At 38.3% G+C, this 288358-nt stretch overlaps 2 long non-coding RNA genes and 1 other non-coding gene across 4 annotated transcripts; 1 reads left to right on the plus strand and 2 right to left on the minus strand.

Moving 5' to 3' along the window:
- Positions 1–2940: 2940 nt before the first annotated feature.
- TRNAY-AUA (transfer RNA tyrosine (anticodon AUA)) lies at positions 2941–3012 on the minus strand. Its single transcript has one exon. It is a non-coding gene; the product is annotated as a tRNA-Tyr (tRNA).
- A 27539-nt stretch (positions 3013–30551) lies between these two features.
- Positions 30552–194197, minus strand: LOC129625349 (uncharacterized). 2 transcript variants are annotated; one of them, XR_008701364.1, is made up of 5 exons: positions 194062–194197; positions 193599–193710; positions 167179–167318; positions 61023–61088; positions 30552–32005 (listed from the first exon to the last, which is right to left on the minus strand). It is a non-coding gene; the product is annotated as an uncharacterized LOC129625349 (long non-coding RNA). The 2 variants fall into 2 exon arrangements; XR_008701365.1 differs by lacking the exon at positions 30552–32005 and adding an exon at positions 36188–36452.
- Positions 194198–194354: 157 nt separating this feature from the next.
- Positions 194355–231821, plus strand: LOC129625350 (uncharacterized). Its single transcript, XR_008701366.1, has 3 exons — positions 194355–194490; positions 216480–216578; positions 229241–231821. It is a non-coding gene; the product is annotated as an uncharacterized LOC129625350 (long non-coding RNA).
- The last annotated feature ends 56537 nt before the right edge of the window (positions 231822–288358 follow it).

Below are 288358 nucleotides of genomic sequence, written 5' to 3' on the forward strand. Positions count from 1 at the left end.
AAATTAAAAGATGCATGCTCCTTGGAAGAAAAGCTATGACCAACCTAGACAGTCTACTAAAAAGCTGAGACATTACTTTGCCAACAAAGTCTGTCTAGTCAATGCTATGGTTTTTCCAGTAGTCATGTATGGACGTGAGAGTCGGACTATAAAGAAAGATGAATGCTAAAGAATTGATGTTTTTGAACTGTGGTGTTGGAGAAGACACTTGAAAGTCCCTTGCACTGCAAGAAGATCAATCAAGTCAATCCTAAAGGAATTCAGTCCTGAATATTCATTGGAAGGACTGATGCTGAAGCTGAAGCTCCAGTCCTCTGGCTACCTGATGTGAAGAACTAACTCACTGGGAAAGACCCTGATGCTGGGAAAGATTGAAGGCAGAAGGAGAAGGTGATGGCAGAGGATGAGATGGTTGGATGGCATCACTGACTCGATGGACATGAGTTTGAGAAAGCTCCAGGAGTTGGTGATGGACAGGGAAGCCTGGCGTGCTTCAGTCCATGGGGTCAGACATGACTGAGTGACTGAACCAAACTGAACTGAACCGTGGGAAAGTTAATACCATCTTGGAAGTCAAGCAAGTCTGGGGAGCATCTCAACTTTGCAATAAATTAGCTGTATGACATAAGTAAATTACTTGTATTTTTTGAGCCTCAATTTACCATTTGTAAAAATGGAAAGAGTAATACCTCTCCATTTGGGTTGTTGTGAAAAATATTTTAAACAAGAAAACAAGATATATCAATGTACTTTGTATCTGGGTACGTGTTTGCTTTAAAATGACCAACTTTCTATAATTTTTATCCCATTTAAGTGCAATCTGTTTCTATATTTACATTTTGACATAACTGAGTAACTTTAGAACAAGTCCCTTATTAGAGATCACAATAGAATTTTTATATAAGGGAATGAAATAACTTTAGATTAACTTTAAGCTGTAATTTTAGAAATACACTTCTAACTTAACATTCTTTTATAAAAGTAATATGATAATTGTACTTTTGACTGTTGAACTAGTATTTCAAAAATTTAGCCTAGTTGCTACAGCAAAATTAAAAAATTTTTAATGGGAAGTATTAACAGAAATGAAAAGTTCCTTTCATCTTAAACCAGACTGTGACTGTCAGATGGTTTGTGTTGGGAAGGACTGTGAAGTGACATCTTAGCTCATGAGGGACTAGAGCAGAGGTTACTTAATGACAGTATATGAAAAGGACTTAGTAGCTCTGTTGTTTTGAAGGTGCCACCCTTGAACATAAACAAAAATAACTGTGAAACTTTATTTCATGTATCACCATCTCTATTGTTCCCCCCATGAAAAAGCAAGCATTTTATAATTTCTTAGAAGTCACCACTGGGGTTGAACATTTTCTACTTTCTGATATATATGCTTTGTTTATTAACAAAAATGCCCCCCCCCCACCATATTTCATTTCAAAGTCTAGGCCAGATTAATTTTACCCTAATAACAAAAAACAAATATGCACAGAGAATATACATGACTTCATGAAACAAGAAGCTAGACTAATATGTTACTGCATTGTATCAGCCTACATGATCCCTATTTTTCTACATGAATATGATTGCATGTATACAGTGCAACTAAAATAGGAGTTTAACGAATCATTCCTAAAACACAGTAATAAACGCCTATCTTAATTAGTAAGACATGTTTTTGACAACAGAGGCAACTAAAATCCTATGTTCCAAGTGTTCTATTGCATAACAACAACTAACCTCTAAGAGGGTGTTTGTCATAGAACAATACATCCACTGTTTTTCATAGCATGAACAATAAGTATCTATGCTATGGAACATAGAGGGAGCTGTTGGCAAAGGTATGGCAAACCAATCAGAAAATATACAGTGAAATTTAACATTGAAATATACTATTTTTGAAACTTGATTGCTAAAGCATGAATTGATAGCTAGAATCTGAGACAAAATATAACTGAAGTCCATATGTTTGGAAGGAGTGTAACAGAAAATGATAATTGTTTATTTTAAAGATATTCATTAAAAAAATGGGCCTTTTGCTATCTAAAACAAGAGTATTTTTAAGAGGATGAAGGGTGATGTAATTTATACTTTGTTGCTTTCATTGTGTGTTCTTCCCACAATAATGACTCAGGGATTTATTTAAAATGGCAAACTTTGTCCTATTCCTGTTTTAGGTTGTATACTTATTGAGGGGAAAATGTAAATTGGTCTTCAGGTGTTTACTTTCATAGTAGTTTCATTTTACCCTAAAGTTACAATTTAATAATTCAGGTGATATGATACAGGCAAAACATATTTGGTAAGGTCAATATCACAGTGATTCATGACAACATAATTGCCACAAAAATTCATTACACATATAAAAATGGAGGAACATTTGGTTGATGACAGGTACTGAAGACAAACAACACACGAAAGTAATTGAACATAAAATCTGAATTTCACCACCTGGTTAGTTGTGAATTAAGCCAACATGAATGATAGCATTACCTAAGAACATGCGCTGTCAATTAGTATTTGAATGAGAATTGTAAAGTGGATTAACATTGTTAAAAAATGATTAAAGAAGACAATTGAGGTGCTACAAACAAACTTTATTTAACACTTCAGGAAGCAAACAGCCTCCATTCTGAAAACTGCAAAATCAGTCAGAAGGCAGAAAAGCTTCTATAGTATGAGAATAAAGAACAGGGAAGAGAACTATGGAAAATATCTGATTGGCTGGGGCCACGTAGTCAACGGTGTCTGGGGGGGGGGGAAACCCAGAGATGGCATGGCATTTGGGATTAGCTTGGCTATTTATACTGCATTTCTGAAAAAGTGAAGCGTACACAGGGACACAAAAATGGTCTGTATTTCAGTTTGCTGGAACAAATATAACCATGGGATTTTCCAGGCAAGAATACTGGAGTGGGTTGCCATTGCCTTCTCCAGGGGATCTTCCCGAACCAGGGATTGAACCTGGGTCTCCTGCATTATAGGCAGACGCTTTACCCTCTGAGCCACCAGGGAAGCCCAAAGAATGTTTAGCATCACTTATTTAACAATGCTTCCTATGCAATTTAGCGTATCAAATAAGCTGAATTAATTTAGCAATTTCCTTTTTAAAAGGAGAGAAAACAAATTTTTTTGAGATGTTTCAGGGGCCCTCTCAAAAATCCCAGTTAGTTTGAGATCAAAAGATTTCATTTAGAATTTGATTTTTAGGAAGTTTGCCAAAAATAGCCATTTAACCCAAAGTGACCAAGACTTCAGAGGCAAATGCAGAAAAATTAAATGGTTGTATGCAAACTTAGCTCTTTTAATATTGAGAAAACTAGGTTTTCATAAGTACTCAAAGACTTGATAAAGACAATATGAAGCAAAGTAAATTATCTTGGTGAGATACAAAAGTCTTTGTTTTTGAGGTAGATCACATAAAAAGTAAGAAAAAAAATCTTATTAAGAGGATACCAGTAATCTAAAATGTCTTTGTCCTTTTAACAAAAAGCAAACCAAATTCTCATTTTGCACTAATGTATTTTTGATCCTAAAACTCATTAAAAAAGACAAAAAAACTTAAAGCCTTTATGATCTTAGTATGATCACACATAAAATTCCTTTCTCAATATTCTTTCTCCACAAATCTTCTGTAACTTTTTATACTGATTCAATATTTTCTGTTGAAATACTGAGTCACTATGTTGCACACTTAAAGCTAATATATGATTATAAATCAGTTATACTTCAATATAAAACATAAAACATTTTATGAAGTGGACAGTCTCATTTGGAGAACTTCAAAATGGGACAAAAGGTAGGAAGCTTTTAGAGCATAAAGATAAAGGACAAGAACAGAAAAACAAATGATTGGCTGAGACCATAGAGTCAACTGTGTTTGGGGTGAGATGGTCCAGAATCGGCTTGATATTTGGGGGCTGGCTCACTAAATGCCATGAGCTTGTGGTCAAGCAGAGCATTTACATAATATGCAAATCCACGTATTACTTATCCACATTTTGATTTGCTGACATGGCACCCTGGACAGGACTGGCTCCATTGGGTGTTGGGTCTAGTAAGTTACTTCAACTCCAGATAATCATTTTTAATAGCTTCTGTTTTACCTCCTAAGTTTATTTTTGGAAAAAAGTCAAGCTCTTAAATACAGTCTGATCTCCTCTCATGATTACATCTAAAGTTTTGCATTCTGCTCTGCTTTCTTAAAATAAATCCATTTACATCCTGCCATAGAGATATTCCTCAATCTTTCAGCTGCTTATTACTCCACTGCATGCACTTATATTTTATTCAACTCATCTTACAGTTGAGCACTGAGGTTATTTTCCAAACATATCATTACAAAATTACTGTAATAAAAAACTTGTACATATATAGTTTTATATTACTGAATATTTATCTTCAATATAAAAGGCTAGAAATTGTATTCTGGGTTGAATGGATAAATATGTATGGTGTTTTGTTATTACAAAATCTCCCACCTTAATGTTACAACATTTCATACTCTGTGAAAAACATATGAGATTGATCTTTTGTTGACAAAAGTCTCTCCGTTTCTTTTAACCATTTCCTATGATAGCAGAGTATCTGGAATTTCATAGTAATTAAAAAGGTTGTTCTAATTCTAAAAACTACCACCATTTACTTCTAAGATTTTTCCAACAACATGAGAGCAAACTGTATGTCATGTTTCATTTAAAGTTTGCTTTTTTTTTTTTGAGCTATACTGGAAAGAGGATAAATGAACTCAGGCAGATTTCAGAAAAGTTCTTCATTTACTAGACAAAATTTTTGAAATCATCTACCAATGAATATTTTCTCCTACAACTCAGGAACTCAATAAAAATACTTGTTATTTTGGTATAAATCAGTGTATTTTTGACCATACTTATAAATAGATGGTAATAATCATGAACTATTTGTAGAATCAGGATTTGAAGATAAACTTGAAAATAAGAAAAAAATATGCACTAGAAGCATGTGGGCTTCCATGATGGCTCAGATGGTTAAAGAAAACGCCTGTAGTGCAGGAGACCTGAGTTCAATCCCTGGGTTGGGAAGGTCACCTGGAGAAGAGAATGGCTACCCACTCCAGTAATCTGGCCTGGAGAATTCCATGGACATAGGAGCCTGGCAGGCTACTGTCCTGTGGGTCTCAAAGAGTCAGACATGACTGAGCAACATTTTACTCTCTCTTAGAAGCATATAACCTTCCTAACACCTTTGTCAAAAATGACCAAGAAGATGTGTGTAGCAAAATACACTCTGCTAAAGAATTACTTCTGCATCTGAATGATAAAGAGTAAAACAGTGAGGCCCACAATCAAGAAATCTGGGCATCCACATCTGGAAGCTAACAGAATGTGTTCCAATGCAGTGCTGAATTCCAGGGTAGACTACCTATTAGGCAGCGACGCTTTCACACTTCCTTACGGTCTCAGAAACTAGGGCTCAACACATTTCTGACATCCATCTCCTTGGACAGTTTCATCTACATTTCTTAGTTGTTCCATTGGATTGTAACAGAAAAGACAAGATCATTAATAATGAAATCCTAGCTGCTGACAGTCTGCCATGATTTAACCACTGCTTACAATAACGAGCTTGCAGCGGTGGTCATAGACACACACTGAATCAACAGTTATCTCCATGCATTGGATAGGTCTTTTATTAGAACACTGGTTTAACAACTATTTCAAATTTTAGATTATTTATATTTATTTCTAGTAGTAACTTGCCAACTTTCTTCCCAAGATTGTACTGACCCTTCCCCATTGCGCCACATCAGTAAACCAAAACTTAGATAACTTTGATGTGCATGTAAATAGATGCTCTGTGTGCATCCATGCTTAGTTGATATCTCATTTCTGACTTTTGCAAGCCAATGAACTGTAGCCTACAAGGCTCTTCTGTTCGTGGGGTTTTCCAGGCAAGAATACTGGAGTGGGTTGCTATTTCCTGCTTCAAGGGATCTTTCAGACACAGTAATAGAACCTGTGTCTCTTGCGTCTTTCATATTGCAAGCAGATTATTTACCACTGAGCCACCAGGGAAGCCCAAATGAATTCCTGACTTGGTCATATATACATTATATTCAATCAGCCAAGTCTCACACTGCAAGCCAAGTCTTTGTCTTTTATCCCAAATAAGGTTGAATATGTGGCCCTAGTCAACCAGATATTTTATCTTTCTCTTCCTTGTTCTTCTTTCTTTATACTGTAAAGGCTCCTTTCCTGCTCATTTGGAAGTTCTCTGAATGGAGACTGTTTCAGGATGTGTTAAGTTTGGAGCATCTCAGTCTTCTTTAATCATTTTTAATACTGTGGTGTGGAGAGTTGGTAATGATGGAAGGAGAGCAGATTCAGAGTAAGACTTCTCTGAATAAACAAGTAAACATTTCCATATTATAAAATGCTGGCTTGTGAACCAGGTTTTATATATTAAAAAATTAAGTTAAGAAATGAAAATGCAAACCCTGAATATGAGCATGAACAAAAATGAAGAAACACTTTTTTTATAAAATATAATCCTAGAGGAAGTATGCATAATTTTTTAGCAAAGTACACTAATTACATAAATTTAGTAGGATATATTCTAAGGAAAAAATAAATTTAAAAATTTGAATTTCCCTCAATAGGTTTTCTGTCAGTAGTAATTATATATACTTGTATAATCCCCAGTTCGATTCCTGGGTCAGGAAGATCCCCTGGAGAAGGGATAGGCTATCCACTCCAGTGGAGAAGATGATGGCACCCCACTCCAGTACTCTTGCCTGGAGAATCCCATGGACGGAGGAGCCTGGTGGGGTGCAGTCCATGGGTTCGGGAAGAGTTGGACGCAAGTGAGCAACTTCCCTTTCACTTTTCACTTTCACGCATTGGAGAAGGAAATGGCAACCCACTCTAGTGTTCTTGCCTGGAGAATCCCAGGGACGGGGGAGCCTGGTGGGCTGCCGTCTCTGGGGTCACACAGAGTCAGACACGACTGAAGTGACTTAGCAGCAGCAGCAGCAGCCACTCCAGTATTCTTGGGCTTCCCTGATGGCTCAGATAGTAAAGAATCTGCCTGTAATGTGGGAGACCTAAATTCAATTCCTGGTTTGGGAAGATCCCCTGGAGGAGGGCATAGCAACCCGCTCTAGTATTCTTGCCTGGAGAATCTCAAAGACAGAGGAGCCTATCGGGTTACAGTCCATAAGGTTGCAACGAGTTGGACACAACTGAGCAACTAAGCACAGTGCAGCGTACTTGTGTGAATTGTGGAATTGAACAAATGAGTAAACACACTGACAGTTCAGAGCCAGGATTTTCACTGTGAATATGCATGAATGTAGAAGGAATGAGGAAGAGGAGGAGAAAATTCTGCAGAGTGGTATTTGGATGTGAGATTGTCGTATAATCTTATAATTTTATATAATTCCTAGCACTATTCATTTAAATTGCCTAGAAGCATAAGACTTCAGTAAAACAAGAAATCAGTTTTCAGATCTTGGGTTCCGATATTGATCCATTCTTTATAAAAAACAAAATTGAGCCCTGAGGACAAATGGCAAGTTTAGGACAGAGCCAAAGGAAGCATAAGTTGAGCCTGCAACATCTTGAAATGATAGAAAGAAAGAGGAAAAAAATAAAAATGAAAGAATAAGTTGCTTGCACAAGTCAAAGAAGAAACTTTCATTGGCCAAATTTAAACAATAAGAGCAATGAAAAAATCCTTATAAAGGATTATTATTTCAAAAAATATAAAGAAAGTGGAGAAAAGAAGAAAGCAAGATGGAGAAAATGAGACCTTCTTTACACAAAAATGTTAGCTAATGCGTTTAGAAGAAGTACTTGTAGAATTAAATGGAACAGTCTTTTGCAATCATGAATATCATTGATTGGGGAAAGGCCTATCAAAGGATATTGAACTTTCTGGATGAAGAACTATTGAGCAACAAAATATTCAGTATCAGTAGGTAGCACGATTAACTATGTACTTGTTGATAACAAAGACAACCGAGAACTTTTTGCATAAGCATTCTGGCAGTCCTCACTTTGACAATTATTGGGAAAAACTGATATGACTTCTGATGTGAAGTGATAGAAAACATACTTAGTGTCACTGATATATTAATTGCCCCAAAATGTTTAACCATAAGAAAACCATTAACAAATCTGGATTTTGAAACAGTAGAATGGTGACTACACCTGTTCATTGGTGTATTCATTCTACAGTTATTTATTGAGCATCTCCAGTTCCAGTTCAGTTGTTCAGTCATGTCCTACTCTTTGCGATCCCATGAACCACAGCACGCCACGTCTCTCTGTATATCACCAACTCCCGGAGTACACCCAAACCCATGTCCATTGAGTCGGTGATGCCATCCAGCCATCTCATCCTCTGTCTTCCCCTTCTCCTCCTGCCTTCAATCTTTCCCAGGATCAGGGTCTTTTCAAATGAGTCAGCTCTTCGCATCAGGTGGCTAAAGTATTGGAATTTCAGCTTCCGCATCAGTCCTTCCAATGAATATTCAGGACTGATTTCCTTCTGGATGGACTGGATGGATCTCCTTGCAGTCCAAGGGACTCTCAAGAGTCTTCTCCAACACCACAGTTCAAAATCATCAATTCTTTAGCACTCAGCTTTCTTTATAGTCCAACTCTCACATCCATACATGACCATTGGAAAAACCATAGCCTTGACTAGACAGACCTTTGTTGACAAAGTAATGTCTCTGCTTCATCTAGTATGTGCCAATTATAATCTAGACATAGAGCTTTACAGGAAAGACACATATCTTCTCAACATTTAACAGTTTACTTTGAAATATTTGACAGGGTAAAAGGTTGGTAAGAATAATCTTGAGACCACATGGATAGAGAAAAAGCCTCTGGTGAAATAATGTTTGAGTAGGATCCAAAATAAAGTGAATGGAGCCATAAGAGCCATGTCAGGAACTTGCTTAGCATATTTGAGGAACAGCAAGAAAGTTGGTTAGCATAACTACTGTTGACTCAGCACAGAAAAAGTAGAAGAAGGTTGCCAGGAACCATTTAACCTAAAACAGTTCCTTTAGAATATGGTAAGGTATTTGGATTTTATTTGACATACAATGGAAAATGATTGGGAAAACCACACTGGCCCACAGAAATTTATATCTTGTAGATGAAGACCATTTGCTTGCTGATTTTTATCTTATTGAGAAGAGAAAAGAGGAAACGATTTACATCTCTTAAAATGTATTTTATGTAGATTTATGCTAAATGCCTCAGGAGTCAACTCTTCATCTCTTAAGCAACCAGAGATTATTAGAGAACAATGAAAGAGTCTGGACGAATTCTTAAATAAGACCCTTGTCTTAAAACACAATTATATGGAAACTAGGGGAGGCTCTGTTTCATTATAGGGGACTGGAATGCAAAAGTAGAAAGTCAAAATATACCTGGAGTAATAGGCAAATTTAGTCTTGGAGTACAAAATGAAGCAGGGCAAAATCTAATAGAGTTTTGCCAAGAGAACACATTGGTCATAGCAAACACCCTCTTGCAACAACACAGAGAAGACTCTACACACGGACATCACCAGATGGTCAATACCAAAATCAGATTGATTATATTCTTTGCAGCCACAGATGGAGAAGCACTGTACAGTCAGTAAAAACAAGACCGGGAGCTGACTGTGGCTCAGATCATGAACTCCTTATCACCAAATTCAGACTGAAATTGAAGAAAGTGGGGAAAACCACTAGACCATTCAGGTATGATCTAAATCAAATCCCTTACAATTATACAGTGGAAGTGACAAATAGATTCAACGGATTAGATCTGATAGACAGAGTGCCTGAAGAACTATGGATAAAGGTTCATGACATTGTACAAGAGGCAGTGATCATGACCATCCCCAAGAAAAAGAAACGCAAAGAGGCAAAATGGTTGTTTGAGAAAGCCTTACAAATAGCTAAGAAAAGAAGAGAAGCTAAAGGCAAAAGAGTAAAGGAAAGATATACCCATTTGAATGCAGACTTCCAAAGCATAGCAAGGAGAGATAAGAAAGACTTCTTCAGTGATCAATGCAAAGAAATAGAGGAAAACAATAGAATGGGAAAAACTAGAGATCTCTTCAAGAAAATTAAAGATACCAAAGGAACATTTCATGCATAGATGGGCACAAAAGGACAGAAATGGTATGGACTTAACAGAAGCAGAAGATATTAAGAAGAGGTGGCAAGGATACATAGAAGAACTGTACAAAAAAGATCTTCATGACCCAGATAACCACGATGGTGTGATCACTCACCTAGAGCCAGCCATCCTGGAATGCAAAGTCAAGTGGGCCTTAGGAAGCATCACTACGAACAAAGCCAGTGGAGGTGATGGAATTCCAGTTGAGCTATTTCAAATCCTGAAAGATGATGCTGTGAAAGTGCTGCACTCAATATGCCAGCAAATTTGGAAAATCAGCAGTTGCCACAGGACTTGAAAAGGTCAGTTTTCATTCTAATCCCAAAGAAAGGCAATTCAAAAGAATGCTCAAACTACTGCACAATTGCACTCATCCCAGTAATGCTCAAAATTGTCCAAGCCAGGCTTCAACAGTACATGAACTGTGAACTTCCAGATGTTCAAACTGGATGTAGAAAAGGCAGAGGAATCAGAGGTCCAATTTCCAACATCCATTGGATCATTGAAAAAACAAGAGAATTCTAGAAAAACATCTACTTCTGCTTTACTGTCTATGCCAAAGCCTTTGACTGTGTGGATCACAACAAACTGTGGAAAATTCTTCAAGGGATGGAAATACCTGACCTCCCTCCTAAGAAATCTGTATGCAGGTCAATAAGCAACATTTAGAACTGGACATAGAACAGCAGACTGGTTCCAAATCAGGAAAGGAGTACATCAAGGCTGTATATTGTCCTCCTGCTTATTTTACTTATATGCAGAGTGCATCATGAGAAATGCTGGGCTGAATAAAACACAAGTTGGAATCAAGATTGCTTGGAGAAATAACAATAACCTCAGATATGCAGATGACATCACCCTTATGGCAGAAAGTGAAGCTAAAGAGCCTCTTGATGAAAGTGAAAGAGGAGAGTTGAAAAAGTTGGCTTAAAACTCAACATTCAAAAATGAAGATGATGGCATCTGGTCCCATCACTTTATGGCAAATAGATGAGGAAACAATGGAAATAGTGAGATACTTTATTTTCTTGGGCTCCAAAAATCACTGCAGATGGGGACTGCAGCCATGAAATTAAACGATGCTTGCTCATTGAAAGAAAAACTATGACCAACCTAGATAGCATATTAAAGCAGAAATATTACTTTGCCAACAAAGGTCTGTCTAGTCAAAGCTATGGTTTTTCCAGTAGTCATGTATGGATGTGAGAGTTGAACTATAAAGAAAGCTGAGGGCCAAAGAATTGATGATTTTGAACTGTGGTATTGAAGAAGACTCTTGAGCATGCCTTGGACAGCAAGGAGATCCAATCAGTCCATCCTAAAAGAAATCCGTCCTAAATCAGTACATTGGAAGGACTGATGCTGAAGCTGAAACTCCAATACTTTGGCCACGTGATGCAAAATACTGACTCATTTGAAAACACCCTGATACTGGGAAAGATTGAAGGTAGAAGAAGAATGAAATGACAAGAGAATGAGATGGTTGGATGGCATCACTGATGCGATGGATGTGAGTCTGAGTAAGCTCCAGGTGTTGGTGATGGACAGGTAAGCCTGGCATGCTGCAGTCCATGGGGTCACAAATAGTGGGACACGACTGAGCGACTGAACTGAACTGAGGGGAGGCTTAATGGTAAAGAAACCACCTGCCAATACAGAAGATGCAGGAAACTGGGTTGGATCCCTTGGAGCAGAAGATCCCCTGGAGGAGGAAATGGCAACCCACTCCTGTATTCTCACCTGGAGAATCCCATGGACAGAGGAATCCATGGGGTCGCAGAGTCAGACACAACTTAGCAACTAAGCAGGCACGAGGGCACATTAATATGTGATTGTAAATATTATTTGTAACCAAAGACAAACCCCTCAGAAGTCCCTTGTTGATTCATCTTATCACTTACATTTTATCTGAAATTGTTAGGAATTTCTGATGAATCATTGTTTTATCAGTCCAATTTTAAGGTATTAAAAAAAATAGCCACTGAACAACAACAACAAAAGTCCAAATTATATCACAGGAGAGAAAGTGTGTGAGACAGCCTTGAATGAAATGTGATAAACATCACCCACTACTATTTGAGGAGCTCCCCTAGTGGCTCAGACAGTAAAGAATCTGCCTGCAGTGCAGGAGACCTGGCTTTGATCCCTGGGTTGGGAAGATCTCCCGAAGGAGGGCATGGCAACCCACTCCAGTGTTCTTGCCTGGAGAATCCCCATGGACAGAGAAGCCTGGTGGGCTACAGTCCAGGGGGTCACAAAGAGTCAGACATGGCTGAGCTACTAAAGACACATTTGAGGGAGTAGTGGGAGAAGGTCCTTTCATAGTTGTATTATACCAAGAGCTTCATTGCTAGTGTGGGGAATCTGGGAAATGCTGCCAGGGGAGGGACTAAAGAAATCTCTGAAAATGCTTAATTTCATTTTCAATTTAAGTAGCCAGAACCTACTCAAAGAGATAGTCCCTAGAGTGAAATTTTGCAGCTGAGAAATTCTTTCAAGTCTTTCCCATTCTGCTGCTAAAGTTTCCTAAGCAAGAAATAAGCAGTTTGGGTCAGTTCTTGTTTTAGTCACATCTAAAGGAAGAGAATCCCTCTCAGGCTCCCTCCCGTCTGTCTTCACTAATGTCTCTATCACAGCTTCTGATGATGCTTTTAACCCAGATGGACAGGCTAGTCCACGTGGAGTTTTCCTTAGGGCTAACATTGCCCTCAATCCTCTCATGGAATTTCACTGAAGTCAGTGAGAACTACTTGACTGGATCAAGGTGGGATATGTGGCCCCATGAGGTTATTATAGATTTAAACTCTTTGAAAGAAAAGAGAAATGAGGAAAAATGTGATGAAATGACTGCAGTTGAAAACTGGAAATTAATTAGAGATACCACATAGAGACTTGTTGGGGTATCAGGTTCTATTTATTGAAGTTACAGCTAAGGAAATGAATGCAGTCACATGTTAAAGAAGACTGGCACAGAATCCCAAACACCATGATGGACTAAAGCAGAAGGTCCTTCAGGACATAACTTTTGAACAATGGCATGATTTGGAGTAAATTCAACATCAGACTTGTGGTACAGCCAGGTATTATTTTTAAAGCTCTCATCATTGTCATATCTTAGATCAAGAAAACAATAGACTACATTTGAATTTTTTTCCTGATCTGTTTCATCATTCTAACTCCCAACTGATCAGAAGAACATTCTGAGCTTTTCTTGTGCCTGTACAAGTTCATCAAACTTTCTCAGCCACTGATTTATCTTTCTGAAAATACAGTTAACACTTTGCTTACTGGCTAGTATATTTTCCACTCGTTTTGATTGTTGTGATTGTTTGGGGAATTTTCTTGCAATTCTTGGGTGAAAGATATATGTAAAGTACTCTTATTTCTCTGGTTAGAATCTTTTCTAAATGAAGGTCATCTTTACATTTGTAAAGTGTGAGTTCTGCATAATGCCTTCTCTAATAACATCATAATCATTTCAACAGTATAAAATTTTTAGAAAGAAAAATATGCTATAGAAAATTTCAACAATTATTGAATTTAAACTGGGAGGAGGCTATTGTTAATTTTACTCCTGAAAACAGAAAATTGATTATCAAAAGACACACAGGCAAACAAACAATAAACAATTACAACTTGCTGCTTCCATCCCATGCTATCACAAAATTGATTGAGAATAGATGTAATTTTCACTGTTGTTGTTTAATATTTCAGTCCTGTTCGACTCTTTTGTGACCCCATGGACTGTAGCCTGCCAGGCTCCTCTGTCCATGGTTTTTCCCAGGCAAGAATACTGGAGTGAGTTGCCATTTCCTTCTCCAGAGGTGCTTCCCTACAGATTGGACTGCATCTCCTGCATTGGCAGGTGGATTCTTTACCACTGAGCTACCACGTAGGTACTAGGATGTTACAGCTGTCCCATCACTCAGTCATCCAGTCTGGAAGTTCATGGCCTCTGAAATTTTATCTAACTCATTACAACCCTGATCTGATTTTCCTTCCTGAGTGTAAGCAGACTCTGCAACATCCCTGAGCTCTGATGGGCATTAAAGTGAATCACCAACTTAACCTCATCACCAGGTAGCCTTAAAATTTTGCCCAGAATACTGTGGCTTCATAGGCATATACACAGTTTTTGATTTAAAAGCATTTTCTCTACCATTTGATTTGATGCCTGAAATGCCACATTAGAATTCATTCCTTGTAGGCTGAATTATTTTCACTCTCCAAATAATTCTCTATTAAAATGCAGATATGATAAGAGATTTAACACCTAAGGTTAATTTCTGAAAATCAACAAATATTTTGAGTGATGGAAAGTAAAAACTAATGAGAATAAAATAAAGAATATGGCCTAAACTAATAAATGAGGTGCTAAGCACAGGAGAATGGGAGAGGGAAATTGGAAGAAGAAATGGAAGAACCCTAAATACAGACTTATTACTTCAAAACCCAAGATACTGAAGTGGAAAGAAGGTTGCAACTAAAGGAAGAAACCCATTAATAATTTCAAATAACTATCTTAGGGCAATGTTTGCAAAAAGGCATTACTCAGAAAATGTATTCATGGGATCATCTAGGAAAAAATAAATTTCTTGTACAAGTAATTTGAGAAACCCTTACCTTATTCCTCTTTCCTTTAGTTTCATGACGGATATTATTAAGTAAGGGGCTCTGTTTAACTCAGCTTTCTTACATTTAGGTGCCACAAACCTTTTCTTTACCAAACGCACATTATAAAACTGACACCACACAAATATCAACATCATTATGATAAATATCCAAAGTATATAGAAAAGAACCTTGCTTTGAACTCAAAAAAAAAAAAACAAACAAACAAAACCAAAAACTAGATTTATTGGGTTGCCCACTATATACATCTGTGATTTCCCAAAACTTTAGTTTCTGCATCAGTTAATGGGAAGATAAATTTTTATCCCATGGTTATTGTGAGGGCTCAGGATAGCACATAATAAACTGGAAACTGTACAGGTGTAAGTTATTACCTAAAGCTGACGTAACCTGTTCATGCTGTTTGTGCTGTGTGCTAAGTTGCTTCAGTCATGTCTGAAGCAATCCCATGAACTGTAGCCCACCAGGCTTCTCTGTCCATGGGATCTCCCAGGCAAGAGTACTGGCATGGGATGCCATTTCCTCCTCCAGGGAATCTTCCCGACTGAGGGATCAAACTCCTGTCTCCTGCACCGCAGGTGGAGTCTTTACCACTGAGCCACCTGGAAAGCACATTTGAACACAGACTTATACAAAAGGATGGCTTTGCAAAGACACAGAGAGAAGGCAGCTGCGTATAAGCCAGGAAGAAAAGCCTCAGCAAGACCCCTCTTTTCAGATGTTGTGATCTTGTTCTAGCTTCCAGAACTGTGAGACAACAAAAAATTTTGTTGCTTAAGCCATTCAGCCTGCAATACTTTGGTTACGGTGGTCCTATCAACTATTTTATATCCATTTTACAGAAACATAAACTGAACTAAGATATGACTTATGGAAGGCCACTCATTTATTACAGTACATTCTTTTAAAAAAGCACAAATGAGAGCAAGTATTGATTTGAGAAACTGTATACTTCTTCCAGATAAAATTAGGGAGCCAAAAGGACTTGGTTAATTTACTGTCCAAAGATATGGACTGCCTCAATTAAAGATTTATCTCCCCTTTCTCTACCATATGCTAAGGTAAAATTCTGAAGTGAGTTCACAATAGTCCAAGGAATTTGCTAGTACAGCACTGTGTTCACAGCAGGATAAAACTAGGAGCAAATACTAGCTTATGAGAAAATAAGCTCAGATTTAAAGACAGGCTATGATGATAAACAACCTTTACAGCTATAAATATTAGAGGGAATGATGACTGATTTTATATATATATATTATCTTTCAGTATAATATATTTTATGATAGACTGAGGATCTCCAAATTGTCAAGTGGCAAGTTGACATTGAAAACTAAATATATATATATATATATATATATATATATATATATCTAAAGATATTATTTGTCCGAGTAGTTGGTGAAGGCAAGATGTTTAAGCAAGTGCCAGATTTAGTTATATCCTCTAGAAAGTAATTTTTGTATTTTTTTTAGGATTTATGGGTGATCTTTGTGACCTGAAAGTAGAGAAAGTCTGTAGTAGTTAATTCTCAAATGTTATCCTGCAAAAGTTAACCTTATAACCTGCTCAAAATAGTTCCTCTGATTCTCTATGATAAAAATATGGATCTTAAAGTTGAGTTAATAAGAAAAAGGGACTTAAAACTGCAAATTATTTGATTTAGAAAATGTATTAAATATATTATAAAATACATAAGAAATATATATATAGTCTAGAATGCATCAAATATATCATATAACATTAATTAGTGATTAACACAGGCCAAATAATATAATAATATACATATTAAGTTTGCTAATTGAAAAACTGTGTGTGGGGGAAATTACTTGTCACATTCCTGCCATTAAAATATTTATATCTCAGTTAGGAAGACAAAGAGATTAGCATGTATTCACTGCATTATTAATAATTCTAATGCCTAATATAACTTATTTCTCATAATACTCTGAGACAGAGAGTTTTATTAACCTCTATAATGAATGGGAGAAATTGAGACTCATAAATATTAAGTAAATACTCAAATGTCACAGGCCTACTAAGTGAATGGACTGAAACTCAAACTCAATTATTTGAATGCAATATGCATGCTTTTTATTAATAAAAATCCAATCGCATCACTTTCCAATTAAAAGTGTACAGTCTACTGAGACTGTAAGAATGAGTATTACTTGCATCTTTGATAGTTGTTATGACAATGCAGCACTGTGTAAAGGACCTCATTCCTGTGACTTTGGGTTTGTCCTTCTACTCTGCATCTCAGATTTTTCTCTGTGTGATGTGAACATTTGCACACAGCTCACATGATGTTAAGGAAGACATCATAGCTCAGCATGTGCCATAAAGCATGGACTCAACTGCAAATGAGCTTCCATCCTCACTCCATAAACTCTAAATTCATCAGTAGAAGTTTGGAAATAGAGAACTGTCTTCAGGATGAGTTTTAGGTAACTCTTTATTCTTTTTTTAAAGAGGCATTTGGTTAGGTTGTGGATGAAATCCTTTGTAGATTGAAGGCCTGTACAATGAACATAGTAGATATTCACTAAAACAAATTATTTTAAATGTGAAAATTGTGACAAGACAGATGTTAATAATTGCACATTGTACCCTGAATATAGTAAGTAAACCTGTTATTGCTTCATGTCATTATTATATAAGTCAAATCAAAACACTTAAAACATAGGGTATTAAATATGGAAATTTATAAAAATTATGTAAGTCAAATAAGTTGTCACATAGAAAACTGGCAGTTGAAATAGAGATTGAGATGGATTAAGTAGGGCTTGATTTGGAAAGAACCTCAGTTACCAAATCATTTCTTCCATTGCAGTTATTTTTCTAATGCCCAGGTTGCATTTCCGTTTACAGAGTACTGTTTTATCAATTTGGTTTGAGAATTGCTAGCACATGCTAACACAAAAATATCCATTTCCATGTACTTAGTGTTTCTTTAGCTTTAAAGTCACAGGAACTAGCAAAGATGTAGAATAATAAAATGGTCTTAATTGTAAAACAGGTATAATTAAGGCATAGAAATAGCCAGGAGAGTTAAAAGTTCAGCCTATTAGTTTCAGCTACTTGGATCTTAATAATTTACATTATTTCTAAAGGTTCTGTTAAATAACAATGGTTTTGATTTTGTTTTCTTTTGTCTCCCCTTCCAAGACACCTTCTGGAGGAGGTTCTAATGAACCATGACATGATTTACAAATGAAAACTAGTAGAAATTAGATTCCTGGATAATTCTTTCACTGGGTAATTTATATAGCCTCTTCCTTTCTAGATCAGTGGCCAGTAAATCCTGATTGCCATGAGGTCCTTAGGACACCAAAGGTGTCCAGAGAAATGGACTGATTTGTAAATGTGCTTCCCAGACTTAAAATTCCTTCATTTCACAGACTTGTAAAGAAAAACAGAAAGAAATTTTAGTCTAAAGTGTTGAGTATTGGTTATGCAAGAAATCAAACACAGGTAATTGTACACTAATAAGATGCTTTTCCTCTTCCACAAGACAATAAAACCCTTAAAAACAAAGACATAACTACCGAGTGTGTTCCTTTCCCCACCTGTAGGATCTATCACAGGTGTTAAGACCCAATAAAAATTGAGAAAATTTTGAGTACATATATCACTAATCTACAAAACATGCAAATATGGTAAAATGAACTAAAAACCCTGAATCGATATAGCACACATGTCTGCTTCCCTGGCTTTGTCCATGTCCTTAACTGTAAATTTATTCTGCAAGTCCTAGAACACATTCTCTAATGTCAAGAGTGCAAAGTTCTTTGAGGTTTCATTTGTTTTCTTTCAGTAAATGACAAACCAGCCCTATTGGACTCCAGTTCATTACTTGACAAACCAAAAGAGTTAAAACCAAGCCAGGCCAAGTAACTGCCTAAGCATAACATCTACGGTGATATTCAAAACACACTAATGTTCACTGTACTGAAAGAATCAATAAAATCTGAGATGAAGTCACTAAGAAATGTTAGTCTATAGTTTCTTCTATTCAAAATATGCCTATGTATCATCCATTGAAAGAGTTTAATTTTTTTGACACTTTTACTCTCAGAATGCTAAAAGGTCAAGGGTTTTAGTGCTTTGTCATATACTTCCTTATTATAGAATCACCAAAAAAGAAGAATCTTAATGGCAAAGAAAGAGCTCTTCTCTTTGCTAAGGGTTTGATGTTGACTACTCTTGCCTATTTTTATATAGTTGCTTATCAACTAGAAACTAGTTTAAGCTAACCCCAAAATTTTGGCCAAATAAATGAACTTGATCAGGAGGTAATGAAGAAAATCCTAAAGAATCTTGAGAAATGTCTTACAGAGTTATGTGATATCTGCCTTTGATAGCAATTACTGGACACGCACATACTGTGTCCAGATTGCCATAAAATCTTGTTAAAGTTAAGGTTAAGTAAGATTTACCATGCAAAACTGTCTGCTTTGATAGATTCCTACTGCCCTGCAATATCTGGAAAATTGTCACCTAATACAGTGAACCTGTCAAAGATATCATTTTCAACTAAATTTGGAGTTAGAAAGTGTTACCTGTTGGAAAGATAATTTTAAAGCTATTGAAATATTCTAAATTTCCTTAAGTGTATAATGTTTATTCACACAGTCCTTAAACTCTAAAAGTAAATGTAGTGTCATATTGATAAGTAATTTAGACTAAAAACTTTGAGCTTGTATTACCACTAAGTCTTCCCAGATCAATGCCTAAATGAATTAATAAATTAATGTAAAACAGGTAATATTTTTACTAGGAACAAACTTATGGGTTGGTAGAGTGGTATATTCTTTATCAAGTACTCAGATTTATAAACTAATGCGTTCTCCAGGAAAAAATGCACAACCACATATTCCACAAAATTTATGACTGTGATGTTATTTTCCATAGCTGTAAAAGTTTGTGTACCTGTATACATCTCTGCAGTCATAATTTACTTAAGCTATGAAAAAACTAATGCACCTCAGTTAATGAATTGTTAAATAAGGTTGGTTGCATGTGAGGAATTTGGAAAGAATTTAAAATCACTCTCTTAAAAAACTGTCCAGGGTAGGTTAATCTGGTGCCTTCTTTTTCTTTCTGACGATTTCCCTTGTGGCATTTCAAAGTCCTTCCATTAAGATGGAGCAGCACTTTGAAAAATAGCCTAGAGTTCTTCACTTTTGCTTTTAGATGACAGGATTGTACCTCAATAAGCTGTTGAGTGATTGAATAAAGCCTCCAGAAGCTAAAATGGAAGACCAAATGTGGCACTATGGATCCACTGTGAAGGTGGAATTCAAAGTTGCAAAAGGTAGAACAGCTTCTACTTGACAGGTGCAGTGAGAACTTAAGATATATTTAAGAATGTTGTATAATCTACATGTTCTCTCAGATCTGCATTTTCACTCTATGGTGACTATATTCCATTCCGGCCTATGAGGGGGAAATAAACCATTGATGCAGTATCTTAAATCAAGAGGTAACCTAGAAGTTAATTTGTTTAACCTTTGAGAACAGTAACACCACCTGTAGCAATAATTCTTGCATGTTTATCTTAATAGAAGAACATTTCCTTCAGAAAAATCCTCCTTATAAAAACTGTAGGATGAATAGAGAAATTGTGAATTCTTTGGAATTGGGAGGAACAACTAAAATATTCCTTTCCCACAACCTCCTCCACACGTGTGCAAGCCCTCCAGCTCCTGCAGAACACAGCTGAAAAATTACTGTTCTCTGATGACACCAGCTCTGCCAGTGAAATCACTGCTTAATGAGGCCACCCACTCTGGTCAGGGGCAAGTTAGTCTTTTTATTACTTATCTCGTGTCAAACTACCCTTTCCTTTCATTTCCCACTAGTTTTGCCCTCCATTGCTACTTACACCAGTTCTATTGACTCTTTTTAATATTAGCTCTCCAAAAATCCGAAGCTGGACTGTATCTAATGTAAGTTTTCTTTCTCAACAACTCTCAGGAAATATTGAAGTCCCCAAATATGTAACAGCTGTTTATATTCTTGGCACATCCAGGTGTTTGCAGTTTGTGTATGTTAACCCACAACAACCCAGTGAGGAGATTAGCCGTTATATTTGCAGGTTTCAGAGAGGATAGGGAAGCTCCGTAAGGCTCTGTGGCTACAAGGCAGGAAAACTAAAATTTAAATCATATGTTTTTCTTTTTAAATCAGCTTTACTGACTTTTTCCTTTATTGCCCTGTGGTCAGTTTTGGTTAATGTTCTATGTGCACCTGAAAACATATAAATTGTGTCACTGCTTTTGCACATGATTCTACCTATGTTAGGAGAAGGCAATGGCACCCCACTCCAGTACTCTTGCCTGGAAAATCCCATGGACGGAGGAGCCTGGTGGGCTGCAGTCCATGGGGTCGCTAAGAGTCGGACACGACTGAGCGACTTCACTTTCACTTTTCACTTTCATGCATTGGAGAAGGAAATGGCAACCCACTCCAGTGTTCTTGCCTGGAGAATCCCAGGGACAGCGGAGCCTGGTGGGCTGCCATCTATGGGGTCACACAGAGTCGGACACGACTGAAGCAACTTAGCTTAGCTACCTATGTTAATTATTAAGTTGGCATTATTTTCCAAGGATCTGTGTTCTGCTATGTTGGTCTGCTTCTTCTATCAGTTCTTATGAGATGAGTCATAGTCTACCGTTCTTACTATAAGGTTAGTCATAACTTTTTTGCTTTCTGTCAAATTATCATTAATAAGAGTTTAAAGGAAGGTTTTTAGGAACATGGAAGGGATTGGTGGTTGTATTTCTTAAAATTTTATACTTAAGGAAGTAATGCTTAAAATGTTATGGACTATTATGCTGAATTTTCAAGTCTATCTTTTGAATCTATATAAATAAATAATGCATTATTTAAAATAATACATTATTAATTTTAAAAATAGCAGAGACTTCAACTTATATTTCTTAATAATTAGTAGAAGAAACAGATCAGTAATGTAGAAAGCAGAACCTTTGAAAATAATGAATCAACTTGGCATATCAATCAGTTTACTAATGCTGAATCATATGTAAACTTTTGCAATTTGACATATTCAAAATTGATAGCTACTTCATTTCAGTTTGAATCCACTTTTCCCATATCTAATCATCATTACCTGAGTCTGAAAGTAGTGTTTTCATTGTATCAGCATAAATTCCCCAGTAATCTTAAAGAGAAAAACAATGATGCCATTCAGTAGGCTTGTTATAATTGTATCAAATGCCAAAAGCCTCCCAGTTAACAAGAAGAGAAGATATGAGCTTAGGTTAAAAGTAACAGAGAAATAACAATTAGGAAAATACTTTGCTATTGTTCTTGGTCAATACCGAAATCACATTAATTATATCCTTGCAGCCAAAGATTGAGAAGCTCTATACAGTCAGCAAAACCAAGATTGGGAGCTGATGGTGGTTCAGATCATGAACTCCTTATTGCCAAATCCAGACATAAATTGAAGAAAGTAGGGGAAACCACTAGACCATTCAGGTATGACCTAAATCAAATCCCTTATGACTATACAGTGTAAGTGACAAAAAGATTGAAGGGATTATATCTGATAGACAGAGTGCCTGAAAAACTATGGATAAAGGTTCATGACATTGTACAGAAGGCAGTGATCAAGATCATCCTGAAGAAAAAGAAATGCAAAAAGGCAAAATAGTTGTCCGAGGAGGCCTTAAAAATAGTGGAGAGAAGAAAAGAAACTAAAGGCAAAGGTGAAAAGGAAAGATACATCCATTTGAATGCAGAGTTCCAAAAGAATGGCAAGGAGAGATAAGAAAGCCTTCCTCACTGACCAATGCAAACAAATAGAGGAAAACAATAGAATGGGAAAGACTAGAGATCTCGTCAAGAAAAGTAGAGATACCAAGGGAACATTTCATGCAAAGATGAACACAATAAAGGACAGAAATGGTATGGACCTAACAGAAGCAGAAGATATTATGAAGAGGTGGCAAGAACACACAAAAGAACTATATGAAAAAGATCTTCATGACCCAGATAACCACAATGGTGTTATCACTCACCTAGAGCCAGGCATCCTGGAATTCAAAGTCAAGTGGGCCTTAGAAAGCATCACTATGAACAAAACTAGTGAAGGTGATGGAATTCCAGTTGAGCTATTTCAAATCCTGAAAGATGATGCTGTGAAAGTGCTGCACTCAATATGCCAGCACATTTGGAAAACTCGGCAGTAGTCACAGAACTTGAAAAGGTCAGTTTTCATTCCAATCCCAAAGAAAGGCAATGCCAAAGAATATTCAAACTACTGAACAATTACACCCATCTCACATGCTAGCAAAGTAATGCTCAAAATTCTCCAAGCAGGCTTCAACAGTATGTGAACTGTGAACTTCCAGATGTTTGAGCTGGATTTAGAAAAGGCAGAGGAACCAGAGGTCAAAATGTCACATCTGTTGGATCATTGAAAAAGCAAAAGACTTCCAGAAAAACATCTACATCTTCTTTACAGACCACGTGAAAGCCTTTGACTGTGTGGATCACAACAAACTGTGGAAAATTCTTCAAGAGCTGGGAGTACCAGACCACCTGACCTGCCTCTTGAGAAATCTGTATGTAGGTCAGGAAGCAACAGTTAGAACTGGACATGGAACAACAGACTGGTCCCAAATCAGGAAAGGAATACATCAAGACTGTACATTATCACCCTACTTATTTAACTTACATGTAGAGTATATCATGTGAAATGCCAGGCTGGATGAAGCACAAGATAGAATCAAGATTGCTGGGAGAAATATTAATAACCTCAGATAGGCAGGTGACACCACCCTTATGGCAAAAAGCAAAGAAGAACTAAAGACCCTCTTGATGAAATTGAAAAAGGAGAGTGAAAGAGTTAGCTTAAAACTCAAAATTCAGAAAACTAAGATCATGGCATTTGTTCCCATCAGTTCATGACAAATAGGTGGGGAAACAATGGAACAGTGAGAGACTTTATTTTTGGGTGCTCCAAAATCACTGCAGATGGTGACTGCAGCCATGAAATTAAAAGATGCTTGCTCCTGGGAAGAAAAACTGTGACCAACCTAGACAGCATATTAAAAAAACAGAGACATTACTTTGATAACAAAGGTCTGTCTAGTCAAAGCTATGGTTTTTCCAGTAGTCATGTATGGATGTGAGAGTTGGACTATAAAGAAAGCTGAGCACTGAAGAATTGATGCTTTGGAACTGTGGTGTTGGGAATACCCTTGAGAGGCCCTTGGACTGCAAGGATATACAACCAGTCAATCCTAAAGGAAATTAGTCCTGAATATTCATCGGAAGGACTGATGCTGAAGCTGAACTCCAATACTTTGGCCACTTGATGCCAAGAACCAACTCATTGGAAAAGACCCTGATGCTGGTAAAGATTGAAGGTGGGAGGAGAAGGGAACGACAGAGGATGAGATGGTTGGATGGCATCACCAACACAATGGACATGAGTCTGAGTAGGCTCCAGGAGTTAGTGATGGACAGGGAAGGCTGGCGTGCTGTAGTATGTGGTGTTGCAAAGAGTCGGACATGACTGAGTGACTGAACTGAACTTGCTGTTGTTCTTCAGTCACTAAGTTGTGTACAACTCTTTGTCAATCCATGAACTGCTGCAAGCCAGGCTTCCCTGTCCTTTACTATCTCCTGGAGTTTGGTCAGATTCATGTCTGTTGAGTCAATGATGCTACCTAACCATCTCATGCTCTGCAATCACCTTCTCCTCCTGCCCTCAATCATTCCCAGTATCAGGGTCTTTTCCAGTGAGTCAGCTCTTTGCATCAGGTGGCCAAATTATTGGAGCTTTAGCATCAGTCCTTTCAATGAATATTCAGGGTTGATTTCGTCTAGGGCTTACTAGTTTGATCTCCTTGCTGTCCAAGGGACTCTCAAGAGTCTTCTCCAGCACCACAGCTCGAAAGCACCAATTCTTTGGCATTCGGTCTTATTTATGGTTCAACTCTCACATCCATACATAACCAGTGGAAAAACCATAGCTTTGACTATACAGACCTTTGTCAGCAAACTGATATCTCTGGTCTTTAATACACTGTCTAGGTTTGTCATAGCTTTCCTTCCAAGGAGCAATGTTCTTTTCATTTTGTGGCTGCAGTCACTGTCTGCAGTGATTTTAGAGCCCAAGAAAATAAAATCTGTCACTGCTTCCACTATTTCCCCTTCTATTTGGCATGAAGTAACAGGGCCAGATGCCATGATCTTAGTTTTTCAAATAGTGAGTTTCAAGCCAGCTTTTTCATTTTCCTCTTTCACCCTCATCAAGAGGTTCTTTAGTTTCTCTTCACTTTAGGCTATTAGAATGGTATCATCTACATATCTGAGGTTGTAGATATTTCTTCTGACAGTCTTGATTCCAGCTTGGAATCCAGCCTGACATTTGGCATGATATGCTCTGCAAATGAAATTAAACAAGCAGGGTGACAATATTTAGTCTTGTTGTATTCTTTTCCCTATTTTGAACTAGTTAGTTATTCCATGTCTGTTTCTAACTGTTGCTTCTTGACCTGCATACAGGTTTCCTCAGGAGGGAGGTAAGGTGGTCTGGTATTCCCATCTCTTTAAGAATTTTCCAGTTTGTTGTGATCCACACAAAGGTTTTAGCATAGTCGATGAAGCAGAAGCAGATGATTTTCTGGAATTCTCTTGCTTTTTCCATCACTCAATGATGTTGGCAGTTTGATTGGTTACTCTGCTTCTTAGAAACCTAGCTTGTATATCTGGAAGTTCTAGGTTCACTTACTGCTGAAGTCTAACTTGGAAGGATTTTGAGCATAATCTTGCTAGCATATGAAATAAGCATAATTATATGGAGAACACTTATGGACACTCTAATCTTATCACTGGGTAAATATGGCTGAAATAATCTTAATGTTACCCTTATAATCTGAATATTTTAGAGAAAAAGAGGATAAAGGGACTAATTAATAGGAATGACATATTTCCCAGACTTGTTAATTCTTTCTTTACTAAGAAGAGAACAAGATTCTTGCCTAGAATATTTTGAGATCACAAGCCCTCAGTGTATAATTTTCTAAGGTTTTGTGGCAATAGGGATGTTATTAAGTCAGTGCTAGTGACTGAGAATGTAGCTGCATTTCTACTAAAAACTCATCTATTGTGAGGAAAGTGTTCCAATCCATTAGGTAAATAACATATTTTGTCTTGCTTGGAACTGAACAACAAAGCCCAGAATATGTAAAGATAAACTTTTTTTCTTATTTTTATCTACAGTGTCATTACATCACCCTGGGGTTCTTTAAGGTAGCCATAAAGGGAATTTACCATTTATTTCTGCTTTCCATTCTATAAAACTTGTGAATTTCTTTAATGGTATTTAAACAAAGATCACTGGCCTTACTGTTAAGTCCTTTTATCACACTTTCTGAAGGCCTGAAAATAATAAATTATAAGAAAAATGTGAGATTTTATAGGGGCAAATTTATGAAGAACAAGAAAACCTACTCAATTTCTATTTTCAGTAAGGAGTTTGGTGGATGCATTACACTAAGCAGGGTTTTTGGTTATAAGATCAAGAAAATCTTTGCATAAACACAAGAATAAATGATTGGCTCATGTAATTAAAAGTCCAAATTGCAGGAGTAGAGGTGGCCCTACAGACGAGTGGAACCAGGGATTCATTCTGTCAACAGTTCCATCTTTCTAGTCTCCTTTCTTCTCAGAATGCAGGTGGGATTTGCTTAGACCTCCTGTCTTCATAAGAGTGAAACCTCATAAAACAATTTTGTACAAGCTAAAATTCAAATTCCCATCACAGCTTTTAGACTTCATAAGCCAACCAAAGCTTAATTTTCCTCTATTATTTCCTCTTTGATATACTCTTTGTGCTAATCTCATAGGATTAGTCAGCCAACCAATATTAACTGAGCACCTATTTTTTGACTGGTCCCATTCTAGGTGCTGAAGATATGTTGCCCCCAAGAAGCTAATAACCTAGTGGAGGAGAAAGACACGATGTAGACAAATAGAAAATAATATCATGGACTTGTAATTGTTACAAAGAAGTTAAAATGGAATTATATGGGGATGGGTTATCTAAAAGATGAGGTATACTACTTTTATTCAGCATAACTGCTCTGAGGAGGTAATATTGAATCAAGACATACATGATGAGAAAGAGCTATGTAGACTTGGAACTGGGAGAAAACCATCACAAGCAAAAGCATTAGCAAGTACAGGAATAAGACATGATGTGTTCAGAGATATAAAGGCAGCTGGTGCGCCCAGAGCTTTTAAAATGAAGAAGACAGTTGACAGACATGAGCTCAAACAAAGACTTTGTGGTTGAGTGCTGTTCTGTGTGCTCAGTCGCTAAGTTGTGTCCAACTCTTTGTAACTCTATGGACTGTAGCTCATCAGGCTCCTCAGCCCATTGAATATTCTATGCAAAAATACTGGAGTAGGTTGCCAATTCCTACTCCAGGGGAGCTTCCCGACCCAGGGATTGAACCCATCTCTCTTGTGTCTTTTTCATTGGCAGCTGGATTCTTTACCCTCTGAGCCACTAGGGAAGCCCAGAAGCACTTGAAAGGTCATGGTTAAAATTGCTTTCTCAATATATTGAGAAATCACTGCAATTTTAAAAATCAGGGTAGTAATATGATACAGTTTAGACTTTAAAAGAATCCTCTGGCTTCTCTGTGGAAAGTAGGAGAAGAAACAGAGAGATATGAGAGAAAGCTATTGGTACTCTTTAAATGAGAGATGGTGGTGATGGAGAACAAGGTTATAAAAGTAAAGATGGGATCTTTAACTCAATATGGCAGACTAGAAGGATGTGTGCTCATGTCCTCTTGCAAGAACACCAAAATCACAACTAACTGGTGAACAACTGTTGACAAGAGGATGCTGGAACTTACCAAAAAAAAAAAAAAAAAAAAGGAAACCTCATGTCCAAAGACAAGAAGCCACAGTAAGATGGTTGGAAGGGCACAATCACTATAAAATCAAATCCCATACCCACTGGGTAGGTGACCCACAGCTGGGGAACAATAATACCAAAAAAGTTCTCCCACTGTTGTGAAGGTTTGGAACCCCACATTAGGCTTCCCAACCTGGAGACCCAAAAAATAACTAGAAATCCCCAAGGAATCTGACCTTGAAGGCCAGTGGGATTTGATTACATGACTTCCACAGGACTGGGGGAAACAGAGACTCTAGTCTTGGAGGACACAAACAAAACCTTGTATGCACCAAGACTCAGAGGAAAGGAGCAGTGACTCAACAGGAAACCAAACCAAAACTACCTGCCAGTGTCAGAGGGTCTCCTGTGGAGGCATGGGTACACAGGGACAGGTCATCGTTGGTGTCAACGCTCTTGGAGGATGCCATTAACCTGACCATAGAGCCCATATATCTGAGGGTTGGGTCGCCTCAGGTCAAAAAAACTACCAGGGAGGGAGTGCAAACCCACCCATCAGCAGATAACTGGATTAAAGCTTTAGTGAGCAAGGCCCTGCCCACCAGAGCAAGAACCAGTTTCTCCCACCACCAGTCCCTCCCACCAGGAAGCTTGTACAAGCCTCATAGCCTCCTCCATCAGAGGGCAGGCAGAGGAAGCAAGAAGAACAATAATCCCACAGTAACTAAAACAAAACCACATTGCAGAATGTTAATTAGCATGAAAAAGCAGAAAGTTACATCCCAGATGGAATGAGGAGATAAAACTGGAGAAAAACAACTAAATGAAGTGGAGATAGACAACCTTCCAGAAAAAGAATTCAGAATGATCATAGTGAATATGATTCAGAATCTTGGAAAAAGAATGGAAGCATAGATTGAGAAGATTCAAGAAATGTTTACCAAATATCTACAAGAACTAAAGAACAAACAGAAATGAATAATACATTAGAAGGAATCCATAGAAGAATACGGAGAAGGCAATGGCAACCCACTCCAGTACTCTTGCCTGGAAAATCCCATGGATGGAGGGGCCTGGTAGGCTGCAGTCCATGGGGTCGCTAGGAGTTGGATACGACCGAGCAACTTCACTTTCACTTTTCACTTTCATGCATGGGGAAGGAAATAGCAACCCACCCCAGTGTTCTTGCCTGGAGAATCCCAGGGACGGGGAGCCTGGTGGGCTGCTGTCTATGGGGTCGCATAGAGTCAAATATGACTGAAGCGACTTAGCAGCAGCAGCATAGCAGAATAACCAAGGCACAAGCACGGATAAATGACCTAGAGGGCAGAATGGTGGAAATCACTACCACAGGACAGAATATAGGGGAAAAAAAAATGAAAAGAAATGAAAACAGCCTAAGAGACCTCTGGGACAACATTAACGATACTGGATGCTTTGGGCTGGTGCACTGGGATGACCCAGAGGGATGGTATGGGGAGGGAGGAGGGAGGAGGGTTCAGGATGGGGAACACATGTATACCTGTGGCGGATTCATTTTGATATTTGGCAAAACTAATAAAATTATGTAAAGTTTAAAAATAAAATAAAAAAATAAAAAATAAATAAATAAAATAAAAGTTAAAAAAAATAAAAAAATAAATGCACAAACATTCTCATTATAGGGGTCCCAGAAGGAGAAGAGAGAGAAAAAGGAACTGAGAAAATACTTGAGGAGATAATAGCTGAAAACTTTCCTAACTTTCCTATAGGAAAGGAAATAATCAACCAAGTCTGGGAAGCACAGAGAAACCTCCTTCGTAGGATAAACCCAGGAGGAACACACTGAGACACATAGTAATCAAATGGACAAAAATTAAACACTAAGATAAAGTATTAAAAACAACAAGCAAAAAAATGACAAATAATATACAAAGGAACTCTCATCAGGCTATCAGCTGATTTCTCATCAGAAACTCTACAAGCCAGAAGCGAAGGACATGACATATTTAAAGTGATGAAAGGGAAGAACCTACAACCAAGAATACTCTACCCAGCAAGACTCTCCTTCAGATTCGATGGAGAAACGAAAGCCTTTCCAGACAAGCACAAATTAAGAGAATTCAGCACCAGCAAACCAGCTTTATAAGAAATGCTAAAAGGACTTATCTAGACAGAAAACAAGAGAAGGAAAAGCCCTACCTACAGAAAATGAACCCCAAACAATTATGAAAACTGTAATAGGGTCATACATATCGATGATTACCTTAAATGTAAATGGATTAAATGCACTAACCAAGAGACACAGACTGGCTGAGCAGATGAAAACATGTGCATGAAAATACTTCAACTTACTACATCACTCTGCTTCACCCTCCCACAAATTGTGTGCAATTATTTTATACTGTTTGGTTAATCATATTCCCATTATGATTTTCAATTGTAATTATCTTTTATTTTTTTATCATCTGGCTATTGATTGTGAAAACTGATAAACATCTTTCACTATTGAAAAATAAATAAATAAATAAAATAGAAGTAAAGAAGGCAAAACACAGCTGTAGGTGAAGCCAGTCTTCACTATTGAACTCGATATGATGATTGTATCAAAGTAGAATAAAAGGTGATACTTCCTTTTGGGGGGATTTTTTTTATGTTTTTGTTTTTAATTTTCCTGAACAACTAGGTTTATGGTTACATCAATTAATTACCTTAAAAGCAGGAAAATCAGGTAAGGAAAACAAAGAGCTCTGTTCTACTCATATTACTTTAAGGATCCGACTATGCATTCAAAGGACAGTGTTAAATTGAGATATGTACACAGAAAAAAGCCTGGACTAGATAAACTTTATCCATTCATTCAATCAATACATTATAAGACTCTTTTATATTCAGGCAGGGAGTGTTATAGGCATTTGATTACATAAAACAGGGCAACATGCAAAAATACAAAAAGTCTATGGCTCATACTAAGGGGAGACAAAACATTTAAAACATATATTTGAAAAAATAAATACAATTATGTTATACAGTATAATAGGGACAGATAAATGCTATAGAAGGAAAAGATCAGGGCAAATGGGTATAGGAGTTCCAAAAGAAATGTGATTTTAATAAGATGAGTCTAGTAGTGAAAGTGTTACTTGCTCAGTCATTTCTGACTCTATGCAATGCCATCGACTGTAGCCCACCAGGCTCCTCTGTCCATGGGATTCTCCAGGCAAGAATACTGAAGTGGGTTGCCATTCCCTTCTCCAGCAGATCTTCCCAACCAAGGGACCAAACCCAGGTCTCCTGCATTGCAGGTAGATTCTTTGCTGTCTGAGTCACCAGGGAAGCCCTTTAACAAGGTGACATTTGAGCAAAACTTGAAAATCATCAGAATTATGTGGACACTTGTGGGAATAGTATTCCATGCACAAAAGGAAGATCTGGCGGGTGCAAATGCCCTAAGGCAGGAGCTTGCCCAGCCAATGTATTCATAGCAGAAGGGGAAGAATTCATACACAAGATCAGAGAGGTGGTGGGGACTAAAGTCAGTCCACATGAAGACTTCACTTCTACTCTGAATGAAATACTTCTGAGGCAAAGACTCAACATGATCTGACTCACACACTTAAGAGCCATACTCTACATGTCTTGTTGAAATAATTCAGTTTATCCACAATATTTAAAAGCCGTGGTTCTGGATGTGATCTGTTAATGAAATAATTTAGATGGAGAAGAGAATCAAGAACAGAGACCTGGACATTAGGACATTGAGTCCTTTGGTCTATTATATCCTCAGTCCCCTTCTAGAAGACAGTAAAGTCAGTGAAAATGGTCCCTAGTGCCCAAGGTATAACATTTTGTATAATATGAAAAGTAAAATGCAAAAACAGAACAGAATCTTAAAAAGAATCCTTATTTTATTGAGTAACAAAAAGAGTCCAATAGAAGCAGTATTCACCATTCAAAGCTACAACCCTGGGTCCAAAATGCTGGGTTAAAATCCCAGGTTTGACACTTATTAGGCATGCAACCATGGGTCATTTATTTAGACTCCCTCTGCCTCTGAGACCTAGAGCCATTAACAGCCACCACCTGAGAGCATCATGGTACAGATTAAATTGAATAATACATTTAAAATTCTTAAAATAGTCTCTGGCAAATATTTACTTATAAACTTCTATTATCATAAATATTATTAATATCCAGGATGAACAGAATATTGCAAAAATAGATACACTTGCAGCAGGATATGTAGATGATGCCATGAAAGAATCATATTCAGTACAGATGATCCATTTTAGATGTTGCTAGCAGTCATTTATTTTCTCCAAGAGCCCTGAATATAAAGCAAAGAGAAAGATTTAGAAGCAGATGGTTCAGTAGGATATGTTACAAAAGTAGAAAAGGGAATGGAGACAAAGAGATGAATGGCTGAATTGCTAGAGTGAGAGAATCTCTATTCATGGTGGGAAAAGAGGCACTAGATGAACAGGTTTGCAAAGCGCCTCTTGCATCACTAATCTTGTCAACTGATTGTTGAATGATAATGACTCCAATTAGCATTGAATTCTGGCTGTGTTATTGATGAGGTAATTTCCAATTTTTACTTGCTTTCCTATCAGCTGGATGGGAATTCCCAATTATTTATGATCAACTTGCTGTGTCTCTGTTCCTAAGCAGACTCACTGTGTCTCTGTTCCTAAGCAGATAAAATAATAATAATGATACTGAACAAGAGAAACTCGATATTATTGGAATGGTGCAATGGAATATGTAAAGACAGAGCAGATGCACAGATATAGATACATTCCATTTATTTTCTTCTGCCGGTTGCTCCATGTCTCTACCACTCCCCACCCCAACAGATTTAGCCAACAGAGAGGCTGGACTATCCCAAGTACAGAATTTGCTTGATGGGTACTACTATCTGCATACTTTGAATATGCTCTAGAAATGAATGCTATTGCTAGATGGACCAAGATACTGATGGAATCAGAAAAGGCAAGCAGAGCTTTAGCAAAAGGATAAAGATAATCAGCATTTACAGGATTTTTCTGACACTTGTTTTAGGGTTCAGCCACTATTATTAAATTTTATTCTCAATTTCCTATGCTCCCCACCTTAAAATCTCAGTGATTATTATGAAATATTATGATTATAAATTGTAATAGTTTTAAATTTTAATTATGTAGATATAAAATTAACCAGTTCTTCAAGGATAACATCTATATTGAAAAAATAGTAATGGAAGTGGGGAACTTGAATATCAGACCAAGAATATTCTTTGTAAGGGAAACAAAATAACTATCTTCTTAAAATAAGTCCTTTAAAAAAGTTTTTATCAAGAAGAGAAAAAGACCTGCAAGAGTGTAATACACAATTAATTAAGGTAATGTTTACAGTTTAAAGCACTTAGCAGATTTTAGACAATAATTTACTCCTGCAGTTTATACATTAGACTTAATATGCAACCTAGTCATTTAAGAATATAAGAATTTGCATAATTGCAAAGCTATGTTCAAATTATATTTAAGATTTTTCATAAGTTCTCAGAATTGTAAATTTTTCCTACCTGGCTACTTAATGCATTTTCTCTCATCTTTATGATTTTAAATGTCAAATTTAAGAAAGAATTATTTGCTTTTATGCTAGTGGGCTATTTTTTCCCTCACATATCTAATCAAAATCTCTTTTTAAAGCAGGAATAAATAAAACAAAATGTCACTATTTTTCTCTGTGGTGATAGAGGAGAACTATTGGTACTTAGAAGAAAATTATAGTTAGTGTTATTACAGTTGGTTATCGTGGGTTAGCTTTCTTATTTAGTGAATAATAGTTTTCATGTGACATTCCAGTGATAATGTATTAGTAACAACAAATAAAGTTTTGTTCATAATTACACCTGAATATAAGTGTTTTCCTATTTTTGTAAAGTATATATAACATAAACTTACTATATTAATCATTTTTAAGTACAAAATTTATTTGCATTGAGTACATGCACATTCTTGTACAAGCATTATCATCATCCATTTTGGGAAATTTTTCATGCTTCAGACTGACACTCCATAACATTAAGTAATAACTACCCATTCTATTCCTCCTCCAGTCCCTGGAAATTGCCAATATACTTTCTGCCTCTTTGAATTCAACTATTCTAGGTATCTGATATGAAATTTGTCCTTTTGTACCTGCCTTTTTTTTTTTTATTTAGAATAATGTCATCATTATGCATCCATTTTGTAGCATGTATTAGAATTTCACTCCTTTTTAAGTCTAAATAATATGGTATTGTATTTAGAGGTCACATTATATACACGTTTATTTGTCAGTGGACATTTGGGTTGTTTCTACCTTGTGGCTATTGTGAGTCATCCTGCTACAAACTTTGGAAAGCAAATATCTGAGTCCCTGCTTTCATTTTATTTGGGCATATATACCCAGAAGTAAAATTGCTGGATGACACTAACCCCACTCCTGGGCATATCTCTGTATGAGATAATTCAAAAAGATATACATACTAGTGTGTTCATAGCAGTGCTACTTGCAATAGCCAAGACATCGAAATGACCTAAGTGTCCATCAACAGATGAATGAATACAGAAGATGCAGTACACGGTGATATATACAATGGAATACTACTCAGCTCAAAACCAGAATGAAATAATGCCATTTGCAGCAACATGGATGGACCTAGAGATTATCATATTAAGTGAAGTGAGTCAGAAAGGGAAAGACAAATGCTATGTGGTGTCACGTAAATGTGGAATCTAAACTATGACACAAATGAACCTGTCTATGAAACAGAGGCTGACTCACACATATCATCAGAAACCATGCAAGTCAGGAGACAATGGAATAACATTTTTAAAAAGCACTGAAAGAAAAATATCCAGAAATCTCTATGTGCAGATTGACAGTCTACAGAAGAATCAAGAAAATGCAATAAAGAACTTTGGAACGGTGTCTCTGCACCACTTGCTCCTTCCCAATATTCTCCCCAGTCTATTCTAGTCCCTTCAGTAACTTTGACATCTATCTCATCTATACAGCAACACTGCCAGACTCTGAGTTTCCCTTGCACTGCAGTTTCAGAAACTGCCCAGGTAGAAAGCCTTATCCTGGGCCTTCCTTTATTTGTTTGCCTTTTCTAAAAGATAGCAATCTTGTGGGCTTCTCTGGTGGCTCAGCAGTAAAGAATGTGCTGGCAATGAGGAGACACAGGAGACGTGGGTTCAGTCCCTGGGTTGGGAAGATCCCCTGGAGGAGGAAATGGCAAGCCACTCCCAGATTCTTGTCTGGAGAATCCCATGGACAGAGGACCCTGGCGGGCTACAGTCCATAGTGTCGCAGAGTCGGACATGACTTACACGGACATGACTGACCCACCACCACCACCAATCTTGTACAGCCTGCTATTCAGTGCCTGAAAATAATTGTTTGCTATTTTTTATTTTTAGCTTCCTACTTATTTACAGCAGTGGATAAAATATTTTTATACTGTTAGATTTAATTACCTCTTGATTTACTAATCCATGGCAGAAGTAGCTACCCTCTGATCTTTTTCCATTTTAACTGTACTAGAATTAAGTCAGAGAAGGAGAAATATCATATGACATCCCTTATATGTGGAATCTAAAAAGAAATGATACAAATGAATGTACATACAAAACAGAAAGACTCACAGACTTAGAAAACGAAATGGTTGCCAGGGGGAAGGGATAGTTAGGGACTTTGGGAATGTCAGTATACACTGCTATATTTAAAATGAATAACAAAGACCTATTGTACAGCACATGGAACTCTGCTCAATATCATGTACCAGATTGGATGTGAGGAGGGTTGGGGGGAGAATGGATACATGTATATGTATAACTGAATCCTTTCACTGTTCGCCTGAAACTTTTACAACATTATTAATCGGCTATATCCCAATACAACATATTTTGGGGGTTAAAAAAATAAATAAAAATAAAATTTTTAAAAATCCACTAAAACATACCAAAACACACTAAAAATTATTGTCAGAAAAATACATTCTTTTTAAATATATATTTTAAAAAATCACTGTTTTTACTTATATCTCATTTTGTTCCTAACAAAACTTGTGCGTTTTAGAGTCAAACACATGAGGCTTCATTGCAAATATGGGTAAGAACTCTTAGATTACCATTTGGTTTTCTCTCCTCTCATAGGAGGCAGCCATGGCTTCTCTACAAAGGCTAGGAATGGTGATTTCTTAATCTAAAGTATTTGAATGAGAAAGAATATGATAGCAATACTAATTTCTCATTAATCTGTGAATGCTTTAATTTTGCCTACTTTTCTATCCTCACCATATTATCTCATGAGTAAGACTCATCCTAAATCAGTTATCATCACAGAAATATTGATGACAGTTAAATGCGATTTGGGAATTTATGGAACACAGAACATTACACTGGCCAGCTGGGTGACATCTGGTAGTCGTCCTTTGGGTTGCTTTTTATCAATTTATATTTCACAATATTTAAAAATAGAGGTTTTCCCCAGTATATGGAAGTGGTGTGTTCCTATGAAACCTTTCATAAACTGAAATGAGGTAAAGCAGAGTATAACTCCTTTTCTGAAAGTTAACATTACACCACTTTGCTTTTTAAACAGGACTAACATTAGGATGAAAACAGCTTTTTTTCCATAAAAGCCAAAAGTCTCTTCAAACTTCTTTCAGTTAATTCAAACTTGTGGAAAGCAGTGGGGTACTTATATTCACCATGCAGTTTCATTGTAGATAATATAATAACCTGCAATGGGAAAAGATGATATTGGTGTCAGACAGTCCTTCCTCCAATACCAGTTTGCACTCACTCATTAATTTCTTCACCATCACGTTTTCTTTCTTTGGTTACTAGGCTATGCATGTTGTCTTAAACCCTCTGACAATAGGCATCCTCATGTGAAATACTGCAATAATAGTTTAGTCACTTGTTGTTTAGTTGCTAAGTTGTGTCTGACTCTTTTGCAACCCCATGGACTGCTTCTGCCAGGATCCTCTGTCCATGAGATTTCCCAGGCACGAATACTGCAATGGGTTGTCATTTTCTTCTCCAGGGGCTCTTCCTGATCCAGGGATTGAACCCATGTCTCCTGCATTACAGGCAGATTCTTTACTGCTCAGCCACTACTCCAATGCACTTATCTATCTTTTATTAGGAAAACACCTAATATAATAACTGGCCAATAATAGGTCAGTCAATTAACTCAAGCTCTTTCATACCCTACACAGAAGATTCTTATCACCTCCATATAACTTATATTTGGGGATTATACATATCCTACAAACCCAAAGAAGTTTTGGTGATCAAACTCATATATTTAAAAAACAATCGGAAACCATGCGCTACTAGGTTATGTACGATGTCTGGTTGTCAGAATCATATCTACAACGTGTACCTTGTGTGCTCTGTCCAATTTGGATTTAAATAACTCAGGTAGAGAAGCTCCCCATGGAGATTCATCCACGTAACAGATCTCACTACTACATAATTGTTCTTAAGATTCTGCTTAGATTTCCCTGTGCTTGATTTCGTCTCATCACTCTCATTAAAACAAGGCACAAGCAATACTAAGAATGAGAAAGCTGCTTGATAGTTTCTCGTTTTGATTTTAGACATTTCCACATTGTCACAGCTTTCCTTTTTATTTCGAACAACCACTTGAAATGCAACTTAAAATAGTTGACTCAATGACAGCATAAAGGTTTCCAGTGGTTTGGCTGACCCCAATTTCATTCCCCTCTCCTTCTTTAATAAAAGGAAGAGATGGTCTGAAGTGCAAAATATTTGGATGTCTGCAAATATTTTAAATGCTTAACTCAGATGCAGAAGCATTGATTTTTCTTAGATCCGATTATCTACTAAAAAGTGCTTCTTTGCGACTTGGCAGAAAATATAGTTTAATTTTATAACCGTCCTGTGTGACCCACATCAGTCACGCTACTTAGACTTATTTTTTTGTGTCAAGCATTTAGAAGGTGAACGTCAGTGCTGTCTCTGTCGGACACAAAGCCCTTGATTCATGGCTTAGAAACACCAAGGTTTTATTGGTTGCAACCTATTGTTTGCTGTCTTTAAACTATTCACAAAGGTATCTTGAGTTTACATTGCGGTTGGCATCTTGAATGATGGTTCTTATCAACAGACCAGGCTACTGGGAGAATGGCACATGGATTCATTGTCAATTTCCTAATTGCTTCAAGAATATTTACATGCTCACAACTTGATTTGGGTCTCTCCTTACTGAGGGAATAGGTATTACAGAAAAGGGGAGAAAAACAAAATGAAAAGGAAAAGGGTTGCAACCTTCCTTATCTGCCTTTCATTTAGGATTCATTCTTTTCTTTATATAATGGCTCCCTCTGGAACAATAAAATGATTTACACCTTTAAGGCTTTTTGTAACACTTCTCGCCTACACTTAATCGGCATGTACTTTAAGAACAAACTTTCTCTGTTACATAGAAAGCTGTATGATGCAAATTAGTTAATTAATTCATGGCAATAAGCTTTATAATGACATGACAGTAACTACTTTGTGCCGGTTTCCAGTTTAAAAGAATGGGTGGGAACTCTGCCTTTTTTTTTTTTTCCAACAAATATGTTACTTCAGTCTCAGATGCTTTTACCAAAATTTTATTTAAGGAAAAGACAATCTACTTCCTTCTCCATACCCTACTTTTGGTACTCCCTCCTGAAGAAAATCTATCCTCAAGGCTCCAGTTTTCTTCCATTAATACTGCATCATTTCTTATGCTCAGGGTGTATTTTACTCCTGTTACTGCAGAAGTTTTTGAGAGCTGGGACTTTAATTTTGTGTTTCATTCATCTTGATATTCAGGCCTAACACAGTTATCAACTGCATGACAAATTCTACATAAAACAAATGGATATAAACTCTATCTTTATAGCAAGAGTAAAACACGTGTATCAAAAAATCCCCATGGAATTCAAATAATTCAATTTCAATGAGACATGATTATCATAAATAATGCCCTAACAAAATAAAACTTTTACTAGACTTGCCTTTGTGTAACACCTTTTGAAGACTAAAATGAGGAATTTCTCTGAATTCATCCCACAGTTCAGGTTGCTTAATTTTCCTGGTGATTCTTGGATCTACTGTGGGTGCTAGGTCACTTTAGTCATGTCCAACTCTTTGCAATGCTATGGACTATAGCCCACCAGGCTCTTCTGTCCATGGGATTCTCCAGGCAAGAATACTGGAGTGGGTTGCCACACCCTCCTCCAGGAGATCTTCCTGAGCCAGAGATCAAACCTGTATCTCTTATGTCTCCTGTACTGGCAGGCGGGTTCTTGACCACTAGTGCTACCTGAGATGTACTTCTATTGCAAGTTCAGTTCAGTTCAGTTCAGTCGCTCAGTCATGTCCGACTCTTTGCAACCCCATGAATTGCAGCGCACCAGGCCTCCCTGTCCATCACCAACTCCCGGAGTTCACTCAAACTCATGTCCACTGAGCCGGTGATGCCATCTCATCCTCTGTCGTCCCCTTCTCCTCGTGCCCCCAATCCCTCCCAGCATCAGGGTCTTTTCCAATGAGTCAACTCTTCACATGAGTTTGCCAAAGTATTGGAGTTTCAGCTTTAGCATCAGTCCTTCCAATGAACACCCAGGACTGATCTCCTTCAGAATGGACTGGTTGGATCTCCTTGCAGTCCAAGGGACTCTCAAGAGTCTTCTCCAACACCACAGTTCAAAAGCATCAATTCTTCAGTGCTCAGCTTTCTTCACAGTCCAACTTTCACATCCATACATGACCACTGGAAAAACCAGAGCCTTGACTAGACAGACTTTATTGAATGGCTTATTCATTTGACTGAGTTTTAGCTTATTGACATTTTGAGTAAATATTAATTCAGTATGGCTTTTAACTGTATTTTAAAAACATTAAAATTCTAATACCAGTGAGAGCAATGAAGTATAATCATTGATATGATTGAATAGCATGACAAAAATTATAAAATAGAATTAAGTTATAGCAAATGTACTTAACTGAAATTGGATGCAGGAGTGGGTTCCATAAAAATCCATACATCCCTGGAATTACATTTAAAATGGCATATCATATTTTTCAACATATTATCCAAAAGTTCTAAGAACTACTATCACCAAACCAAATACTCCTTCACATAATTTTCCTTATAACTCACTCCCACAGCCACTGGAGAACAATTTATTTTCAGTTTCCATATAATTTCATGATTTGATGTGTTAAACAGACATGATCAAAGAAAACATTGCTCTACATTTGATATGTTGAATTTATTAGAATCAAGTTACCATAGACTTATTCTCTCAGAAATGTGCTGGAATAAGGAAAGAGCAATCACATAGAATTTGTGTGTGTGTGTGTGTGTGTACATATGCATACGCATACAATGGAATACTAATCCATGCAAAATGAAATCTTGCTATTTCCTACAACATGGATGAATCCAATGGGTATTATGCTAAATGAAATAAGTGGGACAAATACTGTATGAGTCTCTTATATGTGAAATCTAAAAAACTAAACAAATGAACAAACCAAACAATAGACTTGTAGATACAGAGAACAAATTGGTAGTTGCTAGATGGGAGGACGGAGAAGGCAATGGCACCCCACTCCAGTACTCTTGCCTGGAGAATCCCATGGACGGAGGAGCCTGGTGGGCTGTAGTCCATGAGGTCGCTAAGAGTCGGACATGACTGAGCGACTTCCCTTTCACTTTTCACTTTCATGCACTGGAGAAGGAAATGACAACCCACTCCAGTGTTCTTGCCTGAAGAATCCCGGGGACGGGGGAGCCCAGTGGGCTTCCGTCTATGGGGTCTCACAGAGTCAGACACGACTGAAGCAACTTAGCAGCAGCAGATGCGAGGAGGGTTGGGGAAAGGAGAAATAGTTGAAGGGGATTAGAAGTACAACTGCTGCTACTGCTAAGTTGCTTCAGTCGTGTCCGACTCTGTGCAACTCCACAGAGACAGCCCACCAGGCTCCCCCGTCCCTGGGATTCTCCAGGCAAGAATACTGGAGTGGGTTGCTATTTCCTTTTCCAATGCATGACAGTGAAAAGTGAAAGTGAAGTCATTCAGTCGGGTCTGACTCCTAGTGATCCCATGGACTGCAGCCTACCAGGCTCCTCCATCCATGGGATTTTCCAGGCAAGAGTACTGGAGTGGGTTGCCACTGCCTTCTCCGAGAAGTACAAACTTTCAGTTAAAAACCAGTTCAGTCACAGAGATGTAATGTACAGTACAGAGAATATATTAAGTATGTTAGAATAAATTTGTCTGATGACATGGTAACTTATCCTGGTGATCATTTCATAATGCACAAAAATATTAAATTACTATAATTGAACATTTGAAACCAGTATAAAGTTGTAGGTCAATTGTAACTCAATAAAAAAGAAATAAACATTGAATTCTGTCAAATGATTTTTTGTATTATTGAGATAATTGTATGATTTTTCTCCCATATTTTGTTAATGTGAAGAATTACATTGATTGGTTTTTTAAAAGTCAAACCATACTATTCATTCCTACCATAACTTCCACTTAGTCATCATGTATCATTCTTTTCTTTATATGACTGACTTTAACCTCATCCTCATATTTATTCAAGGAAATTTATGTCTTTGTTAATGAAAGATACTGGACTGTGGTTTTCTTTTATATCTAGTCTGCATGATAAGGGCATTACTGTTCTCATAAAAGAAATGTTGCATCTTCCTCTATTTTCTGGAAAAGTTTAAATAGGGTTGGTATATTTCTTCTTAAATATTTGATAGAATAGTTTTACTGAAAAAATATATGCTTATGTGTATATGTTTATATGTATAGTAAAATGTGTAACATTTTACAGTATATATGGAGATATTTTATTCATCAATAAAATGCATTAAGGTTAGTACTTATATCATTATTACGAGAGTTAAAAATAGGATAACTTATACAAAGCAATTTAGGCATTATCTAATAACCCAGCAATAAAAGTAATAATAAATACTATGAATTTTTATTATATTTATTATTTGTACTAGCTCATTTCTCAAACGACCCTTTTCCTCTACTCTGTTAAAAAGTCAAAACTGTTTATAACATTGGTTTGATGAAACATATAAGAAATCAAATCTACAAATAGCATTAATTCACAGAGACTTTTCAAAGAAACTGAAATCAGGATAGTAAAAAAAAAGTAGAATCCAATGTATTTTGAACATTGAACAAATATAAACTAATGTAAGGTAAATTTTGTGGCTAAGAACAAATAATAAAAGCAAATCAAGATATATTAGGTAAATGCAATGACAGGACAGAATATCTTGCTCTTGCTGAGCCTAAATAAATACATACATAAATAAACAATAACAACTTTACAGTAATATATATCCAGTGCCTTGGAAATGTTATAAATAAGAGAGAAGGGACTATTGTAGAAGGCTGAATATTCTTGCCTGGAATATTCAGGCAATTAGAGTGCTATGAGGCACTTAGGAGATTAGACAGTATCAAAACATGACTCTCAGACTTTGAATGATGTTTTACAATAACTATGATCTCTAAAGCTGTACTCAGTGATTTTAGGTCTCTGGTAGAAACATCTACACTAGTGCATTAAGAATGAAAAGTCCAGACAGTTCCTTGAGCAGAACATTTTGCAGGGGGTGGGGGACTGTTTCTAGGTCAGGAAAAGTCCCAAGGCAATGATGCTGATGCTGATGTCTACCATTTGGTTAACTACTTCTGCCATGGGGTTAGAATTAATACTGGGAAGGAGGTACAGGGAAGGAGAAAACACCGAGAGGCAAACCAAGCTGGGTAAGTTTCTTTGCTGTGCGGTGTGGAGATGAAGTGCTAACAAGAGGTGAGAGTACAGGGGATTAATAAGAGCATCTCAGCACATACCTATTTCCCTTCTCTTTGTAGTCAGCCTGCATATTATAGTTAGGAGGCTTTGTGACTATTGTTTGTTGTAAGTTGCTAACTCATGCCCGACTCCTTTGTGACCTCATGGACTGTAGCCTGCCAGGCTCCTCTGTCCATGGAATTTTCCAGGCAAGAATACTGGAGTGAGTTGTCATTTCCCACTCCAGGGGATCTTCTGGACCCAAGTTCTGAACTCAAGTCTCCTGCTTGGCAGGCAGATTCCTTACCACTGAATTCCTTCCCTTACCAGGGAAGCCTACCTCCCTACCACAAATATCTCTTGTACACCGATAACCCATCATGAGCTAAGAATGATAAATATATAGTGTAAATGCATCTACTCTATACAGTCATACTCAGGTCACACCACTGTTTCTGAGAGGGCTTCTGCATTAGTCTCTGAGCAACCAATTGTGGTCAGATGGTGGTCAGATCTACGGTCAGATGGTGGTACTCTGACCACCAACTGGTCCACAGCACATCTTGTAGAAAACTAATTTCCATTAAGGTGCCACTTCCTGTCTTTTCTCTTTGTCTTCTTTTAACATGATTATAAACCTTAATTGAACATTTCCATTGCCTGGAGAGTTTCTAAAAGTAACAGTGCCCAGAACTGACCCCAGAAATTCTGATTTAATTGATTTGGGAGGGGGGAGTCTTGTTGTTCAGTCGCTAAGCCATGTCTGACTCTTTGCAACCCCATGGACTGCAGCACACCAAGCTCCCCTGTCTTCCACTGTCTCTGAGTCTGCTCAAATTCGTGTCTATTGAGATGCTATCTAACAATCTCGTTCTCTGCTGCCTCCTTCTCCTGTTGCCTTCAATCTTTCCCAGCATGAGGGTCTTTTCCAAAGAGTCGGCTCTTTGTATCAAGTGGCCAAAATATTGGAGCTTCAGCTTCAGTATCAGTCCTTCCAATGAATATTCAGGGTTGATTTCCTTTAGGATTGACTGGTTTGATATCCTTGCAGGGGAGGAGTCTAGATGCCAGCTTTTTTTCAAAGCTCCCCCAGGTAATCGTAAGGTGTAGCCAGATGCAACTTTCCCAGGAGGGAATGTATATGCAGACCCTAGCAAGATACAGTGAGAGAAAGAGCTTACCAGGTTCTTTTGTCAGTTTCATAAGAAGTGTTGAGGCAAAGGCATGTTGAAAGAACAGCACGGGGTAGTAGAAAAAGAGGATGTAGCAAATTTGAGGGTATTGATTCAGAGTTGCTCAGGACCTGCTGTTCCAGATCACAAGGAACATTAGAAGTTAGCTTTCTTGTTTTAAAGTCAAACTGTTGTTTTTTTGGTTTTTTTACAAGCTATGTCTTTTGCCTTTGGATCTGGGTCAGATAACACAGAAATTATTTTTAGACATCACTCCTCCTCTCTGATGGTTGGAATGCTTTCTAGCATCACGTCTATAGAAACTTTAATAGGTGAAGCTGAAGGCATTGAATTGGTCCTTGTTCTGTTGGTATGTCTCACCTCTTATCTTACTTAAGTTTACTAGATAAAGTAAAATAAACAACAACAAAAAAAAAACAGCTGTTAAATTTCAAGTAAATATTAGAACTTCCTGTGATGCTTTGTAAGGCATCCATGATGTATTTTATAGTGATTCTTCCTACTCCACAATTAAATAAGACAGTACTTCATACTGTGAGATGTAAAAGTTAAATATAATTTAAGAATCTTTAAAACATAGCAGGTTAAGGATTCTCACTTTAAGCTTACTTGAGATGTTATTTATATTTCCTTTGGAATGCACATTTTCATAACCACAAAAAGCATTCTATTATAAGTAATTGTATTACAGGCAAAGGGATGGACAATTTTGTCCCATCTCATGTTACTCAAAACTTGGTCCACAACAGAAGTATTGGAATTACCTGGGGGTTTATAATGCCAAATCTCAAAGCCCCCAGGTGGTTTATAAGCAATTAAAATGTGAGAATTACTGAGATCCAAAACATGCTTCCTTATCTGCTATATTTTGTTGTCCGTGGAAAAAAATGTTCTTTAAGAAGATTTATGGAGCAAACTTTACAGCCTCAGGAACCACAAGTTCACACCGCATTCTTGGTTCAGTCATTCACCTTGGTTCTTTTGTTTGGGTTTTTGTTGTTGTTGTTTGCTATGCACCTGACTTCTTTTGATATCATTCTTCATTAGTAAGTGGAAGAGTTGAACTATACCTGATAGGTTCACCATTCTGTGCTGTGCTGTGCTTAGTCCCTCAGTCATATCCGACTCTTTGCAGCCCCATAGACTGCAGCCTGCCAGGCTCCTCTGTCCTTGGGGATTCTCCAGGCAAGAATATTGGAGTGGGTAGCCTATTCCTTCTCCAGGGGTCTCCCCAACCCAGGAATCGAACCAGGGTCTCCTGCATTGCAGGTGGATTCTTTACCAGCTGAGCTACCAGGGAAGCTCCCACCATTCTATTGCTCTCCAATAAATCAGTTTGATTTATTGGAGTAGGTATGTAGGTTGCCAGTATGTAGGTTGTAGGAAAACAGTGGAGAGGGTAGAATCTGGTGATTCTGAATCTATGGGATTTTGTTTCTCCCAGTACCAAATCAGTCTACCCAGCAACTAACAAGTAGAAATTTTGTGACAATAAGAGATGTATAGAGTTGCATACTCATCAACTCCTACAACTCATGCACAGACTTTCATAGAAATATTTTTTCGCAATGACAAAAGCTAATGAAGGCCAAGTAGCAACTCGTTTGTTCCTCCTGTACTACCAGAGAACTAGCATTTTTAAGAAGCGTTATAGATGCAACATATGTACATGCATTTATTCATGCACATTAAGTGGTTGGCAGCTCATCACTGCTCTAACGAATTGATTTAATTTTCTTTAAATTCAAGAAGAGTTATTGTAAAAGTAATCCAGCGGTCCTTATGTTCAGGTTCTTGTGTTTTTTTTTCCCCCCTTTGGGAACCCTTGGGAACACAAAAACAAGAAAAATATTGACAATTTATTAAAAAAAAAAAACTGTCCAGGGCTCATTCTGAGGTTCTTTCACTTTGCAGTCCTCACACCTTATGCCAGGGGGGCATGCTTGTCCAGGAGGATGAAGTGAGGTTACCTTAGCATGTAGGGAGCACCCAAACCAATTGCTTTAGATTGTGGAAGTTTTCAGAGATGTGAGAAGTGCAATTGACAGCCATCCAGCTCCCATCAGCAAATAGTATTATCCATAATCTTCACAAAGGTTACTCTTTGAGAAACTTACAAGGCTAAACAGTTGGTGAGACTATAGTCTGAATACTGTGTATAAAGATGCACATTCCAAGACTGCTTAAAAAAGCAAAAAAAATCATATATATTCAGCTTGTTCAAAATAGAAGAATTTAAAACAATTTTGTTTCAATAGAAGATGAAGTAATAGGAACTTAATAAAATTGGTATATTAAAGACCATTTAGTGATATTAAAACACAATATAATATCTACTGAAAAACAAAAGAACAACTACACAAAATACATCACTTCAGAAACCTAAACCCTTCTTTTCAGTTATCTATCTCCATCACAGATAACCACTGTGGCACTTTTTAAAAACACAGTTTAGCACGTGCCATCAGCAAATTAAAAGTAATATACAGGAAATGCAATATTAACCAGCTCTTCACTATATCTTAACATTTCCAGTGAAACTGAAAGTGTTAGTTGCTCAGTCAAGTCCAACTCTTTGTGATGCCATGGACTGTAGCCTGCCAGGCTTCTCTGCCCATGGGATTTTCCAGGCAAGAAAACTGGAGTGGGTTGCCATTTTCTTCTCCAGGGTATCTTCCCAACCCAGGGATTGAACCTGGGTCTCCTGAATTGCAGTTTCTTTACCATCTGAGAAACATTTCCAGAGTCTATCATAATTGTCAAGTACCTCAAACTGCAAAATCACTAAGCAAGTATCAGTTTATATTCTAAAATTGACAATAGACTTAAGATCTGTAAACCATTTTAAATGTATAAAACCCGAAGGAGTTTTGTTTCTATATTTTTAATATAAATACTAAAATGATGTGGTTTTACAGAAAGGCATATAAAGAAAAATAACAAGCATCTGTGAACTTTCCACTGGAAATTTTCTCATTGAAGGGTTAGTAGAGCTATAAATGTTTCATGACTTTGTATCCTAACAGTCTCCTTTTTAAAAATCTCTCTACATTAGCATAATTAATAAATTATAGGAGAGAACTGAGCTATGACATTTAATCTCTGGCAACCTGTGCCACCAAGTTTCCCCAGAAGAAATGCTTAGCATGGAATCAGGTGTCCTTGTTTGGTGATGAGCTCTGATTCCAAAAGAATTTCTTTCCTCCTTTATTAGAGTACATTTCTTTTTGATATCTGTTTATTTAAAAAGATCATATTTAAATTATTATAGAAAGGTTTCAAGGTTTTAATACACTCACTGTTTTTCCTTTCGCTTTTATTTTGGACACGTGGAGGGTAAAATAATACTAGTCTCTGTATTTTGGGGGATGGTCATCTGGTATGCTGTTGAAAACTGCAGCCTGCATTATATTCCTGATGGTATGCATTATGAAATTTATATAGAGCTCTTACTGGGGAGTTAAAACAATAAAGATACATTAGACCTAATTAAGCAATTATCCCACAACCAATTCAGTAGTTCTGAACCAAGAGGAAAAGCACAGAAGCCAAATTTTCTCCTTTCCTTCCTCTGTTATTTGAGGCCACCCCACTGTCTGTGGTTTGAGCTGTGATTTGATTAGTGAACTCTTCTGAGAGAGTGAAGTTGCTTAAAGATTAACACCTATCTGATGCTTAGACTCCAGTGAGCAAGCATTTCTTAATTTTGTTGTAAATTTTTGAAGTGGGATTCTTAGCAAGGTGAAAAAATGCTATGGCCTCAAATGTGACCTCACAGAGTCTAAATGTGACAAAATGGCCTGTGGAGTGCTATATGGTTTCATAAGGATTGTTTTTACATGAAATTTTTGCAAAGATTCTTTTTTTTCTTCCTTCCACCTCCCCCAAAAATGAGTGTGTGAATTTGTCAAATTGAAATCTTAACCATTTCCTTTTATATATATATAATATGTTATAAACTATATATTATAATATATATACTATTTACATATATAGTATATACATATAATATATATACTATTTATGTATATATATAGTGAGTTTGCATGCATGTGTACTCAGTTGTGTCTGACTCATTGCAACCCCATGCACTGTACCCTACCAGGCTCCTCTGTCCTTGGGATTCTCCAGGCAAGAATACTGAAGTGGGATGCCATTTCCTCCTCCAGGGAATCTTCCCAACCCAGAGACCAAACCAGGGTCTCCTGCAACTCCTGCATTGGCAGTGAATGCTTTTACTACTGAGCCACCTGGGAATCCCCATATACATATAGCGTATTTTTCTTCTTCCTATAGTAAAGCATTTAGCCATGATCTTAAGGACTTCTTCCCCGATTACTTTTTTGCCCTCCAGGTGTAAACATACTCTTACCTAATTGAAGATGCTGTTTTTAAATAAAGTGTTCAAAGAACTCTTTCTGGATTTTCATCACTTTCCCAAGCATTGCTAACCCCCATCTTGCGTCCCAAAGGTCCTATCTCTGTGAAAGATGCTCCGTAAGTGTTAAGAAGAAAGTGCTAAAAGTACAAATATGATTTATTTTGATATCATTCTCTTTAGATATATTCTGATTCTTCTATTAAATACTATGCATTTACATATATTTATACATATATATATATCTGGAAGACATATTCCAAAAGTTTACTGATGAGAAAAACAAAAGAAAAAAAAGTAGAAACTGCTGTAAATTATTCCTAAGTTTGTGCTCTGAGCAAGTATTGTGTGAATATGTAATCATCACCATATTCCCAGGGACTTTTGTGATCATTTTCTCATTTAAATATGCACATTTGCAGACATATAACTTGGACTGCAAGGAGATCCAACCAGTCCATTCTAAAGGAAATAAGTCCTGGGTGTTCATTGGAAGGACTGATGCTAAAGCTGAAACTCCAATACTTTGGCCACCTCATGCGAAGAGTTGACTCATTGGAAAAGACTCTGATGCTGGGAGGGATTGGGGGCAGGAGGAGAAGGGGACGACAGAGGATGAGATGGCTGGATGGCATCACCGTCTTGATGGACATGAGTTTGAATGAACTCCGGGAGTTGGTGATTCATGGGGTCACAAGGAGTCGGACATGACTGAGTGACTGAACTGAACTGAACTAAACTGCTACAGATGTGAATTGAGTGTGTGGTGGTCATTATCTCACGTACTACCTCAAGGACTTTATTGGTGGTTATTATCACAACATTTATACCTCTGATTTTCAAGTTTTCTGTGTCTCAATATTTTACAAATGTGTCAATTCCTAGGACTTCCATTGTTAATAAGATCTATGCAAGACAAAGAAAGGAGGTAAACAGCAGTTCAATCACTGTGTAAATTATTTGTGGGCATACACATTCTCTAATTCTTACTGGACTTTTTCTTTTACACCACCTCTAAAATCTCATAGGTGTCCCTGGTCCTATTTGTGATAATTTATTTAAATATTTCTTCAAATTACACAAATTAAATAAAGTTACATGTGTGCTTAGTTGTTCAATTGTGTCTGACTCTTTGTGACCCCATGGACTGTAGCCCTGCCAGGCTCCTGTGCCCATGGAATTCTCCAGATAAGAATACTGGAGTGGGTAGCCCTTCCATTCTTCAGGGGATGTTCCTGACCCAGGGATCGAGCCCAGTTCTCCTGCATTGCAGGCAGATTCTTTACCATCTGAGCCACCAGGGAAGTCCAATATAAAATAAAGTTAAAGATCAATAAAAAAGCGAGGCATCTGTATTTCTAATATAACGATATCTTTTTGGTAGATCATATGCTACTGATTCAAATTTCTTTGATTTTATGAGATATTAAGTGAAGATCGTCAAAATACCTGTTCCTGCATGAGAATATACTTTTGAAGAACTCATAAGTATCTTTAATGTCAATTTACTGAATGTTTATTTCCACATACTGAAATAAACTCCAGAGAAGTCAAGTTACTGGTAAGATTTATTTTTTTTTGTAGAAGAAGAACCAAAAGAGAACTGGGTGTGATGGTTCGTGACGGTTAATATTACATGTCAATTTGACTGGACCATTGAGAGTCCCCATGTTTAGTCAAACATTATTCAGAGTGCTTTGGATGAACTTAACATATAAATTGGTACAGTCCATAAAACAGACTCCCTCTGTAACGTGGGCCGGCCTCATTAAATTAGTTGACAGTCTAAATCGAACAAAAAGGCTGAATTCCTCTAAGCAAGAGGGAATTCTTCCTGCCCAATGTTGGTTTTTTTTTTGTTTTTTTTTGTATTCATTTTTATTTATTTGGCTGTGCCAGGCCTCAGTTCTTAGTTGCAGCATGCAGGATCTTTAGTTGGAGCATGTAGAATCTTTTAGTTTGGAATAAGAACTATTAGTTGCAACATGTGGGATCTAGCTCCCTGACCAGGGATCAAACCTGGGCCCCTGACAGTGGGAGTGTGGAGTCTCAGCCACTGGACCACCAGATAAGTCCCCCTGCTCAATGACTTTTAAACTGGAGCAGCAGCTCTTTGTGGATCTTAAACTCGATGGCTTTCAGACTGGAACTAAACTATTGGCTTCCCTGGGTCTCTAGCTTGCTAACTCACCCTGAAAATCTTGGGACTTGTCAGCCTCCATAATCACATGAGCCAAATCCTTATAATAAATCAATCTCTCTATATATAAAGATACAGAGATATATGTCTTTATGTCTACTTATCTGTCTCTCTTATTGGATCTATTTCTCTGCAGAATCCTAAGATCCTGGACATTATGTAACATCACAGAAAGGACTTTTTCCATTCTTCAACTCTACACTGTCTGTTGAAACTTAATATTAGGTGAGAGAGAGGTACCATGCTACACACTCAGGAGTCAATAGGCCCTTCACTGCCCTGGAAGGCCATGAGTCCTATGGGGCCTTCAGAAGAGTGGGAGGAGATGGGGCAGCATAACGCTGGGGATATGATTTATTGCCCCTCTCTGATTGGCCAGAAAGAAGACACAGAGTCTTTCTTTGGTGAAGGAAGCTCTTGAATGCATTCTGAATTTCAGGCTGCCTGTCATTTTGTGTTTGTCTTTATTCTCTGATCAATTTGAGGAATACAGGAATGCCTTGGAATTTTTCTCAACAAAATGTATTATTATATTGGTTTATCCTTATAAACATTATTTACAATTACTATTGATTTCCAAACTTAAATCCCAGATTTTTAAGTACATAATACATTTATATCATATAAATATATTTATATACATCATAAATATTTGGTCAGTCAATATTTTATCAGTTTTCTCTATATATTTAAATGCAGGGGAATAGTATTATTTTCAAGAGTACTATGAGCACATATTAATGATATTTTCTGTAATGTAATTCAACTATAGCAATAGGCTCTATGAGAATATCAATATCATACATAGTATAACCCATCATAACAGTAGCACATAGCCCTTGTTACTGTTTAAAAAATAAACTTCAGGTTTATTTCATGCAATTTATGTTCTGAAGGACATACGGACACTCAGGTACAAATCTGTATATTAATGAGCTAGCTATGCTGTGTTTAGATTTCCACTGTGTCTTTCTTTGATAGTAATTTTAAAATAAAATCTATTATAATACTGACAAGCCTATGCATCTCAATGAAACAAATCAAAGTTCATTTCTTAAAGACCATGATCCTTGGATAAAATATTGTTAAATACTTCATAATCTATTTCATATGCAGCTAAAAAAGAATAATAGACAGAGGTCATCAGATTTCTCTATTGCCATTTTATGATGTTGGTCAAAGGGTACTTTACTTTTCCCCACATTAGAGATTTGATGGTCTCAGCTTCATTTTAATAACACAGAAATTTAAATGAAATCAAGTCTATTTTGACCCTCATTTGTATTCAGATGGCCATTATGGAGATTGAATTAGAGAAGAGTGGTCAAATATTTTGAATGAGAATTCTGTGGGAAAACTGGAGAGCTGATACATGAAGTCAAGAATAATACATGAAGTCAAGGTAATAGGTTTATGAGAAATAAGTCTTCCTATTTGTTCTACCAAGGAGGTAAATTGGAAAACTTACCCTTTTCTTCACATTTAACTAGTATTTCCTTATTAATATACTTTGTATTGTATTTCATAGCTAACCCAGAGGATTGAGTAAGAGTATTTGTGAATAAATTTCAAATAGAAGCCTGGAGATGGGAGATGAAAAGAAGGGGAGTGGGATTAAGTGCTGAGCTCTGGTGAGGCAGCAATTACTCTTCAGGAGGCCACGGGGTTGCTCAGGTTTAAGAGCCAGTTCAAACTGTTATTTAAAAAAAAAAAAAGTGTAGTTGCCATAGCAACCAAAGTGCCACATGACATTGATGTTTTCCCTCCTGAGAAGAAGAAAACCCATTTTAAAGCAACTGTCATACACCAAAAAGAAAAAAAAGTTTTCTGATAGACTTACTGAACTTTTAACCTGCTTCCTCAAGGACCAAAAAAAAAAAAGAAGAAGGAAAAAATTCAGAGAGTTTGCCTTATTATTTACAAAATAATCTGAACTCCACCATTCTGTCGCCTCTCCTAAAATGCAATCATGTCTTAGGTGATACTTAAGCTTATGTCAAGGAAGAGTAAGTGGATAAACTGCTTCTTAATAAAGCAAGGAAACTGTGGCCTGTGTTTTTCAAATAGATGACTGACTGATTTCCTTGAAAGTCTTCCCATTCTGACATTGATCTACCTTGAATACTTTATTTATTTATTTATTCATTCGCTCATTCACTTTCTTTCTTTCTAAATGCCTTCATATTTCTGCCATTGGACATCTCATTGTAACACAAGGGTCATCTATCAAAAACTTACTCAAGAAAATATAGTCAGCATTCAATGATTTCACTTGATATTAATAAAAGATAAAGATAGCACTGCATTGTGTCTGACTCTTGCGATCCCATGAACTGTAACCTGTCAGATTCCTATGTTCATGGGATTCTCCAAGCAAGAATACTGGAGTAGATTGCCATTTCCTTCTCCAGGGGAGCTTCCCAACCCAGGAATTGAACCCAGGTCTCCCACATTTACCAGCTGAGCTACAAGGGAAGCCCTGATATTAATAAAAGGGTAGCATTAGTTCAAAATTGTGGCTAGCCATCATCTCCCAGTTCATTTATGTAACAGGTTCATTGTGATTACGCTGAGAATATATTCAGCACATTGATATTTGGAAAGGATCATAAGTGAAGAGAAGAGGACCAAGAACTGGGTCCTTCAATATTGAGGGGGGTCAAAGATAAGCATGAAAAACCAGCAAAAGAGAGGAAGACGGAACAGTCAGTGAGATGATGTCTTTATGCCATGTGCTGATGCTGCTTCCCCACCTCAGCCCTATACCCACTCTAATGGCATTTTAGACAGTGAGACCAAATTTTAGCTCCTCTGACCTAATATGATGCGTGCTCCATGCAGGCTGCATTGATTGTCGGCCCTAGGGAGGTGCCCTGAAGCTGTGTCCACGTACTGTCACTCTTATTCGTCTGTACCTTAGTCCTGTCTGCTTGCTGGGTCACTGAATGAAAGCAACCTTGTCAGCCTCTAATGTCTCTGGACCTTGACCACCTCTTTGTATTCTTAGATATATTAGGCAGAGTGTTATGGTGCAAGTTTGATCTGGAAGGAAATATTGTCAAGAACATAAAGAAACCACACTGTGAAATCAAAAAAAGAATAACGTAAGAGAAGCTCAAAACTGGGTCCAATATTAGTGAATTTCATGGTAAATTTGCATAATATATCAATTTTTCTATGCATTATTAAAAATATTGTAGGATCTCTGCAAACTCTGTTCTACTGTCTTCTAGCTCTAAAAATTATTGTCAGGAGGCCTGAGGTCTGTGTGATACTGGTTCTCTTGTACATGGCTTGTCCTCTTGTAAATGCCTGGTAACAGTTTTCCTGGTATTTGTCATGATATTTTAAGCAGCAAATTGAGATCTTTATTTCAGGAAAACTCCCTTCTTATATACTATTAAGACTTAGTTACTATGTATTTAGTTTTGGCTGTGCTGGGCCTTCATTGCTGTGCTCAGGCTCTCTCTAGTTGCAGCGAGTAGGGGCTCCTGTTTGCTGCAGTAAACAGACTTTTATAGCGGTGGGTTCTCTTGTTTCAACGCATGGACTCCAGAGCTCAGCAGTTGTGGTACACAGGCTTAGCTGCTTCAAGGCATGTGGAATCTTCCTAGACCAGGGATCAAACCTGTGTCCCCTGCATCGGTCATTGTATTCTTAACCACTGGACCACCGGAGAAGCTCCTCTTATATTCTGTTTTGAAAAATGTTGATCTTTATTTATTGGGTGCTCTACTTCAAAGGTACCAATGACTTTTGCTTAATTTATTTTCAATGTCACACAGTTTTTTTAAACTTGTTTTAACATGTTTGTCTTTTTTGGTCTACATTTGCTCAAGATTTTTCCTGTAATGAAAAAAAAAAATAACCATGGATTTGGATGATTCTAATGTCATGTTATTCTTCAGAGAAATTATTTTGGCCCTGTATCTATGTAGTTAGAGCTATAATTTCTCTTTTTATAACATTTTATCTTTTATTTATTTTCTTTTTGGAATATTTTTATTGAAACCAGTTTTAATAAGATGTCATAATAGGGAATAAAGAAAAAAGAATTTCACTATGCTCATTGGGTTATATTTTCTTCCAGGCACTCTTTACTTCATCATGCTCTGACCACCTCCTTCCTGCTTTTCTTCCTTCCTATACTTTATTTCAGAGAAGGCACTGGCACCCCACTCCAGTACTCTTGCCTGGAGAATCCCATGGATGGAGGAGCCTGGTGGGCTGCAGTCCATGGGGTCACGAAGAGTCGGACACAACTGACCGACTTCACTTTCACTTTTCACTTTCCTGCATTGGAGAAGGAAATGGCAACCCACTCCAGTGTTCTTGCCTGGAGAATCCCAGGGATGGGGGAGCCTGGTGGGCTGCCGTCTATGGGGTCACACAGAGTCAGACACGACTGAAGTAACTTAGCAGCATACTTTATTTACATAGGAGCAATGTCATTTCTCTTCATCTTCCAACGATTAGTGAATTTCTTTGAAAAGCTTCTCCTTGCTCTGATACAACAGTGTGAAATTTTAAAGGTTTAATACTTACAATTATATCTGAGACTTGTTTTTCCATCTAAATTATGGCTTAAAGGTGATTACTTGTATTCTATGCTCTATCCATTCAGCTCTTTCTCAATTAGGAGGTCAGTGGGTATAAGAGCTGAAGCGATATGGTCTTTTGTTGTTGGCAGACTATGTGGCTTCTGCTCTCACTTGTGAGACAGTTAAATCTATTCTGTAACCAAGATTCACTTTACATACTTGGACAGCAGATGTCATAGCTGGAGGGATAGCTTCAAGTTTCAGATTTATCTAACACATATCATTGTTGTTGTTCAGTCTCTAAGTTGTGTCCAACTCTTTGTAAATGTTAGAGACTGCAGTGCAACAGGCTTCCCTGCCATTCAGTGTCTCCTGGAGTCTGCTCAAACTTATGTCCATTGAGTTGCTGATGCTATCTAACCATCTCATCCTCTGCTGTCCCCTTCTCCTTTTATCGTCAATCTTTCCCAGCATCAGGGTCTTTTCCAATGAGTTGGCTCTTTGCATCAGGTGGCCAGAGTCCTAGAGTCTCAGATTCAGCATTAGTCCTTCCGAAGAATATTTAGGGTTGATTTCCTTTAGAAATGACTGGTTTGATATCCTTGCTGTCCAAGGGACTCTCAAGAGTCTTCTCCAGCACCACAGTTTTGAAGGCATCAATTTTTCAGTGCTCAGCCTTTTTTATAGTCCAACTCCCATATCTGTACATGACTACTGGAAAAACCACACAGGCCTTTGTCAGCAAAGTAATGTCTCTGCTTTTTAATATGCTGCCTAGCTTTGTCATAGCTTTCCTTCTAAGGAGCCAGCATCTAAAATCTGAGTCACCCTAAAATTATTATTTGCGTAACAGAACATTTACTTTATTTTTCTTTTCTTATTTATCCTCACCTCATTTCCAATATTAATTTCCTTACTCCCCAGTTGAAAGAAAGGTAAGGGAGTGTACCCAATCTTCTTCTCATGCTTGGGGATTTGTTAACTCATAAGTACTACTCTCAGGAAATATGAAAATGGTTAAGGATCTTTTTTTCCCCAAGAATATTCCATTTATTTCCTTGTTTTCTTTTTTTTTATTTTTTAAAAAATTTGATTTGTTGATTTGACTTGGAGAAAATATTACGTAATATTTTCTTCGTAATATTTTTGGAATTTTATCTGTGTTTGTTGACTGCTGTAAGAGAGAGATTCTATGATATGGCTTCAATCACCTGTCTTAACCTGGAGGTCTCCATTTATCTGCCTTTGAAATGAAGCTTCAAAAAAGAAAACTTCATGTTAAATAAACCCAAGGAAGGATTTCAACTTTTCAAGGCACCTTGATCTTTTCTATAAAATGTGTAAAGTAGGATCATAGGTGAGGATAATATTTTTCATAAGAATAAACAACAGAAATATTTTCCATTATCTTTCTCTTGTGGTAATATTGATGCCTTATTTCATTGCATTATTGTTTCCCTAGCAGTGGAGATTTTATTTGCATTCTATTTAAATAAAAATTATTATGTAATTCAGTAATCTCTACATGAGAGCATTTTTCAATATGTTTACAGACTAATTTTTCTCTTTGATATTGTTTTCATTCAAATACAAAAACTGGAATTAAAATTCATGCAGAGATTGTGAGAACTTCCAGATTTCTTCTGTACAAACCAATCAGAGAACACGAAACAAATTTCCCTTAATTTTCAGGAGGATTTTAAAAAGTGACATAAGTATACATTTTTCTCCCCTTGTTTTGCTGCTTGAATTTACTCAAACTGTTCTGAAGAGAGACCTTGAAACTTTACTTTAGGAAACATTCCTACATTAATTCTGAGCAAATGGACACGAGGCTTTTACAGGTTTTTTCCTCCATCACCCCAATCTCAGCTCAGTAGGACACCCGGTTACTTTTCTTTCTATAGTTGCAAATGCTAAAGAGATTGGTGGTAATTTTAGAAAGGCTAACAGCCCCTGGAGGTGTCAGTTCTTCATGGCAACTTGAATTAAAAGGGAATATATACTGAGATTTGAACCTACTCAAACTTCAGGGGATGCAAGGTTAGAATTAAGCACAGTTCTTTTCAGTGGGAAGATCCGGATAATGAGGGAACAGCAATTTACTTTTCCAATTCAATAAATCTTCAAAAAACTTTCAAAGCAAGGTCAGGCAAGCTGTTTGACCTCAATGAGTTAATCCACAGTAACTCTTGGATTCTTCAGTTTAGCTAGATGGGAGAAACTGGGCCAAACTGTTAAAAATAGAAATAACAGACCACAAAAGATGAAGAAAAAAAGTATATTGGTCACAAGGAATAGACAACTGATTGCAAAGTAGGAAGAAGGTTCACTTAAATGAGATCTGAAAGGGCTGACTGTATAAGACATACTTGGAGCTTTGCAGAATTAACAGCTTTCAAAAAATGTTTGAAGTAATCTGAATAATACATATAAAATTTATTTCTGAATCCAAGGAAAGGCTTTGAAAAAAAATATTGAAACTTCACAAACTAAAAATGATCTGCCAGAGGAGGTGGTCTTCCAGGCTCCGGGTATTAGTGATTGCGTAATTGATCACAGGATTCTGAATGCCTGCACTGTCCTGAAGCAGAGTAGTCACGGTTTGCTGTCCTACTGCGTTATGGACTGAATGTCTGTGTTCCTCCCAAATTCATATGTTAAAACCTAACCCCCACTGTGATGGGAGAAGGCAATGGCCCCCACTCCAGTACTCTTGCCTGGAAAATACCATGGACGGAGGAGCCTGGTAGGCTGCAGTCCATGGGGTTGCTAAGAGTCAGACACGACTGACCGACTTCACTTTCACTTTTCACTTTCATGCATTGGAGAAGGAAATGGCAACCCACTCCAGTGTTCTTGCCTGGAGAATCCCAGGAACGGGGGAGCCTGGTGGGCTGCCGTCTATGGGGTGGCATAGAGTCGGACACGACTGAAGCGACTTAGCAGCAGCCACTGTGATGGTATTCTAGGGTGAGCTCTTTGTAGGGTAATTAACTTTAATGAGGTCATAAGGATGGAGTCCCCATAATGGAATTAGTGCCCTTATGATAAGAAACTAGAGAGCTTATTGTCTCTCTCTCCACCATGTGAAGACACCGCAAGAAGGCAGCCATCTACAAGCCAGTAAGACAGCTCTTGCATGCGGGCATGCTCAGTCGCTCAGTTGTATCCAACTCTTTGTGACCCCATGGACTGTAGCCCTCCAGGAGGTTTTCCAGGCAAGAATACTGGAGTGGGTTGCCATTTTCTACTCCAGGGGATCTTCCTGACCCAGGGATCAAACCCGTGTCTCTTGCATTGGCACGTGGATTCTTCACCACTGTACCACCTGGCAATCCCAAGACAGTTCTCACTAAAAACCAAGTCAGCTAGCATCTTAAACTTGGACTTCCTGACTTCCAAACTTCACAACATAGATATTCACAGTTTAAGCCACCCAGCTTATGCTATTCTGTAGAGCAGCCTGAACTGACTTATACATAGCATAACTGCTTTTCTAGGTTAAATGTCAAGCAAGCAGGCATTTTTGATGGATTAACTCATTGCTGGGGTAAAATAAGCAATGCCTAAAAACATAAAGCAGTTATTTCATTATTCATAATGGGCAAATGATGAATGTTCTGAAGGGAAAGTTTAGATGCAGTAGCAGTATTGATTCTGAATAACAGTTCTAAACAGTGCAGATGACATGATGATGTGCAAAGGATATTTCACAAGGCAGATGAGGAGAGAAAGGATAACAGTGAAAATGAGAACAGGGTGTGCTGATCCAAAAATTGCACTTGAAGTCTGTGTGATGTAAATGGCAGGGCTGCTGCCTTGCAGGTCCTGCAATAGAGAGTTGTGGTATCTAATTCACTGTGCAGCGTGTCTCCAGCTCACCCAGCAGCATTATCAGTAATTACAAGGAGAAAGCATCTCACACATTATGAGAATCCAGGTTCTGGCAAAGAGGCATCTGTCATGATCCACCCTGTTTTTTCCTGATGGAGGAGCCACACCACAGCAGGAAGGGCTTTTGCGTTTTGAATCAGTGCTTTCTCCTCTTGCCTGCTCTGTGATGGAAAGTGCTTTGCCTAATTGCACATTTACCAGTATTGCTACAGAATTAGCAAGAATCTCACATTTCTGCAGGATAACCTCATCTCATGTCCATGGCAGGGGGTGGGGAGGATTTTAAAACACAGCTCATACAGACTCTTGTTGCAACTAATTTATTCATATCTTTTCTTCAGATATTAGGAGTCAGAGATTTCCCACTCAAGCTGTTACTGAAATATAGAAAACGTGCCATTTTTAATAGGCCTGTTTTTCAGGGTCTGGTTCTAAATGGAAAGTAATTAAAAGTGAGTGTATATCAACAGATCTGCAGACCCCACCTGGGGGGTGGTCTATTACCCTTTGCTTTCCTAGTACCCTTTGCTTTTCCTGTGTGGTATAAACCTCAGGGATTGACTGGAGGTTATTTTTGTGTTTCAGGATTGTGCAACTGCTGTTTCTAGTAACACTTCCTAAACTCATTTCTGTTGTCTTTCGTCTTCCCTAGCTGGCCCTTCAACACCTAGAGACAATGAAACATGTAATCAAAGCTCACAGTTCCCGTCGGTCTACACAGTCACCCACACTCAGTGTTCCAGATAGAGACATCCCCAGGACAAGGGCAATATATTATTCACTTCTGTGTCACCAGCTCACACTTAATATCTGTGTTTTAATAAGTATGCCAAGAAATAAGTATACTAATACCCTATTGAATGAATTGATGCAAGCATAGGGAAGGAGGGATTGGGACCAACTTAGGAATTCAGGAAAGGCTTTCTTGAGAGAGTATAGTTTGAACTGAGATCTGAAGGAAGGTGGGAATTAACTTGGTGAAGCAAGGAGGAAAGAGAAAATAAAGATTTCTTGTGCATCAAATTGAGACCAAAATATTCTACTGACAGTCTCATAGGATTTAAGATAGAGTCATTCTTCATAATAGGATGACCTGCATTCTGGTGCATTAGTGGTAACCTGTGGAGGCACCTGCTGATCTCCAAACCTCAACTCGCTCTTACTGGGTCTCTCGTCTAAATATGGTGTATTTGTATACAAGTTCCAATCCCGGATATGCTTCTTTCTTTTCCCCTCCTTGATAAGCCCAGTTATAACACTAGACTTACTATTTGAATTATTAATACTATTCCAAATTCTGGTTCCAGGAAAATGTTTCCAGGAATCTGAACTTGAACTCTTTCTTGGCTTTGCTGTTCCCTCTCTCTCTGAAGCAGATGGCTGTGGATGGATTCTGCTATCTGCACATGGAACTGTAGATATAATTAGGTATCTTCTTAACCATACTTGTTAGTCATAAAACCAGATTCTCCAGCACTTTTGTCTGCTTACTAGTTTTTTGATTAACTACATCCTGTATTTCTGGTGATGATGTTTCCTTGAACAAAGACCACAATTTACTTCTTTGGAGGCTCTGCCTGGCCCATCTGATGGAGCTTAAAGCATTTGCTAAGCTATGGCTCATTAATACGCAGTTGGTGGCTACAAGTGAGTCCAGAGTTTATAAGAGCACCTTATCTCACTGGCTTTCTTGGCATGAATAAGTTGTCACTGTTTTTAGTTATATAAATGTTAACCAACACAATATTGTAAGCACCATAAGAAAGTGAAGCTTGATTTCAGATTTAAAGGAAAGTGGAAATTGATTAGAGGAAGGCAAGAGGAACAAATGTTCAAGGTAGAGATAGGAACATGTAGAAAGGCCCTTTGGTAACACTGGAAATTATGATGGAAGGCTGTGATTCCTGGATAACAAAAATGCCAAATAAACCACAGTGCAAAACAGAGCTACAGTTTACATAGAAATATGCATACAGGGCCAGATCAATCCTTTTTCAAAGCTTTGTCTTAATCCAAGGAGCATTGGAGAAGCACTAGAAGGATTTTGAGCATCTGATTTTCTTTTCGTTTCACAATAATTCCTTTGGCTATTCTCTGTAGGTTAAGACCTCCATACATCCACATGATGAACTACATATTGTAAATATCCTCTGAAGTAAGCATGAGAGTAAAACATAGCAGAACTTACAGGAAGAAATAGAAACCTTAGGTTTTAGAAAATGACAAGAGAATTGAAAATCAGTGTGCCAAACTTACATTGAGGCTGTAGCTCACTGGAGAGGGCTGTTGTCCTCTGCACCTTAGAGTCTGGATTTTAATGACCTGTTGAAAGAGAGGAAAAGAAGATAAAGCCTCATGTCTTGGCGGGGGGTGGGGGATGGGGGGATTTGAAAATGATACTCCATATAACAAAAGGACATTGGAATGACAACATCACACGGAAATGATAGTCCGGGTGAGAAAAGAAATTAAAACTCAGCCTGTTATCAACAGAGACGATTAGTTTTTCTACAGTGGCCCTGGGAGTATATAAACATTACAGTTGTCAGAATTCATAACTGGAGGTCATACCTACTGTGAACTGAAGAATCTATTTCATACAGTTTGAATGAACCAGGGCCCTTTAAACATGGAAGTAAACCAAAATTAATCACTTATCTGTAGCACTCTATACAAATAGAAGAAATAATTCCAAATTCTTTCTACAGATTCTTATCTTATCACTGTCTTCACAGCATTTTCACAGGAAAAAAACAGTGCCTCACTGAGCATTAAGTACAAAATCCAAAATTAAAGAACACACAAAAGAAAACTAATCATCACTAATGTAAGAAAGAATAAAAGATGAAAATTCAAAATCAGACTCCTGAAGTATCTTCAGTGATACACACACAGATAAATTAATAATCATATTTAGTTTTTCAGGCAACAGGAATACATTTAATGTATGAGCAAGACATGAAGCATACTATCATTTAAAACATAACAAGTTTTTAAAAGTTGAAATGTGCTGTCATTTTATGAGAAATACTCATGATATAATACACCGAACTGACTCAAGAAAATTGATCTGTAATTGGTGATGTATTTAAATCTATAATTAAACATAGATTCAATGAAATGCAGTCCAGAAAATTTCAAAAGTGAATTCTGTTGAACTGAAAATGAAGGAAACGTAAAGATGAGATCCCTTGGCAATCCATCTTATAGTTTTAATATAAACTTGATGTCAAAGGCAAATAACTCTGGCATAGAAAACACAAAATTGGGGCCACTCTCAAGTATGAAGTTAGGATATAGATATCAATATTTTAATAGCAACAAGGCAAAAAGTTAGCCAACATGAAACTAAATATATTGAAAACTATATGACTACATATGGCTTAACAAGTGAGTCATGAGTTAGTTTATGTTGAAATACGTATAAATTAAATCCACCACAATATAAACATAAAATGATGTTCAATCTCAAGAGTAATTAGGGAACTTTAGGCTAAAGGTGATGCTACTTCATAATCAAGAGATAGGTAAATTCAAGTATCAAAAGTTTATTGGAAAATTAGGGAATGGGATAGTGAAAACTCAGATATTATAGGTGGAAGTATAAATTAGTACAATATCATTATGTATTTGGTAATATCTGATAAAACTTAATATATGCATATTTGGAGGCCAAATCAATTTTACTGTTAATTATATGGCACCACAGAAACTGCGGCACCAGCACACTAGAGACACATTTACGAACGTTACTGGCAACTTTATATATAGTAGCAAAAAGTGACACAAACTAACTGTCCACCAAAAGAAGAATGAATTAATAAACTATGATATATTCAAAGAATTTTAATGTACAGTAATCATAATGACAGAGAAGGCAATGGCACCCCAGTCCAGTACTCTTGCCTGGAAAATCCCATGGAGGAGCCTGGTGGGCTGCAGTCCATGGGGTCACCAAGAGTCGGACACGACTGAGCGACTTCACTTTCACTTTTCACTTTCCTGCATTAGAGAAGGAAATGGCACCCACTCCAGTGTTCTTGCCTGGAGAATCCCAGGGACAGGGGAGCCTTGTGGTCTGCTCTCTATGGGGTCGCACAGAGTTGGACATGACTGAAGCGACTTAGGAGCATCAGCAATCATAATAAATGACCAGAAAGATATATGTTGTGCCAGTTACTATGGCTTAATAGTATTGTCCTCCAATACTTAGTGATGAAAAACAATCATTTATAATGCTCTTGGTTTTTATGGGTCAGAATCTGAACAACACATAGGGGAAATGGTTTGCTCCTTTTCTGCCTTGTCTGAGGCATCAGTTGGTAGACTGGGAAGCTGGGGAACAGTATCCTCTTAAGGCAAGCTCATTCCCAAGTCCACTGAGACCTAGGTCAGCTAACTGTCTTAGTTATTCTCCATGATTCTCTCCACACTGTTTCAGTTTCCTCTTATCATAGTATGATCAAGCATCTCAAAACTGAGAGCAGAATGAAAGCTGTCTTCTCATGATCTAGTTCAGAAGTCGCATAGCATTGCTTCTGCTATATTCTATTTTTTGGGCAGAGTAATCAAAAAACCCCACGCAGTTTCAAGGGGAGCAAACCCCCATATACCTCTTAGGAAAACTCACAAAGCCACATGGTAAGAAAAGCATAACGCCATGATGAGAAAGATGGTCACAGTCACTTAGGAAAATAAGACCTGCTTAACATTCCAATTGGGCTTCCCAGATGGTGCTAGTGGCAAAGAATCTGTGAATGCAGGAGACAAAAGAGATGCGTGTTCAATCCCTGAATCAAGAACATCCTCTGGAAGAGGGCATGGCAACCCACTCCAGTGTTCTTGCCTGGGGAATCCCATGGACAGAGGAACCTGGTGAGATATAGTCCATAGGGTCACAAAGAGTCAGACACAACTGAAGCGACTTAGCATGCATGCACACAACATCCCAATTGGCATGAATACATTTTTGAAGGAAAAAGCAAGTTGCAATACAGCATAACTCTATTTATGTAGAATATTTCAATGCTTATATATATAATACATAGGCAGTACATTTATATATGTATGCATATATTTTATATGAATGCATATATTTAGAGAAAAAAGATACAGTTGAAATAAAGAATAAGAAATTCGAGAAAGACGTTATCATTGGAGGTGGTGGACGGAGAAATATGCAATTGTGAAGGAATATATAAGAAGCACCCAGGAATATATTAGAAGCACTCCAAGGTAAAGAATCCACCTGCCAATGCAGGAGACACAGGTTTGATCCCTGATCCAGGAAGATCTCACATGCCACAGGGCAACTAAGTCCTTGTCCCACAACTACTGAGCCTGTGCTCTAGAGCCCAGGAACCATGATTACTGAGCCTGTGCAACACAACTACAGACTAACCCCTGCTCTCTGCAACTAGAGAAAATCCTGTGCAGCATCAAAGACCCTGCACAGCCAGAAACCAGTTCAGTTCTGTTGTCACTCAGTCGTGTCCGACTTTGTGAATCCACGGACTGCAGCACACCAGGCTTCCCTGTCCATCGCCAACTCCCAGAGCCTCCTCAAACTCATGTCCATCGTGTCGGTGATGCCATCCAACCATCCTATCCTCTGTCATCCCCTTCTCCTCCTGCCTTCAGTCTTCCCCAGCATCAGGGTCTTTTCATTTTTTTTTAATTTCAATTTATTTATTTTAGTTGGAGGCTAATTACTTTTCAATAGTGTAGTGGTTTTTGCCATACATTGACATGAATCAGCCATGGGTTTATATGTGTTCCCCATCCTGAACCCTCCTCCCATCTCCCTCCCCATCCCATCCCTCAGGGTCATCCCAGTGCACCAGATCTGTCTCATGCATAGAACCTGGACTGACGATCTGTTTCACACATGGTAATATACATGTTTCAATGCTATTCTCTCAGATCATCCCACCCTCACCTTTTCCCACAGAGTCCAAAAGACTGTTCTATACATATGTGTCTCTTTTGCTGTCTCACATACAGGGTATCCGTTACCATCTTTCTAAATACCATATATATGTGCTAGTATACTATATGGGAAAAGGCAATGGCACCCCACTCCAGTACTCTTGCCTGGAAAATCCCATGGACAGAGGAGCCTGGTAGGCTGCAGTCCATGGGTCACTAAGAGTCGGACACGACTGAGTGACTTCACTTTCACTTTTCACCTTCATGCTTTGGAGGAGGAAATGGCAACCCACTCCAGTGTTCTTGCCTGGAGAATCCCAGGGACAGGGGAGCCTGGTGGGCTGCCATCTATGGGGTTGCACCGAGTCGGACATGACTAAAGTGACTTAGCAGCAGCAGCAGTAGCAGCAGCAGTATACTGTATTGGTGTTTTTCTTTCTGGCTTACTTCATCTGTATAATAGGCTCCAGTTTCATCCACCTCATTAGAACTGATTCAAATGTATTCTTTTTAATGGCTGATATTCCATTCTGTATATGTATCACAGCTTTCTTATCCATTCATCTGACGACAGACATCTAGGTTGCTTCCATGTCCTGGCTATTATAAACAGTGCTGCAATGAACATTGGGGTACATGTGTCTCTTTCAATTTTGGTTTCCTCATTGTGTATGCCCAGCAGTGGGATTGCTGGGTCATATGGCAGTTCTATTTCCAGTTTGTTAAGGAATCTCCACACTGTTCTCCATAGTGGCTGTACTAGTTTGCATTCCCACCAACAGTGTAAGAGGGTTCCCTTTTCTCCACACCCTCTCCAGCATTTATTGTTTGTAGATTTTTGGATAGCAGCCATTCTGATCGGCACGAGATGGTACCTCATAGTGGTTTTGATTTGCATTTCTCTGATAATGAGTGATGTTGAGCATCTTTTCATGTGTTTGTTAGCCATCTGTATGTCTTCTTTGGAGAAATGTCTATTTAGTTCTTTGGCCCATTTTTTGATTGGGTAGTTTATTTTTCTGGAATTGAGCTGCAGGAGTTGCTTGGATATTTTTGAGATTAATTCTTTGTCAGTTGCTTTGTTTGCTATTATTTTCTCCCATTCTGAAGGCTGTCTTTTCACTTTGCTTATAGTTTCCTTCGTTGTGCAAAAGCCTTTAAGTTTAATTAGGGCCGTCTTTTCCAGTGAGTCAGTTCTTTGCATCAGGTGGCCAATGAATTGGAGCTTCAGCTTCAGCATCAGTCCTTGATGTCCTGATGAATATTCAGGACTGATTTCCTTTAGCACTGTCTGGTTGATCTCCTTGCTGCCCAAGGGACTCTCAAGAATCTTCTCCAACACCACAGTTCAAAAGCATCAATTCTTCAGTGCTCAGCTTTCTTTATAGTCCAACGCTCACATCCATACATGACTACTGGAAAAACCATAGCTTTTAGATGGACCTTTGTTGGCAAAGTAATGTCTCGTTTGGTCATAGCTTTTCTTCCAAAGAGCAAGCATCAACCAGCAATAAATACAACTAAAAAAAAAAGAAGCACCCACAGCGATATTTCATAGAAATGTATTTCATTTCTCAATGTGGGTTGCATGGGTGTTCATTATAGCATATTAGTATACATGGGAAATAAATCCCAGAGGACTTTAAATTTAGTTAAATGTGGGATGTTATGTAAGCAAGAGTGCCAGTGATGCATTCTAGATACAGAACTTAAATAGATGGTTGGATGGTAATTTGTTCTTATTCAGTCTCTCAGTCATGTTCAACTCTTTGTGACCCCATGGACTACAGAACGCCAGGCTTCCCTATCCTTCCCCTTCTCCCGAAGTTTTGCTCAAACTCATATTATAGAGTTGGTGATGCCATCCAACCATCTCATCCTCTGTTGTTCCCTCCTCCTCCTGCCTTCAATCTTTCCCAGCATCAGGATCTTTTTTTACAATGTTTGCATCAGGCTGTTTGCATCAGGTGGTCAAAAAGTATTAAAGTTTAAAAATAAAATAAAATTAAAAAAAAAAGTATTAGAGTTTCAGCTTCAGCATCAGTCCTTCTAACGAATATTCAGGGTTGATTTCTTTTAGGACTAACTATTTTGATCTCCTTGCTGTTTCAGGGAATCTCAAGAGTCTTCTCCAGTATCACATTTTGAAAGCATCAGTTCTTCAGCGCTTAGCCTTCTTTATGGTCCAACTCTCACATTCTGCCCTTAAATGTACACCAATATTATAAAGCAGGCACACAAAGACAAAAACAGAAGATACACCATTAGTCACAAAGCCCATGGGTCAGTCTTCTTTATATAAATATGATTCTACAAAGAAAACACAAAAATACCAGAAATCATTCTGGTATTTTAAAAAGTCTGTGGTTAAATAATCTCATGTAATAATCAATGTGACTCAGTAAAATTTCTGCTCTACCAAGCATTCAACAAAAATACAAAAGATTTGCAATCCTTTAAAAGTGTTTTATTTACAATATAGCGAGTATTTATGCACACATCTGAATTTTGAAGTCCCTGATTCATTTTCTCCTTAACAAAATTATGTTTTCCAGCACTAAGCATGATGCTGAAAATTGCACCTCTAGAGATTTTTTTTTTAAATTTAGGAGTAGCTCTTGAAATGTTCTTCAGAAGGTTTTCTTGCAAAATGCAGAGAGCTAGGGGTGGAACAAACCCAAATGTGGGGACTGTTTATCCACACAGTGATCACAATGGGAAGCACCCAAGAGCAAGACCACAGAGGAATACTTCTCTGTGAGAGAGAGGCCACCAAAAAAGAAAGGGCAGAGACTGAGGACAGAGGAATAAGGAACACGTTTTGTTTTCTTGTCCTTTTTTGTTTTATCTTATTTACCACTTTTCTGAAGAGGGAATATGCTTGGCAGCTTTACTGTGGAATCCACACTTGTGGCTGGAGACATTTAACATTGCCAGCTCAGATATATAAATGGACTCCAGCAGTATGGGAAATACTTCTTAAAAGTATTTAGTAGTGTAAAAATGTTGGTTAAAGAGCTTTGTTGTAAATCTGTTTCAGGTGATATATACACACAGAGCAAATTACCCATGGAATCAATACAAAAATGTATGAACCATTGTGTTGCTTTAAAAGCAAAAAGGAGAAAAATAAAATAAGGAGTTCAGAATCTATTATGTAGGTCAGATACCTAGTATTAATTGGTTTCAAAGGGGTTTGTGCTTAAAAATAGACTCTATCCTACATAGAAAAGACAGATATTTGTTCTGTTTACATGTAAACTGGGACAGTTTCCTTTAATGTAGATATGAAAACCAGAATAAGTAACTAAGGCCACTCAGGAGAAGAGATTCCCCAAGCTTCTTTTTCTTTTTATTTATTTTTTAAATTTATTTTAACCTGACAAGAAGAAGAAGAAGAGGAAGATTCCAGAGCCACACTAAACAACACCATAGCTATGAAGGAAGATGTTGGAGACAGATAATGCCTCAATAATATTTGTCCAAATTTTTAAGAAAAACAGAAAGTTTAGCATTTCATTTTAAGTTTTTATTATGTGCCAGACATTAGCCTTGGTGATTATTTGTCTCATTAATTAATTTTTATTGGAGTATAGTTACTTGACAATGTTGCATTACTTTCTACTGTACAGCAAAGTGAATCAGCTATACGTATAAATGTGTGCATGCTAACTCACTTCAGTCGTGTCCGACTCTTTGCAACCCTATGGACTGTAGCCCGCCAGGCTCCTCTGTCCACAAGATTCTCCAGGCAAGAACACTGGAGTGGGTTGCCATGTCTCTCTCCAGGGGATCTCCTCAACTTAGGGATCGAACCCACGTCTCTTAGGTCTCCTGCATTGGCAGGTGGGTTGTTTATCACTAGCGCCATCTGGGAAGCCCCATACACATACATCAGTTCAGTTCAGTCGCTCAGTTGTGTCCGACACTTTGAGACCCCATGAATAGAGCATGCCAGGCCTCCCTGTCCATCACAAACTCCCGGAGTTCACTCAGACTCAAGTCCATCGAGTCAGTGATGCCATCCAGCCATCTCATCCTCTGGCGTCCCCTTCTCCTCCTGCCCTCAATCCCTCCCAGCATCAGAGTCTTTTCCAATGAGTCAGCTCTTCGCATGATGTGGCCAAAATACTGGATTTTCAGCTTTAGCATCATTCCTTCCAAAGAAATCCCAGGGCTGATCTTCAGAATGGACTGGTTGGATCTCCTCGTAGTCCAAGGGACTCTCAAGTCTTCTCCAACACCACAGTTTAAAAGCATCAATTCTTTGGCATTCAGCCTTCTTCACAGTCCAATTCTCACATCCATACATGACCACAGGAAAAACCATAGCCTTGACTAGACGGACCTTTTTTGGCCAAGTAATGTCTCTGCTTTTGAATATACTATCTAGGTTGGTCATAACTTTCCTTCCAAGGAGTAAGCGTCTTTCAATTTCATGGCTGCAATCACAGTCTGCAGTGATCTTGGAGCCCAAAAAAATAAAGTCTGACACTGTTTCCACCGTTTCCCCATCTATTTCCCATGAAGTGATGGGACCGGATGCCATGATCTTCGTTTTCTGAATGTTGAGCTTTAAGCCAACTTTTTCACTCTCCACTTTCACTTTCATCAAGAGGCTTTTTAGTTCCTCTTCACTTTCTGCCATAAGGGTGGTGTCACCTGTATATCTGAGGTTATTGATATTCCTCCCGGCAATCTTGATTCCAGCTTGTGTTTCTTCCAGTCCAGTGTTTCTCATGATGTACTCTGCATATAAGTTAAATAAGCTGGGTGACAATATAGAGCCTGAAGTGCTCCTTTTCCTATTTGGAACCAGTCTGTTGTTCCATGTCCAGTTCTAACTGTTGCTTCCTGACTTGCATACAGATTTCTCAAGAGGCAGATCAGGTGGTCTGGAATTCCCATCTCTTTCAGAATTTTCCACAGTTTACTGTGACCCACACAGTCAAAGGCTTTGGCATAGTCAATAAAGCAGAAATAGATGTTTTTCTGGAACTCTCTTGCTTTTTCCATGATCCAGCGGATGTTGGCAATTTGATCTCTGATGCACACTTTTTGAGATTTACTTCCCATTTAGTTCACCACAGAGCACTGAGTAGAGTTCCCTGTGCTAAACAGTAGTTTTTCCTTAGTTTTACCTACTGTGCTGCTGCTAAGTTGCTTCAGTCATGTCCACCTCTGTACAACCCCATAGACAGCAGCCCACCAGGCTCCTCTGTCCATGGGATTCTCCAGGCAAGAACACTGGAGTGGGTTGCCATTTCCTTCTCCAGTGCATGAAAGTGAAAAGTGAAAGTGAAGTCGCTCAGTCATGTCCAACTCTTAGTGACCCCATGTACTGCAGCCTACCAGCCCCTCCATCCATGGGACTCTTCAGGCAAGAGTACCGGAGTGGGTTGCCATTGCCTTCTCCGGACCCAATCTCCCAATTCATTCCATTTCACCCTTTTCCCCTTTTTTGTCCATGTTTGTTCCCTAGGTCACTATCTCTGTTTCTGTTTTGCAAATTTTGGCTTTAAAATGTATTTCAGGGTGAAAGTCTTTAGTCACTGAAGTTTGACTCCTGAGAAAAAATCTTGAGAAAGTTCAAGGTTCTTTCACTCCCACAAAAGGATGACTATATGCTGGCTGGACAAATAGACATTACTTGTATATGCACAATGGAAATATTTTCATTGCAAGACCCTGAATATTTCTGTCAAAAATTGGTGAGTGTTGCTGACTATGATTTAATTAGACTTGAGTTTTGCAAGCATTTCCATTGCAAAAAATTATAAATATAAATACATACACACACACACATATATATTTGGTACTTATGTCTAACACTTCTGGTTTACCCACTTCTGGTTCTCTAAGAAAAATTTTACTACACAATAGTAACAATACTTGCTATGCCAATTAGTTTTCTGTCTAGCCATTGCAATTTTTCTTCACATTGTTTTTAATAATTATCCAAAGTAATACATTATAGAAATTAATTTTAATGTAAAACATAGATGGGGATTTTTAGTAATGCATATTTTTATCTCTGAGATACATATACATAATATATCTCTGAGAAGAATCTATTTTATCAGGAGACTATGTCAAATCTGAATTCAACTTAAGTATGGAGTGTGAAGTTGAACCTCAGTGCAGCTTTGATCTCCCTACCTACATGGCTTAAAACATGGTGATGGTTTAGCAACCATCCTTGGGCCAATACCCCCACCCACACTAGAGAAAAGCTGCTTTGCACGTGGACATCAGAGTGACCTGGTAAACATTATCTGCCAGTTTTTGGGCATTTAGGGAAGAAGAACAAGAAAGTCTCAGAAAATGACCCAGGCACAGGCCTTTTGCTTGTCAAACAAGGAGAAACAAGGATTAAAAATAAAACACACATCATGTAAGGTTAAGAACTCCTGTTGTGCTAAGAGCTTTTGAAGCCTGGAAATACCAGAGGCTTAAGTATATCTAGGACGAAAATGAAAGCTCTGACCCCTGATCATTAGTGCAGCACTCAACCCGTGACCAGAACTCTCATAGGTTATTGCATTCAGCTTCACCAGGGTTAGAAGGGCAAGGTGAGCACACAGAAAATGACACTCATTCAATTTAAACATAATTTAATTCTCTGAGGACTTTTTTTTAATAGGTTTTGGGAATCAACATCTTAGAGCACTCTGACTGAATGCTGCTATTTTGGGAAAATAAATTTGCTGATATTTCTATTTTCTGTGTGATTCAAGGTTCTTGAAAACCAAGTGAGGTGCCTTTTGGAACTTCCATCCTAGAGTTTAAATTTAACATGTGAATGAAATTGGTGAAACACATCAAATACACTGTGTATTCTATTAATGTGCTTTAAGATATGCTATCCACACCCACTTTATATTATAATAATCTAATACGGTATATCTATTCCTCCTCTACTTAATCGTAGACAGAACTCTAAAATCATCTCTGTTAAGACCATCTCAAGGTCTTCATCTTATTCAGAGCATGTTGGAAAGTTGCATAAAGAACATGAACACCTAATACACCATAGTAAATGCAAAATGTATTATTGTCAATGAGCAACGCATTCTGGTGAATCCAAATCCATCCCTAATACTTTTTAAAATATCATCATCATGGTCTTAGTCAACTGTTTATGATCCAAGACAAATCATCCACTGGCACAAAGCAGGGTGTGGTCAGCTGACTGTTACCTCAGAGACATGCTTTGAGAATCTTGAACTTTGGTATATTTTACTTGCAAAGGAAGTAGAAGGTTGAATAAAGAAAATTTTGGTAAACTACGGTTAAGTAAGTGAAGAGGAGGCCCTATAATTCCATAGGACAAGTAAAAAGAAAGGAAATTTCACTGTTTTAATCTTCTCTTGAATTCTTATTATTTTCCAGTGTATAATTTATTTACTTTTCTTGCTTATTGCCTGTCTCCATCTCATAGTCTATTGACTACCATGTAGATTTCCTTCGCTTGTGAATTTTTTCTATTTTTATTCAGACAATGTGTCATCATTACTTAGAAGAGGCTCTGACACATTATAGGGGCTAAATAAATATTTAACAATGAATAATACCAGTAAGCTACAATTTGTTCAAGAAACCATGGGAGGAAAATGAGTGATTCATAGGATTAACTTCAAGTGAGACAGAGTAAAATTAGAAATGGCCTTAAGGGAGAAGTTTACCTGGATTATCAGCAGGTGTTGATCATGTTTGAGTTTAGAAGAGTACTTAAAATAATAGAGAAAATACTGTAATAATATCTATGAATTTTGAGAAATCTGGTTTTTTTTAAGATTAAACAATAGCATGAGCCAGTTCCTATTAATGTACAATACTAAAGCCATAGAGTTTACTTTTCCCATGGTTTTTTGAGTGATTGCTATATACATATGTATATATGATATGTGTGTGTGTGTGTGTGTGTGTGTGTGTGTGTGTGTGTGTGTTGTTAAGTGAAAGAGATGGCTTAAAACTTAACATTAAAAAATTAAGATCATGGCATCCAGTCCCATAACTTCATAGCAAATAGAAGGGGAAAAGCAGAAGCAGTGACCGATTTTATTTTCTTGGGCTCCAAAGTCACTGTGGACGGTGACTGTGGATGGTGAAATTAAAATTCACTTGCTCCTTGGAAGGAAAGTCATGACAGACCTAGACAGAATATTAAAAAGCAGAGATACCACTTTACTGACAAAGTCTGTATAGTCAAAGCTAGTTTTTCCAGTAGTCATGTACAGATGGGAGAGTTGGACCATAAAGAAGGCTGAGTATTGAAGAATTGATGCTTTTGAATTGTGGTGCTAGAGAAGACTTGAGTCCCTTGGACATCAAGAAGATCAAAACAGTCCATCCTAAAGGAAATTAACCCTGAATATTCATTTGAAGGATTCATGCTAAAGCTGAAGCTCTAATACTTTGGCCACCTAAAGCAAAGTGCTGACTCATTGGAAAAGACCCTGATGCTGGGAAAGACCGAAGGCAAATGGAGAAAGGGGTGGCAGAGGAAGAGATGGTTAGATAACATCACTGACTCAATAGACATGTATTTGACCAAACTCCAGATGATAGTGAAGGACAGAGGAGCATGGTGTGCTGCGGTCCCTGGAGTCTCCAAGAGTTAGACATGACTTAGTGACTGAATAAGAACAACATGGAATAAAGGACAGAAAATGGAATCACGGAAAATATTCAATTAAAAAAACTAGGGCAGGAAAAACTATGAAGACAAAAATAGGAACAAAAATAAGGGTAACAAATAGAAAATGATAAGAAATATGATAAGCATGAATCCAACTATATAAATAATCAGCTTAAATGTCAATTGTCTAAATGCACCAATTTAATTATGGAGATTGTGAGAGTGGGTCAAAAAACATGACTTACTACTTATGTTGTCTATAAGAAACTATAATTATAAAAAACACAAATAGTTCACATGTAAAAGGATGGAGAAAATATAACATGCAAACACTAATCAGTAGAAAAAAGGACAAGGAAAAGAAGTAGCTATATTATTTTCAGACAGAGCACAATAAACCGCAAGTTTGATCACGGATCAAAAAAGGTGTTGCATAATAAATAAAGAGGTTAATTAACTCTACAGAAAACCTATCACTAACATCAAACTTAATGATGAGAAAATTGAATATTTTTCCACTAATATCAGATACAAGGTTAAATGTTCAGTCTTTTTAACTTTTTTCAACATTATACTGAAAGACCTTGTTAAGGCAACACAATCCTTGCTAAAGTTGGATGGCATCACCAACTCAATGGACATGAGTATGAGTAAACTCTGGGAGTTGGTGATGGACAGGGAGGCCTGGTGTGCTGCAGTCCAAGGAGTAGAAAAGAGTCAGACATGACTGAGCAACTGAACTGAAGGCAATACAACAGGAAAAGAATATGTCTCCATCTTCCCTGATGACTCAGACAGGAAAGCATCTGCTTACAATGCGGGAGACCCGGGAACAATCCCTGGGTCAGGAAGACCCCCTGGGGAAGGAAATGGCAACCCACTCCAGTACTCTTGCCTGGAAAATCCCATGGACAGAAAGCCTGGTAGGCTACAGTCCATGGGGTTGCAAATGGTTGGACAGGACTGAGTGACTTCCCTTTAAATGTCTTCATTCTCTCTTCACATAATTGGCAAAACTAATACAGTTATGTAAAGTTTAAAAATAAAATTAAATTTAAAAAAAAGTAAAAAAAAAAAGAGACAATAAAAAATTTTCCAACTTTAAAAAAAAATTGTCTATGTACAAAATTTGAAAGAACTAAGAAGCAATTACAACAAGGTAGCAGAATATGATATTAATATATAAAAGTCAATCATTTTCCTCTATACTAGCAATAAAAAAAGTGGATTTGAAGCTAAATCCATAATGTAATTTAATTAGTCAATAAAGCAGATGTAGATATTTTTCTGGAACTCTCCTGCTATTTCCATGATCCAACAGATGTTGGCAATTTGAACTCTGGCTCCTCTGCCTTTTCTAAAGCCAGGTTAAATATCTGGAAGTTCACGGTTCATGTACTGTTGAAGCCTGGCTTAAAGAATTTTGAGCATTACTTTGCTATCGTGTGAGATGAATGCAATCATGCACTCAATTGTTTGAACATTCTTTGGCATTGCCTTTCTTTGGGATTGGAATGAAAACTGACTTTTTCTAGTCCTGTGGCCACTGCTGAGTTTTTCAGATTTGCTGGCATATTGAGTGCAGCACTTTCACAGCATCATCTTTTAGGATTTGAAATAGCTCAACTGGAATTCCATCACCTCCATTAGCTTTGTTGTAGTGATGCTTCCTAAGGCCCACCTGACTTCACTTTCCAGGATGTCTGGCTCTAGGTGAGTGATAACACCATCATGGTTGTCTGGGTCATGAAGATCTTTTTTGCATAGTTCTTCTGTGTATTCTTGCCACCTCTTAATATCTTCTGCTTCTGTTAGGTCCATGCCATTTCTGTCTTTTATTGTGACCATCTTTGCATGAAATGTTCCCTTCAGTTCAGTTAAGTTCAGTTGCTCAGTTGTGTCACTTTGTGATCCCATAAATCATAGCACGCCAGGCCTCCCTGTCCATCACCAACTCCCGAAGTTTACTCAAACTCATGTCCATCGAGTCGGTGATGCCATCCAGCCATCTCATCCTCTGTCGTCCCCTTCTCCTCCTGCCCCAATCCCTCCCAGCATCAGAGTCTTTTCCAATGAGTCAACTCTTCTCATGAGGCGGCCAAAGTACTGGAGTTTTAGCTTTAGCATCATTCCTTCCAAAGAAATCCCAGGGCTGATCTCCTTCAGAATGGACTGGTTGGATCTCCTTGCAGTCCAAGGGACTCTCAAGAGTCTTCTCCAACACCACAGTTCAAAAACATCAATTCTTCAGTGCTCAGCTTTCTTCACAGTCCAACTGACATCCATACATGACCACTGGAAAAACCATAGCCTTGACTAGATGGACCTTTGTTGGCCAAGTAATGTCTCTGCTTTTGAATATGCTATCTAGGTTGGTCATAACTTTACTTCCAAGGAGTAGGTGTCTTTTAATTTCATGGCTGCAATCACCATCTTCAGTGATTTTGGAGCCCCAAAATATAAAGTCTGATACTGTTTCCACAGTTTCCCCATCTATTTCCCATGAAGTGATGGGACCGGATGCCATGATCTTCGTTTTCTGAATGTTGTGCTTTAAGCCAACCTCTTTCACTTTCATCAAGAGGCTTTTTAGTTCCTCTTCACTTTCTGCCATAAGGCTGATATTATCTGCATATCTGAGGTTATTGATATTTCTCCCGGAAATCTTGATTCCAGCTTGTGCTTCTTCCAGTCCAGTGTTTCTCATGATGTACTCTGCATATAAGCTAAATAAGCAAGGTGACAATATACAGCCTTGACATACTCCTTTCCCAATTTGGAACCAGTCTGTTGTTCCATGTCCAGTTCTAACTGTTGCTTCTTGACCTGTATACAGATCAAGTTAAAGGCATACAGAAAAGCTAAAGGCAAAAGAGAAAAGGAAAGATTTACCCAGATGGGTTTCAAATTGGGAAAGGAGTACATCAAGGCTGTATATTGTCACCCTGCTTATTTAACTAATATGCAGAATACATCATGCAAAATGCTGGGATGGATGAAGCACAAGCTGGAATCAAGTTTGCCAGGAGAAATATCAATAACATCAGATATGCAGATGACACCACTCTTATGGCAGAAAGCAAAGAACAAAAGAGTCTCTTGATGAAAGTGAAAAAGGAAATAGAAAAAGTTGGCTTAAGACTCAACATTCAAAAAACTAAGATCATGGCATCTGGTTCCATCACTTCATGGCAAATAAATGAGAAAAAATGGAAACAGTGACAGGCTTCATTTTCTTGGGCTCCAAAATCACTGCAGATGGTGACTGCAGCCATGAAATTAAAAGATTCTTGCTCCTTGGAAGAAAAGCTATGACCAACCTAGACAGCATATTAGAAGCAGAGATGTTACTTTGCTGACAAAAGTCTGTCTAGTCAAAGCTATGGTTTTTCCAGTAGTCATGTATGGATGTGAGAGTTGGACTATAATGAAAGCTGAGCACCAATGAGTTGATGCTTTTGAACTGCAGTGTTTGAGAAGACCCTTGAGAGTCCCTTAGACTGCAAGGAGATCAAACCAGTCAATCCTAAAGGAAATCAGTCCTGAATATCCATTGGTAGGACTGATGCTGATGCTGAAACTCCAATACTTTGGCCACCTGATGCGAAGAACTGACTCACTGGAAAAGACCCTGATGCTGGGAAAGATTGAAGGCAGGAGGAGAAGGGGACGACAGAGGATGAGATCATTGGATGGCATCACTGACTCAATGGACATGAGTCTGAGCAAGGTATGGGAGTTGGTGATAGACAGGGAAGCCTGGTGTGCTGCAGTCCATGGGGTTGCAAAGAGTTGTGCACAACTGAATGACTGAACTGAATTGAATTGAATTTACATTAGAATGAAAATAAATGAAATTCTTAGGTATGAAAATGAAAGTGCCGGTCTGACTCTTTGCGACCCCAGGGACTATGACCTGCCAGGCTCCCCTGTCCATGGAATTCTCCAGGCAAGAATACTGTAGTGGGTTGCCATTCCCTTTTCCATGGTATCTTCCCATCCTATGATTGAACCTGGCTTTCCTGCATTGCAGGCAGAGTCTTTACTGTCTGAGTCACCAGGGAAGCTCTTATACATCTAACCAAATAATTGCAAGATACATATGATGAAACTACAATGCTGCAATGAGAAAAAAATAAATAAGATCTAAATAAATGGAGAAATATTCCATGTTCATGGATAGGAAAAATTCAATAATGTCAGGATATCAGTTTTTCTCAGCTAGATCCATAGAGTCAATGGAATCCCAATCATAATTCTAACAAGTTATTTTGTGGGGATCGACAAGCTGATTTAAAGTTTACCTGAAAAGGCAAAAGACCCAGAACAGCTAACCCAATGTTGAAGGAAAAGGAAGGAGGACTGATATTATTCAAGTCCAAGACTCAGGGTAAGCTATAGTAATCAAGGCAGCATGGTACTGGTGAAAGGATAGACAGATCAGAATAGAGACTCTAGAAACAGACCCACATAAATATAGTCAACTGATCGTTGACAAAGGAGCAAAGGCTAGTCATGAAACATGAATAGTCTCTTATTTTTAATTGAAACAAATTTAACATATAACACTGTATAAATCTAAATTATACAATATGTTAATTAGATATATTTATAGAAAGTAACCATCCTGATTTAAAAATAGGCCAAAAATGTCAGACATCTCTATCAAAGAAGATATATACATATATATATATATATATATATATGAGACAAATAAGCATATAGACACATGCACCACATCATTTATTATCACAGAATTTCAAATTAAAGCAACAGTGGAATACCACTACACACCTATTAGAATAGCCACAATCTAAAATTTTGGTTACAACAAATATGGTCAAAGATGTGGAGCAATAAAAATATTGCTTCATTGCTGGTGCGAATGCAAAATAGAGCAGCCACTTTGGAAAACAGCTTAGTGTCTTTCTTTTTTTACATCACTAATCATACTCTCACTGTATTATCCAGCAATTGTGCTTCTTAGTGTTTATTCAAACATGTTCTAAAGATAAATCCACACAAAAACCTGTTCGCAGATATTTAAAACAGCTGTATTCATAATTGCCAGAACTTGGAAACCATAAAGACATCCTTTAGCACTTGAATGAATAAATGAACTGTGGTAAGTCTAGATAATACATTATTATTAAATGCTAAAACTAAATGAGTTATCAAGCCATGAAAAGACATGGAGGAAATTCAGAGGCATGTTACTGAAAAAAAGAAGCCAATCTGAAAAGGTTAGATAATATGTGATTCCATTACATGGCATTGTGGAAAATGCAAAACCATGTAAAAAGTAAATAGATCAGCGGTGGTTGGAGGTGGGTGAAAGGGATAAATTGGTAGTGCATGGAAGATTTTTAGGGCAGCTAAATACTCATCATGGTACTTTAAAGGCTGATGTGTGTGCATGTGTGTTAGTCGCTCAGTCGTGTCTGACTGCAATCCCATAGACTGTAGCCTGCCCATCTCTGTCCATGGAATCCTCTAGGCAAGAATACTGGAGTGTGTTGCCACTAAGTTCTCCAAGGGATCTTCCCAACCCAGGGATCAAACCCAGGTCTCCCACATTGCAGGCTGATTCTTCACCATCTGAGCCACCAGGAAAGCCCAAGAATACTGGAGTGGGTAACCTATCCCTTCTCCAAGGGAACATGCCGACCCAGAAATCAAACTGGTGTCTCCTGCATTGCAGGAAGATTCTTTACCAACTGAGCTACTAGGGAAGCCCTCAATGGTTGATATATGTCACTATATGTTTGTCCAAACCATAGAATGTACAACACCAGAAGTGAATCCCAATGTATACTATGGACTTTTGGCGATAATCACATGTCAATATAGGTTCATCGATTGTAAAAAATATATCACTCTGGTGGAGCATACTGATAGAGAGGGAGTTTATGCATGTGTGGGGGCTTCCCAGGTGGCTCAGTGGTAAAGAATATGCCTGCCAATGAAGGAGACACGAGAGATGTGAGTTCGATCCCTGGGCTGGGAAGATCTTCTGAAGGAGGAAATGGCAACCCACTCCAGTATTCTTGATGGAATAATTCCACAGACAGAGGAGACTGGTGGGCTACAGTCCACGGGAATCACAGAGTTGGACACGGCTGAGCACACGTGCATGCACGTACGTGTGGGCTCAGTAGGTGTATGGAAAATATTGTACCTTCTTTAATTTGCTAAGAACCTAAAACTACACAAAAAGTCAATTATTTTTTAAATGATGAAAATCATTTTTGCATTTATATAAAACCCCAAAGTGGTCATGCTAATTTTTATAATTTAAGGACCTATGCATGTATGCCTATTCTATTGCTCAGTCATATATGACTCTTTGTGACTCCATGGACTGTAGCCCACCAGGCTCCTCTGTCCATGGAACTTTCCAGGCAAGAACACTGGAGTGGGTTGCCATTTCTTACTCCAGGGGATCTTCTCTACCCAGGGATCAAACCCATGACTCTTACATCTCCTGCACTGGCAGGCAGGTTCTTTACCACTGCACCACCTAGGAAGCCCATGTACAGAGATTTAAAACTCTCTTTAAAAATCAAGACCGAGATCACAAAAATCAGTAGAGTATTTATTTCTAGTAGAGAAACAGGAAATGTAAAAAAAAAGAGACTGCAGAAGAGGCTGTTGGAGTGCTTGTATTGTTCTGTTACTTGCTCTGACTATTGGGTGCTTGGGTGTTTGCTTTAAAAATCTTAAACAGTACACAGGTCTGATATCTATTACAATAAAAAAAGAAAACCTCAGCACAAGATAGCTGATAGCATACTGATACATCATTATAGCTTCTAACAGAGTGGCTTTTACATTCTGCTTCACAAAGTGCCATTCTGAAAACACCCTATCAAGTTTAAATGCAGAAGAGGTAATGATAAAATTGTGCAAAACCTGACCTAGTTCTCATTTTATCACTTTTCCATAGCTTAGATATGAAGCCTGTGATTAAACATAACAGTGTAAAATGGGATGTGTGACACTTAAAAGGAAAAAAATAAATTCTATGGGCCCTAATTCATTTCCTCTTTATAGTGAACTGCTTATTCCTTATAAACATTATACAAATGCCAGAGTCTGATAAACCATGGAGTTCCTGGTATACCAAACTTACATCTGCTCAATCTCAGTTGCTTTATCAGGTATATGTTTTATTTTTCTACCTGATAGAACAAGTTGCTAGAAATCTGTGCTGCAACCCCAGAATAACCCATCAATGTTATATAGAGTTGGGTGGACCCTCTGGTAAAATGGAAGACAGTTAACTATAACTAAGCATCATAACATTCCTTATGTAAATCCTTAAAGTTTCATTTTATATTCTGTTAAACACTCACAATTTAAGGATGATGTTTTCAGCTGATCAAAGTATATCTTTTATTTCATCATTTCCTATCACATCCTCACTGAACTTGGTGAGAATGCACGGCTTCATCTGCTTTCTATTCTTAATTCCTGGAACTCATATAAAACAGTGCCTTATGTTTTATAATTAGTATTTCTTTTCTTCTTGTGGTTCTTATGCATTATGTATTTTAGGTTTTGCATAGTATAATACACGTTATGAAATATGGTATGTTACATACCCATCTGTGCAGGGTACTGGGAATACATGATAAATGGTATGCATGAGGCTTTGTCTTTCTGAGGTCAAGGCAAAACTAGGCACTGAATTTAAAAGAATAGAATGCTGATAATTCAGTAAAGAATATAAAACATAAAAACACAAAGAGACCTGTGGAGTTACCTTGGCTTTCAGGGTTTAATGTTTAAATTAATGAAGTTAATATTTAAAGATGCAAGCAATGCTCAAATCTGAGGGGACAGCTGATGTTAAAGCTCTAGAGGGAGCGATGATTTGGGCATACTCACTAGAGGACCAGAGTGGCTGAAACTAGTTATTAAGGGAGATAAGACTAAGAAATGAGAACATGGGAATCGGCAAGAGCCAGAGGACACGAGTCTTGTTGCTGTAATCCACTGGGGAGTTGTCAGCCTGGCAAACTGGGATGGACCTGTGAGTTGAATGAAAGGTTTGAGAAATTCCCAATGGTGTCACTTCTTCCTTTGGTCTCTAGTCTGTGAAGATAATCTGTGCTGCTTCTCTTACTTTTCTGGGCTCAGACAACATGAGCTAGTTTAGTATCTTTACTGTACAATTAATTGCATGCTACCTGCACTAGGGCTTCCTTAATGGCTCAGTGATAAAGAATCCACCTGCAATTCAGGAGAAGCAGGAGACCTGGGTTCAATCCCTGGGTCAGGAATACCCCTTGAAGTAGAAAATGGCAACCCATTCCAGTATTCTTGCCTGAAAATTCCCATGGACACTCCAAAGTGGGTGCTACAGTCCAAAGGGTCACAAAGAGTCGGGCATGAATGAGCATGCACTTACCTGCACTAAGTTTAAGAATCAGTCAATCTGAGATACATGTATGTTAATCAATACCCTTGGAAATCTCTTCAATCTCTCGTAAAGTACAGTACACTTGTTTGCTCTTTCATAAGTCCTATATATCTCAAAAGCTTGAGAACCACTTTGACAGCTAATCTAAAAGAAGAACCAAGGGAAAGTCTATATGCAAACGTCTGGACATTCCAACTGTTCAGCCTTTAATAGAGTTGCCAACTCTCTGAACTGAAGAGTAGATATTCCTCATCTTGCTTGCAGGGTTTGTAACATCCAAATGTGTATTAAAGAAAATGGAGGCATCCTATAGGGTGGTTTAGGTTCTATAATCAGAGTAAAATGCAAATATATAGATGAGGCTATACCATTCTTACTCCCTGTTTTGACCCTCCTTGTGTCTAACTGCCATGTGGAAAATTAACTCCAACTTCTGGCTTTCTTGATAGCTTTATTTCCAACATGACACTGATCTCTGATGCTTCAGCCAGATCTCCTGTTGCTTCACTCCTGACTCTCTCACTTGTATCTTTATCTTTTCATGATTACTTTTCCTTGGCTTTCAAGTAAATCTTTAGACGCTGTCTCTCTGAAGGTTACTGCAAGTTATCTTGCCTTCTCTTTACCATCAAATTCAGCAGAAGTGTGATTTCTGTGCACTGATCTACTTCTTCAGCTGCACCGAATACAAACTGCCCTTGGCTACACTATTGCACTGAAACTTGATTTTCAGTGTTATGAGCGATGTCCTAAATTTCTGTTCTAAAGATCCATTCTCAAGCCTCCTCCTATATGACCTCTTGGAAAACTTCGGTACCGTTTTCCTGTGCTTCCTTCTCAAAACTTCTGCCTTAAGTTTCAGGGTGCTATTTAGGTTTATCTCCCGTCTAACTGGTTGCTTTCTCTTGTCTCTTTCACATGCTCAGTCCTCCAGTGTGGATGTTCTCCAGGCTCAACACTCAGCCGGCATGTTTATCTCATAATTCTCCATGCTCCTGCTTTATGATTCCACCACTGCCATCTCCAACAAAATCTCTATTCAAATGACACCCAAATCTACACTTTCAATCTATAGAATTTCTATAACCAAATAAAATGCACATTGGTTAGCTCTTCCTAAACACTAAATCTTCTACAATTCTATAATATTTAATATTACAAATATTAAATAATACTGTAATTGATTCAAGGAGTAAGTCTAAAATTAAATGTGTTATGTTTATTTGAAAACCCAGCCACCTTCTCTATTCTGTATATGGTGTAATGCCACCACCATGTATACATCCACCCAAGCAAAAACCTCCAGATCAACTTTTATTATTACTTCTCTTCCACCCCTTCATTCAACAGAACAGCAATCCCTGATGTATCTGTCTCTACTACTTTCAAATCAAAACAGTCTGTTTCTCCTTTTTCCTAATCCTACTTATGACCATTTATATTTAATTCTTAGGTTATTTCAATATATTTCTGGATAGTTTTTTTTTCCTATTCTTTCCTTTTCTATTCTCAGTTTCTGTTCCAAGTTACCTTTCTAAAAATGGCATACACTTGGAAATTCTACTATCTGCTTAAAAAAATGATGGTTCTTCCTTATTCTCAGTGCCTGATATTTTAGTCATTTTGCAGTTACAGCCCAGTTTTTATTCTGACTTCTTTTCCTATAATCCCCATGTCAAATCCTAGTCCCTAGCCACTCAGGTATGTGTACTCTTCACCTAGCATGCCACAAAGATCCAAGTGTGAAAGAGAGGAAGGTTATCTCTTACTTTTGGAATTCTGATGAGTCATAGTTCATGACTTTGAATATATTCTTCAAATATTTTGAAGCCTTATTCTGTTGGATTTCAGACTATATTTTGGACTATAGATCTGCAATTAAAAGTTGCTCAAATAGTTTTTCTTGAGAAGAATGAAAGGGGTGGGAGAAACTTTATCTTCTACTCTTTAATGAAATAAAACCCTTTATTTCATTTCCTCTCTTCCTTCTAAGCCTTTCCCTTCTCTAGGGGATCTTCCCAACCCAGGGATTGAAACCAGGTCTCTCACATTGCAGGCAGATTCTTTACCAGCTGAAACCCACTGAAACAAAAGGAGAGGTTAAAGAATATTTTTAAGAGAGAAAGTGGAACATTTGCAATGAAGTCAACCTACTTAAAAGGAGAATTCTATCAAATGAAACATTTATTTATGAAATATATTATCACATTTATTTCTAAAACCATTTAACCCCACTTATCAGCGTTTCTTTAACACTTACATCTCTTCTCAGTCAGCATCACTACAAGATCATGTTTTCCAACATTTACTCCTGAAATGTTCAACTCCTCTCATGCAAAGCTATAAGACCTTGCAAAGAAAGCGATACATCTACTCTGCTGAGTTCTCAATTTAAACCTCAGTGATGATGATGACAGTATTTCATAAAACCCTGAGGTATGAGCTTTGCTTCTGATTACCACTGTTCTTAAATTTTATTGAGCCAGTTACTTCTGGTGTCTAAGGAGACAGCTAGGTACTTTCAGATGCTGCATTCACACTTTGAGGCTACCTTACCTGATAGCACCATAATGAGCCATAAGCATTTACTGAGCCTGTAGACTGCGTAGCCTATTCCCTTAGAATAGTTTCCTTCCTATCAAAGCCTGAGGCAAATGATTTTGTGGCCAACAATACCATCTTACTCATTCCAACTCATGTAAGTAAACTTCAAAATAGACTGCAATATGCATAATGCACTTCCCTCATCTCCAATAAGCATTAAAAATAATAGACTCACAACTCTTGCTCATTTAAATACATGCTATGTACTACTTTTATTCTATCCCAGTTCACTTTGATTATTTCCAGAACTTCTCTCCTTGAGACATCCAGAAGACAACTCCTGTAATTGTCAGAAGAGAGGAAAAGGTATCAATGCCATTATCTTTTATTTTGCCAAACTCAGATGACTTCATAATTAAGTATGGCTTCATGAATCAGAATTATGGCCTCACTTTGTGCAAAACAGTCAATGAGACAATTTAAACTGTGTCTTAGGTAGATCTCACCGTGTGACTGAAGTTATGAAGTTTTATCTGGGAGCTGCTTGGATCTTTATTTACTGTGACTGGAGGCACTTCCCCACAACTCTCTTACAAGTTTTCTTGGGGGGAAAAACAGCCTCAGTAACTAGAAACTTGAGCTAGAAACTGAAAATCAGTCTACATTTTACGTTTGTGCTCAGGGAAAATGGGCTTCCCTTGTGGCTCAGCTGGTAAAGAATCCACCTGCAATGCAGGAGACCTGAGTTTGAACCCTGGTTTGGGAAGATCCCCTGGAGAAAGGAAAGGCAGCCCATTCCAGTCTTCTGGCCTGGAGAATTCCATGGGCTGAATAGTACATGGTGTCACAGAGAGTCAGACACAACTGAGCGACTTTCACTTTCACTAGGGAAAACATGAGAAAGTGTTTTTATTTTCCATTTTATTTGTTTGATAAATCACCCCCAAAAAGGCTATGGTAGGCCAAGATAACTATGTGCCAGACAAATGGCCCTAAAAACAGATTTCCTCCACTTCCTTTATGTCACAATGAATTTAACTACCTCTCAGGGAGGCCTGGCATGCTGCAATTCATGGGGTCACAAAGAGTCGGACACGACTGAGCAACTGATCTGATCTGATCTTTTCTAGGACCAGAAATACGATTATCTGAGGAATTTCCCACATCTTTTTGTATACCAGAAGAATGGGATCCTAATGATTGGAATTTGGGGTTCTGTTTCAGAACAGTGAAGAGATTATTTGCCATTCTAGAATATTTTGTCCAAACTTTTTATGTAACACAGAAAAGAAAATAAATACACAGATGTAATAAGAGTTCTATATTAAGTTTAATAATGTCGGCAACTCATCCTTTTAGTTATTTATTCATTCACCAACTACCCACAATTTCAAATTGATATTTACCAACCAGTTTATACCATACAGCAAAGTTCCAAGAAAAAACAAAAATAATCCAAGATACCACAAGCTACCAATAATACTAGTAATATCTTTCACCTAGATGTAACTGAGAGAATGTATATGCCTTTCTCATTTAAGAATATAATACAAAAATGCTCATCATCAAAATATATTTATGCAATACTATTAAGTTGAAATAATGTGAGAAAAAATATATATAAAGGGGATGAGTTATGATTTTAATATTGATTCCATGACTCCAGGATGAGTAAATCAAATCAGTTCAGTTCAGTCACTCAGTCCTGTCCAACTCTTTGCAACTCCATGAATTGCAGCAAGCCAGGCTTCCCTGTCCATCGAGTTGGTGAAGCCATCCAGCCATCTCATATTCTGTCGTCCCCTTCTCCTCCTGCCTCCAATTTCTTCCAATGAGTCAACTCTTCACATGAGGTGGCCAAAGTTTGGAGTTTCAGCTTTTTAGCATCAGTGCTTCCAAAGAACACCCAGGACAAATCCCCTTTAGAATTGACTGGTTGGATCTCCTTGCAGTCCAAGGGACTCTCAAGAGTCTTCTCCAACACCACAGTTCAAGAGCATCAATTTTTCGGCATTCAGCTTTCTTCACAGTCCAATTCTCACATCCATACATGACTACTGTAAAAACCATAGCCTTGACTAGACGGACCTTTGTTGGCAAAGGAATGTCTCTGATTTTGAATATACTATCTAGGTTGGTCATAACTTTTCTTCCAAGGGAGTAAGCGTCTTTTAATTTCATGGCTGCAGTCACCATCTGCAGTGATTTTGGAGCCCCCCAAAATAAAGTCTGACACTATTTCCACTGTTTCCCCATCTATTTCCCATGAATGATAGGACCAGATGCCATGATCTTAGTTTTCTGAATGTTGAGCTTTAAGCCAACTTTTTCACTCTCCTCTTTCACTTTCATCAAGAGGCTTTTTAGTTCCTCTTCACTTTCTGCCATAAGGGTGGTGTCACCTGTATATCTGAGGTTATTGATATTCCTCCCGGCAATCTTGATTCCAGCTTGTGTTTCTTCCAGGCCAGCGTTTCTCATGATGTACTCTGCATATAAGTGAAATAAGCAATGTAACAATATACAGCCTTGACATACTCCTTTTCCTGTTTGGAACCAGTCTGTTGTTCCATGTCCAGTTCTACCTGTTGCTTCCTGACATGCATATAGGTTTCTCAAGAGGCAGGTCAGGTGGTCTGGTATTCCCATCTCTTGAAGAATTTTCCAGTTTATTGTGATCCACACAGTTAAAGGCTTTGGCACAGTCAATAAAGAAGAAATAGATGTTTTTCTGGAACTCTCTTGCTATTTCGATGATCCAGCGGATGTTGGCAATTTGATCTCTGGTTCCTCTGCCTTTCATAAAACCAGCTTGAACATCTGGAAGTTCATGGTTCATGTATTGCTGAAACCTGGCTTGAAGAATTTTGAGCATGACTTTACTAGCGTGTGAGATGAGGGCAATTGTGCGGCAGTTTGAGCATTCTTTGGCATTGCCTTTCTTTGGGATTGGAATGAAAACTGACCCTTTCCAGTCCTGTGGCCACTGCTGAGTTTTCAAAATTTGCTGGCATATTGAGTGTAGCACTTTCACAGCATCATCTTTCAGGATTTGACATAGCTCTACTGGAATTCCATCACCTCCACTAGCTTTGTTCGTAGTGATGCTTTCTAAGGCCCACTTGACTTCACATTCCAGGATGTCTGGCTCTAGGTGAGCAATCACACCATCGTGATTATCTTGGTTATGAAGATCTTTTTTGTACATTTCTTCTGTGGATCCTTGCCATATCTTCTGCTTCTGTTAGGTCCATACCATTTCTGTCCTTTATCGAGCACATCTTTGCATGAAATGTTCCCTTGGTATCTCTAATTTTCTTGAAGAGATCTCTAGTCTTTCCCATTCTGTTGTTTTCCTCTATTTCTTTACATTGATTGCTGAGGAAGGCTTCCTTATCTCTCCTTGCTATTCTTTGGAAATCTGCATTCAGATGCTTTTATCTTTCCTTTTCTCCTTTGCTTTTCACTTCTCTTCTTTTCACAGCTATTTGTAGGGCCTCCCCATTCAGCCATTTTGCTTTTTTGCATTTCTTTTCCATGGGGATGGTCTTGATCCCTGTCTCCTGTACAATGTCACGAACCTCCTTCCATAGTTCATCAGGCCCTCTATCTATCAGATCTAGTCCCTTAAATCTATTTCTCACTTCCACTGTATAATATAAGGAATTTGATTTAGGTCATACCTGAATGGTCTAGTGGTTTTCGCTAGTTTCTTCAATTTCAGTCTGAATTTGGCAATAAGGAGTTCTTGATCAGAGCCACAGTCTTGTTTTTGCTGACTATATAGAGCTTCTCTATCTTTGGCTGCAAAGAATATAATCAATCTGATTTCAGTGTTGACCGTCTGGTGATGTCCATGTGTAGAGTCTTCTCTTGTGTTGTTGGACGAGGGTGTTTGCTAGGTTCAGTGTGTTCTCTTGGCAAAACTCTATTAACCTTTGCCCTTCTTCAGTCCATATTCCAAGGCAAATTTCCCTGTTACCCCAGGTGTTTCTTGACTTCCTACTTTTGCATTCCAGTCCCCTATAATGAAAAGGACATCTTTTTTGGGGTGTTAGTTATAAAAGGTCTTGTAGGTCTTCATAGAACCATATAACTTCAGCTTCTTCAGCATTACTGGTTGGGGCATAGATTTGGATTACTGTGATATTGAATGGTTTGCCTTGGAAACGAACAGAGTTTATTCTGTCGTTTTTGAGATTGCATGTAAGTACTGATTTTTGGACTCTTTTGTGACCATGATGGCTACTCCATTTCTTCTGAGGGATTCCTGCCCACAGTAGTAGATATAACGGTCATCTGAGTTAAATTCACCCATTCCAGTCCATTTTAGTTCGCTGATTCCTAGAATGTCGACGTTCACTCTTGCCATCTCCTGTTTGACTACTTCCAATTTACCTTGATTCATGGACCTAATATTCCAGGTTCTTATGCAATAATGCTCTTTACAGCATTGGACCTTGCTTTTCTCACCAGTCACATCCACAGCTGGGTATTCTTTTTGCTTTGGCTCCATACCTTCATTCTTTCTGGAGTTATTTCTCCACTGATCTCCAGTAGCATATTGGGCACCTACTGACCTGGGGAGTTCCTCTTTTGGTATCCTATCATTTTGCCTTTTCATACTGTTCATAGGGTTATCAAGACTAGAATACTGAAGTGGTTTGCCATTCCCTTCTCCAGTGGACCACATTCTGTCAGATCTCTCCACCATGACCCGCTGGTCTTGGGTGGTCCCACATGGCATGGCTTAGTTTCATTGAGTTAGACAAGGCTGTGGTCTGTGTGATTAGATTGACTAGTTTTCTGTGATTATGGTTTGTGTGTCTACCCTCTGATGCCTCTCGCAACACCTACCATCTTACTTGGGTTTCTCTTACCTTGGACGTGGAGTATCTCTTCACGGCTGCTCCAGCAAAGCGCAGCCGCTGCTCCTTACCTTGGACGAGGGGTATCTCCTCACAGCCGCCCCTCCTGACCTTGAACATGGAGTAGCTCAAATAGGGTTAGTATTATATATTTTTCCTTCTCTTTATTTTTCTTTTTGCTAAAGCCTGTAGTTCAATCAGTTTTGACCAATACATATACCTTTGTGGTGAAAAAAATAAAAGTGTTAGTTGCCCAGTTGTATCCAACTCCTTTGGCCCCATGGACTGCAGCTGTATAGCCCACAAGGCTCCTCTGTCCATGGAATTCTACAGGCAAGAATACTAGAGTGGGTTGTCATTTCCTTCTCCAGGAGATCTTCTCAACCCAGGGATCGAACCTGGCCCTCCTGCATTGTAGGTGGATTCTTTACCTTCTGAACCACCAGGGACACTCATACACTCATGTAACCTTAGCCCTGTTTAGGATGTGGACAGTATTCATTAACACATAAAGATCCTTTATGGCCTTTCCTAGTCAATCTCCTTTCATCCAACACAATAACTGATCTGGTTTCTACCACATAGTTTTGGCCATTTCAGAAGAGCATATAAGTGGAAGTGTTAGTTGATCAGTCATGTCCGACTCTTTGAGACCCCATGGACTGGGGCTTGCCAAGCTCTTCTGTCCATGAAATTCTCCAGGCAAGAATACTGGAGTGGGCTGCCATTTCCTTCTCCAATATAAGTGGAATCATGCAATAAATACTCTGCTATGTCTGAATTCTTTCGCTCAACATGTTTTGAAATTTACCCATGTAGCCATTCATTTCTTCTTCCTTTCCTAAATGGTATTCCACAATTGGGATAGCCATTCCCACATGGATGGCCCATTGTTTGGCAGTTTTTAATAAAGTTAAACATATGTGTACCTAATGACCAAGTTATTATATCTCCATATATTTAAATGATGGAGAAATAAAGCATATGTTCAGAAACTAATTATACAGAATAGCTGCTTTATTTATGACTATGTCATAATAGGTTACTGATTCTCAGGTGGTATCAGTTCTTTAGAAAAGTAAAATTACAGCAATGAACTATAAAATAAAGGTTTGCTACTTTTTCATTTGAGAGAATTTTAAATCTTCTGAATCTTGATTTGGATTCTGTGAAGTAATAGCAACCAACATTCTCTATCATAGTGTATCACTTTCATTTGTTTTAACAGTGGCACAATCTATCATATAATCATGTTCTGTTCACCAAACAAATTGATGAACATAGAACATACTTTTATTTGTTGGCATTTTAAGTGAAACTACAGTGCAATTTCCTGTACATAAACCCATTTATGTTCCTCTGAATGATTTTTAAGAGATAACATTAGGAGCAGAATTTGCAATTAAAAGTAAAAACATTTTACTAAAAATTGGTTGGGCACTATAGCCAAATTATTCTCAAAAAACCTCTACCAAATTATCCTTCAACTAGTAGACTATGGTCATTATATCTCTCCCATTCTAATGACAGTCTACATGTCAAATAGGCTTAAGTAACCCCTATTTTCATCAATGAAAATAATATGTTGTTGAAAATTAAAATTCCTCCCTATTCATACTGACTTAATGTCTTATATAAATATTGATTATCTATTCATGCATGCCCTACTCATGCCCTTTGCACGTATGTTTTTCAAATATTTATTTTCTTATTTGGCTTTCCCAAGTCATCGTTGTGGCATGCAGGATCTTTAGTTGCAGCATGTGGGATCCAGTTTCTTGACTAGGGATCAAACCTGGACCCTCTGCACTGATAATGTGGAGTCTTCGCTACTGGCCCATTAGGGAAATGCCCCACTTTGCACATTATTAGATGTTTAATAATTTATGTTAACACTAAATATCTATTCATGCCTTTTGTATAGCTTTGCTTGGTTTTAACACTTTTAAATGAAATAACAATAAAATATAGCTACAGTATTTCTATGAATGCCTAACTTAAAATAGCACTATATTTTAAGAGTTATTCATGTTGATTTAGTTGGGTATAGCTCATTGTTAATGGTGAATTTTATTCTACTGTATATATATGCCAAAATTAATATTTCATTCTATTATCTATAGTGTCTGGAGGAATTCCAATTTCTATGTTTTAAAAAATGCTACTACAACCTTTCAATTCCACATGTCCCAGTGCTCATGTGCAAAACATTCTTATTAGATGAGTTTGTCTTCTCACCTTTTAATAGGATCTTTTAATGAAATAAGTTCTTTATTTAATGCAGTTCTTTTTTTCATCAAACTTTTATTTGTGGTTTGCATTTATGTTCCATGTTCAAGAAACTTTCAATTGAAATTCCACTTCTTCTTAAGATATCTGCTTATGCCATAACAACAACATAGACCAACTAAATTTTTGGTAAGGACACTGGAGGATATTGGGGGACTGTGGCTATGAGAAAATGTGAAGAAATTAACTTATGAAAAGGGGAGATAATTTCCAAGTTGAGTCCTATTTAAGTCTGCTATTTAGTTTAAAAATTTCAGTAACCATGAAACGAGTTGCCAGTCCAGGTTCGATGCACAATACTGGATGCTTGGGGCTGGTGCACTGGGACGACCCAGAGGGATGGTATGGGGAGGGAGGAGGGAGGAGGGTTCAGGATGGGGAACACATGTATACCTGTGGCGGATTCATTTTGATATTTGGCAAAACTAATACAATTATGCAAAGTTTAAAAATAAAATAAAATTAAAAAAAAAATTTCAGTAACCAATATGGTGATCCCGCTGTAATGATAGACATCTAGACTAATAGCACAGAAAAAGATAGTTCATAAATAGAACCACAGATAGTAACTTAAGTTTTTGCCAAAGGTACCACTACAGGTGAAGTTCTTTTCACATAAATGGTGCTATAAAAATTGGATATCTATATAAAATGTTTTGAATCTACTCTTACTACCAAAAAGTTACTACTATTTTCATTTTTTTAAAAACTAAAAAGTTAGAGATGGATCACAGACCTAAAAGTGAAGGCTAAACTTGTGAAGGTTCATGAAGAAAATACAGGACAATTTCTTCATGACCTTGTGGTGAGCTACAAATTGTTGAGCAAAAACAAGAAATCAACTAATTTAAAAAGGGGAAAATTTGTGAAGACAGAATTCATGACTGAGAAATGCAAATAACCAACACATAACTGACATCAATTACAATTTTTAGAAAAACATAAAATATTTTGGTATTTCATACCCACTTGGTTAACAAAATTAAAATATGATCATATATTTTGTTGGGTAGAGCATGAAAGAAAGAGTTTTTTCATGGAAATATAAATTGAGAAAACACTTGGGAGAAGAATTTGGTAATACATAGGAAAATTAAAGCTATGCATATAATCAGATCTAGTAATTTCACTTCTAGGCATGCATGGTAATGATACTTTTGTAAATGTGCACACAGTTTCAAGAAGGCTCAGGACACATGTTTGCAGCAGCAAAGATTTGGCAACAGTGGAAATATCTTTCAATTATAAAGGGATGAACTAATTGGCATTTATAGAACATGCCACAAACAAACAAATCCAAATATGTAATCTTTTTAAAGTGCATACAGAACATTACTAAAAGAGAACAATTTGGAATCACCAATTCCAAATTGTTCTCTTTTAGTAATGTTCTGTATGCACTTTAAATGCAAGCATTCACAATAAACGTAAAGCCAGTATGCTCTCTATCCAGAGTAGAATTAAAACAAAAATAGAGATTTCTGGCAAATGTTGCAATATGGATTATCAATAATAGACTTCTAAGTAACACATGGGTCAAAAAATAAAAGAGAAATTTTGAAGTGTTTTGAGTTCAATAAAATTTAAAGCACAATATATTAGAATTTAGGGATGCTGAAAAAGTGGTATTTAGGAAGAAATTTATAGATAAAATATAGATACTAGAAAAAACTTATAAATTATAACTTCTTCTTCTACCTTAAAAGACAAGAAAAAAGAGCATATTAAAACCAAAGTAAGTAGAAGGAAGGGACTATCAAACTTCACAGTGGAAATCAAAGAAAAAGAACAAGAAAAACAATAGAGAAATCAATACCAGAAAAAGTTGGTACTTTGAGAGATCAATAAAATAGACAAACCTCTAGATCATGACTATGAACAATGAACAAAAGAAGAAAAGGTACAAAATGTCAATATCAGGAATGACAGGTATGAAATTACTACCAATTCCAGAGATATTAAAAGTATACTAAAACAACATTATAAACAAAGCTATGCCAATAAACTGGAGAACTTAAAAGAAAGTTATGAATTTCTTAGAAAATGCAACTACCAAAACTCTCTCTATAAACAGGTAACTTAAACTTCAGGTCCAGATGGCTGCCCTGTAGAATTCTACTTATCATTTAAAGATAAAATATTAAAATTCTTCACCATCTCTTTCAGAAAAGTGAAGAAAAGGGACTATTACCTAAGGTATTCTATGTAGCATAACTGATATCTAAACTGGACAAAAACATTTACACAGAAATAATATCTCACAAATTCCTCTCATGAAAGTCCATGCAATAATTCTAACCACAATTTCAGCAAATTCAATGCAAAAATCTTTTAAAAATATACTTCATCATGATCGAGCATGATATTCTCCCCCAAATGCAAGGTTGTTCCAGCATGGGAAAATCAGTCATTGCACTCACAATATGAACAACCTTAACAAAGAAAAATCGAAGAAACAAAAAAAGTCTCAAAAAAAAGCATTTCACAAATTGCAATAATCATTTGTGATCAAAAACAGACAGTTCTCAACAAAAGAGTGCATATCTACAAAATCTCTACAGCTAACGTTATGCTTAATGGTGGTATGTTCATTCCAGTTAGGAAGAGTTTCCGCAACTCCATGTTATGAATAACATCACCTACATTAATTTCAGTTTGAATAGTTTCATTTCCTATATTTAAGTCTCTTTTGAATTTATACTAGATCTACACTCTGATCTCCTTTGAATTTATACTAGAGTATGAAATAACGCATGATTATTTTCTTTACAAATATTATAAGATGTAACCATTTATTAAGGAGTTTATCTTTTCCCTACTAATTTTACATGCCACCTTTGTTATATTCTAAATTTCCATATGCACTTGGGTTTATTGCTGACTTTTCATTGTGCTGGATTGGATTGGCTGGCTATTTGTCCACCAATACCAACCACACTGTTCTAACTGTATGTTTAAAATGTGGGTGTGTGTTAGTCGCTCAATCATGTCCAACTCTTTGTGACCCCATGGACTTACAGCCTGCCAGGCTCTCCTCTGTCCATGGGATTCTCCAGGCAAGAATATTGGAGTGGGTTGCCATGTCATCCTCCAGGCGATGTTTCTGACCCAGGGATCAAGCCCACGTCTCCTGCATTACAGGTGGATTCTTTACCATCTGAGCCACAGGGAAGCCCTATGACAGTTTTTTTTATAACTGGTGGCATCATGTACACACTGCACTTCTTTGGCAGAATTTTCTTCGTTATTCCTGTATTTTATTATTTATCTATAAGAACTTTAAAATAAATAAGTTGATATCATGAAAAATATTTTAAGTAAAAATTTGGTGTCAAGTGTTTTTTTTTGTATTTATATCTCTTTGTGTATTAATTTATCTTATTTTTTGCTTAGTTAAAAGACCTTAGGAATATCAGGTTATCCTAGAAACACACATCATAAATGAGAGAAAAATGTTTCTTATGACACCATTACTCTAGGTATAGGTCAGTTTGAATCAAACTATTACATGAAAATTCAGGTACTTGTCTTTGAAATTTGGGAACAGATTTTTTCAGATCTGTGTGGCTTATCTGTCTTTGATAAATCATTTTGCCCTTGAGATGAATGAGTGTCTAAATAATTGAGTCTGTAGATTTGTGCAAACTCTGGTTAAGGATTCTCTCAATTTTTTCAGTAATTCTTTCATGCTGCTAAGTTGCTTCAGTCGTGTCCGACTCTGTGCAACCCCATAGATGGCAGCCCACCAGGGTCCCCTGTCCCTGGGATTCTCCAGGCAAGAACTCTGGAGTGGGTTGCCATTTCCTTCTCCAATGCATGAGAGTGAAAAGTGAAAGTGAAGTCGCTCAGTCGTGTCTGACTCCTAGCGACCCCATGGACTGCAGCCCGCCAGGCCATTTCTGAAATATTCCTGGCTTGCAATTATCTCACAGGAAATTCATGACTGAGTTTTTTTATATCTGTTGTTATATTTTGATTTCATATTATTCAGAAGACTATCAAATGGGTAATTTTATTCACTGACAAAGTGTCTTGATTGAAAAGGGTTTTGGGGTTATTAACCTCATGGTAAATTTGTGTTATCTCAGTAAAACTTTTGTGAGTTTGAATTTCAGAATCGCTCTTTAACACCAAGGAAACAAATTACTTTATTCTAAGTGATAACATTTTAAAACTTTAATTGATAGCTTTAAAATAGCAAAAAATAAAAATAAAAAAATAAAGTGACTGCACTTTTCTCTTTTATTCTACTTTTAAAACCTTAAAAATAGGCATTTCAAAGCTTAGGTGGACAATTTTAGACTCACACATTGGGTTTTACTTCCATAATTGATAACAATAGGATTAAAGCAAATACTCTGATTACAATAATTAGATTTTCATAAGTAATCACCTATTAAGAGTTCTTCTCCAATGTTTAAGTATAGACAAAAATTTCACATAGTAATGTGCACTGATATTTTATAAAATACAATAGAAACTTAATTAAATAAAATTCTGCCTAATAAATTTACCTTAATATTATCCAATCATTAGAGCTTTTAATAAATCCCTTACAACTAAAGACTTTAAAAGAGGGATACTTATGGCTTTATTATTTTTTAAAAAATTTAATAAATTTTAATTTTAGAGATTTTACATTCACAGCCAAGTTTCCATAAAACCCTGCCCTCACACATGCATAGCCTTTCCCATTTTTAATAGCTCCCACCAGAGTGATTTATTTGTTACAATCTATGAACCAGTACTGACACATATTTAATACTCCAAGTCCATAATTTACATTAGGGTTCACTCTTGGTGTTACATATTCTATGGTTTTAGTCAAATGTATAATGACATGGCTCTGCCGTTACGGTATCATACAGAATAGTTTTCTGCCCCCAAGTCCTCTTGATCCGTCTATTTACTCTTACCTCTCCTAACCCTCAGATGCTCCTACTGTTTCTATAGTTTTGCCTTTTCCACAATGTCATATGGCAGAATCACAGGATGTAGCATTTTCAGATTGGCATCTTTCTCCTAGTAACAGGTATTTAAGCTTCCTCCATATCTTTTGATGGCTTGATAGCTCTTCATTTGAGTGCTGAAAAATACTGTACTGACCGTATGTAACATCGTTTATTCATTCACCTGTTGAAGGATATCTTGATTGGTTCCAAATTTTGGCAATTATGATTAAAGCTGCTGTATATGTCCATGAGCAAGTTTTCGTGTGGACATGATTTCTCAGCTCTTTTGGGTAAATACCAAGAAGCACAATTACTGGATTGAATGGAAAGAGTAGCTCAGTTTTGTAAGACATCACCAAACTGTTTTCCAGTGTGGCTGCCCTCTATGCATTCCATCCAGCAATGCATGAGAAGCCCTGTTGCTCCACATTCCTGACCACGTGTGTTGTCAGCATTTTGACCAGTCTAATAGGCATGTAGTGGAACCCCTTCATTGCTTTAATTTGCATTTGTCTGATGACTAATAATGTGGAGCACTTTTCATATGCTTATTTGCTACATATATATATTTGCTAAATATATATTATGCTATATATTTGCTATATATATGTAGTACATATTCACTGGAAGAAATGATGCTGAAGCTCCAATACTTTGGCCACCTGATGCGAAGAGCTGACTCTTTAGAAAAGACCCTGATGCTGGGAAAGATTGAGGGCAGGATGAGAAGGGGATAACAGGACAAGATAGTTGGATGGCATCACCAACTCAATGGACATGAGTTTGAGCAAGCTCCAGGATATGGTGATGGACTGGGAAGCCTGGTGTGCAAGGAGGAGACTGGCAGGCTATAGTCCATACTGTCACAAAGTCGAACATGACTGAGTGACTAAGCACAGCCCAGCACAGCACATATATACCTTCTTTGGTGAAGTGTCTATTCAGACCCTTTGCTCATTTTTTTAATCTGGATATCATTTAATTTTAAGAGTTCTTTGACTATTTTAGATAACAGTCTTTAATTTGATGTGTCATTTGCAAATATTTTCTCCCAGCCTACAGTTTATCTTCTCATTCTCTTTTAACATGGTCCTTCACAGAAGTTTTCCGTTGTAATGAAGTCCACTTTATCTATAGTTAATTATTTCAAGGATTGTTTCTTTGTTGTTGTATCTAAAAGGTACCCAAGCATTTGTCTGTGTGTGTGTGTGTGTGTGTGTGTGTGTGTGTGCACTACCTTTTAGGAGTTTTATAGTTTTTGCATTTAACATTTAGGTCAGTGATCCATTTTGAGTTCATTTTTGTGAAGGATGTAAGATTCATAATTTGCATATGGATGTTCAGTTGTTCCACAACATTTGCTAAAAAGACTATATTTGCTTGATTGTAATTTTAGTCTTTTTAAAATTTTGGAGGAGGATTTTTGTAAAGATTTCAAATCACCAGTTTTTCTGTGTTTCTTAATCTTCTGCTTCCAAGTTGATTTTATAGAAGCTTTTAAAAACCACAAGCAGTTACCAAGCACTACATGTTCAACCACTGGGTCAAGTAGATTCTATGTGGATTACAAAAAACAGACTTCATAATGGGTCCTCATTTTGAAATTGATAAAGTAAATGTATTCTAAATAATGAGAAAGTAAAATGTTTACTGTGTAATTCTACCTAAATGGAGTAGGAAATGCAACTCACACTAGTATTCTTGCCTGAAGAATCCCATGGACAGAGGAGCCTGGCAGGCTACAGTCCATGGGGTCACAGAGTCTGACACAACTGAACACACACACATACACACATAACAGGCTATCTCAAAAAGGAAGCTTAATATGGTTTAATTGACTAAGTTACAAAGCTATTAAAATTGTCAGTACTGAAAGGGGCCTGAGGAAGAAAGTACAGGAACTTCAGTCCAGTTCAGTCGCTCAGTCCTGTCTGACTCTTTGCGACCCCATGAATCGCAGCACGCCAGGCCTCCCTGTCCATCACCAACTCCCGGAGTTCACTCAGACTCACATCCATCGAGTCGGTGATGCCATCCAGCCATCTCGTCCTCTGTCGTCCCATTTTCCTCCTGCCCCCAATCCCTCCCAGCATCAGAGTCTTTTCCAATGAGTCAACTCTTCACATGAGATGCCCAAAGTACTGGAGTTTCAGCTTTAGTATCAGTCCTTCCAAAGAAATCCCAGGGCTGATCTCCTTCAGAATGGACTGGTTGGATCTCCTTGCAGTCCAAGGGACTCTCAAGAGTCTTCTCCAACACCACAGTTCAAAAGTATCAATTCTTCAGTGCTCAGCTTTCTTCACAGTCCAACTCTCACATCCATACATGACCACTGGAAAAACCATAGCCTTGACAAGATGCAACTTTATTGGCAAAGTAATGTCTCTGCTTTTGAATATGCTATCTAGGTTGGTCATAACTTTCCTTCCAAGGAGTAAGCGTCTTTTAATTTCATGGCTGCAGTCACAATCTGCAGTGACTTTGGAGCCCCAAAAAATAAAGTCTCACACTGTTTCCACTGTTTTCCCGTCTATTTCCCATGAAGTGGTGGGACCAGATGCCATGATTTTTGTTTTCTGAATGTTGAGCTTTAAGCCAACTTATTCACTCTCCTCTTTCACTTTCATCAAGAGGCTTTTTAGTTCCTCTTCACTTTCTGCCATAAGGGTGGTGTCACCTGCATATCTGAGGTTATTGATATTTCTCCCAGCAATCTTGATTCCAGCTTGTGCTTCTTCCAGCTCATCCTTTCTCATGATGTACTCTGCACAGAAGTTAAATAAGCAGGGTGAGAATATATAGCCTTAACGTACGCCTTTTCCTCTTTGGAACCAGTCTGTTGTTCCATGTCCAGTTCTAACTGTTGCTTCCTGATCTGCATATAGGTTTCTCAAGAGGCAGGTCAGGTGGTCTGGTATGCCCATCTCTTTCAGAATTTTCCACAGTTTATTGTGATCCACGCAGTCAAAGGCTTTGGCATAGTCAATAAAGCAGAAATAGATGGTTTTCTGGACCTCTCTTGCTTTTTCCATGATCCAGCAGATGTTGGCAATTTGATCTCTGGTTCCTCTGGCTTTCCTAAAACCAGCTTGAACATCTGGAAGTTTACAATTCACGTACTGCTGAAGCCTGGCTTGGAGAATTTTGAGCATTACTTTACTAACGTGTGAGATGAGTGCAATTGTGTGGCAGTTTGAGCATTCTTTGGCATTGCCTTTCTTTGGCATTGCCTTTCTTTGGGATTAGAATGAAAACTGACCTTTTCCAGTCTTGTGACCACTGCTGAGTTTTCCAAATTTGCTGGCATATTGAGTGCAGCACTTTCACAGCATCATCTTTCAGGATTTGAAATAGCTCAACTGGAATTCCATCACCTCCACTAGCTTTGTTTGTAGTGATGCTTTCTAAGGCCCACTTGACTTCACGTTCCAGGATGTCTCGCTCTAGGTGAGTGATCATACCATTGTGATTATCTTGGTCATGAAGATCTTTTTTGTACAATTCTTCTGTGTATTCTTGCCATCTCTTCTTAATATCTTCTTCTTCTGTTAGTTCCATACCATTTCTGTCCTTTATCAAGCCCATCTTTGCATGAAATATCCCCTTGGTATCTCTAATTTTCTTGAAGAGATCTCAAGTCTTTCCCATTCTGTTGTTTTCCTCTATTTCTTTGCAGTGATCGCTGAGGAAGGCTTTCTTATCTCTTCTTGCTATTCTTTGGAACTCTGCATTCAGATACTTATATCTTTCCTTTTCTCCTTTGCTTTTCACTTCTCTTCTTTTCACAGCTATTTGTAAGGCCTCCCCAGACAGCCATTTTGCTTTTTTGCATTTCTTTTCCATGGGGATGGTCTTGATCCCTGTCTCCTGTACAATGTCATGAACCTCAGTCCATAGTTCATCAGGCACTCTATCAGATCTAGTCCTTTAAATCTATTTGTCACTTCCACTGCATAATCATAAGGGATTTGATTTAGGTCATATCTGAATGGTCTAGTGGTTTTCCCTACTTTCTTCAATTTAAGTCTGAATTTGGCAATAAGGAGCTCATGATCTGAGCCACAGTCAGCTCCCGGTCTTGTTTTTGCTAACTGTATAGAGCTTCTCCATCTTTGGCAGTACTTAATTGGAAGAGAAATTCTTACCATGGAGCCTGTGGGGAAGAGGAGGATTGGTGGGTGAACAGGACAGGAAGCACCTTAAAATTAAAGTGTGAATTTTGAAAGAACAGACAAAAGATGTGGTAGTCTTATTTTCTGCAGCAAAGTTGGAATACAGTTTTCAACAAAGGCTTTTTCTGTACATATCTTTTTATTTTCAATTAATTATAGATTAGAAGGATGCTGTGGAGAATATTACAAAGATGTCTCCTGTACCCTGCACCCAGTGCTACCTATGCTAACATTCTGCAATGACTATATTACCATATCAAGGCTAGGAGATTGGCATTGGTACAATCCACAGATTTATTCAGATATCACCAGGATTACACACATTTTTTTACTTTACGTATGTGTGTATATGTATAGTTCAATCTAAAGGAGATCAGTCCTAGGTGTTCATTGGAAGCACTGATGTTGAAGCTGAAACAGCAATACTCTGGCCACCTGATGGGAAGAACTGACTCATTGGAAAAGACCCTAATGCTGGGAAAGAGTGAAGGTGGGAGAAGGGGACGACAGAGGATGAGACGGTCGGATGGCATCACCAACTCAATGGACATGAATTTGGATAAACTCCGGGAGTTGGTGATGGACAGGGAGGCCTGGCTTGTTGCAGTCCATGGGGATGCAAAGAGTTGGACACAACTGAGTGACTGAACTGAATTGAACTGAATATGTATAGTTCTATGTAATTTTTCACAGAAAAATAAGGAGGGATGTGTCTATTTCTTCGAGACCATAACAGGAGTTCCAAAAAATGCATTTATAACAAACATATCAGTAATTAGAGAAAAACAAATTGAACAACAGGATACTATTTTACACCTATGGTGTTTTTGAGATGACATGGAAAAATAGTAACTCACAGATATACCAGTAGATGTGTAAATTGGTTCAGATATTTTGTAAAGCAATTTAATCATATATCTGAAAAGCCTTAATAATTTCCACCTTGGCCCAGCAGCAATGACCCAGCACTTCCCTCCCTCCCAAGTCCAGCGTTGGGGAAGGAGGCAGGTGAAAAGCGGGGCTCTTTAAACTTGAATGTGAAGTCTTGGACAAGCAATTACTTATTTCAAAAACAGAGTTTTCCAGGGGGAAAATAAATCATTTTAAAACATCTGCAACAAATCAAAATGTAGTTCGTAATGCTAGAAATAGCATTTTTAATGTTACAGACAATGGAAAAGACCTCACATGTGATGAGAACAGTAGCAAAATAATGCACTGCAAACTATAACAGCATTCATTTTTACTGGTCTGTGGCATTAAATTAAGTGTTGCTGATCTGTTTTATGAAGATTTAAATTCACTCATCTATGTGAAGATTTGTCAGAAAGATGTTTTCAAAGACCTTCCTAATAGACTTGACAGGAAGGTGTTTGCCTCGTTAAATCCTGGAGAAGAGCAGTGTGCTCTCAGTTTAGCCAGGCTGAGAACCCTCCCAACCATGTTGCTGTCGTTTAGTCTCTAGGTCGTGTCCCACTCTTTGCAACCCCATGGACTGTAGCCTGCGAGGCTCCTCGATCCCTGGGAGTTCCCAGGCAAGCATACTAGAGTGGGTTGTCATTTCCTTCTCCAAGGGATCTTCCTGACCCAGGGATGGAACTCATATCTCCTGCATTGGCAGACAGATGGATTCTTTACCACTGAACCACCAGGGAAGCCCTCCTAATGATGTTCGCAATTCTTTTCGCACAGGAGCTACCTTCTTGCACTAACCTTTTGCATTAGTTCTGTCTGTAAGTGGCTGCTCACTTTTACCTACAGAAAGCCAATTCATTCATTTTGCTTTGGGGAATACATTTAAGTTCACAAATGAAACTGGATCTAACTGCTTTGAGTGAAATGATACTTCACAGGAAAGTCAGCCTCAAGGAATTAAGTCGATATTTGAGGGAAAAGTATTTTTTAAAGAGGTCTATGCTCAGACCAAAACTACAAATAATTTTACTCAACACTTGAGATTTTCTAGTAATTAATCATTATTGTGAAATAGACAAGACATTGTTATTCTTTGGTCTAGAAGGCTATGCAGTCTGTCAAGGAAAAGAACAAAAAAAGAACAATTTATTCTCTCTTATATTTACAAGTCTGGTCAGGTTAGATTTTAAATGGCACCAAAAAGCCAAAGTCTTATGTCAGACACCTATGTGGGCCTAATAATTCAGCCTAAAGATGATTATTATGTCTCTGTCCCAGCATTTAACCTAAGAATCTGTTTTAGTGAGACTTTGATGAGAAAAAAAGAATGTTAAGAAAACTGATCACTTGCTTTAAAGTAGCCAAAGGTAAAAAGTCTATGACCATTAGTAGCTCATGACTCAACATTAGTAACTGGTCGGTAACTACCAACATTTGTAGCCAGACTAGTCAGTAGGACAAATTACCATATATAATCTTACATATGTAAGAACATTGTTCTGTACATGGTGTTCATCAAAGAAGATTACTTCTCAGGCAAAGTGAGTTGTTCAAAAAGTCTTTATGACTACCTTACCTATTATAAAGAAATTTGTAGAAATTATAACTATTACAATTATAGATTCAAAATATTCCAATATTGTGGTATTTTTAGGACCTATTTATACACAGCAGAGGTTAATAGACCCAGAAGACATCACTAGGACTATTTCTTTATTGTTGGCTTACATAATAGCAACAATTTAAATTTCTCGAGTTCTTTGTACACTACTAACTTAAGGTAAGTTAAGCTCTACAGTTAAGGGTACAGGTGACAAACCTCTGTCTCAAGGAATTCAAATAAGTCTCCTCAGTCCATGTAGCTAAGTACTGATAAAACAAGGACAAAGATCCAGAACTGCCAAACTATCTACATTTCTCTAGACTGTTTTCTGATTGTTATGAAATTTGTTGATCAAAGCATAATCTTAGGATGAACCAGTTAAACATGTATTCCTTAAAGAGAACAGATATGTGTTTCCCCAATGTTTACTGAACTCTAGACTGTTCATTTTACAAAAATTAAACAGATTACTAATATATCAGCAGCATCCATCAACTGTCTACTGTAGTAAAAACTGGGCTGATTGCTTTATGCACTTCATTGCACTTAATCCTACAAGAATGCTGTGAGGTGTACATTATTATTACAACTATATACCAATGAAGAAACTGATCTCAGAGTGTTTAGTGAACTTGCTAAAGGTCACACAGCTATCATGTATCTGAGCTGGAATTTCAAGTCGAGCCTGTCTGACTCTATGATATAAGGCTGAAAAAGCACAGGTTGTCACATACACTCATGAATATAATAAACATCTTGTCCTACTCCCTACTGATAAGCTAGTCTTCCCACCTTCTGATTATTATTACCGTCTTCTCATGACTTTGATCTGAATAGCTGACTTTAAATTTTAAAAGCATGTGGCTTAAAAAGAGGCAGATGGTTACTCTGCCACCGTTCTCCAGCTAAAGGGGAAAAGTACTCTACACTATTACATATTACTCACTATGTATATTCCCCATCCTTCCTCCTCTCTCCCACATGCATACGCTGTTTGCCTGACTGTACTCAGTTGGCAACAGCTTCCCTGGTGGCTCAGGCGGTAAAGCATTTGCCTACAATGCAGGAGACCTGGGTTTGATCCCTGTGTCAGGAAGATCCTCTGGAGAAGGAAATGGCAACCTACTCCATTACTCTTGCCTGGAAAATCCCATGGACAGAGGAGCATGGTAGGGTACAGTCCATGGGGTTGCAAAGAGTTGGACATGACTGAGTGACTTCACTTTCAATAACATGCTACATTTTAAAAGGAGTTACAGAATTGGAAGTAATTCAGCAGCTCTTAACCTTTCCTGACTCACCATACAAGAATTCTCTTTAATGACTCATTGTTATTAATGGCAGATATGTTGGGACTTCAAGCAACAGTGAACAGCCCTTTATTCTACTCAAATTCTCTTCTGTTTAACTCTCTGCTCCATTTTCCACTGGCAAAAGCAAAGGGAGTCCACCGGATATCTTAGGTTGTCACATCAGTCTTGCCCAGTATCTGCACAAATCTGATGGCAATATCTGAAACTGGGAAAGTTAGGTTTGCCACTTCTTTTTGCAGTTTCTGGGCTCATCTTTTGGCAGAGGAAGATTGCCCAGTGAGGTACTTTGTGCATGCTTTTTCTTGAGACTTGTTTGCACAACTTTTGAATTTCTGAGAGTCTCCTGAAATATATTTTAAGACAATTACAAAAAGGATGCTTTTGGTGTTGACTAATTGACCCACTGTAATATGGCCTCGAAAAGACAGAAACTGAACGAGATAAGGAAAATAACTTTTAGAGTGAAACCCAAATCTCTATCAGAGAAAAAGCCAAGAAAAGCAGCAATACCCTCTCTCTCTCTGCACAGAAGAACTTTGTGTTTTCTTAGGATCTGACAATGGATCTTCACATGCTGAGGCAGAAAATGTGGAAGCACTTAATTACTCTTTTGTTGGTATGATCAAAGGTTCCGTTTCCCCCTCTCTCTCTCTCCAAGCACTCCTATTACTGAAATCATAGGAATTTTATAGCACCTCCCTTTTCCACTAAGCTTCAAACTTTCCAAAACAGACACAGTGCTTGGTAGGGTGTCATGTGCTAGTCTTCCTCTTAGTGATGCAGCCATTCAGTGGGGAATCCTGGCCTGCTCTTCCTCTTCTAAGGATATACCCAAGGACACCATTTTCTGCCGACCATTGTGACATCCTGACCTACTAACAGTTTAAATTATGATCAGTCATCGACAACATCCATTCATATGGGAGATAATTAAATGCTCAAGCCATCTGTTATTACTGTGGTATCTTTTCAGTCAATTTTGCTCCAAACATTTGATGAAACCCAATTTTATAAAGATGCTGCTCTATTGTCTCAACTTGATTTAACAATCCATCCTATTTACTGTCATTACTGTGCTCTAGGCTAGGATATATACTACTATCGTCATTCTATAGGAGGAAACATAAAGGAAAAAATATTTAGAAAGATTTGAAAATAAATTAACTGAAGGGAGAAAAAAATTACAGTCAAAGTTTGTGAATAACACGTTTTTAATAAAAGGCATACTTGAAGTGTTTGGGAGCTTCTTTGGTGGCTCAGACAGTAAAGAATCCACCTGCAATGCAGGAGATCCAGCTTCAATCCCTGGTTTGGAAAGATCCCCTAGAAAAGGGATTGGTTACCCACCCAATCCAGTATTTTTGGATAACTGCATGGACAGAGGAGCCTGGCAGACTACAGTCCATGGAGTCGTGAAGGGTCGGACATGATTGATTAACGCACTTTAGGTATAATAATGCATACATGTCGTCTATGCATTAAAAATGTGGTAAATAACTAGGCAATAAGAAGTATATAAGAGAGTATTAGGTACTGTTTAACTAGAAAATAGTAAGAAGCAATAAGAAGAAGGTATTCTTCATATAAGACTTGTTTTTGTGGGTTTTTTTAAAAAAAACAATCTAAAATAGATTTCTCATTAAACCTCTTGCTAACCATAAGCTGCTGCTGCATGGTATCTTCCACTGCTCCATGCTGTGAGTGTTGTAGGTTACAATTTTCTTAAAAAAAGGTGTTAGTATCTCTGTTATCACTTCTGTTGATTCAGAGAAGCTGGTGATTTTATTAGCAAGAGTCTGCCTTAAAAAAATAAAATTAAAAAAAGGTATCTTCATTAACATTGACTAAAAACACATCTAGCTATCATCGTGCCTTCCTAGCAAACAGATCATTTTGATTTGTATCTTTTACTATTTTTACCCTGCACTTTTCTTAAGTATGATTAATTACCATGTCCATACTTGGCCTTTGTATGAGAAAAATCTGGAAATCTTCATAAACCCCAAAATGATACAAACCTTCCTAAGATATAATTTTTAATTATAAAACCTAACAATGTTTTTCTTTAAAGAAGTCACTTCATATTCTTTTATGCATAAGCAAATAGCTAAGAAATACTGAAATACCAGTGTAGGATCACTTGACCTCAATGGATGTAATACAAGCACTTCAAAAAAATATCCAAAACAACACAACTTCTCACCAAAACACTGTGTTTTCAATGTTCTGTAACTTAGTGCTACTAACCACCTGTATAGACCATAAAACAGATGTTATCCTAAAGTGTGCCTACATTACCTGTATTTCACAATGACTTTATATTTAACCTGTTATTAATATCAAATTCTATCAACTCTCCCTCCTAAATGAGTGCTTAAGTCTGCCCATCTCTTACGCATCTATGACCAATATTCTAACCCAAACTCCAGGATCTCTCCTGTAGACCACTGTAATTGACTTTTATAAAGTTACTAAAATACAGCATTCACTTTGCAATGAGAACATGATGTTCTCCAAAATGTAGCAACCAGGATGGCATAAGTATAAGTGAGTAAGTAAGTAAGTGAAGTTGCTCAGTCGTGTCCAACTCCCCGTGACCCCATGGACCGTAGCCCAGGAGGCTCCTCTGTCCATGGGATTTTCCAGGCAACAGTACTGGAGCGGATTGCCATTTCCTTCTCTGGCATAAGTATAAGCAAGTCATAAATGAAGCCAGTCACTAACTACTAGGAGAACTGTACTGGATAAACAGACATTGTGATCCTTTCACTCAACTTTACACGTAATCCTGTATTTATGGAACAAGTCAATAGCTACCAACATTTTGTAGTAAAAGTATTTCCCTAAAATTAGTATTCTGGTAGACAAAACGGATGGGATCAGAAGGAGAGTAGTGACTGAAATGGATCATATTTGTTTACACATAGAGAGTCTGGCTTTCCTCCATCAATTCTCATCCTTCTAATGGCAAAGACTCTCTGTTTTCATTTTTAAAGTGAAATCTGACACTTAGTATGGCCCTGATAAGTCTGAATTACTAAATCAGTGACTGACTGACTGAATAAATAAATGATTATATGGATGAAGGTTAAAGGTTAATTAAAATCGATTGGAGCAGCAAGTCCATGACCTAGCTCTTATCTATTGATATCTTTTTATTCTTGTTTCCCGCCACTTTCCCCATATTTCAGTATCTTAGACCTGTTAACTTAATAACTTAAACTTGTTTCTGCCAAAGTCAATATCTTTACATATTGTTGCTCAGTCACTAAGTCATGTCCTATTCTTTGTGATCCCATGGAATGCGGTGTGCCAGGCTCCCCTGTTCTCTACACTCTATCAGGGTTTGCTCAAATTCATGTCCACTGAGTCAGTGATGCCATCTAACCAGCTAATCTCTGCTGCCCCCTTCTCCTTTAGCCTTCAGTCTTTCCCAGCATCAGGGTCTTTTCCAGTGAGTTGGCTGGAATCAGGTGCCCAAAGTACTGGAGCTTCAACTTCAGCATCAGTCCTTCCAGTAAATATTCAGGGTTGATTTCCCTTTAGGATTGACTAGTTTGATCTCCTTGCAATTGAAGGGACTCTCAAGAGTCTTCTCCAGAACCACAATTCAGAAGGATCAATTCTTCAGCCCTCACCCTGCTTTATGGTCCAACTCTCACATTCATACATGACTACTGAAAAAATCATAGCTTTGACTATCTGAACCTTTTTTGGCAAAGAGATGTCTCTGCATTACATATATTGTTCTTTTTTTGTTGTTTGTTTTTTTGTATAAATTGTTATCTTTCCTCTGTTCTATCAACTAACTTCTTATCAGGTGGGCACACCTCCACTTAAATGGTACTTTCCTTCCTTATTCACTTAAGTTCTTTTATCTCCCTGTATCTTCCCTTTATTAGATCTACCACAATTATATTCAGATCCTCCTTTGTGTAGTTATTAACAGCTATTAGATATCAGACAGTAAGCCTTATGAAGTACAGTGTTTGTTTTATCTCTACTGTTCTGGATCATAGACAAAGCAAGTGAATTTCAGGAAAACATCTACTTCTGCTTCCTTGACTACACTAAAGCCTTTGACTGTGTGGATCACAACAAACAGTGGAAAATTCTTAAAGAGATAGGAATACCAGATCACTTTACCTGTGTCCTGAAAAACCTGTATGAGGGTCAAGAAGCAACAATTAGAACCTTACATGGAACAACTGACTGGTGCAACGCTGGAAAAGGAGTATGACAAGGCTGTATATTGTTATCCTGTTTATTTAACTTCTATGCAGAGGGTGTACCTGCATGCTAAGTTGCTTCAGCCATGTCCAGCTCTGTGACCCCATGGACTGTAGCCCACCAGGCTCCTCTGTCCATGGGATTCTCCAGGTAAGAATACTGGAATGGATTGCCATGCCCTCCTCCATGAGATCTTCCTGACCCAGGGATTGAACCTTTGTCTTTGGCATCTCCTGCATTGGCAGGCATGTTCCTTATCACTAGTGCCACCTGGGAAGCCCAAAATTACTTCCTACAGCAACACAAAAAATTAAGCTATTTAGAGGGGTGCAGTAAACACCTTGGACTTTCAGTTCAAATCTCCAAAGTACCATGCCTTAGAAGTAAGAACTATGATAGAAGACAAAACTGATCCTGACTTTTCAGAGTGTGAATCCAGTAATTTAAGTGTCTGTTAGGAGAATAATACTCCTCATAAAATATAAAATTAATCTATACTTTTCACCAGGTTTCTTCCACAGAATCTAGTATATCAACTGCTGCTGCTGCTAAGTTGCATCAGCTGTGTCCGACTCTGTGCGACCCCATAGACGGCAGCCCACCCGTCTCCCCCGTCCCTGGGATTCTCCAGGCAAGAAAACTGGAGTGGGTTGTCATTGCCTTCTCTAGTATATCAACTAGAAACAGCTAAAGATGCAAAAAGGAAAACGTGACTCAAGATTAGGGGAAAATTGTAACCTATAGAAATAGACCCTAAGATGACAGTGATGTTGAAAGTAAGAGTTAAAAGTCAAAGCAGCCACTATTAAAGTGAAAAGATAGTCAAAATGAACAAATGTATTTCTCAACAGAGAGATCAATTTTTTTTAAATTGACAATGAAAATTGTTGATATAAAAACTATAATCTAATACCTATTATGTACATATATATGACAAGTGAGTATTAATCATAGATTGAAGAAGAAAAAGGGATCAATAAACTTTAAGATAAATCAGTCTATTTTTCCAATCTGCACAACAGAGAAGTCAAACTGAGACTTGACAACCTAAAATACAATAATACAATATCAAATGGTCTAACATAATTTAAATCCAGAAGCATAGACAGGCAATAAGGCATAAAAAAAATCATTTGAGGAAATTAATGCCTGAATGTAGCCCCCAAACATGAATTATTACTGTTGAAACTCACCATTATTGTTTGACCAAGGTAGAGTTTTTCAGGTTTCTCTTTTTTCCTTTCTATACTATCCTCTTTGGAAGGAACTCTCTCTGCACAGATCACACTAAAGATGTGGTCTCATGCTTCTCCTACCTATTCTGATGCATGGAAAATGTGTGGACTGGTGGATATTTATTCTATACTCTGTGCTATTGTCCATCACTGCTTTGCTTATTTTCTTGCTCAAATTGTTTCAACTTTGGACTGTAGGAGCTTTCTGGTTGGTTCCTGTGCCATTTTGACATGACTCCATCCATATGAGGTTTCTTTATTTGTTATGAGCACTTTACCTTCTGGCCTACAAGATAGTATGGGTTATCTTGTATATTTCCTACCCAGACTTAGCCATTTCTTCAAGGAGTCCTACTTCCTTTTACTGGAGAAGGGTATTAGAAATCAAGATATGTATACTGGGTACACTTGTAGCTATTGGAATGTTATTGGTTTTAGGCCCTCTCTTGCTGAGAGAGGAAGGGAATACATGTGTACATGCTAACCTATGTCTATACACGCACCTATAATTGTATTCTTTTAGGGATTAGTTGAATCACAAATTACATATTTCAAAAGTGTGCATACATTAAGATTCACATTTCATGCTGTAATTTTTTCTGACTTATTAATCTCTGCTGTTAACCCTTCAGAGTCTGTAGTAGCTGATTATATGGCAGACTTCTGATTTCCAAATAAAGCATAGAAACCAAATTTGCATCAGTATTAATAAAGATGATAAAAAACTAAGGAACAAAGAAGGTCACAGCTCATGTTTAAGGAGGTGTGATATAATATTTGGAAGGGATGATAATGGTATGGAGGTGTTTTCCTTACAGTCTGGGAACATCATAGTTCTTAAACATGTAAATCAGAATTAAATTCAAATTGTTGCACACTGGAAACCAATTTTCATATCTTATTTTTCACAGCTGAAAATGAAATATACAAGAGATATCCTGTATTTGTGTTTGCACTCCAAAGTTACTCTTATAATTTAAAATTTTAAGTACTACCATCATATTTAGTACTACATGAGATGTATAAATGTTTAATCATAGCATGCCATTGAACCAAATGACTAATTTTAAAAGTTATTCTTCTATTAAATCTGTGACATTGTAATGTGGAAGATGTGCATGTAAAAGGCAGATGAGGGCTGGACCCATAAAAACACACAAGCTTGCCATTATATTTCCCTTGAGACACTTTTTGCAACTGATTTCCATTTGGAGTTGTTTTAAAAGTAGAAGAGACCAGATTTAGGAAACTGCTACATGTTCGACTTTAAAGACTTCCCATAAAACATATTTTTGATGTCATTAAAGTATCTTTAAATGGGTTTCCCAGGTGGCTCAGTGGTAAAGAATCCACCTGTCAATGCAGAAACACAGAAGTTCAATTCCTGGGTCGGGAAGATCCTCTGGAGGAGGAAATGGCAACCCACTCCAGTATTCTTGCCTGGAAAATCACATGGACTGAGGAACCTGGCAGGCTACAGTGAATGGGGTCACAAAGAGTTGGACACAACTGAGTGACTGAACATGTAAAGTACATTTAAAATGGTAGCAGAATTTTCAGCTGTGTTAATAGTTTGGAAAATGATTAAAATAATTGAACACTGACATATATCAGCTGTTAAAGTAGTCCCAAATACCAAGTAATAGTGCTGTAAGACCGTTCAATTTAATTTTTATTTCTATGGTCTAACCAGAGAGTAAAGTTTATATATTTTTCTATGCTTATAAAAAAAACGGCAAAAGAATACATTTTTAACTAATATAAACAATGCCACAGTTGGAGTTTTTAAAGTATTATTATTTATTTATATAACAGAGAGATTGGGATGAAATTTCCCAATGGTTGTTTTCAGACTTCAAATAAACTCTCCTCCTAAAAAAAAAAAAAATCAGACTGTGTAGTAGACCAGATGTTCTCTTATGTCCCATAAATAATACATCATATTAAGTGAAACAAATTACTGGATTGACAGGCTACAATAATCTCTTTACTCCTTGATAGATAAAAATTTGGAAGCATACAACAGTAGTCATAGGGAGGGTTTTGTTTGGTTTGTTTGTTTTAAAGTTATTACCTTTCCTTCCTCTTATAGGCAAGGGAACTTCACTAACAAAAATAAATTAGAAGGTAGACATGGAAAGAGAATATTTCTATAAGATGGAAGACTGCCAATACTATTTTGCTTCCCTCCTAAATCAGTGAATTAGGGACTTTCCTGGTGGTCCAATGGTCAAGACTTCACCTTCCAGAGCAAGCGGTGTGGGTTCAATCCCTGGTGTGGGAACTAAGATCCCTATACTTCATAGTCAAAAAACCTAAATATAAACTACAGAAGCAATATTGTAACAAATTTAATAAAGACTTTGAAAATGGTCCACATCAAAAAAAAAATCTTATATCAGTGAATTAATGTATGCAGTAACTTTAAACTGTGAGATCTCTGAGGGGAATCAGATTATACTGCTTCAGAAGCTACAGAGATAATACAGCCTATAAAAAATCATTCCAAACACAGACTCCTATCATAAATACTTCTGAGGAAATAAATCTATATTTCTCAAAATAAAATACACACCAAAGGGCTATAAGGTAATTTTTTAAACTGAAATTTAATTGGTCAGAAACTAAAACTATTGAGATAAAATTTGCATCACATATAATATTACAGAAACATCCCTAAACCAATATATACTTCAAACAAGTACAAGTTTTACTTACTTAAATTCAGTTTAAGTCAGAAACACAATAAAAATATTTGCTAAAAATGTAATTAATCAAACCAAAAGTAGGAAGATCTAAAGTTAGATCTAAAGATCTAAAGTTCAAAAATGAAAAGAGCTCCAAAAAGTCAATGATAAAAAATGTATTTTTAGTGATCAATTTAAGGCAATTTTGTACTAAGATTCTCAAATTTCCTGAGTTTAACTTAAAAATGTTAAGGAGACCCAGAACTCTGGGTTTTGCTCCTCTATTATAAAATACCTCTAAAAATACCTATAAAATACCTCCATTCACCCTCTTCAACCAATAAAGTTTCAGTTTTTGCTCACTGTTCAGGCTTAATTACTAAAAGTGTTGTATTTCACTCCCAATGCTGTTTCAGTTTACTAAGTATGAAAACCCACAGTTTAATCAGACCAAGGTTGTGGTCCTGCTTCAGGATGGACAGTGGGACAGCAAGGAACTTCCCTGGGAAATCGTAGAAGGGCTAAATTATGCATGTGCCAGGGAGATGTAAGAGATGTCAGGAAGGAAAACTTAAGAATTGGCTTCAACCTCAAATTGATTCCTCAGTCCACACATAGTTTGCTAGGCAGAGACTGAAAGTCTTACAGGGTCAAGGTAAGTCTTGACCCTGTAAGTCAAGACTTGCCTGATAAGTCACTTCAGCCGTACCCAATTCTTTTGAAACTCCATGGACTGCAGCCCACCAGGCTCCTCTGTCCATGGGATTCTCCAGGCAAGAATGCTAGAGTGGGTTGCCATGACCTCTTCCAGGGGCTCTTCCCTACCTAGGGATCGAATCTGTGTCTCTAGCATGCCCTGCATTGGCGGGCAGATTCTTTACCACTAGGGCCACCTGGGAAGTATTTGAGCACAATTCCTCCCCAAATTATTGGGTATTCATTAAAATTCACAAGGAAGATGCCTAGATATATAGCCTAAAAAAATGAAAATTCAAACAAACTCAAGCATGAGCAATTACATGTCATGAAGAATACAGAATTTATGGTTTTAGGCCTTTGTTACCAAAACAAAACAAAACCCCAACAACTTCAAAGGAAAACAAAACACAGAATTCAGAGTTGCTATAAGATGTGATACAAAATGTCCAGTTTTCAACCAGAGATTACTAAACAAATTAAAATGTGACTCATACTCTGCTAAAAATTCATCAATATAAATTGACTTTGAGTGAGTCCTGCATTTAGCAAATGATAATATTTAAAAGCAGGTAATACAACAATATTGAAGAAGTAAAGGAATATATGTTCAAATAAGTAAAAACAGTCTTACAATTTAGCAAATTGGAAATCACAGCATTATAGCTGTAACTACAAAACATTTGAAATGTTGCAGGTAATCATGAAGTAACTGATATGAAAAATTGTTGCAGATTAGTTTAACAAGAAATTTTTAGATAGCAGGAAAAACAAACATTAAGATGAATCAAAAGCAATTATTCAGTCTAAAGAACAATAAACAATATTAAAGGAAAGTGAACAGAATCTCAAAGACTAATGTGGTAGTCAAATATTCTAAAATATTTGCAATGGGAATTCCAAAATTAAAGTAAAAACTAATGGACAAAAAAATATTTGAAAGAAGAATGACTATAATGTTCTCAAATTTTATGGAAAACATTAATTGGCTGATCCAAGATACTAACAGAACTCCCAGGAGGATAAATACACAGAGAACAATACCCAGACACTTGGTAGTCAAATGATAAAAGACAACGACAAAGAGAGAACCCAGAGAAAAACAAGATATTCCCATCAGAAGCAACAGAAGAAGAAAAGAAGTGAATGACATGTTTGAAGAGTTTAAAGGAAAAATAATCTGTCAATCAAGAATCCTATATCCAGTGAAATTATCCTTTAAAATGTAAGGTAAATTAAAGACATGCACAGATTCACTTATGTCACACTGAAAGCTATTTTAGTTAAAACGATTGTAGTAGAGAGATTACAGCAGTTAGTCAAACAATAATTAATTCAAATTTAAGTTAAAGACAATCCTACTATCAGGCTGAAAAGTGAAAGTGAAGTCGCTCAGTCGTGCCCGACTCTTTGGGACCCCATGGACTGTACCCTATCAGGCTCCTCTGTCCATGGGATTTTCCAGGCAAGAGCTGGAGTGGATTGCCATTTCCTTCTCCAGGGGATCTTCCCGACCCAGGAATCAAACCCAGGTCTCCCACATTGCAGGCAGATGCTTTACCGTCTGAGCCACCAGGGAAGCCCTATCAGTCTACTGGTAAGCAATTTTCTTACGTGGTCTCTCTCTCTCTGTTGTTCTTTGTATGTGTGTCTAAAATTTAGACTGGCAGGTACAAACTTTCAGCTATAAGATGAATAAGGTCTGAGGAGCCAATGTATAAGCATGGTGTCTACAGTTAATAAAATCATATGTAGACTTGAGATAAAAATGCTATCCTTCCAGACTGGTTGTGAAGTGTAATGTGATACTGTGAAGAAAACAAGTGGAAACTGGCATATAATAAGTGTTCAATACATTTTACTAACTCTCATTCTTTATTTTTCAGGCTATAGGTAACCGTTTTCTCATGCCCTATAATAGATAACTACAAATCTTTTTACTATACTTATTAATATGTACAAAGAAATAGATATTTAGAATGTATGCTGTAAACATATTGAGAATATTTTTGTCCCTTTCAACCAAAGAATATCCCAAGAGTACTCCTTTACTACATATTTTCATCAACATGGAAATACTAAAACCAATCCCCTCTAGAGAGTGCTATCAGCAAATTCCAGAATAAGTCTGAAGAAAATAGAAATATGAAAATGAAATGTGATTTAAACATTATTAATAGCCTCATCACTACATTATTGATGTGATATATTTACCAGACTAAGGCAAATCACATGAGATTATAGTTCTGTGTTAAGAACTGTAAGAATCCATCGTGTACTTAAAAGAATCTCTGTTTTCACAGTATCCTCAATTTACATTAAGTCACATAGCCCTTTTGCCTGATAAGGTGAGGAATATTTAGATACAAGATACTCAGTGTTATCAGTAAATTCTAAGGAGGCACATGAATCTTCAGCAGGTTTGCTTTCTCCTGAAGCCTCTTTCCCTGAGCTGTAGATGGCCATCTTATTGTTCTGTCTTCTCATGGCCTTTTCTCTGTACATGCACATCCCTGAAATCTTTTTCCATTCTTATAAGGACATTAGTCCTATCAGATTAGGCCCCACTCTTATGGTCTTGTTTAACCTTAATCGTCCCTTTAAATATCCCCATCTCCAAATACAGTCACATTGAGAGTTAGAGCTTCAACATATGAGATTTGAGGGGACAGATCTCAGTCCATAGCAAGGAGGCAGGTCTAGAGAGGCACTTGGAACCTTATAGGGACAGACCTCTTTCTTATCAATGCCCACAGGGAGAGTGATGTCTCCTACCATGAAGATGTTTATCATTTCTGCAAAAATCAAAATCCCCAAGCATATCCATCTAGATGACCTCATTCCATGTTCAGGGTTTCAGGTTTCTCCAACCAGGACCTTGACTTTAACAAAATAAATCTGCCTTGCTGAAGGTCTCTGAAAGGGTGACCCTCTTTTTCTCTAATACTCTATGTCTCATCTATGTCTTCTCTTCACCTGAAGGATATAGTCTCTTTTTAAACTATTAAAAGCCCCTTTTGACTTTCGAGTTAGTTTCAAAATATTTGTTCACAGCCTTTAACTCTTCCTTGTTCCTCTGCAGTGCCAATACCATTTGGCAAAAATTGTCCGATATTGCAGTTCTTATGGGCTTATTTACCCCATGTCTGTTAAATGCCTGAATCATCCAACCTGAGTCATTCCACCTTCAAGAGCATTTAACTTGTTCTCCCACATTATGGCTCATGAAATCTTTAGCAATCAGCAATCTTCCTCTTATTTCAAGGACTCTGTGCTCAACATAACACTTGAGATGGTATTCTTTTTGCTACCTGGGAAGTGAGTGAACTAATTCTCAAGCACCAACTTACTGCCTGTTTGCTCAGACACTCTTGGTATTGTCTGTATTAATTCAGGTCATCCAAGCACAACCAAAAACAACATTAGGAGGGCAGGAGGCACAGAAGAGAGGAAGATGGAGCAGGAGGAGTTTCACACTAGAGCACGCCCTGAAACATGTGTGGCTCAGGAGCAAGCCTGGGGGTCTTGAGCCAAAGTTGCCATCTGTGGGTGTCCTGCATCCAGTAGCAACGGGCCAGCACCAGGCCTCCATCACACTTAGTCATTTTCTCCTGAAGCCTGCCCAGGGAATAAAGCTTGTCTCCACATGAATGACAACAGATCCACAGGATGTCAATTAACCATGCCTGCCCAGCTGATTCTTTTTTTCTCTTAAAAATGATTTCTATGCCATGCATTTCCAGATCCACCATGACATCCTGCTTACCAAAATTCACCTGATACAAAGACATAAAAAGACTTACAGAATTAAGAAAAATAAGATGAAGCTAGAGATAAGATTAGTTGGCAAAAATATCTCATAAAGACTTATAGGTCACAAAATTTGCTCTGAGATTGTAAGAACCAAAATAAGGAACTATCATCCGTTATATAATTTAGTTTGGTCAACAAATAAATACCTGTAAGTTGCTCAGAGGAATTAAAACTATATCTAAAACTGAGAAGGGAGATACAATCCTAAAATGGATGTTATTCGCTATGGATGCTGCTATAGCTGCTATGTCGCTTCAGTTGTGTCTGACTCTGTGTGACCCCATAGACGGCAGCCCACCGGGCTCCTAGCTAATAATCTTCAAAAGACATCAGGAGTGACAAGTACAACATGCCTGATATCATAAAGCTGGGTGTCTGTTCAGTAAAATGTGAAAGTGTTAGTTGTTCAGTTGTGTCCTATTCTTTGAAATGCCATGGACACGTGCCTGCCAGGCTCTTCTGTGCATGGAATTCTCCAGGCAATAAAACTGGAGTGATTTGGCATTCCCTTCTCCAGATCTTCCCAACCCAGGGACTGAACCTGGGTCTCCTTCACTGCAGGCAGATTCTTTACCATCTGAGTCACCAGGGAAGTCCTAAAAGTATACATGTAATATATTTATAATAGACTGATTTCAACAAATGATAAAATGTAAGATGTCTAAAAAAGCAAATTATCTGAAAAATGGTCTTCCGTGAACATTACTGACAAATATTGTATAGTAGCTGGAATAAAGTCTGTACTGTCAATTAAGAAGATAGATGCCTGATTTTATAAACAGCCAAATAAGGATCAAAAATGCCTGAACAACTCATTGAAGCTTGGAGGAGTTGTTGAAGCAGTGCAGGCGACCAGAGCCAACATTTTCTCAGAAAATCCAGGTTCACACCAACAAACTGAAAAATGGACAATTAAAGTCTCTGTGTTGTTGTTTTCTTTTTCTCTCTTTAGGCAAGGTTGCAATATCGTTAACTTGAAAAATGTTAAAATGCTGCTAAATTCAAACTTTGAATGACGCACTTGGAGAACACATAACTTTAAATAATGTACCATCCAGGTTGAATCCTTTAAAAGAAACAGGTTATAAAAAGTCCTCCAGGCAATTGAAGAGACTGAGCTATTCTGTAGAGTTGTTAACTGAAAGCTGAAGGACACTTACCAAAAATTATTTTGACCTTGGGATACCTCATTTAAAATAATCATTTCTAACAGTAACTATGTAGAATCCCAGTTATCTCTTAAAGCTACCCCTAATTTCTAATAATATAACCTTGTTATCTAAAACGACAATTGGATACTTAAACTGTTTTCTGTTTTCTAAGGGGACAGAGAAGGACCTCTCAGCTCATCCAAAAATGATTATCAAATCACTGAGGTTCACAAAATTAAAGGAGGGCAGGAACATACCTCTCCTAATTCCAAATGAAAATATTATCCAGTATATTTGGAAACCATGCGTTCTGACGCTGATCCTCATGGTATTATTAAGGTAATGTTTAATTTTAGTATCAAAAGCCAGAAAGTTAATATGAACTCACAATGGATTTTTAAAGTTTTGGATTATTTTCCATCATCATCATAGTAAAATTAATAATAAAAGTCTACCATTTATTATGTATTAGGTACCATGTTAACCATATAAAGGAGTCTTCTTTCTCAACAATTAAATCAGAAAAGTAATTCTGCACCCATTTTATAAAAGAGCAACCAGAAACATATCTTCATCAAGATGTGTTATGAAGGTAACAGCTCAAAAGTGGCAGGTCCAGGAGCAAGTTCAACCCTGGTCAAAATCCTGTTCTTTTTCTCTATGTCTTCCATTCAAGGATTTCATAAATATAACGACATTTAGGAACAAAAATATTATTTTGCTTAACAAAATCCCAAAATGTATCTAATTATTATGTTCTGATTCATGTTGACTTCAAAATATTTTAGAGAATACTTAATTTCCCAAAGATAACTCTGTTTTGCAACAATTTAGGGATTGTGGCAACATTGGTTTTTGCCATCCTTCATAAAATTACTATCCATTTTGTGATTTCAGGCCAGAGGAATGCCCAAGCCATCAAATAAAATAGTTTCGTCTTAAGAAATTATATAGGTCATCATGATATGGAGTGTCCGTCTCAATCAATATCAGTCGTGGCCTGCTGCTCTCTGAAATAAGCTAACCGAGATGAAATCTATCATACTAGCCACCCTCTGTCAAACTGCCAGGACCATGTGTTTTCATCACTCTAAGTAAAACAGCATTCTTTTCCCTCTTGCAAATGACTTTAAATGAGTCTCATATTCAAAAGATGCCAATACGTGGCTTATCAGTCATACCAATGGTATTTAACTAGAGGCTCCAGCCTTGCACCTTGACACTTTCTTCTTCCTGCAGCAGATGATTAAAGAGGTTCAAACAACCAGGGTGAGAGATGCACCAATCCTTATAAGTTAGTACTATTTGTATAAAACCTGTAACTATTTTTCTCATTCTCTTGGGTGCTGAGGAAGAATTTGGACAGATCACTGGCTGCTTTGTCTTAACACTTGCCTAAAATACCCTTTTTGTTATGTTAGTGAATGTTAATATGGGTTTTTTTGATAATGTCTTTCACATTGACATTTCCTTCATGATTGATATCTCCCTTGTGATTCATAACACGATTCATTCATTCCTACCTACTTAGAGTACCGAGCCCAGTTACGACGTACAGGTACACATTTGATAATCTGTTTGCGTGTGCATCTGGTGATGACTAAGATTGCTCTTCCTCGCAAAAGAAAGGGATAAATCGCCTGCAGTTTATACTTTATTTTGGCTTATGTCCTGTCTTCTAATAGTCAAGGGCAAGAAGGCATTATTTTGAAAGCTGGGGAGTTTCCAATATTTATAGTAAAAATGTTTCAAATTATGCCCCACAAGCCCCTAGAAATTATATAAATAACTCATTTGTAGGCATTTTATACATCGTCATTGTTCAGTCACCCAGTCCTGTCCGACTCTTTGTGACCCCATGGACTGCAGCATGCCAGGCTTCAAGTTTGAGAAAGGAGTACGACAAGGCTCTTTGCTGTTACCCTGTTCGTTCAACCTATACACTAAGCACATAATGAGAAATGCCAGGCTGGATGAGTCACAAGCTGGAATCAAGATAGCGGGAGAAACATCAACAACCTCAGATATGCGGATGATAGCACCCTAATGGCAGAAAGTAAAGAGGAACTAAAGAGCCTCTTGATGATGGTGAAGGAGGAGAGTGAAAGAGCCAGCTTAAAACTATATATTTTATATGTTACTTTATATACAAACATTCTTTCATTTCTTACAGCAATGATAGATTATAGAAATACATAAAGGTATATACAATTTTTAAAATATAAATACTATTCTGCTTTTACAGATGGGGAGAGTAAGACTCAGGGAAATTAAGCAACTGCCTAATGTCACAAAACTAGTAAGTTGGATCCAGGAATACAGTCCAAGAGTATTTTATTCTAAATTTACAAGACAAATAATGCTTACACACAGGGTCATAGCAAGGATTAAGATGGAAAAGGCATAATAATTTTATTTAAAAACAAAATAATAATGGTATTAATTTTACTTAAATGTTTACAAGTGTCACTGTAAGCTCCTGAATGATTTTGCATTAGGAGAGATAAGGTATCTAGAAAAAGAAATATTTTATAACATAAAATGTATTACCTGCACAAACCACAAAATATCACTGGAGTTGGAAGGAGGAAGGGAATGTGTTTGGATGGGAAAAATTTATGCAGAAAAGTCACTTTAAAACTGGTCCTGGAAGAGTAGGTGAGATTCCAAAGGGAGTGGATGCAGAAAGTGTAGAGATTTTTCCAGGGGGCAAAAGAACTTAATGAATTACGGTTTCCACAGGCCCATTTCAATAATTTATAGGATATTTCAATTCCCTTTGCCCACTAGCATGGTTCTTCTAAATTAAGAGTTCTTTAACACTGTGACTTGTTAAAAATCATAATAAAGAAAGAAATCCTGATTAATTATGTATGTATAACAGATATAAATGACAATAACCTCCAAGGCAACATTTTCAGCCCTGGAAAGAAACAGAAAGAACATATGCTTTATCTTTAGATGGGTGTGGTCTAACAGGTAAAACATTTCTAAGGAGCTTGTGGGTCATGATCCCCATTTTTCCACATGAGCCTTAGGGGAGGGGCTGAAAATTCAGCTTAGGTCTCAGGTACTCGTCATGAGAGATGATTTCAGCACCAACCACAAACCCCCAGTTTAGTGACATTCTATTCTCCCGAAGTCCATCTTCCTCATCCATCAGTCTCTCCCATGCTACAGTTCCTCCAATAAATCAGAAATATGGAGTCAGTATCAACCGGATTATTCCCTCTGAAGATTCAGGATTAACTACCTTATTTTATTTAAAGTGACAGGTTTAAATGAGTTGATCATACTTTAAGCTGGATTAGTCCACTGAGAAATACAGTCCATATGAGAGTCTTGAGCTGCAAATAAGGTGAATGCAGTATCTTGAAAAGACAAAAGAAGGTATTAAACCTTTTTGCTCAGGGTTATCCCTAATTAGAAAGCTGAAATAGGATGATGAAACAGTGTGTGTTATTGTTAACACATATGTTTAGGAGCTGGTGGACTGCAAGTCACAGTGAATGCCTCCAGGAATAACTGTCAACGGGACTTAGCTACTCACACGTGCGTGTGTGCCAGGTCCCTTCAGTTGTGTCTGACTCTTTGCAGCCTATAGACTGCAGCCTGCCTGGCTCCTCTGTCCATGGGATTCTCCAGGCAAGAATACCGGAGTGGGCTGCCATGCTCTCCTCTAGGGGATCTTCCTGACCCAGGGATTGAACCTGCGTCTATTACTTTTCCTGCATTGCAGGCAGGTTCTTTACCACTAGTGCCACCTGGGAAGCCCTGGCTACTCACAAGGGGACTAAAGGAGTCTGTAAAACACATGTGACTTTCCCTTTCACTAAGGAAGACACTCTACATCCAGCTTCTCAGTCACTCCTCGAGTTGCAACTTCATCCCTCTGCTCCTTTGGGGTCTGTAACCCACCCCCCTGCAAACTCTAAGTTTTAGAGTCTGGCCACCTGTATTTTACCATTCCTATATCAGGCCACGACCATGGAGACTACCATCATGAGCAGCTGTAGTCTCAATCTGCTGCTGGACCGCCCCAGGACTACTTAGAACTTGTTTAACCTTATTAGCTCCCTCTCTCAGACCCCACAGTGACTCATTCAAATGTCCAGCACTCTCCCCTATACCATTTACTCAGCATCTCTCAGAATACTTTTAGCCAAAGACCTCAAATTTACTTAACAGGAAAAATATCAGCCATCTGTGCTCCAATCGGCTTCCTATAACCCTAAATGGAAATGAATTCTTTCTTCTTATAACTAAAAAAAAAAAATAAATAAAACAATTCTCTCTCCTCCTTCCAAACAAATACTTAGAATAAGACTAGCCTTTGGCTAAAGATATGAGTAAATCCTTTCAGAGGGCCCTGAATGTGCAGCCAAGAGTTTCCATTAAGAGAAATACAGTTCAGTTCAGAAGATCATTCTCCTAGGCATCCACGTGGCCCAATTATAAAAGCTTCAAGCGCAGAAAGGAGGAAAGGGACTAACAGCTTAGCGTATAACATCATTCTCCATTGGACAGCAGTTGCCTCGTAAATAGTGAAACACTGAGTAGTCTGAAAAAGTACGTTTATTCTTGTGGGTTTGAATGTTACTATCTCTGAGAAAGTTTGTCTTCAGTAAAGAAGTTCTGTATATGTGTGTGTGAGACAGAGAGACTGAAACAAAGACACAGAAAGATCTAATATATTTTCTGATAGAGTTTGAAGAAATCCTCTGCACATAAAAATTAAAGGGAATTTTTTTCAACCTGATAAAGTACCACAATGAAAACACCTTCAGCTAAGATTAAACTTAATTTTTAAAGGCCTTTAAGATGGGGAATAATGTACCTATGCTTGCTTTCACCATGTCTATTAAACAAAGGTTTTATTTTATTCCTGGAGGTTTTAACTAGGGCAATGAAGCAACAGAAATATCTAGGAAGGAACTATGTTTATTCACCAACAACACAATTGTTTCTGTAGAAAATCCTATGGAATCCACAAAATGAACCTCCTTTAGGCAAATCAATAGATCAGAATCTGTTGAAAACATAACGTTCTTAGTCACCATGACACATAGAAAGGCTCATAAGGGATTTTCACTGTCTCCGCTCAAGATGGCACAGGCATCATTTCTACGTAGAGTCCACTGCCCAGGACTAGTCTCATGGCCCTACCTGGAAGCAAGTGAGCTAGTAAATGTGAGAAAAGGATCAAATGTTTAGTAAGCATCCATCTACACTGTACTTCCTTGTGTCCAGACGATGTCTTGCTCCCTGTTGAATCCCTAGTGTTTAGCCAAATGCCTGGCACTAGTCAGTGTTCCATGTATGTATATATATATATATTTTCACCAACCAGTGAAGGTGGCTTAGTGGTAAAGAATCTGTCTGCCAATGCAGGAGATGCAAGACTCTGATTTGATCCCTGGGTTGGGAAGATCTACTGGAGAAAGAAATGGCAACCCACTCCATTAGTATTCTTATTGGAAAAATCCCAGAGACAGAGGAGTCTGGCAGGCTACAGTCCATGGGGTCACAGAGTCGGACACGCCTTAGCACAACATACAGTAAATGCAGAACTATTAAGAATCATTCCTCAATTGAGTTCATTAGGAAATGTTTCCAAAATGATTGTGATGTTATATTGGTCTTGTTTACTCACTAAGTCATGTCTGACTCTTTGCAACCCCATGGACTGTAACCCGCCAGGCTCCTCTGTCCAAGGGATTTTCCAGGCAAGAATACTGGAATAGGTTGCCATTTCCCTCTCCAGGGGATCATTCAAACCCAGGGATTGAACCCACGTCTCCTGTATTGGCAGGCAGATTCTGTACCACTGAGCCACCAAGGAAGTCCCTGTGATGTGATACATCTAATAAAAAAAAAAAATTGAAGTGGAAAGGATGATTTTAAGGAAAATAGGAGGAATCTTAATTTTAAATCTGCAGAGCTATGGCATTTGGCAGGTTCTGTAGGTAGAAATGCTGCACTATGTTTTGGGAGAAAGATCAGGAATTGAGGTTATGTCACCAAAAGAGGTGATAAGTGCAACTGGGGTGGGTGTATATAACTGCCAAAGTTATACAGCTTACAGACGCTGCTGCTTCAAATACACTGTCCCGTGAAGCAGTCGCTTGCACTTGCTGTTGGTACTGAAATGCACTAACTATTCACAAATGGAATATAATTTGTCATTATTCAAAATGATGAAGTGCCCTTAAGGATAGACTTTTCAAATACACAATATTTATGAAAAAAAATTGTCTATCTTTAGCATTCCCTGATTAATGCCACTTGACTCAGATCACTCGCTCCCTCTGCATTTCAGGCATTTATTCTTTATGCCAAAGCTAATTTGCTCTTGTTTGTATATTACTTGGTAAAGTGTTTTAAAGCCATGCCTGTATGTGTGCTATCTACCCAAAACTAATTTTCAGTTTCTGAGACTCTATTTGCTTGTCTCTTTTTCACTCATTCCATTTTACATCTTTATCAGGGTTACTGGGTGCCAGATACTATTCTAACACTTGAAAATACCATGTCACTTAATTATTCTATTGAGGCTGCATATTTATTTTTAACAAGAATATCACAGAAATGGTATGCTCTGCTCAGCACATCTTATTTGGATGTACATGATGTCTACATTTTATACTAGTGGTGAAGTTAACCATGATCATCTTGTTAAGGTGTCTTTGGCTGAGTTACTCCATTGAAAAAATCACCATGTGTTTCCCATTGTAAAACACAAATGATTTAAGACTATGCAAGGATCCTGTCTCTCTTCAAACTTTTGATCACTAATTTTGATTCCATTAATGGATCTGACCTGAAATAGTTATTATGCTGGCATTCCAATAGTGATTTTCTATTTCTCTATTCCTGCATGATTAGTTGGAACCTTTCATAAGAGGTGACATTCCTCTTATTCCCCATTTATTTCAGTATGGAATAATATTTATCCTATTTATGGGTTGTAATCCTATTACTCCTACTGTTTTTGTGTCCCAAAGTGCTCCAGCCTGGGGCACTGGGAGCTCTTTCAGTTTGGCTCCTGCGTCCCTTTGCTTTCGGGGTGTTTTTTTTTTTTTTTTTTGTATGATACTGTTTGCCATCACAGGATAGATACTCCAGGCTCATCTGCCAATTTTTCCTACCCTAGATCTGAAATATACCACTGTTTCTAGGTTTCTTTTATTGGCAAATGGGACTTAGAAACCAAGATCTGAGACCATGATATGCTCATTGCCACTGAGGTGCCATTGCTTCCAGGCCTTCTTTGTTGACAAAGCTTAGGACATATCTTTGTATTTACTAACTCATACACATCTATATTCATTTTTGATGCATGCACGTCTATAACTCAGTATGCTGCTAAGTCACTTCAGTCGTGTCTGACCCTGTGCCATAGACGGCAGCCCACCAGGCTCCCCCGTCCCTGGGATTCTCCAGGCAAGAACACTGGAGTGGGTTGCCATTTCCTTCTCCAATGCATGAAAGTGAAAAGTGAAAGTGAAGTTGTTCAGTCATGTCTGACTCTTAGCGACTCCATGGACTGCAGCCTACCAGGTTCCTCTGTCCATGGGATTTTCCAGGCAAGAGTACTGGAGTGGGGTGCCATTGCCTTCTCCTACAATGACTGCACCATTTTGCATTTTCCCTAGAAATGTATGAGAGTCCCAGTTGCTCTGGACCAGTTTACTTTGCAGAGTGGAGTATAATTTAGAAAGTTTAATAGTCTTTATTGTAATCAATTTAATTTTTGAATCTTTGATTAGAGTCTAAAAAATGAGGAGGGATGCTGCAAACTTGATGTCTATTTACACTTCAATATGATAAAATCATATGGTGAGTTTGCTTTGAGAATAATAAATTATGCCCTTAATAGTTTGCTTAAGATAATTAAGAATCAAAGACAAATTAATTTCATAGGACAGACTATGTCTTTAATTCTCCACTTTTATGTGGTAAAAACAACTTTGGAGACCATGGAGGAAATATGATAAAGTAAGGTATGATTTGTGTGCTCACTCAGTCGTGTCCGACTCTTTGTAACCCCAGGGACTGTAACCTACCAGGCTCCTCTGTCCATGAGATTTTCAAGGCAAGAACACTGGAGTGGGTTGCCATTCCCTTCTCCAGAGGATTTTCCTGATCCAGGGATTGAACATCTCTTGCATTAGCAGGTGGATTCTTTACCACTAGCACCACTTAGGAAGCCCCCCAAAATGACTAGTGCTGATTTATTAAACATTCTTTTTCTTAAAAGAAAGGCAGAAATAGCTTTAATAGTTGGAAAAAAAAATTTCAACATATATTTTTTTAAAGGCCAGTTCTGTTTTTTTTTTTTTTTCCCCTAATATACCTTCCAGTTGTCTTTTCTTCTGGCCTCCACAAATCCTGGCAATACAGAGCAATCGATACTTGTTACCTTAACATCTTACATTTATAAATTGCCTGAGAATATATCTGAACCAGACTTGCTAATGGTCTCTAAGGTCTGTATGTGGTATGTTTATTTCTAAATATCGTGTTCCTTCTGATTTCTGAGCCCTGGGCACACTAGTTCTCAGGACACAGAGTCAAATCTAGTTATTCAGGTCAACTGAGCTTATGTGATCTTTGTCTCAGTTCCTTATCTATTACAATTATGCACCTCCAGTATTTCTGCCCTAGTTAAAACAGTACTTTTTCATGTTTTTGGCGATAGCAAAATGTTAGTAGCTTAGCTATATCTAACTCTTTGCCACCCCATGAACTTTAGCCTGCCACGCTTCTCTGTCCATGGAATTCTCCAAACAACACTGGAGTGGGTTGCCATTCCTTTCTCCAGAGAATCTTCCCAACCCAGGGATCCAACTCAAGTCTCCTGCATTACAGGCAGACTCTTTACCATCTAAACCACCAGGGAAGCCCTAGCAAACTGCTTACTAAATATTCAGTGAATTGTTTTTTCATTTTTTGGTCTTGGTTGAGAGGGAAGCAGTTTAGTTCAAACCCTGCAGTACACCCCTATAGCAAGAGAGACGAGGAGACATAAGAACAAGGACCTCTGGGTGTATATAAATGTTTACTAATACATAAACATGTCACAAGTCAAAACCTCAGCCCTCACCTATGACAAGAAAGAATGATGCAATTGACCTCCTAATTAATAAGGTCTTACCAATTGGTCTATTTTGAGGATAATTTATTTCATAAGTATAATCTTCATCAATGTTTTTATGGTTCACAATTAAATGATATGTGAAAACTTAAACCCCCATGCCTTGTGCAATCTGTAAGAAACAATTTGCAGGCAGGCACACTGACCACACTCGATACCAAATCGGGAGGCTGGCATATGTATAAAGAAAGGAGTGGCCAAGAAGTCAACTAGACCAGAAGTTCTCTCTTTTCACACACAGCTAAAACAGACCCTGGCAAACCAACACTTTTGTTGAAACAATTTGCTGACCCAAATATTTAATATTTGCATAGGAGGAAGCAGAGTATCAAAGAGGTTAATTGAAACCCAAAGCTACATACAAAGAGGTAGAAATGGAACTGAAATTAAGAGCTTCTTTAAGATACTGAGCATGCCCAGTCATCCAAGCCAGCTTGAGCTCAGCTATGCAGCTATAGGAGCTATTGCTTCTGATGATAAATTTCCCAGTCTTCTGTCTTATTCAATCGGCCAGCTTCCCAGCTGCCTTCTGGCTGCTAAGTGAGTCACTCTTAGTGAATATCTGCGGTTTAATGCTTTAATGTGGAGCACAATGTCTTTTTTTTTTTTTTAAAGTCATTCCTAAAATAATGACTGCGGTATGCCAGTACAATCAAGTGACATGAGCATCTAAAAATCTAAATTCTGCTTAATTAGCCTGTGTTTCCCTAGTGTACAAGAACTGAGAAAATTCTCCTGTCTCTGAGATAATCAGCACTTTGAACAGCAGAAATGGTTGAAATAAGAACATTAAGAATGAGGCACTCTCAGACTCAAAGACAGATGAGCCCATCGGAGCTCGGATTCTTCATAGATGAGAGAAATGGAAAAAGCTCAGGCCATTTGTGTATGTCTCCAGTAATTTGAAAATTAATTATTTTAGAAATTCTATCTTACTACTGCTTTCCTTAAAACCCTATTTCATAAAGTTGTGCTGATTTCTTAGAATAGATCTTGAGATGCTGCTCACAGTTTCAATAAGGTACAGCTTCTGTTGCTTTGTTTGAGATAGAATAGAAGCAACATTGTTATGATATTTAGAACTTATCCTTCTTCTGCCATGAACTACAAGGGTTACTTTTTTAATTGATGAAATTGAGGAGATTTAGGGCCCATATTGGAGAAGGCAATGGCACCCCACTCCAGTCCTCTTGCCTGGAAAATCCCATGGACGGAGGAGCCTGGTAGGCTGCAGTCCATGGGGTCACTAAGAGTCAGACACAACTGAGCGACTTCACTTTCACTTTTCACTTTCATGCATTGGAGAAGGAAATGGCAACCCACTCCAGTGTTCTTGCCTGGAGAATCCCAGGGATGGGGGAGCCTGGTGGGCTGCCGTCTGTGGGGTTGCACAGAGTCGGACACGACTGAAGCGACTTAGCAGCAGCAGCAGCAGGGGCCATATTAGGGAAAGAATGACTTGAAGGCATTAAAATTAAGTGGACAGGCAAGGATCTCAAATAATTCAATCTGTAACCAAGCGTCTTGCAATAATCCTCTACCCTGATCCTTATTGAAGAGAGAAACAACTGTCTGTGTTTTTCTTTCTCCTCACCTGCCTCTCAAAATATAGCAGGTTTTCTCATTGCAATTGTATTTCACAGGAAGGGTGTGAAGATAAGTGAGTAGCATTTGTAAAACACTTGAAAGTCAGAGGTGCTATGCTCGATGATAGTGAGAAAGCAGAAGGAAGACAGGTGACAACCTGCTGAAAAATATGTCATTGTCCATTTATGGATAACTTCAGGCTGACTCATGATAAAGGCTTCACCCAGAGGTATCACAGATTTATTTGCACTAAGTAGAATGCTGAGTGTCACATAAAGCACACTAAACACCTTTTATATCACTCTTTCAAAATGGCAACAGTTACACAGAGGCACCGAAACCAGGCTACAGGCTGTGCTGGACATAGCTCAAACAACCGAGAAAAAATTATGCAGGGCGAAATAAACTTCCTGCAATCAACACACACACCCCTAAAATCAAAACCATGCACACACCAATTATACTCTTCTGAAAGTACTGAAAGTTCAATGAACCCCAAAGTGGTTTTTGCTCTTTCTCTGAGGTTCATATCTTGAATAAAGGCTTCGTTACCCACTCAGCATGCCAAGTTAGAGTGGAGCACAAGGACTTGATTCATGACTGGTAACTATTTCTCAGTGTCAGATTACCAACCAGTCTTCATAGAAGACAACTGCCAGGGTCTTTTTACAATTTCTTAACTGTAACTCTGGAATGTCTTCTACCTTACGTCTTTGCCTTCAGACTTATCTAGCTCCCCAACTGTATAACTCATCCCAATTCTGTCATCAAATTCCATTTCCCACACTTCTTTGGTGGCTCAGCTGGCAAAGAACCTACCTGACAATGCAGGAGACCTGGGTTCCATCCCTGGGCTGGGAAGATCCCTGGAGAAGGGAATGGCAACCCACTCTACGAATCTTGCCTGGAAAATTCCACAGACAGAGGAGGCTTGCAGGCTACAGTCCATGAGATCACAAAGAATCTAACATGACTGAGAATGCAGGCATACATGTGCCCACCCACGCACACACACACACACCATTTTAGATACTGCAACTCCTGCAAAAACCACTCCATTGATGCTTTACACCAACAGGATCAAGTCCAGAAATCTCAGCCTTGCAGCCCAAATTACTTGAACTTGTTCATTTGTATCTGAAGCTTATCTCACACTCTTCACCAAGCATGCCAATTCCTATGATAAGAGAAATTTGCATTTCCCAAAGACATCATCCTCTACTGTTATCATCACCTTTTCACTGTGTTTGGCCACAATGTTATTGCTCTGTCTCCCCATATGAAGCAAACACATACCACCCTCGCCCCCGACACACACACACACAAACAAAAACCCTGCTCATCTGAATGAAGCAAGGGCTTTATCTTGCTTTGTAAAGTTTGACAGCACCAGCATGAGTTTCCCTCCTCTTTTTTATGCATCTTTCTCTGTCACTTTGTTCCTTGCCTTGTATTGCAGTTATTTATTTACTTATTTATTACTTACTTGATTATATAATTGTTTGCCTGGCTTGCCACTGTGATCTCTTTAAAGGAAAGGTGCGTGTGTGCATGCTAAGTCACTTTAGTTGTGTCCAACTCTTTATGACCCCATGGACTCTAGCCCATCAGGCTTCTCTGTCCATGGGATTCTCCAGGCAAGAATACTAGAGAGGGTTTTCTTTTCCTCCTCCAGGGGATCTTTCTGAGGCAAGGATCAAACCCGCATCTCCTGCATTGGCAGGTGGGCTCTTTACCAGCCGAGCCACCCACCAAGGAACTGTGGAAAATGGAATTTCATGACAGTTTTAGGAAGAGTCATACAGTTGGGGAGTTAAATAAGTTTGAAGGTAAAGAACCCACCTGCCAATGCAGATGTCACCTGGGAAGCCCAAGGGAAAAGTAGTCTATCTTATTTCTGTACCCCCAGAGCCTGTTATAGGGCCTAACACATAGTTCATTCTCAATAAATAGTTAAGAGAGGAAGGGAAGGAGGAGAGAATTTTAAGGAAGGAAGTAGGGGAAATGAAGTGAGCGAGTGAAGGAAGACATGAAGGAGGGGTGGAAATGTATTTCTTTCCTGAAAATGCAACTTGACATTCAAAATGCATTTTCCCAAGAAATATTATTATTATGGTAGCTTAAAATGAAACTTAACAAGAATCTGCCTGCAATGCAGGAGACCTGGATTCGATCCCTGGGTTGGGAAGATCCCCTGGAAAAGGGAAAGGCTACCCACTTCAGTATTCTGGGATGGAGAATCCCATGGACTGTATAGTCCATGGGGTCGCAAAGAGTTGGACATGACTAAGCGACTTTCAGTTCACTTCAACATGAAGCTAGAACACAATGGTGGAATTTGACACTTGATAAATTCTCTTGATACTGTTTCCCTTGAGTGAGCTTCTCCAATCCAACTCTACATCAGAAAACCACAGACAAGTTGTTTTTTTTTTTTTTTTTTTAGTTTGGTGATTGTTGTTGTTTTTTAAATAAAGATTTCCAAATCTACCATTTAGTACAGGAATATGATATAATAGCTACTTTTACCCTAATTTCAGGGGTTTTACTAACTAAACCAAAAGTTTAGGACCAATATATATTCGTGCGGTTGCAAAACTGATATAAGTGATTTATTAAGGTCATGCAGCACTGCTTTAAATAGCTCTTGGATTTTTTTTTCTCCTAGTTTTCTAGACTTCTTTTCTGAATGTCACCTAAGATAAGATAAATTTTCATTCCCTCATAGACATGGTCAAATAAAAGAGGATGGTATCATTTTAGGAAGATGATCAATACACTGACATTTTCCAAGAGTGATGTTTTACAGAAATTTAAGACCAAAATAAACAAATTCTAACATGCAGCAATACCTCTAAAAGATTACTTCTTTCTAAAGAATTCCCAAAGAGTTAATTTTCATTAGTGACACACTACAAAGCTAAACTCTATCAAAACTCTTTCCAAGAAGTCTGTGGAAGGAAACTGTTGGTTTATTTGCTCAATCCTTGTAGGCAAGTAATGCAACTGCATTTTTAAAAAAGAAGGTGAAACTAAAGGATTTTTTTTAAAGTTTTGTTTTGTTAATAGTCAGTTCTGTAAAGAAATCCTGCAATCTTGTGCAGACAGAAGTCAGATTGACAAAGATCACCATAGACTGCTTAAGAAATAACATTTTCAACATTTTATTTCAACCTTGTGATAAATCTTTCTCATCCTGTGGATGAAAGAAGAAATAATCCCTCTTGGGACTTGTCTGTTCGGTCCTCCACTTGAATAGTTCAGGCTGCCTACAGACTGTCAGTGCTAAGCTTGTTTTGTTATCTAATTCTGTAGAATTAGTGCACAGTGTGAGGAGAAAGTAGCTAAGTCTGACTAATTTCTTCTCAGAGCCAGAGATCACTCACCTCCTAAGACCTCTTTTTTAAGTGGAATTGGGAAAGTAGAGGGAAAAACAACATTCAAAAGCCAATATTATAGCCCCTAAGGTACTGATTTTTATCACCATCCCCATTCTCTCAATGCATTCCTACTTTTTCTATAAAACACTTAGGGTAGGGAATCATGAGAAAAATAAGGTAATGAAATCACAGAATAGCCTTCTGCCATTCTCTACATGGCAATACCACTTGCTCTGTGTGCATTAGGGCACATACTTTGACTTCATCATTCAGGTGGGGATAATGACAGTTTCTGTCATTGAACTACATGCTCTTTGGACTTCTGCTTTACATTTACAAATTTCTTCAGGGCTGTGAATCCCCTGGGGTATCAGAGGAACTGAGATTCCGGTTTATAGAGTCTGTTGGCTTTTAAACGTTTTCACCTGATACTTTGGAGAATCCTTCTAGAAGCATTCTTTAACCATTTAGCAAATCTGGTCATGGTTATTTGGGGTGGATGCAGGCAGGTTAGATAGGAAACTCAAGCAGAAGACCATGAACTGTTTATTCCGAACAAATGCAGATATGGGAAAGAGCTAAGCAGTTCTTGGGGAAAACTTCCAAACCTGAAGGACTGGGTAAGCCTTTAAGCCTGAATCTGGTAGCCAGTGATATTATGAGCATAAAAGCTGACTGAGCAACTCCTCTTGCAGGAAATATCACAGCTTCCTTGATATTTATTCTAGTAATTATCTGACCATACTTTTCAAGGCAAGTGTAGCCCTCAGATTCACAGCAACTTTAATTCTTCATCAAGGTCATCTCCTCAAGCAGAGCTCGAAAAGCATGGGATAGCAAACCCCACTTAGAACACCATGAGTCTTGGCTGGCATGCATTTGATTCAGCATATTAATCAACTAGCAGTAAAAGCTTCATGGGTCTGATATGGGGATCCCGTGTCACCTACAGAAGTGTATATTTCTACCAAAAAATAAGGAAGAGAAAGGAAAATAAATATATTTAAATGAGGGAGTCACAAGCATTGCTGAAATAGAAGTCAAGGCCATCCTAAAAGGCACTTAGAAACTGGAGGGCCTCCCTGGTGGCCCAGATAGTAAAGAATCCACCTGCAATGTAGGAGACCTGGGTTCCATCCCTGTGTCGGGAAGATCCCCTGGAGAAGGAAATGGCTACCCACTCCAGTATTCTTGCTTGCAGAATCCCATGGACAGAGGAGCCTGGTGGGCTACAGTCCATGGGGTCGCAAAGAGTTGGACAACAACTGAGTGACTGAACACGTCAACACACTTCAACAGAAACTGGATCTAAAGGAAAGGGGTGGGAGAATTGGGAAAATTCATAAACAAAAAAGTGAACAAACAGGAGCATCTACTCCAAATTTCCAGAACTTTCCCACTAAGTAGACAGAAGTACTCTATTCCTTTGACAAATAACAGAAGGATAAACTATTAAATAAAATAATATATAGTAAGACAAAGTAACGTTATGAAGTGAAGTTGCTCAGTCGTGTCTGACTCTTTGTGACCCCATGGATGGTAACCTACCAGGCTCCGCGATCCATGGGATTTTCCAGGCAAGAATATTGGAGTGGGCTGCCATTTCCTTCTCCAGGGGATCTTCCCAACCCAGGGATTGAACCCGGGTATCCTGCATTGCAGAGACAAAATAATGCAACAAAACATTCTTTATAAATGCAACTAACATTTTTTTTTATTCTGTACTTCAAAGATGTATATTTATCCTTAATTTATTTCTTGCATTGACTTTTTTGACTTTTTTTCAGTTTCAATCTATACATTCTATAGATCTAATGTATTCTACAGGCCCAGTAAGTTCTGAGCTTTGAATTGGCATTCCTTGTTGATAAGTTGAACTGAGGAATACAGTATGGGAACAAAAACATATCTTATATCTTGAGCAAGATCTCAGATCCAGTTAGTAAATATACATTCTTCCAAACTGAGAGAAGAAACCCACAGAAAGCTGGGTTTATGGTTCTTTTGCGGGGAGGAGAGGTATTTTTTTCCTTTTCCCCAGCTTTATTGAGATATAATTTACACACTCTCTTGTAGAAGCTTAAGGTGTAAAATGTAATGATTAGATACACTTATGTATTGCAAAATGATCACAAACATAGCTTTAGTTAACACCTCCATTATGTCACATAATTACCACCTTTTGTGTGGTGAAAGTATTTAAGATCTACTCTCTCAAAAACTTTCAAGTATTTAGTAAACTGTTATTAACTATTATCATCATGCTGTACGTTAGATCCCTAGAATTATTCCTCTTGCAATGGGAAGTTTGCACCCTCTTACCAACATCTCCAAGTTCTCCCCAACCCCCCAACTCAGACCCTTGTAATACCCATTCTACTTTGTTTCCATGAGTATAACTTTTTAAGATTCATATGTACGTGGGATATGCACTATTTGTCTTCCCCCATCTGACTTATTTGCCATATTAACATTATTAAAGGTCCATCCATGTTGTTTCCAATGGCAGAATTTCCTGATTACTCATGGCTGAATAACATTCCATAGCATATATGTGACCATGGGATCACAAAAAGTTGGACACGACTGAGTGACGTTCACACATCACACAGCCTATTAATTATAAAAATGAATTATTAAAATGAACAACTGAAATAATGAGTTATCCGTGCAAATATTAACATATAGTCAGCACAAAAAATGGAGATTTCATAAACATACCTATGAAATGTGCCATTTTTTATATAAGGTAATGTTAAAATCACCCAGCAATTATAAATTCAATAAATGTTTTAGAAATATGTATATGGCAAAAGAGAGAAGGGGAAATTTCCTGATGGATTTGAGAACTAGAAGAGTAATAGAATAAAGTGTAAAGTAGTATTTTATGACCATCAGAAGCAAGTCATATAATCCAAATATCATAAAGGGAAGGACTGACATGTTTTACAGCATCAAAAACTCCTGCATAACACAGTATAACATTAAAGTGTTCAAATTCAACAGCATATGTAAGTAATATGTGCAATATATAAAACATAAAAGGTTAATATCCTTCAAGTTAAAATCTCCAATATTAATTTCAATGATGCAATAAAAAATTTAGAAGGTTACAAACTAGAAAGGAACAGTGGCATACAATGAGTAAACACACAAAAAGATGATGACCCTCACTAACAGCCAGTGGAATAAGATGTTTTTCATCATGAGACAGTCAGTAACAAAGAAGTGTATTTCACAAGTAGGGATATGGATGTGCGTTTTTATTTGTTGTTGGTAAGAGAAGTCATTGAAAGATTTTGGTGGAGACGTGGCAGTATCTGTGGGCTACCCTGGTGGCTCAGATGGTAAAGAATCCACCTGCAATGCAGGACACCTGGGAATGGCAACCCACACCAGTATTTTGGGCTGCAGAATCCCATGAACAGAGGAGCCTGATGGGCTACAGTCCGTGGGGTCACAAAGAGTCAGACACGACTGAGCAACTAACACTTCACTTTGTCAGTGTGTTTTCTTAATTGCACTAACGACTCACTAACCCCATTTAAACCTATTCACTGAAATGTTAAAGAAAAAGTGTTTCACAATTTAAATGTTCATCAGCAATCCAGAAGTTACAAACCTCATGGTGCACCCATACCACAGCCATTAGAAAGGAAGATGCAGCCCCATCTACCTACCCTGCAGTGCTCATAGAGAACTGCAGGATCTATTAAGGGATTAGAAGGTAAAGCCTGGAAAATAGTTTAACCAGCCTACATTAAATGTATGCATGTGTAAATGCACAGACAGGGGAACAGAAAGATAGGCACTAAATGACTGCTAGTGATTAACTCAGAGTGGTAAGAGGAGTAAGGGTATAAAGGGAACATATTCCTGAGTTACGTAGTAGAAGTGAAAAAGTAAAAGAGAAAGTGGAGTGGGTTGCCATTCCCTTCTCTAGGGGATCTTCCCGACCCAGGGATCAAATCCAGGTCTCCTGCATTGCAGGCAGATTGTTTACTGTCTGAGCCACTTGTGTGAATTTTTACAAAATAAGATCTAAAATTATCAATTGTATTTAGCCAACTGGAGTTTGGGACAAAGAATTTTACTACTCAACTGTAGTGGACTGAAGATGACTAGGAAAGAGGTCACTGAAGAAAATGAAAGGAAGCATTCTTTCCAGAGGTCTATCTGTAAAGGGAATGATGACCAGAACAGGACAGCAATGAGCAGATAATATCATTCTTAAAGCAAATAATTACAGGCTTGATGTGTGCTTGTTTAGCCTATGTTTTAAAGTTGAAAATGTAAGTACTTGGTAAATACTATTATTGCATGCTCTAATTTAAACAAAGCAAAAGATCTTTCCCAATTTTTAAAAAGTGAAATGGAGCATAGAAAACTAAACTGCAGAAGGTTTAGAAGGAGGGTGTGATATTGCTCATCTAACTACACACTGCCCCCTAGAACAACAGAATCATATACAAACTAACTCACTTTAAAGAAAAACTACTAACACATATATATGGAATTTAGAAAGATGGTAACAATAACCCTGTGTACGAGACAGCAAAAGAGACACTGATGTATAGAACAGTCTTATGGACTCTGAGAGAGAGGGAGAGGGTGGGAAGATTTGGGAGAATGGCATTGAAACATGTAAAATATCATGTATGAAATGAGTTGCCAGTCCAGGTTCGATGCACGATACTGGATGCTTGGGGCTGGTGCACTGGGACCACCCAGAGGGATGGAATGGGGAGGCAGGAGGGAGGAGGGTTCAGGATGGGGAACACATGTATACCTGTGGCGGATTCATTTTGATATTTGGCAAAACTAATACAATTATGTAAAGTTTAAAAATAAAATAAAATTAAAAAAAAAAAGCTTGGCTTTTAAATGCCTCATTTTTCTGATAAGCATTATCGATCTTTGCTTTTAATTCTGATGCTAGCTTAAATATCTCTTTCAACTTACTTTTCTCTGAGACTAAGCATTTTTTAAATGAGTGATTTCTCAGTTAAAAAGTGGAAAGGATGGCATTGAAGAAAGTATATTACTTCATTGCAGGAACAGTCCAGAAGCATAGAATGAATCTTGTACTGTGTTTATGAAAGTCTCCCTAGATCCTTGACTAGCCTCGTCTCTGTTCACAGATGTTTCTGGCTATTTGATGAGAGCTTTGAGAAACAGACTTCCCTGGTGGCTCAGATGGTAAGGAATGCCTGCAATGTGGGAGACCGAGGTTCGATCCCAGGGTTGGGAAGATCCCCCTGGAGAAGGAAAATGGCAACCCCCTCCAGTATTCTTGCCTGGAAAATCCCATGGATAGAGGAGCCTGGCGAGTTACAGTCCATGGGGTTGCAGAGTCGGACACGACTGAGTGACTTCACTTCACTTAATGAGCAGAAGGATCATTTATGGAGTAATTTGATTATTTCAAATTAAACTTATTTGGAAAAAGAGCAGTTTAATTCAGGCTAAAGTGCTTTTTGTTGTTGTTGTTGCTTTCGATTTTTCTTTTGGTGTGTTCTTGTTGCTCGGAGATATCATCTTTATTTTTGAAGAAAACCAAGAGATAAGTCCACATTTGCAAATAAATGAATGAAATTAGAATCTGGTTACTAAATGCAAAGAGATGAGAATAAGCAAAAGGTTTATATTTTGAGTGGTGTATTTAATATGACTAGTGTGGGCATCAGTTTGCCAATCTAGTATGCATTATGTATGACTTGAATAGTTGTTATGGGCATATATTGTTCAGGGGCAGTAACTGGAAACAGTGCAATCGATTGAGGATAATGAATTACAAGCCCGGACTTTCTATGTACTGAGTTTTCTTTCTGCCATGTGAAGCTGCTCAGATACTAACCACAGGTTTACAGATGAGGCACAATGCAGAATCGCATATCAGCATTTTTCTCCTTATTCTCTGCAGTCTATTTTACTAATCCTCATAGGTTCAGCCTTTCCTCTTTACAGGCTGGCAAAGTCAGAGTTCCACACTCAGAAGTGAAGATGGACGTGCTGATTTTTTTTTTCTCCCCTTGGGAGAAACCCTCTGGCCTCCAGGCAGTTCTTTTAAAAATAGCTTCTGTCTGCCTCATGTCATTATTATCACAGATAGAATCCCCATACTGACTGCCCAGGACTGAAATCAGTCTTCTGCTGTCACGAGCAGTTCATCTGTGCACGAGCTTTTATGTAAGTCATTGTGGTCTATGACCACTTGAGTTGTTGGTGTTTCCATGAAGATTTTACTTTGGGTTCTTAAGATATAGTAAGATATAGAAAATGCAGGAAACCAAAAGTACCTTTGTCCCACACTATCTTATCTCTACATAGAACTTATCATCCCAGGCATGCTGTCAACGAATATAAAAGCCAGAAGGAAGGTTATTTCATTCACCCACAGAATGTAAACATTTCATGGGGTCTTTGTATCAGTTGCACTTATGTTTAAGATGACCCATTATTTAGCCAAGAAAACAAAGAGCAGCATTTGAAAATGTGGACTTTCTAATAATAAGGAAGAAGTGGCTGAATAAAAGTAGACTTGTATATAAAAGAAGCCCAGACACTTTCTGAAATGCATAATATGTTAAATAAGAATTTACCCTTTCTTCATATTATATTGTTTCTATGAATCTATAATTGTAAATTCTCCCTGAAGCAGTATTGACTCTAGAATATAAATAGGAAATGGAGTCCATTTTTCTTTTTAACCAATTTATATCAGTATAATGAAGTTGAAAATAAGTTGAAATTATGTATAAAGGTATAGTCTGTGACTTGGCTAGTATAAATGTGATTCCCTGGGTCACAATGGTTATTAGCTAATAAAATTACATCAGAAAGGTAACAATGGTTATAAGCTAATAAAACTACATGAGAGAGGTAACAAAAAAGAACTGTTTGTATACTTTCCCCAACTTAAACAAACAACAAAGAAAGCTAAAGACCATTCGAGCAGCAAGGTGACATCATTTGTGTGCCCTGTGACTAACAAATGACTTGGTTAGGGACTTTGATCTCTTATTATAACTAGCTAGATGTTTTCGAAGCTAGTAGTTTTATCCACTGCTGCTGCTGCTGCTAAGTCGCTTCAGTCGTGTCCGACTCTGTGCGACTCCATAGACGGCAGCCCACCAGGCTTCGCCGTCCCTGGGATTCTCCAGGTAAGAACACTGGAGTGGGTTGCCATTTCCTTCTCCAATGCATGAAAGTGAAAAGTGAAAGTGAAGTCTCTCAGTCGTGTCCGACTCTTAGCAACCCCATGGACTGCAGCCCACGAGGCTCCTCCATCCATGGGATTTTCCAGGCAAGAGTACTGGAGTGGAGTGCCATTGCCTTCTCCGAGTTTTACCCACCCCTATGGCTAAATATCTTTGCCAGTAGGAAGGCACGCCAGTGCCATTAAGTAGAATAAATGATGTCAACGGAAGTCCAGGGCCATGCTTTAGATTTCTGGAGCACTGTAGATCCTGATGGCACCACTAATGTAAAACTTTCTTAGAGTGAGGGCCATTACGAGAACTTCTACCACTGCTGTTCACTGATTTATTTATTCATGACGTTATCTTATATTGAGTGTCTGCAAGCCATATCTTAGCTGTGTGAAGGTGAAGGAAAAAGGACATTGCAAAAGAAAAGAGTAAATAACAGTAGCATGCAGCAGACAAAGAGAGTCAGGCCAAGGTGTGCCAGTTATGTGCATCTTTTCACCCTATGACATTGCCTCTCTGAGAACTCCCTCAATAGGTCAGGAAGCCATTCAAGCAGGAGGACCAGAAGTCTACATGTATTCTTACAGCCTCAGTCTACCTTGAGCTTCAGTGTTCCATTTTTGTGCTTATTTTATTTATTCTTCTTTGATAATTATATTTTGAGTTTGATTCCTCCTTTTCTTTGTTGATTCGTGTGTGTGTGTGTGTGTGTGTGTATATATTTAATTCCCATGTTGTACCACAGGGTAAGCTCAAGAGTAGAGACAATCTTGCATTCAAGGAGGTTACAGTTTAGAAAGGGAGGCAGACATGAATCAAATACTTATAATTTATCATTACAGGCATTAGTGAGTGAAAGTCACTCAGTCGTGTCCGATTCTTTGCGATCCCATGGACTGTGGCCCCCCAGGCTCCTCTGTCCATGGGAATTCTCCTGGAAAGCATACTAGAGTGGGTTGCCATGCCCTCCTCCAGGGGTTCTTCCCAATCCAGGGATAAAACCCAGATCTCCCTCATTGCCGGTGGATTCTTCACCAACTGAGCTACCAGGGAAGCCCAAGAATACTGGAGTGGGTAGCCTGTCCCTTCTCCAGGGTATCTTCCCAACCCAGGAATCTAACTGGGGTTTCCGGCATTGCAGGCAGATTCTTTACCAACTGAGTTACCCGGGAAGCCCCAGTTACCGACATTACATAGCATTATAAGTGCTATAAAAGAAAGTCACAATTAAACAAGATTATGTATCAAGGGTCTATTGTTCTCATGCAGCAAGTCACTTTTAGATTGGGAGAAGGAGGTGCAAAAAGTGACTCCGAAATGAGAAGGGCAGAGTAGGTTGAGCTAGCATGGTTTGCTGAGGGGCTGCACTGAGAGGTGGCATCCTCCACTCAGGGAATGGAAGGGTCAGTGAAGCTCGAAGTCTTGGAAAGAACAGGGCAGGAGATATAGTTAAAACATTACACAGAAAGTCAAGTTGGCCTCTTTCTCTAGGAGTGATGAAGAGGTGATTAAGTATGAACATATTTGTTATTCTTTAACTTTACCCTCTGCCTCCCTGAGTGGCAAGCCTATCACTTCCTCAGTTTTATTCATCTTCTACACCTGAAGTAAATAAAATCATTTCTACTTTCTTTCATATTTTTAGTAAGTCAACTTGCCTTTAGGTATATCGACCCTTTTCTTATTACTTACCAGCACTTCTGTTTTATTCAGTTTTGCTACCATTTTTTTAGTTTAATTCTTAATCTTTTTTTTAAGTTTAATCTCAGTGTCATAGGTTAATTTTTCCACAAATCACTTACGCTTCATGGGGTTTGTTTGTGACTTTGTAATAAGAATATTCAAAAGCAGAGACATTACTTTGCCAACAAAGCTCCGTCTAGTCAAGGCTATGGTTTTTCCAGTGGTCATGTATGGATGTGAGAGTTGGACTGTGAAGAAAGCTGAGCACCGAAGAATTGATGCTTTTGAACTGCGGTGTTGGAGAAGACTCTTGAGAGTCCCTTGGACTGCAAGGAGATCCAACCAGTCCATTCTAAAGGAGATCAGCCCTGGGATTTCATTGGAAAGAATGATGCTAAAGCTGAAACTCCAGTATTTTGGCCACCTCATGCGAAGAGTTGACTCATTGGAAAAGAGTCTGATGCTGGGAGGGATTGGGGGCAGGAGGAAAAGGGGACGACGAGGATGAGATGGCTGGATGGCATCACCGACTCAATGGACATGAGTTTGGGTGAACTCCGGGAGTTGGTAATGGACAGGGAGGCCTGGTGTGCTGCAATTCATGGGGTTGCAAAGAGTCGGACACCACTGAGTGACTGAACTGAACTGAATAAGAATATGTTCTTTTTGGCTTCTCTGGTGGCTCAGATGGTAAAGAATCCACCTGCAATGCAGAAAACTTGGCTTCGATCTCTGGGTCAGGAAGATCCCCTGGAAAAGGGAATGGCTTCCCACTCTAGTATTCTTGCCTGGAGAATTCCATGGACAAAGGAGCCTGGAGGGCTACAGCCCATGAGGTCTCAAAGAGTCAGATATATTCTTCTTAGTTAGTGTTCTCTTCTTAAACACACTATTCCAGAGATCTAAACCATGAAACAAAACCTTTTTATTCTTTACAACTTTGAAAAAATCTGATTCTTTAGAACTCTGATCTTCTCTAGTAATATTATAATTCCTCTGGAGTTTCTCATTCTTCTTTTAGAAAATGAATCAGATAAGTGTTTGGTTAGAGCAGTTGTCTTTAAAATAAACTCATTTGCAAAGAGCAGTCTGGAAGTCTATTCCCAACTTTCAGAGAAGATGTAACTTATTCAATTAGAAATTTTCTTCAGTTATGGATTCCTATCTCTTTAATTCTCTTATGCTTTGGGGCCTGTTCTTGATCATTTGTTAGGTAAGATATATATGTAAGACCCAAAATATGGCTATTCTTCATGACAATCTTTTTTTTTTTTTTTTAGTTGTCTTATAGCATTTTTATCTGTTTTAGATAAACTAGTAAGACTGGTTTCAGAGAAAGAGTCTTAGGAAGTAATTTCTTCTCAAGGTTTTGGGTTTATGTGGACTTGATACTATTTCTTCCTTGAACAGTCTGGTAGAATTCAACATGATAGCCATGATTACCTGGAGTTTTCTTTGTGGAAGGTATTTAACTATGAATTCATACTAGTTAATAGACATGGACCACCTAGGTTGTCTCTTCCTAAATGAGCACTGGTACTTCATGTCTTTCGAGCAACCTGACCATGTCACATAAGTTGTTTAACCCTAGTGGCACAAAGTTGGACATAACATTTACTTACCTGTATCTGTAAAATCCCTAGTGCTGTCCCTTGGTACTTAGTGTCTTTTCATTTTTCTTGATCAGTCAGTCTTAAGAAGAAAAAGAATCAGCTTTTATTTTCACTCATTTTTTCTTTCCTATTTTATTTATGCTCTTGTGAATATTACTTCCTTTTCTCTACTTTTTTTAAAATTTTATCTTTCCTTTTAGTTTCTTAAATTGGAAGCTGATCTTTAATTCAAGTCTATTCTTTTCTAATATGAGCATTTAGTGCTACAAATTTACTGCTTAACTGCAACCTACACATCTTGATAAGCTTCACTTTATTTGATTCAGTTTGAAATACCTCCTCATTCCCATTTATATTTCTTCTTTCACCTAGAAATTATTCAGAAAATACTTAGCATCAAATATTTGAAGATTTCTCATATTTTTGTTAATGTTTTTCAATTTAAGTCCATTATAAAGAAACTACTTTGTAAGATTTAAATTAGTTTGAACATATGAAGTCATGTCATATGTCACAATATGGCTATTAAATATCTGGGTATAGTTGGGAAAAATATATCATTTTAGGAAGAGTATTCAAAATGTCATTTAGGTCAAGTTGGTTGATAGTGTTGTTCAAGTGTTCTATTTACTTACTGATTTTTCATCTACTTGTTCTATCAATTCCTTAAGGAGAGAGGTTGAAAATTTCAACCACAACTGTAGATTTGTCTAGTTCTTCTTGCACTTTAAGTAGTTTTTACTTTCTGTGCTCTGAGGCCTTGTTATTTGAAGTATAGGTATTCAGGACATGATAATCTCTGAAATTTACTTCATTTCATATCAAAACACTGACTCCAAATTTATGGTATATCCTTCTATATCCATTCACTTTAAACTTGTCTCTTCATAAAAAAAGTAGATTTCTTACAGCAGCAAATAATTGAATCTCAATTTTTATCCATCTGAAAATCTCTTTTTTAACCCAATGTCCATTCTATTTTCAAGCAATAAGGCTACATTTAAACCTTTCATCTTGCTCTTTGTTTTCCATTTGTCCCATCTGTTCTTTTTTTTTTCCTTTCTTACTTTTGAACTGAGAATTTGTCATGATTTCATTTTATTTCCTTTCTTGATTTATTAGCTAAAACATGTTCTTGCCTATTTTTAGTGGCTACTTTGGGGGTTATAGTATACATTTTTAATTTATCAAGTCACATCATACCACTTCACACATAACACAAGAACCATGCAAAAGCACATGTCCTTGTTGCCCTCCTGGGCTTTGTGATATTATCATAAAATTACTTCCACCTCTCTTATAGATCACAGTATATTATGTATATTTAAAAATAATTTTTGAAGAGACTTTTAAGATAACTTTTTCATATTTACTCATATACTTACCATTTCCTATGCAATTCTCCCTTTGTGTACATACACATTTCTATCTGGTGTCACTTTCCTTCCATACATAGGAATTCCTTTAGCATTTCCTTTGATGCAGGCATATTGGTGCTTACTTCTTTTAGCTTTTTATATCTGCAAACATCTCTCTTGCCTTGGTTGTTGAAAGATATTTTTGAACAGTATAGAATATTAAGCTAGTATTTTTTGCCTTTTTTTTTTTAAGTTCGTTAAAAGATGTAGCTTCATTGCAATCTGAAGTGCACTGGTTTGGATGAAAAATCTCTTGTCATTTTTCTGTTTGCCCGTCAGTGCATTATGCTTATTTTCTCTCTGGCTGCCTTTGAAACTTTCTCTATATCAACTGTATTATGATATGAATCTTTCCAAAGTTCTTATGTTGAACCCTTAACCCTCCAAAGTGATGGTACTCAGAGGCGTAACCACTGTGAGGTGATTACGGTGAAGATCACTCAGTCGTGTCCGACTCTTTGCAACCCCATGGACTGTAGCCTACCAGGCTCCTCTGTCCATGGGATTTTCCAGGCAATAGTACTGGAGTGGATTGCCATTTCCTTCTCCAGGGAACTTCCCGACCCAGGGATCAAACCTGGGTCTCCCACATTGTAGACAGATGCTTAACCATCTGAGCCACTGAGGTGATTAGGTTTAGATAAATTCCAGAGGGTGGACCCCTGTAATGAGATTCAGTTAAGTTCAGTTCAGTCACTCAGTCCTGTCTGACTCTTTGCAGCCCCATAGACTGCGACATACCAGGCTTCCCTGTCCATCACCAACTCCCAGAGCTTACTCAAACTCATGTCCATTGACTTGGTGATGCTATCCAATCATCTCATCCTCTGTCATCTACTTCTTCTCCTACCTTCAATATTTCCCAGCATCAAGGTCTTTTCAAATGAGTCAGCTTTTTGCATCATGTGGCCATATTAGAGTTTCACCTTCAGCATCAGTCCTTCCAATGAATATTCAGAACTGATTTCCTTTAGGGTGGACTGGTTGGATCTCCTTGCTGTCCAAGGGACTCTCCAGAGTCTTCTCCAACACCACAGTTCAAAAGCATCAATTTTTTAGCGCTCAGCTTTCTTTATAGTCCAACTCTCACATCCATATATGATCACTGGAAAAACCATAGCCTTGACTAGATGGACCTTTGTTGGTAAAGGAATGTCTCTGCTTTTTAATATGCTGTCTATGTTGGCCATAGCTTTTCTTCCAAGGAGCAAGCATCTTTTAATTTCATGGATGCAGTCACCATCTGCATTGATTTTGAAGCTAAAAAAAAAAAAAAAAGTCTCTCACTGTTTCCACTGTTCCCCCATCTATTTGGCATGAAGTGATGGGACCAGATCCATGATCTTAGTTTTCTAAATGTTGAGTTTTAAGCCAACTATTCACTCTCCTCTTTAGTTTTCATCAAGAGGCTCTTTAGTTCATTTTCTGCCATAAGGGTAGTGTCAATCTGATTTTGGTATTGACCATCTGGTGATGTCCATGTGTAGAGTCTTCTCTTGTGTTGTTGGAAGAGGGTGTTTGCTATGACCAGCATGTTCTCTTGGCAAAACTCTATTAGACTTTGCCCTGCCTCATTCTGTACTCCAAGACCAAATTTGCCTATTACTCCAGATATTTCTTGACTTCCTCCTTTTGCATTCCAGTCCCCTAATGAAAAGGACATCTCTTTTCAGTGTTAGTTCTAGAAGATCTTGTAGGTCTTCATAAAATAGTTCAACCCTCAACTTTTTAAGCATTACTGGTCAGGGCAGTGATACGGAATGGTTTGCCATTCAGTGAATGGTTTGTAATGAGATTAGTGTCCTTAAAAGAAGAAAGAGAGATGAGAGCTCTTCCTCTCCACATCTGAAGACACAGTAAGCAGGTAGCCTCCCGAGGCAGTAAGTTACAGCAGTCACTGGGCTCAAGGGCTCACCTTATTTAGTTCCCCTTTCTCAGAGATAACAATGAATAAACATTGTGTCATTTAATGAGGAATGAATTTAAAGGCAGATGCAATTATCTGTAAAATGTTCCTTCAGAAAGAATTATGAGTTTCAGGTGCTTCTTCTTTAAAATAATCTTTAGTACTTTAGGGACATATTATCACCTTGAATGGCCACACATTTTAAACTACTCCATACTCTTGTAAATGATATTTTATTTAAGTTTCATTCCATCTAAAGACAAGGTTAACATGAAAGTGAAAAGTGAAAGCGTTAGCTACTTAGTTGTGTCTGACTCTGCAACTCCATGGACTATAGCCTGCCAGGCTCCTCTGTCCATGGAATTCTCCATGTAAGAACACTGGAGAGGGTTGCCATGCTTTTCTATAACATACATAATTTAAGTGTATATTTGAACAACTATTTAGCTGTTAAGTGATAGCAGTACAGAGTTTAATAAATCCAAATCCTATTCAGTTCAGTCGCTCAATCGTGTCTGACTCTGTGACCCCATGAACCGCAGCACACCAGGCCTCCCTGTCCATCACCAGCTTCTGGAATTTACCCAAACTCATGTCCATTGAGTCGGTGATGCCATCCAGCCATCTCATCCTCTGTTGTCCCCTTCTCCTCCTGCCCTCAATCTTTCCCAGCATCAGGGTCTTTTCAAATGAGTCAGCTCTTCCCATGAGGTGGCCAAAGTACTGGAGTTTCAGCTTCAACATCAGTCCTTCCAATGAACACCCAGGACTGATTTCCTTTAGGATGGACTGGTTGGATCTCCTTCCAATCCAAGGGACCTTCAAGAGTCTTCTCCAACACTACAGTTCAAAAGCATCAATTCTTCAGCACTCAGCTTTCTTTATAGTCCAACTCTCTCTACATGACTACTGGAAAAATCATAGTCTTGACTAGATGGACCTTTGTGGACAAAGTAATGTCTCTGCTTTTTAATATGCTGTCTAGCTTGGTCATAACTTTCCTTCCAAGGAGTAAGTGTCTTAATTTCATGGCTGCAATCACCACCTGCAGTGATTTTGGAGCCCCCCAAAATAAAGTCAGCCACTGTTTCCACTTCTCTGGTGGCTCAGATGGTAAAGCATCCGTCTACAATGCGGGAGACCTGGGTTTGATCCCTGGGTAGGGAAGATCCCCTGGAGAAGGAAATGGCAATCCACTCCAGTACTATTGCCTGGAAAATCCCATGGACAGAGGAGCCTGGTAGGCTACAGTCCACGGGGTCACAAAGAGTTGGATACGACTGAATGATTTCAATTTTACTTTCACTGTTTCCCCATCTGTTTCCCATGAAGTGATGGGACTAGATGCCATGATCTTAGTTTTCTGAATGTTGAGCTTTAAGCCAACTTTTTCACTTTCTCTTTCACTTTCATCAAGAAGCTCTTTAGCTCTCCTTCACTTTCTGCCATAAGGGTAGTGTTATCTGGACATCTGAGGTTATTGATACCTCTCCTGGCAATCTTGATTCCAGCTTGTGCTTCTTCCAGCCCAGCGTTTCTCACAATGTACTCTGCATAGAAGTTAAATAAGCAGGGTGACAATATACAGCCTTGATGTACTCTTTTTCCTATTTGGAACCAGTCTGTTGTTCCAAGTACAGTTCTAACTGTTGCTTCCTGACCTGCATACAGGTTTCTCAAGAGGCAGGTCAGGTGGTCTGGTATTCCCATCTCTTTCAGAGTTTTCCAGCTTATTGTGATCCACATAGTCAAAGGCTTTGGTGTAGTCAATAAAGCAGAAATAGATGTTTTTCTGGAACTCTCTTCCTTTTTTCCATGATCCAGTGGATGTTGACAATTTGATCTCTGGTTCCTCTGCCTTTTCTAAAATCAGCTTGAACATCTGCAAGTTCATGGTTCACGTATCTGAAGCCTGGCTTGGAGAATTTTGAGCATTACTTTCAAGAAGTAGAGACATTTACAGAAACAGACAATTTCAGTGTAATATTTTCTCCTATTATACAGGTAAACAAATGGTGCTACAGGACCACAGAGGGTAGGCTGTATCAAAGTTATGTTCTAAGTGATAAGAAGGTGCACTGTGCTGGAAACCAAACATCTTATGAGAATAATACAGGATAATCTAAAACATTACCCCATAAAACAACATAGTATTAGAGCAGGTAGGTAGTATCAGCCCTGGGTTGGGAAGATCCCCTGGAGGATGACATGGCAACCCACTCCAGTATTCTTGCCTAGAAAATCCCCATGGACAGAGGAGCCTGGTGGGCTATAGTTCATGGAGTAGCAAAGAGTCAGACACGACTGAGCAATTAAGCACAGCACAGGTAGTACCAGGGTGTACAGGACAAGTTAAGAGGCAGCATTCAATTTCCTGGAGAAATCTGTAAGGGCTTAGCAATTCTCCTAAACCATGGAAGGAAAAAACTAAAATTTTAGCATATATGGTCAAGAAATTGACCCTTTGAGAAAATTTTCAAGTTCATTGCAATATGTAGATTGGCACTAGCTGAACAAAACTGTATAGTTGATTATCTGGAATGCACAGAGTAAATGCTATTGATCTTTGGATTGTGGCTAAGCAAGAAATTGTTTTAATAGAGTCTCATTTTCAACAGGACGTGCTGATTAGCAAAATGGTTGTTATGAGACACTGGGGACTTTTACGTTTGTTGGTTATTTTTCTTAAGTTAAAGGATGAAAACATAAGGAAAAAATAAAAACCTAATGTATTTACAACTATGAAAACATAGCTTTTATTCTTCAAACCTTATACAATATCAATATGCAGAAAAAGAAAACACAGACTTCTAAGTGGGAATAAAATACAGTCGTATGTTATTGTCCTAATTTTGTCTCAAACTTAAAAATATAAAAGCATATATATTGCCACTAGCTGGGCCAAGTACAGTGAAATATGAGTCAGAAAGGTTAAAACCTGTGATTAATAAAAATTGGAAGTAGATAAGTCAGATAGAAAGCTTATAGAAAAATGCACCATTCTCAAAGATATAAAGGAAACATACTGGTGAGACTAATTTTAATGAGAAGCTCATAGTCATTAGATTGGTGATCAGAAATATGCACTATTGATATTCTAGGCTTTTATTTGTACAGATGTTTGTGACATCAGTCTTAATTTGTAAATATAAGGTATAGTTGAAAAATACATCTATCTCACTAAGAGCAATATATTACAAATCAACACAGGTAAATGCTTTGCTTTATGTATACTTGATATAATCAGAGATACAAATATCAACTGTTTTCTCTGAATATTTCTGCTCTGAAAAATGTGGAACATACAATAGATATATTCAAAATAGTATCATAAAGGAGCGTAATCCTTTTGAAAAACAAGAAATCTATATTTTAAAGAAGTATAACAATACATGAATGTCACATAAGAAAATGAATTTATTGTGGAAAATCATCAGAAGGAAGTAGATAAGGGTTTTATTCAAATGACTAGGAAGTCTGACAGAACCAGAACAAAATAAAGACGTTAGGAAGATTAGAGAATAATATCCTGGCACTCACGTTTCTAGAGATAGTCTAGGGAGCTAAGGCTGCAGCTATTTGCATGTGTCAGGGCAAAGGGATTTCTCTTTTTTTTTTTTTTCCCTTTGTTGGCATGAATACAGCTCCTCCTATTCTCATCGGTTTCTACACAGATGATTTGTATCAGTCCAGGAAGTTGTGTTGAGTCTGGTCATTATGGATGACGGGCTTCAGGAAAGAGAGAACACTGCACATTCCACTCTACCCTGATAACATTCTATAAGCTAAATCATCTTTTAATATTCTGCATGATCAATATTTACTATTTAAAGTAATTCTGCAAAAAGTACAAGCTAACACTCTACATTTTTATTAATGCTAATGAATTTTTGTTTATTGAGTTGGTAGAAGGGAAACATATTGTCACTCACAAGTAATATTATTTCTACTCATGTCTCTACTTCTGATTGATCTGGAAGATAATATTTAAAAAAGTACAGTGAACTGTCAGTTGCTTAATGGTAGTCCAACTCTTTGTGACCCCATCGACTGTAGCCTGCCTGGCTCCTCTGTCCATGGAATTCTCCAGGCAAGAATACTGGAGTGGGTAGCTCCCCTTCTCCAGGGGATCTTCCCAACCCAGGGATCGAACCTAGGTCTCTTGCATTGCAGGTGGATTCTCTACCAGCTGAGCCACTGGGGAAGCCATTGTGAGCTATGCTTTATTCTAATCCTTACCTAAAAAATTCTGTTTCTGTACTCTCCTTTGTTAACACAGAAAATAGAATATTTTAGAAAAGAAATTGGGAGATCAAGAACTGAGCAACTCTAGTGAGAGTTCAACCCTTGATGAGCAGTTATTTGAAATGGAAGGAGATGATCCAAGTTTTAGAAAAGGCAGAGGAACCAGAGATCAAATTGCCAATATCCGCTGCATCATGGAAAAAGCAAGAGAGGTCCAGAAAAACATTTATTTCTGGTTTATTGACTATGCCAAAGCCTTTGACTTTGTGGATCACAATAAACTGTGGAAAATTCTGAAAGAGATGGGAATACCAGACCACCTGATCTGCCTCTTGAGAAATTTGTATGCAGGTCAGGCAGCAACAGTTAAAACTGGACATGGAACAACAGACTGGTTCCAAATAGGAAAAGGAGTACGTCAAGGCTGTGTATTGTCACCCTGTTTATTTAACTTATATGCAGAGTACATCATGAGAAACGCTGGACTGGAAGAAGCCCAAGCTGGAATCAAGGATTTCTGGGAGAAATATCAATCACCTCAGATATGCAGATGACACCACCCTTATGGCAGAAAGTGAAGAGGAACTCAAAAGCCTCTTGATGAAAGTGAAAGAGGAGAGTGAAAAAGTTGGCTTAAAGCTCAACATTCAGAAAACATGGCTTAAAGCTCAACATTCAGAAAACGAAGATCATGGCATCTGGTCCCATCACTTCATGGGAAATAGATGGGGAAACAGTGGAAACAGTGTCAGACTTTTTTTTGCAGGGTGGGGGGCTCCAAAATCACTGCAGATGGTGACTGCAGCCATGAAATTAAAAGATGCTTACTCCTTGGAAGGAAAGTTATGACCAATCCAGATAGCATATTCAAAAGCAGAGACATTACTTTGCCAACAAAGGTCCGTCTAGTCAAGGCTATGGTTTTTCCTGTGGTCACGTATGGATGTGAGAGTTGGACTGTGAAGAAGGCTGAGCACCAAAGAATTGATGCTTTTGAACTGTGGTGCTGGAGAAGACTCTTGAGAGTCCCTTGGACTGCAAGGAGATTCAACCAGTCCATTCTAAAGGAGATCAGTCCCTATGTTCTTTTGAAGAACTGATGCTAACGCTGAAACTCCAGTACTTTGGCCACCTCATGCGAAGAGTTGAGTCATTGGAAAAGAGTCTGATGCTGGGAGGGATTGGGGGCAGGAGGAGAAGGGGACGACAGAGGATGAGATGGCTGGATGGCATCACTGACTCGATGGGCGTGAGTCTGAGTGAACTCTGGGAGTTGGTGATGGACAGGGAGGCCTGGCCTGCTGCGATTCATGGGGTCACAAAGAGTCGGACACGACTGAGCGACTGAACTGAACTGATTCAAGATGCATATTATTGAAGTGTTTATGACTATCCTTAGCATGAGATTGTACATACAGAAAGAACAATGCCAGCAGTGCCTAAGATAAGCCTATCAATAAAGAGGCACATGATGAACCAGAATTCTGTTCTACATAGTACTTGGCTGCAGGCCAGGGAAATTGAAAGATATTTAAGATTCCTTTATACTGAGCAGCCATCATCTTTCTCTCCAAATTAAAAAGGTCTGAAATGCACATGACCATATGTCATGTAACATCCTACAAAATGCATAAAGAAAAACACCTGCCAAATAGGAAAACTATTGGTTTCTTTGTAATTGGTTATCTTCAGCTACTGATAATTTCTTGTACTGCTTGTTTCGAAATGTTCTTCCATTTGTGGAATTCAATATTCCTATAAAGCTGATCCATAGTCACACATTAATGCTTAATCTGTTCTCTACAGTACAGCAACAGAGTCTACTCAGGGACTAGAACATCCCTATGGTGTATAATAACGGAGCAGGTCATTCAAGTGTGGAACTGGGGGGGTATTGACAATGGCAAATACAATTGGGTTTAAAATGAAAATGCTCACTTTGTGCTTTTTAGAATTTAATTGCTGCCAAGATAATGCTATCAACTGTATTTTTAGGTGCTATCCTCTAGCACAGCACAAGATATATGAGTTTTAATATCAGTAATACCTTGAAGTTAAGTAATGACCATCTCCTTTGCCCTCGCCCAAGGTGTTCATGGAATTCTAAAGAACAGTTTTGCAGTTAGCCGCACAGTGACCCTATCAGGGAGAGAGCTATGGACATCCAGAAAAAAAATGCATAAAACAGAGGGAGATGCAGGTTATCACGAGTTTGTATTACATTTCTTTACTTTCAGAAGGTTTTAGAGTGAAATTTGGCTCAGACTGATGGTCACCATTATAAAATTTGTTAGGATTGAAACAGGAGTATATCCCTGTGTTGAATCTTTATTAAAATATTTTTCTTTGATAAATGAACAAAAATAATTTTAAATGCAAAATGACTATGCTTAGAGCATTGTGGAAAATACATAGCAATGTTTCAACTTTTCTTCTACTCTCAAACAGGAGAGAAAATTAACACAATGAATTTCAAAAGGTACTTTTAGAAATTCCACTGGTTACGATAATTTTCCCTTCACACTCTTCTTTATGGAAAATCTGTTGTTGCTGTTTAGTTGCTAAGTCACATCCAACTCTTTGCCACCCCACGGACTGCAGCACACCCCGCTTGCCTGCCTTTCACTTTTTCCCAGAGTTTGCACAAATTCATGTCCACTGAGTTGGTGATGCTATCTAACCATCTCATCCTCTGGCACTCTCTTCTCCTTTTGCCTTCACTCTTTCCCAGCATCAGGTTCTTTCCCAGAGAGTTAGCCGTTTGTATCAGGTGGCCAAAGTATTGGAGCTTCAGCACCAGCGTCAGTCTTTCCAATGAATATTCAGATTTGATTTCCTATAGGATTGACTGGTTTGATCTCCTTGCAGTCCAAGGGACTCTCAAGAGTCTTCTCCAGCAACACAATTCGAGATTATCAGTTCTTCAACACTCAGCCTGCTTTATGGTCCAACTCTCACATCTGTACATGACTACTGGAAAAAGCACAGCTTTGACTAGACGGTCACTCTATGGTGAGGGAAACGTATGGCCATTTACTTTCCGACAGTGCCAGGGTTACATGCAGAATCATCCGGAAACCAGGCCCATATTACTTGTTCCGCAGTCACCTGATCCTAAAAAACTTCCTTTGGGACATAAGGTGCAGATTGAGAGGAGGGAATGGAGCAGAAGTAGGAGCTCTGAGTACGTGAGCCACTTACTGGTAAATTCACATATGCGTTTAATGCCTGACTGCATACATACTTACTTCCGTTTGAGAACAGGGTCTCCAAACAAGCGTGCTGTACAGAATCAAATTGATAGTGATGGCTTAGGTTGCTTATAATAGGTTCTTTGTATGACTTGCCTTTGCTCTGTAAAGTTCTTTTTTTTATAGCTAGATCTCTCATGATACCACCCTTATGGCAGAAAGTGAAGAGGAACTCAAAAGCCTCTTGATGAAAGTGAAAGTGGAGAGTGAAAAAGTTGGCTTAAAGCTCAACATTCAGAAAATGAGGATAATGTCATCCAGTCCCACCACTTCATGGGAAATAGATGGGGAAACAGTGGAAACAGTGTCAGATTTCATTTTTCTGGGCTCTAAAATCACTACAGATGGTGACTGCAGCCATGAAATTAAAAGACGCTTACTCCTTGGAAGGAAAGTTATGACCAATCTAGATAGCATATTCAAAAGCAGAGGCATTACTTTGCCAACAAAAGTCCGTCTAGTCAAGGCTATGGTTTTTCCTGTGGTCATGTATGGATGTGAGAGTTGGACAGTGAAGAAGGCTGAGCGCCAAAGAATTGATGCTTTTGAACTGTGGTGTTGGAGAAGACTCTTGAGAGTCCCTTGGACTGCAAGGAGATCCAACCAGTCCACTCTGAAAGAGATCAGCCCAGGGATTTCTTTGGAATGAATGATGCTAAAGCTGAAACTCCAGTACTTTGGCCACCTCATGCAAAGAGTTGAGTCATTGGAAAAGACCCTGATGCTGGGAGAGATTGAAGGCAGGAGGAGAAGGGGACGACAGAGGATGAGATGGCTGGATGGCATCACTGACTCGATGGACGTGAGTCTGAGTGAACTCTGGGAGTTGGTGATGGACAGGGAGGCCTGGTGTGCTGTGGTTCATGGGGTCGCAAAGAGTCGGACACGACTGAGCGACTGATCTAATCTGATCTGATCTCTCAACTGGCTGATTTTTAGCTCTCTTTATATTAGAAGTCATGAACACCATATAATCATTTATTTTGTGTTGTTTAGTTGCTAAGTTCTGTCCAGCTCTTTTGCAACCCCATGGATGGTAGGCCACCAGGCTCCTCTCTCCATGGAATTCTCCAGGCATGAACACTGGAGTGGGTTGACATTTCCTTCTCCTGGGAATCTTCCTGATCCAAGGCTTGAATCCACATCTCCTGCTTGGCAGCCAGACTGTTTATCACTGAGCCCCAAAGAAGTTCTTATTTTATGTTCAGTTCAGTTCAGTTCAGTCGCTCAGTTGTGTCCGACTCTTTGCAACCCCATGAATCGCAGCACGCCAGGCCTCTCTGTCCATTACCAACTCCCGGAGTTCACTCAGACTCATGTCCATCAAGTCAGTGATGCCATCCAGCCATCTCATCCTCTATCGTCCCATTTTCCTCCTGCCCCCAATCCCTCCCAACATCAGAGTCTTCTCCAATGAGTCAGCTCTTCACATGAGGTGGCCAAAGTACTGGAGTTTCAGCTTTAGCATCATTCCTTCCAAAGAACATCCAGGGCTGATCTCCTTCAGAATGGACTGGTTGGATCTCCTTGCAGTCCAAGGGACTCTCAAGAGTCTTCTCCAACATCACAGTTCAAAAGCATCAATTCTTCGGCACTCAGCTTTCTTCACAGTCCAACTCTCATGTCCATACATGACCATTGGAAAACCACAGCCTTGACTAGATGGACCTTTATTGGCAAAGTAATGTCTCTGCTTTTCAATATGCTATCTAGGTTGGTCATAACTTTCCTTCCAAGGAGTAAGCATCTTTTAATTTCATGGCTGCAATCACCATCTGCAGTGATCCTGGAGCCCAAAAATATAAAGTCTGACACTGTTTCTGCTGTTTCCCCATCTATTTCCCATGAAGTGATGGGACCAGATGCCATGATCTTCATTTTCTGAATGTTGCGCTTTAAGCCAACTTTTTCACTCTCCTCTTTCACTTTCATCAAGAGGCTTTTGAATTCCTCTTCACTTTCTGCCATAAGGGTGGTGTCATCTGCATATTTGAGGCTATTCATATTTCTCCTGGCAATATTGATTCCAGCTTGTGCTTCTTCCAGCCCAACATTTCTCATGATATACTCTGCATATAAGTTAAATATGCAGGATAACAATATACAGCCTTGACGTACTCCTTTGCCTATTTGGAACCAGTCTGTTGTTCCATGTCCAGTTCTAACTGTTGGCTCCTGACCTGCATATAGGTTTCTCAAGAGGCAGATCAGGTGGTCTGGTATTCCCATCTCTTGAAGAATTTTCCACAGTTTATTGTGATCTACACAGTCAAAGGCTTTGGCATAGTCAAGAAAGCAGAAATAGATGTTTTTCTGGAACTCTGATGCTTTTTTCATGATCCAGCAGATGTTGGCAATTTGATCTCTGGTTCCTCTGCCTTTTCTAAAACCAGCTTGAACATCCAGAAGTTCACGGTTCACATATTGCTGAAGCCTGGCTTGGAGAATTTTGAGCATTACTTTACTAGCATATGTGTTAACAGACAACAAATATGAAGACTTGTTGATCCTTTTCTCTCTGCCCCCAAATACATAAAACCCTCCACTGTAAAATCAAGGAAGACCTTATTGAGGAGTGCCAACAAACCAAGTAAAATTTCCAGAAAGATAATTTGATTTAAGATTATAATCATTCAGTTTTAATCTGAAGGTAAGCACTTTGGTTGCATGCTGAGGGATGGAGACAAAGGGTTGATGAGGCTGAGCCATTCCGTCATTCATTTGGAGTGCACTTACTAATAACATTAATTTCCAACACGCTCCTCTTTCCTGATGCTTGTTTTTTATAGCCAAGAACTTCAGATTCACAGCCTCTCTATGGTTCCATCTTAGGAGAATGCTTCCTGCTTCATATAGCTTTTCCTGTGTCTGTTCTGAGTCATGGTTTCATTTCTACGGTGTCTATTTCTTTGTATTTTTTTCATCACTGCAGTCTAATGTGCCTCTGTTTTCCAGAAAGTTTTCAGGATAGCTGTTTCTCTAATATATTTTTCTTCTTTCTTATCCATCTTTTACGCATATCCTCATATAGACACTATCTCTGCTATGGGAACAGGGTTGGTTACAATGAAAGGAAGAAAAACACAGGGACTTCTTAGCTAACCTTCTTAAATCAGTTGTGTACCGTGGGGCTGAAAAGCAATGTATCATCCTCCTGTATCACTTGTAAATTATGTCTTCAGAATTATCTTGACACGTAAGAACTGATGTACTTGAATGAGGTACTAGCTCAAGAATTCTAAAGTCTCCTCACATATAACAGAAGTATGTGGAATCCAGGATCTAGCCTTTAACACTTCTTCAAGCATATTCTAATTCCTCATCTTTTCTGAAACTCCCCTTTCCAGACTCATGCACTAAAGTATGGAATTGTTTCCTTTTACAGATGAATGTGTTTTATAAATACACATATATTTATTTCCACATCCCTGTCAAATGTAATCTGCTTATTTTCAAACTTAATGCTATGAAATCCACTTGCTCTTGTAGGACATGTCACCCATACTCATACCATCTACAACTTCTGAAATTTCGTACATTCCTTTAAAATCTCACATATTTTCCATTCATTGAGAAAACGTTTGGAAATAGGAGATACATCAGTTCAGTTCAGTAGTTCAGTCATGTCCAACTCTTTGCGACCCCATGAATCACAGCACACCAGGCCTCCCTGTCCATCATCAACTCCTGGAGTTCACCCAAACTTATGTGCATCGAGTCAGTGATGCCATCCAGCCATCTCATCCTCTGTCATCCCCTTCTGCTCCTGCCCCCAATCCCTCCCAGCATCAGAGTCTTTTCCAATGAGTCAACCCTTCGCATGAGGTGGCCAAAATCCTGGAGTTTCAGCTTTAGCATCATTCCTTCCAATGAAATCCCAGGGCTGATCTCCTTTAGAATGGACTGGTTGGATCTCCTTGCAGTCCAAGGGACTCTCAAGAGTCTTCTCCAACACCACAGTTCAAAAGCATCAATTCTTCAGCACTCAGCTTTCTTCACAATCCAACTGTTACATCCATATATGACCACTGGAAAAACCATAGGAGATATATAACCAAGTATAAAAAATTATATACAATTTTAGGGTTGGGAGGGAGGAAAATGTCACTTTTGAGTAAAAAGTAAGTGATAGGGATTAAGAATGCACTTGACTTATAGTTCACTTATGCCACAGGACCTAAGAAACACAGGCTCTCATAAAAGCCCAATCATTTGTATAAAAACGAACATTTATTCACAGCGTTTTAAAGAGAATTGGGTATTTTTTATACCATTATTGCCTGGATTCCCTTCCATCCTTTCACCCAACTTCCTTATTTAATCTACACTCCCAGATAATGATCAAAATTTTCTCATAAGCATCCATGTAAAACTTGACTAAATTTTTCAGTCAGCTCTACCACGCTGTGATTCACACCACACCCCTACATGCATTATAATGCTTAGCCACTGTTTGTTGCTGCAATATTTACATTTGGTCATTAAAACAGAAGGCATACTTCTTGTGTGTGGCTTGACTTTGCAGGATCGTGAAGCACTGTCACCCTTTCATGTGGGGATTGCAGAACTCTGCATTCTTCATGTCTGAACATCAGTTTTCACTGAGTCATTGGATATGAGATTGTAAAAGAGCAAATATGTTGTCAGGCAGTAAGTTAGTCTATCTGAATAAACAACTATCTCAAATTTATCCTTTCCTCAGATGCCAATTTTTGCCTCAAGGATCCATGATGTAGGCACTGTCCGAGGTTCAGGATAAGCAAGGACTAATCTTTGAGTCCTTTCCTCTCCTTCACTGAGTTCTAATTGAGTCCAATACTCCAAGCTCTTTATCAGATAAACTTAAAATGTAAAGGGACTTGATGGGGGTGGGGGGTGGGCCTTGGAGGAGGTGGAGAACCTTACAGGACACAGGCCAAATGTGTTTTTCAATTCAGGGGAAAAATTTATTTAAATAAATTTATGGGCCTGCAAAGGCATGATGATATTATCCTTTTTGTTTTCATATATTGTTTCTCCCAACTCAGTTGGGGACACTGCCAGAAGTCTCTCAAAGAAGCTTACAGGAATGTGGAAAGTCTGAAAGGAGTGGGGGTGAGTAGGATAAGAGACGTTAATGAGAAGGGACGGTTCTTAATTGTACTTTGACTTCTCTCCCAAGCAGCGTGTCTTACTGGAGAGCTGCTATGGGGACTGTGGTGTTTAATTTCCTGACGTTTCTGAGAATCAAACCTAACGGGTATGGTTTGATTAACATAGTTTAGTAAGGATGTTGGCTTTCTGGTCTCCTCTGACATGTAAGAGAGGCCAAACTAATAAGAAACTCTAAGCAGGCCTTTTGTTACAACAAATATTCTAAGTGGATCTTCCTGTCAAGAGAACAAATCCCCTTATAGATCACGCTTAGACTTCTCCCTGATTTCTTTGGTTGGACATCTGGCCTCGCCTTGGCTGGGGCCTGAACCAGTCTGAGGGGAAGGATGATTTTTTTTTAATTTTTGACTGTCCTGTTCCTAGTCCCTAACAGTGTCTGGCACACAGTATGTAGTAGTAGTATTAAGTCACTTAGCTGAGTCTGCCTCTTTGCAACCCCATGGACTGTAGCCCTCCAGGCTCCTCTGTCCATGGAATTCTCCAGGCAAGAATACTAGGGTGGGTTGCCATTCCCTTCTCTGGGGGATCTTCCCAACCCAGGTCGCTCTCACTGCAGGCAGATTCTTTACCATCTGAGCCACCAGGGAAGGCCAGCACACAATACATACGGACTATATTTTTGTAAAAGAATGAATGAATAAAGTGAAGGATGGCCCAAAGCCCCTCTCAATCAGAGTACTAAAGATAAATATTTAAGATGGGTATCGAGGACATGGTCATCTTTACCACATCCCTCCTGTCTGGCTGTAAGTCTCTGGAGGACTCAAAGAAACCCAGTTCTAATCAGTGTACTAGCTCAGTCCACAATCAGTCCCCTGTGAGTGAATGTCTCTAGTTTCTTACAATCACACAGCAACCATTGCAAATTGTTTTCAATAACATACTTATCCCTGCATGGAAATGTCTGCACATTTCTTGACTTTCTACAAGGGGTAGAAAGACAGAGACCTGACTTTTGAAATGGATAGACCTAAATCCCCATCCCTCTGGTCCTTCCCAACTCAGTCCTCCCTTATCCTTAGTTTGACTCACCTATAAAATGGACCTGGTAAAATGTTCAGTGTGGTTAAGAAGACAAGAGAGAAATGATTTAGAGTACTTAGGTCAGAATCTAGCTAATTTAGAACTGAAACATGCCATATACACCTTAATCTTTCAAATAGATAGTTCAGGATTTGGGCGCAAAATGTACTCCTTGAGTGTAAGGAGTAAACATATGCTGCTGCTGCTGCTAAGTCGCTTCAGTCGTGTCCGACTCTCTGCGACCCCAGAGACGGCAGCCCACCAGGCTCCCCCGTCCCTGGGATTCTCCAGGCAAGAACACTGGAGTGGGTTGCCATTTCCTTCTCCTATGCATGAAAGTGAAAAGTGAAAGTGAAGTCACTTAGTCATGTCTGACTCTTTGCGACCCCATGGACTGCAGCCTACCAGGCTCCTCCGTCCATGGGATTTTCCAGGCAAGAGTAAACATATGGCACTCCGTTAATGCTTTGTACTCTGAAGCTGAGAATGGTCATGACCTGATGACTCTATTCAGGTACAGAGAAATAGGTAATGACTCTGGCCAGGGAAAATGAGAACAGAGAAAGCAAGCACATTCTCTGTTCCCTCTGTAGACAATCAGCCTGTGACTGTAAGCCTAGGATCTGATTGCCCTTCTTAATAGTTTCAGCAAGTATAACTATGAAATGTAAGAAGCCAAGTAATTACTGAATTTTTTAAAGTGTAAGTGAAAGTCACTCAGTCATGTCCAACTCTTTGTGACTCCATGGACTTTACATTCCATAGAATTCTCCAGGCCAGAATACTGGAGTGGGTAGCCTTTTCCTTCTCCAGGGGATCTTCCCAACCCAGGGATCGAACCTAAGTCTCCTAAAATTTTTAAAAGTCTTTTCAATTAAAGTGGTCTCAAGGGTTTTAAAACCTCAATGACTCTTGAGGTGTATCTTTTGTCAGTTTTTCTTGTTTTCAAAACATGTATCCAGGAGAAGAATGGATGAGTTCTTAAATGTACTTTCATCATGCTTATTCTATCTACACAACACATGTCTGGGCAACATTTTAAAATATTTTTTCAAAAGTAGCTAAACATAAAGAATATTTAATCTGACTATATTTCTTTACTTCTTTGGGATAAGAATCAACTTTTTTAAAATTTTGGAATGTGTTTAATAATTTTAGAGGTATCCAATAGCTTTTGTACCTTTTTGGATAATGAAAAGAGGGAGAGCCAAGAGTATGAAAGATGATAGAACTGCCATCTGTTGAACAATTTTCTGTTGTCCTGACTCAATGGAGTATATTCTAGAATGTCTTGTGCTGATAGTCCCATATGGTTTCAAGCCAGTTAATTTAAGTACATATCAGCTTCACAATATAGATGATGATCTAGACAAACTGTCCAGCAGAACTTTCTGTGATGATGGAAAGAGTCTGTATCTATGTTCTCCAATATGACTTAGCAGCCACATATGTTATAAGAGCTACGTGTGACTTGTGGTTTAATATTAGCAAAGTACTAGTTTAACCTTTATTTCAATATTTATTTCAATCTGGTATGAAGCCAAATGAGTACCCCAAAAGATGTCTTCCACTGAGTTTTACTTTCACTCAAGCACAGAAAACTGGAAGGAAAACAATTCAGATAGCAATGCAATTTCTTTTGATACTACTGAGAAAAGAAACCCATTATTAGCAAAAACATACATAGAATAAGCATTTATTCCTTACCTACTTTGTGTCCAATACTATGTAAGAAACTAGGGAAACAAACATAAATATAAGGCATCAGTTCAGTTCAGTCACTCAGTCGTGTCCGACTCTTTGTGACCCCATGAATCGCAGCATGCCAGGCCTCCCTGTCCATCACCAACTCCCAGAGTTCACTGAGACTCACGTCCATCAAGTCAGTGATGCCATCCAGCCATCTCATCCTCTGTCGTCCCCTTTTCCTCCTGCCCTCAATCCCTCCCAGCATCAGAGTCTTTTCCAATGATAAGGCATAAGCCCTGCCTAAGAGCCATATAAACAAGTGAATAAACAGGTAAATAAGCAACTATAAATGCACTAATAAGTACTGTAGCAAAACCACATGCTTGTGACTATGGGAAGGTAGAAATGAAATTAGAAATTTGCCTATATTTGGTATAAAATGGTATTAGTTAGGAAATTCTTATAAGAAGAATATTCAGAACAGCATAAGATGCCTATATTTTAACCCATAGCTGGCTATATTATTCTCTAAAGTATGAACATGTTATTCTTGAACTTTTCATTGAATTTTGGCCATTGGATAACTATAATCACACATATATATACACACACACACACACACACACATATATATTTCAGCATTTATTTCAATCTTGTATGAAGCCAAATGAGTACCCTAAAACATGTCTTCCACTGAACTTTATTTTCACTCAAGCACATAAAACTATATATATATATACATATACATATAAATATTCATATATATATATATACACACACACACACACACACATACACACACATTCCTTTCTGAATGAAGGAGATTAATACTATTTGGGAAAATATTTTTCATTCTAGGTTTTATATTAGTAGTACTTGTACCCACCAGTAAAAAAAAGTTTTATCATAGAAAACAAACTTATGGTTACCAAAGAGGTAATGGGATAGGGAAGGGATAAACTAGGAGTTTGGAATTAACATACACAAACTATTATTAAATAGATAAACAACAATGTCCTACTGTACAGCACAGAGAATATCTTCAATATCCTATAACAAACCATATGAAAAAATATATGAAAAATAATACATATTAAAAAACTGAATCACTTTGCTATATACCAGAAACTAAGGCTTACTCCTTGGAAGGAAAGTTATGACCCACCTAGATAGCATATTTAAAAGCAGAGACATTACTTTGCCAACAAAGGTCCATCTAGTCAAGGCTATGGTTTTTTCCAGTAGTCATGTATGGATGTGAGAGTTGGACTGTGAAGAAAGCTGAGCGCTGAAGAATTGATGCTTTTGAACTGTGGGGTTGAAGAAGACTCTTGAGAGTCCCTTGGACTGCAGAGATCTAACCAGTCCATTCTGAAGGAGATCAGCCCTGGGATTTCTTTGGATGGAATGATGCTAAAGCTGAAACTCCAGTACTTTGGCCACCTCATGCAAAGAGTTGACTCATTGGAAAAGACCCTGATGCTGGGAGGGATTGGGGGCAGGAGGAGAAGGGGATGACAGAGGATGAGATGCTGGATGGCATCACTGACTCGATGGACATGAGTTTGAGTGAACTTCGGGAGTTGGTGATGGACAGGGAGGCCTGGTGTGCTGCGATTCATGGGGTTGCAAAGAGTCGGACACAACTGAGCGACTGAACTAAACTGAACACTAGCATTGTAAATCAACTGTATTTCAATAAAAAATGAAAATACCTTATCAAATACACAAGGAATATTTTTAAACAATTTGGAATGATAAACATTCAAATATACACAATTTTAACAAACTGAGGAAATCTACAACCATGTAAACACACACACACATGTGTATGTCTGTGTGTGTGTATGTCTGTTTGTGTGTGTGTGTGTGTGTGTGTGTGTATATATATATATAAAAAACATAGTGAGCTGCACTATACATACCATAAACTGCCACCACCGCCAGGGAACAATGCAGTGTTTTTTAGTAAATGTACAAAATTGTGAAACTTTATCACACTCACATTTAGAACTTTTCAATGAGCACAAACATCTTCCTTGAACTGGTGTGCAGTCCACTCCTACCCTCACTATCCCAGACTAGACAATCACTGATCTGGCCTCTATACATTTAGAGCACATTTGGCTTCATTTGAGAGTATTTTATGTAATGGAACTTTAGGACTGTTTTGGAACTATCCCTCCCTAGCTCACTGGTAACTCTTGCCTTAGTTGATTCAGAAAAATGTGAAATTACTAACACCCTTACAAGGCCATGGGAGAAATGCAGTACCTTGAGGAGAGAGTCTTGAATTGGACACCAGGTTGGAGCATCCTGCCTTTCCTGATTGGGGAGAGCAGTGAACTCAGTTTTAGAGCTTGTCTTTTCTAACCATCAGTGTGATGACTAATTGCTGCAGAAAGAGACTCCTATTCAGTGCCTATTCAGACACTTAGTCTCAAGCAAATGTCTGTGTATTTGAGACGCCATCCTCTTCTCTGTTGGAAGACAGCAGTCTCACAATGCTGGATCAATAAGTAGGAACCAGAAGAAAAGTGGGGAACAACAGTTTCCAGGAGGTTGTGCAGTTTCCTCAGAATGTACTTACTTCATGCTAGAGAACACTTTCTTTGATAGAGTCTTTTAAAAAGCATTGATTACTCACACTCCCATATATGCACACACAGACAGAAAGTCAAGTGCCACTTATGTAAGAATAGGGACTTAAAGTTCACTTGGGATTAATTTTTCTTCTTTTCTTCCCTTCCCTGCTAAAGAAAAGCATGGAAGGTGTGTCAAACCAGTGTGCCCTACTGTGTTTCTTTGCATTCTTTTTCAAAAGTCTTTTTGGGAATGAGGAGAAAGCCATGATTAGTGATTTGTGATTTACTTCCATTCTGATTAACGTGGATTTAAGCTGCAATTTCTGCCATTATGAATTAAATGTCACAGTTCATTAGAGTGGAGCCGATTCAGTCCATTTCAAGTTTATATTCATGTTTCCGATATTAAATCCTTTCCTCAGGATTTATTAACTTGGCATCAAGATGCCCCAAGTGTATCTTTTTTCAATTAGAGAAGAAAATATCGGAGCATAACTTTTTCAGTTGCATTAATGTTCAGGAGACAGGTGTGAGTTAGAGAAGCAAAATGATCTCTTGGTCTAATCCTAATGATGTTAGAAATAAGTTGAAATATAAGATATTAAGAATTTGCAGACAGAAGCCAGTTTTTGCTTTGGCTGATGAATATAAGACATGGAAACTAATCTTCTGCCCCCTCCAAACTGTTGATAATTTTATGAGGCTCTCATACATCCCCAAATTAAAATGCAAATACAAGTCTTATAAAATCATTTTAAAATATTTGATAATATGGCTAGTTGATTACTTAAAATTGTATTTTTTCCATGTACTTTTAAAATTTTATGTGTAGGGAGAAAACTTTCAACATTTTAATCCAGCTGACTCATATGAGGTGCTTAATATAGATTAGCTGAATAAATTTGAAATTGTTAAGGATATAACAAGATTCAGACCTATAATCTGAAGATACTTCTTAAAGTTATATAATTATTCTTCACATATTACAATTTATTATACCAAATTACCATAATAGATAATAATTACTAACTTGAAATGTATCTTTCAGACAAATAGGAATTTGGGTGAATATATAGGAACATAAAATATTTAATGACCCAGAATAAAAAATAAAAGTGAAATCATCTGATTTGGAGACATAATTAGTAGTCATGCTGTTGTGTTGTTGCTTAGCTTCTCAGTTGTGTCCACCCCTTTTCGACCCTGTGGACTGTAAGCCTGTCAGTGTCCTCTGTCCATGGGATTTCCCAGGCAAGAATACTGGAGTGCCATTTCCTTCTCCAGGGGACCTTCTCGACCCAGGGATCAAACTCACATCTCCTGCATTGGCAGGTGGATTATTTACCACTGAGCCACCAGGGAAGCCTTGTTGGGCCATAGAGGTATTATTTACAAAGAATTGATAATTGACTGATTCCTATAACTGTGCTCATCTCAAAAAAAAAAAAAAAACAACCTCATCCAAAGAACTTTTCTATATTTACTTCTTTAAGTATCACATCTCTTTTTCTCTCCCAAACTCTTTTTAACCAGACTTTCACCTCAAATCCTTTTATCTAGCTCATCAAAACCCCTATTCCTGGTAAATCCAACAGGCAATTCTCAATCCCCATCTTATTCATTTGGTATTTCTTACAATTGATCACCCCGTTGTCCGGGAAACACTCTATTCAGTTGGTTTCTGGACCAACACTCTCCTTTGTCTTCCTTCTAATTTTGTGGTGGTTTCTTGTAAAGGAATTTCATGTTGGTTTGTCTATCTATTTCTGATTCTCCCACCTGAATTACATATCATGGTCCACCCAATGGCTTCATTCTCAAACCCATCTCTGCCATATTTTATACCATTATCTGGATAACTTATCAAGTTCCATTGCCTTGATGTAATTCACATTAGTGTCTTATATCATTATGGGTTGAATTTCATCACCCTAGATTTACATTTTGAGATATGTCATTTCAAGTCAAATCTGTATTTGTCTCCTAGGTCTGCCACATACTGGCTGGCTTAGACCACAGAAATATATTGTCAGTTCTGGAGGCCAGAATGTAACTTAATCTGGATATAATTTTCACACCCCTCCCCCCACAAGAGAGTTCATAATTTTATGGAGATACGAATTGCTTTTAAATGTTAATTAACTTTGCAGGGTGGTCATTACAGGTGTAATTAAGTTGCAATGGGATCATACCAGTGTACGCTGAGCCCTTAATCCAAACACTGGTATCCTTATAATGAGGGGAAGTTTAGACACAGATATGAACATAGACACAGATATGAACCTGGAGAAAATCAGGTGAAGGTGAAAGCAGAGATTTGGGAGTTGTTTCTACAAGTCAAGGGAGGGCAAAGATTGCCAGCAAAGCACCAGAAGTGAGGGAGGAAGCATAAATCAGGTTCTTTCCCACAACTCTCAGAAGGAACAAACCCTGCCTAAACACACTGATTCTGGACTTCTATCTTCCAACTAGAACACAATGAACTTCTGTTGTTCAAACCACTCAGTCTGTAGTACAGCTGACCCTTGAACAACGTCAGAGTGGGGCAACAACCCTCTCAGCTGAAAATTCGTGTACTGTTATCTCTGCCTCAAAAATACAGGAACTGATAAATGACTCACCCAAGGGGCAGAGGCACATATTATGCTCTCTAAGCAAATGCAAACTTTTCCCTAAATATCTGCAAAAATGAAAATGCAGGGACTTTATTTATTGGGAAAAATCCACATATAAGTGGATTCATGCAGTTCAAACTCATATTGTTCAAGGGTCAGCTGTATCCTGGCTGACCTAGAAAACAAACATAGATTTGATCTGAAAGGATAGATTTGATCTGAAAGGATCTACCAACATTTCATTTCTCTAGCTTCATTACTTCCTGGAAATGTATATGCAGTTATATTCTCAGGTTTCTCACCAGCATCTTAAATTGATCTCTTGATTTCTCCTACCCCAACTTTGCCCTGCCCCAGTTATTTACATCTTGGAAAATGATAGTCAGCTGTTAAGGTTAAAAACCTCAGCGGCATGATGTCTGTGAGTACTCACATGCAAAGACGTCAGAAGCCTTGCTGGTCAGAACTTCAAAAGACCTGCTCACTTCAGCCATTTCATTTCTCAAGTTGCACCCCTAACCATCACTTCAGTGCCACGCAACACCATGCTGGTCCATGCGCCATTTCATCCATCTGGATTAGCAAAGCAAAAAAAAAAAACCACAAAAAACACTCTCTTAAATGTTATACTTATTTCCATTGCTTACCTGTATGATTCATTTCCCACACAGCATTAGAGGTATCTTTTAAAAATGTACATCAGATTTTTTCTTTCTCTGTACAAAACCCATCAATGGTTTCCCATTAAACTCTATGGCATAGTTTATAACGCACTAAAGCGCTGGTTCTCACCTTGAGAGGGAAGGCAATTTTGATCCCCCACTTCCTTCCTATGGGTATTTTTTGTCTGCAGATATCATCATGTGGCACACCTGGAGGATAGAGTGCTGCTAGCATCCAGTGGCTAACCATCCTGCAGTGCACAGGGCAGCTCCCAACGACCATGTGCTGAAATTGGGATGTTCTGAACCACAGAACTTGACTCCTCTCAGACTCATAGCCAGTGTCACCCACCCTAGCCACTTGTCATTCATCTCATAGTCATGTTTTCAAACATGCCAAGCATATTCCTATGTTTTGCACTATTTCTTCTGCTACAATGATCATATCCTAGATTTCATATTGCACTTTCTGTTACAAAGTCACCTCCCCAGAAAGGCCTTCTCTCATGCTTCGTCTAAAATAGCACCTCCCCGATAGTCTATTACTTATCTTCTTTTAGTTTTATACTTATCCTTCCTTATCTGATATTTTCTGTTTATTTGAGTGTTTATCTTCACTATTATTAATACCATCACCACTACCCCCGCTAAAATGTAAATTTCTTAATTAATACCAGGAAATTTTTTAATTTGGTTACTACTCTACCCTTAGCACACAAAAACCCAGAAAAACAAAACAAAAACAACTCTTGTGAAATAAGTAAATGGATTTGTTAGTCTGGCTGATATTCCATGGCTAGAAGTCAACAGGGAACCTGTGTTGGATTATGAGAATTGGATTCCCTGGTGGCTCAGTGATAAAGAACCCGCCTATCAATACAGAAGACATGAGAGACATGGGTTTGCCCCCTGGGTCAGGAAGATCCCCTGGAGGAGGACATGACCATCCACTCTAGTATTCTTGCCTGGGAAATCCCATGGACAGAGGAGCCTGGTGGGCTACAGTCCATGGAGTCACAAAGAGTTGGACACAATTGAAGTGACTCAGCATGCATTATCAACATGGAAAACCCAGCAGAAGTCAGACAGGAGGGCCACAGCAGCGTGTGCAACTGACAAGACCTCCCGCCTCCCATCCCCTGAAAACACACAGCCTCAGTTATACACTAAAAGGCCATTCAAACTAATCTCAGCATAGTCACTCCAAGAAGCCACTGTCTACCAGAGCATCTCTCATCATTCTGTGTCCAAAATTTATATTCAAGCTCCGTTGAAAATGCTGGTCTGTTATAGCAAGCAGGTAGAACTTGCCTCCCCAGGAACAGCTTCAAACCTTTGCTGACGTCATCCTCCAGAAATTCCGATACTCCTCCACCGCACCCTCTGGACCTCATGGCCAATGATCAGCAAAATGCAAACTGCCCTAGCCTCTTTTCTGAAATCCCTTCACTTTCTCCACTACTTCACTTGCCTCGAGCACTTTCTCAAGGCCTTGCTATGAGTATTTTCTCTTTAGGACACCCCTCTGACCTCAGACCTGAAAGGGACTGGATGTCCACCCTCCACCATTTTGCCTCAGATCCCCCTTCTTCAATAATCCAGCTTTTAATGTCCTGTCTTCTTATTATACATCGTGCCACCTTGTTGCCGTGGTCGTCCAGGCTTTAGGGAATTTCCTCTCCTTTAAAGAATTTAGCTCCTAGTGAATGGCCACTCTAACATTACTCCTTTCATACTTCTTTATTTTAATGAAGTACAGTTGTATAATATTATATGTTACAGGTGTGCAATAAGGTGGTTCTCAATTTTTAAAGATTATATTCCATTTATAGTTATTGTAAAACATTGACTGTATTCCCTGTATCATACAATATATCTTTGTAGCTTATTTTATACATAGAAGTTTGTACTTCTTACTCTCCTACCACTATATTGCCCCATTCCCCTTTCATCCCCCCACTCAGTTCAGTTCAGTTCAGTCACTCAGTCGTGTCCGACTCTTCGAGACCCCATGAATTGCAGCACGCCAGGCCTCCCTGTCCATCACCAACTCCCAGAGTTCACCCAGACCCACGTCCATTGAGTTGGTGATGCCATCCAGCCATCTCATCCTCTGTCGTCCCCTTCTCCTCCTGCCCCCAATACCTCCCAGCATCAGAGTCTTTTCCAATGAGTCAACTCTAAGCATGAGGTGGCCAAAGTACTGGAGTTTCAGCTTCAGCATCATTCCTTCCAAAGAAATCTCAGGGCTGATCTCCTTCAGAATGGATTGGTTGGATCTCCTTGCAGTCCATGGGACTCTCAAGAGTCTTCTCCAACACCACAGTTCAAAAGCATCAATTCTTCGGCGCTCAGCCTTCTTCACAGTCCAACTCTCACATCCATACGTGACCACAGGAAAAACCATAGCCTTGACTAGACAGACCTTTGTTGGCAAAGTAATGTCTCTGCTTTTGAATATGCTATCTAGGTTGTTCATAACTTTCCTTCCAAGGAGTAAGCGTCTTTTAATTTCATGGCTGCAGTCACCATCTGCAGTGATTTTGGAGCCCCAAAAAATAAAGTCTGACACTGTTTCCACTGTTTCCCCATCTATTTCCCATGAAGTGATGGGACTGGATGCCATGAACTTCGTTTTCTGAATGTTGAGCTTTAAGCCAACTTTTTCACTCTCTACTTTCACTTTCATCAAGAGGCTTTTGAGTTCCTCTTCACTTTCTGCCATAAGAGTGGTGTCATCTGCATATCTGAGGTTATTGATATTTCTCCTGGCAATCTTGATTCCAGCTTGTGCTTCTTCCAGCCCAGCATTTCTCATGATGTACTCTGCATATAAGTTAAATAAGCAGGGTGATAACATACAGCCTTGACATAGTCCTTTTCCTGGTAGCCACTAATTTGTTCTCTGTATCTGAGTCTGTTTCTTTTTTGCTATATTCACTAGTTTGTCATATTTTTTAGATTCCACATATACGCGATATCATACAGTATGCCCTCCAAATCAATCATGATGCTGTAAGAGGCAAAATTTCATTCTTATTTATGGCTGAGTAATATTCCATTGTACATATATGTATGTGTATACACTTCATCTTCTTTATTCATCTGTTGATGGATAGTTAGGTTGCTTTCATATCTCAGCTATGATAAATAACCTTTCCTAATTCTTGATACTTTCAATCTTAATGTACATTTTCATTCTAATAACCAATCCTTTAGCTCCTTAACCTACTTTCCTTCAGTAACACAGTTCACTATCCCAACTAGAAATTCCCAACTAGGAATGGTGAGATCGTATGTTAACCCTATAATTGTGTTGTTGCTGTTGTTGTCCAGTCCCTTAGTCATGTCCAACTCTTTGGGACCCCATAGACTGCAGCATGCCAAGCTCCTCTGTCCTTCATTATCTCCTGGAGTTTTCTCAAATTCATGTCCATTGAGTTGGCAATGCTATCTAACTGTCTCCTCTCCTGGCCTCTTCTCCTGTTGCCTTCAATGTTTCTTAGCACTGAGGTCTTTTCCAATGAGTCAGCTTTTTGCATTAAGTGACCAAAGTATTAGAGCTTCAGCTTCAGCATCAATCCTTCAAATAAATATTTAAGGTTGATTGCCTTTAGAATTGACTGGTTTGATCTCTTTGCAGTCCAAGGGTCTCCCAAGAGTCTTCTCCAAAACCACATTTCAAAAGCATCAATTCTTCTGTGCTCAGCCCTTTTTATAGTCCAGCTCTCATATCCATACATGCCTACTGGAAAAACCATACCTTTGACTAGACGGACCTTTGTCAGCAAAGTAATGCATTTGCTTTTTAATGCACTATCTAGGTTTGTCATAGCTTTCCTTCCAAGGAGCAATTGTTTTTTTTTTGTTTTTTTGTTTTTTTGTTTTTTTAACTTCATGGCTACATTCACCATTCACAGTGATTTTTTGAAACCCAAGCAAATAAAATCTGTCAGTCCTTCTACACTTTCCCCATCTATTTGCCATGAAATGATGGGACTGGATGCCATGAGCCTTGATTTTTTTAATTGTGAAACTAAACAATTTTTTGTAACCTCAATTTTCAAGCATTCTACTCTCCAAACATCTATTTTTGTCTTCATTCCAACATAATACTTCTAATAATTGGCAAACAAACTTGGAGTTAATCATGATTTTTTTTTTTTAAAGTCAGTTATACTCAGGATTCAATCCAACCACTGCCCACCACCGTCTACTGTAATCAGCTTCTCATGTTTAAAATAGTTTTTATAAATATTATTGAAGATAAAATCATCATTTAATATGCAATGGGTAATCCAATTTTTAATTTAATTAGGGGAAATACTTTTCTCAAGAAAAATATGGATATGTCCTTTTAAATGATGCATATGTAATAGATACAGTAATAGGAACACATAGGGTGAATCTGTGGAGTAGGTCCATGAGTCCATTTTGAAATAAGTCTTATTGAATAAACAGAGTATGTTGTTTAGTGTCACAAGCTAAAAAGAGATGTTTGTTGTGTTCAGAGCTTGGGTTAGCTTTGAATGTAAGGGAAAGTGACAGGACTCATTTCTGAGCAGGGGATCATTTATGAAGTTGACTTTCATTCTGTAACAGGGCCTGATAAAGGTGTTATCAAAGTTTGTTCATTTTATTTTAGTGTCCTGAAAAACATTTCTTTATGGTTAATTTAACAGAAACCTGCTGACAATCCTGCATGACAAAGTTTTTCATTAACTAATGGATATAAATGATCATATGATACAAATAATCTTCTGAGTTTTGCTGGGGAAAACTGGTTGTTTGCAAAAAAATAATGCACATTATTGATTTCCTCTAGTCAACAGAGTAAAACAAATGGTGACCTTTTCTTCATTTAATAGCTCAAAATTATTGGTTGTAAACTAAAAGAAACTGACTGGGAGCGTGGCTCTATATTAATCTTACTTATAGTCTCTATTTCAGAGTTTTGAAGCAATCATTAAAGGGTCAAAATATTTTAAAATCACTGGTAATTTCAAAATCAGATGAGATGCTTGGCATCTCTTTATTTCTGTATCTATAAATTAATGCTTGTGATTAACCTATATCTTTGGTCTTCTTTGTGTCAACAGGACTTATTACAATGATGAGGTATTAAAATACAGGAATCTAATATAATAACTTTACCTTCTGTGTCCATATAATCACTTTTTCACGTTACTTTTAAATGTATTACTCAACAAATCATCACTAAATAAAAACACTTAATACCAAGATTTACATCAAGAAATAGAATCCCAGCAATCACTTTCACACTTCTTCCCAGTTACATGAAGTTCCCTGCCATTTAAAAATAACCACCATGTGAATCACTCCTTAAATCTTCTTTATAGTCTTAACTATGTCAATGTACAGGCAAAAACATTAAACTCTAGTTTTGTATGTTTAAAACTTCACAAAAATAGAATTATATAGAATAGAATCTATAACATGGCTTGATATTATGCTTATGGAAATAATTTTTCTGATCATTTCATGTCACTGTGTAGTATTCCAGTGTATGAATATAACCTGATTTAGGTGTCTTTTTTTTAATCAATGACATACCTTTGGATTTGTGGCAACAAATCCAAATAAGACTGGCTGGATTATGCCAAGTAACAAAATTCCCCAAATCTCAATGGCTCAATGAACAGAGGATTATTTCTCACTCCTTGCTTCATGTCCACTGTAGATCGGCTGGTGACTTACAATCTGAGTTGTCATCCTTACTCCAAGATACACCCTGACAGAGTAGCTACTAACTAGAGTGCTGCCTGGTGCAGAGTGGTGAGGAGTGGAGAGGAAACTGTAAAGCTCACATCAGCTCTAGAAGCTTCTATTTGGAAATGACATGCATCACCCTAATGTCATTTCACTGACCAAAAAATGGTACAAAGCCTTGACTGACTTCTAAGGGTAAGGAAAATGAAATATTCCAGAAAACATTGAACTGGACACTGGAGAAGAGTAACACAATCTACCAGATGCTATCCTTGATTTCTGCAAATACTTGTTTAATTCAACCTTACATAATCAGAACATATTCACACTCACTGTGATGGAGACAATTCAAAGGTTCCAAACAGTCCCTACTTTGAATTCAAAGGTAAGGATCTCTATATAATGTTAGCTAATTCCTATGTCAGGTCTGGATGTGGTGCTGCTTCATGCAGATAACTAAAAGGAAGTGAGCCCATCAAATAGCAGCAAAATTCACATTTTTTCCCCAAGGGCATGAGGAAAATATTTCAGGATAGATCATGCAATAGGTCACAAAATAAGTCTTAACAGATTTAAGGAGACTGAAATCATATCAAGTATCTCTCCCAATCCCAGTGGTATAAAGTAGAAATGAGTAACAGGAGGAAACTGGAAAATTCATGAATAGATGGAAATTAAGCAACACACTTCTAAACAACCAGTAAGTCAAAGAAGAAATCAAAAGGGAAATCAAAAAAGACCTTGAAACAAATGAAAAAGGAGACACAACATACAAAAAACCTATGGGATGCAGCAAAAGCAATTCTAAGAAGGAAGTGGATAGCAAAAATGCCTACATTATAAGGTCTCAAACAATAACCTAACTTTGTACAGAAACTAGAAGAAGAATAAATCAAACCCAGAGTTAGTAGATGGAGGAAAAATAACAAAAGATCAGAGCATAAATAAATTAAATGGAGATGAGAAAAATAATAAAAAAGATTTTTTAAAAAAAAAGCTTTTTTTTTTTAAAGAAAATGAAACTGACAAACATTTAGTTAGACTGAAGGGGGAAAAAAAGACACAAATAAAATGAGAAATGAAGGAGATATTACATCTGATATCACAGAAATATAAAGTATCATAAGACACTACTATGAACAAACATAAATTATTTTTTATAATACTTATAAGTAATTTGCTTTATGTCAATTATTATGCCTTTCATTATCTTCGCTGGGAAGTTAACTGTTACAAGAAATTGTTACTCATTTTGAAAGCAATATATCCTTTTCTGGCTGCTTTTAATGTCTTTTCCTTGTCTTCATATTTGGGCAATTTTGCTTAGTTGAAAAGTTTGATCTTTCTTCTTCCCTTTCTTCCTCCTTCTTTCCTACTTCCTTCCTTTTATAACCTTGGTGATCAAAGGAGACCTTAAATTTGTAACATGGTGTCTCGCATAAGTTTTGGAAAGTTGATAGTCTTTATTCTCGGTTGTTGTTGTTTAATCACTAAATTATTTCTAACTCTTTGCGACCCCATGGACTACAGCATGCCAGGCTTCCCTGTCCTGCATAATCTCCCAGAATTTGTTCAAACTCATGTCCATTGAGTCAGTGATGCCATCCAACCAGGTCATTCTATGTTGCCCCCTTCTCCACCTGATTAGGGTTTTTTCCAATGAGTTGGATCTTTGCATCAGGTGGCCAAAGTATTGGAGCTTCAGCATCGGTCCTTCCAATGAATATTCAAGGTTAATTTCCTTTAGAGTTGAGTGCTTTGATTTCCTTGCTGTATAAGGGACTCTCAAGAGTCTTCTCCAGCACCCTAGTTCAAAAACATCAATTCTTCAGTGCTCAGCCTTCTTTATAGCCCAACTCTGACATCCATGCATAGGTACAGGAAAAACCAAACTATGACTATATGGAACTTTGTTGGCAAAATTATGTCTCTGCTTTTTAATATGCTCTATTTTTATGCCAATTTTCCTCATCTTTTTCTAGTTATTTTTAAGCATTTTTACTTTGTGGAAAAAAAAAAAACCTGTCATATCTTTTAACATTTTAAACATTATAACAATTTTAAACCTAAGACTATAATTTCATTATCTAGACCTCAGAAAGTTCTATTTTGTATTGTTTTTTCTTTCTTTCTTTTTTTTTTTTTGTTCACATTGTCTTTTTGGATGCTTGGTTATATTATAAAAGTGTCACGTTATATTTTAAAACTGTACTTAGCAATAATTTGAAAACTGAGATGATTTTTATCTTACCCCAGAGTGAATAAATTGGAACTTCCTAGTTGTTGGGAGCTAAAGAAATATTAGGCAACTTCAGTTGCAGTTTAAAGCCTGAAATGATTCACAGCAGAACTGCACTATCTTCAATGTGTTGCCTTTTAAAATGTAAACTGTAGTCAGTGGTACAGGTATTCTTAAACCCTCCTGAGGGAGTGAGTGGTAGAGACTATCTGGTAATTCACCTTCATCCCCAATAGAAGCAGGATAAATGACGGCACATCCTAGTTCCTCACTCTGGTTCTAGTTTCTATTGCTCTTAAAAATATGGTTCTTTAAACAAAACATAACAAAACAACACATAACAAAAGCATAAAAAAATTCACTGTGAGAGTCCAGCAAGGATGCTCTATGAGATTGCATTCTCCCTGCCAGAAAGATATTTGCTGTACCATTGGTTCCCTGTGAGGTTCATTTAACACTGTGTAGCAAATCTCTTTATATCCAGAAAAAAAAAATATGCACAGCCCTAGGCATATTCCTTCAATAGAAAGATTTATAACAGTTTATGATTTGCAACTTAATGGAGTAAGACGTCTCCCACAACACCCTTAACTGAGAACCAAGTCTACATCAAAATGGTTTTCTTAAGGGGTTCTTCATATGTTAACAAGCTTCATTACTTCTGAGATTTGATTTAGGAAATTCAGAGAGGAAAACAAAAGACCACAAGCTACACTTGGCACTCCACTACTCAGAAAAATAAGGAGCATCGTCTGACTGAGGAATGTCCTTAGGACCAAACACCAATTCATTACTATCTGTTTCAGAGCACCATAAGCATTTCAGGACCCAGGACAGCAACAGTCATTTCTTTTCTGTCCATTTGGTGTCTCCAAGAGCTGGCACATAGCAGATTCTCCACAAATTTCACTGACCGGCAAGAGTGCTTCATCACTATCTTCTACCCATCAGGCAAAAGAGTAGCCTTCTCAATGCAGACAGAAGGGTGTCCATCTGATTTGTAAAGGCCTTCAGGAAAGGCATGCTATCACCACCCTCAGAACCCTTTTCCATATCTCCCAGTAAACCTGGGCCCCTGAATGTGATCTGTTCACCAGCTGCTACCGCTTCCCACTGATCTGGCCAGAAATGCATTGGCTATTTTCCATTTCAGCAAGCTCACTCCTTAATCAACTTCTACAATGGCAAAGGAGGTGTTAGAAACAATCATAGCTCTGTGGCAATATTGAAATGTATCTAATTCTGAAGCACTGAAAAGGTTAAAAAAGAAAAAATCCATCCATAAAATGAGCCTTAAATAAATTTCATCTCCTGTATTTGGACAAATCTTTTCACAATGAATATAAGGAGGTGAAAACATGATTCTCATTTAATGTTAACCAGGACGTCAGGTTTCACATGAAGATGAGCTTATTTCTGGTTTCAGATTTACTTAGCATGATTATGTTCCTCAACATTTTCTTTCTCCTATTGAGGCAAAAGAAGTTTGGGGCTTGTGTTATAAGATTGAAATACAAAAATATTTATTACTTTAAATTGATATAGGTTCTTAAAACTATTATTTTGCTGTGGAAATATGAGCTTCTACATCCATAAAATTCTTGAAGGACAACTCCAGGGAATTCCAGGTAAATAAATAATGCATATCAGATCTCAAAAGGAGAATGAATGTTAAAACTCGGTTACAGATTTCACATCTATGAAATTTTAGTTTTTACTGGAAATACAACTTCAATTTTTACCCAAAAGAGGGTGAGAGATGAGGTTCTACTGGGGAACAAAATGATTCACTTTAACAATATCTTTTTTAAATTTATTTTCCATTTATTACATTATAGGCTCTATGAGTATAGGATTTTATTTTGTTCAGTGATGTATCTCAACTCCTAAGACAATTCTGAGCACAGAGGCAGCACTTAATACATACAGAATTCTGATTGTGTTTGTCCATGTGTTTCTCACAAAAGTGGTTAACTGGTAATAGACCTTCAGAAGAGGGTTATCATGCTCAGGAAGCTATTTACCTCAAATAAGGATCTGAGACATATACCTAAGTTTTGCTGTTGTTGTTCTGTTGCTGAATCATGTCTGACTTTTTGTGACCCCCATGGACTGCAGCCAGGCTCCCATGTCCTTCGCTCTCTCCTGGAGTTTGCTCAGATTCACATCTATTGAATCGGCAATGCTATGTAACCATCTCATTCTCTACTGTCCTCTTCTCCTTTTGCTTTCAGGCTTTCCCAGCATCAGGGTCTAGATCATAAATCTTGAAATATTCTTAAACATTATTCTGCCAGTTGCATAAGGATGTTTTGGGTTGGGAATGCTGCTAAGCCCCATAAAGCTCTGTGCTTTCAATGCAATGAGCCTTTGAATTGGTGATTCATCCATCAGTAACTGCCTTCTGATCTTAGATAATAAACTCTTAATGGGAAAACACTACGTCTTTGTAACTGGTATGTTGAGTGTATAACCTGTGGAATACAATGAACCACAATTTTAATACCTTTTATTCCCACTACTCCTTTTACATTTAGACTTTGGCAACAACTTCTTTTGCCTTGGAATGCAAAAGTGGGCAAAATCCTTAGTTTTTCTGTTTACTATCAAATAGATATCATATGGTAATTCTTTGTCACAAAATATAACTTGATCTATTAACTAGAATAAGATCAATCAAGCCATTAACAAACACTTCAACCTTCATTCAAAGTTAGGGCTTCCTACCTAGCACTACCTTTAGACCTAGGCCCCTGAGAGGTCTGGGACCCCTGCCCAGTATCCCATGCTTTGCTGCTACTGCTGCTAAGTCGCTTCAGTCGTGTCTGACTCTGTGCGACCCCATAGACGGCAGCCCACCAGGCTCCCCCGTCCCCGGGATTCTCCAGGCAAGAACACTGGAGTGGGTCGCCATTTCCTGCTCCAATGCATGAAAGTGAAAAGTGAAAGTGAAGTCGCTTAGTCGCGTCTGACCCTCAGTGATCCCATGGACTGTAGCCCTCCAGGCTCCTCTGTCCATGGGGTTTTCCAGGCAAGAGTACTGGAGTAGGGTGCCATCGCCTTCTCCAATCCCATGCTTTACTTATCACAAAAAATACTAAAACATCCATTAAAGAAATTAGGAGTGCCTCTGTCACTTTAGAGCCTGATGTTCAGGGCTGGCAAAGCAGGATCCATAATTCTAAACATCCACTCTGATATATCATCCAGGATACAATAAAACACGTATCCAAATCTCTTGTCCCATGTTCTTGAAACAAAAGAACACTGTCTCTCGATGCCAGGAAGATTTAAGAGCTATGTCACTGCTGATGTCAGAGGCAGATAGTGGGTGAGATTCCTGGAATATTTAAACAGTATAAATGCTTGAATAAATGAACTAATCACAAAGATTAGGATCACCCTGCTGAAAGCATTTCATAGACAAGGGCTCCCCCACTAGCAAATACTAGTAGTATTAGTTTGTTTGCCAGAATGCTGTTATTATCATGTTTATTGGAGATTTTATTTGGGTCACTTGCTTTCTCTACCTCTCAGTCTACTGCAACTCTGAAAATGGGAGAGAAATAAACTGGTTAGTCACCTAACCCTTTCCTCATTAGTAAGAAGAAAACAAAAATCAATTTGTCAAATCCTTCTGAAGAAATTATTAACACAACAGACTTTCACATAATGAGGTCTTACTTTCTAGTAATGATAAATGTCCATTTTCTTGCCTTATATCCCAACTGATGGTTCTAGAAGTATTATAGAACAAAGCTGCATTTGCAATAGTTGGTTATATATGGTGACTGAGAACTATTTTGCACTTATAAGGAGTTCAGAATAATCTAAAATAGAAAGATGGATACATAGATACATAAATAATGATTTGATGCTTTTGAACTATGGTGCTGGAGAAGACTCTAGAGAGCCCCTTAGACAGCAAGGAGATCAAACTAGTCAATCCTAAAGAATATCAATCTTGAATATTCATTGGAAGGACTGATGATGAAGCTCCAATACTTTGGCCACCTGAAGCAAAGAGCCAACTCACTGGAAAAGACCCTGAGGCTGGGAAAGACTGAAGGCAAAAGGAGAGGGGGTGACAGAGGATGAGATGGTCAGATAGCATCACCAACTCAAGGACATGAATTTGTGCAAACTCTGGGAGATAGTGGAGGACAGAGGAGCCTGGCATGCCACAGTCCATAGGGTTGCAAATAGCCAGACACAACTGAAAAACAACAAGAAATAAATGATAAACACAGATGCAACACCTTTCACAGCATTATACATATCTAGATATTGCTTTGAGAGAAAACTGATCATTTACAGGCCATTTATATTATTTAAAATATTGTATAATATTTCCCATAATAAGCAGCGAAGACATGGAAGCAACATAAGTGTCCATCAATAGCAGAATGGATAAGGAAGGTGTGGTACATATACACAATGGAATATCAGCCATAAAAAAAGAATGAAATACTGCCATTTGTAGCAACTTGAATGGACCTAGAGATTATCATACTAAGTGAAGTTAGAGAAAAATAAAAAATGTATGTGATCACTTACTTGTGGAATCTAAAATATGATACAAATTAACTTATTTACAAAACAGAAACAGAATCACAGACATAGAAAACAAACTTATCATCGCCCGGGTGAAACAAATGGAGGGATAAATTAGGAGTTTGGGATTAACAGACACACACTTCTATATTAAAAAAAAATCAACAACACAGTCCTACTGCACAACACAGGAATATCTTGTAATAACCTATCAGTTTAGTTCAGTCATTCAGTCATGCCCGACTCTTTGTGATTCCATGGACTGCAGCACTCCAGGCTTCCCTGTCCATCACCAACTCCTGAAGCTTGCTCAAACTCATGTCCATTGAGTCGGTGATGCCATCCAACCATTTCATCCTCTGTTGTCTCCTTCTCCTTCTGCCTTCAATTTTCCCCAGCATCAGGGTCTTTTGTAATGAGTCAGTTCTTTGCATCAGGTGGCCAAAGGACTGGAGTTTTAGCATCAGTCCTTCCAATGAATATTCAGGACAGATTTCCTTTAGGATGGACTGGTTTGATCTCCTTGCTGTCCAAGGGATTCTCAAGTCTTCTCCAACACAACAGTTCAAAAGCATCAGTCCTTCAGGGCTCAGCTTTATGGCCCAACACTCATATCCATACATGACTACTGGAAAAACCATAGCTTTGACTAGATGGATCTATATAGGTAAAGTAGTGTCTCTGCTTTTTAATATGCTGTCTAGGTTGGTCAGAGGTTTTCTTCTAAGGAGCAAGCATCTTTTAATCTAATGGCGGCAGTCACCATCTGCAGTGATTTTGGAGCCCAAGAAAATAAATTCTGTCACTGTTTCCATTGTTTCCCCATCTATTTGCCATGAAATGATGGGACTGGATGCCATGATCTTAGTTTTTTGAATGCTGAGCTTAACCTAGTAATAGCCTATAATGGAAATTAATATATATGTAAAGGGATATAATATATATAATGGGCAATATATATTTATATATGATATATATAATATATATATATAATGGAAATATATATATTATATATATATTATATATATATATAATATATATATATAAAAACTGAGTCACTTTCCTATGCACCAGAATCTAACAACATTTTAAATCAACTACACTTCAATGAAAAAGAAGTCTGCACAATTTTTCTCCCCTTTCCACACTTCAATTCCCTTTTGTATTTTTTACCTGGCTGTAGGATCTATACAACATTTGTTCTGGTAACTGATATTTATTGTATTGTTGAAAACATATTATTGAGACACAACTAGCTTTTAAAATCCTGGTATGTCTGTTATAGCTCATTGTTATATTCACTGGACACCTTCTTTATTATTCTAATGCTAATGTGCAATATATAGGATCATAAAATATTAATGGTGGAAAAATCCTTTGAAAATAATAAGATTTCTTAGCTACCAGCATATATTGGCAAAACCTCGACACTTTATAAAATAAATATGACTGGCTCCCACCACTTAAGAATCTGACCCTAAAGCTGAGGCTTCCTACTCATCCAGTTTTTAAAAGCTACGGCTTCCTACTCATCCAGTTTTTAAAAGCTGCACAGCTGATTTTGATGCCATCTCAGTTTAAAATGGAAAATTTAGTTTCATTTCACTTTACATGTGAACAAACAAACCCAGAGAGACAAAGAAAGCGAACCAATTCAGTCAAGAGGAAACGTTGGGGCTAGGAACAGGCTCCAACTCCGCATCTCATGCTCTTTCCACTTCACCAATGTTGATCTGCTATTATCTAAGTCTTCTGATGGTACTTTTTCTGCTCACCAGTGTCATTATTCCCCATCAGGAAAGGGTTCCACAAGTAGGAAATTACTCCCCAAAGGGTTTTAGAGGAAATCATGGGAGCAGGATAGAAATTTACTGTGCTGTTTGAAGGTAGAAAACCAGACATGTCCCAGAGAAATATAGGTAATTCTTTAGTCTACAATGAAGTCATTTAGTTCTACTGGCTGTCAGCATTTGCAGTATCACCAGATGAGGAATGCTCCTAACTCATGGCTCACAAAACAAATCAACTGTTACATTCTACTAGTAAAGTAGTACCTGAATGCTACTCTGGAGAACCTGACTTACAATTAGGTCTCATAACAACAACATTACAGGTGAAAGCAAAGTTTTCAGACTGATGAATCTGTACAAGACTGTTTTATTGGAAGGACTTAAAATGCAATCACTAACATCCTTCAAATAAATAGATTCTTAAAGATGAAGTATGCTCTTTCTGTTCCCATCACATTCCCTCAATAAACTCACCAGTTTGCTTTTTTTTTTTCCCCAGAGAACTATCAGAACTATTCTTAATGTCTTATAGGGCAACCCAAATATTTGAGACCATTGCTAGCAGGGCTAATATAGCTGTTTGCCAGCCTAAACTCATTGAGTCTAGATTGTTTGGTAGTTTTGTTTTTTAAAGGAAGTGGACACATCCTTTCACAAATGGTCTCAATAATAAAATTTATCAAGTTTCAAATTAGTTTATGCTTAAATATTAAAATTAACTTTCAGTTCTTAGGAAATGAAAAGCAATTAAGATCAATCATTCTGATTTCTTTGATCTTCATGACTTCATTGTTATTCAATCTGGTTAGGTGGGCACCTCTTCAATCATGGAACCACCAAATTTGAGAGAACTCTAGGGTCCATCTCTTCAGCCTCCTTCCAAATGCTATGATTGATCGATGTCTTCCTCAAAGAAATCTGATATTCTGCAAAAGTATACTTTAAAATAGTGTTAGGGGAAAATGGGTTAGAGGCAGTCTGCTCCAACCCTAAGAAAGGCTGAGTCTGCTGAGTTATGGAAATCAGGGGGAAAACGTACAAAGTGCTGTGCAGTGGCCTCTTCAAAGACCAAATTCAAAACCAAAGGTGGTAGAGGAAATGAGCAACTTTTCAACATTGTATTCTTTAGTGCTCTGTGTGTTTACTGCCTCAGTTTACTTTGTTTTACTTAGTTAACAGTAGAAACCATTAACATCCTTAGGACAATCACACGAATGCAACTTTCATGTTACAATGACACCATTCCCCTCCTGGGTGAGTGGGAATTTTGCACTTACCATCCTATTTTGCATTACAGAAATGTGTTATATTGAAAGAGACTGCATAGACTCTTCTGGCCATTCAAAGTAATATTCAGGCTCTGTTTAAACATGCCATAACTGATAATCAGCTCTAGTTATTAGAATATTCTTTCTTTTTTTGAGAAAAGTGTTCCACCTATCTGCTGGTTTGAAATACATCCTCTTTAGTAGGATAAACGGCTTTTTGCTAGAGGAGGATTTTGAATTATTGGAGGAGAGTTTTTCTTCACATATCTGAACTCCATGCATATGTGAGCATATGTAATTTTTGAATGTGTTTAATAGCTTTAGTTCAGTCACTACAAAGAGTCAGTCACGTCTGACTCTTTGCAGCCCCATGGACTGCAGCACGTAAGGGTTCCCTGTCCATCACCAACTTCTGGAGCTTGATCAAACTCATGTCCATCGAGTCAGTGATGCCTTCCAACCATCTCATCCTCTGTTGTCCCTTCTCCTCCTGCCTTGAATTTTTCCAAGCATCAGGGTCTTTTCAAATGAGTCAGTTCTTCGCATCATGTGGCAAAAATATTGGGGCTTCAGCTTTATCATCAGTTCTTCAACTGAATCCTCAGGACTGATTTCCTTTAGGATGGACTGGTTGGATCTCCTTGCAGTCCAAGGGACTGTCAAGAGTCTTCTCCAACACCACAGTTCAAAAGCAACCATTCTTCAGCACTCAGTTTTCTTTATAGTTCAACTCTCACATCCATACATGACCACCGGAAAAACCACAGCCTTAACTAGATGGACCTTTGTCAGCAAAGTAATGTCTCTGCTCTTTAATATGCTGTCTAGGTTGGTCATAGCTTTTCTTCCAAGGAGCAAGTGTCTTTTAATTTCATGGCTGCAGTCACCATCTGCAGTGATTTTGGAGCCCAAGAAGTCTGGGTTCAAAGAAGACTTTGGAGCCCAAAGTCTGTCACAGTTTCCACTGTTCCCCATCTATTTGCCATGAAGTGGCGGGAACAGAAGCCATGATCTTAGTTTTCTGAATGTTGAGTTTTAAGCTAACTTTTTCACTTTCCTCTTTCAATTTCATCAAGAAGCGCTTTAGTTTTTCTTTGCTTTCTGTCATAAGGGTGGTGTCATCTGTGTATCTGAGGTTATTGATATTTCTCCTGGCAATCTTGATTCTAGCTTGTGCTTCTTCCAGCCCAGCATTTCTCATGATGTACTCTACATATAAGTCAAATAAGCAGGGTGACAATATACAGCCTTGACGTACTCCTTTCCCAATTTGGAACCAGTCTGTTGCTCCATGTTCAGTTCTAACTGTTGCTTCTTGACCTGCATACAGATTTCTCAGGAGGCAGGTAATAACTTAATAGCTTTAGGTTAGGTATAAAGCAGCATTAAATAAAATTACTATCTGGTTATAATTTCTACAAATCTGCAATTAGGATAACTTCTTTTAAATCTAGGCTAAAATGTGCTCCATACATCTCTCTTGATCCAGGCAAAAACCAACCAGAAACTGTTTCTTAGGGTTTCTAACAGGAATGCTAAATAACTGAGGTATGTTATATATTAATACCATACTCCTGACCTGAGTACCCACCCCTTCATGTTACTCTCCTGAGGCGTCTTCTCTTCCTTTTTTCCCTTCAGACATTCCCTATAGAGGCAACCTCTTCAGTCTCCCTCTTTCCAGAACTCTCCAAAGCTATCAGCATCTAGTTTTTTCCATTTTCCTACATATGCCTTATCTTTCCTTCAAAAATACCCACTTTCTCAGTTTCAACTAGTGGCAACTGTCTCAGTTATTTATTTATCCAACAGATAGTTACTAAGCACCTACTATGCCCTAGATACTGTTCAAGAATAAACAGAAGGCTTATAATACAGTTTACTCCCCCAGAAGAAAGTGCTTTGTTATTTCTGGTTAAATTTGAAGATTGTCAGGGGGTGACAGTCTACCCATCTATGAATAATATGCTAACATGCACTCTACATATTAGTAAGTGATTATGCTTGAATGCTAAGAATGTAACTCCCAAATAACAGTAGCATGAACAAATCAGAGGTGTGTGCATTGTTACAGACTTAACTGTGCCACCCTCAATATATACCTATTCAAGCCCTAATGCTCACTGTTTCATAATGTGACCATAGTTGGAGACATGGCCTGTAAAGAGGTGATCAAGTTAATTGAGGCTGTTAGGATGGGCCCTCGGAGAAGGCAATGGCACCCCACTCCAGTACTCTTGCCTAGAAAATCCCATGGATGGAGGAGCCTAGTAGGCTGCAGTCCATGGGGTCGCTAGAGTTGGACACAACTGAATGACTTCACTTTCACTTTTCACTTTCATACATTGGAGAAGGAATTGGCAACCCACTCCAGTGTTCTTGCCTGGAGAATCCCAGGGATGGTGGAGCCTGGTGGGCTGCCATCTATGGGGTCACACAGAGTTGGACATGACTGAAGCGACTTAGCAGCAGCAGCAGCAGGATGGGCCCTAGTTCAATGTGACCTGTGTCCTTATAAGAAGAGATGAGGAAATACAGAGAGACACCAAGAATGCATGGAGACAGAGGAAAGATTCCATAAAGACAGAGCAAGAACATGGTTATCTGCAAGCCAGGGAGAGAGGCTTCAGAAGGAGAAAAATCTGCTCACACCATAACCACAGCCATCCAGCCTCCAAAACCACGAGAAAATAAATGTCTGTTGTTTCAGTCCCCTACTCTGTGGTATTTTTATGGTAGCTATGTTAGTTTCTACTACCAATAAAAATACCCATCAAATCAGATCAGATCAGTCGCCCCGTCGTGTCCAGCTCTTTGCGACCCCATAAATCGCAGCACACCAGGCCTCCCTGTCCATGAGCAACTTCCGGAGTTCACTGAGATTCACGTCCATCGAGTCAGTGATGCCATCCAGCCATCTCATCCTTTGTCATCCCCTTCTCCTCCTGCCCCAATCCCTCCCAGCATCAGAGTCTTTTCCAATGAGTCAACTCTTCACATGAGGTGGCCAAAGTACTGGAGTTTCAGCTTTCGCATCATCCTTCCAAAGAAATCCCAGGGCTGATCTCCTTCAAAATGGACTGGTTGGATCTCCTTGCAGTCCAAGGGACTCTCAAGAGTCTTCTCCAGCACCACAGTTCAAAAGCATCAATTCTTCGGCGCTCAGCCTTCTTCACAGTCCAACTCTCACATCCATACATGACCACAGGAAAAACCATAGCCTTGACTAGACGAACCTTTGTTGGCAAAGTAATGTCTCTGCTTTTGAATATGCTATCTAGATTGGTCATAACTTTCCTTCCCAGGAGTAAGTGTCTTTTAATTTCATGGCTGCAGTCATCATCTGCAGTGATTTTGGAGCCCCAAAAAATAAAGTCTGACACTGTTTCCACTGTTTCCCCATCTATTTCCCATGAAGTGATGGGACCAGATGCCATGATCTTTGTTTTCTGAATGTTGAGCTTTAAGCCAACTTTTTCACTCTCCTCTTTCACTTTCATCAAGAGGCTTTTGAGTTCCTCTTCACTTTCTGCCATAAGGGTGGTGTCATCTGCATATCTGAGGTTATTGATATTTCTCCCGGCAATCTTGATTCCAGTTTGTGTTTCTTCCAGTCCAGCATTTCTCATGATGTACTCTGCATATAAGTTAAATAAACAGGGTGACAATATACAGCCTTGACGTACTCCTTTTCCTATTTGGAACCAGTCTCTTGTTCCACGTCCAGTTCTAACTGTTGCTTCCTAACCTGCATACAAATTTCTCAAGAGGCAGATCAGGTGGTCTGGTATTCCCATCTCTTGAAGAATTTTCCACAGTTTATTATGATCCACACAGTCAAAGGCTTTGGCATAGTCAATAAAGCAAAAATAGATGTTTTTCTGGAACTCTCTTGCTTTTTCCATGATCCAGTGGATGTTGGCAATTTGATCTCTGGTTCCTCTGCCTTTTCTAAAACCAGCTTGAACATCAGGAAGTTCACGGTTCACATATTGCTGAAGCCTGGCTTGGAGAATTTTGAGCATTACTTTACTAGCGTGTGAGATGAGTGCAATTGTGCAGTAGTTTGTGAATTTAACTCAGATGACCATTATATCTATTACTGTGGGCAGGAATCCCTCAGAAGAAATGGAGTAGCCATCATGGTCAACAAAAGAATGCAAAATGCAGTACTTGGATGCAATCTCAAAAACGACTGAATGATCTCTGTTTGTTTCCAAAGCAAACCATTCAATATCACAGTAATCCAAGTCTCAACCCCAACCAGTAACGCTGAAGAAGCTGAAGTTGAACGGTTCTATTAAGACCTACAAGACCTTTTAGAACTAACACCCAAAAAAGATGTCCTTTTCATTATAGGGGATTAGAATGCAAAATAGGAAGTCAAGAAACACCTGGAGTAACAGGCAAATTTGGCCTTGGACTACGGAATGAAGCAGGGCAAAGACTAATAGAGTTTTGCCAAGAAACTGCACTGGTCATAGCAAACACCCTCTTCCAACAACACAAGAGAAGACTCTACACATGGACATCACCAGATGGTCAACACCGAAATCAGATTGATTATATTCTTTGCAGCTAAAGATGGAGAAGCTCTATACAGTCAGCAAAAACAAGACCAGGAGCTGACTGTGGCTAAGACCATGAATTCCTTATTGCCAAATTCAGACTGAAATTGAAGAAAGTAGGGAAAACCACTAGACCATTCAGGTATGACCTAAATCAAACCCCTTATGATTATACAGTGGAAGTGAGAAATAGATTTAAGGGCCTAGATGTGATAGAGTGCCTGATGAACTGTGGAATGAGGTTCGTGACATTGTACAGGAGACAGGGATCAAGACCATCCCCATGGAAAAGAAATGCAAAAAAGCAAAATGGCTGTCTGGGGAGGCCTTACAAATAGCTGTGAAAAGAAGAGAAGTGAAAAGTAAAGGAGAAAAGGAAAGATATAAACATCTGAATGCAGAGTTCCAAAGAATAGCAAGAAGAGATAAGAAAGCCTTCTTCAGTGATCAATGTAAAGAAATAGAGGAAAACAACAGAATGGGAAAGACTAGGGATCTCTTCAAGAAATTCAGAGATACCAAGGGAACATTTCATACAAAGATGGGCTCGATAAAGGACAGAAATGGTATGGACCTAACAGAAGCAGAAGATATTAAGAAGAGATGGCAAGAATACACAGAAGAACTGTACAAAAAGGATCTTCACGACCCAGATAATCACGATGGTGTGATCACTGACCTAGAGCCAGACATTCTGGAATGTGAAGTCAAGTGGGCCTTAGAAAGCATCACTACAAACAAAGCTAGTGGAGGTGATGGCATTCCAGTTGAGCTGTTCCAAATCCTGAAAGATGATGCTGTGAAAGTGCTGTACTCAATATGCCAGCAAATTTAGAAAACTCAGCAGTGGCCACAGGACTGGAAAAGGTCAGTTTTCATTCCAATCCCAAAGAAAGGCAATGCCAAAGAATGCTCAAACTACTGCACAATTGCACTCATCTCACAAATACCTACAGACAGGATGAATTAAGTAACAGACATTCATTTCTCACAGTTATGGAGACTTGAAGTCCAAGATCAAACTTGGCACTGACTCAGCCCCTGGTGAGGAGCCTCTCCCTGATTTGAAGAACATCTTCAAGGACCCACCTCCTAATGCCATCACACTGGGGGTTAGTTAGGATTCCACATATAAATTTTAGTGGGACACAGACATTCAGCCCCTAGTAGGAATCCTAGAAAACTAATACACACACACACATACATACATACACACACACACACACACTCCCCTACTCCGCTGCCAAACTTGAAGTCTAGAAACTGACAGGGTAGTTTGGGACTGGTACGGCTTTTCTGAGACCAGGTTCTTTCAACTTTCCTGCTCCACCTTCATACTCAAGGTGACTACTGGAACTGCAACCAGCAAGCTACATCCCAGGCAAGGAAAAAAAAAAAAGAAGAAGAAGAAAGCTGAATGACTTGAAAGTTTATGAGTTTGGAAAGAGGAACAGTTTAGTATAGGCTTCCCTGGTGGCTCAGAAGGTAAAGAATCTGCCTGCAATGCAGGAGACTCAGGTTCGATCCATGGGTAAGGAAGATCCTCTGGAGAAGGGAATGGCAACCTGCTCCAGGATTCTTGCCTGGGAAATCCCATGGACAGAGGAGCTTGACTGGCTACAGTCCATGGGGTTGCAAAGGACTTGGCAGAACTCAGCAACTAAACAACAGTAACAATACTTAAGACCTTTTGCAAGACTCTTTAAATAGTCATTTCTTTTTTTCAGACCTACCAAAGCTCCTGCACTGCCCCAGTTCAGTTTTTCTCCTTCTTCTCTATGGGATTCATTTTTCACCAGGCCATCCAAGAGCCATTCTGGTGCAGATATTTTAAAAAACTTGGACTGTTTCTAATCTTATTCATGAATTACAAAAGTCTGGTTGGCCCATGTTACTATGTAAATCTCTAAGCTATACAGTTGCCTCTTTTCATAATATCTGAAATGTTCCCTAAGGATAATAGAGAAATGAATGGATAGAGAGAAAAAAGTCAAATATTTCCTGCAAAAAGATATAAAATAGTACCTGTGTCTGATTTACTATGCACCACATTGGGAAGACTATTAAAACATATATTCCCTTAGCTTTCAGAAAACAGGTTTAAATATTCCATATCACAATAGAATTGTAAAATAACTATAAAAAAATAAATATCTCACTAAAAGTATTATTATACTATGTCTCAATATTTTCTCTAATGGCACTATATATTATTTAAATTCTAAGACAAACTCCTAGAAATACTAATTTTTTTAAATTTCCAAGTAGTTTTAAGCCATAGTGAGATTGTCTGAGATTTTTTACTCTTTAGTGCTTACCGATCTGAAAAATATATTTTTGTCCCTCTCTCTCTCTCTCACTCTTTAAAGATTGAAAGGGGACTATAGAAAGGCATGTTTCGAAACTTGCCTATAGGGCATAAACCTAATGATCCAGTAACTTTTTAATTCTTTGTGAATTCTGTGTATGTGATATTTCTTCATGAAAAATAACATTACTAACAGTTTTGTTTCTTGTCTCTTTTTATCTATGAGATGTGTTTGGTCTTTTCTGCTACTAAAAAAAGAAAGTATTTATAACATTGTAGATTTTCATTAAAATATAAGACAAATTCAATTATTCACTAAATTTGAATTCAAACTTTAAGATACTGGCCAACAGGATAGCATGCATTATATTTGTGTATGCTCATAAATATATATAAAAACTTCATGACAGTTCAGATAATGAAAATAAGAAAAAGAAAATGATGAAATATCATAATTTGTATTCAAATATTTGCTTCCAATATGGAAAAAATCTGGACTATCTTTGAAACTATATCTCCCTTATTAACTCTGAGACACATTCTTGACCTTTTAACCTAATAGACATTAATATTTCACCCAGAAGACAAATAAACAGATGTGGCTTAATAACCATGGTGGGATTTTAGAATGTTGGTACATTTGGTCTCACTTTCCCATCTGTAAATGACATGTCAAAATGTAGGCAAGATGTTCAGGTATAGAGGTAGTTGGTGTAATATATTTCTTATTAACTAAACATCAAGTTTTTACATGGACATTTTTCTCATAGAATCTCTAGAAAATTGATGATCTACTATAATTTTACCAATAAAAATATATCTAGACTAACAGCATACTATCTGAAAATAAACCACTCATTGAAAATATGACTTATTAGAATCTCAAAGAGAAAAACTGATTTTCAAATTAGAAAATGCATCCACAAAAACAAAATAAACAAGGTCAACTTGGAACATGATAGGGAGCAATAATGTTTCTTGCCTCAAATGTGCAGATTTCCATCTGTGAGGTACTTCTGCTTTCACAGTACACATATTCATACATTCACATATTCTTTTATTTAAGAAATATTAATATCTGATATAAACTATCACTTTGCAGCCATGGTGCTTGGTGCTGTTAGTGTAATGATTATCAGTGCTGTGTTTCATGGCGCTTACAATCTATTGCATGAGACAGACAAGAATCCATTCATCAGAGATCATATTAGTTTGTGAGTTATGTGCCACCAGAGAAGGCAATCTGATGCTTGGAGATTATACAACAAAACAAACTAGATTAGGGGTCAAGCGAGGGAAGAAAAAAATCCAACCTGAGCTCTGAGCTACGTGCAACTGTTAATAGGACAAAGGAGATTGCATTTCAGACAGAAGTGGAACAAGATTAGAGAGACTAGGTGGGGAGAGACCATAGTGAATTTGAGAAAAGTTAGAAAGAAATCCCCCACAGTTAGGCACAGAGAACCATGGGAAGGGGGCAGAGGAGGGAGAGGAGGAGCACAGCCACACAGAGCCCTGTACTCATTTGGGGGGTTTGTGCCATTCTCAGAGCAAAGAGAAGCCACTGAACAGGGTAAGTCAGATATGGGCTTCAAAGGGATCAGAAAGTAAGCAAGCTACTGTTGCAGTCCAGTGAGAAATGATGATAGTTTCAGATACCGAGGTAGCTGGGGAGATGGCAAAGAGGGGTAAATTCAAAAGCGTAGATGCAAACACTGGAAGGACTTGTCGATGGACCGTATGTAAGGATGTGATGAGGAAAAGGGAGAACGTCAGGGGTGAGTCCTACATCCACGCTTGCACAACTGAATGATCAATGAAACTGTTCTTAAGAACGCTGAAAGAGAGTCAGGCTTTTGAAGACAGATCACGCATTAGAAAGACTGGGATTGAAAGGCTTTAAGTATTGTAGCAAAGTCCATTCAGGAGACAGAAACCTTACCAGTAGTTTTAACACAGAGAATTTAATATAAAATTAACCTAGGTATAAAATTATTAACTAATTTAAGCATAAAGAGAAAAAAAGATGCATCAGATGTGTAAAACTGCAGGAACAACTAGCATCCTTCTAGTTGAGGGCATAAGGAGGACACCAAGACAAATGTAGGATCTTAGAGGAAACTCTTAACAAATCTGAAAGATCTTTGAGGAGGTAATATCTTGACTGAACTGGATTGAGTGTCTAGGAACTCAAAAATGTGCCCCCACCCCACCCCACCCCCACTCCTGTGGGTCCAGGACACACAGCTCTGGGATGCAGGAACTGGCAGCTGGTTCTGATACCTTTGTTAAAGCTCTTTATGCAAGTGTTGGAAAATAAGTAAACTGGATTCAGCTGCTGTTTCAGGAAAGAATGGCTGTTGCAGGAGGGAGGAAGCCACAGCACTGAGAGAAACCCCAAGCAAGAGGTTGCCCATCAGAAGCAAGCGCATTCCCACCCCTGCACACACACACACAACAAGAAAGATAAAAAGACTGATTCTTCCAGCCTTCAGTCTTCCCCTGATGCTCCTACTGGCAGAGGCTAAGAGGAATGCTCAGGAAGAAATGTCATTTTCAGGCTCCCAGTCAGAGCATCACAAAGTAAAGTGAGAAAGAATGAATTTAGAGCTAAGAGGCAATAACATAATGCTTAACATTACATCCAAGTGGAAATGACAACCATACAGTCCCAGTGATTGTATGATCCTGGGCCTCAAGTGAGGTCTGATGTGTATAGTGGCGGGTCTTCAGCACATTGAACCCATGATGCTGCCTGGGAGGGAGGAGAGAGTGACTGGGCAGGGTCTGGATCCTTGGATCCAGGAACTGGATCCTTGACAGTTGAGGCAAACAGTCCAGTGAAAACTGGGAAAGAGAAACCACAGTGTTAAGAGAAAACAGAGCAGGAGACTTTGTGTCAAATTTTAAAATGATGGGAAATACCCTTTGAAAATACAGTGTTCAACATTGTTAGAGTTGCTGAAGTCAAGTTACATGATCAGTGAAAAACAAACAGGCTTTAGGCTTTTTAAATATATATATATATAATATGTTTATAAATATATATATATATGTAAAACCTCCACTTTGCAGGGAGGAACTGGTCCCAGGATGTGTGTGAGTGCCTGGGGTTTTCTGGTTTATACATTTCTGAGTGAATGGGTGTGTTTGCATGTTTTCATGTGTGTGCATGTTTATATGTATGTGTTTGCATGTTTTTTCATGCCTTTTTAAAAATTCCTCCTACTGCATAAAGTGCACTAATCATGGTCTCCTACTCATTCTGGAGAGCAGTGTCCAGCTTAGGGAGTCCAGGGTGCCTTTGGATCAGCCACAGACTGTGAACTCTTTAGGATACCTTCGGTTTCTGGAGTAAGGGTCGTTCCCTGCCCCTCATTCCCCACGCAGCACCTTGGCTCAACGTGCACAGAGAAGGACATTTCATTTAACGTAGCCCTTATGCCTGTCTAGTTACGGGACCATCCACTCCGCCACGGTCCGTGGCATCTGGTCCTTGTTTCGGAGGGTTGCTGTTTCCCGGTGAAGGCAGGTGCCCTAAGCACTCTACAGGTCAGAGTCGGGAGCTCCTCTCTAGGGTATCCCTGTCGGCCCTGACCTGCGTGTCCCCAGGCAGTGGCAGAACTGGGGTGTCCCGCTCTGTTGGCTATCCAAGGTCCTAGGCAACTACGGGGGACACTCTGTGGTTTGTGTGGATGCAGAAGCAAGAGGGCATCAGAGGGCACTGTACTCACGTTTGCAAGAAGAGGAGGCAGAGGGTGGCTGCGGACCCGACAGGTGAAGAAGACAGTGCCTGCTGACATCAGGCCAGCTCCCACTCAGGCCAGGCACGACATAGTTTATTTTCTGATTTCAGAATGGACAGGGTTATTGGGGTTCACTGAGGGCTTGCACAGCAGCAGACACCCGCTTAAGCAACAGGAGCCACGAGGCTGTGGCAATCTTTGGCGGGGGGGCGGGGTCTGCTGTTCTGGGCGGCGCATGCGCACTTTATTCCTGAACTCGCCTCGGGGTGGTCCCTCCTGGGCTCAGCCCGTGAAAAAGAGCAACAGGTCATCTGCACGAGCCTTGAGGGCTCTGCTTAGGGCGACAAGGAGTTCACGAGCTCCAGGCTTTGCAGGACAGGTGGTGCAAGTGAAACCCCTTAGGAGGAGCCTGGAGGGAGGGGGGGGGGTGTCTTCCCACAAGGGTACCCACCTGTTTTTCATCATAGGACTCTATTGCCAGGCGCCTCCATCTCTCGAGATCCCGCGAGATCCTGCTTCCTGGGACCTGTAGTCTCGCCACAGTGCCTGCGGGTGATTCTTTCTCCGAAGGCTTCCTGGTGCTCTGCGCATGCCAGCCTATCTCTGGCAACTTTAAAAAAAGAGCTCTCTTGGTGGTGATGTCAGCCAAACTTTCAGTAGTAAAGAATCCACCTGCAAATGCAGGAGATGGAGGTTAGATTCCCTGGGTGGGAAATATTCCCTGGAGAAGGAAATGGAAGCCCATTCTAGTATTCTTACCTGGAGAATCCAATGAACAGAGGAGCCTGGCAGGCTATAGTCCAAAGGGTGGCAAAGACTCAGACACGACTGAGTAGCCATGCAGACTCGTGAATCAAAGATGACCAAAGTGGATTGAGAGGTGAGTGGGGTTGGGAAAGCGAGAAGAGTCAAAACTTTGTACTAACTCCAGCCTCTGCAAAGGAAGTCCAAGAAGTAAGTAGTAGAAATATGGAATTGTGAGGGGTTTCCTGGTTTGATTTTTAAAAGGGGGATAAACTTGACTAAATTAATCTATTCCCTGAAATTATCGGAATGAGAGGAAAGTTACACATAGAAGAGAAAGAAGAGATCGTTGGTGAAAGTCACCTGAGAAGGCAAGTGACCCTAGACATGTAAGACACATTAGGAAAGAGGGATTAAAAAAAATAACTGTGGTGATCTGTTTTTATCAAACAATTGTTTTAATCAGTTCAGAAAGGTGAAGAAATATGCATTAATACTATAATTTGTAATCACATAATTACCATTACCTGTGCTCTGGTTTTTTTATGTGGGTTAGAATTACCATCTGAGGTTACTTGTTTTCAGCCTAAGAACTGTCTTAAGAATTTTGTTAAAGGGATATCTGCTAGCAACATATTATTTCAGTTTTTTTTTTTAATCTAAGAATGTCTTTATTTTGTCTTTACTTTTGAAAGATAGCTTTGATGGATATTGGATTGTTAGTTGACAGCTGTTTTCTCTGAACAATTTAAACATGCTTTTCAACTGCCTTCCAGGCTGTATGGTGTTTGATGAGCGAAGTCAGCTGTTGGAATCATATATTTTGAACCTTATTAAAAGACACCACATCAACTTTCATGTTAATTTTAAAATTGATGCTGAAAATACAAAGTCCTGTTTTTCTTTTTAAAATTTATACAAACTGGAAGTTATGGCTACAGATTGAGCAAAAAAGTATTAGTTACTTAAGAACTATATATTTATTAAAACTTTTCAAACAGCCAAAACTGATCATTCCTCTTTCTAGACCCTAAACAAGTCATGATTTTCCTTGAAAAACAAACAGATCCTCATAAAGCAATTGAAAATGATGTATGAAATTGCTGAAAATAGTTCCACAATGTGGACCCATAAACATATGTCAGTACTATGTCTCCTAAAATTTGTTTCATGAATGATCAGTGCTGTAAGAAGCTCATGGAGTAAATTTATGGTCAAATAAATTTGGAAATTCTACTTCCTCAATCTCTCTGATATAGTTCCCTATTTAAGATTCTGCAGTGTATTACACTAATAATTCTACTCTGTCTATTCTATTTGGGCAGAGGACCCTTTATTCATGGGTGTATTAACATCCTGTAAGCTAGTGTTCTATTGACCACACTTTAGAAACCGTGACCTGAGGAAAGAGTCTGTTAACAAGCTATAGATCGGATATCTTACCAGCTACATTGTCTTAAAAATAAGATTCTTTAATTGTATCTGATTTCACAAGTTTTTCTCTAAGTTTTATACAAATTTTCACATCATTTCTCACCTTATAATGCCAATCTACTCAAAATGTAGATAATTTGTTCTTTTAATGTGAGTCCCAGTTATTATACTTCTTGTCATCCACCATCCTTTTTGTCCCCACTCATTTGCCTTGATGATTTGGAGTAAAATAAGATAGATGAAGGTAATTTCATTCAAAAAATAAAGCTAGTGTCTTCTGTATATTACCTTGTCCTGGGTATTTATGTATTCTACAAGAGGTAAATATTATTTCATGTAAAAGATTGTCCCTTCTTCCTTGCAACCAAGACAATAGATTTTACTTAAACAGAGTCACAAGATCATCTCTCCCCTAACATCCTAAGGTGCCACTGATTGAAGACAGTTCTTTACTATTGTATTGGGTCCACTTGTACCAAAACTAATCATAATAGTTTGTTCTACCTGTTTAAGTGGCCTTCTAACGTCATCAATTAATAAAACTAATGACAAAAAGGTGATATTTTCACCTTTACCTCAAATTGAAATATACTGTAGAGATGCACGGTACTTGCAGTATTTCAAATACAGGATTGCCTTCTTATTAACAAAATGCAGTTACACAACTAACTGGCTGTTACACTGAGTGTGATCCAGGTTTGGCCCACACCTCTTCTCCTGCTGGCAGTGCAGGAGTTTGTCTACTTTTGTGCCCCTTTCAATATGTTTCATTATTTAAGCCAAGAGAATGGTCACTCAGTAGATGTTCTTGGCAACCCCAAGGCACAGATTCTGGGCTCTTGTATTTATCTTTTTCCCAACAGGAGCAATTTATGGAAATAAGTGCCTAATTTCTTGGCTTAGTAGCCAGTGAAGTGTTTTACTAGACCTACTTGCTAGGTTTTGTTACAGCCACACATTTTCCCTTGTGCCAGTTACATGTTAAATGGCTGATTATCACTTCTGATTATTTGTGATGATGGGCTTCTTGCAGAGTGATTTTAATTTAAATGATTTATTTCATTGACTAATCCTGACTCTTCATTGATTTTATACTCTGGCCTATAATTTATGGTACTTACTCCCCTAAATTTCTTCTACCCTTTTGTTGTTCTTCAGTTACTCAGTCCTGTCCAACTCTTTGTGACCCCATGGACTGCAGCACACCAGGGTTCCCTCTTCTCCACTGTCTCCCAGAGTTTGTTCAAACTCATGTGCATCAAGTTAGTGATGCCATCCAACCATCTCATCCTTTGTCATCTCTTTTCCTCCTGCCTTCAATCTTTCCCAGCATCAGGGTCTTTTCCAACAAATTGGCTCTTTGCATCAGGTAGCCAAAGTATTGGACCTTCAGCTTCAGCCCTTCCAATGAATATTTAGGGTTGACATCCTTTATAATAGACTGGTTTGATCCCCTTGTAGTCAAGGGACTATCAAAAGTCTTCTCCAGCACTCTTAAGCACTTCTCCAGCCACTCTTAAGAAGTAATAAATTGGAGAACTAAAATTTTATAAAAATTTATGTGTAACATGATAAAATCAATATTTGTAACTAATTTGTTCTAAGTTCATTTATGTATCTAAATCCTCATATTCTTTTTGATATAAAGAATAGACATGATCTTTGACATTCAAGATCATCTAGGCCAGTTTTTAAATAATGTAGTAAGCATTATCCAAAATATCTAATTGTCATAACTGATCCTAGAATTGGAATGTAGTGGTTTAGTCGCTAAGTCATGTCCAACTCTTGGGACCCCATGGACTATAGCCCACCAGGTTCCCCTGTTCATGGAATTTCCCAGGCAAGAATACTGGACTGTGTTGCCATTTCCTTCTCCAAGGGATCTTTTTGACCCAGGGATCAAACCCAGGTCTCCTCCACTGCAGGTAGATTCTTTACTGACTGAGCTGCCAAGGAAGCAGGAGTAGTGTTAAAAGAACCTGCCTGCCAATGCAGGAGACATAAAAGACAGTGGTTCAGTCCCTGGGTGGGGAAAATCCCCTGGAGAAGGAAGTGGCAACCCACTCCAGTATTCTTGTCTGGAGAATCCCATGGGCAGTGGAGCCTGGCAGACTATGGTCCATAGGGTTGCAACGAGTTGGACATGACTGAAGTGACTTAGCACACTCACGAAAGTGCTAGTTGCCTAGTTGTGTCCGACTCTTTGCAACTCCATGGACTGTAGCCCACCAGGCCCCTCTGTCCACGGAATTCTCCTGCAAGAGTATCAGAGTGAGTTGCCATTCCCTTCTCCGGGGGATCTTCCTGACCCAGGGATCGAACCCAGGTCTCGTGCATTGCAAGCAGATTCTTTACCATCTGAGCCACCGGGAAAACCCCAGAATTGGAATAAATATATAGATAAAGTCCGAAATGATGACAGCTTGGTTTTAGGTGGATACAAGCAGGAGACACTCTGCTGAGAAAGAATTGAAGCAGTTCAAGATGGAACTAGTACGGTTTCCAGTTAAAACAACAGCAGTGGAAGGGGTGATAATTAGCAGGGTTTCTGAAAATATTTCAGTAAGAAAATATATATTACTGCAGAAAGCACACTGAATGTATCTCATGACAGCTTTCCCCTCCCAACTCCATGCTAGAACAATGTGAGGATAAAATAAACCTAATGTTACACCCAGACATAAATCAGAGGATTTCTGAGGCCTTAAATTACCTACAGAGAAAAGGAAACATATTTTGGGGCTTTTATTTCATTTTATTTTGGTCTGGGAAGCCTGTTAGAGAACAGGAAGGCTGCTTGAGAAGGCCGGCACGTGTTCTCAGGGCAAGGATGTACTGACAGCCCTCTGAAAGAAGTCTGTTCCCACCCCTATATACCAGGAAGCCCTGACATTTGGGAGCCAAAATTGGAGGGGTGACTTCAATTTTGACAGCATGTTTCAGCGGGCTTACTAAAACAAGTTTTAAAGAAGTAGTAACTTTGGTGGCTTTAGCATGATCCGAAAAGCACCAGCAGCTTTGCCTCCTAAATAACTCTTGTCTCAAACTGAAAATAAAAATGAAGAAATCATTCAAAAGTTTACTAAAAACATAAACAGTATCAAAATACATTGGAAAAGAAGTAAAGCCGTGTGAAAAAGAGCATCAGTGACACATTATTGTTTAAAATAAAGACAATAGATATATAAGAACAGTGTTATTATGTAAGATAAAAGAAGACAGGGAAAATTAGTAAAGTATTATCAGATAAAATAAAGATGGATAAAGAAAAAGTAGTAAAAGACCAAATAAAAATAAAATTTAGCTTTTTAAAAATAAAATTTTAATACACTTAGACAACCTGATAAAGCCAAAATAAACAGGTTGAGTATGCAAACTGGTACATTATCACAGATATAGAAAGGGTTAAACATACCATAAAATTGTAAATATGTAGTAAAGAATATTATATGCAATTTGATGGAGGTAAGTTTGAAAATCTAGAGGAAATGCAATTTTTTTTGTAAAATTTAATTAGCAAAACTGACCCCAAAAGTGAGAAAATCTGACCAATTATAGTAGAAATTGAGAAGATTGATAAAAATCTAATAAAAATAGTAAGGTAGAAGAGTCAGACTCGTGAGTTGATTTCTGTTTTAACTTTAGCAGCTATAGGTGTTTTAAACTGTTGGAAGACATCCAAAAAATATGACTTCCCAACTCATTTTTTAACTTTTTTTAAATTGAAGTATATTTGATTTACAATATTCTGTTAATTTTCTCTGTATGGCAAAGTGATTCAATTTACATATATATACATTCTTTTTTATACTCTTTTCCATTATAGTTTATCATAGGATACTGAATATAGTTCTCTGCACTATAAAGTAGAATCTTATTATTTACTCATTCTATATATAATAGCTTACATCTTCTGGCCCCATCCTCTCCCCCAGTCCTCTCCCCCTTGGCAACCACTGGTTCATTCTCTATATCTGTATTGTTATTTCTGTTTCATAGATAGGTTCATTTGTGTCATATTTTAGATTCCACATATTAGTGATATCATATGGTATTTGTCTTTCTCTCTCTGACTTACTTCCCTTAGTTATATAACCTCTAGTTGCATCCACATTCCTGCGGTTGGCATGATTTCCTTCTTTTTGATGCCTGAGTAGTATTCCGTTGTATATATGTACCACTTCTTTTTTATCTATTCATATGTCAATAGATGTTTAGATTGTTTCCATGTCTTGACTATTGTGAATAGTGCTGCTATGAACATAGAGGTGCATGTATCTTTTTGGATTAGAGCTTTGTCTGGGTATATGCCTATAATAGGGAAGAACCTTTGATATTCTATTACAAGTTAATAACTAAAGGGATGTTTCCTATAAGCTTAAATTATATATAATGGCCCATCTTTGGGAACCCTACCTACCAGGTAATGAGCATTAAGCTAAAATGCCTTTGTTTAGCTCACAAGAAACATCTTGACTGAGCTCACCTGTGAATGGCTATGGGTGGTGGGGGGGGGGGGTGGGGGGGTGGCAGGGGGGTGGGGGGCAGGGGCAGGGGGTTAGGAATTAACGCATCTCCTCCAAAGGCTGATGGGAAGCAGGAAGTGTTTGACTTTACTCTGCATCCCCCTTTTAGTATGAAAGGAGCCTGAACTTTAACTCAGGCAAGATGGTTCTTAACACATGAGCCTACCATCTTCTCAGTTTTCTGGCTTTCCAAATAAAGTTGTCTGTTATTCTTTGACCCATCAACTCATCTTTAGATTATTGGCCTGTCATGTGATGAGTGTTACAAGCTTAGACTGGGTAACATGCCCAGGAATGAGATTGCTGGATCATATAGTAATCTTATTTTTAGTTTCCTGAGTAACCTCCACACTTATCCACAGTGGCTGCACCAATTTACATTCCCACCAATAATGAAGGAGGGTTCCCTTTTCTCCACATCCACTCCATTATTTCTTATGTGTAGACTTTCTGATGATGACCATTTTAACCATGTGAGGTGGTACCTTGTTGAAGTTTTGATTTGCATTTTTCTAGTAGTTAGTGACTTTGAGCATCTTTTAACGTGACTATTGGCATTTGTATTTCTTCTTTGGAGAACTGTCTGTTTAGGTCTTCTGCCCATTTTTGATTGGGTTGTTTGGTTTTTTTATTGTTAAGTTTATATGAGCTGTTTGTGTATTTTTGAAATTAGGCCCTCATCAGTCATATTATTTGCAAATATTTCCCCCCATTCTGTAGGTTATCTTTTCATTTTTTAATGGTTTCCTTTGCTGTGCAAAAGCTTAGAGGATCAATTAGGTCCCAATTCTTTATTTTTGTTTATTTCTATTGCCTTGCAAGACTGACCTAAGAAAACATTGGTACAATTTATGTCAGAAAATGTTTTGCCTGTAATCACTTCTAGGAGTTTTATGGTAGTATGTCTTATGTTAAGTCATTAAGCTAGTTTGAATTTATTTTTGTACATGGTGAGAGGGTATGTTATAAATTCACCAATTTACATGTGACTGTCCAGCTTTCCTGACACCACTTGCTAAAGAGACTGTCTTTTTCTCATTGCATATTTTTGCTTCCTTTGTCGAAGATTAATTAACCATAGGTGCGTGGTTCATTTCTGGGCTCTCTGTTCTGTTCTGTTGATCCATATGTCTGTTTTTATGTCAATACCATACTGTCTTGACTACTTTAGTTTTGTAATATTATCTGAAGTTTGGGAGGATTATGCATCCTCTTTGTTCTTTTCCTTTGGGATTGCTTTGCAAATTCTTGGTCTTTATGATTACATATACATTTTAAGATTATTCTAGTTCTGTGAAAAAATATCATGGATTTCCCAGTTCATCTTTAAACCCATAATCTCTAAATTCTAGCCAAGTTAAAGATACACAAAAGTATTTAATTTCATTAGTATTATAAAGATGAAACTTATAAATAAAATTAGAGCAAGCCAAGTTCAATAAATATAGCAATATGCTATGATCAAATAGAGTATTAGAGATATGGAATAATGTTTAAACATTAAGAAGCATAGAGTTTTATGTTTTAACATTTAATAATTTATTAACAGTACATTAAGAAGTTAAAACATAAAACATGTAAGTTCAAAATACTAGATATTTCCTATATTACAGTTATCTTTCTTAATGTGTTTTTTAAGTAAATTAGGAAGAGATAACCTATTTGGTTATAAAGATATGTTCTCGAAATGTCTGAAATACCATATGAAATTTCAAATGCTCCACTATTTCTGTTCCAGTTAGTAATGAGAAAGAGAAACCTACATATGATTATAGACACAGAAAATTCAAGACACAAAATTAAAGACTACCGAACAGTCACTTTTTAGAATTACTAAGACTTTGATAAAACACCTACATAGACATAATAAATATGTAAAAGTCTATAGACTGTGTTAACAATAAACACTTTGAAATGGAAATGGAGGGATTAAAGGAGACCTTCAATCAATAACATCAAAACCGAAAAATCATAAATAGAAGAAAAGAAAGGTGTGGAATATAATATGAATGTAATCACTAGACTTTATTGAAGAGTAAAACGTAGCTGAGTGATTAGAAATATTTATACCATCTTTCTGGAAAGAACCAGTATCATTAAAAATGCTAATCATACACAAATTAACAATTTCAGTCAGAATCCTAAATTGTGGTTTAATTGAATGGAATGACTTTCAAGTCCACATGGGAGAATATGAGTAAGAATTTATTTCATATAGTAAATTTGTGAAAATGAATGGTAGTAAATGGAGATTCTCCTTAAGAGATGATTATATGTTTTGATTTCAATCAGGTTTTTTGGTTACAGCCATAATAGTCACTTCTGGCAAATATAAGTTGGGAAATAATTCATTAATGATACTGGGTAGCATGTATGATCTTAGACAAGAGAATGGGTTTAACAGACTATGTAACCAGGATCATCTCCCATGACCATATAAATGGAAGTCCCATGAAAAAATCACTGCTGCTGTAACAGGAGCAGACCACTGCAGTCAACACAGAAATAGAGGAACAAAAATATGAGTTCAGAGCCTGCTGAGACCTGGACTGGGATACCAGAAGGCTATATAATAAGAATAAAAATGATCCAGAAATATACACACCCTGAGAGATAATGAAGCCTTTGAATCATGTTAGTCCCTATATTGAATAAAGTTGGCATAGGATAGCCAGGGTCCTCAAATGCCTGTTATAAATATGCATTTCTCTTCAGAAAAATTTATCTGCCTCAGACCTGGAATATTTTTTTCAGTTACTTGTCTGTTATGTCTAATGCCTAATCAAAACTAATAATGTATATGAAAATATAACATGGCTGAAAACCAAGAGAAACTAACAATAAGAACAGTTCCAAAGGGGATAATACTTTGAAATCACTATGTGATACATATTCAAAAAAGTGAGGCATACAATTAAACTTTTGGCAGAGAACTAGAAACTAGGGAAAAATAACAGAATGTAAATTTTGAAACATGTGAAATATAAAAGAGCCAAATTCTTTGAGAGTAGAATGGTGGTTGCTGGGGAATGGGGGAAATAGGGCCATGTTGGTCAAAGAATACAAACTTACGGTTGTGAGATGAATATGTCCTAGATGTCTGCAGTACAGCATGGAGACTAGAGTTAATACTGTGTTATATACTTAAAGTTGCTAAAAGTGTTGATCTTAAATGTTCTCACCACAAAAAGGAAATGGTAACTATATGATATGATGGGGTTGTTAGTTATGAGTTAGCTATGTGTTAGCTAAGTTAGTGACTATGGTAGCAATCATTTTGCAATACACATAAGTGTATCAAATTAATGTATTGTACACCTTAAACTTACACAGTGTTGTATGTCAGTTACATCACAATAAAGCTGGAAAAATGCAATAACCAAAATCAAGAATTTAAGGAGTGGATTTAGTAGCATTTAGAAACAACTAAATAGACAATAATGAAAGAAAAGTCAGAATAAAACATCTAAAAGCAATTTATAGAGAAAGTTAGGATTGAAAACAAAGAAGTAAGGATCAAAGATACAGGGACAGAGAATATCTGAGAATTGTATACTTGTAATTCCCAAAGGAAGAGAAATAATGAGGCAAAAGTAGTATGTAAAGAAGTAACGTTTTTGTTTTCTTCAAAATGATGAAAAATATCAAGTCACAGGCTCAAAAAATGCCTACAAATAGCAATTAAGATTTTAAAAATTCTGTAGATGCTACTTAACCACTGAAAATGAGATTAAAGGACAATCTTAGCACAGTCAGAAATATGAAGATACATTACTTTCAAGGAGCGCAATAAACACCGATGACTAGTATTTCGTAGTAGAAACAGGAATCAGAAGACATGTATGTATGGCTGAGTCCCTTTGCTGTCCGCCTGGAATGATCACACACTGATAATCAGCTCTACTCCAATACTAAATAAAAAGTTTAAAAAAAAGCACCAAGCCTGAAACACAGTTATAAATGTTTAAATAAAAGTTTTTTTTTAAAAGACAGCAGGATAATAACCCTGAAAGAAAATAACTGCCGAAGAAGAATTGTATGTAACTGTAAGGTATCCAAACATAAATGAAAATAAATATTTAGACAACCATCCAACATATACTAAGAGAAATATCAAAGAGAAATAAATGATTCTAGATAGAAGTTTAAATATTTAAGAAGAAATAAAGAGCAACAATAACAAAATGGATATGTTAGTACATCTAAATGAATATTGACTCTATAAAGCAATAATAGAGATGTTTTGGGGATATACAATAACATGGAATTAAAAAAAACAGTAATAGCACATAATTTGTTGGTGTTGGAATATGTAGTTATGTTGTTCTATTTGTGCATTACTTGACAAGAGACAAAACAACTAGTTTATATCAGACTGTAATAAGTCAATGATGAATACTTATTCCTTTAGTTTAGCTGCTAAAATAAAATTAAAATATAAACCTACCAACCTAATATTGTATATTAAAAAAGTAATATTCAGTTGATCAGTGGGAAGGAAAGAAAAAAGAGAGAAAAGAATATAGAATAGATAGGATAAATAGAAATCAAGTAGTGAGATGATGGATTTAAATCCAAATATATTATTAAATATATTATCTAAATGAAATTTTGTTCTAAAATACAAGCCAAAAGTTGTCAGGCTGGATTAAAAAAAAAAAAAAATATCCATGTGTTTCTTGGAAGAAAGGCATCAAAAACTAAAATCTCAGAAATAATGTGAAGATATAGAAAATTATACTTTTTGTAAACATTAACCAAGGACATTTGTTTAACGCTGTTGTTACCAGATGAAGAAGAGTTGAGGCACAAATGTCATACTTAAAATAAACATGGACTTTCATAAGCATGAAAGTTTAATTTTGCCAACAATTATAAAAATTTCAACTTTTTTACATGACTACAAATATAGCATAAAACTCATAAGAAACATATATACAATGGAATACTTCTCAGCCATAAAAAGGAACACATTTGAGTTAGTTCTAATGAGGTGGATGAACCTAGAGCCTTTTATACAGAGTGCAGTAAGTCAGAAACAGAAATACAAATACCGTGTACTGATGCATATATATGGAATATTAAAAGATGGTACTGATGAATTAATTTTCAGGGCAGCAATGGAGAAACAGATGTAGAGAACAGACCTATGGATATGGGGGGAGGAGTTGAGGGAGGGGTGAGATATATGGAGAGAGTCAGATGGAAATTACTCTTATGGCTGCTCTGCACTGGAGCGACTGTGAGGAGATACCCCACATCGAGGGGCAAAGGAGAAGCCTCAGCAAGACAGTAGGAGGGGCAAAATCACATTGAGAATCAAACCCCATACCCGCCAGAGACACTCAGAGGGCTCAAACAAAAGTTGTGCACACCAGGACCCAGAGACCCCACAGAGACTGAGACAGAACTGTGTTTGAACGTCTCCTGTGGAGATACAGGTCAGCAATGGACTGCCACAGGGGCAGGGGCCCTGGGTGCAGCAGACTTGGGTATGTCATAAGCCCCCTGGGAAGAGGTCGCCATTAACTCTTCCATAGAGCTGCCAGACCTTACACAGGACTGGATAGAACCTTATGCACACCAGGACCCAGGAGAAAAGAGTAGTGACCCCACAAAAGACTGACCCAGACTTGCCTGTGAGTGTCCAGGAGTCTCCAGCAGAGGCATGGGTTGGTGATGGCCTGCTGCAGGGTTGGGGGCATGGAGTGTAGCAGGGCCTGAATGGGACCTTTTGAAGGGGGTAGACTTTATCTTCATTACCTCCAGGTAGTTTAGGAAAGGAAAGTGAAGTTGCTCAGTCGTGTCCGACTCTTTGCAACCCCATGGACTGTAGCCTATCAGGCTTCTCTGTCCATGGGATTTTCCAGGCAAGAGTGCTGGAGTGGATTGTCATTTCCTTCTCCAGGGGATCTTCCTGACTAAGGAATCGAACCCCGGTCTCCCGCATCGTGGGCAGATGCTTTACCTTCTGAGCCACCAGGGAAGCCAGGTGTTTGCCTCCAGGTAAATAACAGAGAGGGAACACAGCCCCACCCATCAACAGAAAATTGAATTAAAGATTTACTGAGCATGTCCCTCACCATCAGAACAAGACCCAGTCTCCCCCTCAGTCAGTCTCTCCCATCAGGAAGCTTCCATAAACCTCTCATCCTTCTCCATCAGAGGGCAGACAGACTGAAAACCACAATCACAGAAAACTAAGCAATCTGATCATGTGGACCACACACAACCTTGGCTAACTCAATGAAACTATGAGCCATGCCATGTAGGGCCACCCAGGAAGGACAGGGCATGATGGAGAGTTCTGACAAAACGTGGTCCACTGGAGAAGGGAATGGCAAACCATGTCAGTATTCTTGCCTTGAGAACCCCATGTACAGTATGAAAAGGCAAAAAGATAAGACACTGAAAGATGAGCTCCCCAGGTTGGTAGGTGCCCAATATGCTACTGGAGATCAGTGGAGAAATTACTCCAGAAAGACTGAAGAGACAGAGCCACAGAAAAACAACACTCAGTTGGGGATGTGACTGTTGATGGAAGTAAAGTCTGATGCTTAAAGAGAAATATTGCATAGGAACCTGGAATGTTAGGTCCATGAAACAAGGCAAATTGGAAGTGATCAAACAGGAGATGGCAAGAGTGAACATCGAACATTTTAGGAATCAGTGAACTAAAATGGAAAAATGGGTGAATTTAACTTGGATGACCATTGTATCTACTACTGTGGCAAGAATCCTTTAGAAGAAATGCAGTAGCCATCATAGTCAACAAAAGAGACTGAAATGCAGTATGTGGATGCAATCTCAAAAATGACAAAATGATCTCTGTTCGTTTCCAAGGCAAACCATTCTATATCACAGTAATCCAAATCTATGCCTTGACCATAGAACTGAAGAGTGGACTCATTTGAAAGGACCCTGATGCTGGAAAGATTGAGGACAAGAGGAGAAGGGGATGACAGAGGATGAAATGGTTGAATGGCATCACCGACTCAATGGACATGGGTTTGGGTGAACTCCAGGAGTTAGTGATGGACAGACACGGTTCTATGAAGACAGACAAGACCTTCTAGAACTCACACCCAAAAGAGATGTCCTTTTCATTATAGGAGATTAGAATGCAAAAGTAGGAGGTCAAGAAACACCTGGAGTAACAGGCAAATTTGGCCTTGGACTACGGAATGAAGCAGGGCAAAGACTAAAAGAACTTTGCCAAGAGAATGTGCTGGTGATAGCAAACACCCTTTTCTATCAACACAAGAGAAGACTCTACACATGGACATCACCAGATGGTCAATACTGAAATCAGATTGATTATATTCTTTGTAGCCACAGATGGAGCAGCCCTATACAGTCAGCAAAAACAAGACTGGGAGCTGACTGAGGCTCAGATCATGAACTTCTTATTGCCAAATTCAGACTTAAATTGAAGAAAGTATGGAAAACCACTAGACTTTTCAGGTATGACCTAAATCAAATCCCTTATGATTATACAGTGGAAGTGAGAAATAGATTCAAGGGATTAGATCTGATAGACAGAGTGCCTGAAGAGCTATGGATGGAAGCTCGTGACATGTAGAGGAGGCAGGGATCAAGAAAATTCCCAAGAAAAACAAATGCAAAAAGGCAAAATGGCTGTCTCAGGAGGCCTTACAAATAGCTAGGAAAAGAAGAGAAGCAAAAGGCAAAGGAGAAAAGGAAAGATATACCCATTTGAATGCAGATTTTCAAAGAAGAGCAAGGAGAGATAAGAAAGCCTTCTTCCAGTGATCAGTACAAAGGAATAGAGGAAAACAATAGAATGGGAAAGACTAGAGATCTCTTCAAGAAAATTAGACATACCAAGGGAACATTTCATGCAAAGATGGGCTCAATAAAGGACAGAAATGGTATGGACCTAACAGAAGCAGAAGATATTAAGAAGAAGTAGCAAGAATACACAGAAAAACTATACAAAAAAGATCTTCATGACCCAAATATTCAAGATGGTATGACCACTCACCTACAGCCAGATATCCTGGAATGTGAAGTCAAGTGGGCCTTTGGAAGCATCAACGAACAAAGCTAGTGGAGGTGATGGAATTCCGGTTGAGCTATTTCAGATCCTAAAAGATGATGCTGTGAAAGTGCTGCACTCAAAATGCCAGCAAACTTGGAAAACTCAGCAGTGGCCACAGGACTGGAAAAGGTCAGTTTTCATTCCAATTCCAAAGAAAGACAAAGCCAAAGAATGCTCAAACTACCACACAATTGCTCTCATCTCACACACTAGTAAAGTAATGCTCAAAATTCTCCAAGCCAGGCTTCAGTGATACGTGAACTGTGAACTTCCAGATGTTCAAGCTGGTTTTAGAAAAGGCAGAGGAACCAGAGATCAAATTGCCAACATCCACTGGATCATGGAAAAAGCAAGAGAGTTCCAGAAAACCATCTATTTCTGCTTTATTGACTATGCCTTTGTGTGAATCACAATAAACTATGGAAAATTCTGAAAGAGATGGGAATACCAGACCACCTGACCTGCCTCCTGGGAAACCTGTATGAAGGTCAGGAAGCAACCTTTAGAACTGGACATGGAACAACAGACTGGTTCCAAATAGGAAAAGGAGTACATCAAGGCTATATATTGTCACCCTGCTTATTTAACTTGTATGCAGAGTACATCATGAGAAACGCTGGGCTGGATGAAGCACAAACTGGAATCAAGATTACCGGGAGAAATATCAATAACCTCAGATGTGCAGATGACACCACCCTTATGGCATAAAGTGAAGAAGAACTAAAGAGCCTCTTGGTTAAAGTGAAAGAGGAGAGTGAAAAAGTTAGCTTAAAACTCAACATTCAGAAAACTAAGATGGCATCCGATCCCATCACTTCATGGCAGATAGATGGGGAAATAGTGGCTGACTTTATTTTTCTGGGCTCCAAAATCACTGCAGATGATGATTGCAGCCATGAAATTAAAAGATGCTTACTCCTTGGAAGAAAAGTTATGATCAACCTAGACAGCATATTGAAAAGCAGAGACATTACTTTGTCAACAAAGGTCCGTCTAGTCAAAGCTATGGTTTTTCCAGTGGTTATGTATTGACATGAGAGTTGGACTATAAAGAAAAGTGCCAGAGAATTTATGCTTTTGAACTCTAGTGTTGGAGAAGACTCGAGAGTCCCCTTGGATTGCAAGGAGATCCAAGAAGTCCATCCTAAAAGAGATCAGTCCTGGGTGTTCATTGGTGGGACTGATGTTGAAGCTGAAGCTTCAATAGTTTGGCCACCTGAGGTGAAGAGCAGACTCATTTGAAAAGACCTTGATGCTGGAAAGATTGAGGACAAGAGGAGAAGGGGATGACAGAGGATGAGACGATTTGATGGTATCACCGACTCAATGGACATGGGTTTGGGTGAACTCCGGGATTTAGTGATGGACAGGGAGGCCTGGTGTGCTGTTATTCATGGGGTCGCAAAGAGTCAGACACGACTGAGTGACTGAACTGAACTGAAACCACTTAATCCAATAACCATGATATATTCATTATATTCAAGTGCACATAAGGATTTTTAGATAATTAACCCTATCTTAGTCACAGAGCAAAATTTACAAATTTAAATGAATTAAAACATTCACATTATGCCTCCAGCTGTACCATGGTTAGGCTGGAATTTAAATGCAAAAAGATAGCTTTAAAAATCTTCATATATTTAGAAATTCAAAAATAAAATTACATTTCTAAGTTATTAATGGTTCAATGAAAAAATAAAATAGAACTAATCAAATATTTCTGAAATTAATTGTAATATAAGTGAAATTAAAAGTTCCTTAGTGCAGCTAAAGCTTTCCTGTGAGGAAAATTTGTAGCTTTAAATGTATAAAGAAATAAGGAAGGCTGAACTTTATTTAAAAATATAATTCAAAATGTAGAAATAAATTAAAGTCAAATTGTACAAGTAATAATATACAAAGCAGAAATTAATGAAATTTAAAGAAAATTAGCAAATTGCTTTATAAAAAAGTTTGATAAAATTCTCTCTCTATAATACATATATTTTTATATATAAAATATGAGATATTATAGCAAAAGAGGATAAAAAGGTTACCCACTAGATTACAGAGAAATTAAAACAATATTAATGTATATGATGTAAAAATTTTGCCCATAAACTTAAAAGCTAAATGTAATGGTAAGATTCCTGGAAAATACAACTTATTAAAATTGCTAAAGAAGGAGTAGAAAATCCGAGCACTGCTGTAAATACTGAATACGTTTGATTTGTGATAAAACCTTCATAAAAGAAAGCTTGAACTTATTTGGCTTACTAAATTCTTAAGGAAAAATATATAGTCTTCTTTAATATAAATAACAGAAAAAAAAAAAAAAAACTACACTGGTGAACAAAAAGGAAAAAGAATGTTTGTATATGTTGGCTTTAGCTGCTGTAACAACTTGACACAGACTTGGCAGCTTGAACAAGAGAAATTTATTTCTCTCAGTTTTGGAGGCTAGAAATCCAAGATCAAGGTGCCAGTCAATTCGGGTTTTGGGAAGAACTCTCTAGCTTGCATATGGTTGCCTTCTAGCTGTGTTCTCACATGTGGTGAGAGAGCAGAAGAGAAGGACACCAATGCCATGCTGAAGACCCTACTCTCATGACCTCTGCTGCTGCTGCTAAGTCGTTTCAGTCGTGTCCAACTCTGTGCGACCCCATAGACGGCAGCCCACCAGGCTCCCCTGTCCCTGGGATTCTCAAGGCAAGAACACTGGAGTAGGTTGCCATTTCCTTCTCCAATGCAGGAAAGTGAAAGTGAAGTTGCTCAGTCATGTCTGAATCTTAGCGACCCCATGGACTGCAGCCTACCAGGCTCCTCTGTCCATGGGATTTTCCAGGCAAGAGTGCTGGAGTGGGTTGCCATTGACTTCTCCACTCATGACCTCATACAACCCTAATTATATCTCAAAGGCCCTATCTCCAAATGTCATCACAGTGGGGGTTAGAATTCCAACATATGAATTGGAGAGGTACACAAATGTTCAGTTCATGACAGTGTTTAAATAACGTTTGATAAAGAACTCTAGATTTATTTATATATTGATTAGGGCCAGAGGTTTCTAGATAGTTTTGCCTAATGTGCTCTGATTTGGCCTCTTAGACCTTCATGAGGTAATTTTCCAAATCACTGTAGGTATTTGAGTGATTCTGGCACTAATGAGAATGAAATGGCTGTCTTTGGAGCCTGTGCCTGGGCTGTTGTATTTACACTCTTCAAATTCTTTTTAGCTTATTGTTGCTTTCTAATCCATTGCATTCCAGAGAGTACATCTGGCTAGCAGCCCAATTTTCAAAGTTATCTTCAGCTACGCAGGTGATAAGCTCCAAGCATAGATAAGGAAAGTGGGACGATCATTTTTTTCCCCAAACCTTTCAAATATTTATCCCATGATTGTCTCTCATAATTATTCATCAATAACTTCAAAAAACAGAAATTTAAGGGAAATGATACCCCTATATTTCTTTTAGACATTCTTTGCATTTTGATTCCTGAACTGTTTGAAGTCTGGGATGAGAGGACATTTTAGGATTTTATCAGCTTTAAAAATACGCTCTTTCTCTCTCAAAAAATGCAAATGCTTTACAATTTAACTCATCTTGATCCCTTAAATGACCAACTTGAACAGTGTTGCTTCATAGAGCAAGTTAAGAGCAGTTGGAATCCGTAAGCTCAATGATAGGAATGGGAAAAAAGGAGACTGCTTTCATTATATTATTCTTTACCTCATGCTTTTTTCCTCTTTAACTCCATAAAACTAAAAGTAATTTATCATTTGCTAACATGTGCTACGGAGAAGGCAATGGCACCCCACTCCAGTACTCTTGCCTGGAGAATCCCAGAGATGGGGGAGCCCAGTTGGCTTCCATCTATGGGATCACACAGAGTCGGACATGACTGAAGTGACTTAGTAGCAGCAGCAGCAACATGTGCTAACATATAGTACCTAACTGTTAATATAATGCAATCGGAAGAAGAAAAACACATGCAATATTTTTTTTTTCTCTCTCTCTCCTAGTAGCAGGAGTAAAAGGTCTGAAGATAAAATTTGCTTTTATCTGGGCACTATGCTAAAACCTTTAACTTATGCTCCAGCAGGGATTGGAAGAGTGCTAAGTCGCTTCAGTTGTGTCCGACTCTGTGTGACCCCATAGATGGCAGCCCACCAGGCTCCGCCATCCCTGGGATTCTCCAGGCAAGAATACTGGAGTGGGTTACCATTTCCTTCTCCAATGCATGAAAGTGAAAAGTAAAAGTGAAGTCGCTCAGTCATGTCCGACTCTTAGTGACCCCACGGACTGCAGCCTACCAGGTTCCTCTGTCCATGGATTTTCCAGGCAAGAGTACTATACCTGTCCTTTCTGGATCTTTTGGCATTTAAAAGGTGTTAAGTAACACAAAATATGTTTTTCTTTCTGTTTTTAAAAAGTACAGTGTTCAGAAAGTATATTTCTTAATCAACATATGGACTACATTTTTTTCTGATTAAGACTAATAGAATTTCTCAGGTTCAAAGCATGCCTATTGAATCAAGAGTGCTAGAAAAACCTTGAGAAATTCAGGTTTCAAAAGACCATTTCTGCCTCAGTAGTCTTTCATTGCAAAATAAAACTTTATAAAAATTGCTTTAATGCTGAAAATTTGACTGGACTTTCATGCAACAAGTTAAAGAGGAAAAGATAAATAGGATGTTTTGAAAGAAGAATGACAAGATTTGGTATGTATTTAGGGAGATATATTGAATCATCACATTTATAGAAAAATGTACTTTTAAAGTTATCATTCTCACATTTCTTATCAAGTCATTGAAATATTTTAAATTAGGCTTAAAGTAAATTTTACTCTAAAATATAGAAATTAATATCATATGGAATTATGTTATATCTAAAGACCCTCCCCAAATATCCCACTTGGAGCTCTATGTTTAGGCTGGTTTCAGAAATTTCAATATAATATAGTTTTATGATCATTGACTTTTTAATCACAGAGTAGATAGTCATCAACAAGCCATCAGATAGAATTTGCTAAAAATGTCAAGACTAGCCTGAAATCTATCAATGCTCAAGGCAAATGCATTTGAAACATTTTTAAAGTCATTTGATAAAGGGGTAAATTTCTGTTTGGTTGAACATAAATGTCATTCTTATTGTAAGGTAGGTTTTAGTCCTTGGTAACATCCTTTTAAAAGATTATTCATAAAAGATTGAATTCTTATAGTACCAATGGATACCAGTTATAAACTGAAAAATAAATATATTCAATGAATTATAACCTACCAGAACAAAACACAGGTTTTTTTAATATAGTAGAATAAAATATCTACCTTTCTTAATATAATTAATTGTGCCAATGATAAATGTCATGCTATACTCTCTAACACATATATAAAGATGTTTTCTTGCCTATCAGTGAGAATTTCTATCAAGATAGTAAAAGATAAATCATACTGTCTTTAATGTACTCTTAGCCTGTCTGTGTGAGAAGGTCAGTTCAGCTTTTGAAATGTAGGTTGCTGGTTAAACAAGTGTGTGTGTGTGTGTGTGTGTGTGTATGTGTATGTATATGTGTGCACATCTGTATACTATAACCATACACATAAATGTAGGTAAATGCATATGTGGATGCTAATACATGTGTTTGTATCCACATGTTGATATATGCATGTAAATACACACAGTTATTGCATTAATTCTATTCCTCTGGGAAGCCTATGTCACGATGGGATTAATACTGTGAGAAATTCTCTGGAGTAAACATTTCTGAACCATAAAGGAGAGAAGGACCTGGAGTGGACCAGGGAGAACCTTCATGAGCCAGTGTTGGTCTGATGCCTGTGAGAAAAGAGAGGAAGGATGGAGGAAGGAGAAAGAGGAGCCTTGGACTCTATGACAACTCAGAGGAATTCTTAGCCAGGCTGACGGTAGCTCCAGAGAAAAGACTGCTCATTGGAAGCTTTCTGCTTGGCTGACCCCAGGATTCCTACCAAGCCCGGTCATTAGCTAGGAAAACAGCCTGGGGAGATGGCGCCACCTTGGCCTCGGCTCTGATGGATCCTGAAGATGTCAGCCAACTCCTCCCCTTACAGCAGACTCTGTAAGGGGAGGAGATCTGAGTAGGGCAAGCCCAAGGCCGCCACACACATACATATACTAATTTCTATTAGATTAGTCATTCTTCAGTCTTTCTGAACCTAACATTGATTATTTATGACCTTCCCAACTTTTTATCCCTTCCCCAGGATTCTATAATTTTTCAATGGGTTTTCAAAGAGAGAGATGCATTTTGAAGGGAGAAGTTATGCATTGCCCCAAATATTTTAGATACTTGAGCCATGTGTATAGGATAGAGATGATTATATTTAAAACATTGTTATGTTTCCAACTTGGCTGATAATTCCATCATTTTCTTTGCCAGGGGAATGGATTACCTTGGAATCTTATTTTGTATTGTTCAGTATCACTAATAGTCCCTTAACTATTAGAAACACAAAGTAATGTGATTGATGCCTGTTCTCAGAAATGCTTAGACCAGAGTTAGGTTTAAGAACTCCAAGAGGTTTACTTGTGATTTAAAGCCCCCTTCAATTCCCTAGGTCCAAACAAAGAGAAAGGGTAGGGTTTTGATCCAGCAGATAAATGTGACTAGTGTTGGGACTAAAACAGGCCAATTCTCTTGAGATAGCTCTAGATGAGGGGTCAGAAGAAAGCCGACCAAAAACAGCCCCTGTTATAGATGGCTTGCTAATGCCCCCAATTCATATTTGAAGCCCTAATTTCTAATGTGAAGGAATTTGGAATTGGGGCCTTTGGGAGGTGATTAGGTTTGGATGAAGTCATGAGGGTGGGACCCCCAAGCTGGGAATAGAGTCCTTATGTGAAGAGGAAGACAGAGGAGTTGGCTTTCTCTCTCCCATGTGAGGACACACCAAGAAAGCAGCTGTTTGTGCGCCAAGAGCATTCTCATCAGAAGCCAACCATACTGTCACCTTGTTTTTTAAACCATTCCATCTGTGGTATTTTGCGGTAGCAGCTGAGCTAAAACAGCCCTTTATCAGAGAAGTGGAGGAGAGAAAGATGAATCAACCACTTCTGTTTTGGGGTGACTCACATGGTCGCCTACAACACAGAGATGCAGAAGCTTCCTGAATGATAGGATGCCAGGAGAGGTAAGAAGCCCAGAGCAGAACAGTGAACTGAACGCCAGCCCTGTCTTGACCAAGAACTCTGCCACCAACTCCAGCAATGGAAGGGAAACAAACAATGTAGACAGTAAGTGCGGATCATTGACATTTACTGCAGCCAGGGAGCTTCTGGACAGTACTGATCCATGTGCTGAGAGCCCAGGCAATGTTGAGAATATCTTCCTTTTTCCACCCACTCTCCTAGCAAATAGAAGAACCTGAGAAAGAAGCATGGTTCCAGGAAGCATACTGGAGGGAGGAAATCCTTAGCTGATGTTTTTCTTGCCCAGTTTGTTTTTCACATTCTCTCTGTTGTTCTTCCCTGGCTGGTGCCGCCTGTGTTTAAAACTCAAACATCCCAGAACATGGTGATTCTTTCTTCTGCCAAAGTGAACTGCTTAGATTTCCCCTTCAATATTATCAGAATCCCTTAAAGTGAAAGACAAAATAATCATATTAGATATTCTTAAAGGCAGAGGAAGCCTTTTAGCATATAGTATTTTCAGTTTGCACACCCTTCATGGATGTAAAAGGCTTCCCGGGTGGCTCAGATTGTAAAGAATCTGCCTGCAATGCAGGAAACCTCCATCCAATGCCTCGGTTGAGAATATCCCCTGCAGGAGGGCATGGCAACCCACTCCAGTATTCTTACCTGGAAAAGCCCATAGACAGAGGAGCCTGACGGGCTACAGTCCATGGGGTTGCAGAGAGTTGGACATGACTGAGCGACTAGCACATGAGTTTAAAGCTAAATATAGTCTTAGAAAAAAATGAAAAATGGTAATATTAGGGACTCTGAAGCACCTATTTGGTTTTGAATGGCAAATTTGCAAAAAAAATAAGATGATGGTTCATTAAATATACATATCTGACAATTGTTAAGATTTTTAAATGTATTTATCTGTAGAACAATATATTGATTGATGTCATTTCAGTCTAAAACCTTGTACAACAGTGCTTCAGCATCTTCAGAGAGGAGTCCCTAGCCTTGTATTGAAGAACCAAGAAATCTGGATTGTTCAGATAAAGTATGGGTAAGAATCTGAATGTCACGTGCTTATTCCACTGAACCAGTTGCAATTTACTGATCTCTTCTGCATGTGCGATGCACTGTGATGTGTGCCAAGGGTGAATTTCTTTGTACAACTGAATACTTTCTTTGCACTCTGGTCTTCAGTGCTGATTAGTTCATTCTTCTTTGGCTTGTTCATACAAAGGCTGCCTTGACATAAAGAAAGCCTGGAAACATCTAGAAACAACTAGAATTATACAGCTAGAAAAAACCCAGAGATTTTCATTAGCACACTCTGTCTATATATAAATCCCTATATAGTCTCTAGGAACGGATGATATATTTAACCATGTGAGTTAGTTCATTTTAATTAAAGCAAATGTAGCCTTTTGATCTACGGAATAAACAATCTAACAATAGGAAAAATGCAATCTGTTGAGACATATTTGAGTTATTTTGCTGTAATTGGCTTGGCAGCAGCTTCAGTCACAGATTTCTGTTTCACAGATTGTCCCCAAATGAAAAAAAGGTTTGCTTTGAAATGTAATTAATATTACGTTCAGCTGCAAGACATTCTCAGGTTGTCAAAGGAATTTGAAGGAGGTGGCTACAGAAAGTGAACAAAATAAAAGTGAAACTGAAAAGTAAATTAAGTCAAATTAATGCACACAAAGGAAACTGGACCAGTAAAAAATGTTAGTGTCATGAGCTAGGTTTTTACTTTCAGCTCAATCTCCCAGAAACATTAAAATTATGAATATGGTGAAATAATTCACAGGATATATATTTACCGACAGTGATGGCCTCATTTTATCATTTAAACATGAACAAAGAGTGTAGGAAATGTAAACACTGTTCTCTTCTCTAATGAACTGGAATAGATCAGAAGTTGTGGGGCCATGCTTCGGGAGTCAGGTCCCCTGAATTCTACATGCACTGATTAGTACTATCCTTACTATAATCATTAATCAACTCCTTGCTACAGGTGTTTGAATAAGTATTGAGTTCTATTCAGTTCAGTTTAGTTTAGTCAGTCAGTCACGTCTGACTCTTTGTGACTCCATGGACTGCAGCATGCCAGGTCTCCCTGTCCATCACCAACTCCAGGAGTTTACTCAAAGTCATGTCCATTGAGTTAGGGATGCCATCCAACCATCTTACCCTTTGTCGTCCCCTTCTCCTACCGCCTGAGCGCCAAAGAATTGATGCTTTTGAACTGTGGTGTTGGAGAAGACTCTTGAGAGTCCCTTGGACTGCAAAGAGATCCAACCAGTCCATTCTGAAGGAGATCAGCCCTGGGATTTCTTTGGAAGGAATGATGCTAAAGCTGAAACTCCAGTACTTTGGCCACCTCATGCAAAGAGTTGACTCATTGGAAAAGACTCTGATGCTGGGAGGGATTGGGGGCAGGAGGAGAAGGGGACGACAGAGGATGAGATGGCTGGATGGCATTACTGATTCGATGGACGTGAGTCTGAGTGAACTCCGGGAGTTGGTGTTGGACAGGGAGGCCTGGCGTACTGCGATTCATGGGGTTGCAAAGAGTCGGACACGACTGAGCGACTCATCTGATCTGATATGATCTCCTACCGCCTTTAATCTTTCCCAGCATCAGGGTCTTTTCAAATGAGTCAGCTCTTCCCATCAGGTGGCCAAAGTATTGGAGTTTCAGCTTCAGAATCAGTCCTTCCAATGAATATTCAGGACTGATTTCCTTTAAGATTGACTGATTGATCTCCTTGTAGTCCCAGGGACTGTCAAGGGTCTTCGCCAACACCACAGTTCAAAAGCATCAATTCTTCAGCACTCAGCCTTCTTTAGAGTCCAACTCTCACATCCATACATGACTACTGGAAAAACCATAGCTTTGACTTTTGTTGGCAAAGTAATGTCTGCTTTTTAATATGCTGTCTAGGTTTGTCATAGCTTTTCTTCCAAGGAGCAAGCATCTTTTGATTTCATGGCTGCAGTCACCATCTGCAGAGATTTGGGGGCCCAAGAAAATAAAGTCTGTCCCTGTTTCCGTTGTTTCCAAAGTGATGGAACTGGAATTTTATTTTTATGTTTTGCCTGTGCTGGGTATTCATTGCTCGCAGGCTTTTCCCTCATTGTGGCAAGTGGGGGTTACTCTCTCGTTGGGAGTACACGGGCTTCTCATTCGAGTGACGTCTCTTGTTGCAGAGCACCGGCTGTCGGAGCTCAGTAGCGGAAGCTTCAGTAGTTGTAGCTCCTGGGCTCGAGAGCACAGGCTCAGCAGTTGTGGCGAACAGCCTTAGTTGTTCCGCAGCACACGGGATCTTCCCAGACCAGGGATGGAACCCATGCTCAATCCACCAAGGAAGCCCCACCCAGTATATTTTAAACACCAAAGCCCATGATACATCAGCAATTAAACATAAGTGATATTAACTGCAGACACTAGTGGAACCTAAAATATCTTTTCTCCCCCATTTTGACTGGGAAATTTGTAAATATATTTGTATTTACTAGCTTTAAGAGTTGACTGTGGTAGTTAATATAAAGATAGAAAAAAAGTTGCAATTTGCAAGTAAGAACATATGGTTTATGAAAGGATAAGCACAGTGATTTTTTTTTCAATCTGCTGGCATTAGGGAGTTGCCTTACAATATCTCTTAAAATGTACGATTGCTTCACAAATCAGCAGCAATGTGTTTTTGCAGAGCAGAATTTGTATCAGAAGATTATTTTATTCTGTGTTCAAAATCTGGATTGCTTCCTACTCACAATTAACCCAGTTTTCTGGTGACATATTTATTACTATCATTACATGACCTAAATTAGCTTCAACCTGTGATATGTGGAAAATTTGATAACACAAAGAAGTTTGGGAAGGCTATTTTAAAAGGACAGGAAAGGGGAAAGATTGGAAATGTGCCTTACCGTATATCCTGACTCTGGCTGGAAGACCAGCTTTTGAGCAAGCTGTTATTTTCCACATGGGAGTAGCATTGCTACAGTAAATTGCCAGATTTCATCCATCATAATGTCATGGCTCATATTAAAATGTCTTCAGGGACTGAAGGGAGGGATGGGCAAAAGACATCAAATCAATTTTCAGGCAATTGCTATGGTTTTTAGAAACTAAGCCCTATGTGATAGTGTTATGGCTGCACAAAGGGAGGTTATAAATAAGGTCCATACATCAAGGGAGGAAGTAATTTAGAAAAAGAAAGCTGATTTGACTTTTGTGTGAATCTGAACATATGGTCAGGGTACAGCTTGGTTATCATGCTATACGTTCTTACAAGAGAAAAGAACTACATTAACACCTCAGAGAAATTAGCCCACGAACAGAGTCTTGCAACTGACGGCTCTGAAACTATACATTCTTCTTGATCAGTTTATAAGGACTTCAGGTTGTTTTGCATTTTTTATTATTTGATCACAAGGAACTCTAGTTAAGCATTATTATTTGGTGACCTGGAGATATCTGTTCCTTGGAGTGTTGGGAAGAAGGATTGGCCCAATTAAGAGAACTGCAAGGCAGATAGCCTTTCATACATAAAATTCCTTTTTCTTCCTAGTTTATTGTTAAACTAAAATGCAGCCTATATTTGTCAATACTATCTCTACTCTGTAAGCAGCCTGTCTTTCAAACTTTTAACCGTCACTAAATAAGCCTTGTGTGGATGGGGGAGAACCTTGTGGTATTTCCATGCATTAATATCACTGAAAAAAAAAAAAAAAAAAGATGTGAATAATGTGACTTGATTTGCCCAGGAGGATAAAAATTAAAATCTGTTTGTGATATCCTAATCTCCTTCTGATACTTTAATTATAACAATATAAATGATATCATCCTTTTAAACCGTAGAATCACAGTAAGTCAGCATATACAGCAAAAGTGCTTCCATCAGTGTTGCTAGTATAGAATTTTTGCTGTCTGGTTTGAGGATATTCAGCTCTGTAAAAGTATTAATCTTCAAATGCTCTGTTTCCCCAAATTATTACATGCTGAATGAAGTTATGTTTCAATTTCCTGATCATCAAAGTAGGTTAGTACACCTCCCTGCCCTCAGGAAGGAGATGTGGTTTGACATACGTTTGACATATTAGAGGGCACACAACCCCACATACTATTATGGAAGATAGAATGTTAAAGAATACTTTTTAAAACTATAGTACGTGCAGAGATGATTAATAAGGGGTCTAATTTGGGGGAGTGACAAGCTACAAAGTTTGAGAAAATAAACTGCCTCAAAATTTTGCAATAAGCAACTCAGTTGGAAATAGTTCTAATATGTGCTAGGAAGAAAAAATAAGAAAAAAGATGTTTATTTTGACTATTCATTTATGCTTTATTCACATCCAAATCAGGGATTTCGTAGACTCTGAGAGGTCAAAATTAGTTCAAGAAAGTCTGGTTTTAAGTTAATATAGATGTCTTGTTTAACTGTATATAAACAAGATTCTATTATTTACAAAAAAATAAATGATGCACCATAAACTTTAAAGTAGATTTTGCTGTGCTTAATTATGTTTTCAATTGTAATTTGATTTGCAGTTCTAGTAGAGTGATGCAATATAATTTTAGCCTTGGATTCATTCAAAATGCATTTACTCTATATGTTTATTATCAAAAAACACAGTGAGTTAGCTAAGTTTAAGCTAGCCATTGATTTATGAAAAACAGGGATAAAAAAGAAATGAGCTAGTCTGTAGAAGGTCTCAATAGAAATCTAGGACCAGAATGAAAATAAATCATCCAAGGACCTGGTTACTGATGTATAATTTTATTAAAATACCCGTCCTAGGTTTTTCATAGGTAACAGGAAACTTGTAGGTTACTAAAACTGCCACCATTTCATTCATTTTCTGCCTCAGTTTTAAAACAATGAAGGAAGCATTAAATGAAGACTCATTATAAATCAATGTTTGGTTTGTGCTTACTTTCCAAAAATGGTGGAAATTCCTATAAATTGAAACATTGTTTTAATATTTTATCATTATTTTATTTTAAATTAATAAACTGGGTTACATATAATAATATAATGCTTAGTCTCAAATGATTTGTTTATTATAATAGTTATTGAGAGATTGCTATATTATGTAAGATATTGTTACAAGTACTGGGACTATCAGTAGAAATAATGAGTTTTATTAGTGTTGTTGTTGATATTATCTCTAAAGCCTATTGAGTACTTCACATGCCAAATTCAGTTAATGCTTATAACAACATGATAGGTTAGTAGCTACTATTATCCCCATTTTCCAAATGGGGAAAGTGAGCCTTTGAGAGCTTGAAAAACCTTGCCTATGGGTACAAAGATAGTACCTGGGAAGTAAATCCAAGACTTTCTGGCTGAATCCTTTGTCTGGCCCTGCTCTCAAGGAGCCATATGTAATGAGATAAGGGTTATAAAAATAATGTGTAACACAAATTGGAGCATCTTGTGAGACAGAGAAAAGAAATCATATTGATGGTGGGTCATGAACTTTTGAGGAAATTTTCCTGACGCTGCAACTGACATATCTTTGAGAAAACTCCACAAATCTTTCTTTCTCTTTTTTTACCTGATGTATGGAAATATTTTTCCCATCAATTCTTTGCTGAGAAGAATGTTGAATGGTTGGCTTGAATTTCTCAAGTGCCTTTCTTTATAAGTAAGGAACAGCTGCAATTGCTGAAGTGAGATTTCCTGTCCTGCCGTAGTCAGACTTCAGCTTTGGGACAGCAATCTTTTCACTCGTCAAATAGCACGAAAGAGGTACCCACCTGTGTGGAGACATTCTGAGTCTGGTACAAATTTAGACACAGGACTTTCTCTCTGGGAGTGTGAAGTATGGCTGTTACCTCCTGATCCCAACCACAGATTGCTGACCATGATTTGCTTTAATGAGCATGTGTTCCATTGACTGGCAATATAAACAATCATTAGAATCGGGCTTCCCAGGTGGCTCAGTGGTAAAGAATCCACCTGCAAATGCAGGAGACATAAAAGACACTGGTTTGAGTCCTGGCTCGGGAAGATCCCCTGGAGGAGGAAATGGCAACTCACTCCTGTATTCTTGCCTGGAAAATCCTATGGACAGAGGAGCTTGATGGCTACAGTCTGTGGAGTTGCAGAGTCAGACATGACTGAGCACACATATGTAACCGTTAGAATAATGAACTTTGAATTGGTAATCAGAACCTAAAGAAACTATAGCGATTGCCCAAACCAAGAACCGAATCAAACATTATATTTCTTTTTGATACAGTAAGTAAAAGGTAGGCAAGCAGGGTATTTATATTAGTGGTTTAGGTACATGAGTGAAGGTAAATGAGCAGCTAAGAAGGCAGAGAATGTGGAGTTAAAACGAATGAGATAGTGTAATTAGGTCCTTTTCTTAGATCAGTATCTGGAACTCAGTTAACATTACACATAGGGGGAAGTAGTTAGTATCATGGAGCATCAATTTAAAGGTTGTAGTGTCTGGACTTACCCAGCTGTGTACACTTAGGAAGGACAACGGCAAAGATGAGAAGCAGGAAACACAATGTGGAGATGAAGGAATGGGAAGAATGGATTCACTCAGTAAGCATTAGCTCATCAGAAGAGTTAGTATAAACATATAATTGATATCTTCCAGACTGAGAAATGTAAGTCATAATGCTAATTTTTTCTGTAAAAATTTATAAATATCCCAAAGCTCAGGGCTATTTAGTTTGAGTGATCATATAATTTTTCATGCCAGTCTGCTATTTGAGAAAGGGGAAGAAATTAATAATTACAGCAGGACTGGACCATTCCAGACACAAGAGAATGTGTCTCAGCTTATATGTTGGAAACGTTTACACCGTGGAAAATGTCTAGTGATGGTTTACATACATAAAGAATGAGTTCTTGGCATCAAGGAATAGAAGTAAAACATCTGATAGAAAATTTTAAAATCTTTGAGTGTTATTTGTATTAAATACAAAAACATTATTTTTTCTGCATTTGTTTTTTTTTAATTAAGCCTATTATCACTCAGTTCATTTCAGTCACTCAATCGTGTCCAACTGTTTGCAACTCCATGGACTTCAGCACACCAGGCCTCCCTGTCCATCGCCAACTCACAGAGTTTATTCAACTCATGTCCATTGAGCCTAGTATACTTTAATTAAAATACTTTAAAAAGTAGTAAGATAAATCTTATAATGGGTTGTACTAAGGGAGGCCTATTGTAGAATAAAAAATGCTAATAAAAATACCTTTATTAGTATAGAAACATACTTATTTAATTGTCCAAAATAGCAAATATTAATTTTCCTATATTTGTTCTGTGTAATTTGTTATAGTTTTAAATGAGGTTTTGTATTTTTTCTCTGTTAGAGGTCTTTGAAATTCATTACACTATTTAAGGTTTTGAACCTTAATTTTTTAATAGAAAAATTTATTGCAGCTTTAAATCAAATTAATAGCTGAAACTATTGGAATAGTAAAGCATTTAAATCTCTCTTGAATAGAGTTTTCCTCTACACATTATAAAAATATCTATAAAACTTGACATACATAATTCTCATTCATATCTGTGTTCCAATCATAGAGAAGATTGATTTGTGTAGTGTCTGAATGCATTTTTCCTCATTATTAGCAAAATATTGGTTGCTGTAATAATATACATTTAAAAAAAAAAGGTGTTTGTCACTAAGAATGTGAACAGTTTTTCTCACTGTACTGAACATCCCACTTCAGTTCAGTTCAGTCGCTCAGTCGTGTCCAACTCTTTGCGACCCCATGAATAGCAGCACGCCAGGCCTCCCTATCCATCACCAACTCCCGAAGTTCACTCAAACTCACGTCCATTGAGTCAGTGATGCCATCCAGCCATCTCGTCCTCTGTCGTCCCCTTTTCCTCCTGCCCCCAATCCCTCCCAGCATCAGAGTCTTTTCCAATGAGTCAACTCTTCGCATGAGATGGCCAAAGTACTGGAGTTTCAGCTTTAGCATCATTCCTTCAAAAGAATACCCAGGACTGATCTCCTTCAGAATGGACTGGTTGGATCTCCTTGCAGTCCAAGGGACTCTCAAGAGTCTTCTTCAACACCACAGTTCAAAAGCATCAATTCTTTGGCGCTCAGCTTTTTTCACAGTCCAACTCTCACATCCATCCATGACTACTGGAAAAACCATAGCCTTGACTAGACAGGCCTCTGTTGGCAAAGTAATGTCTCTGCTTTTGAATATGCTATCTAGGTTGGTCATAACTCCCCTTCCAAGGAGTAAGCGTCTTTTAATTTCATGGCTGCAGTCACCATCTGCAGTGACTTTGGAGCCCAAAGAATTAAAGTCTGACAATGTTTTCACTGTTTCCCCATCTATTTCCCATGATGTAATGGGACCAGATGCCATGATCTTAGTTTTCTGAATGTTGAGCTTTAAGCCAACTTCTTCACTCTCCTCATTCACTTTTATCAAGAGGCTTTTTAGTTCCTCTTCACTTTCTGCCATAAGGGTGGTGTCATCTGCATATCTGAGGTTATTGATATTTCTCCCAGCAATCTTGATTCCAGCTTGTGCTTCTTGCAGCCCAGTGTTTCTCATGATGTACTCTGCTTATAAGTTAAATAAGCAGGGTGACAATATACAGCCTTGACATACTCCTTTCCCTATTTGGAACCAGTCTGTTGTTCCATGTCCAGTTCTAACATCCCACTTATAAGCACACAAATATTTAGACTAAAGCCTTCCTAATCTACAGAGAAACAAGAAAATGCATGTATCACTTCCATTCTCCCCAGGTAACTCAAGAGTCTATTTTATATAGAAAATTTACAGACGGCCCTCTCCAGGCATTGTGTTAACATCAGTTCAGTTCAGTCACTCAGTTGTATCTGACTCTTTGCGACCCCATGAATCGCAGCACGCCAGGCCTCCCTGTCCATCACCAGCTCCCGCAGTTCACCCAAACTTATGTGCATCGAGTCGGTGATGCCATCCAGCCATCTCATCCTCTGTAGTCCCCTTCTCCTGCCCCCAACCCCTCCTAGCATCAGGGTCTTTTCCAATGAGTCAGATCTTCATATAAGTTGGCCAAAGTATTGGAGTTTCAGCCTCAGGATCAGTCCTTCCAATGAACACCCAGGACTGGTCTCCTTTATGGTGCACTGGTTAGATCTCCTTGCAGTCCAAGGGAGACTCAAGAGTCTTCTCCAGCACCACAGTTCAAAGCATATATGCAGGTCAGGAAGCAACAGTTAGAACTGGACATGGAAAACAGACTGGTTCCAAATAGGAAAAGGAGTACTTCAAGGCTGTATATTGTGTTAATGTAAGGAGTGGTAAATCAGAAATGGCTTCCAAAGGAAGGGTGGGGTTTTCTCTTGACCCATTGGTTATTGTCTTAAAACCTGATATTTGTAGGTGGAAGAAAATCTGAAGTACTGAAATAGGATCCCGTTGGGAACTCTCATTAGGCTTTGCATTTCACGGTCACAGCCTTCCACCCTTAGAATCGCACATGTCCATTGTGTTCTCTTCAGCTTGAAGGTTCTGGCATTTTCTGTCCTGCCCAGCATCACCTGCATATTGGCCTGCCCCTTGCCAGTTGTTGGCTCTTAGCCTTCTTGTTATTAGTCAGTTTTTTTTTTCAGTTAGCCTCTGATTGTATTCTTCTCTCTGCATGCTCCTTCTCACCTAATTTTCCATTTATTTACACCCTTTAAAGACTTCTTTATCCTCACTGTTTAAGGCTATACTTGGCTGTCAATTTGAGAAGAGGTATTTCCCCCACCCTATTGTCATGATCATGACTTGGTGAGCAAGGCAGAGTGTAGAGCTGTGGCTTTTACTATAGACCTCTTCAAAGCACATATGTGGATCAACACTGAGTAAATGCACTTAAAAAAAAATAGGTTCAGTGAAGTGATGTCCCATGGGATGAAGTCCCATCCCATGAAGTGATGGGACCAGATGCCATGATCTTAGTTTTCTGAATGTTGAGCTTTAAGCCAACTTTTTCACTCTCCTCTTTCACTCTCCTCTTTCAGTGAACCTATTTTTTTTAAGTGCATTTACTCAATGTTGATCCACATACGTGCTTTGAAGAGGTCTATAGTAAAAGCCGGAGAAGGCAGTGGCACCCCACTCCAGTACTCTTGCCTGGAAAATCCCATGGATGGAGGAGCCTGGTGGGCTGCAGTCCATGGGGTCGATAAGAGTCAGACACGACGAGCGACTTCACTTTCACTTTTCACTTTCATGCATAGGAGAAGGAAATGGCAACCCACTCCAGTGTTCTTGCCTGGAGAATCCCAGGAATGGGGGAACCTGGTGGGCTGCCATCTATGGGGTCGCACAGAGTCGGACACGACTGAAGCAACTTAGCAGCATAGTAAAAGCCACAGCTCTACACTCTGCCTTGCTCACTAAGTCATGATCATGATAATAGGGTGGGGGAAATACCTCTTCCCAAATTGACAGCCAAATATAGCTATAAACAGTGAGGATAAAGAAGTCTTTGAAGGGTAAATAAACAGAAAATTAGGTGAGAAGGAGCATGCAGAGAGAAAAGAGTACAATCAGAGGCTAACTGGAAGAAAAAAAAAAAAAAAAAACTGTCACTATTCTTAGTTTTGAGCAGTCAGCTATGATCCTGTAACTCTTGGGATTCGAGAATTTCCTCGAGTAAGAATGATTTCTTAGCCCATTGATTTTCTATCCCCTCTAACCTCCCAATCCTATGAAATTCTCTATTTTTATTAACTGAATCATTTATTCTGTGACTTATTCTTTCCAATATTTAAAGAAGAAAGCAGACATGTTGAATTTGGGTGAATATTGTAGTTTAGTTCAAGAAACAAACTTTGAACCTAGTTTCCCAAAAGCATCATTATATATTTCAAGATTGTAAATTTCCGCTGAAATGTGAGTTCCATGAAGGCAAAAGTTTTGACTCATGGTTTCCTGGTCTGTCCTTGATGCCTAGAATCTTGCCTGGAACATAGTAGTTGTTGAGTAGAAAGCTTTCAACACAAAAATCATTCTTCTTCCTAATCTGCTGGTGATGTTGTTCAGTCACTAATTCATGTTCACTCTCTGCAACCCCATGGGCTACAGCACACCAGGCTTCCCTGTCCCTCACTATCTCCTGGAGTTTGCTCTAAACTCATGTCCACTGAGTCAGTGATGCGATCCAACTGTCTCATCCTCTGTTGCCCCCTTCTCCTTCTGCCCTCAGTCTTTCCCAGCAGGGGGTCTTTTCCAATGCGTTGGCTCTTTGCATCAGGTAGCCACATGTTAGAGCTGAACCCAAGTAAATTTCACCCAAAACACATACATTTCACCTTACTATGTTTTTTCAAAATAGCACCCACTGCACAAAGCAACATGTACAACATACAGTCACATTAAGAATGAACTCAAAATAAGGAGCACTGAACAAATGGAAATATTTTATGGGAACCTGGTTAAAATGAAATTTGCAAATGTAAAGGTGAATTTCATAATGACATATGAACTGGGCATGCATGCCTATATCCACACAGGGAGAGTGAGTGTGTTCACTCATTCCTAGCACTTTGCCTGAGACACCTGAGCATGGCTCATAGACATCTGATGTGTGTAAAGAAATCTGATAGAGTAGCTTCACTTCTTTTTAGCATTCACAGTTTATCTCAGAGCTTTAAAAAGACTTGCATACATACTTTGCAATTACTGAATGGAAGTCAATGACAAGTGGTAGGGTTCTATACAGGAGATTTTTTAAAGTCAAATTTCCAGAAGATATCCAAATCCTTTTGTTAGGTAAGGAGAAAGCGAGCTATACAGGAAAACAGAGGAATATTGCTAGACAATAGAATGAGAGTAAGGAGGTTCATCAGAGAAGGCAATGGCACCCCACTCCAGTACTCTTGCCTGGAAAATCCCATGGACAGAGGAGCCTGGTAGCCTGCAGTCCATGGAGTCGCTAAGAGTCGGACATGACTGAGCGACTTCACTTTCACTTTTCACTTTCATGCATAGGAGAAGGAAATGGCAACCCACTCCAGTGTTCTTGCCTGGAGAATCCCAGGGACGGGGGATGCTGATGGGCTGCCATCTATGGGGTCGCACAGAGTCGGACACAACTGAAGCGACTTAGCAGCAGCAGCAGCAGCAGCAAGGAGGTTCATGGACAGGACTTAGTGACCTGTCCTGTCCCAGCACCTTCCACATGCCTGAGCAGTGGCTCCAATAGAACTCCAACACTTTGATCATGACAGAAACAGTATTTGGGGGAGACTACTGGGCTTGCTTGAATTGCCTGAATGTTACCAATGGAGGTAGTTATAAACTCCATCTTAAAAGCTGACACGTAATTAGCCTTTCATCTGGAACTTTGAGTAGTTTGCAGGCTTAACACATCTTATCTCCCTAACCCTGATCCCTGCTGGAGCAGCAAAACCTTGCTCAGAGGACCTCTAGGAAGCAGTTCATGGCTCAATCTTATCCTAAAATGTTGCCAGGATCCTGATGGAGGAAACTGAGGAGGAGTGAAATCTATTAATCTCATCACATTTTTTCATTGCCAGTGTGTTGGGGTTTGTTCCTTCCTTTTTAATCACACATACAGATGTGAGAGTTGGACCATAAAGAAGGTTAAGTGCCACAGAACTGATGTTTTCAAACTATGGTGGTGGAGAAGACTCTCGAGAGTCCCTTGGACAGCAAGGAGATCAAACCAGTCATTTGATCTTTCCTTTGTCATTTACTTTAGAATGTACCAATTCTAAAGGAAATCAATCCTAGATATTCATTGGAAGGACTGATGCTGAAGCTCCAATACTTTGGCCACCTGATGTGAAGAGTCGACTCACCAGAAGTGACTGTGATCCTGGGAAAGACTGAAGACAAGAGGAAAAGGGGAAGACAGAGGATGAGATGATTGGATGGCATCACTGACTCAATGGACTGAGTTTGAGCAACTTGAGGAGATAGTGAAGGACAGGAAAGCCTGGAATGCTGCAGTCCATGGGGTCACAGAGTCGGACATGACTTAACGACTGAACAACAATGAGATTTTAAAAACTCAGTAATGACTGTTTAGCAAGGAGGTGTATTTATTTTTATACTACAGGTGTGTGTCTTTTTAGAAAAGACAACACTAAAGGGTTTTTTAGGTTGAGTAACAGTTGAAAAATAAAGCTGGAGGTGAATCCTATTGTGAAGAAAAGACACTTCTGTAATGAAAACCAACCCTCCCAAGTCACTTACTCAAATATAGATCCAAGAAGCATTTACTAGCCCAGTGGTTCTCAGCCCAGCTGCAAGAAGCTTTTTAAAATATATTTATTTCCATGCTTCACCCCAGGCCAATTAAATTAGAATCTCTTGGTGTGGTGCCCTGGAAATAGTTTGAATTTAAAAGCTCTCTGGTAGTTCAAAACAGGCAGCCTGAGTCGAGAGAAATTGATCACACCCTTTTTTAATCGATCACTTTCAAAGGAATTGTATTCCAGAAGTTTGGTGAGCATTTGTTTGCATTTGGGAATACATTTTCTCAAATGAACAATGTTTTACATTGTGGTTAATTCCCCCGACCTTTCCATAAAAGTCTAATTAAGTCCAATGTATCTGAAGCTTAGTACTCTGCTAATGGAATTATAGAACTTAATCACCATGTATAACAATGTTCCTGCTAAAATAGGCTCCAGATTGTAATGGGGAGGGAGGAGAATAGAAAACAAGATCACTGCCTGCAGCCCAGACAAGGAGTCTCGCGCTGCTCATCCTCCAACCTCTCCCCACCGGAACCTTCCTGCCTTCCAGCTGTTAGGAAGCTTGAGGACCCCGAACGGTACCTCTCATGTTCCTGATTCATTCTCCTCCATCAGGTAGAATTTAACCAGCCAGCAGCTTCCCCTCTTTTGCCACATGGGTGCTCCTGATCAGGAGTACCTTCCTTCTCTGGATGCACACACAGGACCTAGCCCCTGTATTGCTTATGTGAGTGTATGTGTGGTGCAGTGTTACTAATGTTGAGGTGGTTGATCAGTTGCTTAGTTCAGTCTTTTCCTCCCCTATTCTTAATTACTGTCTTTTTAAATGATGAAGTTGTTTCTCTGCCATCAAAGTGAAATAGACAAGAGATAAAATGATTTTTTTTTTTAATGGTCATCCCTCCCCATCCTCTTTTTACATTTAGACACTATAAGCACAATGTCCATATAACTTGACTTCACATACAGGACACTTTTGGATAGTAAAAATGGGACACTAAGTAATTGTGCTGGACAGCCCTAGGTAAAAAGGGATTTTGGGAATGATTGTTCCCACTAAATGTGGCTGTTTGGCAAATCAAAAGAGTGATATCAGATTCACTTGCATTACACTGCCTGTTGGCAAAGGATTAGGAATCAGGATGAATAGGAAATGTTACTGTGATCAAGGGAGAGATATTAGGTATTAATTTCACTGGTATTGATTTTCCCCTTTGCCACCCAAATTGTCTTACTGGTCTAGTCACTGCGGTTTGGGATAATGAGATAGGGGAATAGGGCAAAGTCTCTACCTAACAGTGGTCCCAGTGACAAGAAAGGAAAAAGAAAATGTCCCAAAAAGTTGAGAGAGAAGAAAATTGTTGTCAGGGAGTCACTAAGAAATATGTTGGTTATTTTAGGGGAGGGGTATTCACTTGTAAAAGGATAAAAATAAGTTAAAGTCGAGTGAAAACTATTCATAAATCTGAATGTTAAAAAGTGAATAAATAAAGAAGAGTACTAGGGATGTGAGAGTATTTTATACCCCATTCTTTGTTCAAAGAGACTGAATTGTACTGAGTTATTTCTGCTGCTTCTCCAAATGTCTTTCCATGACACCCTTTCCAATTGTATGCATATGGTTGGCATCTACTTAGTCAAACCAAGATGGCAGAATCTGGTGCTCCCAACTCAACTGGGAGAGAGTCCATCTCTACTTATGTGGACATCTGTCAGAGGACATTTCTGCTCCTTTCTACACAGCAAGGATGGGGAAAAGGAGCTAGAGAAATCAGTATGTGAAATGTCAACCTCATGGCACATTGCTTTTTGGATTTACTTCTTTGTCCCTCTGGGAATCTCACTCATGTAACACTTGGCACAATTCCTCATCCTCATCCAACCTTATGTACTGGTATTTTGAATGCCTTCAGTTTTTGAGCAGGCTGGCAATATGATTGATCTTGTTATTATTTTCTTTCAATCTGAATTATGATCTAACAATCAACTTGATCTTTAGGGAACATTTGTAATTGAACTAGACTAGCTTTTGGGGGGTGTCCAACTTTCTTCACAACACTCCCACTATTTCAAAGACTTCTGACAACCAAATTAAGTCTCTTGGCCCACATAAAATTAATAGTACAGGATGACCAGATACTGTTATTTCATATTATCAGAAATGATCTGTCTTAAAAACCAAAAACTTTCCCTAATATCATATCAAGTTTTTTTTTTTAGATTTCTAATAAAAGTATGTGAAATGAATACATATATCCACATTGATAGGGTTCATAACAATCATTTCAAAAGAATATTTGATTATTTAAAAATAATTATTAAGTGTGTACTATTTGCTAGGCACTTTCAACTTGATAGATGTTTTATTGTATCTTCATAGTCAGTCCCTGATGCAGTATTGTTTTGAGGAAAAGGAAATGGAAATTCAAAAATAACTGAATATACAAAGACTATATAGCTTTAACTGTCTGGATCAAGATTTTTAACAAACCTTATTTTTCCTGACTTCAAAGCTTTGGTCTTCACCACTCTTCTCCTCAATCAGCTGCTAACATATTTTGCACAGTGAAAAGTTGCTCAGTTGGACACGACTTTGGGACCCCATGGACTATACAGTCCATGGAATTCTCCAGACCAGAATACTGGAGTAGGTAGCCTTTCCCTTCTCCAAGGGATCTTTACAACCCAGGAATCAAATGGGGGTCTCCTGCATTGCAGGCACATTCTTTTCCAACTGAGGTGAGCTATCGGGGACGCTCCTCTCTATATATACATGTATCCTTTATATTAATTCTGAGGAGTCCTGAACATGTGCTTTAATTTTCATATAGGTGCTGACAGAAAGTTTGGTATGACTTTTGAAATTATTCAATCCCTGTTTGTGGTATAGAGGACATATTTCTAGAGCATATTAGTGATCATGTTGTTTGATTCTCCATCATCACTGCAAGATGGTCAAATTACTTAGCAGGGCTTCAGGGATGCCAAAAAATGTACCCTCTTATCTATTCACCTTCTATACATAGAAAATTCCCATACATAGAAATATCCCCATAGAAACATACGGAGTTCTTATAACACTCTGGGTTTCCCACATGTCTGTACCTTGGTATGTGGTCTTTTCTCTTCTTAGAATCCATCCTTTATCAGCAGCCCTTTCTCCCTTAGCCTGAGTACTTCCTATATATCCTTCAAGTCTACCTTACAGTTTATTGATCTATTGAGCATGCCTGTTTCCAGTCTTTATATTACAAGGTTATTCTGTTTTCTTGCCTCTCTACATTTTGACTTAGGTTCAGGGACTATGCTGTACCCACTCTTTAATTTCTGCATCCAGTAGTGTTCCTGGTGTTTCTCTCATGGCTAATAAAGATGGAATGACTAAAACAAAAATAAATTTATTAATGTTACATGTGTAGTATACTGCTCTCAATAAAAAAAAATTGTTAATCTGGGTGGAATTAGAAACTTCAATGTGCAATAGTAATGCTTTTCTTTACCTTGATGCCTTAGAAGAGTGAAATGAAACATTTCTGCATCAACTCTTGGGGGTGCCTAAAGTTTAAACTCTTCATCCAGTCTTTTTGACAGTACTGATACATCTTTAGATAATATTAGGTAACCACCAAATATAATCAAAAAGAAATAGAAGGAAGGGTTTGTAGTACTAGAACAAAAGAGAGTAAGCATGGCTTCTGAAGCAATAAGAAGATTTGGGGAGTTAGCTGGTGGGGCTCACAAAACTGGGGGCTGGTCCTAGAATATCTTCTGAAAAGAGCACTCACATAGCAGAACTCTATTCTACTATTCTTCATCCCTGGTGACTCAGATGGTAAAGAATCCACCTTCAATATGGGAGACATGGGGTGGATCTCCAGATCGGGAAGATCCCCTGGAGGAGGACATGGCAACCCACTCCAATACTCTTGCCTGAAGAATCCGCATGGACGGAGGAGCCTGGCGGGCTACAGTCCATGGGGTCGCAGAGAGTCAGCCACAACTGAGCAGCTAAGCACACAGCACAGCAGATTAGTGGTCGCAATGCTGGGTCTCTGCTCCAACAGGCCCTGCTCTTTGGAAGTAATGAAATACAGATATTTTTATTGCTAAGGTGCCATTATCTCAGACATGAGTAAGCCGTTCTTTCTCCATTGTCAGCTGTCTTTCACACCCTTCTCCTAATCTCTCCTACTTTTCCCTGCTCTGCTTCCCAGATGCCCCTTTCCAAGTTGTCTTATGAAAAACTAACTACTATTTTCTGAACTATTTAATTTGTATGCTAATTTTTTCTGGTCATTTCATGACAAGCCAGTAAAAAATTCAACATAATCTGTCATCGGTGTACACATCAGCCCTTGAGAACATAGCTCAGTTTTCTGTTTTAAAAAATTCTTATATAAATAGCTATTGATCTATTTTAAACCTCAAATGTCTAAAAAAAGAATGATTTTTATTTTTCCCCAAATTCAATGTATTCTAGTCCTAATGTTAATTTAAATGTGTTCCTTAATATAAAATTAAGAAAATAGACTGCTTACCACATTCTCCATTTATAAGTTATTACTAATATCTCCCTTTGACAAGTTATCTGTTTTCATTAGATCTGAAGAGCACTGAAAAACAGATTTCCAGGACTGGGATCACCTGGAGGAGACCTTGGAGGAAATTCCTAATCAGAAAAACTGAAGTTGATCCTTGGAATGTGGAAGCGTCCACATTTCTTATGTCTAACAATTGAGAGCTCATAGAAAATTAGCCCAGTGGAACAGAATGATGTTTGAGTAGTGTGTGCATATGGTGGGTAGTACACAGTACCTGCAGGACCAGTTCCTCCCAGGGTCTCTGCCATAATTAAGGTGTGGTATGAAAGACAGAGTCAAGCAGGTCTAGACTAGAATGGTAGCTATTCCATTTACTGCTGTCTATTGTGATCTTGGGCCATAAAGAAAGCTGAGGGCTGAAGAATTGATACTTTTGAACTGTGGTATTGGAGAAGACTCTTTAAAGTCCCTTGGACTGCAAGGAGATCAAACCAGTCAATCCTAAAGGAAATCAGTCCTGAATAGTCACTGGAAGGACTGATGCTGAAGCTGAAGCTCCAATATGTTGGCTACCTGATGCAAAGAACTAACTCATTGGAAAAGATCCTGATGCTGGGAAAGATTGAAGGCAGGAGATGAAGGGGATAACAGAGGATGAAATGGTTGGATGGCATCACCAACTTGATGGACATGAGTTTGAGCAAGTTCCAGGAGTTGATGATGGACAGGGAAGCCTGGCATGCTGCAGTCCATGGGGTCACAAAGAGTTGGACACGACTAAGTTACTAAACTGAACTGATTTTGACCTTGGACAGTTAATGTCTCTGCTTCCATGAATACAATTATACCTAAAACCTCAAAGGATTGCTAGAATGCTTAAAGCAATCAAACAAATTAGTTATTATAGTGAGTACTGTATAAACTTTCATTTTCTGAGACTCATCTTTGCCTTACTCTTGGAGGGATTGATTAGTTGGCTCCTATGACACTACTTTGGAGAAGGCAATGGCACCCCACTCCAGCACTCTTGCCTGGAAAATCCCATGGACGGAGGAGCCTGGTAGGTTGCAGTCCATGGGGTCGCTAAGAGTTGGACACGACTGAGCAACTTCACTTTCACTTTTCACTTTCATGCACTGGAGAAGGAAATGGCAACCCACTCCAGTGTTCTTGCCTGGAGAATCCCAGGGACGGGGGAGCCTGGTGGGCTGCCATCTATGGGGTCTCACAGAGTTGGACACCACTGAAGTGACTTAGCAGCAGTATCAGCAGACACTACTTGCTGTATAAATCTGTTTAGTTCAGGATCATTTAAGACACTGATTGAACCCCTTCTATAGCATAGGAACTTGAACTATAAATTGCTTTGGTCTGCGGCCAAAAAGAAAGCCACATACTGTTGATAGCTGCTTATCAAGGAGACCTAAAGACATACTGGTGAAAGTACTGAGGGCTTCACTAAGCACATACCAATCATTCAACAGGGTCTGTGGTTGGTTGAGTTGGTAGGTATGGAACCTTGGATTAGGAGGGCTGCCTGAATTTTTGCCTAAGTGAAGGCTGGATCCTCAAACCCCAAAGTCAACTGTATTTGTTCTTGGGGGTAAATGTGCTATCAATAGCATTAATTATTGTCTGTTGCCTTATTAAATGGATAGCAGTTTCTTTCCAAGATAGGGATCTCTGAAAGAGAATCGCTTGTGACCAGTTTGAAGTGGGTGATTCAGGGAGTAATAATGTCTCTCACTTTAGATATGTTGAGTCTGAAGTGCTTTTTAAGTAATCAAGAGTACTACAACTGCATTGTTGGGCAGATAGTCTAAACTTAGATGAAGATTATAAATATGTGAAGTATCTGTGAGCAGACAGTAATTAAACCATGGGTATATAAGACAGAGATGGAAAAAAAAAAAAAAATAGATGAGAAGGCCCATTACTGTGGCTGCTGCTGCTGCTGCTAAGTTGCTTCAGTTGTGTCCGACTCTGCAGCCCCATAGACAGCAGCCCACCAGGCTCCGCCGTCCCTGGGATTCTCCAGGCAAGAACACTGGAGTGGGTTGCCATTTCTTTCTCCAATGCATGAGAGTGAAAAGTGAAAGTGAAGTCACTTAGTCATGTCTGACTCTTCGCAACCCCATGGACTGCAGCCTACCAGGCTGCTCCGTCCATGGGATTTTCCAGGCAAGAGCACTGGCGTGGGTTGCCATTGCCTTCTCCTGTACTGTGGCTGGAGGGAGGCAAATATTTCATGTTAAGGGGTAAAGATAAGATTTGACAAAAGCATGGGGAATGAGTGCTCAAAACCTTTTGTTGTTTTCAGTTGCTCAGTTGTGTCCTACTCTTTGCAACCCCATGGACTGCAGCACGCCAAGTTTTCCTGTCATCCACTGTCTGCTGGAGTTTGCTCACATTCATGTCCATTGAGTCATGATGATATCTATCTCAACCTCTGCCATCCCCTTCTCTTTTTGCCTTGAATGTTTTCCAACATCAGGTTCTTTTTTAGTGAGTTAGATCTTTGCATCAGGTGGCAAACATATTGGAGCTTCAGCTTCAGCATCAGTCCTTCCAATGAATATTCAGGGTTGATTTCCTTTAGGATTGACTGGTTTGATCTCCTTGCAACTCAAAGGACTCTCTAGAGTCTTCTTCAATACCACGGTTCAAAAGCATGTGTTCTTTGGTGCTCAAAACCTTAGGAGACACAGAGAGTGAACCATAACGTAAACAATGCATTTCAGGTGGTGGCAGTGTGTCAGTATAGATTCATTAGTGGTAACAGGTGTACCACTCTGGTGGGGATGCTGACAGAGAGAAGGCAGTGTGTGGGCAGAGCAGCAGGTATAGGAGCTATCTCTGTATCTTCCCCTCAGTTTTGCTGTGAACTTTAAAATTCTCTAAAAAATAAAGCCTTAATAATAGTAATTTTAGAAATTGTTGGAGACTAAAAAGGAAAGTGTTGGGTTATATGGCCAACATAAAAGAGTGTTTTTTAAGAAAGTTCATAGTGTCACTACTGTAGAATCAGGTCAGCTGAGGATGAGAGATTGCCTGCTGAATGCAGTGATATTACATGTGGAAGGAACATTGGGAAAGGTAAAGAAGGCAGGATTAGATATATGTTTATTCAATATCATGTGTCCTTAATGTTTTATAGTATCTTTTTCTATTTCATAATAGGCTTGTGAAGGTATTTCCACAGTGTTAACCTTCTTCTAGCAGAGTTCTACCATACTTTATTCAATGCATTTCATGTTGTTGGCCATTTAGTTCGATTCTAACTTTTTTGCCACTATAAACAACCCTATAATGAGCACCCTTGTAGCTGTGTCTTTATGAATATAATTATGTCCTTGGGCTACATTTCCAGAAGTGTAATTGCTAGGTTAAAAGTTGTTCTATTTTTTAAATACAGGGTTATATAATCACTAGAACGTTATTACCAAACCACTCAGAGGCTAAGGCTGCGTAATCTCCTGATGTCTTTTCTCTGGGGAATGAAGTAAAATCAAAGTGATTTTTTTTTTCATTGATTATCCACATTTTGATATGTCTATACATGTCTCTGAGATTAGTTTAAGTTGAACCACAGTATAAAACTTTACTTCCAAAAAACAATCATTAACATTTTGTTGCCACTTACTATATGGCAGGAAGGAAGTCTTTTTTAAGTTGATGGATAAATAGATGATGGATACAGAAAAAGATATATGATGGATGAATAGAGACAGAGAAATTGAGATACAGATAGGTAAGTGGGTAGTTCGATAGTTCATAGATGGATATATACTATATGTGCAGACAGACATCACATTAGAAAGCCATAAGCACTCTGGAGACTGCTGTATCTTTTTCTTAGCATCCTCAATCAATCAGATTACTTTAACTGTGTCATGTTTCCATGTTGGGTACTTGGTTTGATTAAGTGTACTTCCTGCTTTCCCCTATTGGAATTTACACCTAGCACTTAGGATCCATAGTCAGTATGGGGACCTGCTATTTGGGACCTTTTTTTTTAAAAAAAACTTTTATGTGATGAAGATTTTGGTTAGATGTTTTCTAAGATCCCTTCCAGCTTGAAAATATGATTCTTATTTTCATCTCTTGACATTCTTTATTTTTTTAAGTATCACTTTTACACAATTAGGATTTTTAAAGTGTGGTGTACATTTCCGAAGGTAGAATTTCTGTTTGTCCGTGTCTCATTTCGAGCTAGTAAGGCTTGCCTGACTTGGAGCGGCATGGTTTTCCAGGGGTTACTCATACACTAACAGAAACTGGAATGTAGTTTCTGACTCTTATGCATATCTCAGATACTGATACTAACATGATGATAATACGTGTCATTAGTATACTTGTCCCATAGCTCAAAATCAGCTTACTGTTCATATTACTTATTCACATATTGATAAAGTTATAAAGGTATATGACCTATATTTAACATTTCCTTCAAAGGACAGATTTACTGTAGTTTAAATTACCATTCTCAGTATGAAATAAAGATAAATTACTTGTCTTTCATCTGTACATTTGTCTTGTAAACATTTACCAGCAGAGACTTCCTTACTTAGCGAATGGGCTTGGTTTTCTTCCAAACAATATTCTGTGAAGCTGAATTTGGTTTCAGAATTTCAAACAGAGCAGAAATACCATGAGTCTTATTTTCCCTCTTCTGAGAAAACTAAATTGTTAATCCTCTGCATAACAAGAGTTGAAAGATTCAGACTTAGAGAAATTATAATTCAGTGTCTGGGAACATATTCCTTCTGATTTCCTTCTCTGCTGTGTTACTGACATTTTAAGTGACCTGAAGTAAGAATATAAACGCATGATTTCCCTTTAGTAAATGAGTATTCTACAGAGTCTCACAGGGGTTTGTGTAAGTTGTTAATTTGTTGAGAGCCTTGTGTGTGAAGAGTAGTTTAAAATTACATTTCTTTTATATACAGTTTTGAAAAAATCAAGAATTAGAATCATAGGCTCTTTCATAGTATATTTTATACACACCATAAACTTTTTGCTTCCTCTCCTCTCCCCCGCCAGCTTATCCTCCCCCAACAAACCACCCAGAGGAACATATCAGTGTGAAAGTGCTGTGAAAAATGTAAAGTGCCCACAAGTGAAGAACTTTCTTAATATTAATATAAACTCTTGAGTTGGTATAATTACTAAATAAAAGCTAATAATCGCTTTTAGAAATAAAATTAGTCATCTTGGGAGAGGTTCTCCATTGAAAGTAGTGTCTTCCGTATATTAGCTTTTTTAACAGTACTTTTTTTTTTAAGTCAGTGGGTTGAATTAATTTAAGTTACCATGTTCTGAATATGAAGGCACACTTTTTGTGTCTGCAGAAATTCAAAGTATATAGACTAATGTAATGACACAGTACCAATGGCCTATAAAATCAAATGTCTAAAAATGGAATTTTACATATTTTATAAGTATGCTCTAGATTGTCTTATTGCAGGCAACTCATTCTAGGGGTTTTCAGGAAATTCAAGTCAATTCAGGGATTTTTTGGCCAAATTTAAATTCTATACTTCTTTTGTTAAATTAATTCCTATGTCTTTTATTCTTTCTGATGCTGTTGTAAATAGAATTGTCTCCCTAATAGTTATTTTTATTATTCTGGGAGTTGTTCTTGTGGTCTAACTTAGAGCCAACTCATTCAATTCTTTGATTATTATTTTGATTCTTTATATTAAACCCCTTCCTGCTTAAAAACTAAAAGTGTTTTGCCAAAATATTTCTTCAGAAAATCATCCTTTTAGATTGGATAGGGGATGTCATTTTTATAAATATCTAGCCTTAGTAATCAGGTTTAGTACTTCTTAAGGGGCTTGTACTTCCAAGTGATACGTTCCAGTGAACAGGACATTAGGAGTTACAGGAGTCATTAGATGGCTCAGCAGCACCCTCTTCTCTGCACCATGTACTCCGTTCTTGGTGTTGTCCAGTTGTTCAGTCATATCCAACTCCTTGGGACCCCTTGGACTTCAACACGCCAGGCTACCCTGTCCTTCACCATCTCCTGGAGATTGCTCAAATCCTGTCCATTGAGTCAATGATGCCATCCAATCATCTCATCCTCTGTCGCTCCCTTCTCCTCCTGCCCTCAATCTTCCCCGGAATCAGAGTCTTTTCTAATGAGTCAGCTCTTTTATCATGTGGCCAAAGTATTGGAGCTTCAGCTTCAACATTAGTCCTTCCAATGAATATTCAGGGGTTGATTTCCTTTAAAATTGACTGGTTTGATCTCCCTTGCAGTCCAAGGGACTCTCAAGAGTCTTCTCCAGCACCAGAGTTTGAAAGCATTAATTCTTCAGTGCTCAGCCTTCTTTATGGTTTAACTATTGCATCCATACATGAATACTATGTAATTGTGTCATCTGAAGGGCAGTAGCAGTTAAGACCCCTTATGGTCACTATGCTGTGTGTCCACCATGTCCTGCATCTTCTGGAAAAAGCCCACCTGTTACAAAATCAGAGGGCTCCTTTGTCTTTCCATGTTGCATTAACCTCTCCAGAGTGTTTGATGCTTTTAGTCACTGATGCCAGATGACAGAGCGTCACTTTCCTTGGACCGTCTCCTGATTTTCCTCTTAATTCTATAGAACAGCTCCTTCTCGGGCTCCTTAACCCTCTAACTCCACACACTCTTCCTCTGCAACCCCATGACCACAGAGAATGCTGCTGATAACTTTAAAACTCATGTATCCAGTCTGAGTCCCTTTTACCTGATGGACCCACCCTTCCAGCTGCCCATTGTAATAACTTGCAGGCACCTCACACTCAAGATGTTCACGACTCTAGTGCCATCTGCCCTCCCACCCTTCACCAACCATGAAAATCTTTGAGAATTCAGCATCCAAGTGCACTACCTCCCTCGCCACCCGAAAGCACATGTGCTCACCTGTGACCTTCTTCTCCCTGTCTTCTTACCCACCTCTGCCAGTCTGTCATTGAGCACTGCCAGTTTTTCCTCCTAAATTCATCTGGAGGGCAAATGAAAGACAGAACTGTGAAGCCAGGCTTCCTGGCTTCAACCCAGCTTTAGTCTTTGGGGAAGTTTGAGCCAATTTTCTCTTTGGACTTGAATTTCCTCATCTTCGAATAGAAAAAATGGTACCTATGCTATACTGGTGGGTCAGATGGTAAAGAATCTGCCTGCCAATGCAGGAGACCCTAGTTTGATCCCTGAGTTGGGAAGATCCTCTGGAGAAGGAAATGGCTACCCACTGGAGAATTCCATGGACAGAGGAGCCTGGCGGGCTACAACCCATGAGGTCTCAAAGAGTCAGACATGACTAAGCAAATATCACCTGTATTATAAGGTGTGTGTGTGTGTGTGTGTAACAATTTGATGAGACTATATGGGAAAAGCACTGGGTAATAAATAAATACTCAAGTGCTGTGATAAATATTCACTACTTTGAGCTTTTCTTATCATTGGTCCCTCTCTCCAAACCTGGTCCACCCCTGGCCTCCATCCACAGGCATTTCTCATGAGGATCACTTCAAAAGCTTCTCCAATGACCTCTTGTCCCATGTCTGCTCAAGAATCCCTTCTGTTCTCCACGCTGCAGTCAGAGAGAGCTTTCTGAACTACAGGGATGTATGCACACTTCGCCGCATCCTTAATGCCTTCATTGACTTCATTTACTTCCCATTGCTTTTCAGCTGCAATCCAGCTCCTTCACCCCATCTCACCTGACACTCTGACCTCATTTTGGGCCCCTTCCACTGAGCACCATCTGCTTCAAGTGCTCCAGAATATCAGCTCCTAGAATACACCATGCTTTCTTTCTTTGTTCTTGACCCTCAAATATACTCTTCTCAGTGTCAGGAATATTCTCTTCAATTTCTTCCTCACCTGGGCCAGGCGCCTGCATCCTTCTTCTTAGTCCTTTGCCCTACTTTTAATTCAGTGCCTTTGTGGCAGCTTCTAATCACAGGCATTCATCAGGGTGCTTATCTTGTGGTTCTGGAGGTTTTAAAAACAATGCCTCTCCTAAGACTGTTCTGTTGGCTTCTCTTCCCTGCATCTAACCATTGTCTGATACCAAGCACCATTATCTCATGCAGAATAAATGGCCTCTGGGGTAACAGAACAGGTTTGCAGTCTTGATTCCTTGTCTGGAACCTCCCAGATAGAATTGCTCAGGATGAGTCTTGAGATGCCCCCAGGGGACATAAGTGAACCAGCTCCCAGGGATATATACCCTTTGTGCTCCTTAAATTTAAATACTTTTGGTTATACTTGTCAAGTCTGGGTTTTGTTGTTGTTGTTGTTTTTGTTTTGTTTTGTTTTGTTTGTTGGTTTTGCCATTTTTCTCTCTTGCAAATGAGGCAACTAAGGAGCAAAAAAGTTAGCTGACTTCAAATCATTTATCTAAGTGAAAGAAAGTTCTTTAGATCACATCATTAGCAAGAAGAGAAAAAAGAGCATTAGTTAATAGAGCAGGCTTGCAAAATTTGAGGAACTAAGAACATCTCTGTCCTGATGAGCAGATTGAGACCTGAGTGACTTGTTTGGGGTTTAAAAGTCTGATAAATGAAAGGCAAAAACAGCAGCACCTTGCACTGATAATAAAAACAATGGCACCAAATGCAGCAGTCTTTGCCAGAAGAAAACAGATCAGTCTTTTCAGCAATAACAACACATGTAGAGAACAGCACTGACATGAATATGTCAAAAGCACCAGTGTTTAAAAGGTGTTTTCCTCAAGAGAGTACTTCATATGCTTTAAATAATTCTTAAGTGTAAAATAAAAGTGATGCTTGAACTTGCATATGAGGTATTTTGCTTAAAAAACCCTCAAACCAGATTTGAGGACAAACTCTGCATTTTTTATTACCTAACTAGAAAAGAATATTTTAGATATTTTTCAGCTTCGTTAAACATCAGCTCTGACTAAAAAAGTGTATGCCTAGGTGGGTGTTGATTAATGCTGCTAAGAACACTTTGTGTAGGATTTTATGCTAATTACCCTTTATACCCTAACCCATGTCAATTTTAACAATCTAAATTAGCATTTTCTCCCAGGACTCAGGAATGTGAGAATTGTGAAATTGGCTCAGTAAGCTGAGTTAGCAGTGAGAAAATTGAGATGTTCTATATTTCTGCATTAACATCTGCTGCTTGTTCAAAGCATGATCCTTTCAAAATGATTAAGATATTGAACAAAATAAGAGATGGGAGAGGTGCTGCATACTTTATATATATATTTTTAAATTGTGATATTTGACATTGTTATCAACAGTTCCCAGTAATCATGGCTAGAATAATCAATTTTTGATCTGCAGTGTTTGAGAAATTGATTGCACTATTATAGATACAAATGTTTTAGCTTCTTTGTCATTTTGGCACCTGTATAATAGGACCAACTCTAAAAGATGCTTGGTTATGGAAAAATATCAGGTTAAGCTCCAGTAAAAATTAACTTTCATTTTGCTTATTTTTGAGGCAGCTCTAATAGGAAACAGGCATTTCCAGATGGTTCTTTTTGAAAATAGAATACCAGATCTCTTCTAGAAGGCAGATGTATAATAAACTTCTATCTCACCAAGTGGGATATATAGACTTGAGATATTTGAAAAGCAATGTAGTAGCTGTAAACTGCATGAAGAAGAAGCTCTTCCAGCTTTGTGAGGATATCCAGTTCACTGTCCTTATCATAACCTGTAAGACCTAAGAGATAATACAGTAGTGTTAAGGTGACATGAATACAACTTTTCAGCCTCAGATGAGTATTACTCAGATACTTTCAGGTCAGGCAGAGCCAAGTACTTGCTTTTTAACACTCACAATGTTGAGGAAATTTGAATCATAGACTAATCTCAGTTCACATTTGAATGTGTCCAAACTTTCTTGACTTGTTCTTGTCAACTTAAAAATATTCACAACCTGAAAAAATCAAATCAATAAAATCAGAAACGAAAAAGGAGAGATCACAACAGACAACACAGAAATAGAAAGGATCATAAGAGACTACTATCAACAATTATATGCCAATAAAATGGACAACGTGGAAGAAATGGACAAATTCTTAGAAAAGTACAACTTTCCAAAACTCAACCAGGAAGAAATAGAAAATCTTAACAGACCCATCACAAGCACGGAAATTGAAACTGTAATCAAAAATCTTCCAGCAAACAAAAGCCCAGGTCCAGAAGGCTTCACAGCTGAATTCTACCAAAAATTTAGAGAAGAGCTAACACCTATCCTGCTCAAACTCTTCCAGAAAATTGCAGAGGAAGGTGAACTTCCAAACTCATTCTATAAGGCCACCATCACCCTAATACCAAAACCTGACAAAGATCCCACAAAAAAAGAAAACTACAGGCCAATATCACTGATGAACATAGATGCAAAAATCCTTAACAAAATTCTAGCACTCAGAATCCAACAACACATTAAAAAGATCATACACCATGACCAAGGGGGCTTTATCCCAAGGATGCAAGGATTCTTCAATATCTGCAAATCAATCAGTGTAATACACCACATTAACAAATTGAAAAACAAAACCCATATGATTATCTCAATAGATGCAGAGAAAGCCTTTGACAAAATTCAACATCCATTTATGATAAAAACTCTCCAGAAAGCAGGAATAGAAGGAACATACCTCAACATAATAAAAGCTATATATGACAAACCCACAGCAAACATTATCCTCAATGGTGAAAAATTGAAAGCATTTCCTCTAAAGTCAGGAACAAGACAAGGGTGCCCACTTTCACCATTACTATTCAACATAGTTTTGGAAGTTTTGGCCACAGCAATCAGAGCAGAAAAAGAAATAAAAGGAATCCAAATTGGAAAAGAAGAAGTAAAGCTCTCACTGTTTGCAGATGACATGATGCTCTACATAGAAAACCCTAGACTCCACCAGAAAATTACTAGAACTAATCAATGACTATAGTAAAGTTGCAGGATATAAAATCAACACCCAGAAATCCCTTGCATTCCTATACACTAATAATGAGAAAACAGAAAGAGAAATTAAGGAAACAATTCCATTCACCATTGCAACGGAAAGAATAAAATACTTAGGAATATATCTACTTAAAGAAACTAAAGACCTATATATAGAAAACTATAAAACACTGGTGAAAGAAATCAAAGAGGACACTAATAGATGGAGAAATATACCATGTTCATGGATTGGAAGAATCAATATAGTGAAAATGAGTATACTACCCAAAGCAATTTATAGATTCAATGCAATCCCTATCAAGCTACCAACAGTATTCTTCACAGAGCTAGAACAAATAATTTCACAATTTGCATGGAAATACAAAAAACCTCAAATAGCCAAAGCAATCTTGAGAAAGAAGAATGGAACTGGAGGAATCAACCTACCTGACTTCAGGCTCTACTACAAAGCCACAGTTATCAAGACAGTATGGTACTGGCACAAAGACAGAAATATAGATCAATGGAACAAAATAGAAAGCCCAGAGATAAGTCCATGCACATATGGACACCTTATCTTTGACAAAGGAGGCAAGAATATACAATGGATTAAAGACAATCTCTTTAACAAGTGGTCCTGGGAAATCTGGTCAACCACTTGTACAAGAATGAAACTAGAACACTTTCTAACACCATACACAAAAATAAACTCAAAATGGATTAAAGATCTAAATGTAAGACCAGAAACTATAAAACTCCTAGAGGAGAACATAGGCAAAACACTCTCTGACATACATCACAGCAGGATCCTCTATGACCCACCTCCCAGAATATTGGAAATAAAAGCAAAAATAAACAAATGGGACCTAATTAACCTTAAAAGCTTCTGCACATCAAAGGAAACTATTAGCAAGGTGAAAAGGCAGTCTTCAGAATGGGAGAAAATAATAGCAAATGAAGCAACTGACAAAAAACTAATCTCAAAAATATACAAGCAACTCCTACAGCTCAACTCCAGAAAAATAAATGACCCAATCAAAAATGGGCCAAAGAACTAAATAGACATTTCTCCAAAGAAGACATACAGATGGCTAACAAACACATGAAAAGATGCTCAACATCACTCATTATCAGAGAAATGCAAATCAAAACCACTATGAGGTACCATTTCACACCAGTCAGAATGGCTGCAATCCAAAAGTCTACAAGTAATAAATGTTGGAGAGGGTGTGGAGAAAAGGGAACCCTCTTACACTGTTGGTGGGAATGCAAACTAGTACAGCCACTATGGAGAACAGTGTGGAGATTCCTTAAAAAACTGGAAATAGAACTGCCTAATGATCCAGCAATCCCACTGCTGGGCATACACACTGAGGAAACCAGAAGGGAAAGAGACACGTGTACCCCAATGTTCATCACAGCACTGTTTATAATAGCCAGGTCATGGAAGCAACCTAGATGTCCATCAGCAGATGAATGGATAAGAAAGCAGTGGTACATATACACAATGGAGTATTACTCAGCCATTAAAAAGAATACATTTGAATCAGTTCTAATGAGGTGGATGAAACTGGAACCTATTATACAGAGTGAAGTAAGCCAGAAAGAAAAACACCAATACAGTATACTAACACATATATATGGAATTTAGAAAGATGGTAACAATAACCCTGTGTACGAGACAGCAAAAGAGACACTGATGTATAGAACAGTCTTATGGACTCTGTGGGAGAGGGAGAGGGTGGGAAGATTTGGGAGAATGGCATTGAAACATGTAAAATATCATGTATGAAACGAGTCGCCAGTCCAGGTTCGATGCACGATACTGGATGCTTGGGGCTGGTGCACTGGGACGACCCAGAGGGATGGTATGGGGAGGGAGGAGGGAGGAGGGTTCAGGATGGGGAACACATGTATACCTGTGGCGGATTCATTTTGATATTTGGCAAAAGTAATACAATTTTGTAAAGTTTAAAAATAAAGTAAAATTAAAAAAGAAAAAAAAGAAAAGCTTCAAAAAAAAAAATATTCACAACCTGAAATTTGAGTCTGTTGTTGAGAGCTATGTTTTATTCAGTGGGAACTTTTAGGACTGCAAGATCAGGAGACAGCATTTCAAGTGACCTGAAGAGAGCTGTTCCAAAGAGGTGAGGGGAAGAGCCAGGCTAATGGAAGTTTTGCAACAAAGGGCAAGTAATCTTAAGATCAAAACACTTTGTTTTTATTGTTGTTCAGTTGCTAAGTCATATCTGACTCTTTGCAAGTCCATGGACTGCATCATACCAGGCTTTCCTGTCTATTACCATTCCTGGAGTTTGCTCAAATTCATGTCCATTGAGTTGGTGATGCTATCCAACCATCTCATCCTCTGTTGCCCTCTTTTCCTCCTGCCCTCAGACTTTCCCAGCATCAAGCTCTTTTCCAGTGAGTCGGCTTTTTGCATCAGGTGGGTAAAGTATTGGAGCTTCAACTTCAGCCTTCCAATGAATATTCAGGGTTGACTTCCTTTAGAATTGACTGGTTTGATCTCCTTGCAGTTTAAGGGACTCTCAAGAGTCTTCTTCAACACCACAGTTTGAGAACAATTCTTTGGCACTCAGCCTTCTTTATGGTCCAACTATCACATCCGTGCATAACTACTGGAAAACTATAGCTTTGACTATCTGGATATTTGTCAACAAAGTGATGTCTGTGCTTTATTTTGAAAAATAATTTATGTGAGTTTTATTCTTTTTTTTTAAATTTTTGTTGGAAGATAATTGCTTCACAGTATTGCACTGGTTTTCAAGACCTCTTAGAACTGACACCCAAAAAAGATGTCCATTTCATTATAGGGGACTGGAATGCAAAAGTAGGAAGGCAAGAAGCACCTGGAGTAACAGGCAAATTTGGCCTTGGAGTATGGAATGAAGCAGGGCAAAGGCTAATAGGGTTTTGCCAAGAGAACACACTGGTCATAGCAAACACCCTCTTCCAACAACACAAGAGAAGACTCTACACATGGACATCACCAGATGGTCAACACCGAAATCAGATTGATTATATTCTTTGCAGCCAAAGATGGAGAAGCTCTATATAGTCAACAAAAACAAGACCAGGAGCTGACTGTGGCTCAGATCAAGAACTCCTTATTGCCAAATTCAGACTGAAATGGAAGAAAATGGAGAAAACTACTAGACCATTCAGGTATGACCTAAATCAAATCCCTTATGATTATACAGTGGAAGTGAGAAATAGATTTAAGGGACTAGATCTGATAGATAGAGTGCCTGATGAACTATCAACAGAGGTTCGTGACATTGTACAGGAGACAGGGATCAAGACCATCCCCATGGAAAAGAAATGCAAAAAAGCAAATGGCTGTCTGACGGGGCCTTACAAATAGCTGTGAAAAGAAGAAGAAGTGAAAAGCAAAGGAGAAAAGGAAATATATAAGCCTCTGAATGCAGAGTTCCAAAGAATAACAAGGAGAGATAAGAAAGCCTTCCTCAGCAATCAATGCAAAGAAATAGAGGGAAACAACAGAATGGGAAAGACTAGAGATCTCTTCAAGAAAATTAGAGATATCAAGGGAATATTTCATGCAAAGATGGGCTCGATAAAGGACAGAAATGATATGCACCTAACAGAAGAAGAAGATATTAAGAAGAGGTGGCAAGAATACACAGGAGAACTGTACAAAAAAGATCTTCATGACCAAGATAATCACGATGGTGTGATCACTCACCTAGAGCCAGACATCCTGGAATGTGAAGTCAAGTGGGCCTTAGAAAGCATCACTACAAACAAAGCTAGTGGAGATGATAGAATTCCAGTTGAGCTATTTAAAATCCTGAAAGATAATGCTGTGAAAGTGCTGCACTCAATATGCCAGCAAATTTGGAAAACTCAGCAGTGGACACAGGACTGGAAAAGGTCAGTTTTCATTCCAATCCTCAAGAAAGGCAATGCCAAAGAATGCTCAAACTACCCCACAATTGCACTCATCTCACACTATAGTAAAGTAATGCTCAAAATTCTCCAAGCCAGGCTTCAGAAATATGTGAACTGTGAACTTCCCAATGTTCAGCTTGAAACCAACTTCAAGCTGGTTTTAGAAAAGGCAGAGGAACCAGAGACCAAATTGTCAACATCCGCTGGATCATGGAAAAAGCAAGGGAGTTCCAGAAGAACATCTGTTTCTGCTTTATTGACTATGCCAAAGCCTTTGACTGTGTGGATCACAATAAACTGTGGAAAATTCTGAAAGAGATGGGAATACCAGACCACCTGACCTGCCTTTTGAGAAACCTATATACAGATCAGGAAGCAACAGTTAGAACTGGACATGGAACAACAGATTCGTTCCAAACAGGAAAAGGCATATGTCAAGGCTGTATATTGTCACCCTGTTTATTTAACTTATATGCAGAGTACATCATGAGAAACACTGGCCTGGAAGAAGCACAAGCTGGAATCAAGATTGCCGGGAGAAATATCAATAACCTCAGATATGCAGATGACACCACCCTTATGGCAGAAAGTGAAGAGGAACTCAAAAGCCTCTTGATGAAAGTGAAAGAGGAGAGTGAAAAAGTTGGCTTAAAGCTCAACATTAGGAAAACTAAGATCATAGCATCTGGTCCCATCACTTCATGGGGAATAGATGGGGAAACAGTGGAAACAGTGTCAGACTTTAATTTTGGGGCTCCAAAGTCACTGCAGATGGTGATTGCAGCCATGAAATTAAAAGATGCTTACTCCTTAGAAAGAAAGTTATGACCAATCTAGACAGCATATTCAAAAACAGAGACATTTCTTTGCCAACAAAGGTCCGTCTAGTCAAGGCTATGATTTTCCAGCGGTCATATATGGATGTGAGAGGTGGACTGTGAAGAAAGCAGAGTGTGGAAGAATTGATGCTTTTGAACTGTGGTGTTGAAAAAGACTCTTGAGAGTCCCTTGGACTGCAAGGAGATTCAACCAGTCCATCCTAAAGGAGATAGTCCTGGGTGTTCATTGGAAGGAATGATGCTAAAGCTGAAACTCCAGTACTTTGGCCACCTGATGCAAAGAGTTGACTCATTGGCAAAGACCCTGATGCTGGGAGGGAATGGGGGCAGGAGGAGAAGGGGACGACAGAGGATGAGATGGCTGGATGGCATCACCGACTCAATGGACATGAGTTTGAGTGTACTCCAGGAGTTGGTGATGGACAGGGAGGCCTGGTGTGCTGCGGTTCATGGGGTCAAAAGAGTTAGACACGACTGAGCGACTGAACTGAACTGATTGTGCTGGTTTCTGCCGTACATCACCATGAATCAATCATGGTGTACATATGTTAACTCCCTGTCAGACATCCCTTCCATTTACCCCCTGTCCCATCCCTCTAGGTTGTCACAAGCACCAGGTTGAGCTTCCTGTGTCACACAACAAATTCTCACTGGCTATCTATTTTGCATATGGTAATGTATATGTTTCCATACTACTCATTTGATTAGTCCACCACAGATGGAAAGATATACCATGTTCTTGGACTGGAAGAATTAATATTGTGAAAATGACTGCCTCTGCTTTTAATACACTGTCTAGGTTGGTCATAGTTTTCCTTCCAAGGAGCAAGCATCTTTTAATTTAATCTGGTGGCTGCCATCACCATCCACAGTGATTTTGGAGTCTGAGAAAATAAAATCTGTCATTGTTTCTGCTTTGCCCCCTTCTATTTGCCATGAAGTACAGGGACCAAATGCCATGATCTTAGTTTTTTGAATGTTGAGTTTTAGGCCAGCTTTTTCATTCTCCTCTTTTCACCCTCCTCAAGAACTTCTAGTTCCTTTTCACTTTCTGCCTTGAGAGTGATATCATCTGTGTATCTGAGGTTGTTGATATTTCTCCTGGCAATCCTGACTCCAGTTTGTGATTCATCCAGCCCAGCATTTCACATGATGTACTCTGCATATAAGTTAAATAAGTTAAATCAAATGACTGTTGTTAATTAAAGAAGACTAGATATCTGAAGTTAAGGGATCTAGCATGTTTTTATGTATGGGAAGATTTAAGAGTCTGGGCTTACCGAAATCATTCCTTTCATATGCATCTCAGATATCCTGGGCCAGGGTCCTGTGGTTTTTTTTCCACATCCTGCGCTTCCATGGGGTTTACCATGGAGAGTGCCTGCAGTCTGATGGCTCCTAGATTATAGGTATTCTTCTCCTTCCTGAGTACCCTTAGGGCTCACCAGCTTCTCATTGGAGGACTGCAATTGCTGGTGACTATGACATCTTTGTGTACTGAAAATGGCAGGAGATATTTCATTTCTCATTTGCCAAATCCAAAATTGGTGACTGTTGACAGTTAAGAGTTGAGACCTGGATGCAGGTGGGTTTGGATTATTAAGCAGTGGTTTTAGTTTCCCCAGCACTTGGGGGAATGTTTGAGTGGGAATCAAGACTTCTCTCTAACCCTTCAAGTTCCAGCATTAGAAACAAACATTTTAGAGGGAATGGCTTCTTCCCAAGACACTAATGTAAGGGCCATGCAGGGAAGCTACAGAGAAGCAGCTGCAGACCACTGCTCCTGAAAATTTCCTAGAGAGTCTGTGGCTCCATGAGGATGTGGCAGGCAGGTTGCCTGAAGTGGGGGGCACAGGTGAGCAATGCTCAGGGGTACTACCTTCTGGCACTTCTCAACAAAACCACTCGCTCTCCTCTTGCAATACCCCTTTTGGTTAGAACTTCCTTTCCAAACATAAAGCTTTAAAGTCATCTTCATTAGGCTCAGCAATGTTGTGTTTTTAGCTCCGTGGGTTGTATTATAGGACAAACATAATACAAACATAAAACAAAATACAAGCACTTTAGGTCATGCAAAATCACTTAATTTAAGGCCAATTTTAGAGAGTAAATGTGAGTTTATGAAGAGGGGAAATGTAGCTAAAGTGTTTTAGGAGCATATTAATCTAGCAATTTTAACAGTTTAGGATCACATTTCTGCTGTGTTATACTTGCCAAGATTTATCTTTTTACCATTTTCATTATCTCTGACGGTTATGTGATCATTTTTGCAAATGTAAAGCTTTACATGCTCTAATACTGCCGACTTTCTCAAATTTCTAATGTTTCATGGAAAGCTGTTTAACCATTTCCTTAATGTTTTTACTGCATCTAATTTATGTTCCAGCCTTGCTGATTTCCAGTTTGTCTTTCAGCACGAGGTTCACCACTTAAGCTGTGTTTGGGAGACATTTTTATACGACATCAAAATATTCTAAATTATAATGAGGGAGATTCATATAACAGCACAGAAATCACTCACAATTTTTAACAATGGGATTTTTCACAAGCTGCTAACAGTGTATGTTACTAAATTTCAGTGTATTGACTGAAGTAGAACCCTAAAATTACAAGCACAGCTGACAATTAAGCTTGAAATTATGGAGGTCTTGATTTTTAAATATTATGGAATTTACTTTTCAAATGAATCCATAAAAGGATGATATCAATACTTTGCATAATATCATTCTGAATTCCAGAAATAGTCATGAGAAGCTGTGTATAGAACATGTGACACTATGCCTGGCATAAGAGAGGTGTCCCAACGTTTGTTCTCTTATTTGAGTTTCTTCTTCCACTGGCACACTAGTCTTCCCTTCTACCCACACTTACCTGCCCCTCCAACCAATTGTTTATATTTTCCCTTATCATCTTTATCTTTCTTTTCCTTCATTGTGTCCACTTTTGGGGCCATCTCATCTACTGTTAGGTTTTCAAAGAGTCTGTTGTGTCAATCATTTCTAAAATGATGTCTCTGGACCAAATATTTCTGAGTCAGTCTTTTATTTCTACAACCTCCTGGATTTTACTGGATTTCCTTCAGGCTTCCCAAATCCAAGTGTTTTAATATAAATTGTGTTTAATTTTGTCTTGATTTTCCATCTGTCGAATGAGACAGGAATCCTATTCATCACACCTCCTCAATGTCATTTGACTCCATCTTGCCCTCCTTCACTCGCATCACCTCTGCTAATGCAGATGCCCTCCATCCCTTCTTCATCATCACAGTAGCCTTCACCCTTACTTATCTCCATCCCATCCTCAGAATGACTTGCAGTCAGAGAGATCTTTCCACAGTGAAAATGTAGCCGTATAACTTCTCTGAATTAATTCATTTTTAAAACTATTTTCTACTTTTATGATAGAATTTAGTTTCCTTTGCATAACAGCCAAAACCCTTCATACTCACTCTAGATTCTGTGCTTTTGCACACTCTCTCTCTTTCACCTGGAACATGTATTCTCACATCCCTAGCCTTATGAATTCCTTTCTGTATTCAGAGACTTAGGTCAGGTCCACTGAAAAGAGCTACTCTTGGTACTCCACAGACAGAATTGGACTCCTTGGAATCTTACATGTTATGTAATTGCAGCTTTAGCCATTTGAAAGAGAGGTGTTGCAAGTAACTGGTTGCAATCGACTGGAGAGAGTACTTTGAAAGCAGTACCTGTTTCTTAAACATTTTACTTTCCCAGAGTCTGTACATAGTAGGGATTGCTTTATGAATGAATGATAGAGTAAGTGAATGAACTTGGTTCCTTTCTATCTTGGTCTTGGCATGCCAAAATGCACGTGGTAGCTTCCTACTTTTACTTATATGCTTGGGAGTCATTATATATTCCAATAGAAATGAGTTTGGACTTTGTCCATTCTTTCATTTAAGTAAAGGAGACATCCTGCCAAACCTGACTTTAATCTTTAAAATCTCTGTCTTCAGAATAAACTTTTGCTCTCTTTCCTAGCCAGAGAAACTTCAATAATTTTGTTTTTCCTTTGAGAAAGATTTGTGCTATCATTTTTCATATATAAAGATTTCAAAACCTCTAGGATCTTATTAAAAATTAGATCATAGACTGTAAAAGGGATTTGACAACAAAATCATTCCCAAATAAATACCGAAATACTCCTTAATGCAGTTATCCTAGTTAGGCATCAGAAATTAAATTTTTGCTACATACACAAGAGATTGATACCTGTACTCTGCTTATTGGCCTGAAAAATGCAGCGAGATGACTGAATTACTCAGTATGCCACATACATCTAATAAGGAAAAGTTGCACATTCTCCAAACTACATTTTTCATCACTTATGGGCTAATTTAAACTATTTTCATAACTGAACAAAGTGTTGCCTTCATTTCTTTCATTGAAGCATTTACACGTCTGAAGTCAAAGCTATTTCTTGCAAACTTGATCTTTATTAAATATATCTGATTTACGTTCTGCAGGCTTGAGAAAGGTCAAATTAATTTCATCATAGTTTCTCTTTGCAGTGGCATCTGTTAGGGGCATGGTACTGCTGTTATGAATAAGGCTTCCCCTTAAGCAACAACATGGTGTCTTAAATTATACTCAGCACCATAAAAATATTCCAAGTCCCATCTAATCAGGCTCCATGTCTCTGGCATGGCACATATGGCTGCTTTTGATATTTGTTCCAATAACTCTTTATATTTCAAAGAAGTGTGTATCTAAAGTTAATTTACAAGAAAGAAACTCAAAGAACTGCACAGAAAAGTGTATGTTCACTAAGGAGATATAAGAAATTGTAAGGGTGACATGGCTTTCAATACATGCATGCCTGTATGTATAAAATGGGTGGTCTTGTAGGAATCTATCTTTTTCAACTCCCTGTGCTTGTCTATTGTAACCCATTAACTTTGCCTAAAATCATTAAGAGCTGGTGAAACCAAATAAAATGTCAAAACACTATGTGGGTGAGCTATGAATGATGCAGGTGCAAAGAGCCCATACTTTGAGTATAATTAACAAAATCTGAAGTGCTGTCAAACTAAGAAAAGTTGCTCATGAATAAATGGTGAAAAGGGACAGAGAATCGGCTTCCACTGGATTCTGGAATTTTGTAAAATTGCAAATTAGGTTTTCTTCTGTAAATATGTTATCTTTGCTTTACATTTTACTACTGGTTGTTGTGTGAACATATACAAATTATTAATCTTTCCTCATTTATCTTGTGAGCGATTTCATCATCCTTCAAAACTTTATGCCTTCTTAGTGGTTTTGGGGAGCTTTCTTACATGTTCCCAGTATCAGGTTACATCATTTGAAAATAATGGCATATTTGCCCTTTTTCCTTCCAGTCTTTAAAAATCCAATGCTTAAAACAACCAGAAAAGTAATTGGTAGCATTAAGTATGTCTAAATGTCTTGTTCCTGACTGTGAGTAAAATGATTATATCAGTAAATACATTCTATACTGATTGCTTTTGATAATCTTTTAAGGAATAATCTTAAGGTCACTTCATTTTATTCCTATATGCTAAGTCTTCTTAAAATTAAGAATTACTGTGAATTTTAATGGAGAAGGCAATGGCAACCCACTCCAGTACTCGTGCCTGGAAAATCCCATGGATGGAGGAGCCTGGTAGGCTCCAGTCCATGGGGTTGCTAAGAGTCGGACATGACTGAGCGACTTCACTTTCACTTTTCACTTTCATGCATTGGAGGAGGAAATGGCAACCCACTCCAGTGTTCTTGCCTGGAGAATCCCAGGGACGGGGGAGCCTGATGGGCTGCCATCTATGGGGTCGCACAGAGTCGGACACGACTGAAGCAACTTAGCAGCAGCAGCAGCAGTGAATTTTAAAAAGTGCCTTTCAACAACTATTGTGACAGTAATTCTTGTTCCTTTAAATGAAGATAATAGCAAACTATAGATGTGTAAAGTTACAAAAGCAAAAATGGAGAAGAGACAGAAACATGTGTTGGATAGAGAAGACCACAAAATGGTGATGTTGTCTCCCTGGGAAGAAATGGTGGTGATCAAAGGCTTCATATCAGAGGCTGATTGGATGATAATTTCCTGATCAGCAGTCTAATTCCTCAGTTTATAAGTGCCACAATGTTGATTGTAAAATATTCAAAAATGTTGATGGGACAGTTCATTTTGCAAGATATGTTTGCTTAACAGAGGAAAATCAGAAGTAAACAAAGTGGTGGAAAACGCCAATGAACAAGTTACATGTACTTGTTGGGGCCCAAGTAAAATATAAGAAGGGCTTTTGACAACGACTCCAGTACCACCACCACCCATAACCCCTCCCCAAATGAGCAGCATTGCTTTTAAAAACAGACTCACAAAGAGAACATGAATCAATTCAACCTGAATCAAGAAGAAATTGTTGACTTTAGAATTGAACATTAATTGCAGTGTGAGCTAATTTTCCTGCATGTACTCCATGCTCCTCCGATTATTTCTCAAGTGAAATAGTGGGGGATAAAAATAAAGGGGAAAAGACATGAAAGCTTTGTATAATAAAATTTGCATTGATGTGTGGAAGTCAGATCAGATAATAGAACATGTCAGTGACACCAGAAAGTATCCAGAATACCAAAATACACCACTTTCCTAACATCATAACATCACAACTGTGCTACAAGCAGAAATGAGGCTAATGAAATGGATTTCCAGAGCAGTGTGTCCATTTGTGAGGATAAGAATCCGATTGTAACTAAATAAAAAAAAAAAAAAAGCTCTTTGAGAATACGACGTAGATTGAGAGTTGAATTAGTTTCCTAGGAAAAAATTTTGCCCTGCTACTGGGTACTTTTAGCCATTCCCAATTATTTTCATGGCCAACACACACTATAAGCGGAGAAGGTAATTTTCACTGCCACTTGGTCAAAGCCTCAAATAATTTGCTACAACTGCCTAAGCTTTCATTTCCTCCCAATAATGGGACCTTGATCCTCTCCTTCACAGGGACAGTGAAGGTTATTTATGATACCTAAAGCACCACTTCAGAGAAGATTCTAGAAAACTAAAAAGCATTGAACTAGCACTTGCAGGCCACTTACTTGATTCTGTGTAGGTCTTCTTTACCAGATTTCTCAGGATTCTGAAATTTTTGACTTACAGTATTTTTCAAACATCTTTTGTTGTTATTGTTGTTGTTTAGCAATGTCCTTCTACTGGTATACATGCTTAAACTGTCTGTTATGTGTCTAAAACAATGGCAAAAATATAGATACAAATTTGGGAGGTAGATGAAGAATGATATAGCATGGATGCAGTTTTGGAATCCCAAAGCTAATGTGAAATAACAGAACCAAAAATCCACTATTAAATGATTGAAGTCTCAGTGTATATACTCATCTTTTTAAAAAAAGAAATAAATTACTCTTTTCATTTTAGTTCAGTTCAGTTCAGTCACTCAGTCTTGTCTGACTCTTTGCAACCCCATGAATCGCAGCACGCCAGGCCTCCCTGTCCATCACCAACTCCCAGAGTTCACTCAGACTCATGTCCATCGAGTCAGTGATGCCATCCAGCCATCTCATCCTCTGTCGTCCCCTTCTGCTCCTGCCCCCAATCCCTCCCAGCATCAGAGTCTTTTCCAATGAGTCAACTCTTCGCATCAGGTGGCCAAAGTACTGGAGTTTCCGCTTTAGCATCATTCCTTCCAAAGAAATCCCAGGGCTGATGTCCTTCAGAATGGACTGGTTGGATCTCCTTGCAGTCCAAGGGACTCTCAAGAGTCTTCTTCAACACCACAGTTCAAAACCATCAGTTCTTCTGCACTCAGCTTTCTTCACAGTCCAACTCTCACATCCATACATGACCACTGGAAAAACCATAGCCTTGACTAGATGAACCTTTGTTGGCAAAGTAATGTCTCTGCTTTTCAATATGCTATCTAGGTTGGTCATAACTTTTCTTCCAAGGAGTCAGAGTCTTTTAATTTCATGGCTGCAATCACCATCTGCAGTGACTTTGGAGCCAAAAAAATTAAAGTCTGACACTGTTTCCACTGTTTCCCCATCTATTTCCCATGAAGTGATGGGACCAGATGCCATGATCTTCATCTTCTGAATGTTGAGCTTTAAGCCAACTTTTTCACTCTCCTCTTTCACTTTCATCAAGAGGCTTTTGAGTTCCTCTTCACTTTCTGCCATAAGGGTGGTGTCATCTGCATATCTGAGGTTATTGATATTTCTCCCGGCAATCTTGATTCCAGCTTGTGTTTCTTCCAGTCCAGCGTTTCTCATGATGTACTCTGTATATAAGTTAAATACTTTAATCTAAAGTTAATTTGGCTCTGACATCCAATTTCCCCAGATTTCAAGGACATTCATTCTTAGTTATTGTTGTGGCTTCCTCTTCCTATAAAAGGTTAGGTTCTAGGAAACCAATATGGAACCCAGAAATGAGGAATGGGTAACATTTCCATTTCTCCATGCTTTTGCTGACATTCATTTCTCCACCCTTTCAACAAATAATTTTAGAATACATTAGCATAGAGCTTAAAAGTACAAATTATTCTAGACTTTGAATCTAAAGTGCAAAATAACTGGATACCCTTAAGAGAGTTATTTAATCTGCCATCTTCTCAACTTCAGATAACCCAAATGGTACATGGTGGAACTTATTGAAAGTTACTCCTGTAGGCAGATGTACACATGCCTTGCCAAGAGGAGTGGGGACTAGAATCCCTGGAAGGTCAGGAAAAGCTTCATTGAAGATGTTGAGTGAGACTAGAAACTGAATGAGGAGAAGTTCCATTGGATAGAAAGATCTCAAGGAAATTGTGTGAGTTATGGAGAACACAGCAAACCTGAGGGCCACATCATGCTGGGACTTTAGGTAACAACTATGTTTTCATTTTAAGTAAGGGGAAGATTTTAGAGGTTTTGGAAGGAGAATGACATAATCTAATTTCATTAATTGGTAAAATCAATGTTGTAGAGTGAAGGAAGGCCAGCATTTTGGAAGTTAGGAAGCTATAGCAGAGAATATAGAGAGTGGTTAGTGTAGGGAGTAGTTACTGAAGATGATGAAAGTAGGAAGGTGATGAATTTGAGAGGTAGAAATATCAGAACTTGCTTTGTGGTTGATGGGGACAGGATTGGCAGGATGAAGAAAAGGAGAAATTAAGGACAACTGGAGTTTCATAATTGTTACTGAACTAATGGCAAGGTTGAAAGTATCAGGGAAATGTTTTGGCGGGGTAGGGAAGAAAATATTGAAAAGTCAAGTGATTCATTGGTAAAATATCTTCACAGTCTAAGCCTAGGATGGACTCTTGAAGCTAGACGTATTCAACTGTTACGCTCGTCTAGGACATAAAACTCTCTAGTGAGCCTGGCCCCCTAAGGCTCCATGTCTTTAGAGGTGTTTCACAGTGACTATGACAACCTTGCCAAGGAGCTAGGCCAGGTTGCTGGACCCTCAAGGGCCGAGAGCCAGAGACTTCCTTACTTCATCAGGAGGCAGTTTCTCTCTCCTAACTTTGCTCCATCAGTTTTTTAAAATGTATTTTATTGAGGTATAGCTGATTTATAATGTTGTGTTAAATTCTGCTGTACTGCAGAGGAATTCATTTTTACATGTATACATACAGTCTCTTTCGGAAAAGGCAATGGCACCCCACTCCAGTACTCTTGCCTGGAAAATCCCATGGACGGAGGAGCCTGGTAGGCTGCAGTCCATGGGGTTGCTAAGAGTCGGACACGACTCAGCGACTTCACTTTCATTTCTCACTTTCATGCATTGGAGAAGGAGATGGCAACCCACTCCAGTGTTCTTGCCTGGAGAATCCCAGAGACGGAGGAGCCTGGTGGGCTGCTGTCTATGGGGTTGCACAGAGTCAGACACGACTGAAGCGACTTAGCAGCAGCAGCATACAGTCTCTTTCACATTCTTTTCTATTATGATTTATCACAGGTGTATTATTATGGTATTCAATTAGGGTGTATCGCAGTTTTCTATGCTATACAGTAGGGCCTTGTTGACCTCAATTCTATAGATAAAAGTTTGCACCCACTGACTCCAGCTTCCCACTCCTTCTCTCTCCCTTGGTAACCACAGGTCTGTTCTTTATGTCTGTGCGTCTGTTTCTGTTTCATAGATAGGTTCATTTGTGACACATTTTATATTCTACCTGTAAGTGATATCATATGATATTTGTCTTTTCTCTTTCAGACTTACTTTGCTTTAATGATAATTTCTACAGTCCATCCATGTTACTGCAAATGGCATTATTTCATTCTTTTTTGAAGGCTGAGTAGTACTTCATTATACATATGTACCACCTCTTCTTTATCCATTCATCTGTCAGTGGACAGTTGGACTGTTTCCATGTCTTGGCTGTTGTGAATAGTGCTGCTGTGATCATAGGGGTGGATGTATATTTTCAAGTTATAGTTATTTCTGGATATATGCCCATGAGTAGAGTTGCAGGATTGTATGGAAACTCCATTTTTAGTTTTCAGAGGAACCTTCATGCTATTTCCCACAGTGGCTGTACCAATTTGCATTCCCAGCAGCAGTGGAGCGTTCCTTTCTCTAGCATTTGTTATTTGTAGACTTTTATGTCTACATAAAAGTAGACCATGGCCATTCTGACCAGTATGAGATGATACCTCATTGTAGTTTTGATCTACATTTCTCCAATAATTAGCAGTGTTGAGCATAGCTATGAATTACAGTTTTGCTCTTCAGTTATGTGCCTTTGAACAGCTGACTGGAGTCTTCTGAGTGTCCTTCATTCATTTCTAAAAAGAGCCAAGGTAGGGTGGAGTGTTAAGTGAGCTGATATGTAGAAGACTTAGCACAGAGTACAGGAATTGTGGATGAACCATAAATAGAAGTTCTCGTCCACCTTCCCCCCTTGTACACCCGAAACTTTTTCACTGATTTTTTTCAACAGGTATTTCAGAACTCCTACAAAGTGCTAATCTTCATGAAGGCAGGGGCCAGTGTTTTCATTTTAGATTTCTCAGCAGAGAGTAGTTCCTGTGTTATGCTCATGTCTGCTTAATAAAGAGGCTCACTTATTTATTTGCTGTAGTAGAACAGAGACAGCACCAACACTGAGAGTGGCATCTTAAAATGCTTAGGAAGAAAAAATAAAACCCTAATTAAAATACTAATTACTTATTTATGAGACAAAGGACATAGCAGCAATGGAATAATGACACTTCGGGCATGGAGTATATAAAACCTTTTCAGGTATTGTGACACACAGCTTAATTGCCATACTTCTGTTATCTCAGAATATTTTAGTTTTTAGCTTGATTTGAAATGTTCCTTAGTCTAGTTATTGGTTCTGGATCAGCTGGAAGAACACCTCTGGGCCTGTTATTTTGCTACATTTTCCATATTTATTGATTTTTAAATATTCTAAGAAAATGATACCCTTTTCATAATAGTCCTGTAAATACCTCCAGTGACATTATACTGTGCCTGCTTCATTGTATAGTGGAACTTTTTTCTAGTCTTTTAAGTCAGATTGTATAAAAATATATTGGAGGAGAGGGACAGGGCATTCCAACCAATGTTTGTCATAAAGATCAATTTCTAAGAACAGCTCACAGCAAAAGAATATAAGGCTAGAAGTTATACAGCACCAATTTTTTTAAATGATGGTAGATAAAATTCTTAAGGAGTTAAAGGTGGCATCTTCACAGACTAGCTTTCACCTTCAATTTGTAGTTTTACAATATGGATTTTGTGAATCTTAAATTTGCTAGCTTTCATAGATGCATGGTTATATCCATATAGATTCTTGAAGTGTTCCCTATAACCTAATCAAGCCTCTTTTATTTCATCTGTTAAGAAATGGAAATGTTGCATGCACTCTCCTTACAGTGCTCTTTCAAATTGACATAAAACCTCAGTTTCTTTGGTTGAAAACACTTTGGAGCTTCCTCATATTGTCATCTCGGAAAGTAAAAATAAGTTGGGGTATTTGAATATCATCTGGCTAGTGTGTAGTCATAGAAAAGCAGATGTCCAGCCCTTGAGATCTAAGTTCCAAAACATCTCCAAGTACCATATCATGTTACTGCTCGACCCCCAGGGTATTCAGATAGAGCGTGGGCTTCCCAGGAAGTGAACTAGATGATTCATATGGGTGTGGGAAAAAGCTTTTGAAGTTCTTTTTAAAGAGCACATTAAAATTGAGGTATAATTTGCAGCCATAGAAATGCACTCATATTAAGTGTACAATTTGATTAGTTTTGACAAATGCATATACTTGTAAAACCCACACACCTTCCAAGGTGTTGAATATTTCCATCACCCTGCAGAGCTCTCTCCTGCCCATTTCCAAATAGGCCTCCCCCCAGGCCACTGTTTTCTGACTTCTGTTACCATAATTAGCTTTATTTGGATTCAAGCCTCAAACAAATAGAACTGTAGGCTCTGTATTTTTGTCTTGTTTTTTTTTTTTTTTTTTCCTCCACACAATATCATTCTTTTGAGATTCATTGCTGCTATTGTGTATATCAAAATCTGTTCCTTCTGTTGCTTAATAGAATACCATAGTATGTTGCAATGATAAAATATTTGTATTTTAACCTATTATTTTGTTATTTGTTTTTGGTTAGTCCCTTTGGCTTTTTGTGCCTCTGTTTTCTCTTCTTTGTCTTCCCATGGATGAATTTAATGTTTTGTATTCTACCTTAAGTTCTCTTTTGACTTTTTAAAAATTTGAAGCAATCATAGATCCACAGGAAGTTGAATGATGACTAGATCTGTCTCATGTAACCATAACGTGATGTTTCCCAGTGAGGACCTCTCATATAACAGGAGTACAATATCAAAACCAGACAATGGCTATCAGTGCAATCCATAGACCACTGGTCCTTCATAGTGACACCCCCTGCCCACCGTATCCCTAACCCCTGGCAAGCACTGCTGTATTCTTCATCGCTCTTGTACATAAATAGATTTTGTCTTAACAACTCACCGATTCCTCTGTTATCTTCATTTTGCTATTGAACCCAAATAATGAGCTTTCTTTTTGTATTTTTCAGTTTGTAACATTCCATTTGGTCCTTCTTGATATCTTCTATTTCTTTGCTATGAATTCTTTTTTTTTCATTTTTTAAAGCATCTTTGTAATGGCCCACTAATTCATACATATCGTGGCTTCTTGAAAGTTCTTCACAAAGAATTCCAACGTGAGTCTTCTCTGCATTGCTTCTGCTGATGGACTTTCCTAATACACGTTTGGATTTTCCTGGTTCTTGAGATGATGAGTGATTTTCAGGTCTTTACCAGATATTTTAGGAATTATGGTGCAAAACTCCAGATCATATTGAAGCCTCTTTTTTTGGAGTCTGTCATCCTGTTTAGGTGAGGTGTACATGGCTAGATTGGGGTGAAGGTCTAGGTGCCCACTGGTCCCTGCTGAAACCAGCCCAGCAAATGCACTCAGAGGACAACCTCATTCTGCCACGTGGGGATAGGAATTCTCCACACTGTGCCCCCAGAGGTGGGACTAGAAGGAAGTTTCCACCAGTTTTGCCTTGCCTCCCTTCATTCTGTTCCCCTATTGCTTTGTAAAAGTGAAATTTCTGCTCCATCCTTGGTCCTGCTGATACCAACAGGGACAAAGCAGGCCACTGACTCCATAACTTCCTTCTGTCTTGTTCTTACTCTTTTGCCTACAAATGTGAGGAGAAGCTCAGTCCCCTGTTTCCCAAAGTGACACCAGTGGGGTTGAACACAAGTGAAAATGCAGCTGACAGAGGCTTGCTCAGCTCCTTCCAAGCAGTCACTGCTGGGTGAGGGTGAAGCCCCTGGACTCCACTGCCTCCCTGGGGTTGAAGGCAACAGCGCCTGCGTATCACCAAGCACTGCCTCATCCACTCATTGCTGCCATGTGTGGCAAAGTTCAGTTCCCTGTTGGGCCACATCCTCACTTAGGAGGGGTGGTGGAGCAGTGACTCTATCACCTCAGTGCTCCTGGGATGGAGGAAAAGTTCCTCTTCTCAGTGGCCCCCAGTGACATCATCCCAGGGAAGGAGGAGCTCTGAGTCTGCCACTTGCTACAACCAGCTGCAGCTGGAAGCCCAGCATCCCATCCAGTCACAGAGACACCGCGGAGCTGGGAAGGTCTCACTTTCGTGTTTAGTTAGAGCAGGATGGGTGTCACCAAAATGGTTTTCTATTCTGCTTAATGACCCTGGTGGCTCAGTAGTAAAGAATCCTCCTGCAATGCAAGAGACGCGAATTTGGAAGGTTGAGAAGATCTGGTGAAGGGCATGGCTTCCCACTGCAATATTCTTGCCTGGAGAATCCCATGGACAGAGGAGCCTGGTGGGTTATGGTCCATAGAGTCACAAAGAGTCCGACACAACTGAAGCACCTGAGCATGCGTGCGTGTAAACCACCTGCATCCCACTTCTTTGGCCCCAAGGAACAAGCTGTCCTTGGGGCTTTGGTGGTGGTGGTTGCAGGTCACAAGTTTTCTCTAGCGCCCTCTCTGGGATATATTGTGTTGCTCCTGAGGCCACAGAGTTCCTAACCGGGATGCCTTCTGGTCTCCATTTTCAGTTCAGTGTCTGCCATTGTTTCCTATTTATGGCTCCAGTGTTTTAGTTGTGAGAGAGAGTAGCCTGGACTAAACCTGTGGAAGGGGGCTGTATCAACTTCACCAGAACTGGAAATCACTCTATTAACTTCTTACTTATACCTTTCTTGTTATTTTTAGTTGTTACTCTGAAGATTATAATATGCATCTTTATCACAGTCAAGCTTCAAAGAATATTCTGTTGCTTAGTTAAAAATATAAAAATCTTACAACAGTAAGCTTCCAGTTACCAATCTTCCAATATTTATACTCTTGTTATCATATACCTCACTTCTACATATAAGTCGTACAATATATTTTATGATTTTAAAAACTTTAGCAAATAGCTCTTTAAAGATATACAAAGATTCTGTATAAAAACAAAGAAATGTTTGAGTTCCTTATATTTTCCACCATATTAACTCTTTATTGTATTTCCATTCTTTCCTACAAAACCTGTTTGCTATTATTTCTCTGCAGCTTAAAGCAGTTCCATTAGCCTTTCTGTAATTGAAGTCTGCAGGAGATAAATTTCTTCAGTTTTTGTCTGTTTGAAAATGTGTATATCTTGCCTTCATTTTTGTAGGATTTTTGTCTAGTTTTAGAATTCTAAAGCAGCTTGCCTTTTTTTCTTTATGGATGTGGTTTCATTATCCTTCTGACCTGTGTTGATTCTGATGAGAAGATAGCCATCATTTTTTTGCTGCTCCTCAAGAACAATATGCCCCGCACTCACCCATGTCTGGTTTTTAACACCATCTACCAGCTGGGTGCAGCTTTCTCACTTTTGTATTTGCTGAAATTCTTGAATGTTTTTTTGGTTAATATGTTTTGTCAATTTAAAAAATGTGTATTGGCCGGTCTCTCTTCAAATATTTTTTGTTCTGCCCCACTTTCCACCTTTTTTCCTGCAAGTGTTATTTGCTCAGTCATGTGCGACTCTTTGCAACCCCATGGACTGTAGCCCATCAGGATCCTCTGTCCATGGGATTCTCCAGGCAAGCATACTGAAGTGGGTCGCCATTCCCTTCTCCAGGGGGAACTTCCCAACCCAGGGATCAAACCCAGTCCTCTGCATTGCAGATGGGTTCTTTACTGACTGAGCTACCAGGGAAGCCCAAGAATACTGGAGTGGGTAGCCTATCCTTTTTCCAGGGGACCTTCCCAACTCAGGAACCAAACTAGGGTCTCCTATATTGCAGGCAGATTCTTCATCAGCTGAGATACCAGGAAAGCCACTAAGAAATACAATAGACCTTTTGATACTGTATGGTATATCTTGAATGATCATTTCTGTCTTTAATGCTTCTCCTCTCTTTTGTGTCTAAGTTTGGACCACCACTCTATCCTATGCAGTTTGAAAATCACAATGTCTAAAGTGTTTCTCTTATTTCTTCTTCCCACCCTCAGAATTCAGTGGGCACCATGGCCCTGAACTTCAGGTTGGGGGGTGGGGGTTGGGTGTTCCTCCGCTTTTCTGCCTTGTCCCATTGTCTCCCAGCATAATTGGAAGTATTTGGTGAAGACCTATGGAAAATATTTGGCATTTTACTTCTAATTCTCTTTGTCTGTGAAGGCCCCAAAACCCATAAACTATCAAGTTCATCCTTGAACCTTTAAACTTCATTAAAAGTCTAGCTGTTTTATCCTCACCCACATCCATGGTGGCTGCTTATTATTTCCAGTGTTTCACTAGGGGTGATGACAGTCATGGGTGCCTTCTCTCCTACAAAGGACTTTTTGTTTTCTAAATTTTACATCACTGGTGTCTTCACATGCTTAGATCTCTGATGTGTTAAAAATATAGTTTTGTCATTTATATGCCTGACTATCATTGCTATATTGGCAGTGGTATTCTCTTGAGGTTTTCAAAAGCCTATGTAGGAGGAAAGTCTATTTTTTTTAACTCTTAATTTGTCTTTTATATTTTGTGAATTTTATAATGCAAATAATGTTTACTATACAACAAATATTTATTTAAGTCTTCTGTTGATTGACAAATTGTACATTAGCGAAGTTTGGATGCTGTGTTAGTCAAAATGGACTAGACTAGCCAGTCCATTAAGTAACCAAAAAAACTTTACAATCTCAGTGATTTCAATAAATAGAGAATTATTTCTGGGTTACAGAGATTGTTTATAAGTTGGGGATAGTTTTCTCAGTGACTCAGAATTCTGAGCTCCTTCTATCATGCATTACCAAAAGGCAACATTTAACTATTTTTAAATAACTGGCTCTCAAAACCATTTACATCACTTCCACCTACACTGATTTGGTCAGAACTCAATTGCATGGTCTTGATTCTGAATAAACACTCCTAAAAGAGCTTCAGGGGTAGGCTATTAGAAGTCAAGAAAAAGAGGCACCAAACAGAAGCTTACAGAATAAGATTCCAAAAGCATTTGGGTATGGTGTGGATTTTATCTGATACTGTGACAATATTTCTTTTTTCTCCTTTGTTTTAATAGGTTTATTCTGGTATAATTTACATACCATATAATTCATCCATTTAAAATGTACTAACAACAGTCTAATTTTAGAACATTTTTCACCCCAACAAGAAAACCCAGTACCCATTTGCAGTCACCCCACCCTGAACTCTAGGCGACCATTAACTGCTTTCTGTCTCAATGGATTTGACTATTCTGGATATTTCAAATCAATGTAATCATGTGATACATGGTCTTTTGTGACTGGCTAATTTCACTTAGCATTATGTCTTTGAGATTCATATATGTTGTAGTATGTATCACTATTTCATTTCTTTATATTGCCTGATAATATTCCATTGCACGGATAGACCAGATTGTATTATCCACTTATCAGCTGGTGGACATTTGGTTTATATTCACCTTGGGGAATGACAATAGTTTTTTGATTACCTTAAAAGAAACATTTTAGGTACAGCAGGTACCCACTGTGGACAACAGAGAGGACAGGAAAGAGTTTTAACAGAGTAAAGGTGGGGAAAGAGAGGTCTTTACAGTGGTGAAAGATGATGCTGTGAAAGTGCTGCCCTCAATATGCCAGCAAATTTGGAAAACTCAGCAGTGGCCACAAGACTGGAAAAGGTCAGTTTTCATTCCAATCCCAAAGAAAGGCAATGCTAAAAAATGCTCAAACTTCCGTACAATTGCACTCATCTCACACACTAGTAAAGCAATGCTCAAAATTCTCCAAGCCAGGCTTCAGCAATACATGAACCATGAGCTTCCAGATATTCAAGCTGGTTTTAGGAAAGGAAGAGGAGCCAGAGATCAAATTGCCAACATCCGCTGGATCATGGAAAAAGCAAGAGAGTTCCAGAAAAACATCTACTTTTGCTTAATTAACTATGCCAAAGCCTTTGACTGTGTGGATCACAATAAACTGTGGAAAATTCTGAAAGAGATGGGAATACCAGACCACCTGACTTGCGTCTTGAGAAACCTATATGCAGTTCAGGAAGCAACAGTTAGAACTGGACATGGAACAACAGACTGGTCCCAAATAGGAAAAGGAGTACATCAAGGCTGTATATTGTCACCCTGTTTATTTAACTTATATGCAGAGTACATCATGAGAAATGCTGGGCTGAAAGAAGCACAAGCTGGAATCAAGATTTCGGGGAGAAATATCAATAACCTCAGATATGCAGATGACACCACCCTTATGGCAGAAAGTGAAGAGGAACTCAAAAGCCTCTTGATGAAAGTGAAAGAGGAGAGTGAAAAAGTTGGCTTAAAGCTCAACATTCAGAATCATGGCATCTGGTCCCATCACTTCATGGGAAATAGATGGGGAAACAGTGGAAACAGTGTCAGACTTTATTTTGGGGGGCTCCAAAATCACTGCAGATGATGACTGCAGCCATGAAATTAAGAGACGCTTACTCCTTGGAAGGAAGGTTATGACCAACCTAGATAGCATATTCAAAAGCAGAGACATTACTTTGCCAACAAAGATCCTTCTAGTCAAGGCTATGGTTTTTCCAGTGGTCACGTATGGATGTGACAGTTGGACTGTGAAGAAAGCTAAGTGCTGAAGAATTGATGCTTTGGAACTGTGGTGTTGGAGAAGACTCTTGAGAGTCCCTTGGACTGCAAGGAGATCCAAGCAGTACATCCTAAAAGAGACCAGTCCTGGGTGTTCATTGGAAGGACTTATGCTGAGGCTGAAACTCCAAAACTTTGGCCACCTCATGCAAAGAGTTTATTCTTTTGAAAAGACCCTGATGCTGGGAGGAATCGGGGGCAGGAGGAGAAGGGGACGACAGAGGATGAGGTGGCTGAATGGCATCACCGACTCAATGGACAAGAGTCTGGGTGAACTCCAGGAGTTGGTGATGGACAGGGAGGCCTGGCGTGCTGTGATTCATGGGGTCGCAAAGAGTCAGACATGACTGAGTGACTGAACTGACTGAACTGAAGTGTCTTACTGATATAGAGTTATCATCTATGACTCTCAAAATTGACTGATCAGTGAAGAATGAATACATATCTTGTTTTCTTTCAAAAAATAGTTTTATATTCTTTAAACACTCAGTGAAAATAACCAAAGCATAGAAATGTATCTCATTGACTTAATAAAATTGCCTTTGCCAAACTAGTAAACATATTTTTTCTCTTTAAATATACAAGGCTTTTAAGGGAGAACAGCACACCCTAGGGTAGCTTCAGTTCTAGTCAGTCCCCAGTCAGATGAGATGGAGACTTCTGGTGTCTTACTGGTGATGGGCTAATGCAATTAGGTGCCTGAAGCTTGTCATTTCCTTCTTAATAGGCTTCTGGGTTTGCCTGCAGCTTCCTTAGCTGGAGAAGGCTGTAATTCACTTGACATCAGTGGGTTATTTATAGAACATTGGCTCAGGAACTGCAACCTATATAAAACTGGGCTCTTTTATTTCCTGTATGAAGACATATTTGCTGAAAATCTGTGTGTTTGAATTTAAAGTACGAGTTGACGTGCTGCTTCCCTTTATATCAGGTTAATATTCCATGTTCATTAAATTGTAAGACAAGTTTTAACTTTCCAAGTGAGCTCTCCCACAAGAGGACGTAATTACTGTTTTTTACTTTGCCCTTGTCACCTTTCTCCTTGCTCTATATCTTGTTTCATGTCATTTTTTTCCTTTTGAAAGATAATTTTTAATTTCACTTTTTTTTAAACACAGAATTAGATTTGGCTCTTAGTTCAGTGATTTTCTAAGTTTGGTTGATACATACCTGACAAATTTGCTCTTGAGTTGCTTTGGCTAAACTGCTATAGTTTATTATGAATCCACTGGGCATTATCTTATGTCTTTGTGTTATCTAAAGTTGTACTTTAAATTGTATATCTTAAAACTTAAAAAGTTAGCAAGTATTGTAAAATAAAGAGATTCTCTGAAATCATAGGTTGAAATTTCTGTGTTGCTTTTCTTATTTTAAGGTTGATCACAGTCATTAAAATGAAGCATTTTTACCATTACTTTTGAAATATCCGTTATTCTAAAGACAGATAATTTTCTCTCACTTTCCTTATATTAACATTAAATGAGATAATACCTGAAAAAATGCTTGCCTAGATCAGAAGGACTTATAAATGATTGCTATCATTATTTTAGTCAAATTAATCTTCAAATAAAAACAAAATTTAAATTCCACTCTTGCCACCATGATCCAGAAAAATAATATTTGTTATTAGATATTGATGGTAAATATCTGTTCCTATCTTCCCAACTTACAATGACCTTTGACATTCTTTATTCAGTAACAACCCACAGTTGCTAGTCCCCATGTCTGAGCCTCCAGCTGCTCTGCATATATCTCATGGTCTGCCTCACTATCTGCAATCAGATAATCTCCCCTGAGGAGCTGAACTGAGTGGCAGCAATACAGTTGGGATGTTCTTCTGAATAGGGAATATGCAACCTTTTAATTGTTGGGCAGACATGAATATGAAGCATTGAGAAATCTTTAGTTGCAAAGAGAAAGAAGCATGCTGCTGCTACTGCTGCTAAGTCACTTCAGTTGTGTCCAATTCTGTGCGACCCCATAGACTGCAGCCCACCAGGCTCCCCCGTCCCTGGGATTCTCCAGGCAAGAACACTGGAGTGGGTTGTCATTTCCTTCTCCAATTCAGAAAAGTGAAAAGTGAAAGTGAAGTCTCTCAGTCGTGTCTGACTCTTAGCGACCCCATGGACTGCAGCCTACCAGGCTCCTCCGTCCATGGGATTTTCCAGGCAAGAGTACTGGAGAGGAAGCAAAATCATGAAATGGAGAAAGTACAGGGAGTGTTGCTAACAGCTTTGTTAATTTCCAGTTCTACATCTCTGCCTGTCTCCTGGGTGCCCAGAAAAAGGAGACATTATGGTTCCTACGAATACCCTTCTCTCCACTCTCAGCCTGTTTGTCTCTTCTTTTGCTTTCTCTTCCTCCTTTACCTCCTCCTCTTTCTCTTTTTCTTTTCATTAACATTAATTTATATCTGTTTGTGTTACTTGCAACTGTGCAACCACAAAAATGTAACATAGGTATTTCCTGATTTAATCAAGATGTAGTCTGAAAAACTACATGTAAATTTTTGTTTTTACTCATACTCACAAAATGCCTTGTATGTTATAAAAGGTATATAATTTTAACCATCTCTATTTTACAGTGAGGAAATAGAAACTCAGAAAGTTTAAGTTCTTTTTCCAAGATTACCTATGTGAAATATGTGATTCACATTCTGGTGTCTAGATTCTTTTTCTACTTAGGTCTCTCTTTGAGGGCTCAGTTTATAAAATCCAAAGCAAGGATTTTATAAACATTTAATTTTTGTCTGGGTAATACTTAGAAATGCTTGTCATTCAAAGCAAGTGATAAGTATACCATTTATATCCACAGAATCATAGGAAACATAACTAGATATTTAACATTAAATCAGTGTCAGACATTTTTAAGCCACCAAATCTCTCCTTCAGTCTTGTCTTGCTCTCAGAGTTCTCAGGATGAAGACTGCCTTCCTCGGGGAAACTTCAGTGGTCTTTCTTCTCAGGTTGTGAGTTTCATCTGAGTCACAAGAAACTCTAGTCACATCACGCTGTGATGCGGTGTGATCCACTCGGGTTCATATGCTTGTTTAATTATTGCAGTTTGATAGCAGTATTAGGATAATCAGGCTGTCTGTTTTCATTCCCATTGACCATTTATTTGTTTTGTAAGTGTTGACAGTTAATAAGTAAGCAGTGTCTACAGCTCTTTGCTAAATCTGCAACCTCATTATGTTTTCTGGTCAGTCCTACTGAGGAAATCAATGTCTGCTCAGCCAGTAGTCAGGCTGCAGTGTTCCTAACATAACAGTGTGTCCGACAAGACTGGTAGGAGATAGACCAAGCCAGAGCGTAATCCTCCAAATGACTAGCACACCTGTTGTAAAATACCACTGCGGAGCTCAGCTCAGTGCTCTGTACCAACAGAGAGGGGTGGGGTCAGGTGGTGTGGGGGTGGGTGGGAGGCAGGTTCAAGAAGGAGGGGCCATGTGTATACATATGGCTGATTCACGTTGTTGTATGGCAGAAACCAACATGATGTAAAGCAATTATCCTCCAACTAAAAATAAAAATATCACCACTTCCTTATCATGTATAACTCTTGCCCCTGATGCGAAGAGCTGACTCATTGGAAAAGACTCTGATGCTGGGAAAGATTGAAGGCAGGAGGAGAAGGGGATGACAGAGGATGAGATGGCTGAATGGAATCATTGACTCAATGGACATGAGTTTAAACAAACTCCAGGAGAGGGTGAAGGACAGGGAAGCATGGTGTGCTGAGGTTCATGGAGTTGCAAAGAGTCAGATATGACTCAACAACTGAACAACAGCAACGCTTTAATATTTTCAGCTCAGGGACAAAAATTATCACAGTATTACATTACTAAATTGTTCCTGCTTCTGGCCTGCATCCTATCCAGACTAGGACCCTGTTTCCCCAGTCCTCCAGAATCATCTGGCACGAGTTCAGGCCCCCCACACCCTAGAAGGAGCCCTTGCTATCTCTCTCCTAATGAAACCCTCCTCTGGTTCCCCTTGAGCGTGGTCTCCTTGTTGTAGCAAACAAATAGCTCAAACTGACTTTTATGAGACTACTAAGGTACTCCTTGTGGCCTTTGGTTGGGAAGCTTTAATATCATCAATAAATAAGTGACATTCTTTATTCCTTTGAGCCTGATCTCTGTGTTTACATCTGGAGTTCTTATTCTCTTCACAGTAAATTTCTAGATCTCCTTGGGTGAGTGAGACACTCAACTTCTTAAATTGTGAATCTCTGCTCGCATTGGTGAATACAGATAGCTATGCCCTGTCACCCAGTCGCTGAGAGCAGTCGACTCCTTCTGTTTCTGTGACCCTTCATGGTGGAAGCCAATCAGCCTGTGAGCAAATGGGAAAGGCAGGAAGCAGGGGCTGAATGGAAGAATCCATCAACCACAGACTGGTCCTTCAGCACTTTTCTTTCTCTTGTTCCAGAAACGCATGCATTCTATGCAGAGAACCTCCAATTTGATAAAGGAGATGGTTTCTAACCCAACCACATATCTTTATATCACTGAATTCCAACAGTAAAAAAAAAAAAAAAAAAAAAAAAAACAACTCTAACATCCAGTGTGCTAATGAAAATACTATTGCTGCCTTGATGTGTGTATATCCAATTAGAGTATATGTTAACTAAATTCGACTAGGTTATGATTTAAAAACAAATGGCATGCTATTGATGTGGAAGAATTGTAAAGAAAATTACAGACAGTACAGAAGATATATAATGTGGTCCATTTCTTTTCGCTAGCAAAATGGAGATGCGTGACTGGTAAATACGTCACACTCAGTAGCCTTGTTCTCTAATTCACTAAATACTAGCGAATGTTGAACAAAATGCTTAAAAACATTTCTCATTGACTTTTTCTTAAAGCTGCAGTCAATACTTTAGAAGAATAACTTGACCCTCTTTCTTTTGTTATGTTATTTTTAGTGTATATAAATATATATATGCACATATATATTACAAAATACATATTTTATATTAAAAATACCTAGAATGTAGAACATATATGAACAAATATATTTAGCATAAATAAATACTTAATAAAAGACCTAATATCATAGATGGCTTGGTGAGATCTTAAATCAAGAACTGAGGTCACCAAAGCAGAACACAGGATTTCTAAGATGATTTTTATCATTCTTGTACGTCTTCAAAGTCATCTCATTTTATTAACATCAACCACTGGGCTCTTGAACCATGAGTCACATAAAATAAACCATACAAAGTACTGAGAGGCACTGCAGTTTGTGACGGGAGCTAAAGACTTCAGTAGCTTCCCATGCTTTCAGCAGAGATGGTAGTCCCTAGTGGAGCCCCGTTCTGCCCTCCAGATCCGTACCCCACATTTCCCTTGTGGTTCAGAAACCGGAACTTCAAACCCTAGAAATCATGAACACAACATTCTCCCCCAAATAACTTTATGTCATGTATATAAGAATGTTCTTAGGACACAACCATTTTTTATAACTATAGGTTCAGTTCAGTTCAGTCGCTCAGTCGTGTCCGACTCTTTGCGACCCCATGAATAGCAGCACGCCCGGCCTCCCTGTCCATCACGAACTCCCGGAGTTCACTGAGACTCACGTCCATCAAGTAAGTGATGCCATCCAGCCATCTCATCCTCTGTCGTCCCCTTCTCCTCTTGCCGCCAATCCCTCCCAGCATCAGAGTCTTTTCCAATGAGTCAACCCTTTGCATGAGGTGGCCAAAGAACTGGAGTTTCAGCTTTAGCATCATTCCTTGCAAAGAAATCCCAGGGCTGATCTCCCTCAGAATGGACTGGTTGGATCTCTTTACAGTCCAAGGGACTCTCAAGAGTCTTCTCCAACACCACAGTTCAAAAGCATCAATTCTTCGGCGCTCAGTCTTCTTCACAGTCCAGCTCTCACATCCATACATGACCACAGGAAACACCATAGCCTTGACTAGATGAACCTTTGTTGGCAAAGTAATGTCTCTGCTTTTCAATATGCTATCTAGGTGGGTCATAACTTTCCTTCCAAGGAGTAAGCATCTTTTAATTTCATGGCTGCAATCACCATCTGCAGTGATTTTGAAGCCCCCATAAATAAAGTCTGACACTGTTTCCACTGTTTCCCCATCTATTTCCCATGAAGTGATGGGACCAGATGCCATGACCTTTGTTTTCTGAATGTTGAGCTTTAAGCCAACTTTTTTACTCTCCTCTTTCACTTTCATCAAGAGGCTTTTGAGTTCCTCTTCACTTTCTGCCATAAGGGTGGTGTCATCTGCATATCTGAGGTTATTGAGATTTCTCCCAGCAATCTTGATTCCAGTGTGTTTCTTCCAGTCCAGCATTTCTTGTGATGTACTCTGCATATAAGTTAAATAAACAGGGTGACAATATACAGCCTTGACGAACTCCTTTTCCTATTTGGAACCCGTCTGTTGTTCCATGTCCAGTTCTAACTGTTGCTTCCTGACCTGCATACAAATTTCTCAAGAGGCAGATCAGGTGGTCTGGTATTCCCATCTCTTTCAGAATTTTCCACAGTTTATTGTGATCCACACAGTCAAAGGCTTTGGCATAGTTAATAAAGCAGAAATAGATGTTTTTCTGAAACTCTCTTACTTTTTCCATGATCCAGCAAATGTTGGTAATTTGATCTCTGGTTCCTTTGCCTTTTCTAAAACCAGCTTGAGCATCAGGTAGTTCAGGGTTCACATACTGCTGAAGCCTGGCTTGGAGAATTTTGAGCATTACTTTACTAGCGTGTGAGATGAGTGCAATTGTGTGGTAGTTTGAGCATTCTTTGCCATTGCCTTTCTTTGGGATTGGAATGAAAACTGACCTTTTCCAGTCCTGTGGCTACTGCTGAGTTTTCCAAATTTGCTGGCATATTGGGTGCAGCACTTTCACAGCATCATCTTTCAGGATTTGGAATAGCTCAACTGGAATTCCATCACCTCCACTAGCTTTGTTCATAGTGATGCTTTCTAAGGCCCACTTGACTTCACATTCTAGGATGTCTAGCTCTAGGTCAGTGATCACACCATCGTGATTATCTGGGTCGTGAAGATCTTTTTTAAACAGTTCTTCTGTGTATTCTAGCCATCTCTTCTTAATATCTTCTGCTTCTGTTAGGTCCATACCATTTCTGTCCTTTATCAAGCCCATCTTTGCATGAAATGTTTTCTAATAGCATTCCAGTATTTACATCTTTTTTTTTTTTTCCTCAAAATCTGATGTTTGTCAAAATCTATATTCTTGGGCCCCTTTTTATAACCAAATTAAATCAGAATTGCCATTAACTTGGACTTTATAACAGTTCCCCCTAGTGATACTTTTTCCCACTAGAGATTGAAACTGTTTTACAATCCACTTTCAATCCATCAAGTGCGATATGTGCTACCACCAAAATGCACCTTTAACATTCCTTCTTCTGTTCATTTCTCATCTGGGTGACTAAAATAGCCATTTAATCTAGTTTCATTTCCTACATTCATTTTTGAGCTTACTCATTCCCATCCATTTCTTACACTGTGGTCCTTCACCAGGAATGACTTGCCTCTAGGAGACATTTGATGATGTCTGGAGATTTTTTTTTGCTATCACAATTGGGAACATAGTGGCATTTAGAGGGTAGAAGCCAGGGAAACTGCTAATTATCCTATACTGCACAGGAGAACACAAAAAGGATTATCCAGGCCAAAATGTCAGTGGTGCTGAGACCAAGGCTGAGGTATCTTTGCTCTGAACTGACATACTTCCACTCTTTCCCTGTTCAAATCCACTATCAGTTTCTTTAATGGGTCTGTCATAGTGACCTCATTACCTTTGTACAATTACCTTTATACAATTGTGTGTGTAATATTATTTTAAAAAGTATATTTCGTGCTCTGCCTTTATTTCAAGAATATAAACATTTGATGCCTAGTGTCTAGCATAATAATTTATACATTATAGCTGCTTATTAAATTTTAATTGGAATAAGTAGGCCATGCTTGTTTGTATATTGTGTGTGTTTGTGTATATGGGTAATTCAAAAGCAGCAATATATGTAAAAGTGACTCAAACATTAAATCGGTAGCTATACAAATATTCTCTGACCCCCTAGGGGACTTTTCAAAATGCCAGGAAAATCCTCAAAAAATAATTTTTGTATTCCACTGAATGAACCACTATGGATCATAAAAATGTAATAAATCTATTATTTTGTATGTTTGGGCAGAGTTCATCTGCACTGTAGATTAAAAACAGTGTTTCAAACTATTTTAGATCATTTCCAGTTAAGTGAATCAGATATACCGTAGGTCTGGCATGGGAATCAGAATTACAGAAAAGTAGGTAATAGAGTTAGAAAGTGCCTACCCATCCTAGACCCTTGAATGTAGGGAAGTCAGGTATCATTATTCCCATTTTTTAAACAATGTGTCTGAGTCCATGAACATTTACATGCCTTGGCCTAGATTCACAGCGGTGATACATTTCTGAGACAGAATTTATATCCAAAACCCTCATTTTATAGATCATCAAGGCGAATAGTTTTTAAAAAAATCAATAATTATTCCTTCTATTCCTTTGCCCCTCTGCCTTTAACTTTTTTTTCTTGTGGCATGTATCATAATACAGCTGAAAAAGCACTGGCAATGGCATCGGAAAACCCTGGATTTGAAAGGCCATTCTCACTGACTAACATAGAGCAAGGATCAGCAATTTTTTTCTATAAAGGCCTTGATAATAAATATCTGTGGTTTTGCACTGCTATGGTCTCTATTGAGTGACCTCAGTCAGGTCTGACTCTTTGTGACCTCATGGACTGTAGCCCACCGGGCTCCTCTGTCCATGGGATTTTCCAGGCAGGAATACTGGAGTGGGTTGCTGTTTCCTACTCTATAGGATCTTCCTGACCCAGGAATTGAACCTGCCTCTCCTGCATTGGCAGGCAGTTTCTTTACACTGAGCCACCTGGGAAGGCTATGGTCTCTACTGCAAATACTCAGTCCTTCCATTGTTGTGAGAGAGCAGCCATAGACAGTAAGTAAATGATGCTTGCGACTGTATCCCAATGCAACTCCAATTACAAAAACAGGTGGTGGGCATGTTTGGACCACAGGCCATAGCTTGTTAACCTCCAATGAAGGGCAAATTCCTCTCTTCTCATCTACACATGGAAGCACCAAAACTTAGATCATAGCTTTGATGTAACTCAGGGCAACTGAGAGAATGTAAGTAATATACCTATGAGAGGATGTAGCCTGTTATAAACATTAAATGTAGCTATTGCTATGATGGAGGCAAGCAAATTAATGTTCAAGCTCACTCATGCAATATGCTCTAGGCAAGTCCATGAGAGAGAGTGAATTATTTAAGTAACAAAAGACTGAGATTATAAGGTTGCTTCAGCTTTAATGATACTCATGTCAGAAGTTCTCTATTCAAAGCTCTATATCTTGAAACTTTAGTACAATATTTTTTTCCTACAAGGAGAGAAAATTTAAAATTAGTCTTTGAAGAAAATACTACAAGAAGCGATTAGATTCTCCAAGTAAGTACTACATTATTACAAGATAGAAAAAAAGTGTAAGTTTGTTTTATAAATTGTTCTCACTGCTAGTAATTACTGAATGCCTCTTTAATGGCTCATAATGAATTCCATGCTTTTTCTAAGAATTATTTTGCTCCCAGAGTTATGTGGATTAATTTATGTATATTTAATTTAAAAATTAGCATCACTTTGGGGATTTATCTGTGTCCCCTCAAATTTCATAAATAAACCTGCTAGCTGAAGCTTTTTGAAAATGCATAAAGATGTGCTGTTTAGCACATTTGCTTTGGAAAATAAACAATATTTACAGATAATTGAACTTTTATTAACTTCAGCTAGCCAAACTTTTAAAAGAAGAAGAAATGCAATTGTGAGCAGACTATATGTCTAATACTTTGTTGTATGTGTTTATAGCTTGTTTTGTGGGAATATGCATTTATCTCAAAATTTAAAATTTTTGTATTGCCTCTCTTACACTAAACCAGTGGATAACATTCAAGGTAGACATCTCCTGAAATTAAAAAAAAAAAAGAAGGAATATATCCATTTTAAGTCATCTTACTCTATGGATTAAATTATATGTCCCATATGAAAATGCTATATAGTTACTAATTGTTTACCAACATCCTTTTCCAAAATGCCTTAGCTCACTCAAATTACATTAACTGGGGAGATGTGCCAGCATGTTAATTCTTATTTGAAGGATGTGGAATTGCTTTATCAAGAAAGGTAATTTTTCATCAGTTTCTGTTCATTTGCATGGAGAAAATATAGATAATAAATAGCTGAGTAGATACACTTAGATATTTGTTGTTGTTCAGTCGCTCAGTCAAATCCAACTCTTTGCAGCCCCATGGACTGCAGCAAGCCAGGCTTCCCTGTCCTTCACCATCTCCTGGAGCTTACTCAAACTCATGTCCACTGAATCAGTGATGCCATCCAACCATCCCCTCTGTCGTCCCCTTCTTCTTCTGCCTCAATCTTTCTCAGCATCAGGGTCCTTTCCAGTGAGTCAGTTCTTCGCATCAGGTGGCCAAAGTATTGGAGCTTCAGCATCAGTCCTTCCCATGAATATTAAGAATTGATTAACTTTAGGATTGACTGGTTTGGTCTCCTTTCAGTCCAAGGGACTCTCAAGAGTCTTCTCCAACACCACAGTTCTAAAGCATCAATTCTTTGACGCTCAACCTTCCTTGTGGTCTAACTCACATCCATACATGACTACTGGAAACACCATAGCTTTGACTAGACAGACCTTTGTCAGCAAAGTAATGTCTCTGCTTTTGAATACACTGTCTAGGTTTGTCATAGCTTTTCTACCAAGGAGCAAGTGTCTTTTAGTTTCATGGCTGCAGTCACCATCTGCAGTGATATTGGAGCCCAAGAAAATAAAGTCTGTCACTGTTTCCACTCTTTTCCCATCTATTTGCCATGAAGTGATAGGACCAGATGTCATTTTTTGAATGTTGAGTTTTAAGCTAGCTTTTTCACTCTCCTCTTTCACCTTCTTCAGGAGGTTCTTTAATTCCTCTTTGCTTTCTGTTATAAGGGTGGAATCATCTGCATATGTGTTAGTTGCTTAGTTGTGTCTGACTCTTTGCAACCCCTTGAACTGTAGCCTCCAGGCTCCTCTGTCTATGGAATTCTCAGGCAAGAACACTGGAGTGGGTTGCCATTTGCTTCTCCAGGTCATCTGCATATCTGAGTTTATTGACATTTCTTCCAGCAATCTTGACTCCAGCTTGTGCTTCATCCAACCCAGCATTTTTCATGATGTGCTCAGCATAAAGTTAAATAAATAGGGTGACAATATACAGCCTTGACATACTATAATTTTTTATAAAGTATTACAACACTTTATAATAAAATAATGTACCATGGATTTGACTCTATTGGGGATCCTTCCAAAATCCTAAATATGTGCAGTTTGCAAAATTCCATGCTAATTTTTTTAATTTTGATTTTTATATTTTTAATTTAATTAAAATTTGATTTTGAGATTGAGAGCTTGCACCCATGAAGACCAATTTTGCTCATTCTGTGCTATGGAAGTAGACTGTGCCATCAAAACCACTCATCCTATAACATTACATGGCCAGAAAAACAAGGATGAAGCACTCTAAATCCACGATGGTCACAATTATGCAAATCTAACCGAACCTCAGTTCAGTTCAGTCACTCAGTCATGTCCAACTCTTTGCAATCCCATGAACCACAGCACACCAGGCCTCCCTGTCCATCACCAACTCCTGGAGTTTACCCAAACCCATGCCCATTGAGTTGGTGATGCCATCCTACCATCTCACCCTCTGTTGTCCCCTGCTCCTTCTGCCCTCAATCTTTCCCAGCATCAGGGTCTTTTCAGATGAGTCAGTTCTTCACATCAGGTGGCCAAATATTGGAGTTTCAGCTTTAGTATCAGTCCTTCCAATGAATATTCAGAACTAATTTCCTTTAGGATGGGCTGGTGGTATCTCCTTGCAGTCCAAGGGACTCTAAGAGTGTTCTCCAACACCACGGTTCAAAAGCATCCATTCTTCAGCGCTCAGCTTTCTTCACAGTCCAACTCTCACATCCATACATGACCACTGGAAAAACCATAGCCTTGACTAGACGGACCTTTGTTGACAAAGTAATGTCTCTGCTTTTCAATATGCTGCCTAGGTTGGTCATAACTTTCCTTCCAAGGAGTAAGCATCTTTTAATTTCATGACTGCAATCACCATCTGCAGTGATTTTGGAGCCCAGAAAAATAAAGTCAGCCACTGTTTCCCCATCTATTTGCCATGAAGTGATGGGACCAGATGCCATGATCTTCATTTTCTGAATGTTGAGTTTTAAGCCAGCTTTTTCACTCTCTCTTTCACCTTCATCAAGAGGCTCTTCAGTTCTTCTTCACTTTCTGCCATAATGGTGGTGTCATCTGCATATCTGAGATTATTGATATTTCTCCCAGAAATCTTGATTCCAGCCTGTGCTTCCTCCAGCCCAGCATTTCTCATGATATACTCTGCATAGAAGTTAAATAAGCAGGGTGACAATATATAGCCTTGATGTACTACTCCTTTTCCTATTTGGAACCAGTCTCTTGTTCCATGTCCAGTTCTAACTGTTGCTTCCTGACCTGCATACAGGTTTCTCAAGAGGCAGGTCAGGTGGTCTGGTATTCCCATGTCTTTCAGAATTTTCCACAGTTTATTGTGATCCACACAGTCAAAGGCTTTGGCATAGTCAATAAAGCAGAAATAGATGTTTTTCTGGAACTCTCTTGCTTTTTCCATGATCCAGCGGATGTTGGCAATTTGATCCCTGGTGCCTTTTCTAAAACCAGCTTGAACATCTGGAAGTTCATGGTTCATGTATTGCTGAAGCCTGGCTTGGAGAATCTTAAGCATTACTTTACTAGCATGTGAAATGAGTGCAATTATGCAGTAGTTAGAGCATTCTTTGGCATTCCCTTTCCTTGGGATTGGAATGAAAACTGACCTTTTCCAGTCCTATGACCACTACTGAGTCTTCCAAATGTGCTGGCATATTGAGTGCAACACTTTCACAGCATCATCTTTCAGGATTTGAAATAGCTCAACTGGAATGCCATCACCTCCACTAGCTCTGTTCATAGTGATGCTTCCTAAGGCGCACTTGACTTCACATTCCAGGATGTCTGGCTCTAGATGAATGATCACACCATCATGATTATCTGAAGTGATCACACCATTGTGATTAACTGAACCTAAATAAAACAAAAATCCCTCAGAGTGTAAGCAGCAGGACATTGATCTTGTGCCTGTGTAATTGATCTACTTAATAGGAAATGGCAACCCACTCCATATTCTTGCCTGGAGAATTCCATGGACGGAGGAGCCTGGTGGGCTACAGTCCATGGGGTCACAAAGAGTCGGACATGACTCAGTGGCTAACATTTATCCTGTCCTCACATTCCTTTATTTCTCAAACCTTTTATATTTGAAACTACCTATAAGTAGAACAACTCCATTCTGTCCTTGATGTATTATCTTGACTTGAATCAGGTAGAACAGAAGGTCCTCCAGGTATCCCTTAACTGTTCAGCATCATCTTTCCTATAATTCCTCTGAGTTACTGGTCCACACTCAAGGAGTAGGGTGAGCCACAGAGAGAAATTTCAGTCTTAAAGTTGCATCAGTATAAGCCAAGAAACTTTTAAGGAGGTGTACTTACAAGAGGCAACTTAGAATCCATAGCATCCAAAAGGCTCTATGAAAGTAAACAAATAGTGTATGCTGTGAGATATTACAAAGTGCTTAAAAAAGAATATTATACTTTTTTTTAATATTCAGGGATTATATCCCCCTACAGATATTACAGATTTTACCTTCAGTGTGTATGTGCCTAAGTGGCCAACTCACTCTAGACTCAATAATCTACTTTTAAGGAAGTAAATTTTACTCAAGTAGAGAGTCTCACTTGAGTTCCATTCACTTTTTTTTTTAATCTAAACCCTCTAAATTACTAATGTGTGTAGAATAAGACCTTTGTCAAAATAATAATTTACACATTATGTTCAGCAGTTCCACAATTTCAACCCTCCAAAAGTTAAGAGGAATTTATTATGGCCCCTATAACTATTGACATCTTCCCTGCCAAGAAGTTCTAGAAGACTTTATCTGCACTGCTGATCCCGACTTCAAAGGAGGACTTAGGATAGCAATTCATCCAAAGAAACCCCATTAAAGCATGAATGAAATAATCTAATTATTTTCTCAATTACTTTTTTTAATTCAAAGCTTACTTTGAATAACCTCTTTGAATGGTCCCCCAGAATGTGTTCTTTGAAGAACTTCAACTTTGATTGTAGAGTTCCTTCAAAACCCATCAAATGTTTTTCTTTTCTCTCTCTCTCTCTCTCTCTTTTTTCTGAGCACAGTTTCTTATTGGCTTCTATCCAGCCATTAGTTGTGGACTTTTGTTCCAGTTATATATGGCTTCCCAATAAACCATCCCTAAATTGAGTAGAGCAACAACAGTTACTTATTTTGCCCCCAAATTTTCAAAGTGGGCAGATATGGTAGGAGAGACTCACCTTCTCTTAGGGCAGCTTCAGCTGAGGGCTGGAGAGTCTGCTTCCAATTTGGCTCACTCAGCCACAAGTTGCTCCTTACTGGCTGTTGTCTGGGAGTCAGATAGTGCTGAGGACCGGATCCTCTGTTCTCCTTGAAGTGAGACTTCATGTGGCTTGGGCTTCTTGGATACCAAAGGTGAGCGTCCCCAGACAGAGCCAGGTGGGAAGTTGTGTTACCTTTTGTGATCCAGCCTCTGGAGCCACCTAGTGAGACCTTCCCTATATCTTAGTGGAGGCAATCACAATCATCTCTGCAGTGTCAAGAGGGAGGAAACAGACTCCACATCTTGCTGGAAAATCAGCAAGATCAGGAAGAGCATGTGGGGTAGTAGATACTAGTATGGACTTCCAGGGGAAAAACAATCTGCCACACATTCTCCATTATCATTGAGGTGATTGTTACCATGAAGCCAATTTAGATGTTTGGTACACGTGGTTTCCAGAGCCTACCCTCTGAACAGTCTAGTCTATCCTCTCCTCCAACCCCAGCCTCCAAAAATGCCTTTTACTCACTAAAACAGGGATATAGTTTTCAGAATATTTGTATGATCTTATCCTGAATTCCAAAGAAATTTGGGGTTTATACCTGATGATGCCCCTGGTGCTAATGGTGATGGGGAAGTTACATGTAGGTGAAACCTCTGTAAGGAGGAGAAAGAATATACTGTTTCTGTCTCTCTCTTCTCTTATAGACCTACACTATGCCAACATCTTGAATATTAAACTTAATTCAGGCGGTGAAATGCAGTTTTAACAATTTCCAAGCTGCTACAGGAACTTAAAAATCTTGAATTTAAGCCTTTGTGTGGCATTTCACCCCTTGGCTTCCAATATCAGTGGAGGCAAGCTGGGGAAAACAACAATCCTTATCAGGACATAAGCATTCTTCTATCAGGATACAAATTTACCATGACATTAGACAAAGCTGCTTTCAAATTTCTAATCCATTCGAGCAAACTGACTAATACCAAGAAAATAGCAAAGCATATTTACAAAATGAGCACACCATGCCCAGCTGTGCAAGCAGTGAAATATCTATCCAAAGTGATTAGCTGTGTTTTGTCTCTTGATTCACAGTGTATTTGATTTCTCCTCTGGCTTGGTTTGCTTCTTTAGGGCAAAACAACTTTATAATTCAGTGTAGGAATTGCTAACCTGATGACTAAGTAACTTAAGTAGATCACTGTATTTGAGTCTGGGGTCTTCATAAAATAAAGGTATTGTCAGTAGTATTAAACAGTAACTACATAGGGGTTTTAGAAGGGAATTATTATAAGGGTTGGCAGATTCTTGACATAGAATGAGGGCAGAAACCTCATAAAGGCACAAAAATGTAAAGATCCTCTAGCAAAAAAATCTACTCATTTCCCTTTAAGATACTATTTCAGATTATTCAAAACATCTATCTTATGGTAATTTAATTTAAAGAATCACTCTAGTGGTTCAGACGGTAAAGCATCTGTCTGCAATGCAGAAGACCCAGGTTCGATCCCTGGGTTGGGAAGATCCCCTGGAGAAGGAAAAGGGCAGCCCACTCCAGTATTCTTGCCTGGAAAATCCCATGGCTCTCCGAGCCTGGTAGGCTACCATCCATGGGGTCGCAAAGAGTCGGACACGACTGAGCGACTTCACTTCCACTTTCACTTTCACTTTCATGGTAATTTAAACAAACTCTCCAAAATAACTCATTCTGAGCAAAAAAAAACAAAACAAAACAAAACAAAAACCAGTAAGTATATTACTTTATGAGAATATGCATTTATATTTCCTTTCATTTAAAAAATTGTGTGGCGGATTCATTTTGATATTTTGCAAAACTAATACAATTATGTAAAGTTTAAAAATAAAATAAAATTTAAAAAAGTAAAAAATTGTTTATCATTGCTTTATTCTGGCCTTTAGATATGACATATTTGTGCAATGTGAAGAATGCTAATCAAGAAATACATGTGTATGCATTGTGTCTAGCTGAATAAATAGAATACTGTCAATAGTGTTGGAAATTCCCCGTAGGCATCTTTTGGATTGGATCCCAGTCTTTCTGCAAGTAATTAACATCTCGATTTTGTGTTAATAATTCTCTATAAAAATTAATTTGATTAATTTTTGTTTAGTTTTGCTCATTTGTCACCCAGATAAGAATGGAATTACTATATATATATACAGATCTGTACATATATATATACACACATATATAATTTTCTGTGACTGTATTTTTCCTTTTACATCATAAAATGTGTAACTATAGTATATTTTTACTGCTGTAACATATTCCCTTGTATGATTGCCAGTTATGCTACTGCTATCATTTGAATTGTTGTCAGCTTTTGATCTTTTAAATGCTGTGCTGTATACAATGTTCAGTATGTACCTTGAGGGAAATGAACATTGGTTTCTTTGAAGTAGTCATCAAACCATGAGAGATACCAATTTGTCACTTACAGGATGGGAGAAGATATTTTCAAATCATATATTTTACAACAGACTTGTATCTAGAATATATAAAGAATATTTAAAACTCATTAATGAAAAGACAAATAATTCAATCAAAAACTGGGCAAAGGATCTAAATTGATGCTCTATTAATATAAAAATATATTTGACAAAAATCATGAGAAAAGATGGTCAACATTAGGAGCCATGAGGAGAATGCAAATTAAGATCACACATCTTTCAACCCTCTAGGATGGGTTTAAAAAAAACGGCCACAAGAATGAGGGTAAATTAGAACCCTCAGCCATTGCTATTAGGAATGAAAAAATGGCATATTGCCTCTAGTAAACAGTCTGAAAGTTCCTCAAAGATTAAACTTTAGAACTATTATGCTGCTGCTGCTGCTAAGTCACTTCAGTCGTGTCTGACTCTGTGTGACCCCATAGATGGCAGCCCACCAGCTTCCCCCGTCCCTGGGATTCTCCAGGCAAGAACACTGGAGTGGGTTGCCACTGCCTTCTCCAATGTGTGAAAGTGAAAAGTGAAAGTGAAGTCGCTCAGTTGTGTCCGACCCTCAGTGACCCCATGGACTGCAGCCTACCAGGCTCCTCCGCCCACGGGATTTTCCAGGCAAGAGTACTGGAGTGGGGTGCCATTGCCTTCTCCAGAACTATCATGTGTCCCAGCAATATAACTCCAGGCTGACGTGGTAAAGAATAGGAGACCTGGGTTCAGTCCCTGGGTCGGGAAGATCCTCTGGAGAAGGGAATGGCAACGAGTATTCTTGCTTGGAGAATTCCACGGACAGAGGAGCCTGGTGAGCTATAGTTCATGGGGTCACAAAGAGCTGAATACAACTGAGTGACTAACACTTTCACTTTCAGACACCCAGGAGAAGTGTAAAAATATCCTCAGAAAAACCTGCACATGAATATTCAATAAAGCATTTCATAATAAGAAAAAAAGTGGAAAACAATTAAATGTCCATTATATTATGACTAAATAAAAATGTGTTAGAGCAATACAACGAAATATCTCTCAACTGTAACAGGAAACTAAGTACTGATACATATTATAATAGGAATAAACCTTAAAAACCCATACTAAGTGAAGGAAACCAGATCACAAAGGAACCACAAATGGAATGTGTGGTTCCATTTAAATGAACTTCCATTAATAAGCAAGTCTCTAGAGATGAAAAGTAGAGCTGGACGGTCAGGGAATTATGGCTAAGAGTTGCAAGGTTTCTTTGGAATTGATGAAAATACTCTTTAATTGATCATGGCAATGTTTGCATCACCTGTTTATATACATAAAGTCATTGTTTTTTCACATTTTAAATGTGTTTGATATGTGAAAAGTCATTTAAATGTGTTTGCTATGTGAATTATCTGTCAATAAAGCTATTAAAATTGTATTCCTAATCATATTTCATAAACAGAAGTTATTGGAAAGTAGGTCAGGCATAATTCTAAAATATTATTTGTATGCACTGACTCATTGGTTTTTTTAAATTTACTTATTTTTAATTGGAGGATAATTGTTTTACAATGCTGTATTGGTTTCTGCCATACAACAATACGAATCAGCCATAAGTATATATATGACTGACTTGCTCTTTTAAAAAAACCTTATGGAACTGGTGTTACTATTTTGTTCCTTTTACAGATGGAGAAACATGGGCACACACAAAAAATCAACTTACATGTGCAAGTGATTTTGATAGTCATGTTATTACATCATGCTTGTCACCCCTTTCAAAGCTCTGTAAAGAAATGTTAATGCCAAATATAAAAATTATTTGCAATACTAACACCAGCCAGTTTGTATATAAAGTCCTCTTACATTGAAATAAAAGTAAAATAATATTCCAAATTTCATTTGTATCTTAGGAATTAATAATAATTCAAAGAAAAAGCAACTCAAGAAAAAAATAGTGACTAAAACATGTGACTGGACATTTACATTTCCAATATAATCAAAGTAACTCTAGTTTAAAATAATATACTATTTCACATAAAAATTGATAAACACTAGACAAAAATATTATCAGACATTAAAATAGACTATTGGTTAGAATGCAATTACCACAAGCCTTCTAAAAATAATTTTATAAATATGCATCTGAAGATTTAAGTGAAGAATAACTTTTTAGCAGGTATTTATAATTCTGATAAGGAATTATTCAGAATTATAGTCAAAGCTGAAGCTTCCCAGGTGGTGCTAGTGGTAATGAGCCTGCCTGCCAATTAAGAGATTCAGATTTGATCTCTGTGTCAGGAAGATCCCCTGGAGAAGGGAATGGCAACCCACTCCAGTATTCTTGCCTGGAGAATCCCATGGGCAGAGGACCCTGGCGGGCTGTGGTTCATAGATTTACAAGAGTTGGACATGACTGAAGTGACTTAGCATGCATGTGTGCACACATAATCATAGCTACATACTCAAAAATTATGTAGGTAATAGTTATTTATGTTTATTTAAGATCACTACACAGCTTATTTGGCCTCATGTATCCAAATAATAAAATGGAAACATGCTCATAATATACTTTCATGTGAAAAATATTAAAACATTCATGTAAATGTTTGTCTTAATATGGCATATTCAGAGGAGAAATTGATCAATTATTTCACATGGAATAGAGTGGAAAAATAGATTTATAAGTGTTTTATTTTTTCCTATATTTTTATTTATTCAAAATTTTCTAAAATCAGGGTA

The sequence above is a fragment of the Bubalus kerabau genome, chromosome 13 (genome assembly GCF_029407905.1).
Source record: "Bubalus kerabau isolate K-KA32 ecotype Philippines breed swamp buffalo chromosome 13, PCC_UOA_SB_1v2, whole genome shotgun sequence".
NCBI lineage: Eukaryota > Metazoa > Chordata > Mammalia > Artiodactyla > Bovidae > Bubalus > Bubalus kerabau.